At 44.7% G+C, this 288358-nt stretch overlaps 5 protein-coding genes and 1 long non-coding RNA gene across 14 annotated transcripts; 3 read left to right on the top strand and 3 right to left on the bottom strand.

The window, feature by feature from the left end:
- The first annotated feature begins 48018 nt into the window (after window positions 1-48018).
- Window positions 48019-170043, top strand: RAPGEF1 (Rap guanine nucleotide exchange factor 1). Its single transcript, XM_048822692.2, has 26 exons — window positions 48019-48248; window positions 96374-96513; window positions 102053-102231; window positions 105820-105976; window positions 112783-112871; window positions 113275-113427; window positions 116547-116670; window positions 118517-118700; window positions 119336-119842; window positions 129357-129559; window positions 132468-132626; window positions 146338-146619; window positions 148234-148326; window positions 150252-150340; window positions 151679-151787; window positions 153901-153976; window positions 157324-157408; window positions 159252-159344; window positions 160353-160538; window positions 161687-161771; window positions 161980-162074; window positions 162914-162992; window positions 163139-163240; window positions 163381-163478; window positions 165051-165179; window positions 165782-170043. The coding sequence occupies exons 1-26, from the start codon at window positions 48224-48226 to the stop codon at window positions 165930-165932; spliced, it is 3672 nt and encodes a 1223-aa protein (XP_048678649.1). The 5' UTR covers window positions 48019-48223; the 3' UTR covers window positions 165933-170043.
- Window positions 170044-175623: 5580 nt separating this feature from the next.
- On the bottom strand, window positions 175624-184372 carry PRRT1B (proline rich transmembrane protein 1B). The gene is made up of 4 exons (XM_048822699.2): window positions 184112-184372; window positions 178674-179104; window positions 177874-178014; window positions 175624-176870 (listed from the first exon to the last, which is right to left on the bottom strand). The coding sequence occupies exons 1-4, from the start codon at window positions 184125-184127 to the stop codon at window positions 176724-176726; spliced, it is 735 nt and encodes a 244-aa protein (XP_048678656.2). The 5' UTR covers window positions 184128-184372; the 3' UTR covers window positions 175624-176723.
- Window positions 184373-191236: 6864 nt separating this feature from the next.
- UCK1 (uridine-cytidine kinase 1) lies at window positions 191237-202128 on the top strand. Of its 2 annotated transcripts, none has more exons than XM_048822587.2 (7): window positions 191237-191382; window positions 194668-194827; window positions 196600-196696; window positions 196909-197051; window positions 197160-197254; window positions 198500-198548; window positions 198839-202128. In XM_048822587.2, the coding sequence occupies exons 1-7, from the start codon at window positions 191284-191286 to the stop codon at window positions 199024-199026; spliced, it is 831 nt and encodes a 276-aa protein (XP_048678544.1). In that variant the 5' UTR covers window positions 191237-191283; the 3' UTR covers window positions 199027-202128. The 2 variants fall into 2 exon arrangements, with proteins under 2 accessions (XP_048678544.1, XP_048678546.1); XM_048822589.2 differs by having other exon boundaries at window positions 198820-202128.
- On the bottom strand, window positions 199820-218268 carry POMT1 (protein O-mannosyltransferase 1). Of its 2 annotated transcripts, XM_048822584.2 has the most exons (20): window positions 217975-218268; window positions 217107-217253; window positions 216651-216757; window positions 215828-215878; window positions 214902-215048; window positions 214043-214154; window positions 212521-212586; window positions 211793-211886; window positions 210842-210997; window positions 209448-209578; window positions 206322-206417; window positions 205576-205668; window positions 204438-204534; window positions 204258-204350; window positions 203613-203733; window positions 203116-203213; window positions 202328-202441; window positions 201549-201675; window positions 200876-201053; window positions 199820-200534 (listed from the first exon to the last, which is right to left on the bottom strand). In XM_048822584.2, the coding sequence occupies exons 2-20, from the start codon at window positions 217226-217228 to the stop codon at window positions 200360-200362; spliced, it is 2178 nt and encodes a 725-aa protein (XP_048678541.1). In that variant the 5' UTR covers window positions 217229-217253; window positions 217975-218268; the 3' UTR covers window positions 199820-200359. The 2 variants fall into 2 exon arrangements, with proteins under 2 accessions (XP_048678541.1, XP_074976631.1); XM_075120530.1 differs by lacking the exons at window positions 211793-211886; window positions 212521-212586; window positions 214043-214154; ... (3 more) ...; window positions 217107-217253; window positions 217975-218268 and adding an exon at window positions 211370-211388.
- A 281-nt stretch (window positions 218269-218549) lies between these two features.
- Window positions 218550-251765, top strand: LOC142069436 (uncharacterized). Its single transcript, XR_012665258.1, has 3 exons — window positions 218550-218716; window positions 250439-250530; window positions 251511-251765. It is a non-coding gene; the product is annotated as an uncharacterized LOC142069436 (long non-coding RNA).
- PRRC2B (proline rich coiled-coil 2B) lies at window positions 219166-287670 on the bottom strand. Of its 7 annotated transcripts, XM_048822365.2 has the most exons (33): window positions 287488-287669; window positions 273343-273437; window positions 269606-269773; window positions 267537-267714; window positions 267046-267148; window positions 266008-266080; window positions 262994-263137; window positions 262064-262305; window positions 261443-261564; window positions 260789-260931; window positions 260030-260120; window positions 259286-259478; window positions 258556-258871; window positions 253638-253822; window positions 247273-247480; window positions 245908-246130; window positions 243091-245157; window positions 240751-240950; window positions 239596-239741; window positions 236720-236861; window positions 235940-236022; window positions 235080-235271; window positions 234737-234931; window positions 234221-234307; window positions 233106-233210; window positions 232399-232591; window positions 231655-231752; window positions 230800-230927; window positions 228931-229171; window positions 226821-226997; window positions 226009-226100; window positions 225267-225348; window positions 219166-223924 (listed from the first exon to the last, which is right to left on the bottom strand). In XM_048822365.2, the coding sequence occupies exons 3-33, from the start codon at window positions 269718-269720 to the stop codon at window positions 223784-223786; spliced, it is 6705 nt and encodes a 2234-aa protein (XP_048678322.2). In that variant the 5' UTR covers window positions 269721-269773; window positions 273343-273437; window positions 287488-287669; the 3' UTR covers window positions 219166-223783. The 7 variants fall into 7 exon arrangements, 6 of the variants coding, with proteins under 6 accessions (XP_048678322.2, XP_048678325.2, XP_048678321.2 ...); XM_048822368.2 differs by lacking the exons at window positions 226009-226100; window positions 273343-273437 and adding an exon at window positions 227393-227522 and having other exon boundaries at window positions 287488-287670; XM_048822364.2 differs by lacking the exon at window positions 273343-273437.
- Window positions 287671-288358: the final 688 nt, after the last annotated feature.

Below are 288358 nucleotides of genomic sequence, written 5' to 3'. Positions count from 1 at the left end.
GGTGCTGGGGCCGGTTTTGTTCAACATCTTCATTAATTATCTGGATGATGGGATGGATTGCACCCTCAGCAAGTTTGAGGATGACACTAAGCTGTGGGGAGAGGTAGATATGCTGGCGGGTAGGGATAGGGTCCAGAGTGACCTAGACAAATGGGAGGATTGGGCCAAAAGAAATCTGAAGAGGTTCAGCAAGGACAAGTGCAGAGTCCTGCTCTTAGAGCGGAAGAATCCCATGCACCGCTACAGGCTGGGCACCAACTGGCTAAGCGGCAGTTCTTCAGAAAATGACCTGGGGATTACAATGGACGAGACACTGGATGTGAGTCAACAATATGCCCTTGTTGCCAAGAAGGCTAACGGCATATTGGACTGCATTAGTAGGAGCATTGCCAGCAAATCAAGAGAAGTGATTATTCCCCTCTATTCGCCACCAGTGAAGCCACATCTGGAGTACTGCATCCGGTTTTGGGTCCCCCACTACAGAAGAAAGGATGTGGGCAAATTAGAGAAAGTCCAGTGGAGGGCAACGAAAATAATTGGGGGGCTGGGGCACATGACTTATGAGGAGAGGCTGAGGGAACTGGGCTTATTTAGTCTGCAGAAGAGAAGAGTGTGGGGGGGATCCTTCTACTACCTGAAGGGGGGTTCCAAATAGGATAGAGTTAGGCTGTTCTCAGTGGTGGCAGATGACAGAACAAGGAGTAATGGTCTCAAGTTGCAGTGGGGGAGGTCTAGGTTGGATATTAGGAAAAACTATTTCACTAGGAGGGTGGTGAAGCACTGAAATTAGTTACCTAGGGAGGTGGTGGAATCTCCATCCTTAGAGGTTTTTAAGGATGCTTTTTAAGGATGCTTGACAAAGCCCTGGCTGGGATGATTTAGTTGGGGTTGGTCCTGCTTTGAACAGGGGGTTGGACTAGATGACCACCTGAGGTCTCTTCCAACCCTAATCTTCTATGATTCTGTGGGGGTTCAGATATTTCCCTCATACAGCAGTTCTCCAGTGCTGTTTTCATATTATCTTTATATAAACCAGAAGACATGTATTTGGCCACCCTTTCAGGGAATTTCGTGGTCTCTACAATTTTATATGTTTACAAAGATTCTCCCTCTTGTCATGTGCATTCAGTGGTGCAAAGCACTGTCTCAAAGCCTTTGACATCAAATAGAATGTGTAGTGAGGGGATATGGCCTCCCTCTGAGAAGACGAGGGGGACCCCCACCACCCTCTGGTGGGCGGAGCCAGGCAAGCTATGCCAGCCACACCAAAAGTAGAGAGGTGGGACAGGAAGTTTAAAAGGCAGGCCCTGCAGCTCAGTTGGGCCAGAGCTGGTGAAGGAGACAGAGGCCTCTCAACCGCTGCTGGAGTGGGAGCCTGAAGAGGACCTCTTCAGCACCGAGGACTTGCCAGGATTACCAGAACTACCAGCTGACAAGGATGCCAAGGAGTTGCTGGGACTGCCGCTAGGGGAGACAGAGGACACCTGCAAAGTGAAGGTACCCAGCAAGGGGATCGTAGGAAGTAGCCAAGGGACACCAGACAATAGTCCGGTTGTGTGGCCAGAACACGTCAATGTGTTGTGGTGGGATCCCCGCTGACCTGGTGGAGGAACCCTCTGCCTCTGTTAAGTCCCTGGGCTGGGACCCGGTGGAGTAGGATGGGGCCGGGTCCCCCTATACCTTGCTGTAATCCCCACTTGGGGATCCAGTCTCCCCACCTGAGACCAAGCGGCCTGCGTTTGTCGTCTTTTTGCCCAAGTTTGGATGTCAGATTGTTTGGTGCTCTGCCTTGCCTGAGGGTCTGACCCCCCTAGACTAGTTGGTGTTCTGAGGTCAGAGCCCCAGACTACGTGCTGCTTAGCCATGCCTAGAGGGCCAGGGGCCTCCGAGACTGCTAATTCCCCAGTATACCTTGTCTTGATAGAGGCGTGGTGGCAAGGGGCATGGCCTCCCTCCGAGACAGACTGGGAGAGACAGCCACAACCTCTGACAGTATGCTAGGGTCCTGTGGAAACAGTCTCTCTCACTCTATGTTGCTTCCTCAGAGCACTTAAAAGAGGCATATCTGCCTTATTCAGAAGCCCAAAGTGGTCTCTCTTTGAATGGTAATTTGGATAAAACAGGCTTTCAGGAATGGACACAGTATAAACACCAGGGAAACCCAATCTTCCACCAAAATCTCTGTGATACTGAACAGTGTGTGCAAAACTGAAGAGTTCTCCTTGGACACTCCTACTTTGTATTGTTACAATGATGTTTAATTTACAGTGCTGTACACTGGAGCACAATAAACCAAAACCGAGTGTTAATAGAGATGCCCTCCTGCCCTGAGACAATCTTTTAACTAAAGCTCAGACTGGGAGTCTGAACTCTTGGGTTCTATTCCCAGCTGTGCCACCTTGGGCTAGTCACTTAACTTCTCTCTGTATCTCAATGTCTCCCACTGCTAATGGGAAATAATATTTACCGCCTGGGGACAGAATAGAGTCCTTATGCATAACATGTAAATATTGCATCTTCCATGTCTACCACTATTGCTGGTTAGGATTTTTTTTTCATGGAAAGTTTCAAATCTTCATTAAAAAAAAAATTTTGGTTTTTGGCTGAAAACTTTGTTTTAAATTTTTTGGTTTTCTGACAAAAAATTTCAAGTAGACGCTTTTTGTGAGAACTTTTGTTTAGTCAAAAACCCAATTTCAGTGGAAAAAAGTTTTGGTGGAGAATTTTCAACCAGGCCTACATATTATTGTATAGCCTGAATGTACTAAACTGTATCACACCCAGTGTCTGCAGCAACATGCACGGGAGCCATTGCGATAATACTTTCCCTGATGGCAGCAAGTCCAACCTTTTCCCCACAGATTTTTCAGATGTTGACTTTGGTCTTGTCTGTATGGCAAGTTTCCTCGCGGCAAGCCAGGTACAGAACTCCAGCTTGCTGTGTAGCAGTATCCTGGATGGGCCCTGCTCCAGCACAGAGAAATGCCTCCTGGCACACTACGCTGTCAAGTACTAGACACAGGACATTACTGTATGTGGCAAGCTGGTCTGCTATCGATTCACATCCTGGTGTGCAGCACAGCAACTTGCCAGGTAGAGAAGCCATTCAGCTCCTCAACTGTATTGTGATATTTGAAAAAGACCCTATGGAGGAAGGAAACTAAACCTGAGCAAGGGGCTGATTAGGCCCTTTATGCTGGTAAAGCCAAAATCTGAATAGCAGTATATTAAAAACACATGCATGTACCAGGTTTATCGAGTGAGGGGAGGGAGCAATTTCCTTCTTTTATTAAGTGAGTCAAAGCACCCTCAGTTTATTAGTCATTCAGGCACCTTTCTGTGGCACAAATCCTCAGCTAGAGGAATTTGCTAAGAAGCTGCTGTTTTGACAACAGTGAAGGCTAGACTGAACCTGCCCTAGAATACCTGGGCTGAAAATAAATTGCTACAAAATATCCTTTGACTGTTCGGGCTGGTGCAGCGTTACAGCTGCAGTTGCATCATTCCGGAGCAAGGCTGGAATCTGTTATCGATTTGCAGGGCTGGGATTGTTCTTTGGGCAGGGAGAAGATCTTAGAATGGGGTAGCATGGTACAAAGGGTTTTGTTTGGTTCACCGCTGTCATAAATATAAAGGGAAGGGTAAACCCCTTTGAAATCCCTCCTGGCCAGGGGAAAGCTCCTCTCACCTGTAAAGGGTTAAGAAGCTAAAGGTAACCTCGCTGGCACCTGACCAAAATGACCAATGAGGAGACAAGATACTTTCAAAAGCTGGGAGGAGGGAGAGAAACAAAGGGTCTGTGTCTGTCTATAGTCTGTCTTTGTCGGGGATAGACCAGGAATGGAGTCTTAGAACTTTTAGTAAGTAATCTAGCTAGGTATGTGTTAGATTATGAGTTCTTTAAATGGCTGAGAAAAGAATTGTGCTGAATAGAATAACTATTTCTATCTGTGTATCTTTTTTGTAACTTAAGGTTTTGCCTAGAGGGGTTCTCTATGTTTTTGAATCTAATTACCCTGTAAGATATCTACCATCCTGATTTTACAGGGGGGATTTCTTCAGTTCTATTTACTTCTATTTTTATTAAAAGTCTTCTTGTAAGAAACTGAATGCTTTTTCATTGTTCTCAGATCCAAGGGTTTGGGTCTGTGGTCACCTATGCAAATTGGTGAGGCTTTTTATCCAACATTTCCCAGGAAAGGGGGGGTGCAAGTGTTGGGAGGATTGTTCATTGTTCTTAAGATCCAAGGGTCTGGGTCTGTAGTCACCTAGGCAAATTGGTGAGGCTTTTTACCAAACCTTGTCCAGGAAGTGGGGTGCAAGGTTTTGGGAAGTATTTTGGGGGGAAGGACGCGTCCAAACAGCTCTTCCCCAGTAACCAGTATTAGTTTGGTGGTGGTAGCGGCCAGTCCAAGGACAACGGGTGGAATATTTTGTACCTTGGGGAAGTTTTGACCTAAGCTGGTAAAGATAAGCTTAGGAGGTTTTTCATGCAGGTCCCCACATCTGTACCCTAGAGTTCAGAGTGGGGGAGGAACCTTGACAACCGCCATGCTAGATTAGTTTCTAGCCAAAAGCAAAACAAGAAAGTGCTATTTTCAGAAAGTGATGGAGAGGCGATTCAGTAAAATGTCTTGTAAATGTTGTAGTCTTGATGGTGGTAATAATTAGTACTTTTTACATCTTGAAAGCCCTGTATATGCATTAGTGAAGCCTGATGACTACCCTGTGAGGTGAGGAAGTATTATCTCCATTTTACAGATGAGAAAACTGAGGCCCAAAGGGGAAATATAACTTTCCCAAGGTGTCGCATGATGCGAATGGCAGAGCTGGGACACAGAACCCAAGATCCTGCCTTCTTGTCTCTTGTTCTACCTACCAGACCCCACATCTCAGTTGTTAACATGAATTATGAAAGAACTTTTGACAACGAGACATCTTTAAGCACCCCTCATTCTTACTGGAAACAAATTTCTCTCCAGCTACTGCCCCAGTTAGTGATACCGATACATGCTTAGCAAAGTTGGACACCCGGCTCCATGTGCATTTAACATCTCCCAGACCCCCACCAAAGTCTGGCTGGTCTCTTGCTGCTTCTATCCCATTGCACCAGGAGGGTGTTCTGAACCCTCCAATCTCATTACTGGAGCTTTGTCTCATGTAACAGTCCTGAGCTGTTAAAGTGGTCTTGGAGAAGTGCCAACTCTGCCACTGCTTGATGATGGAATTTCATTAGTTTCCAATGGCAGAGCTGGTGCAACGTGTTTGAATGCATTGACACTGTTCTTTGCTTCCTTTGGGTCTTGGGAGTTGGGAAGTGTTTATAACACTACACAGCAGAAGCAGAGGCGAGACTGAGGGGAACTGGTGTGAATCAGCCCAGTGCGAAGACTTCTATTCCTATGCTGGCTGGTGAGGTGCTGACCAGGGCTGGGCCCAGAGCAGGGGGATCTGATGGAGTGTGATTTAGCAAAGGGCAGTGCAGAGAAACCTCTAGTTTCCCAGAAAAGACCTGAAGTGCCCTTGGTGCCCCACAATCAGAGAAGGCTCCTGTATGTTCCCTTAATTTAATGAAAGCTTTGAGTGTCCCCTGAGACTCAAAGAGATCAGAAAACTCAACATATCAGAAAACAAACCAGAATAAACCCAGGAGATTTATTTCCAGTCTGAAACTCTCACAATGCCCTGCCACCCCGTGCCCTGTATGTCTGTTACTGCTCTATGGCAAGTAGCATCATACCCTGAAAAACACAGGAAAATACCTGTGAGAAGGGTGATCTGTGCACTCTGCTTACCAATTAGAAGTGCTGCTTCAGACTTGGCCATCTCCCACCAATGCCTGCAGAGCTGAGCTTTCACTGTTTTCCTGGGCCAGAGCTGCAACCACCACTGACCCAGCCAACTTGAAGTTTTGCCTAAATGCTAAAGTATGCTGTCCTTTAATCCTGTCTTTCCAGAGTCCATTTCTCCCCACCCCTGACAAAATTGTCTTTTTACTGGAGCTGCAAAATAAGCCAGACTTTGCTTCACAGTGTCAGCTTTGCCTCTCACTTGTTCTAGTAATAATGTGATGTAGTCATTAGGGTGCTGGTTTGGGATGTAGGAAATGCAGGTTCAATTCCCTGCTCTTCCACAGACTTCCTGTGTGACCTTGGGCAGGTCACTTATTCTCCATGCCTCAGTTTCCCATTTGTAAAATTGGGATAATAATGTTTCTCTAGCTCACAGGGGAGTTGGTAGGATGAATACATAAAAGATTGTGAGGTGCAAGATACTAAGCTGATGGGAGCCATATAAGTGCCAAAGAGGAAGAGACAATAGTTATCCAGCATGTTACTTGCATTGTTGGCAATGCTGTATCTTTAATATTCAGATACTTACTTTTCTGCCTTATCTGAAATTGGTTGGTACTTCCAAGTGCCCAGCAGTCCCCTGTTATGTATGTCAGACTAATGTTATTTATCTTGAACTGACCAGCACAAAACAGAGAATGTATGGGGAACGCAAATAGGCAAGGAGGAGGGTAGGGCTTTTTGTTTAAAAGCTACGCAAGAGTAAATTAAACCAAACTACTTTAGTTTTTAATTGACAGAGGCCTAACACACTGCCTGGCAAGGCCTAACAATGAGCAGATGGAAATCCTATATGAGGCTACTGACTCACTATCTTAAAAAAAACTTTAGTCGATGTTCAAAAGGGCTGCAGATAGCACAAAACATTTCCAATCAGAGCTGTTACCATGTGTCATTAGTGGACACACGGTTTCTTGGTCTTTTTTTATTTATTGAATAGCTGCAGGAGGTCAGTTAGCCAGAAGGCACCAAGCATCAAGTAGTGGGCAGGGAACAAGGTTGCTCCTGCCAGCAATTCCAGTTTCCAGATTCAGTGCCTGCTGAGGTCTCCTTGGGCCCCTTCATTAGGCAATAGCCGATCCTGCTTGTTCTCTGTTCAGCCATAGCCTCACCTGTTCCATTCACTGGCTGGTCCCCTGTCTGTAATGTATCTATCACTGTTCTATCTAGCCATCCCCTGCTCCTCCAAAGTGGATAGTCTCTGTTCTTTACCCTAACCTCCAAAAGAAGCAGCTCCTTCATGATGGCCTCTTCAGAAAGGCTCTGATTATTTGCTCTTTGGCCCCCATTCTCCATTGCCCTGCATTTTGTGTCATTGCAAAGTGGGTGTGAAGTTCTGCTATTCTGATGTGGTTGCACCTTGCACCCATTTTGAAGGTACAAGGCATTGGAGAATCAGGCTTCTCTGTGCACCCACAGGAAGGCAATGAATGCAGAGTTAGGCCACAGGTGGGATTCCTGGATGCAAGTCCCCATGGGGCTGGTTGGCATCAAAGCTCCTTTAAGTCTCAGGGGCTGAATGATGTGAATATTATTGATCTGGGTTTTTCCAAGAAGCCTGCTCACTGTCCCCCTCTTCCTCCTCCTCTCCCATTTACTGATTTTCCGTCCCTCTCAGACGCACTGCACCTTTTAATCCATCCAGGTCACGGCAAGCTAGAGCTGGGCAAGCCACGGGGTCATTGCTAATGATATGCTAATGAGGACAGGGCAATCAATCCCCCCTTAATCAGGCAATCAATCCACACTGCAGGTGTTTCTGATCTTGGGCTGCGAGGGAGCAGCACTGGTTTTAATGTAGACTTTTTTGAACCCGATTTTCATCGCAGAGCTGGGCATGGACAGCTGCCTAGGAATTAAAATCATTACTTTAAACGGGGGAAAAGCATCTTTTTAATCAAAGCATCAATCTCAGGCCTGCTAATGAATTAAAGACCTTATTTGCAAGACTGGATTAAGGCATAACATGGCCTAGGTTGATCAAATATAGGGGGATGTGGTGCTGCACACTGGGTGGGTCTAGTTGTATATATTTGGGGGCCTTGTTTGGAGTGTTGGATGCGTGCAAGCACACCCCAGTACAGCTTCGGAGGCTGTTTATCTGTTTTTCATGGATCCAAAGGATCTGTGCTATGCCCCTGCTTTTAAACCGTCCTTGGCGGAACCCTGTCAGGGTGCCAGTTCCCCAAGGGGTCCCATTCTTCCTAAAAGGTAAGCTATGTCTCCCGAACACGTCTGAGACTGAGCCTCACTCCTATTTCACACTGTGAGCTCTGCCCAGTGAGACCAACTGTGACAGACTCCTGGTCAGAGACTTTGTTACTCTTCAGGGACCAATGCACCTCAGCAAGTATTTATAATGACACCAGGCAGCCTGTTGAAAACGGTGTAGGGTTTACTAGTCAACTGGAAGACAGCATCAGGAAGTCCCTAGGTTAGCATAGAGAAGCAAAGGTTGAGATATAATCCATCCTGGCCAAGCCAGCATTTCACCCGGCCAAGCTCCTGTGGAATCTGTTTTTGGCTCTCTCCCTCTTTTGTCAGTCCCAGGTGAGAGCTACTGAGCCAACTTTCCTTCCTGCAACCCTTCCTGCTGACCCCTTCTGAGCTCCCATGTTCCACCTGACAGAGATGTCTGTGGCTAGTGACAATTGTTCAGTCATTGAAGCTCCCATGGTCTTTTCAGATCCTTCATTGATATGGGTTACCTTCAGCGAGTCCTGTGAAGATCCATTCATACCACCCAAGATGTTTGCATGACACACACACCTCATGTCTCCTGCTCTGCCCTAGGAGCAGCTTTGTATCCTTTTGCACCCAGGAGGTAGCAATCCGTAGTCCATGAAATCACGGCCATACATATCATTCCTAAAAATATTACAGAAAATTCCTACTTCATCAGCCTGTTAAATTAGACATTGATCTTCATCCTTCCCTACAAGGCAATGCACAGGGCTTGCTCTGGCCCGTAAAGGGACTTTGATAAGGGCAAGGAAAGGTTAAAGGTTCCTTAAAATGTTTGCTCTCTGCCTGCACCGAAATGCTGACTCTTGGTTACTTTGCAATATGTCATCTGCTGTTCCATGTCATAGTTATTCCACTGACTGTAATGGAATGACTCTGTGACAGCGTGTCACAATAGCTCATGATAAATCATAAACTTAACTCAGAAATGGCGTTTCCACTGTCAGAATGACACTCGCCACATTGACACTTGTCTCCAACCAAACCTCCAACCAAGAAAAGAAGCAAACAAAAACCTAACTCTGAAACAAATCAGCCTTTAAAACAACAACAAACCAATGGAAGTATATGCATAAACCTGAAAAACCAAACTCTCCCCAAAGTGAGTTTTTACCTCAAAAAGGAGATTCTGTGAAGTCCACTGGGGATTTCATGATTGCGATCAATTTTATGTGGAAGGTGCTCAGATACTGGTGTGATGGGTGGCAGTATAAAACCCCAAGATAGATAGCTACTACATTATCTATTGTCATATCACTCTGGCCTGTGATCTCAAATCGCACGCAGTAAGCATGGTGGAGTCTCGTTAGTGTTTGAATGGGAGACCCCCATTAAAGATCCTGTGACCTTTTTTTTTTTTTTTTTTGGCAAGAATAGCACTCTTAACCTCAGTGATCTGTCAAACTCTAGATGGGTAATTAGTGCTGCCTCCCTGCTTTTCCCTCCGCCCACCCCCAACAAGGTATGGCATTCTTCATATCTTTCCTTACTTCTTGTGCAATGTTGCTGTGCACCATTGAACAGCTGCCAAGTTCCACCCCACAGATGAGCGAACCAATGGGTGCACAGCTTGTATAGCAATGTGCTGCATACAGTTTGCAAAGTGCTTTGGGATCCTTCAGGATGGACGGTGCTGTTTAAAATGTCAGCTGTTATTACTGTTGTTATATCGTGGTGCCCTGAAGCTCTCCACAGGGCAGGACTAGGCTAATAATCTTGGTCCTGCTGACAGCTGCTGTCACTTCAGCCTCTGTCCAGCAATGACTGATGTGAAGCTTCTGGAAGGAGCACACCACTTAGATGAATAACCGGGAGAAGCAGTAAAACTGCTAAGACTAAATTTACTGTGGACGAAACCTAGAGTACAACGCTGTGCAGGACGCGCTCCCTCCCCTGCCCTTCCCCCGCAGCCCTTGGAATGTTTCAAAGCACATGGATCAAAGGGTATCATTAGGAGGACATGCACAAAGCTCGTGAAGGAACATTTTGCCTGGATGACGTGCCACAGACAGCAAAGCACGGTTCAGAGACTCAGTCCTGTGTGCAGCAAGGCTGTGTTCTTGCAGCTGCCGTAGCTATCCGGAGAAGTAATGTTTGCATCCTCAGAAGTGGAAGGGTGAGCATCACCTTGTGTTTCAATGACATTTTCTTGTGTTCAAGCTTTAGCTGAGGGTAACAGCCAAGCACCTTTCAGCAGGGCCCTCAGCCAGAGCCTCCTTTCAGATGGACTGCTTCCTTACGGGTTTTTTTTGTTTCTTAGCTGTTGGGCAATGGCATTCAGCCCTACTAGCTCGTCTGCTACTTTCAGAACAGTGGGGAGACTTTCTTCTATGAATGGCTGTGCAATGGACAAGCAAAGAAGAGCAACAATTGTAATTTTCTCTTGCTAGTCAAGCAGCTTTTGAATGTTTTCGTTCCTCTCTGATTTAGTTCAGCCAATTGCTTTTAAGGGTGATTATTTTTTAGTCTATCGTACGCAGTACCAGTAGGAATAAATTTCCCCATATAAATACGTTGTTTTCCCTGCATGACATGCTCCACCTCACAATAAGTGTGCCCACCCACTCAACACAGTCGCTCTGCAAAGTGACACACACGCTCTTGATCACATAGGCACATGAACCTCCCAGACATTCTTCCCGTGGCCAGCAGGTGGAACTGCTGCGTCACACTAATATCATGGCTCTCAAGGACAGGAAGATTCAGAGCTTCTCTGTGTCCACTGCCCAGTGTTTTTTCATGGAATTTGCCATGAATAGTACAATCTGGGCCCCATTTTTCCATAAACACGGATTCTGAATCAGCTGAGGGGGAAGAGCAACATGACTTTGATCCCGTGAGATGTGTTCTGGTAGCCTTAGCCTGCTTCCTATGGGTCATTGAGCGGCAGTGTGGTCAAGTGGTGTAGGGTGCAGGATGGGGAATGAAGAGACCTGGGTTCTATTTTCCCAGGGGAAATCAGCTCCCGTCTAGATACCATTAACTTGTGTGACCTTGGACAAGTCACTTCCCCTCTCACCCTTTGTCTTTTCTGTCTATTTAAATTGCAAGCATTTCATGGGACTCTTATTATGTCTTCATATAGTACCTGACCCAGAGGGGTCCTGATCGCAGTTGTGGCCTTTGGGTTCTGTTGTAATAGAAATAATACTACTAATAAATAATAAAGACTGCATGGCACATGTCTGCAGACCTATTGCACCAGGTCTACTGGAAGGAAGCTCCTTCATTTTGTATTAATTTTAAGGTGTCTCCCAGACATAAAGAAGGATTTTGCTGCATGTCCCAGTGAAACACTTAAAATCTTCTTCATACTTGGTAATAAAAATTTTCCTTCAGTTGTCCCAGCTTGGTAGCCCCTGGTCTGCACCAAAACATGGCCCACACTGGCTCTTGGCAGATGGAAGGAGCTGGACATGCTTGAAGAGGACAGTGACACTGCTGGTGGGGAGGCAGGCTAGCCTTAAAGGGAAACACACAGGACCTCAGCAACTGCCTTCTTTGAAAGCCATACATCACAAGCATTAATAGACACTAGATCACACAGCTGCCATCCAGCAGGCCATAATTCTACACTGTAAAGGTCAGCATGTTGCTGGGGAGGGATATCCAGCCTGACTCCATAGGTGTCTGGGAGGCATTTCCCAGCGAGGATTTAACTGTTGTCTGGGAAGTGAGTCCCAGGGGAAATCAGCTCCTGTCTAGATACTATTAACTTGATATTTATTGAGGGGCAAAGTGGTCTAGAGAACCTAGCTCCACACTGAGGCTATGGAGGCCCTCAGTTCTAATCCCAGCAGTAACAATGGCTGATGGTGTGTCCTAGGACAAATCACTTAGGCCCTTTTGTTCCTTCTGGGGATTGGGAATCATAATACTTCAACTGACCAGGAGTGTTGAGAGTGTTAATGTTTGAATGGGTAAAGCACTACGGAATGGGAAACTTTCTGTTCTTAGACCCAAGGTAAAGGATTACAATTCTAAACAGTCACTCTGAAACAGGACAATGAAAAATTCTGTCATGCATATTTCCACTTCATCATCACAAGGTTCTATTCAATATCTTTTTAAATGATCTCTGTAATGGTATAGAGAGTCCACTTATAAAGTCTGTGGACAACACCAACTTGGGAGAGGTTGCAAGTGCTTTGAAGGACAGGATTAGAATTCAAAATGATTTTGGCAATCTGGAGAAATCTGAAAGAAATAGGATGAAATTCAGTCGGGACAAATGCAAAGTACTACACTTAGAAGGAATAATCAATTGCACAAATACAAAATGGAAAATGACTGTTTAGGAGGGAGTACTACAGAAAAGGATCTGAGGGTTATAGTGGATCGCCAACTAACTATGAGTTAACAATGTTGCAAAAAAAGCTAACACAATTCTGGGATGTATTAGCACGAGTGTTGTAAACTAGACACAAGAAATAATTCTTCCAATCTACTCAGCACGGATAAGGCCTCAGCTGGAGTACTGCGTCCCATTCTGGGCACCACACTTCAGGAAAGATGTGGACAAATTGGGGAAAGTTCAGAGAAGAGCAACATAAACATTTAAAGGGCTAGAAAACATGACCTATGAGGAAAGAATGAAACAATTGTGTTTGCTTAGTCTGAAGAAGAGATGACTGAGCAAGACATAACAATTTCCAGCTACATAAAAGGTTATTATAAAGAGGAGGGTGATAAATTGCTCTCCTTATCTGCTGCGGACAGGACGAGAAGTAATGGGTTTAAATTGCAGCAAGGGAGATTTAGGTTGGACATTAGGAAAAACTTCCCAACTGTAAGGGTAGTTAAACACTGGAACAAATTACCCAGGGAGGTTGTGGAATCTCCATCATTGGAGGTTTTTAAAAACAGGTGAGACAAACAGCTGTCAGGGATGATAGATAATACTGAGGGTGTGTCTACACTTAAAACACTACAGAGGGAAGGCCAAGACTTCTAGTTTGGACAGAAGGAGACAGATTGGGAGTAGAGAAGTAAATCTGTAAATTGTCAGCATAGAGATGGTTGTTATATTTGTGTTTGTGAATGAGATCACCCAGAGCTAAGATATAGAGGGAGAAGAGAAGGGGACCAAAGACAGAGGAACTGGCACAGAAAGTTGGGGTGGGGGAGTGGGATGAGGAGGATCCTCTGAAGGACAGGCAGAAGGAGCAATTAGAGAGGTCAGAGAAGAACCAGGAGAGGACAGTCACAGAAGCCAAAGGAGGACAAGAGTGCAAGATGAACAACATAGTGGAGGGTGTCAATAGCTGCTGACAGGTCAAGGAGGAGGAGGGAGGAGTGTTTCTGAGCTTCAACTAGGAATAGGTCATTAGACACTCCGAGGAAAGCTCTTGCAGTGGAGCACAAGGGGCAGAAGCCAGAGTGGAGAAGGTCGAGGATGAATTGGAGGAGAGGAACTCTGGATACTGATTGTTCAGTGAGCTTTGAGATGAATGGTGGTAGGGCAGGTAGCTGGAGATGCACATGGGGTCAAGGGTGGTGTTTTTTAAAATGGGTGACACTAAGCATGTTTGAACTGGAGGGAAGAAGCCAGAATTGAGTGAGAGTTTAAAGAGATGAGTTAAGGATGAGGATAACCGTGGGCACAAGGGAGATTGGAGAGGGGATAAGGAACCCAACACCTCCGCTGCAGTCTGATCCAGGGCAGGGAGTGGCGGTGGGAAAGAAAGGCTTCCGTAAGAGAGGGCAGCGGCAGAGGCCATGTCAGATGAAGGGCTCCTGGTCTCAGAGAGTCAGGAGCTGGAGGGGGCAAGATATCAAGAGGTTATTGATGGCAGAGATCTTTTTAGCGATGAAGGGGACATTCCAGAGACAGCAGCTGAAGGGGCGGTGGGAAAGGGGAAGGAGGACATTGGGTACGAGATTAGAAATGATGGCATGAGAGGGGCAGATAGGGTGACCAGACAGCAAGTGTGAAAAATCGGGACTTTGGGTAGGGGGTAATAGGAGCCTATATAAGAAAAAGACCCAAAAATTGGGACTGTTCTTATAAAATCGGGACATCTGGTCACCTTAGGGGCAGAGGCTGTGGGTGCGTGGTTGTGAGAGATGAGGGGAGGGCCAGGGTTGGGCAGATGTCACCAGAGGTGAGGAGGAGGGTGTGTATGTGGGATCTGGGGGGATTTCAGGATGGAGCGGGGAAGAGGCACAAGAGCTGGTGGGAAATGTGGAAGGGTGAGGATAACAAGGATGGGGAAATGGAGAGAAAGGGGGCAGGAGGAGGAGATGGATGTTATGGCTGGCTTTCTCTTAAGAGCTGAATCCTGCAAGGTGCTGAGCACCCTCTGCTCCTGCTGAGGATGGTGGAGACTGAAAATCATCAGCACCTCTCACCAGACTTGTAGGATTGATCCCTAAGTCAGCAATGACTGGGGTAAGTGTAGGTGTCCTAGATGCCTGCAATCGTAGGGTGCATAATGGAGCACAAGACCAACATGCTGAGCCAGTATCACAGCAGTTCTGACTCCCTGACACTCATTTACAAGCTGTAATTTACACCATTTCCCCCTTTTGGCCTGTTGAACTTTGCCACTCAGAAGCCCCATATCCTTCCATGCCCTGGAGTGCAATGTTGCGAAGCAAAGGTTAATGTTTTATTCAAAAGTCCCTCATTTTCTTCTCTCTGTTTCCCCAGTCCTCTCTGGTTAATGGTTTCATCCCAACTCACTGTGGTCAGCAAAAGGAGATGCACCTGATACTCCCCAGCTTTGGAATCCTCAGTCAGCTGTCAGAGCACTCCCATGTTGCCTAGCTATTTTGGAAGTTAATGTAGAAGATCATGACTATTGGGAGTGGAGGAGACCTCCAAGGTCCCGTCTAGTCTTTCCCAGCCGGTACAGAATAATGTCCTAACAGCAATTTTCTAGTGTTCTGCTGTTGGGGAGGAGAAAGTGGTTCAAATACTCATGTTTTTTGCTAGTGAACAGCAGTAAACTGGTGAATAAGAAATTTCTGTTAATCTATTGAGAAAGAGAGGAGCAAAACTGGAATGCGATGGGGCTGTGCATTTATTTTTGAGGTATGTAAATATGAGGAATGTAAATTTTTGAGGAATGCAAAGTAGGTGTGGCTATAGGAGTCCTGCATCCCTTGGGATCAGAAAGTTTGGGCATCAAGAGATTAAGCCAGGTAACAGGGGGACATGATGTGTATCCAAAGAGATACCTAAGAATACAGTAATAATACTTCACACATATATAGCATCTTTCACCCAGTGGTGTCAGAACACTTTGCTGCTAGTTTCGTGTGTGCTAGGGAACGCAGCGTAGTCCAATGGATAGGACCCAAGAATGGCAGTCAGGACTTCTAGATTCTGTTACTGATTTGCTGTTTGACCCTAGGCAATTCATTTAAGGCCCTGATTCAGCAAAGCACTTAAGCTTATGCACCAGGCTATCCCTATTCAAAACTCATAGTCCCTGATTCAGGGAAGCATCCCTATTCAGGGCATCACTTAACCATGTGCTTAATTTTTATTAAAGCCAATATGACTTAAGCTGGTGCTTGAAGTTAAGCATGTGTATGTACATTGCTGAATAGAGTTGGTTTGTTGAACTGAGGCCTTAGGGCCTAATTTTCATAGGTCCTGAGCACCCACAATTCCCACTGGACTCCTTAAGGGAGCTGCGGATGATCAGTGGCTGTGCAAATAATTCCCCTTTGTGCCTTGTTTCCCCGGCACCTGCAAGATAGAGATGATACCCGCCTTGGAGGTGCACAGATGAGCACTGTTCTATAAGTGCTAAGTATTGGGGTTAATTGAGATCATGAGCCAGTTTGTGATGCTACTTGTTGATTTCTGGCAGTTCTAAAAAAGAAAACCAACCCGATACATAACCTCGGCTGTGATCAAAACTCTCCTCGGATCAATGTGAACAAGTTAATCAGGGCTTATACCCAGAGCAGCATTATTACTCAATTGTGCCCTTTATTGTATAGCTGGTCCACAGGGAATGAGAAAGAGAATCAAAAGACCGAAACACTTTCTTAAAAAATGACCAGCATCTTTAAAGTGACAGTGCCTCAGAGTGGAAGTGAAAAAACTAATTGTTGGGAAAAGGCCCTTTATATAGTGAAAAGGGAGGGAGGCAAGGACGCCAGCCTTGTTCTGACAGGTTGACTACAGTGCCAACAGGATGGTCCACGGCTGCTGCAAGCGAGATGATAGAGGAGATGTTCTCTTGAATAATTCAGCTGATGGCGAGGAGATGGAAATGGTGCTCATTCCCTATTAGGAAGTCATCAGTATCATCAGTGTTCAGGCATCCGTTCCTGCCAGTGCACAACCTGCATCCTTGCAATTCAAGTTGCTCAGACTTGCTGACAGGCTTGCCCTGAGCATCAGCATTGTGTATGTTGTGGGAGGAGGGGTCATGTTTGGAGAGAGAATTATTTTTAGTTAGGGTTTTATACACACCCATGCAGGAGGGCAGGATTCTGGTCACACACGTCCTCTGACAACTCAATTATTTCCACACTTCTTTGTACTCCCTATCAGTACCAATGCTATTGATAATTAAAACAGCCAAATACAGGTAATGCAATGTGAGCAGTCTGCCCTCTTATCGTTAGCAGTTTTCATTGTAAAGTCCAGTAATTAGGCTGTGGATATGGGAGTTCCCAGCTACTCTGCCAGGGCAAAGTTGTGGTGTTGATGCAAAACAGTCCCCTCCCCTTTCCTCCTTCAATAGTCAACTACCCAGATTTCCTTTGATGTCCAGAAGCTTTTTTACTCTTACTGAGATTCTCTCAAAACACTTGGAAATATGGAGCACTGACAGGCTTGGCTGTGCTGTACAATGGAAGAAGTGTGGAATCGTGTTTAGAGTCAAGCAGGAATGGCAGAGAGGATTGCCAAGTTCTGTTGTGGATTCATGTTTAGAGTGCAGGAATGGCTAGGCTCCCATTAGCTGAATTTGGCTTAATGCATTTCCTTCTCCTAATTAAGGATGGACCACGCTTCTGTATATGTCCAGTTACCAATCTTCAGGAAGCTACAACACCAATTCAGAAAACCCCTCCTCCAGGGAGTGTTAGTGGAGTCACATCACATCATTAGACTCAATCAAACAGCACTGGCTGACATGAGCTGTCACTACTGAAAGTAACACTTTTCAGTGTGGCATCCATGGGAATGATATAGTAAAATCTTATAATGCACAGGCGCTTCCATGAGTGTAAAATAGGTGGGGCATCAAAAACACCAAACTCAAGCATAGTTCCTCCAACACCTTTGTATATGGAGACACACATGGTTCAGAGTGGGTTCAAACTACTTCCCAAACTCCAGGTCTTATCAGGACTGAGATGGTTTCTTCTCACTCCAACAGCTCAGTGGGGCTTTTCATTGTAAGGATCAGATGGGAAGCAGCTTATTGGGTTTTGTTTGACATCTTCAGAGATAGAGCATTTCATTCCTTTCTAGGGGCCATTTGGCTGCTGGTAAAGAACATCCCCCATTAGAGCCCATTATGATATAACTTACCTTGCTTTTTAAAATGCCTGCTAGAACTTAGTGCTTTGTTAGATGGTAGGGATTTTGCTTCCAGGCACATCTGATTCAGGGTGTTCCCTGTATTACAGGGGGATTGTTCAGACACAGCAGTGGTTCTCCAGCTATTTCATCCTGCAAGTCACTTTGGTGGTAGAGGGGGGAAACTGTCATGGAGCAGCTCCCTCCTAGCACATAGATCAAAAAACAAAGGGGTGCTAGAACTGATCCTCATAAAAGGATTCCTGTGTAATCCATGGCTCTCATTCTCCAAGTCCCTGAAGAGTATAGGGCATGCAAGATTGCGGCACTTCATTGCAAGGGGAGTCTGGGTAAGGATGCAACTAGGTTAAATACTAAGCATGGTCCTCTGCATTGAGGACCATGCATGCCCACACCTTAAACTGCACATGTGCAGAGTAGGGAAAGGGCGGAGCATGGGCAGAGAATAAGCGTGTCTGAGGAGATATGGGTGTAGCCTTAACTCTCATCATGTTAAGGAGGCTCTTAGTTGTGCCCTCCATTAGGCCTCACTCTAGCTTGTAGGCAGGAGTCATTTGGTGGCCATGCAGCAGCACTCTGCCTTCCCTGTGCATGCTCTCTGGCTCATTGCCTTTTACCTTGTATTGCTACGTGCAACATTTCGCACATGTGCTGGATCAGGTTCCAGATGAGTTTGATGCTCCTGATTTGTGCACCATAGCCCAAGGGGCTGGGTTCAAAATAAATTCTGTAGACCTGCAGAAACAAAATGGTCTTCTGATAGCGCTGAGGCACATGTTAAATAACAGCTCCAGTTGTTCAGGCCCTAGGAGGGCACTCCTACTGCAGTGAACAAGGCTTAGCCAAGGTGTGCTAGCTGGTGGGAGTGATGGAGATGACCATTCAGATCCTTCTCAGGCTGCCCTGACCTTTTCAGAGTTGGAGTTGCTTGTTTTGTAGCTGTTCCACAGAACAGAGAGCGACTGTGTGAACCTTGCAGCAGGTAATGAAACCCTGATGGTGCGGGGCCAGAGCAGAGAAATTTGCTTTGTGAGCTAATCCTTGATCCTGGAGGACTGCCTGTCATGAGCACACAGCCTCATCAGAAAGTCTGTGGGCAGGAATTAATCATGAGCCCTCAGGACAGATCTGTTGAGCAGCCGGGAAGGGGCGGGGGGAGGAGAGAGAAAAAAGATAGTGGAGAAATCTTCACCTCAGCAATCAACATGGAAAGGAGCCCAGTGAATACCAATGGGGTGAACTCCGACCATATTTCAGCTGATGCAGCCAAAACAAGGAGGCAAGGGGAAGAGAGACAAGAGAGTGACAAGAGCCTCGGAGCACTTGGACAAACCATTCTTAATAGCAGGCAGGCCAAATTGAGTAACAGAGAGGAAAAGACAGGATGACCTCTGTATACAAACACACCCCAGGTGGGACACAGTCATCTCGAGCGAGGCAGGAGTAATGACACATCTGGTACCAGCACCTTCGGGGAGGGGGCTGGGTGTGCCCGGCGCTTAGCAAAAAAAACCCCCAAACTGTTTGTCATCTCTCCATTTAATATTCCACATAATGGACTTGAGCACCATCCCTTCCTGCCTACCCCACCCCCTCTGAGCACCATACCCTCCTGCCTTCCACCCCCCCGACCCCTGCCTGCCTGCCCCGCCCCTCTCTGAGCACCATCCCCTCCTGCCCGCCCCCCAGCCTGAGCTCCATCCCCTCCTGCCTGCTCCCCCCACCCCATCTGAGCACCATCCCCTCTGGTCCGCCCCCCCCAACCCCAAACTGTGCCCCCCCCAACTGTCTGAGCACCATCTCTTCTGGCCTGCCCCCCCACCCCTGCCTGAGCACCGTCTCCTCCTGCCTGACTCCCACTGTCTGAGCACCATCCCCGCCGGCCTGCCTCCCTCCCCTGCCTGAGCACCATCCCCGCACCCTGCCCTGCAACCCTTCCTGAGTACCATTCCTGCACCCCTGCCCCTCCCACAGCCTGCCTGAGCATCATCCCCTCCTCCCTGGCTCTCCACCCCTGCCTGAGCACACACACCCCACAAGCATCATCTTGCCAAGTGGGAGCTGGGCCTGTGAAACTGTATGGCCCTAAACACAGGCAGGAATAATGAGGCCCTAAAACACCAGTTTGCGTATCAGTCTTCATGGTGGATCAGGGACTCTAATATGTCTGGGCTCCATGACTCAGTCCCCATGGGATTCAGAGCCATAAATGAGAACAGCTTTGGTCTAGTGGTATTATTTGTCTCATCCTGGCAGGACCTGCCTATCTCTTAAAAAGAGTCCAGAGGATCCCTCCTGTATTTCCGCTCCACATTTACCTATCCACTCACGCAGGTTCTTTGTCACAGCCATTCGACGCCCAGCGCTGCCTGGCATCCCCTTTGGAAAAATGCTGCTCCTCACTGGGCGGAGGGGTCACGGCTGAAAGATGCGGAGCATTCCCTTTCTGGCTGTGCCCAAGCAGGCTCTCTGTGCGGCGCTCCCTGCACCTGCCGGTCCAGGAGATGAGAGAGCAGCTAGCGTGTTAGGTATGTTTACACTTCGAGCTGCAAGTGTAATTCCCAGCTCAAGGAGCTGTACCCCTGCTAGCTCTGACGGAGCTGGCGCATGAAAACCAGAGTATAGCCGCCCTAGTACGATCTCATCTGAGATACCTGCTCGGGTGACTGGCCCCTCCGGCTGCTCGCACCACAACAGCCACATTTCTGTCTCTAGCTCTCAGCGAGCTAGCGTGCATGTGGTCCACTCAAGCTGGAAAGTGCACCCCACACTCACAGTGCAGACAACCCAGGCAGAGCAGGGTCAGGACTTCTGTGTTCTATTAGCAGCTGCCACTGGCTCTGCGTGTGATCTTGGGCAAGCCACTTTTCTGTGCCTCAGTTTCTCCGTCTGTAGAATAGGGATAATACTGACTTACCTCACATAGGTGCTAGAGAAGTGCGGAGTATTATTATTTGTTAGATGAGCCTGAGTTACCAAGCCCAAAACCAAAGCAAAATTTCCCCAGCCTCCAGGGATGTTCAGATCCGGACAGGTGATGTGGTCCCATCCATGTCTAGCCCCAGCTCCTCATGTTGCCCTGTGCCTTTTACACTGAGCTCCTTCCTGTTCTCTTGGAAACTCTCCAATCCAAACTATCCCGTATCCAGACCATATTCTCTCTTTTGCTGGTTACAAGTGGGAGGGTACGAAAGCTCAGCCCCAAGGTTTAGTGTTATCCCTGTCCTGACTCTTAACTCTATTTTACCCTTAATCAGCAAGAAAACTCTTTCCTTAACACGTATAAAGCCTAATTTTAATCTTATTCATTATTACCAAATAGTTAAACTGGGGAGGAATTATATGAGGTGACATTAAAAGATTTAAAAGTGGACTGGAGGTTTTTTTCCTAGAGACCAGAAAGTAATCTCCTGAGATTAAGCAGGTGATGGTGACTAAACTCGCAGGAAGGAAATGTAAGACTTAAAGAAGAGGTTTCTAATTAAGGAGCAGCATGGCAGAACGCTGAGGGGAATCCCATCCAGCGCTTGGCTAGAAAGGTGATGGCCAGAGCAGAGGGATGGGGACAGCTCCATAGCAGAGGGCGAAGTTTTTGTTAATTTCTCTGATTAAAAGAAGCTGCAGGGGAATCAATGGCTCGTTGGATCTTTGTAAAGCTTCCAAAAACAGTCTCAAGTCCCAGCCAAAGTTAATGCAGCTGCTGCCAGACTCACAGCACTATCTTGTCAAATTCTTACCCACATGAGCAGGCCTTACTCATGTGAATTCAATGGGGCTAATCTCTTGACTAAGGATTTGCAGGATAAGGCCTTTAGCTTTCAATGGACAGCATGGGTGAGGAGGTGGAGTGGAAGGGGAGTTTGTGCTGGTTTTGTGTAAGAGCCACTGTGCTCCTTGAATGAAGGGGTTACAGAAACCAGCTGCCCAGCCTTTCCCTCCTCCACCTGATTATGGGGCTGTGCTAGTTTTTGGCTCTCTCCTAAACTTCAGCTAGCCTCAGTGTAGAGCGTGGAGACGCTGGCTGGCTGGCTGATGGCATAAGAAGAATGGCTCTGGAAAGAACTGTGAGAAAAGGGTGTCTAGAAAAAGGCTGGCGAGGGAAAGCCAAAAGAGCCTTCGTTCTGGGATAGGAACAGCTTTTCATCCAGGGACGTGCCCCAGCTAACTGAGAGTTTCTTGAATCAAGGCACTAACACTTGCTACTGAAGCATACTTACTAAGTATGTAATAAAAATACACTGTCTATAGAAACACGTTACTGAGCATGTCTGCACTGCATGGCGGTCTCCACTGCACTAATTTCCCCATGTGTGCTCCAGCAGGCCCCAAGCCTACTGGGGCTGATTTTCAAAGGCACAACAGGTAGTTAAGTCTCTGACTCCCATTAGTGCTTGTGAAAGTCTCCTCATAGCCAGGTCTGGAGTGTGTTCTTTGGGAGCAGCCCCCCATTCCTTGTTAGGAATATGGAGGTGATCATGCCAGGAACTTATGAGGAGAAGGAATGGAAGCTTCCAGCCAAGGGGTAATTCTTTCGTGTATATCTCACTTTGCGTCTTAGGACTGGGGAGGGGAGCCTGAGAGCTGTGATTCATCAGGGGCATCTTGGACAAAGAAGTGACCTCCTCAAGTCAGTCTGGCTGTGTTCTCAGCAGGCCTAGTGCAGTCCTGTCACCCTTTGAGCGGGGCACTACGGCTCCCGCTCATGTGCTGTGCTGTGTCATGGTGGAAAGAGCAATATCAGTAGATTTTTGGTCATGTTGGTTTTCCCATGTAATGGCGGTGTGTGTCTGTGCATATATGTGTGTATCGATATGAGTGTCTGTACCTACTTCTTTATACTTAGCTGTTTATTTCTGATTTATGATGTGCCAGTCACAATCTTTGAACTACTAAAACAGAATCCCTTGCTAATCAGCTCACCTCCTCCAAAGAGACCTAAGTAAAGGGCTTTGCAGCATGCCCCGAAGCTTGCAATCTGGGTTGCTGGCCTAGTGGATCTGGGAAGCTGTAGATGTGATATATCTTGATATTTGTAAGGCTTTTGACACAGTCCCACGTGACATTCTCATAAGCAAACTAGAGAAATGTGGTCTAGATGAAACTACTACTAGGTGGGTGCAAAACTGGTTGAAGACTCTACTCCAAGACTAGATATCAATAGTTTTCTGTCAAACTGAGGGGATGTAGCTAGTGGGGTCCTGCAGGGGTCAGTTGTGGGTCCGATACTATTCATATTTTCAGTAATGACTGGGATAATGGAGTGGAGGGTGCGCTTATAAAATTTGCGGATGACACCAAGCTGGGAGGGGTTGCTAGCACTTTTGAGGACAGGATTAGAAATCAAAATGACTTTGACAAATTGGAGAATTGGTCTAAAATCAACAAGATGAAATTCAATAAAGACAAGTGCAAAATATTACACATAGGAAGAAAAAATCAAATGCACAGCTACAAAATGGGGAATAACTGGCTACGCAGTTGTACTGCTGAAAAGGATCTGAATATGTGAAAATGAGTCAACAACGCGATGCAGTTGCAAAAAAAAGCTAATATCATTCTGGGGTGCATTAACAGGAATGTTGTGTGTAAGACACAGGAGGTAATTGTTTCATTCTGCTGAGCACTGGTGAGGCCTTAGCTTGACTATTGTGTGCAGCATTGGGTGTCACACTTTAAGAAAGATATGGACAAGTTGGAGAGAGTCCAGAGAAGAGCAATAAAAATGACTAAAGGTTTAGAAAGCCTGACCTTTCCTCAAAGGTTAAAAAACTGGGAATGTTTTGTCTTGGGAAAACGCTGAGAGGGGACCTGATAAGTCTTCCAATAAGTTAAGGTTGGTATAAAGAGGATAGTGATCATTAGTTCTCCATGTCCACTGAAGGTAGAATAAGAAGTAATCGGCTTCATCTGCAACAAAAGAGATTTAGGTTAGACATTAGGAAGAACTTTTCTAATTCTAAGGATAGTTGAGCGCTGGACTAGGGTACCGAGGAATCCCCATCACTGAAAGTTTCAAGAACAAGTTAGATAAACCCCTGTCAGGGATGGTCTGGGTATACTTGGTCCTACCTCAGTACAGAAGGCTGGAGGTCCCTTCTAATCCTACATTTTTATGATTCAATGAAACTTGGCCTCTGTTAGAAGCCCCTCCATAGGAAATGTTCTGTCTCCAGCCCTCTCCGTTGTAAATCTGATCTCAACTGTCAAGGTAAAGCATGGAAAAAGAAGGGGTCTTGTTGTGTGTCTATATGTGAGAAGAGTTGTGCATTTCTATCCATCTCCGGTCTATAGTTGCATCTGCCTATCTATGTATCCATTTTATAGCTTTGTGATCAGTGCATTACCTAGGAATACTTAGATTCCCTGAAATCACAGGTTCAAATCATAACAGAGTTACTTGCCCCCCCCCCCCATCTCAGGTAACTACCTTGAGTGCCAGGTACTGTACTGGGTGTGGGTCTTTACAATGAACCCCCAAAACCCAAGCTCCTATCTGCTATGCATGGACATTAAAGTGCCTGGGGCACTCAGATCAGAAGAATCTAGAGATTTATGGCAGTGTCCTTGCCAAAATTTGCCTTCCCTTTACTATTGTACTGTGCTTTGGTTGGCTGTCATCTTCATCCCAGAGAGAGCTGCATTTCACTGGTGCTGTAAGTATACAGTTTATGAAGCAGTTGGAGATACATAGGTACTTTAGCATCTTTTATCTATCCACTCATCAATCCCTCCTTCCCCACAGATCTATCTGTCTAACATTGTTTTTTCTAGAACATCATTGCTGTAATCTCTAGGCACTTATTTTCTGTGGGGGCGTGCTTCAGTCTGTATGTGTGCCTCTGATTATGTATCTGTGCACACAACAGAAGCCGCTGTCTGTGTGCATTTTTGTACATGCATACCGATGTGTGTATCTATCTGTGAACATCTATATGCATGTGCATCTCATATCCCAAGGAGGTTGTTTTTCCCACTATCTCATTGTTTAAAAAGTTCAAAGCCACCTTGTCTGAACTCCACAGCCCATCCTGGGGCTGTGCAGATCTGTTAGGCAAATCAGAGCTGATCTGCTGTCGCTTGAGCATGTCACATTGGGATGTGCCTTTTTTATTATTATTATTATTTCCTCAGCCTGAATTAAAGTAACAGCGCTACAGACCAATGTCAAATCTGCCAAAGGAATCCCAACTCTCTGGTGACTTCATTAGCTTCAGTGCCTCCAGTCAGCTAAAGTCACGGTGCTTTACGATCTCACAATGGGCTTTCTTCTTTCACCCTCTCTCACGCAGAAGCTTCAGTAGCTGGGAATATGGAACACTTAACAGTTCCATTAATTTAGCATTCCAACTTGTTTTATCTTTTGCTTTTCTGGTGCTGTGCCCTTTCACCTCAGATTTCAGTTGCAAGTTCAACTGAAGCAAACAATCCCTTTCACTAATTGCAAGCCTTGCTCTAGAGAGCCCCCTCCCCAAGCTGTGGTACTTCTGCCTGTCTATAGCACCTTTTACCTGCAAATCTCAAAGCACTTTATAAACATGAAGGTCTGGTCTCCACTACAAAGTTTTGCAGGCATAGCTACACCAACTAGGAGTGTGAAGAAAATCACCTGCCCCAGCCAGCAAGTTATGCTGGCAAAAACCCTGGTGTAGATGCAACTATGCCAACAGAAGAGTGTTTCTGTGGGCATAACTAATGTCATTTAGGGAAGTGGTTTAGCTATGCCAACAGAATTCCGTTTGTTGGCTTATGCTGCATCTCCACTAGGGGGCTCTGATGGTCTAGGCAAGTTGGCATTTGTAGTGTAGACAAGCCTTTGGGGAGGTGGTTTAACTATGGTGGCAAAAGAATGCTATTTGTTGGTATGAGCTGTATCTCCACTATGCTGGCTTAACAGGTATACATATCCCAGAAAAGCATTTCTAGTGTAGACAAGCCCTAATTTAACTTCACAAATCAGTATTATATCCATTGATATATGGGAGGCTAAATTACAGAGGCCGTGTCTACACTAGCATTTTCCTCAAATGCTCCCACAAACACCAGTGTTTTCCACCATTGGGAACACTAGGGTAGACGGGCTTAGGTGTTTTCATCACCAAGTCAGCTATCCCTGTTCGGATCAGGCGACCCAGTGGTTGAAATAGACTCTCTGGTCTTTGCTAGCGCTCCCATAGGTGCAGCTGGACTGGTACTGGTGCAATGGTGCCGAGGTCAGACTGGCTCAGTTAAATGAGGTGCCCTGGAAGTCAGCAGCAGACCCAGGAATCCCTCCTCCCTGGCAGACTGACTCTAAATAGATATGACTGGGTCTTCTTCGAGTGCCGGTTCCTATGTGTATTCCACATGTGGGAGCCCCAGAGACCACTGATTTGTAGCAAGTAGTGTCCGTTGGTCCGCGCCTGCACAGTTGCCCTTCGTGTGCTGTGAACTGAGGGAATAAAGGGCAGCACAGATGATGCCTCTCCAGTTCCTTCTTACCGTCACATAGTCTGAGCTGGATTCCTCTGCGTCCATTACAGTCTTCCTCTGCTTTCAGAATCTGGAAATATATATTGTAAATCATTTTAGTGATCTTCGACTTAGTGTATTTATAGCTAGTAGAGTTTGCTCTAGTTCCTCCCCATCTTGGGGAGCGTCTCCCTGCGGAGAAGGACTACTCTGAGAGTTGCAGGGGCTCAGAACTGTATCTCTTGGCCCAGTTCATTCTCAGTTAATGATGAACACCAGCACTGTCTCTGCTGCCCTGGGGAGGCTCACATTACGGCCAAATGTAACATCTGCCACTCCTTCCTTTCCTGAACCTGGTAGGGACAAGAGCTCCTCCATCTGTGAAAACATCTCATGCAAAAGGTCATGAGACCCCAGTTGGATCCAGGTTGGGGAGACCCCTCCCCCCTGTGCAGTGGCCTCAGATTGCAAGCAGTGCCCCTCTGAACAGAGCTCCGGAGTAGAGGAGCAGTAGAGATTGAATTTCTTGTCTCTCTGAGAGGCAAACAGGTCCCACGGTGATGTTCCTCACTGAGTGAAAGTTTTGCTCAAAATGGAATTGTGTTTTGTATTGAGTGGGGAGGCAGGAGGGCCATCTGGAGAGGAGGACAGTGTAGCATGGGGAAGCTGCTTTAAGTCAGGATCTCCCTGGACAAATTCACCCTCTCTGTTTTGATGGCCATGGTATTAGACAAAGAAAAATACTGTCCACCAGCTACCCATGACTATTATCTCAGCCCCAGTGCTTTGAGCCATTCCATTTCTAGTTCGCAGCCTGCGATTTTTCCCTGCCCCATTAGCGATTTCCCTCATTCCCTCTTAGTTCTTTTTGACAATGTGGCTTATTAGGTAGGTTTCCAGACCAAGGGACCCTTCTTAGGCACCCAGGCAGGGTCTCTGATTCAGTGTTCCTGGGTCTCAGCTGAAGACAAACTCCACACTAGGTTCTAAGATCTCCCACCCCCTCTGAGACCATCTACCTCAGAGGTGGGCAAACTACGGCCCGGGGGCCACATCCGGCCCTCCAGCCTGTTTAATCTGGCCCTCCCGCTCCCGCTGGGGAGCGGGGTCTGGGGCTTGCCCTGCTCCTGTGCTCCAGCTGGGAAGCAGGATCGGAGACTGGTCCGCGCAAACGTGCCGAGGTTCCCGGAAGCAGCAGCATGTCCCCCCTCCAGCTCCTACATTTAGGGGTAGCCAGGGGGCTCCATGCGCTGCCCCCACCCCAAGTGCCACCCCCGCAGCTCCCATTGGCCGGGAACTGGGGCTAATGGGAACTGCAGGGGCAGTGCCTGCGGATGGATCCTGGAGCGGAGCCGCCTGGCCCCATCTCCACATAGGAGCCGGAGGGGGGACATGCCGCTGCTTCCAAGAGCTGCTTGAGGTAAGCATCTCCCGAAGCCTGCACCCCTCAGCCCTTTCCGTGCCCCATCCTTCTGCCCCAGCCCGGAGCCCCCTCCCACACCCTGAACTCATTTCTGGCCCAACCCCAGAGCCTGCACCCCCAGCCACAGCCCTCACCCCTTCCTCAACCCCAATTTTGTGAGCATTCATGGCCCACCATACAATTTCCATACCCAGATGTGGCCCTCGGGCCAAAATGTTTGCCCACACCTGATCTACGTCTTTGAGTCCCCTGAATTCATGCCAGAGTTCAGGGCTGTTATTGCCACTCGTCCTCTAGGTGGTGCCCTTCCACACCATCACCCAGTGAATCTTGTAGCACAGTGGTTTTCAACCTGTGGTCCGCGGACACCTGGGCATCCACAAACTATGTCTAAGATTTCCAAGGGGGTCCGCAGCTCCCTTCAAAATGTTTATGGGGTCCGCAAATGGGAAAAGGCTGAAAAACTTTGCTGTAGCAGGTGGGAATGCACGGGAGCTTGCTATTCCCTGCTATCAGAATGCACCTCATCTTCCCTAACATAGAGATCCAGCAGCAGCCTCCCCCTCCCAGTGGGCTGTACTGGTTCCACTGGGCCATCTCTGCCTCCCCTATGGATACGTGTATCAATTTATAAACCCTGCTTTGCAGCATTTGTAGTACTTTTCAGAGGTTTCAGATCTCACTCACTCTGAAACTTAGCTGCTTTTTCTGGTGAATTCCTCAGAACCTGTGAATGATCTGGGACTTCCTCCCTTCTCAGCCCTGCCACTCTGGCGCCCAGGGACTCCTCACGCCCAGCCTATCCACCTTATCACTGTATAACTTTCATCAGTGGTTCTCTTCCACCCCCAGGCTCCTGTGCGCCTCCTTGCCATATATCTCAGCACCTCATGTATATTCGTCTCCCCTCCACACTCTACTGGAATCAACCCCCATTCTTTCAGGCATGTGCCACTACATGTCCCCATGCTTCGCACACACCTCATTACCGAGACCAGGGGTTCTCAACTGTGGGTCAGGACCCCAAAGAGGGTCGACCCCATTTTAATGGGGTCACCAGAGCTGGCTTAAGACTTGCTGGGGCCAAAGCCGAAGCGCGAGTCCCACCGCCCGGGGCCGAAGCCAAAGCCCGAGAGCTTCAGCTCTGAGTGGCAGGGCTCAGGTTATAGGCCCCCTTCCTGGGGCAGAAGCTCTTGGGCTTCAGCTTTGGCCCCCTACGAAAGGTGGTGGGGCTCGGGCTTTGGTCCTGACCTCCCCACCCAGGGTGGCAGGGCTCGGATGGGCTCAGGGTTCAACCCCCCGTTCCTGGGGTCATGTAGTAATTTTTGTTGTTAGAAGGGGGTTGCGGTGCAATAAAGTTTGAGAACCCCTGACCTAGACAAACTGGGTGTGCTAATGGAGAGATTCAGGTTACCAGGGAAAAGCAGAGCTCAGTATTCCTCCAGCTAGGGATGCTACTACCTCTTTCAGCAAAGAAAAAGCTCTTGGATAAAGCCACCCCTTTGTACCCAACACCCCCCTCTTCACCACTATCACTGACTTCTCTTATTCTCTCTGCATGCTACATTAGTTCACTTCTCCCGCCTCCCTCCACAGACTCCCTTGCAGCATCTCATTTCACCTTGATCCCACACAGAGGTTGTATATATGCGGTCAAACACTAGAGTGCTAATAACACCCATTATCACCTTTGGTGATGCATGTCACACTCAAAGGCCAGATTCGATTTGGGCTGGAAGCCCTATTGCTAATATTCAGTTGCAAAGATCAGCAAGTAACAACAAGGATTGCAGTGGGGAGAAATGAGAAATATAAAAGGAAGATAAACATAAGTCACACAAAACAAATAACTGGCGGGAACGCCATTAAATCACATTTTAAAGGGAATATTCAAATATTAACGATGTAATTAAGTATTCATTAATTAAAGAGGAAGCCAGCTGCACTACGAGGAGCAAAACCCTAATCTTGTGTGAAGTCTTGTTCAGCTGTTGACTCCGTAGAGCTTGGTTTTGGCTTCATAAGAATTTGGACTGAAATTTTTAAAGCCACCTAGGGGGTTTAATAAATTTGTTAGTTTCTAAGGTGCCACAAGTACTCCTTTTCTTTTTAGGGGGTTTAGAGGCGCAGTTCCCACTGAACTTAATAGGAGCTATGCATCTAAATCCCATCAAATTTAAACCGTGTTGCTCGTTTGATTTTAAGAGATGTGCACAGTTAGCCATGTGTCATCCTCCAGTTGTCTCCCCACTTCACTGTTGCTTCACTGTTGCTTCATGCTGGCTTTTCAGGGTATGTAAATTTAAATGGGCAGCATGCATGTCTGAGGGGCGTCCAGCAGTGAGGGGGTGGGGGGTATCATTGTACTGTAATCACTTGTGGGATTTGCTGTGAAGAACCAAGTCGTGTCATCTTGGTTGTTCCATCTTGTCTGTCTCTTGGTCTGGCTTCACTGCTGCTGATCTTTTCTGGCTTTAATTTATGCCAACACAAGTCAGTTGCACATGGGATGGGTGAGCCGGCCAGCATCATTTGGCTAATGGACAGGGCCAAGTGGCTATTGGGAGCAGCATGATGGCATCTTTTATGGTCTGAAAAACATTTGGAAATCTTTGGCTTGTGGCATCTATTTGGGTATGAAGGAAAATTTCCGCTCCAGTCCTATTCGGAGAATTTCTCAACTAATAACCGAGGGAGAGTTCTGAACAAACAATAACACAGGAAATTTCTCCACCTGCCACTGAAATGCAGCCACTACTGAAGCTGAAGGAGGCAGCTTTTGAACAGTGCATAGACACACTGGGCAAAGGTGGAGGACAGGAAGTGCATGCCATACCCAATAGAAACTGTGTGGGGAGTTTATGGAATAGAGTGGAATTTGGCCAGGATACTGGCACTGAGAACTCATAGTCATACGAAAAGTGCTATGGGATTTTTAATGATTACAAGTGGACCTCCGCTTTTAGTCTGATCTGAAAAACTGCATCTCATGTGTTCATATGTATGTGCAGGGAGCATACTGGCCTGTGATGGAGGTGGGATCCTGGTGCTAGTTCCACTTCCAAGATCCGTCCTTCCAATGATGCCTGAAGAATGGGCTGTCTTCCCTGTGCCATGCTGCTTTGGATCGAACCTGCAGTGAAAAGCTGCTCCAGCATGGTGAGGATGCAGGCCTTAGTTGGCTCAAAACCCAGTTGGATACAGAGTGCCCAGACCAGATGGTCTTAGCCCACTGCAGCCCTCCTAGAGAAGCAATTGTAGAAAGAGCCTGCATAGGCCATGTAACAGTCCTGGAGACAGCCATGGGGGTCACATTGAGACATCCCAGCGCATTCAGATCGAGCGGGAGCTGTCTGATGTCTCTGACAAACTCGTCTGTCATGGAGCAAGGACCACTGTACGCGAGATGCAGCAAAAGAGGGGAAATTAAGAGAGAGCGCAAGAGAGCAATCAATACATTATTTAACAGGAGGAATGCAAATGACGAAAAATTAATGAGGCCTCTTCTCCCCACCCCTTCCCCTCCCCTCCTTTGCAGTAAGATTGCTGACAAATTCTCTGGAAAATATCAAAACAGCCTCAGGGTGGAACCTGCCAGAATGATGCACCATTATCTATTATTGATGGAAACCTTGACAAGTTCCCTTTAAAAGGAGAGCACAAGATGGAAATTGCATCTAATCTTTGTTTTAAAGCTGTAGTTGCTCCTTTTCTCTTCCCTGAGGGCAGATTAACTACTGAAGTTTGTGCTTGCTTTTCTTCCACCCACCCCCAGTGTTCTAACATGTGGAACACTTAGATTCAGCCCAAGATTGTAAAGGTATTCCGGCTATATTGGTTGGATGCTTTTAAAATTAAAATGTGGGTGTGTCAGGGAAGGGAGGGAACATAAATATGGAGGCAGAATATTTGTTTCTCCCCTTCCCCTCCCCAATAAAGGCTCTTTCAAGCCTCATTTAAAGATGAAATGGAGCTGAGCTGCAAAGGGTTGGAAGGCGCTTGGGATCGTGTCTGGGGAAAGCAGGAGGAGGGTCTTGGGCGAAAACAGAAGGAAACAGATGATTAAAGCAGCTGAAGCAGTAAACGCTGGAGGAGAGATTGCGGATGGGGCAGAAGAGAACAAATTCCTGTTACAAAAAGGTGACAAGGAAAAAAAAAAAATCCCACAAGCCCCTGAAGCATCACAAAATTGCTCCTGAACAGCACGGAGGCAAGAGACCATGGGAGCCAGCCCAGAACAACTATCAAACCTGCTGATGAGTGACATGCTGTGAGGATTAATATTTTATAAATGTCATTGGCCTCCTGACAGGCTCCTGTATAATCTCATTCTTTAGTCCCTCACGGCAAACCAGCAAAACCCTCTTAACAAACCTGAAGCAGGTGGAGTGGGTGGTCCCTGCTGTTCCAGTTACTTCTGTTATCTGGAGCCAGAGCTAACTGTTCCCTCCATCTCCTCCCCTACCGTAAAGACTTGGGAGGAGGGAAGAGCAGCTGCCAGCACCCCTACACCACCATCACCACCACTGCCTCACCTGTCAGATACTGTGCAGTTCACAGGTCCAGAGCATAATGTGTGTGTGATGGTTGATGTGTTTTGGATGTTGGGACAAAGATACTAGTGGGACAGGCTCTCCAGGCTGGACTATGCATGGAGTGGCCCCCTGTCCTGATTTCAAAGGACTTTTTCCTTTCTCCAGATCTGATACTCATGTACTTCTAATTGGGGAAGATGTGTGCCCCTAGGAAGGCAGCTGGGTCTAGTAGATAGGAGACCTGGGATCTCATCTGAGCTCTTCCACTAATGTTTGTGATCTTGGGCAGTCAGTTCATCTCTCTGTCTCAGTTTCCCCAGGTGTAAATCGGAGACAATTATATTTAATCACCTTTGTAAAGAGCTATGAGCTCTGTGGATGAAGGACACCATATAAGTGCTAAGTGTTGTTGTTGAATGAAGCTTTTTATAGGCCCTGAATCATATTCTATGGATGCAGCCCCATCCATCGAGGACACTGACAGAGTTCACTCCAGGCAGACACTGAAATCAAGTTCATGTTTCTCTTATTATTATTCCAGATGAACTTTAATGCAGCCAGCCTTCTCCCTCTTGGACAGTAGGACAGTCTTGGTTAGCTAACATACTCAGACAGGAATTACCGATTGACGTTTGTTCTACCTAGTTCCATGTCATATCTCCAACAGTGACCAGCATTAAAGACTTCAAAAAAGGTGTAAAATACCCATAATGGACAGTATGGAATAACATGCCAACAGATGAAGTTTCTTCCTAACCCCAAGCAGTTAGTGTTTGGGTTATGCCCTGAAGCAGGAAGGTTTGTATCATGTTTAATGTAGCCACAGAGGATATTTGTATTATTACTGTATAAGTCCATTCCTTTTACAGATCCTACTAAGTTCCTGGCCTCGGTGATATCTTATCCACAGGTTAAATACACATTGTGTAAAAAGAGCATTTCCTGTTACCAGTTTTAAATGTATTGCCTTCTGATTTCATTGAATATCTCTTCTTCTGGTATTATGAAAAAGGGTAAATCAACATGCTAGTTACTCTCTCTACATCACTCGTTATTTTAAATGCCTCTGTCATGTCCTTATTCTTCATCTCTGTCCCATCCCCTTTTAGTCAAACCCTAACTAGTCCTAATATTTTTAATCTATCATCATGGATTATTGATCTTTTTTGTTGCAATTCTGTAGACCTTCTCTATTTCTGCTGTGTCCTTGTGGAGATGTGGTGACCAGAAATGAATCAATTTCTAATGGCTGGGGTGTAGGTGGCTGGGCCAATAGCATCTTCTGGGCCAGGGTTGAAGGCAAAAGTAGAGACTAGTTACCAAGCTGAGTCAGGAGATGGGTACCAACATCAAGCTCGCCAGGGTCGAAACCCAGAGCCAGGAGCAAGACAGGGTGAAAAACGAGTTCTGTGACAGTAGCAAGCCAAAGTCTGCATTGTTGCTCAGACAGCTCCCTAGGACAACTTGTTGGTTTAGATGGTGTGGACCAATCAGGTGACCGCAGGGTTTTGGGTTCTGTCACTCTGGTCTCTTCGGGTGGCACTTCTTAAGGTGCATAACCCTCCAATAATTGTTGGGTGCTGGTTTGCTTGTCCCTTGAGTGGTGATGTGGAGGTGTCACTCATCCTAGACCCTCAAGTCTTTATACTGATGTTAAAGGTGAAGTATATAATGGCATGAAAATATTTTAAGGATTATTTTGTATGCCTTATTTTATCCACCCTAATATTGTGGGGAATGTTACATTGTGTGTCTACAGTGAATTTTATCTGCCATCATGTTGCCTAGTCTGTTATCTTTGTTAGGTCCCCCAGAATTGCTCTGTCTTCTCTAGTCTTCATTCATTGAAATAATTTTGTGCCATCCACAAATATTGTCACCTTGCTGTTTGCTCATCTTTCCCAGATCTTTGATAAACAGACTAAACAGCATTGGTCCTCAGAACACTTTGCTATGAACTTCCTTCCATGATGAGAACTGAGCATTTATTTGGCCTACTTTGTTCTTCTACCCAGTTTCTAATCCGTGACAGAGATTTTCCTGTCACCCATCACTCTTAAGGTATGTCTACACTGCAATCAGAAATGCACTTGCAGCTTCGGTAGGCATACCTGTGCTAGTTTTAAGCTAAAAATAGCAATGAAAATATGGTGACATATGCGTTAGCGTGGGCTGTACATGACGGCCCAGGACCCTGGGTATATATGCATAGTGCTAACCCATACCAGAGTCTATGATGCCACAGCTTCACTGGTATTTTTAGTTGCGCTAGCATAGGTATGTCTATCTGAGCTGCAGTCACACTTCCAGTTCCAGTGTACATACACCCTTACTTTCTTCAGCTGCTTCTTGTTAGGGGCTTTGTCAAAGTTGGGGGAGGGGCTTGAGTGGCGGGGGGTAGGTAATTCCAAATAAACTAAGCCAGATGCTGAGTTGGAGTAAATAAATTTATAATGGCCAATGAATTGATGCCAGTTTACACCAGCTGAGGATCAACTTATCTGATATTACAAAAAGCCTTTTAACAAGTCTCTCGCAAGTCCAAATAAACTGAACCTGATCCTGAGCTGGTATAAATGAGCACCGATCTATTGCCCATCATATTTCCTGGTTTTACTATCATCCACTATTTTGTTGACTTTCAAAGGTTTCCAATAGATTGGAGAGGTAAAGTTTCCTTGACAGAAGCAGAGCTTGTTAGTCCCCATCATATACTCCTCTGGGTGCTTTATTATTCTGCCTTTAGTTATTGTTAGCTAATTTTCCTGACACCAAAGTAAGACTGACTGGTCTGTAATTGCCAGAAACACCCCTGGTGCCTCTTTTCAAACTATGTTTGACACTAGCTACCCCCAGCCTTCTGGTAGAGTAGCTGGGTTAATGAGAGATTTCATCTGTCACAGTCACAAGGAAACCTGGGACTGGATTTGAAATGGTCATCGGAAACAAACTCTGTATTGCTCCTGCTGTCAGCCAGGCATTGCTGGGATGTTAAAATGGTTAACAGTATGTTTGGAATGAGACACTACTTGGAGTTTAACCCATCCAGGGACTGTGCATGCTGTGTCAAGTTGGAAACCCTTGGTTACAGTACCAGAGTTTAATTCACCTCCAGTGGTGCCGGAGTGGGAGAGCAGGGGATATTTACCCACCCTGTGGGGGAGGGCAAGTGCTGTTTGCATCACTGCCTTCCCACTAGAGGCGAACAGCTGGGGCACCATAGAAACTACATTGGGGTAGGCTGCCCTGTGGCTGCACAGAGTCAGCACATCTGGATACCCTGGATACACCCTCTCCCTAGACAGTGCTGCCTGACTATGAGGGATGTTGGCCAGCTGTGAATACCTGGGGAATGAGGATTGTGGGGGCTCACTAGTGCTGCTTTGTCTTTGGACTTGCTACTGTTGAGGCCTTGCGCTAGGGTCTGCTCGGGTGGAAGCAGAATGAATGATGGAAAGGAGAATTCAGCCCAATGGGGTTTGTGCTTCCCTCCAACGCCCTGGAGTTTCCTTGTTGGCTCAGGCAAGACGCAGATTTTTGACCTAAATTACAACCCTTCTGCCTGCTCTTTAAATTTCCCCCCGAACCCCTAGCTGCACATTGTGGCCCAGAAACAGACAAGAGCTGTCCAACAGCCTCTGAAGCCGTCCTCAAGTTACAGAGTGATAATAAGCCCCCTGAAAATGGAGCTTGTTTCTGAAAGGAAATGAAACAATGAAGCCAGGGACAGGGCACTCCAGAGACAATTTCTAAGGCAGGGGAGAGCCAAACAATCCCCAGGCTTCCAGCTGGACTCAGTGGGGATTCTTCAAATAGATGGAAATAAATTTGACAAGAAGATTAACTTTTTATGGGGTTGAAGGCCACCCCTAGGGCCTCTGCAGGGCAGAGAAAGTAGCCTCTGCAGTCTCCACGGTGCTGGAATTCCCTTGTCCATCCGGAGCATTGTTTTTGCCTTTCCATTGTCTGTTTGCTAAGGAAGGAAATCTGTGTTGACAAATGGACTTCATTGAGAGTTTATCTCCCTGCTGCTAACTTTGAGTAAAAATCTAACATAAATTCCCAGCCAGAAACAGGAGGTCAGGTTGAAAAAAGGAAAAACCACACAAAACAACCCATTACTGCTGGCTTGAAGACAAGAAGAAGTGCTCTGGGCTGAGAAATAATGGCTTGACGTTTGTATCATTATCAGGGCTACGTGCCCCACATTTACAATGTTGTCTGAAATGTATGCAAGCTGGAACTTGCACAATGGAATCAGAGTAGGAGCTGGCCAGTCCCTTCTTAAGGAACCTGCATGCAATTTGGAAGGCCCCCACCAGGACACATACATTTTAACTGCTCAATGTGCACTTCCTCAAATGATCAGAGTCACTAATTAACCCTCAGCCCCCTGCAAAGTAGGTCACTATTATTACCCCCATTTTACAAAGGGGAAACTGAGGCATCGAGTGGTTCATTTGACCAAGGGTAATTTTTTTTATTGAATGTGATTATCCTTCATGAACAAGCACTGCTCCTCTCTCCCTTCATTGTTCATTCTCTGTGTTGGTGCCACTCACTATTCAGAGAGTGTGCTGCATTTCATAAGCTTCAGACCTTTTCTCTCTTGCTGTCTTCAGGGTTCAGTGCATCTCACTCGTCTCCTGCAATAGCCCCTGTTATTCAGTTCTGGCTTCCCCAAGAAACTCTTCCAGTATAGCTCACTCCTGCCCTGCAACACCCCGTGCTATTCCAAACCAGAGCACCCCACAGCTCTGCTTGTGTATCTCAATGCTGTCCCCCTCATTCCAGGTCTGCGTCTCTGCTGTCAGTCATGCCAAACCATGTGGTAGTTCTGTACTGTGGACGGATGACATTTTTGGCTTTGGAACAAGCTCTCCCAGCCTGGGATTGGCAGAGAGAGAGCGAGAAGAAATCAGAGAGCAGTGCTGTCATGTCTGATAACGTTTCTCTCTGGCTGACCTCTCTTTCCATAACACAGTTTTTATTATTTGACTTTGGAATATTGATTTTGATTTCCCATTTTGTTTTGGATTCGCTCCTTTCCTTTCTGCAGAGAGAGCCAAGGTCACCTTCATCTCCTGTCTGCCTTGTAGTCTGTGTGGAGGAATCTCTTGACCATGGACAGTGACCTGGGAGAAAAGCTGGGCTCTCTCTGTGCACTTGATTACCAGGGAGACTGGTAATAGAGGTTAGTTTTATGTAGATATCAATAGATATAGCTTTGGTGTCAGAAAGTGCTTTGTAATGATCCAAGAAGTTCCTTCCAACTTCCAGACAGAGGCAGCAAGATGGTTTCTCATGGTCTTGGAGTTTGCATTCAACTCCACTTCTGGAGAGGAGAGAGAAGCCAGTGTGAGCCAAAAAGAAGGACAAAAACAAGAACAGAGAATGCAACGTATGCCATTCACTGTTTGTGAGGGCTGGGACCTGCCAGAACCCTCCTGAGGCTTTTGCCTCTTGGTGAGCATATACTTCTCCTGTTGGCTACATCACCTCCATTGGACTCACTACAGCAGCAGAATAGGCTTTCCTCATACAAAAGACATTTGGGGGCCATGCACAGTTTGGGCCCTCTTCAATATAAGGCTCCTGCATTTGAGCTTCTAGCTCCTCTAGATCTGTTAATGGCATGGCTGGGCTGGCAGAGTATCTGCAGAGAAGTGAGGAGGATGAAATGCCTTTTGCAGAAGTGCCACCAAGACATATGGTTTTATACTGGGAAGAGCCAAGCCTGAACATTTCTGTTTCCAGTTTAGTCTGAGCAGTCCAAATCTGCTATTTCTGTGCTGACTTGAATTAACAGAGAGCTCTTCATCCAGCCCCAGCTGTAGCTGTGTGTGTGTGGGGGGGGGTGTATACCCAGCCTCTGAGGTGCTGTGCTGTACATGTCACTGTATCAGCCTCTCATCCTTGGGAATAACCCAATAATAGACAAAAAAACTACTATAAACCAATTCCTGATCAGAACAAAGGATTTGCCATGCATGCATTGCTCTATCATCCTTGGTGTCCTGCCTCCAGCAGTGGCCAATGCCCCATGCTTCAGAAGAAGGAAAATTCCATCCTCTAGTGCTCCTGGCCAATTGTGCAGTACTTCATAAAGGGCAAATTCCTTCCTGATCCCCTGCAGAGGTCAACCAGTAACCTCAAGCATGAAATTTGGTGGCTCTTAGATTGTCTATTTGCCTAACTCAGAGGTTATTAGTGATCAATGGAGGCTGGTGATATCTGAAAGTGGGTAGACAAATTCAGTTTATTGTTACTATTTCCTCTTCCATTGCTTCTCTTTCTGTCCCACTGGGAGGTTTGCATCGACCACTGAAAAACAGGACAAGCACTTGCCACTTTGAAGCAGCCACCTTTGTCAATAGTCTTGTAAAATTATCCAGCCTGTTTTAAAAATCCAGCTACAGTGACTGCATTGACGGCCTCCGTGATGCAGAACCCCACAGGTTGACCATTCGTCGTGGTGTGTGAGACAATGCTTCCCTTTGTTCTAAATGTACTGCCCTTATGATTTCTTTGAGTGACCTTGAGAAAGAGGTGAGTCCCAGCCTCAAGGGATAGACTCCGCAATCATCTGCATCCCAGGAAAAGCGCACTTAGACTTTACAAGTCAAAAGGAACTGCCAACACTACATATTCCTTGGGATCTGAGAACCAAGATGGGCTCAGTCTTTTCACCTTTTCTAATGTCAGCAGTAGAGATCCCAGAGCCAGAACATAGCTGACAATGCATTAGTCAGAACAGACTCCAGTGAGCTCAGTTGTAGCTGAATTGGCCTTTCAAGGCTAGATGAATAGACATGTTTTGGTCAGTAAAATCAGCAGATATGACCTGAAGATGCAGTAAGGAGCTTTATTGAACAAACTGCCACTATATCTATAAGCCACAAGAGGGTGAGCTGTTGGCACGTGCCTGGGTTGCATTTTGAGGTATAAAGGACAGAGACTGACTGCTTTTGACCACAAAGGAAGTGCACCAGCAGCTGACTAAAGCGTCTCTGGCATGCTGAATTGCAGTTAGAATATGGCTCTTTCATGTCCTACTTCACGTTTTAAAAACTTGTTTACATAATGTATCCTTCAGCTGTGAAAAATAGTTCTCAATAAAAGGATAAGAATAGCAGGGAACCCTTTATAACACCCCTTTCCTATTTGAACTTAGCTGAGTGCCAAATGTTTCTAATCTTCTCTTGCTCTCTTTTTTCCTGGTACTGTCTTCCCTTCTCCCATCCCCCTGATCACCATCTGCTCTTTCTTCAGCAATTTGCAGCCCAAGAGCTACTTTCTATTAAGTTTTTTACCAAAATTAAGGTAGAATATTGAACAGTTTCACTTTTGCCCTGGGAAATGGGTTAAAAGTGTCTGAAAGCACTACAGATCTCTGTCTTAGGTGTTTATATGGATCCCCTTGCCATAGGATCTGAGGGCCTCTCAATTTTTCATATATTCATCCTCCCAACACCTTTTGGAGGTTGGGAAGTGCCATTATCCCCATTTCACATGTGAGGAACCTCAGGTGCAGAGACTTAGTGACTTTCCCAAGGTCACACAGAAAGTTTGTGGCAGAATAGGGAGTTGGACCCAGTCTCCTGAGACTCAGATGAGTGCCCTAGTCACTGGACCCCCCCGCCCCGTCCCCTCTTAACCCAAAAACTGCTACTCCTTATTCAGCGCTGTCATGCATACATGCCTGCCTCTTTTCATTCCTCTGTCCCCAGAGGCTGCCTTCATTATCTTTATCTTTCCTTTAGCTTCCCTATGTCCACCCATTTATCAGGTCTTAATTGTTGGGTCCAGCCAAGCTGCATTCAGTGGCGGACCTGAGGAAAAGGGGGAGAGATGACTGTTTGCCATAGGGCCAGTGCACTGTACTGCATAAGCCAGAGCAACCTCAGGGCTACTCTAATTGATTCACATTTGTAAAGGCCCCCAAAAGGGTTGTCGTGCTTCCCATGGGATTGTCAGAGCAGCGTGAGCTTCAGCCATGTCCCCTTCTCTCTATATCCTCCCCGACATACACCATGCACTGCATGCATGTGAGTTAACGGGTAATGCAGGGAATCTCCAGTTGCCCAATTAGGGCAGCCTTCAGGCTGTTTATGCTGCCAGAGTGATGCAGAGCAGCCTTCTCAGAGTCAGGACTGGGCCCTGCATGGCCTCAGCCAGACTCTTTCGCCAGAGGTATTCTTTCGAACATAATCTCCCTTTGAACAAGAAGGGGGTTGCATTCTCTGTGCTAATTGGAATCTTTCCAGTTTAAAGTACAACTCCCCTCTGAAAGGTAACTGTAAAAATGGGATTGGAGGGCTCCATGTTTACTTGGTTTTCTAATTTGTTTCATTTCTTCCAGCTCTCCAGATTCAACCTTGAAGCTGAGAGGCAAGCTGGGTTCTTCCCTGCTCTCACACATCAACACCAGTAATACAGATTAGGCAGAACAATTTTGCCCTCACCCCTGTGTGATTCCATTCTCTAGTACTGTTGTTGCATGGGTGTAACTGACCTATCCTGCATTTGCTGTATGCAGTGTAGTTGTAGCCGTGTTGGTCCCAGGATATTAGAGAGAAAAGGTGCATGAGGTAATATCTTTTATTGGACCATTTTGTATGAGGCTGGGAGTTCCTTTCCCAAACCTGAAGAAGAGCTTTGTGTGGCTCAAAAGATTCTCTCACCAACAGCAGTTGGTCCAATAAAAGTTATTACCTTACCCACCTTGTCTCTCTACTGTCCTGCGTTTGGAATTTAGTTAATAATTGTGTTGAATGTGCACAGGCTAGAATAGATTCCAGCTTCTGTTCCCAGAGCTCTGTTGGATCTGCAGGGCTTAGAGGGGGAAAACATCATCCAAGCTCATTTGCCCCTCAAAAGTCAGCAAAGATGACTACACACACATACACAGAGCAGATCTGCCATTTTTCAGCATAGAAATGTTAAATCAAAGTCAGTCATTAGACTGTGAAATGCAAGTGGATACTTTGCAATTCTTCTGCACACAGCAAAGGGGTTAACTGAATGTGGGCTCAGCTCTACTCGCATGCCCAAACAGCCCCACTGACCTCAATAACTTGGCATGGGTGTACCAGCAGAGTTTGGCCCTCTTTGTTTTTGTTCCAATGTGTCATGCTATGCTGCCCTCTAGAGGCATTAACTATATTGATGTCAAAAAGACCCAATATAAAGTCAGTCCTGTCAATTATTAACCCACATCCTGCTGTGCTTACTCAAGGGAAATTCCCCTTGGCTTCATGATAGATTTGATGGAGTAAGAACTACGCAGCTTGGTCCAGTGTAAGGAAAACAGCACAAAATTCTCCTTTGAGAAGATATATCAGTGTGTTCACTAGAGGCAGTGTGGCCCATAGAAAGGGGGATCAGACTCAGGGTCAGGAGAGCTGGGTTCTTAGCTCGGCTCTGCCACTGATCTGCTTTGTGACCTTCTGTGAATCACTTAATTGCTCTGTGCCTCTGTCTCCCCTCTCACCCTTTGTTTGTATTGTCTATTTAGATTGTCAGCTGTTCAGAGCAGGGACTATTTCTCACTATGTATTCGTACAACACCTAGCTCAGTGGGCCCCAGCTTGCAATTGGGGTCTCTAGGCAAATATCAATAATAATTACATAAAAAAAAAAGAACATTGTTAAGGTTACAAAGTCAAGCCTTTGGAAGTTAGGCCGTGCCAGAGTTAAGGCTGCCTGTGCATTCTTAATCCAACCCCCTTGTCCACATGCATTAAGATACGGTCTTTACTTACATGATCACATACTACTTTTTCCACAGGACTAGTGCACCAGTGGCTATAGACCCTTCTGCCCCTTCCCAACTCCATCTTCACTTTTGTCCCCTTCTGCTCCTGCCCATCCCCCCTTCCTGACTTGTCCCTGTTCCACCCTGTGCCTACCCTATACCCTGACTCCTGCATCAGCTGCTGACCCCCCTTGCTTCTATTGGCCCAACCTCCATGGCCCTTGCCCCTCTTCCAACCTTTTTAGACTCCCCTGTCTTTTTCCCCTCTCTGCTCCTGCCTCTGTCCCACCCCCTCTGCCCAGCTCTTGCTCCTAATGCCCCCTCCCCTCACGGCATCTTCCCCCTTTTGCAGACCCCCACACAGTTCCTCACCTCTCTATAATAGTCATTTGGCTTCCTCCTTCTACACACTGCCTGGCTGCCAGCATGGGGGACGGGGGAGACAGCAGGATCCTTGGCCCCATTCCTCAAAGATATTTAAGCCCCTAACTCAATTTGATTTCAGGGGCAGTTAGGGGTCTAAACAGGATCTGGACCCTTCTGTCTCAGTTTGCAAAGGGGTTTGAGGCTGGAAGCACAAGATTCCAGTGGATTCCGTCCCTCTGCCCCTGTACCAAGTTCAGCTACTCAGTGTTTTTGGCCTTAAGAAGGAAACTTACTAGGGTCAAAGAGGCAGAGGGGGTTCAGGGCAAAAAGGTGTTTGTGGGGCTTATTCACATGAAAATATATTTTTCTTGTTTTATGCTGTTGCTCATTAAAACTTTGTATTACCAGCTCGGTAAAACACAATACAGATAAACTCACTAAAGTGACATGTATTTCAGGGTGCTGAGACCATCTCAGATCCTCCAGTTGCTCAAGGCAAACTTTTCAGAGGATGCACTTTTGGAATGACATAAACATCTCTGTCTCTAGATAGATGGAGAGATCTTTCTGGGTAATTGATTGTTTCCAACTTTCAACAGAAATATTTGACCACTTTCCATTATCCTCACTCACGATTAGAGAAATGAATTAGTTGTCTGCCTAACAAAGAGCATCTGCAAAAACATGAGCATGTTACTTGTCCTGGGGAACCTCATATTTTCACATGGAAAATGGGCATTTATACACACACAAACCCATTTCTGTGCCCCTTTGCCATGCTTACTCTGATGTTATCAGAGCCTCCTGATCAGTGTGTATGTGTAATAACCTACACACAGAATAATTTAGTTCTAGTGATCATGGCACATAGTGACCATTACAACTCTGGATCCCACATATCTGGTAGAATCCACGCTCTCCTCACAAGGTATAGATTTTGCGTCTCTGGGTGTCTGATTTGGAAGGCAGTTGTATTATGGATCATTCTGATAAAACAATCAAACGGTGGAGGCTGCTCAGATTAATCATTAACTTATAAAGTATCAAAAAGTAACTGATAAACAGATGAACCCACTATAATTGTCTAACATTTTTAGCCAGATTCATAGCTAGTGTAAATTGGCATACCTTCAAAGAAGTCAAAGGAGCTATGCCAATTAACATTAGATGAGGATTTGGCCTCTTGTCTTAAGTCTTCTTTTCAGCTAATGAAAGTTTTCCGTTTCATACTGGTTGGGAAGCTTTGTATCTTGTAAACTGTATTGCTGGGCATGGTACAATGAGATATCATGCCAGCTAGTGGTAATTGGGCTCTTGGGTGCTTATGCCCACCATATAAGGTCTTTGTATGGATCTGTTTGTTTCCTAATCAAGTTGTGATTACAGCTACTGGTAATTTGTTCTTTGCAGATTCTGCCAGTCTCTTGTCTGTGCTGGCCTGCTCCTATAGGCACTCTGGTGAGAGTCCTTACTTCTGCAGTAATCTTGAAAGGCTGGGAACATTGCAGCTAACTAAGTCCGCCTCGGATTGTATTTGACTGTATAATTCCAGTTACTGTACTCTCTAGTGCTCCTGCTATGACCAGTTTGGGCAGCTGTCTTCAGGGAGTCCTCCTCCCCACATTGTCCTTTCCACATCTGGTTAGCAGGTGTTCTCAATTCTTTTCAGCAGCAGCGGCATTCTAGAATGCAAGACAGAACAGCAGACATGGATGAGTGTATGACAATTGTCAATTAATACTTTAAGCATTAGTACACTGTATGTGCACGAGAGGGCAGCAGTGCTCTTTCTAATTTCTCAGCACTTTCATATTTCTTATGCAATTTCCTGTGCTTAGTGGGTCAGATGTAAAGTTAAATGAATCGTTTCAGGAAATGACCTTGAGGAGGTACAGTTTATTGTCTATTAACTTTCTTTAGTGGTTGTCATTATAGACAGACAAGCATGTAGCAGATTCAATTGGCGCAGCTCTGAAGGTCTATGACAGCTGGCAAAGTGTTCCTGAAGGGTTTGCTTCCTGTGTGCTTCTCCCGATGAAGAAGCGGTCTCCAGAGAGACCAGCCCCAGGTTGTTTTATGAACTGATGCTGTTAGTCTCTTGCAAGTCTCTGCTACATAGATGAATTGAGTCAATAAGCTATTCTGGATAGTAGCACAGCATGACACCAGAGCTAGCTCCATGAGCCCTCTGGGACACGTTCCTTATTCTCCTTCCTCTTCCGGAGGGATCCTCACTGCCTCAAAAGGCAACATATTTAAAACCCTGGATTGACCAAACAGAGGGGGCTCTGGCATTGCCTCAACAAGTGCAAGTCTGAATGGGATCTGTCATCCCCATTTCCTCTTCCCCACCTTTTGCACAGCTTACTCCTGTGAGTCACATACTGTATGCACAACACAGACAGTAGCTTTCATTGAAGGCAGTGGGATCTGCACATGTCTATCCAGGGCAGAACAGGTCCTGTTAAATCAAAGAGAGTTACTGTTACTTAATGAAAAACACCCTATATAGTAACCGCTCTGCTTCTGTGTTACCCATTATCATCACTCTGTCTATCACCTTACCCTACTCTGAAAAGTGACCACATCAGAATAGCCTCTTCTTACTCAATAGGGCTGCTTCCTCTGTGTATTCACAGTCAGATCTGCTTACAGTACTGATTCAATATGTATTCACTGCTTCTTATTCCTATTAGCCCTGCAGAGTCAACACAGCTCAGCAGGGCTAATGACAAGGTTCCCGCAGCTTGCAGCTCCCTAGGGATCTTTATGTGGGGGAGAATCTTCACCACAGAGTGGGGGCTATAAAAATATAACACATTACAGGATTTGTTACCTTCCCACCCTGCACTCTGTAGGGCTGGTGGGGAGGACCCAGGACCTGAAAAGCATCCATTGTGATCCAGGGGAAAGCTGCTAAAGACACAGTTCTCCCCCACCCTTGCCAACCTCTGTGCATGGATCTAGGGGTCATGACTGGGCTCTCTGTTTTAGTGACCACCGTAATTGCAGTATAACTTCACTGAAATCAATAGATTTGCTCTCTATTTACACCAATGTAAGCAAGGAGAGAATCTGTCCCAATATAATTTCCGATTTTTAAACAAAGAACAAACAAAAAACCACTCGGGCTGAGTCTTTTCGTGGAGCAGACATAGAAGTCTCATTCTGAGCAGTAATGGGCATGAAACACCTATCATCTCCATTGATGTAGACCTTGTACAAACACAAAGCTCGGGTAGGGGCTGGCTTTGTTTGTGGAACTTACAGCAATTTAAAAAAATTATAATGGTCACATGGTCAATTTTTTAAAAAGCAGCAAAGTCAGGGCATGTGCCTCCTATATACTGTACCAAGGTGCATGAAATATGGAGCCTAAACAACTTGGCAATGTCCCTTTAAAAAGGGACCAAGGCCTAGAAAAATATTTAGGTACCAAATACCTGAGTTGATATGTGAGTAGGAAGTGCCATCTTTGGGCTAAAAACACAACAGATTTATTTACTGATAATACCTTCCATCATCATCAAGTTCGAGGTGCTTATGTAATGCTTGTCTCTACCCAAGTCTCATAAATGAGTTAATCTTCAAATAGGATCGTATTAATTTCAGTGCAAACTGGTCCCATCCTCTCTTGAACACTGTGACATTATCTATTACTGCCACTAGAGGACACCAGAGTTTCCCTCCTTCCATGTCAAGATTGTGTCCTTAGGGCTTATTGATGTCACTGATTTCTGAACAGAAATTAAAATGAGTGCCTGCATGACGATATTTGGTAAAGAAATGTCTAGATGCCTTAACACAGCTGAGTGTTATGGCAAGTTAGTTTTCTGTTGATATTGCAGATCCAGTTCTAGCAAAGGGGTCTTATTGCTCATGAGAAAAAAGAGGCCAATTCTGATCTAATTTGCATCCATGTAAATTCAAAGAAACTCCATTGACATCCAGGGAAGTTGTTCTGAATTGACACTGGTGTAGCTGAGCGTGCAACATGTGTTAAGGTTTAGGCCTGCGTGACCTGTTATTTGGATGCTCTGTGGTGTTTCCTGGCAGTGCAACTGCCCAATTAAAGCTTAAAATATGCAGGAAGTTGCATAAACTACAGACCTGCTTCCATTGTAGTTAACTGGAATTTTTCCATTGACTTCAATGACAGTAGAATTGAGCCTTAGGAGCCTAAGCCTGGAAGATGCAGTGTATCCTGAACTCTCACTGAATCTCTCAGGAACTCAAGGATTCAGCATTTTGCAGGAGGTCTTCAGTGCTTTGCAGGTTTGGAGCAGCTACACCTGCTTTATAGAACTCCTTATTGTGTCCTTGAGACAATGTGAAGTTTCATTCTGGGGGGAGTAAAAAATCTGGAGTAATTCTATCAAAGCCAGTGGAATTACTCTGCATTTACACTGCTGCTGAAACTGAGTGTGGAATTAGGCCCATAAGCAACAACATTAGACAGAATGAAGAATAAAACATTTAAAATGGAATGTGAAGAGCACCCCATTCCCCCATTTATTATGTATAAGGCACCATGTATGGGGCCATGGCTGTTTCTTTTAAAATAAATTACATCTCACTTCTCAGAATATCCTAGATGTCACTGCCCAGCCCCTTAGTGGGTGTAAATCAATCTAGCCCTCAGGGTTGGAGAGAAAAGCTGGAAAATATGAAGCATGTGCATCCTAAAGGCTCAGAAACCAGGAGGTAAATAAAAAGAACACAACATGTGTTTAAAATCTCATGAATTTTGAGTTTTGGCCTCAGGATTTTTGAATAATTGGCAATACAGGTCTGTTGGGGGATCTCTACTGGGGGTTAATCCCTCCCTAATCCATTGTCAGGGGATCTCTCCCTGGGGTTAGTGCCTGGCTGTCAAGGGGTCTCTCCCCGGGGTTAATGCCCCCCCTGGCCTGGTTCTCAAGGGGTCTCTCCCTGAGGTTAATGCCTACTGTGCCCAGATTTTGGGGGGGGCCTCTCCCCAGGTTAGTGCCCCCAGATGTCAGGGGGACTTTCCCTGGGTGTTAGGGGCGCTCTCCCTGGTGTCAAGGGCTCTCCTGGGTTAGTGCCCTCTGGGTATCGGAGGTCTCTCACCAGCTGTCAGGGGCTCTCCCCAAGTTAGTGCCCCCGGGTGGTCAGGGGTTCCCCCTAGGTTAGTGCCCCACAGGTGTTGGGGGTTCTCCCTGGGTTAGTGTCCGCAGGGTACTGGGGGGCTCTCCCCAGATAAGTGCTCCCCCCTGGTGTCAGGGGCTCTCCCCGGGTTAGTCCCGTCCCTCCTCCCCCCAGTGTCAGGGGCTCGCCCCACGTTTGTGCCCCCCCCCCGGTGTCAGAGGCTCACCCCGGGTTAGTCCCCCCCCCCCGCTGTCAGGGGCTTGCCCCAGGTTAGTGCCCCCCCGGTGTCAGAGGCTCTCCCCGGGTTAGTCCCCCCCCCGTTGTCAGGGGCTCGGCCCAGGTTAGTGCCCCCCCCCGGTGTCAGGGGCTCTCCCCGCGTTAGTGCCCCCCCCCCCAGTGTCAGAGGCTCTCCCCGGGTTAGTCCCGTCCCGTCCCCGGTGTCAGGGGCTCGCCCCAGATTAGTGCCCCCCCCCCCCCCGGTGTTAGAGGCTCTCCCCAGGTTAGTCCCCCCCCCCGGTGTCAGAGGCTCTCCCCGGGTTAGTGCCCCCCCCGGTGTCAGGGACTCGCCTCAGGTTAGTGCCCCCCCCGGTGTCAGAGGCTCTCCCCGGGTTAGTCCCGTCCCCCCCCCCCCCGGTGTCAGGGGCTCTCCCCGGGTTAGTGGCGCCTGGGTACGGGGGCCTCCCCCCGGCGCTGCCGTGCCCGGGGCGGGCGGCAGGGCGCGCTGTGCGAGCGGGCTGCCTGGCCGTCGCTTCCCTTCCCTTCCCTTCCCGGCCCGGCGGAGGGCGGGGGGTGGCTGCGCCGCCGCCGCGGAGCCTACAGGCCGCCGCAGTGTCTCTGCCTGATCCAGCCCGGCCGGCAGCAGCAGGCGGCGGCGGCGGGTCGGAGCAGGGCGCCCCGGCCGCTCGCTCCTGCTGGGCTGGGCCTGAGCCCTGGGGTCGGCGCGCGGAGCCCGGCCCCGGCCCCCGGCGCGGCCCCGACATGTCCGGCAAGATCGAGAAAGCAGGTGAGCGGGCGGGCGGGCAAGGCCGGGCGCTGCTCCCCCTGCCCCGAGGCCAGCCGGGCTGCTTCCACCGGGCCCGCACGCTGCTGCTCCCCGTCGCCGGCCGGGCTTGGGGGCTCGGAGCCCGCCTGAGGCGGCGCAGGGCCTTACGGGCAGGGATGGAGCCCGGGCCGGGTGTCCCAGTCTGGGGGAACCCCCCCGCCCCCGCCATGAGGGGAGACGGGCCCTGGGGGGCAGCGGGGGAGGTGGAGCCCGCGGGGGGCAGGAGAGGTGGGGCGGGGGTCGAGCCTTGGGGAGCCGCTGGCCGTGACTGAGGCGAAGGGACAGCGAGCCAGGGAGGGGAGGGGCCAGGCCTGGGGACCCCCCATCCGTGGCGCCGGGGGCTGCGGTGCGGTGCGGTCCGCTCGGGTTAGGGCTCGTGTTTCTGCGGGCTGTGTATTTGCCGCGCAGGCCGGCAGGGGGACGAGCTGGCGGTGGGAAGTCTCCTGCCAGGGGTCAGATCTCGGCGTGCTCAGCCCTGCCTGCCCCGCCGCCGAATGAGCTGTTGTCCCAACGCTGCGTCCCTCCCTCGGCGGTCTCCGGCGTTAAGGGCCCTGCTCTGCCTCTTGCTTCTGTTACCTTTGTGCTGTGGGTCACTCCCATCGTAGAGTAACCCCGCGTGGCTTGTGCCTTTGAAAGCACCCTCCTGGCAAGATATTTACCTTGGTCTCTAGATCTCTCTTCTGTACTGCTGGTATAGGGCTGTCCCAGAAAAGGTTACTGAACCTGATAAGAACAGATTTAAAAATTGTATTAAGATGATGTTTTTTTTTTTTAAAAAAGTGAAGGGTACAGAGTTTAAGCATAGGAGTTTTTGGTTATCATGGAATTACTCACTCACTTCCTCTCTGGTGAGAACGTCAGGACTATTTCATAAATATCTTCTAATCTATTTCTCTGTGTCTCTCTGTTGTTTTGCTCACCCTGGCACTTTTACAGTCATTTGAATTTAACAGTCTGTAAACCTGTGGCACTGTGAAGTTTGTGGCCTACACACAATTAATTGTAAGTTACTAAACTTTTCTGTTGTTGGTAATCAGATGAGAAAAAATGAGTCTGTAGGCATATTTCAGGGAGAACTCCTTCACTTTTTCCTATCCTCTTTGCAAAGCTCTGGAGTCAGGCTGGGGTGACTGCAGTACAATGAGCAGTTAGGAAGATGCTCTTCCTGTTCTAAACGTGGATACATAAATGAAAAATACTTACACATGAATCATATTGTCTCTGTACTCCTGGAAATCATGTCAGATTCTCAGTTATCACTTGAGATGGCTGAATGCCCCCTGCTTTTCCATGTAGTGTGGGTGGTATATTTAAAGATTCAATTAGTGTATTGCAAATTAAACAGTGAGTGTATTTAGTTTAATTATGCTGCATTTAATTAGCAAGAAAAATTAGAGTTGTGTTTTTCTTTTTAAGGAATAGCTAGACAGTTTCCTGTAGGGAAGGTACAGTAGGGGAGTGTATGTGTGAGGAGTATAGTATTCATGTTCAGTAGCCTTTGGCTAGGCAGTATCGTTTTAGCAAAGGAGCTAAAGTTGATGGCAGTGATTTTGGTTTTTGATCATTCAGATTCATTTTGTTCTGGCTTCTGAGCTGTCTTGCATCAGAATGCATTTTCCTGTGATATGGTTCTGGAGCGGCCCCAAGGAATAAGTGAGTGTAATTGCCTGCTAGCCATCTTTTAAATACAGTACATAGGGTGGGGGACATGTCTCAGCACTAAGTTACTGTCTAACTAGTGTGCATTGCATCATAGGACAAATGTGATTGCAGAAATATCATATATTAATCCATGCAAGATTTCCCTAGGATTTCTCCCATAGCATTACAGCAAAATGCTACACTCTGGAATCCTGCATATACTTTAAAAATGTTTATTAGTATATCATTGTTGTTCATCCCAGATAAACTAGGTAAGATTTGAAAATGTTAGCATGCATAGATACGGGGTCAGCTCCAAAGGAATTGGCACCTGCTTATGCCAGAGGCCAACCATATTGTGTAAAACGCAGATTTACAGGCAGGCTATGAGCCTGACTTTGCAATGTGCTGAGCATCCACTGACGAGCGCAGAGCATCTTTCAGGATCCTGGCCCTGTGCAAGTACTGTAGCTTGTACAATTGTGAGAATGCAGTGGGTGAAGACTTTGTGCAGAAACATTCAGGAGATTGTCTGTATCAGACACATATTGTTGTGGCAGTTTGCTCGGTAAGGGAAGCCATAACTCTGTGAAATTGTCCTTTAACTGTTTGTAGTTCCATTTCTCAAAGGAAACGCTCTTTGATAGAAACTCCACTTCTAAGTCAAACCAGGAGACTTAGGGGCCAGCCACTTCAGTAATATTTACCTCATGGTACCGAGGGTGGGGAGGGTATGCGTTATAATCAGCATAAGTTTAATCAGTACTGTCACCTAATAAACATAGTCTGTGACATTGGAGAGAAATTTTATCCCTACCCTATTGCAAAGTGTACAATAGCAGATTAAAGATACACTGAAATACAGAACCATATAGCAGGTGCCATGGGGGCTATAGCCTGCACTTTGTATACATCTTTCACTGTAGACATTCTTATGAGAATGCCAATATACGGTGGATCCATTTATGTTGCAAATTAAATATGAAGTTGCCAGGTAAGGAATGATACTGTGTATCTTCAAAGCTGGCTTAGGCTTTGAATGACTTTCTAACTATCCATACTGAGTGGGAGGGAGAGAACATATCTCCAGTCTGGCTGGAAAAAAAAAGAGCATATCTTACCTTTGGCAGTATGCGGGGGTCCTGCTTCTATCTGATATAAGAGGATGTTATCTATCCCAGAAACCATTAAGCTATAGGATTTAATAAAAATTAGTAAGAAACAATAATAGATAATAGCTGCCATCCAGTTGGCCAAGGAAGGGTGGACAAGGCTCTGTTTGGAGTCTGTCAGTACCACTAGTGAATGAAATAGGATCATGGGGTTCCATGTGGCAATGCGGCGCATGATGATACATTCAATTTACTGGCATTAGATTTCCCACATCCCTTAGGCTCAAATCAGGTAACTCTCCAATACTTAAAGCAATCCTCTATGTTCTCCATTTCAGATTGGAAATACATATTAAATTATCTTCTCTTCCTTTCTCCAGTTGTGTGTTTGCAGCTTTTAACCTTGACTTTCAGTGAATAGTTACAGTAATTCTCAGGGTTGCCTTAGTTTTTATTTGTATGAAGTCTGTTGCAAGTATTCCCGATGTAACACCACCATTCCAGACCCTGTGCCACTTCACCCCATTGATCTAGTCAGTGTTGCAGTCTTGATCTAAAATCCAGAATGGGGTTGCTGTGAAAGAGACGAAAAAGCTGCAGACTGTGCTTCATTTGTTCATTACCAGGGATGAATTCGTGAACTTACTTATCTGGTGGATCACAGACTCCAGGGAGCTGAATTATCCTGCATCCTTCAAATCTATGGGAAAAGAGAAAGCAATAAAACGCAATCAAACCTTGGCCTAGAAATCAAAAATTTCCCTGTGAACAGGGTCCATTTGATGGTCTCTCTATTAGAAAACATGGATTTCAATAGTTTGAATGAAGCTATATGCCAGGTTACTGTTGTCTTCCATGCATATTTAAATTCTTAACCTTAACATTGTTTAGGAAGCTCTTTAACATCCTCTATACATCTGTCTTTTCAGAAGCGGGTTGTTGGGGTATAGATACAAGTTGCTTTGTGGCCATTGTGTTGTCTGGTGGGCATGAAAACTTTAGCTCAGCTCAGTGGCCGACTGCAGGTATTTTTTTCACAGAAGACCAAGGCATCAAACATCATTGTCTTCAGCTCTTTCTTATATATTTAATTAGTTTAGTAAAGCTGTAAAATCTCCTGCTTTTTAAACTGTCAACATAAACTTCTACAGGAAATTCCAAGATAACTTTTCTTATGGGAAATAGTTAAATAAAAAGACATAACACAATGCAACTGGCAAGAATTTATACATCCTGATGGGAACTTTATTGTTCAGCCAGAGTCTTTCACATTGACTTATGACGTGTTGAATTGTGCATATTTGAATGGTGGAGTATTATGAAATTTCTCAGTATGTTAGTTTTTTGCCTGTTAGATAATTTGAAAAGTAAAGTCAAAACTATCAAGGACTCTTCTACCTTTAGTCATATCTTCATCATTCAATGAATCTGGAAATTATCCCATGTTGACTCCTTATTTTCATATCAATATAGTCTTCCACAGTCCCTTCCACGTTGTACTGAATTGTATTTAGGTGATTTATTGGGCAGATGTCTGTCTCTGTTTCCACCACTGTACCAAGTTCTCAGATATGAAGGAAGACTTTCAATTTAATTAGAAGTTCTGCATTTGACCGACATAATGTCCCTTTTCCAGATTAGTGGCTTTTGAACAAAGTAATAATCTTCTGATGAAATGTCTTGACCTGGAAACTGGAGATTAAACGCTCTCCACTGCCTGCATCCTTGTATGGACTCAGTTCATTGTCAGGAAGGCTGATCAGTTGGTATCTTTCAGTACTCACACTTTCAGCATCTCCTGCAATCTTCATTGAATTCCATTCCCATGTTGTCGTCATACAGACATTTTACTGAAAATTAAGTTTCTATTAAAAAGTCTTGCTTAGTTGTGTGTAGCGTCAGGCTGTAGAGATACAAGGCAAAGATTATGACTTGACACTTCCCAGAGAGCTTGGTACAAAGAGTGTTTCACATTTTTTAAAGATGTTGGGTGTAAGCTTGATGGGTGTTGAAAACAGCATGGCTTCAAAACTACACTGTTAAAAAATGTAGCCTGCGGGCTCACTGGAGCATGATTGAGATGCTCATAATGGTTATAAGAAAGGAGTGGGCAGGGGAAAAAGACAGCTGAAGTCCAGTGGAATGCGAGGCAGCTGGATTGTGACTTAATCAACTAAAAAATTGAAACTGGAAACAATTGCTAAATTTATTTTCTGGGTGTGGGCAATCATTTTGTGTTCTCTAACAAAGTGAGACTGAATTTCAGTGAATCCAAAAATATATCTTTTGGTGTAATCCCACAGGTGCCTGCGGTAGGTCTCACTGGCTCTTGTTCTCCTCCTCCTGGCAAGTAGAGAGAATATGGAAAGCTTACTTTTGATCAAGAACACGGCACAAATCTGTCTCATCTAGGCCCACAGCTTCATTTGCAAAAACATTCCCCATGTATAATAGACTTGTCATTTATCAGCACCAGCTTGAGTTTTTACAGTCTGTTGCATGAGTGAAAGAAGACATTTGCTCCGGTGCTAGGGATTCAAGTTGTGGCTATGCTATAGGTTTCCTTGGGGCTTCAGTTTTTCATTTAAAAGCTTTGAGTTGCAGTTGGTACTTCCATCAGTACACTAGTGACTACTATGTCTATTGCATTAGTAGGTGCACCTCATGCTATTTCCAATGGTATAGGATCATCTTTGTATATGGAAGTTAGGAAAGACCCTAAAAACTGAGAGGAAATGATAACTTGCCCTGTGTATTATCTCTTTAATGTGTAACATTTGCTTCTGAGCTGAGAATCTGTATACAGAAGTGGCAAAATGAATTTTTACAGTTGACTTATAACCTGCTAAAAAATGAGGGCTTACAGAGAATCTCACAGCATCTTAACTGCAGCTGTGCTAATGGTGGTATTGTAAAGCAGAGGTGAGTGTAAAACCTGATCCATTTCTGAATTTTGTTTTAAAGAAGCTCTTTATTCACAGCCAGAGAAATGTTTGTATTTTATTATCTCGCAGTAGGAATGGCATCCAGTGGCTAATCAGACTGAATCCAAAGCTCTCATTGCCTATTCATGTTCCAGCGGATTCATTGATGTTCCCCTCTACTGCTATTGAAAGGTGGCAGACGGAACTAATTAAAACATCCTTGTACAGCAATGAAGGTGAAATGATGGAACACATCACTCTTGTTCTGTGCCAGATAAAGCACCAGAAACCAGGCAGTTTCCATGTACACGAGAAGCTAATAAATTACATGTGATAGCCACAGGCAAGGTGACTTAATAGCCTTCATTTTTCCCCCGTTGACTATCTTACATAGTTAGGATAAATGCAGAGGCCTTAATTTGTTCCATTTTCCCTAGCCAATTACCTATAGGGTTTTTTTCAGAAGCTAATGCTCATGAGTTTCAGCAGTAGTAGAGCCAGTGCCAATTAGCAAAGAAGTTAAATCCCATTGACCTCTTATATGCACTGTTGCCTGGTACTGAAATGAATCTTTTCATTTAAATAGCCAGTGTATTTCCATGCTGGCTTTGCATTAGCTACAAAAAACCTTCACAGATATGCAAGCAAAGGGATTTGTCAGCTTCTCAAACATCGACAGCAAATGGTTTTCCTACTGAAAGTAGTTTCATTCGTAATTCAATGCTTTAATATTATCCTTTACCTTTTGAACATTGGCAGCTTTTGATTGTTTTATACCTGTCCTGTGAAATTCAGACTCTGTGGCCTTGTTTACACACACAAGTTGCAACGCTTTAAGTGTACTGATATAGTTGGACCGGTACAAACCCCCAAGTGTGGATGCAGTTATACCAATGTAAAGGTACTTCTATTGGTATAGCTTATTCCTAGGCAGGAAGGGGAATAAGCTATAGTGGGATAAAGCAGCTTTATACCGGTATAACTGCATCCATCATGATGATGATGATGTTGTTATTACTTGTATTACTGTAGCCCCAAGAGCCCAAGTCATGGACCAGAACCCCACTGTGCTGGTGCTGTATTGATATAACTCTTTCTGTACAAAATCGCACCCCTGACAGAAATAGTTATACTGGGAGTAAAAACTGTGCATAGACTAGTCCTAAGCTTTTCAAGACAGGGACTGTTGTCTTCTACCTTGTGTTTGCATGATGGCTAGCACAATAGGCTGCAGTTCTGTTTGGGACCTCTGGGCAATAATGTAATACCATGAAGGGGGTTCCCAAGTGCTTTAGGACACCCTTCTCCCTTTTGTCTGTGATTAGATTTTTCTGCAGACTCTTTCTTAGCTCCTAGTTTGGTTAAATCAGGCTAGCTGTTCTGGTGTCAGCAGTGAGTTTTCAGGCTCAAATCCGGTTGGTCTATTCAGCTCAGGTTGCTCTAGTTACATCAGTAAACAATACCATCGTTAAGCCATCGCAACAATGGCAGTGTGTGAGACATAGTGACAGTATTTGACTGTCATCCAAAAAGGGTGGCACTTGACACTCATCACCAGTCTCTGTGTACCTGGGACTCTAAGGTGGTAGCCAGCTATGTAGTGTTACAGAGCGTCTGGTCTTCCAGACCAGTTCCAGCAGAGCCTGCTTCTAGTAAAAAGTCCTATGCAGGCACGAGACGAATATCATTCATACAGCTTTCCATACTCGATATGATGGTCCTTCATTTTCTCTCCATTCTGTTTCAAACATTGACTGTAACTATTGATGCTTCACTACTTTTTGAACTTCATCTCAGACAATGAAAATAATAGACTAATCAGCTTCTAGTCACTCTCTGTTTCTAGTTTCTGTATATTAGCAGGATCCTTTAACATTTGGGTTGGAAATATTGTAGGAGAATGTTATTTCCTTTAAAAAAAAAAAAACAACAGTTTCAATTGCAGACAAAATAAATGTCAAAAACCCCATGGAAATGTTTCTGTTCATGCTAGTTTGTGTAATCTTGATTTTATAGAACCTAATTTTGGGGCATAAATTGGCCTGACAGTTCCATTAATTTGATTTTTTTTTTCAGTCTGGTGCTGTGCTAGTGGATTTGGTCAGAACTGCTGGGATGAATCGAGCATACATGAACTCCTGACAGAATGTATCTTTATTTACATCTAAATATAAGTTTTCTGTGTCATCTGTTATAGGTAAAATGGGATTTTCACAGGTGGGAGCATGCTGCCCCAGGAACATTCTCCAGTACTGCCATACAAACTGCCATTTTACTACACCCTGGCAACTTTACTCCTGAAATACCAGTGCTGCAGTCTGTACTCTTAAAAGATATTTCTGAACACTGTTTATAGTTTTGCCTATAGAAAAATGCGTTCACACAAGATTTCATTTACTTGAGACAGCAGTACTGTCCTCACCCAGCACATGAAGCCTCTCCATAGACGAGATGAATTCCAGTTCCTCTATATTGTATTGTAGTTCACTCATACAGCCCCTCATTGTTAACATTATCCCTTGATGTTAAATCCATTCATGGTTGTTGCCACTGCTACCACTGTTCTTTGCTGGACCTGGGGAGGTAGTGTTTCCAGGTAGAAGTGGATGGGGACAGGGAAGTGTAACAGATGTTCAGGAAAGGGAGCATTAATAGTCTGTATCTGAACATTCATTGACTCTAGTATCATGGGAGCTCTGACATATAATATGTGTGGGAGAATCAGTTTTACATTGTCACTTCGTGTTATGTCAAATCTAGCTCAGTGACTTCAAGTATTATGGTATCTGACCTATAAGCAGCTAAACTGTCAGAATTGTCTCTGTCTTGGGCAGCTTCCTACTTGCATATTTCTTTCACCTTTTTATTTCCCCTTAACTACCAAGAAGGATGGTCAGTTCAATGTGGCTGACCTGGGAAAGGGGAGGGCATGGTGCAGGGGTTTAGACTCATGGTATTCTAACAGTCCAACATTTTCCAGCATCTTGCTTCATTTTCCCAGGAATAGGATCTATGCTCATGCATGTTAGGGGTTTCCCAATGCTCTGAAACTGTCATACATTATGTGATCCAGGTCAGGGCTCTGGTAGCGCTGCAGGTGCAACTGATGAAACACTTGTGCATTGTTATGTTAAGGGAGAAATACAAAGGGCCTGTCTTCTCTACAAAGTACTCCCATTGAAGGAGACCATGTTACAATATGATTGTACCCCAACATGGGAAAGCGCGTTCCATTTTGTATTGTAGACAGGACCTTTTTGAAAGACTGCAGATGAGATACTCCTCATGTCTCCAGATAGAAATGGAACGCAAGTCCTGTAGTGAGTGGATTTAATACTCCTGGGGAATTCTGTGCCTAAAAATTCTGCATATTTTATTTGTCAAAATAACATAATATAATTACTCCTGTTTCAATTATTTTGGTAATTTATTTCAAAATACCTTTCAAACAGTATATAAGGGATTCAAATTTCTCCACAGTTGAGACATTTTTAACTTATTTCGTACATGTACAAATCTTAAGTTAAATCTTAAGTTTTTGTCATGTGAATGTGTTTCTGAAACATACATAACACATGTAGCTTGTAAAGTTAGTGACTGGATGCTGCAGTCTTGAATGTTTGAGAAAGTAACATGTATCATTATAGAATTTGACCAATGCACCTAATGTGCGGTTTTACAGCTGTTAACCTCTAGTTTTGTGGACAATATCATCTTATTTACTCATCAGCCTGATTCTTAATACTGCCTTTACATTGTGTGGCATATGTGATTTTATCCTCCAATCTTTTAGGACTTTTTTCTGATGAGTCTTCTAATCTACCAAACCACCCAGTCCCTGCTGTACAAGTGGTGTTAAAATAACCTGAGGAATGTACTCCATATTTAGAAAGTTTCCTGAACATAAGTGTCATGCAATAAAGGGCTTAGGGCAAGATCAATATTTTAGCTCTGGTTTTACAGTGCATTCCTACCAAGTCCAGATGATAGTGTTCTGTGAATCCTTTCAGTGTTCTTAAATGTGGACTTTGGCTAGTAGCACAATACTATTTGAAACACAAAAGTCTGCCGAAGTGATGACTGTGCCTTTTTATTGGCGTTACACCAACATTAGCCAGAGTTTGTCATTTGGGGGACTTTGTGGACTTAACAGAGCTACTGTGCAGATAAATGTAATGGATTATGGAGTATGTGGTGTGGCACGATGCAGGCAGCTTCCTCTACATCTTCATGTAGTTTGCACACTTTGGTTTTGATCCCTGGCAGTGTTGAGTTCTCACAGGTTCTGTTGATTTCATTGTGCCAGACTGTTTACACTGAAATTACATAAAGCTCCCGCTCCTTTTTTTGTGTGTGCATGTTTAATCAATCTTAAGTTTTCATCTTTCTGAAAAAATGCATTAATGATGCCCAGGGAAACGGAAGAACCCTTATAAAGTATTTTAAAGGAATTTAAGAAACATTTCAAGAAGCACGGTTTAAAACAGATGCTCTATCAGAATGGATTTTTTTTTAATTATTCAATTTCAAAATATTCAAGCTGACAGTGCCCCTTTAAAGAACCACTGACTCCTTGTGGAAAACTTTCATTGTTATGTGTTCAGAGAGAAGCCTGCTTATATGTAATATGTTTCAAATATTTTCCTCCTATGTTTTTGTTTGTGAAGGCTTGGACTAAACACAGGTGCACCAGTTTAACTAAAGGTGTGATTTTTATACTTGTTTAGTTAAAGTGGTGCAGCTTTGTGTGGACACTCTTAAATCAGGTTAAACCTGATTTAAATTGGTTTACCTTGCTTTGGTAAATTCATAGGTGTGAAATAAACCCAATCATAACCAGTTTTAAACAAATATGAGAATGTCCACATGGAGTTGCACTGCTTTAATTTAAATTGTTTTTTAAACTGGTGCAATTTCTGTATATAGACAAGCCTAGGAAGATTTGGGTGGATATAGGTTCTTTGTTACTTGGAAGCTCATCAGCTCCTCCTTATTCCCCAGGTAAAGTCATTCCTCTGTGGGTACACTTACATCCGTTTAAAATTGGTTCTGTTGATTTACCTTGTGCCTGTAAATTTACTGAGACAAGGTGAACTGATATAAACCAGGTTTAAATTGATTCAACAGCATCCATGGACAAAATTACACCAATTTAACTAAATGGGTGTAAAATCCCACCCTTAGGCTATGGCTACACTACAGAGCTTATAGCAGTTCAACTGTGCCACTGTACCACTGCTAGTGTGGATGTTTTAATCTAATGACAATGGGAGAAGCTCTCCCACTGGCATAGCGCTGTCCAAATTGGTGCTTAGATCGGTGTAATTTACATTGCTCAGGGAGCATAACTTATATTGACCTAAGCTGTAATGTGTACCTAGCCTAAGTTAGACTGGTACAACTTTGTGTGTAGACCAGGTCTGAAATATCCAGATATATATATGCAGGGTCTTCAGTCTAAAAATTCCCAGAGCCTGTCAGATTCCTAGAATTGTCAGAATTTTTTCCTGGGGGGATGGGTCATCAAATTCTCCTACAGCAGCAAAATTCCACACTTGAGGCTAGCAGCAACCCAACTGTCCAACAGACGGGCCTCTAGCAGAAACATTTTCTGAGTGTTTCACAGAAACACTGAGTGGATCACATTTGAGATTCTTTGGAAACTTTCCAGCAATTTTTGTTCAGGAAAACCATGGAATCCAAAATAAATAAAACAAACTAACAGAAACATAAATTAAGAAACAATAGCTTACTGAGATCATGTGCTTAATAATACTTACAAGGAGTGAGGTGGAAAATGTCAATAACAACAAAGAGCAATTGAGGGCTGATGTATGACAATTATTATGAGACTACCTTTGAGCTATTGGGCCAAATCTTGCTGTTCTTGCTCAGGCAAAACTCCCATTAAGATCAATGGGGACTTTGCCATCTAAGGCTTGTAGGATTTGGCCAATTATGTTTTCTTCTGACTTAAATTGGTTGAATAAGACCTCTGTTTCTCTGGCTATTATTATAGCTATACAGCTACAACACTTTTTTCCTGTGTTGAAACATTTTCAAATAGATTGGCAAGGCAGGTATGTCTGAAATGAGGATTCAGTATTGTTTCAATGAAACTGGCTTAAGTGGGGCTCAGATACCATACTGATTGGCCCGGTCGGTATAAGAACCCGAATAGAGTAAGTGGAGGTGGGAAAGCATTTGAGCTGTAACTTGAGGGTTTAGTCTTCGTTAGTCACCTATTTCTGTCCTTGGTATCCTGTGGGTTGTAGGTGTAGTTGTATGTTTTAATGATTCCTTGGGGCTATGATTTCTTACTAACGTAGTAATAATTAGTGTGAACAAGTTAATTTAGCAAACCACTTGTTACACACTTGTCTGGCTAAACTGGAAATGGTCAGGACATTCCTCTATTTCTGCCTCTCACAGTTTGGCTTGCATTATATTTCTTTTGGCACAAAGAAAAACACAGTGCTGCTTGAGTGTGGTGGCCACTGTAAGTGTTGTTACCTGACTTTCTAGGGGAGAAAAAAAAGTGGAGAAGACCAAAAAGAACCCCGAACAAAACTGTGTTGTATGCAAATTGCTACAGAGACAGCTAAAGAAAAACCTATGGGCAGCAAAGCGTTTGCTCAATATCAGTGTGGTTAGTATTTACACAAACTGTCATCTCCCTTGTGCTGTTCAGACTAAGGAGAAACAAAATATCCCCCTCCGTCAGCAAGGGATGACTCAACGCCAGACTGAAAGGTTACTATACCACTGGCAAATAGTGTGTGTGTGTCATCAGTCTCATCCATGTCCTCTAAGACAGTAATTCTCAACCAGAGGTCTGGGGCCCTCTTGAGCAGGTTTCAGAGGAGCCTCCAAGCAGGGCCAGCATTAGACTCTCTGGGGCCCAGGGCAGAAAGCCGAAGCCCCACCACATGGGGCTGAAGCCCAGGTCCCTGAGCCCCGCCACCTGGGGTTGAAGCTGAAGCCTGAGCAATGTAGTTCGTGCCCCAGGCAATTGTCCTGCTTGCTAACCCCTAATGCTGTCCCTGGATTTATATGCAGAAAACCAGTTATTGTGGCACAGGCAAGTATGGAGTTTCATGGTGGTGTCGGGGGAGGCTCAGAAAGGAAAAGAACCTCTGCTCTAAGAGATTGGGTTATGTGCTGCACTTAAAATATAGAGCTGAAGTATCTTGGGAAAAACCTGCCAGGCCAATGTGCTCTTAACAGTTCTTTAAAAAGGGAGTTTGTTTAAAATCTGCAGTGAAAAATACAAGAAAAAAAATCACTTAGGTGAATGTTTTTTCTTCTAATCTTGGACTCAGGTGAAAGCAATTATCCAAATTCTATATGTGTATATTGGTAGCTCTTTCACTTAGATTTTGTCCTGGTTTACATCTTTGTTCACCAGACCCTAACTCTTATGAGAATATTTCACAGTAATACTTAGTACCTCCTTGGAGACAGCAGATGTACAATAAGTGATATGTAGGTACACGTTTCTCTAAGTTTTTTCATTTGGTTGGAAGCTTGGGAAATGCCAGGATGTTAAGGATTAAAATTCATCATTCTGACCAAAGACTGGTCTGGTCTAACTTGCATCCTTGGCATAAGCCATCTAGATCTTAGTGGCTTTTTACTAGATATAGCCACACAGGAAAAATATATTTACCTGACAGTTCTCCAGCATTACCACCTCCTTGCCCATGTTCACAGTAGTGACCTGAATATATATTGTATACTTCCTTCTGTTCTGTTTGAAGGTTCAAGAGAATTGTGTCTGACAGCTGAGCAGATTAACGAATCTATAAACCTTGAGGTTCTCTGGGTACAGAGGTGCATAAGAGTAACAAAAGCTATGTTTGAAAGCTAGGTTGACCACTGGTATGGTTGTTTTAATACTGCTTGAGTTGTCTGTGTATTTATGCCTGTTATAAATGACATGATCCAAGATTACTAATGTTTGGTCACCCAGACAATCAGCGGTTCCACTACTGAGCTTCAAAACATTTCCTGCATCAAATGAAACCGTGTTTTAGGAGAAACTAGTCTCTGTGCCCAAATTTTGTTAAGATTGCTGCTGAAAAACAGTAATTCCTTGTAGAAAATTCTGGTGTATGTTACAGAGACTGGTGCCCATGGAGAATAACTGCAAAATGAGATTCACGCATGGGCTACCAGCATTCCAGTGTGTCCGGTATGTACAGCTAACAAACTTGACCCTTATTTACTTTTGTTTGCTTTTTTCCTTGAATACTTCTCAAATTAAGTATGTGATGTCTGAAGGCTTTTGACCGCCTAATCTACCAAGTTTCAGCCACCACGATAATCATAGAAAGAAAAGGAGTACTAGTGGCACCTTATAGACAAACCAATTTATTTGAGCATAAGCTTACTAAAGCTTATGCTCAAATAAATGGTTAGTCTCTGAGGTGCCACTAGTACTCCTTTTCTTTCTGTGAATACAGACTAACACGGCTGCTACTCTGAAACCTGTCACTATAATCATGTGACACTGTGATGGGAATGCTAGTGCTCCGTGGTATAAATGCCATGGATTTGTTTTCGATGTGAAACTGGAAGAGCTGTTTTGTGTTGGTATGGCATAGAAAGATCTTTGTTTGTTTGAACAGTCTTAAACTCCTGTTTCACTTCTTTCCCCCCAACCCTCATTAGTTCGTAATGACACCATCTCTTAAATTCCTGGGTATTGATGTAGCTGCGGTTGCAGTTTGTTAGCTGGTGCTGCTGTGAAGAAGAGCCTTTGACTGCAGCAAGGTTTTCATTACTCATTTGTCAATACTGTCAGAGTAAAACAAATTAAACCTGATAGAAAAGTTTCTGCTTTCTTATTAAATGTACACCGTGCAGTTTCTTATGCTCCCTCCCCCACAGTCTCACCATTTCGTGCCCTCTGGCAGAGTGTTTTTGACTGTGCTGTTGACCGGGACAAGGTGCTAGAGAAGACAAGGTGCCACTTTGCTGGTTAGGGAAAGAGAAGACAGACCTACCTGCCTTGTCTCTCTGTCTGTCAAGACTGTTGTAGGCCATGATGCTTAGACTCTCCTAAAAACCCAGAAGGAACTTAAAAGACCCGTGCTTCCCAAAGATTTTTAACCAGTTAGAGTTGTGAATTTCACTCCGTTTGGATCTTGCCAGCTGAAGAATCTCCGGAAAATCAACCCATGTGATGGGTGAAAAAAGTGGTTTTGGCCAGAGCTTCCAAGATTTTGCTTGGCAGAGGAAATACAGTTGAGGTTTTTAATATTTTTGTCATTTTTACATAGCCCTCCGCACAGAAAATAAGACAGATCAGTTTGGAATCATCACATTGCTGTGTTTACTGAAGCAAGTCACAGGCTTTCAGTAATTGTCTTGGCTCTTGAACCAAACGGGGGAGGCAGTTTGTCTGCCTGGATATTTTTTTAAAGTGATCATTACAAATGGAGTGCCTAAGGTGCCACAAGTACTCCTTTTCTTTTTGCGAATACGTCTCATTGTGAAATCCCTCCAGAGAGGGGTTGTCTACTCTGCAAGATGGGAATGCTAATGATTTACATGTTTGTACACAGCGTGGGTGAGTGAATGAAACTAACACCTTTCGTAGGAAATGAGTGGATTACAGACAACAAAATGCTTTCCTAGATGAGGCAGGGTTGTAGTGGAAGAATGAGATGCAGTAGGTAGGAGGGGAAAGACTTGCAATGGTTAGAAATTTGATTCACTTGATCACACATTGCACGCTTGTCTGTGACCGATACATTTGTAGAATTGTAGTCACGATTGTGACCCAGCATTTTCGTTTAAGAGAAATGCCAACCACCTTCTAGATGTGTATGTTGTGGGAAATATTGGCGTCCTAGTCCTTCTTTCTCTCATACTTTCTGGGCTTTATGCATCTTGCTGTGTATAATCATGGTGTGAAAAAGTATCTGCATAGTAGTTTGTGAGGCATCCCACCCGCCCGCTTTTAAATTAACGCCCTGTGGATATTAAGGAAATGCACACTGCACAAATCCTAATGTAGATGCACTGCATTGGCACAAAGCAGGATTTACATGGGTGCTGCTTAATTTGGCAGCATACCAAAGTAAGCGGCACTGGTGTAAACCATGCCTCATGTGAGTGCAGCGTTTCTGTGTTGAGTGTTTGATGTGTTCACTGTGTGGAAAAAGGCAAGGACACGTGGTATGTGTTTTAACCAGGTCACATCTCTTAGTCAAATTATATCCAAGGTTCTCCTCCAGAAAACAGCCAAGTGTAGTCACTCAAGTGGTCCTTTGCAAATTCTTGGGGGCTCCCACCACAGCAGGAGCCAATCATTACACTAGGAAAGTCTCTAGGCGCCTCCACTTGTCTGCTAGCATCCCTCTCCTTTTTGAGGACCTCGACCTCCCCAGCCGGCACCAACATCAAGTGTATTGGAGGGGCAGCCCCCCCGGAGTAGTACCACAGCCCTTGGTTTGCATTTATCCCTGGGGGGTTACAAACGATGCCCCGGTCTGAGGAGGAGATGCCCTTGGGATGCCACTTTGTTACCTTTTTGGATTTGGAGCCTAAATCAGCAAGTTCCTGTACTGGGCACCTGCCACAAGGTGGTGCCAGCATCAGCTTAGGTCAGGGTGGGCAAACTTTTTGGCCCGAGGGCCACATCGGGATTGCAAAACGGTATGGAGGGCCGGGTAGGGAAGGCTGTGCCTCCCCAAGTAGCCTGGCCCCCGCCCCCATCCACACCCTGACTGCCACCCTCAGAACCTCCCACGCATCCAACTCCCTGGTCCTTGTCCCGTGACTGCCCCCTCACGGGACCCCTCCCCCTATGTAAGTCCCCCTGCTCCTTGTCCCCTGACCACCCCGACCCCTATCCACACCCCTGCCCCCTGACAGGCCCCCCGGGACCCCTGACCTATCCACCCACCCCGCACACACACTTCTTGTCCTGGGACCCCCCGTCCCTAACTGCCCCCCCCAGGACCCCACCCCCTATCCAACCCGCCCACTCCCTGTCTCATGACTGCCCCCCTCCCTGAACCTCCAGTCCCCTGACTGCTCCCCGGGACCTCCTGACCCCCCCTTCCCTTACCTCCTTACCAGGCCATTCAGAGCATCAGGACAGGCTTGTTGGAAAGCCTGGGAGGTGGGTGGGCGCAAGCCGTGCTGCTCGTGCGGCAGCGTGGCTGCGGGGGAGGGGGGACAACAGGGGAGGGGCCCGGGGTAGCCTCCCCGGCTGGGAGCTCAGGGGACAGGCCAGATGTGGCCTGCGGGCCGTAGTTTGCCCACTTCTGGTTTAGGTGCTTCCACTTTACCCCACATGGGCTACTTAAAAGTTCAGCCAACCCAATACCAAGATCATCCAGGTACAACTCGGCTCCTATATCAGACAGGTGCCTCATGCCAGTGCAACTTGTCTACATTAGGTGTTTGTAGGTACACTGATGCCAATTCATTAACATAGCCAGGGCTCTCCTGAAAGAGCTTCAGTCAAATGAACCTTAGGGCCTAATCCTACAAGGTGCTGAGCACCGTCAGCTTTCGCTGGCTTCACTGAAAGTTGGGGGTGCTGAAAGTTTTGCAGGATTGAACTCTTAATTAGCTATAACTTTGGGGCACCTGTTTCGAGATTAAAACTGATTAGCAGATAATCCCACAATGGGTAATTTCATTCTTAAAAGATTAATTTTGTGTGGTTTTGAATTAAAGGGATAACAACAATTTAAAAATAGGCTTTCCTGAGAAATGTTTACTTACTGTTCTTACATGTAACACCTGAGATTACTAGAGTTGATGGAGAATAGAGGGAAATACAGTTTTTGCTTAATGTATTTGACAGCACTTTGTGTATAGTCATTCTCATCTTCCCCTTGTTTAGTGAGTCACTTTCCTCTCTTGTTTTGTGTGAGTCGTTCACACAGCACCATGGGAGAACGAACATTCCAAAAATAGGAAATTGTGAGTGTAAAACCAAAGCAATTGGCCGAGGAGCACAGGGTTAGATGCAGTGCCTGAAACTAACTTACTTTTTTCTTTTTAAATGACTAATATCAAGTTGACTGTGCCCCCTTTATCTAGTCTTCCATCTGTGCACAAATATCAACACACAAGTGTTTGCTTAGATTTGGCTGTGTGGTCAGCAAAGGGCAAGACTGAAATATAGAAAGGAATTGTTAAGGAATGCATGAGCAAGCGCATGTCCATGAAGGCCATCATTTTGTGTAACAGAGCAGCTTACAAAATAACCAGTGTGACTGTGTCCTTAGAAATGCTTTTGTATTGTATCTGTTGACTCACCCATCATAACACTTCTAATAATACTTCAATACTGTATTATAATGCTTATTCCTGAAAGGAGTCTGTTGTTGGAATGGGTAAATCAACAGATGAAAGTAAAACAATAATGTTGGTACTGATAGTCTGTCCTACTGTGGCTGCATTGTAAGCTGCACTGCTATACAAGAAGGCCTTTGTGTACAGGGACTTGCTAGGATGCACAAATTGCAAACATTTGTGTTTAGTGTAAAATCAGCATTGAGAGTTTCACAATTGTCCACAGCTGGTAGACCGTCTTTATTGCATGCTACTTGCAGTTGCAACCAAAGCTTTAAAATTGGTCTGCAGCAATTGTATTTTGTATTTTTTTTATAAAAAATGCCAAAATTTCTTTCTATTTATAAAACATCAGATAGATAGAAGAGGGAGCTTAGAGTGGAGGAATTTTTCTCATGTGAATTTGTTGGGGGCAGGGAAGGAAATTTTCGTTTAGAGTAAAATATTAGTTTTATATTTGGAACAATATCAATCCCAGACCGGCATCTGTAGGATGTTTTTTACCCTGGGAACTTGTATAAAATGTATTCCCTTTCAGCTATTTCTTTTTCAGCTGTATAGCGGGTGTAACCATTGTTTAAGGGAGTGCCGCTGGCATGTGGCCAGTTTATATCTTTAAACCTATCGCAAATTGTTTAAATAGAGTCTGGTTTCCAAATTCTCTTCTGCACTGAAATATGTAGATTATTTTTAAGGCAGGAAGCTACTCACTAATTCCAACAGTTGCCAAGCAGCTAGTTTGTTATGAGTAAACCATATGAAAAATTTCGGGAAAGCCTTAATATCAATAGGAAGTGATACCGCCTTAGCTGATCAGCAACAAAATATGATTAAACGGCTACATCTGTAACTGCTTTCACATTTTTACTTGCTTGGAAGTTTTTATTGAAAGATACAATGTTATACTACTGAAATATAAAATAATAGTTGTAATTCTATACAATGGGTACAGAATTCTGATATGCCTGTCTCTGCCTTTTAACGTAAACTAATGTAGCATTTTAGGTAGAACTTGGAAAAATATACTCAGCTGAGGCAAGTATAAAGACATTGATTTTTTCCCAAAAATTTAGCTTTCATTTTTAAATAAAAGTTTCTAGTCTTTATGGTTGCAAAGAAAACCTCCTAAGGGATTGTCTACCCTGATGTGTTTTACCTCAAGGTAGTTAACCTTTGTAAAGGCTAGTCTGGACACTCCCTGGACTCATTCTAGGGTACAAAACCTGTTTGGTTTACCTTAGGTAGAGCCAATGCAGCACTTTCGTCCTCAGTGTGTAGGCAGAAAGTTCCACTGCTTAGGATGCTGGTCACAGTATTCTTTTGTTCAGTTTCACTTCTGCAATTCACATCTCCCTGGGCAGTTGTGAAACTCATGAGAATGGGGTAAATGTCATGCTGATGCTTGGGAAGTTCTGAGCAGCAGTGGGGGTACTTGGGTCTCAGGACCCACTTCCCCATCTAGGTGACACAGTGGTGAAAGTGCTGCCAGTCGGTCTGCACTTTCACTTTGCCTAACAGCAAGAGAACAAGAATGCAAAATTTTCTCCAAAGAAACCAAGAATAGACAGTTTTGCTCCAAAAGATGAATGTGTCAGGAAGCTGGGTATGCAAAAATAGATGGTTACAACAAAAACAGTTTCACTTATACTTGGTGTAGTCAGGTGCCCGGTTTAATACTTTCCTAGCTGTGCTTTTGAGTTATTTCCACCCTGCAGTTCTCTACAGTTGTGGGTTGTTTTTACCCTTGTATTGCTCCCTATCTTCTTCTGAATCATGGAGTGATTTTCCAGTCTTTGTAAATCACACCTTAGCACTTGCCTTTTCTCTTTTAATTTAAGGCTTTCTCTGATGCTGTGTGTAAAGGATGTTGAATAAGAACTTGTATCATGTGGCTATGAGTGCAGGTATGTGCTGTATATATGTTTTGTAGTCCTAGTGAAATACTTATTTAAAGAAACAGATCCAGTTTCCTTTAATACAGTTCATTTCCCGAAGCAGGATGCAAATAAATAAATAAAACTCTACTGCTTAGCGCTTATATAGAGCATTACATTTTGAGAGCACTGTGTGACGATTTATTCTGCCCTATTCTGCATGGTGGAAAGTGCTAGCTCTTTAAAGTGAGAATTAAAACGGACTGTGGGTTTAAGTTCTGCCCTTGTTTTGTTCACTTTTGTTGTTTTTATGGCATAATTCAGGGGTGGCCAACATGTGGCTACAGAAGTTAATATGCAGCTCCTGGTATAGGCACTGACTCCGGGGCTGGAGCTACAGGAGCCAACTTTCCGATGTACTGGGGGGTGCTCACTGCTCAACCCCTGGCTCTGCCACAGGCCTTGTCCCCACTCGACCCCTTCCCACCCCCTCCCCTGAGCCTGCCATGCCCTCGTTCCTCTTCCCCCCCCCCCAGCCTCCTGCACCCCACGAAACAGCTGATCAGGAAGTGCGGGGAGGGAGGGGGAGGTGCTGATTGGCGGGGCTGCTGGTGGGTGGGAGGTACTGGGAGAGGGGGGAGCTGATGCGGGGCTGATGACGTATTACTGTGGCTCTTTGGCAATGTACATTGGTAAATTCTCACTCCTTCTCAAGCACAGGTTGGTAACCCCTGGCATAACTTGTTACTTTGGTAGAATGGTGTCTGCTTCTCACACAAACTGTTCCATGCATTTCAGTTCATAAAATGGAGATATGTATCCCACAAGGGAGTTGTGAGGCTCTTAATTCATGTTTGTAAAGCACTTGAGATCAACAGATGGGAACTGCAAAAGTGCCAATTAGACTAAGTGGTGGTAGTATCTGACTATCCAGTATAAACCTGCCCTTGACATAAGATACTAAGGGTGTTATTCTGGCCTGTCTCTCTTAGGGGCACAGCACTGGGCTTGCAGCTCACAAGGGAGGGGTGGGCTCAAATGGCTTTGACACCTTGGTGCCATTCTGATTCTGGGCTGCTCCATGGGCCCAAAATTTAGACTGATCAGAAGCCTGTCTAAGTTATGGCAGCCTCCCCTAACTACACTATAGGCTGCAGTGCTGCCCAAAATCTCTGCAGAAGTGCATACTGCAGCCCTACTTCTAGTGTATCCCCTTGGCCAGAGCTTGGGAGGAGGTCATTGGAAGGTAGTTGTACATCTGTCTTCTGCATTTCCTGCGCCAGGTCATCCTTTTATAGGCACATTGTGGGCTTTCAGAGCCCCTTCACATCACTCTCGCCTTTTTACCTGGCATAAAGGGACTGAAACAGTGGTGAGGATGTCAGTGTAAATGTTCACCAAAAATTAGGGTTCTGAGTCCTGTACAAGGCCTCATTTGGTCTGGTGACTTGAAGTGGCAGCAGGCTCCAGCAGGCAACATGCTTTGTTGGCATTTGTGTTTCATTCTTTTGGAGGAGACTCCAGTAAATTTCTCTAAAGGTCTTCCTCATTTCTTAGTCTGTGATTTGCAATTAAATGCTTTCTTTTGACAAGACCATTTGTAAATGAGCTGCCACACTGCCTTCTCCCTGGGGAACAGTTTCCTTCTCCCACCCAGTCCCTACTGTACAGTTTTACATTCACACCCATTATTACAATGCTGATATATGTATTTTTCAGTCTCCAGACCTTCAGCTTACTGAATAACCATCCATAAGCTCTTTCTAAGTAGATGATAGTTGAGCTTGTGTGGAAGGCTGCCTTGTTTGTAGTAGCTTGGGTTGTTATCTAGTGTGGTGGTTTTCAAACTGCGGTTTGTGACCCAGTACTGGGTCGCGGAATGTCAGGCACTGGGTTGCTGCGGCTCTGGTCAGCACTCCCAACCTGGCCATTAAAAGTCCCATCGGCGGTGCTGCCCGGCTAAGGCGGGCTAGTCCCTACCTGTTCTGACACCACGCTGTGCCCTGGAAGCAGCCAGCAGCAGGCCTGGCTTCCAGAGGCTCCATGTACTGCCCCTGTCCCGAGCGCTGGCTCTGCCCTCCCATTGGCCAGGAACCGGCCAATGGGAGATGCAGGGATGGTGCCTGTGGGCGAGAGCTGCACGGAGTCGCTTGCGTGCCTCCGCCTAGGAGCCAGACCTGCTGCTGGCCACTTCTGGGACACAGCATGGTCCGCGGTGCCAGGACAGGCAGGAAGCCTGCCTCTGGACCCTGGCTGCGCCGCTGACCAGGAGCTGCCCAAGGTAAGCCCAGGCCCCCAACCCTGCACCCCTGCCCCAGCCCTGAGCCCCCTCAAACCCAGAGCCCCCTCCTGCACCCCAAACCGCTCATCCCTGGTCCCACCCCAGAGCCTGCACCCCTAGCCCAGAGCCCTGACCCCATCCCAACCCTCTTCCCCACCCCACAGCCCTCACCCCATCCCAACCCAGAGCTCCAAACTCCTCATCCCTGGCCAGAGCCCTGAGCCCCCCCCAAACCTGGAGCCCCCTCCTGCACCCCAAACCGCTCATCCCTGGTCCCACCCCAGAGCCTGCACCCCTAGCCCAGAGCCCTGACCCCATCCCAACCCTCTTACCCACCCCACAGCCCTCACCCCCACACCACAACCCTCTGCCACAGCCCTGAGCACCTCCCAAACCCCTCATCCCTAGCTCCGTTGGGTCGCGGGCATCAACAATTTTCTTCAACTGGGTTGCCAGAAAAAAAGTTTGAAAATGAGATAGTAACCCATCAATTTCTCATTAGTACCAGTGGGCAATGGCCAGTTTTAATAATATATTCCATTGCTTACAATTTGTACTCTTTCTGTGTTGCTTCAAATTACAGTAATCAGTATTTCAAGCAGGGAACCTGCTATTTTATGTCTCTTAAATAGTGGAACTGTTTCTCTGTTTGCTTACAAGTTACACAGAAGAGTAATAAACTAAGTCAGAGAAGACTTGCTTCCCGTACTGGCCAGGCTGCAGCTCTGAGAGAGCACAGTGTCTGCTGTTATCAGCAGAGATGTTGTCGTGTCTCGCATTTTCATGGTCTTTCACCTGTTCTTAGCCCTGCTGTGTGGGGCTTTGTATGCAATGGCTTCCATGCCACAGAACTCATGCATTTGGCATATTGCTCAAGCTGGGAAGTGACACTGGCTCACATTGTTTTTGCAGCCTGAACTGCATAGTTTCAATGGGATAATGAGGGAGGTCAATGAGAGGCAGAAAAGGTCCAACTTAGCTGTGTTTTAAAAGCAGGTCGAGCAAGCACTTCAGCAGAGCAGGGCACCTTCTGAACTGCACTAGTAGACCTTGCTGTGCCTAGATGCTGGAACACGGATGATATGTTATCACTCCCCTCCCTCTGATTGTGAATTTCCTGGTTTTTGTGTGTCAGAGACTTCAAGTTCTTTTAATATTTTTTTTCTTCTTTTAATATTTCTTCTTCTTAGTGTGCTCTTTAGGAAATTAGAGTATTTTCAGGTGTCTGGGAGATGTATCTATATTTTGCTTCAGTCTTTTTCCTTCCTCCTCTCAACAGATCTATACGTATGTGCATGTCTAGGCTTCTTCATATTATGACTTTGGTAATTTCTTTCAGTTTCATAGAATCATAGAATATCAGGGTTGGAAGGGACCCCTGAAGGTCATCTAGTCCAACCCCCTGCTCGAAGCAGGACCAATTCCCAGTTAAATCATCCCAGCCAGGGCTTTGTCAAGCCTGACCTTAAAAACCTCTAAGGAAGGAGATTCTACCACCTCCCTAGGTAACGCATTCCAGTGTTTCACCACCCTCTTAGTGAAAAAGTTTTTCCTAATATCCAATCTAAACCTCCCCCACTGCAACTTGAGACCATTACTCCTCGTTCTGTCATCTGCTACCATTGAGAACAGTCTAGAGCCATCCTCTTTGGAACCCCCTTTCAGGTAGTTGAAAGCAGCTATCAAATCCCCCCTCATTCTTCTCTTCTGCAGGCTAAATGAACTTGAGAAATGCAGAGCAACAAATCCAGTGTGTTTCAGTTCTAGCTGGTTTCATTTTTGAATGAGCCGTGAAACTCTTAGAAATAATGATCCTTATGGATAATTAAATCATTCTTATGATAGTTTTAAACAAGTATGATTCTATATAATACTTGTCCTTGCCTCTAAGATTTATTTGTAAACCAGGTGGTGCATCTGCTTAGAGGCAATCCAGTGGAGACTTAAAAAGACATGTAATATAGAAATGTATTCCTTCTATTACAAATTTCTGCAGCTCGTCCAGGAGTGGATTTTATTTGCTAGCATTCTTACATTAAATTGTAAGCTCCTTGATGCAAAGACTGTGTCCTTCTATATGTTCAGTGCCTAGCACAATGGAGCATCAGTACTGATTGAGACCTTTGGGTGTTATCACAGTATAAATAACTACAGAGCGGCACATCTCATTGCTCATGTAGGCCAAGCTCTGTATGTTATCCATGAGCAGAGCTGAGATGGGGATGTTATGCTGGAATGTGTTAATGGTTGCTATCAGTCACAGTCCTGGTTAAAGCTGATGGGTGTGTTCTGTTTCCCCTTCCACACATACTGGGATCTCCTGTTCCACGCTTGCCCAGAGCTCTGTGTTCCCCTTTTCCCCAGGGTTTTGTGGACAGCTCATGGCCCCTCTCCTGTCTCTCCCTTACTATGGAGCAGGCTTTGGGGAGGAAGTGCACTAGGAGGGAGGGAGAGAAGGAATGAAGCCTCCTTCACTCTTCTTTCCCTCCGGGGCCCCTATGGCTGAGCATCTGGCCCACAGCTATTGGGGAGCTCTCAGCAGGGACAGCAAAGAGCAATTTTTTGGTGATCAATTTTTAAATTAATTTTCATACAGAAACAAACAATAAAAATACAAAAAGGCAGGTAACTTACAGCTTGTATATGTCACCAAATATCACCCATTGCACACAACAGCTAATAAAATTATGCAATTAAAAAAAAGATGCACACAGGTAAAAAAGGGGAGTGGGGTGGGAAGCGGTAGGAAAAAAGCAGAAGGGTCAGGTGGAAGGGACATCTGGCATTATTTGGGTTCTCAGTGTTGTTTATCCAAATGTATCAAGAAACAGGGTCTAAATTTCTTAGAATTCGTAATTCTTTGTATGCCAATAAGCTAACCTTTCTTTTGTCACTAACTCAGGCAGATCTGCTCTGCTCTGGGCATAAACCTGTTCCTTCATTTTTGTAAAGTCATGGGCTTAGTAATCATTGCAGCTCTCAAGGACCAAAGTCTTTGTGGTGGAGTTAAACCCTGGGGATATGTAACTTAGGATATAGTTTTCAGCTGAGGTTTGGTTGTTGGAGCCAAGCACCATTTTCACTCTTGTGTCCACCTCTTGCCACAGCTGCTTGACTATTGGGCAGTCCCTTAGCTTATGCATCAGAGTGCCTTTGGACATGGGCCTGGGGAGTTTATGGTGTGAGAGGAGAATATATCAGCTGTATCCAGGAACTAAATATGGGTCCAAATCCAAATTTTTGTAGGATATAAAACATTTACCTCCAGCCTTTCTATCAAAAGCCTTTTCTGCATCTAAGGCTAACACAGGTTGTGGGCCAGGGTCATCATATTTCACTGCCTTGATATCAATACGTTTGTCAAAGATTATCAAATCCATGGTGGCCTCTGACAAATCTGACTTGATTTCAGTTTGATAGATCCCCAAACCTTCCCAATCTCATTGCCAGAATTTTTGCCAGTGTTTTGCTATCACTGTTAATAGATGAAATTGGCCTATAATTGTAACATAGTGTGACATTTCTTCCTGGTTTAAAAATAACTGACATTAGGGCTTCCCTCAGCCTAGGGGGAAGGGTGCCCTCTAGGAGTGACTCGTTAAACATTTTAAGCATCTTGTCAGACAGGAGGTCAAGGAAGTTGTGACCTAGGAGCCTCTTTGTGCCAAAATTAGTCCAAAACGTGTGTGGTGGTGGTTGTGTCTAATTTGTCCATTAAGGAACTCTTTATTAATGTCTTTAGATTATGCATATAATTTACCATGTTAATCACGGCTGCTGGGATTCTACGTGCAAAGGTCTTTTGTCTTAGGTGATATGTGAGTAACTTGCCAGCTTTTTCACCCAGTTCCCAGAAGTCCTGCCTGAGTTGCAATAGGGTGAATTCAGCTGGCACCGAATACAGTTTAAGTTCATATCCATAAATTAACCAGGAATCTGGGGATGGGGCTGTGGCAAAGGACAAATTAAGCTCTTTTACGTTTTTCTTAAGGGGTATTCTATTTTCTCCACATTCCCTCTTCTTTGCAGATGCAAAACTTGTAATTCTGCTCTTCAAATAGGCCTTGAGTGTCTCCCACAATATCCTGCTACAAGGTGTTGAGGGTTCATTTATCTCCAGGAAGAGTCCAATTTCTTTTTCACTAAAAAATTTGAAATAGGGATCTAATAAAAATGAATAATTAAATCTCCATCTACATGGCTGTTTCTCACCCCGATCTGTTGCTATTTGAAGAGTTTATAGGGGCATCATAAGAGACAGCAGTTGTATTAATGGAGAGTCAGTCGCAGAATTAACCAAGTCCCTGGAGATCAAAAAGAAATCTGTACAGGAATAGGACCCATGTACCACAGAAAAGTATGAATTGTGCCTATCTGTTGGATATATAAACACCAGATATCACATAGTCCAGGATCTTTAATGTGCAACTCCAGAGCCTTTCTAAAGTTTTGATTGGCTTTTGGCTCTGAAGCCAGCATTTGTCCACAGAAGGATAAAGCCGCTCATTAAAATCCCCAGCAATCATAGTAAGGATATGGCATTCTTTATATAATTTAGTGAAAGAGCCATGAAAGATTTCAGAATTGTAAAGGTTAGGCCCGTGCATATTAGCAGTGATTAGATCAGATGCATTTATGACAACTTTAAGGATTAAAAATCTGCCCTGATTATCTGAAATTGACTGACTGTTACTACCACAGCTTTATGGACAAGATGGCTAACACAAGATGTCATTTGCTCTATTACATCTTATCTTACGCCCCATGCAGAAACCCATGAGATGGGAAGTCTAGAGCTGAAATGTCTCAGACACCTATTCTGCAGAATTTGGACCTTGACAAAAAGTAGTTGACTACCTGTCTTAAAGGCTGCTGCATCAAAAGGTAAAACTGTTTCCAAGCATTTTGTTAAAAGATAAGCTGACTGTTCTGAAAAGGATCCACATTGTTCTGACTAGTACTGTATGCTCTGGGCTGAGATGCTGAAGAACTGATATTCTGTCTACAGTATTAAATCCTCCACTTCTCTGTGCAATTCTGATGCATCAAACTGCAGGCTCACATTTATAGAAGGAAAAAAAAAAAAAGTGCCAGTAACCAGACCTGCATCATCCCCCTCAAGTGGCAGTACAGTCTGAATACCAACGTCCTTAATGACATTCACTTACAAAGGGAAGGCAACAAAGCAAAGTATTGTGGGAGGGTTATGCAAACCACTCTGAAATCTGGCTTTAAGTACTGCTAAACTGCTTGACTACTGGGCCAGCTATACATCTCTGTGTACACAGACACCAGCACAAGTGTAAAATGATACCATAATAGAGCAAGCGTGATAAAGACAGTTCCTAGGCTGATTATAACACCATTAATAACGTTTGCCTAAGCAAAGTGAGAAGCTGCAGGCAGTTTCCACAATTCTGTGCCCTCCACCCTCTGATGGTATCTGCAACCAATCCCACCATTTTATTGCCTGCCTATGAGCACTAGGAAATCCTATTCCTGTATCAGCACAATTTGAAGCATCAATACCTCCAGCAATGGGAAGCAGAGATGTTAATAGAACAGAACAGAACAGACTAGAGTGGAGAGGAAATACTAGCCTGCATCTTTGTTAGCTGTAGGATTGGCACATGCCTACCCTAGCCCATCATGGCAGGAATCATATATCAACAATATTAACTTTATGGCTAAGTTATATATCTTCATGCCACTGCACAGAGAATTAAGGGTTGAGATTTAACTAGCAGCAGTAAACCATTATTTGTGACAAGTTTCTATTTTATCATTTCTCCTCACCACTGAACTGGAATTGCCATGGGTATCTCTGGCTATGGTTGCGTTACAAGTGTGTGAGTAAATGAAAGAAGCCCCCAGATAATCACATGCAATTTTCCCCAGTTTCCTGCCCAAATCAAACGTTTTCTCAGAAAAATCTCTAGGAATAAGATATAGAATTATGTATCCTGGAACTTTGCAGAAACAAAGGAACATACCCTTATGGGGCCAGACTGATCTCAGCAGAAATATATGGAAATCTGGGTACATAAATGTTGATCATACAAGAGTCAAGAGCCAAACCTGTGAAGACTTCAGGGTGGCTACTAGAGAAGCAGCCACTAGAATTTCAGTTAAAGATTTAATAAATGGTTATGAGAAGCAACCACTTGCCACCTTTTAAAAATAAGCATTCTTGCTTTCAGATGCTCTATTCAAGAGCCAGCGTTTGGTAGTCTTCAGAGCATGGCAGAAGATGTATTTATTTAGTCAGACATTTGCGTGAATCAGTGCTGCTGCAGCCTGGGTGTCCTTTTGGTAGTGAGGGTGGCTGCAGAGTATGCCATCTGCCCACTGAGAAAGTGTGTTAAAACACTGTACCCAGATCCTATGGCAAAGGGCCCTTAACACAGCTATAAATAAATTAAGAAATCCTTCTGTGCTGTATTTTTCTTTAAACTTGATTTTGCTAAAGCAGTAAGAAATATAGTAACTGTCACTGCATTGTCTATGCTATTTGTGCCTAAAAAATGCAAAACACAATTGTGTTGCAGTTCTGTTGTCCAGACCTTGAAGGGTGGATCAATATTAATTTTAGCTAGTGGTACATTGGGTAGTGCTTTCTTTGGGAGCTATGGAGTTCTATTTAGAAAACAACAAATAGAATTTAATAGGAGGCCAAGGAGATAAGGTTTCAAGCATGTGGCAAGCAGGATACCACAGCACATGGAGGGTTAAAGTTCAGGGGAGGTCACCTTCTCCATCACATCCAGAGAGCAATTCCATTTATGTCAGATTAAAACTGGTGATTGTTCAAAGCTTAATGTAATTAACTTTTTGCTCTTCCGGCGTACAAATGCTCAAAAACCATGAGTATGGTTGTTTAGAAACATACCCTCAACTTCACTCTTACAAGGGTAAATTCCTACATCTCCCAGTTAAAAAATAGAGAGTGATTTTAATATTCTCTCCATTTGATAATTCAGGTTAACCCCTCACAAGTGGCCATTTCATATTGGTGAATGGTAAATTTCATCCTTGCTTGTGTGTAAGGTGAGAGTCTTCACAGTGACTCTAGTCAGTGAGTCATAAATTTTCCATTTCAATATTAAAGGAGGACTTGTGGCACCTTAGAGACTAACAAATTTATTTGAGCATATTTGAGCCTATCAAATAAATTTGTTAGTCTCTAAGGTTTCAAAGTAGCAGCTGTGTTAGTCTGTATCCACAAAAAGAAAAGGAGTACTTGTGGCACCTTAGAGACTAACAAATTTATTTGAGCATAAGCTTTCATGAGCTACAGTTCACTTCATCGGCATCTGGGAGCTGTAGCTCAAGAAAGCTTATGCTCACATAAATTGGTTAGTCTCTAAGGTGCCACAAGTCCTCCTTTTCTTTTTGCGGATACAGACTAACACGGCTGCTACTCTGAAACATTTCAATATTGTAACAAAAAATTATCTGTTCAGTGTAAGTATAGTTGAAAGTAATTAACTTCCAGCTGTAATTTTACTACATTCTGGGTAGTAAGGGGTAGAAGTGATTTTTGGAGTATTGTGCAATGGCATAAGTCAAAAAGGTCCTGAAATAAGCTTTGTTAGAAGTGGGTGGTAGCCCAGTGAAGTTTAAAAGCCACAGCTTTAGGGTAACTATCTAATCACATATCAACTGAGAAATACTGTATGTCCAAGACAGTAGACGTGGCAGAATCCCTGCAAGATGGGAGGGGGCAGAGTAGGTGCTTCTCAGAGCTTCGCCTCATCTGTGTTCCTATGTAAAGAGTCATTCACGGTGGAAAAAATGCACTTTTAGCAGAAACAGCAATCTGGTAAAGAGAAGGTTTGACTGGAACTGAACACTTCAGCCATTGACGGTGAAATCTCAGCAAATCAGCTACTCACCACAGGAAAACAGTTCCACTATGCTCAACATCACAAGGAAATTTCACATCTAAGCTCAGATGGTATTTTAAACATTTATTTATTTTGGGGGAACTCCCCCCCCCTTCCTTTCTGCCTTCTCTACAGATTTATTAAACTAATTTGTTTATTTCACCCTTTTTAACAAAGGGAACTGTGTTTTCCCCTCCTGTTCCACATACAGGCTAACTCCAGTTTAAAGCACAGCAGACACTTTCAGGATACATCCGATGAAGTGAGCTGTAGCTCACAAAAGCTTATGCTCTAATAAATTTGTTAGTCTCTAAGGTGCCACAAGTACTCCTTTTCTTTTTTCAGGATACAGTCTCAGCTGAGTCAAACCATTATCTACATTTCACTCTTTCATATTCTTGGGTTTTGAGAGGGTAGGAAGGTTAGAAGGTGCTGCAGCCAATTTCATTCTTTTCAACTACATTTTTGGCTACCCAGTGGTTAGGAAGACCTCATTCACACTTAATACACATTCACCCCTCACAAGCTTGAGAATTAACCATGTGGTTGTTGCAGAGTCTGCATCTGCCCTAGAAAGGCACCGGTTTAAAATACCCTACATCCAGTTGCACGAAATGCTTGCTGTGGGAAAACTCTGGTACAATATTAGGGAGCTGGAGCCCTGCAGGAACTGGAGAGAGAAAAGATACCTACAGACTAGATGACTTTTCAAATAAGGACTTGTCTACACCATGCAGCTTTTAACAACAAGGCTGTGTTGACAAAGCCTTGTTGCTAAAAGTCAGTGTGCGTAAACGCTCTTTGTTGGTACTTTGTCTGCACTTTTGTCGTCAAAATACTTCCAGCCCTGCGAGCAGCCAGCGTAAGTACCTGTGAAGGACAAAAGTCTTGTTGACAACTTTGCAGTGTAGACCTAAGAGAGCATTTCCTTAATCGCACAGCAGCCTCACTAGTGCTTGCTTGAAGCATCCACTAATGGTTCATCAGAGAAGATTTTGCATACACAGGACACAGTGTTAAATGATCAAATTGAGCCCACTCAAGTGTGGAGACTTTGGAGGACCCCTTCATGGGAAGCATTTTCATTAAGAACCCAATTACCCATGAAAGGCAATTAAAAAAAAAAAAAAAAAGACTTCCCTGGTCCCATGCCTCTTCGGAAGCATCCTTAGACTCACTTACCTCGTGTGGCTGGGGCAGGACAAAGTGAGGAGCTGATCTGACTTTTTGGCTATCATAGGCATCTACATTTTTTGCGAGAGATTGCTTGGAGCTATAATAGGCTTTAAGTTTATGACTCAGTCACCACTACCACTTTGAAAAGTCACAGAGCCCCTCACCTGTCAATGTAGGGGTTGTAATCAGAACTCACTTTTTTTCTTTTTTTAGTAATGAAAGTAGCTGTAAGATTTAATCATGGAGAAGATTTTCCACAGGTTCCCCTCCCTCTCACCCAGTCATATTCCCTAGAATTTCTTGATGCACAGTTCTTTTCCTCAAGAACGTAAAGGGTTTGGTTGTTTAACTTTTCTAAAGGATATACCTGGGTAAAATAATAAAGCACAACACCAAAGATGAACTATACTTGTCTCTCCTACTGGACAGATGCATCGTGTCCCATTAAAAAACATGCTTCTGTTTTGTTCTTACTTGTCCAGAATCCATGGCTGCTGGATCCATGAACCGTGACAACAGCACAAAAGAGGAGTTAATTTTTCTAATATATCTTTGGTCGCTTGTACGTATCAAGTGACAAGGTAATATCAATTGGAGAGTTAGCAGAAGAGCAATGGTCTCACCATTAAATGCTGGTCTAGACAAGGCCTAAATCAGTGGATCTCAACTAGAGGTATGTGTACCCCTGGGGGTACTCAGAGGTCTTCCAGGGGATACATCAGCTCATCTAGATATTTGCCTAGTTTTACAACAGGCTATGTAAAAAGCATGAGCGAAGTCAGTACAAACTAAAATTTCATACAGACAAAATGAGAAAGTAAGCAATTTTTCAGTAACAGTGTGCTGTGACAGTTTTGTATTATTACGTCTAATTTTGTAAGCAAGAAGTTTTTAAGTGAGGTGAAACTTTGGGGGTACGCAAGACAAGTCTGATTCCAGTAGTCTTGAAAGGTTGAGAACCAACCAAAGGCCCAAACCATCACCATTCTGGCTTGAAAATAGACGTTCAATTTGCATATGGGCATTATTAGAATGACTTTTCTTGTGTCCCTTTAATATTAAAAATATCATGTTGGTGCCATATAAATAACTAATATATGCTGTGACTCTCCACGTTCCCATCTCCTAGCGAATGAGACTTGAGGTTACCCACCAGGCTGAGTGGAATTGTATACATTTGATGCTTCAGGGTATCTGTGAGCTGAAGGATTCACCTTTGCCTATCTTGCATCTGAGCTGCTGAACGTCTGGGCAGGTTTTTAGCAATTATGCTATTCCCAAAGCATCTGAAATGATGCAGCTCTGCTTGCTGGTCTAGAGAAACACCAATGACATCATTCCATAACCTTGGAGACAGATAAACAGCTCCAGCAACATCAGGTTATATAATCTTTTGGCTCTGAACTTCCATCCAGACAGCCACCTGACTGAAACCAAAATCTAATAAAGATGTAAAGGCTACAAATACATATGAGAAGAAAGGGGGAAGAGAAATTTTAACTTGAGCTCTGTGGTGTGGCTCTTTCTTTGGTCCCGGCATTAGTCTGAATGAGATGTCTTAGTTGTGGCTCACAACCTTCCCCTTTTGGACAAGTGCGACTCTGATAGTGTACGTGCAAATCGGAACCGGTCCTGCTTCATTTTTAAATGTTTGAATTGTTGTCATGTCATTTTGAAAATATTCTCTTAAAGCTGCAGGAGTGATGAGTCGATTTTAAGCCCTGTTTGCGCACAGCAACGCAATGGGCTCCTCAGCCATTGTAATGTTTGAAACTGCCTTCTCAATACACAGTTTGTCATTATCTCTGCATTAATGCTGGATTTTCTAAATGTAAAATTGCTTAGTAAATAGGCAGCTCTAGAATTTTTTATCTATTGACCAGGGATGGCTTGAACAACAGCAAGGGTGCTGGTATTGTAGGGCACTTGACTCACTTTTGTGTTGTATTTCAGTGTTGCTGGCACAGGGGATGTTATGAACCACATTACCAATGTTGTGATCCTATTTGTTCTCACAGGCTTGTGGGGTTGTGCAGATTCAGTAAGTGTCTGGAAAGTGGCCAGGGAATGATCAGATACTGCAGAAAGGTTTGCTACTGATTCAATAGATGACATCTCTCCTTAAAAGTCAGTATCAAACCAATCTGCAGGAGGTGCTGTTTTTCTGATGAAGTGTAAAGCTAATGTCCTAACCACTTATCAATAAAAAGCCCATGTAACTTTTCTGAAAGAGAAGTCAGGGGGGCTAGTCCTGGTGTGCTAGATAAATGCAAACTTGAGTAGTTATGTTCTGCCTATCTGAATTCCCTTTGCATTTTCAGATGGATATAGCTTTGTTCTTCATTTCCTGATTTAACCTGTTGTGTAGTGTTGCTATACGCTGTTACAGCCATTATGTCCCACCCCATGTGTCTGCGTTTCAGGGGTGGGTAAAGTGGTCTCTGTTGAGATCCTTCAGGCTAAAAGATGACTTTTCCGTAAACATGAGACAGTCAATCTGACTCCTAACCTGCTACTTGTTTTGGATCATCTCCTTCTCCCAACCTGCTGAGTTGCTACTGAGTGAGGGAAATGGAAACCTGAATGGAAGAAGGGTTGTGCTGTAAAATTAATGTTGTTGATTATGTTGCAGTTTCTTTCACCGCAGTCAAGAGATGTGGCTGAGCTGATGGGTTGCTCTGTCTGCCTCTCCAGTCCCCTTGCATGCGCTGTGAGCTCTTTCCCCAAGAGGTGCATGCAGCTGGAGATGTCTCATTCATGGTTGCTTAGAAAAAAAAAATCAAAATCAAAATGTGTTCCCTGACCAATAAAAATGTTTCACTTCCTCTGGAGGCCCTAGAGGGCGGCATAAAAAATAACGAAGCCTGTGAGTCACTGAACACTGCCTTGCCAGCTGAGGAACGGAGCCTCCCTTTTCCATAGAAGTTTGTGTGCTGTCACTGCACATCATTAATGCTCACTGGTTTATGGCCACTCACTGTAATGTTGCCAAGAAAGAAAAAGGGCAATTGGTCCTTCTGCTTCAAAATGCTGGCTGCTTAGAAGGTGACGTGATGTTCAAGGGAAAGTTCCTTTAACACTCCATCAGTGTGGTTTGAATTCTAAAGCAGCTTCTCCTCCACCTTTTCCTCTGAGCCTTGGCAGCTCTCCTAACACCGAAGTTCCCTGGAGAGAGACTTATGGCAGCTTACAAACAGCTCCACCTAAGTTACAAAGGTTAGGGTGGGCAAACTTCCTGCTTTATGTAGGACCCTCCCTGCTTTTTTCAGATCTGCTGGGACCCCCTTTTCATTTAAGTGTATTCTTTGCCTCAGTCCTTCTGCGTGGCGGCAAACACCAGGGGAAGAAGGGACTAGCTTATAACTGCTATGAGACCAGGCTGCTGTGATGAGTCAATGAGAGAGTGGTGAAATGTTTTCAGGTTAAAAATGTACGTTGACACCCTGTCTGATGGTCTTTGAAAATGTAAGGCACCATACAAGCATTATGTGGTAATAATTATTACATTCCTGAACATCCCTGGGAGACTGAAAGGGATGGGGGACATGAACCATAACTGTAAAAACAGTGTCCCCCACAATATCAGAATGAAGTGATGAATGGCCCTATTGAAAGAATGGAGAACAGATGTTAGTCCAGTCCATGTTTATGTGCATCATCTTCAGCTGGTTTTTCCCCCCCTTCCTTGTAAGTCGTGCGCATCCTGCAGATCTTCAGTTCTTCCTCTCTATCATCAAGGCCGTGAAAATATATAGTCTTTTGGTCAAGGACCAAAGGGGCCTTGTTTCAGAGCCCATCCCATTACACTATGTACTTTACAAATATATATGGGCACAATTCCCTCTGGCAAAGAGTTTATAATCTAAAAAAATAAGTGACCCATTAAGGGTTGTGGGCAATGATAATCAAATATAGATAATGTTGATACACCCATAAATTTGCAATTTTTTCCTTCTTATAGATGGGTAAAGTTCCAAATCTCTTTACCTGCCCCTGAGTCTAGCCATCCTAAATTGGCTGATTTCTTGTAGTGGTGACAGCAGAGGTGGATCTAGAGAAGAGAGGGTCAAGTGGCTTTACCCTTCTAGGAAAGGGTAATCCAGAGAGGGCTCCCAACCACCATTGTCTCTTATATGACAGTGCATTACAGTGCCAACTGGACAGGCATTTTGAACTGTGTGCCTAATTATTTTTTTGCTTCAGAACTCTTATGGTATGTCTACTGCAAAAACAAATAAACAAACAAAAAAAATCTCCATGGAAGTGAGTCTCAGAGCCTGGTGAGTCTCAGAGGGTGGGTTTCAGAGCCTGGGCTCCAGACCAACTGGGAACATCTACATGGCTATTTTAGCCCCTCACTGCAAGCCCCATGAGCCCAAGTCAGTTGACCTAGGCTCTGAGACTCCATGTGGGGTGCTTTGCAGGATAAACATACGCATGAAGTTCCTATGAGTCAGCGTTTACTTGAAACCATGCTACTTGCCTTTGCCTTTTGCAAATGGTTGAGCTGTGCCCAGGGAGAAAAATGCCATTTTAATGGGCATCATTGCATAATTCATGACATAAGTCACCTCTGTGTGTGAAGGACCCCTGGCATAAATGGCAGAAACAGTTAGAAATGTGTGCAACAGCTTCGTTACGACATGGGGAGAGAGGCCCTCTGGTTTTATCTGGTGGCTTTTAAGTATGTCCTTCCAGAAAAGACCTGAGTGGAATAAGATTATAAGGACATCTTCATTCTTTATAAAATTCTGAGTTTTAAGGACTGCTTTGAATCTGAAATTGAAGGCTGAACTTTAACCTTTTTTAACGGCTCTGTCTATTCTAAAACTCAGGTGGGTTTTTTTTCTTTTTTTTAAACAAACTATATTATCTGTTTGCATGATATGATTCAGATGCTAAATAAGCTGAACATTTTAATTACAAGTCCCTGCTAGTCTTAGTTGTCTTGATGATTGATCTATTCCACAGTAACCAGCGCCTTAAAAAAAAAAACAAAAAAAACCCCCACACCTGTTTTTGAAATATCTGTAATCTGTTCTCTCTCAGAAATCAGACTCCTAACAGTGCCATACTCATACTGTGTGAGAGTGAAGGATAGAAGGGAGGCTGGAAGGTCTGTAGTGACTGATCTGTAGCGTGGTAGAACTTTCACTTTGACTTTAGGGTAAGTCTCACGCAGTTGTGTTAAGTTGGTGGAATTCACCAGTGCCTTAAATGTTTGGCTCTATTTCTATTAGGGCTGTCGATTAATCGCAGTTAACTCATGTGATTAACTCAAAAAATTTAATCTCAATTACTTGCACTGTTAAACAATAGAATACCAACTGAAATTTACTAAATATTTTGGATGTACTTCTACATTTTCAAATCTATCTATTTCAGTTACAACACAGAATACAAAGTCTATAGTGCTCACTTTATATTATTTTTTATTACAAATATTTGCACTGTAAAAATGATAAACAAAAGAAATAGTATTTTCCAATTCGCCTATTACAAGTACTATAGTGCAGTCTCTTTATTGTGAAAGTTGAACTTACAAATATAGAATTATGTACAAAAAAAACCTGCATTCAAAAACAAAACAATGTAAAAGTTAGAGCCTACAAGTCCACTCAGAGTCCTACTTATTGTTCAGCCAATCGCTAAGAGAAATAAGTTTGTTTACATTTACGGGAGATAATGCTGCCCACTTCTTAATTACAATGTCACCTGAAAGTGAGAACAGACATTTGCAGGGCACCGTTGTAGCTGGCATCGCAGCATAGTTATGTGCCAAATGCGCTAAAGATTCATATGCCTCTTCATGCTTGGCCATCGTTCCAGAGGACATGCTTCCATGCTGATGACACTTGTTAAAAAAAATAATGCTTTCATTAAGTTTGTGACTGAACTCCTTGGGGGAGAATTGTATGTCTCCTACTGTTTTACCTGCATACTGCCATATATTTTATGTTATAGCAGTCTTGTATGATACCCAGCACATGTTGTTCGTTTTAAGAACACTTTCCAAGCAAATTTGACAAAATGTAAAGAAGATACCAATGTGAAAATTCTAAAGATAGCTACAGCACTCGACCCAAGATTTAAGAATCTGAAGTGCCTTCCAAAATCTGAGAGGGACGAGGTGTGGAGCATGCTTTCAGAAGTCTTAAAAGAGCAACACTCTGATGCGGAAACTACAGAACCCGAACCACCAAAAAAGAAAATCAACCTTCTGCTGGTGGCATCTGACTCATGATGATGAAAATGAACAGTTTCAGAGTAACAGCCGTGTTAGTCTGTATTCACAAAAAGAAAAGGAGTACTTGTGGCACCTTAGAGACTAACCAATTTATTTGAGCATAAGCTTTCGTGAGCTACAGCTCACTTCAGCATCCGATGAAGTGAGCTGTAGCTCCCGAAAGCTTATGCTCAAATAAATTGGTTAGTCTCTAAGATGCCACAACTCCTCCTTTTCTTTTAGCTACAACAGTGCCATGCAAACACCTGTTCTCACTTTCAGGTGACATTGTAAACAAGAAGCGGGCAGCATTATCTTCTGCAAATGTAAAAAAACTTGTTTGTCTGAATGATTGGCTGAACAAGAAGTAGGACTGATTGAACTTGTAGGCTCTAAAGTTTTACATTGTTTTGTTTTTAAATGCAGGTTTTTTTTGTACATACTGTAATTCTACATTTGTAAGTTCAACTTTCATGATAAAGAGATTGCACTACAGTACTTGTATGAGGTGAATTGAAAAAATGTGTTTTTTACAGTGCAAGTATTTGTAATCAAAAATAAATTGAGCACTGTACATGTTGTATTCTGTGTTTTAATTAAAATCAATATATTTGAAAATGTCCAAAAATATTTAAATAAATGGTATTCTATTCTTGTTTAACAACGCAATTAATTTTTTTAATCACTTGACAGTCCTAATTTCTACCATTCATTTGAGCCCAACTGGAATGCCATCATCTTTCCATTCTAGTGATGTTACAGAACTAGGGCTTTGACTAGTAATCTCCCCTTAAGCAGAGTCTAGTTTTGACACAGCTACATTCAGCACATAGACTGATTTATCTCTGTCTTTCCCTGCACCTCTTAATCCTCTGTAGTTTAAAATCAGCAGTTCTTTCCTCATCAGATGTAACATTCTGTCAGCAGACTGGCAAGCATCGCAAGTTTGTTCAAGCTGACGGTGCTGCCTTTATTCCGCCCACACATCAAGAGCGTCACCTAGACAGACCAGCCTTCCTACCTAGGGACCCTGTGTTAAGGCATCAGATGAAAATTGAAAGGGTGGGGATTTGTGAGATGTTCCATTTGCACCTGACTCCAAAGACACTTAGAGCACTCTCATATCACATGAGCTTTCTAAGATTTTGTGTGTGGTCAGAACCCAGACACGTGCCACCGTGGGGGAGACGGGCTTTAAAGCTGCGGCAAGTCCATGACTCAACAGCTGGAGCACGTTCAAACACAACAGAGCAAGTTTTCTCTTTAATAGGAAGATGGAATTAGCAATGAAAGGATTGACGTTTTAAAACTGTCAATCAGAAGTCGAGACACATGAATCCACAGCAAAATAATTTTGAGGGTTTATTTTTTCTTTGGTTTAAGACCTGAGCAGCAGTGGACTATCCAGGGAGAGGATGGAAAGCCAGCAGTTCCTCTGATTTGATTGTATTTTTCCCTTCCAGTTGTAATAGTTCCATCAAGCTTTCTTACCCTGACTTTTTCCCATTAGCTTTGAAGCCATTTGAACGTGCCATGTCAAGAAGTACAGAATACCCACTCCTATGCACCAAAAGGGGAAGAGAGGTTCAAAAGTTCAGTGCTGATATTCTCATTAAGTGCTGCCTGCAGGTGCTTAATAGGGGTGAGTGTAATATCCTAGAGTCATTTTAAATGGATGAAGCATCGAGCAAATCCTGCGGCACTTCAGTAAAATAGTTCAAAGAAGTGGCCCCAGAGCTCACGTACTTATCTATTAAGTAGTTTAATGTTGTAGCTAGGCGAACAAAGTGCAGGAGGACAGTGTTTCATCCGCTCACTGCCATGATCATTTCCTGTTCTCCCATGTATGTTATCAAACCACGGAATAGCTGCTCTTCTCTTTCAGCTATTTGCTGGAGAGCCATAGGACATGTTAGACATTTTAGTACTGAAGTGAGTAAAAGCCAAAGGATTTTTTCAAAGCAGATCAGTTCCACGATAGCAGATCTAGTAAGTCCCACACAGCTGTGCTTCTTTTCTTTGATGTTTTTGCCTGCATTTGTAAAAGCCTTGTTAACTTGCATCCCTCTGAGCCAGTGCATTCCTACTTGTTGCTACTTACGCATAATTTCTCTTTTGACACTCCATACATATGCAACTCACTGAGAAAATGTAGATTGTACAAATAATACTTGACTGATATGTCTGTTTGGAAAGTGACCACACCTGAGACAGAAAACATTTATCGCCATTCAGTATGATTAACCTCAGTTGGATTTACGAGAGTTTGGCGAGAGGTATAATCAAAGTGTTTTAGCATAGAATTGGAAATCAAGAAGTTCTGCATTCTAATTGCAGCTCCAACACTGACTCCCCTCTGTGATTTGATCGGGCAAGTCACTTCACCATCTCATGCCCAAGTTTCCCATCTATGAAATGGGGATAAAGTAGGTATTTGAAGATAAATTAGATATGTTTGTAAAGTGCTTTGAATGTAAAAAGTGATATTGTAAGTGGTAAGTAAAATTTGTTGAATGTAAGAGAGTATTGGGGGTTGGTGTGTGAGCCATTCACTTAAACATAAATGTAGCAAAATCTTGTGACCAGGTGAGTTAGGAAAAATGCTCATTGTGGACAAAAAGACCAGGTAGGAAATAAAAGTTGCATTATTTACGATCTTCAAAGTAGGACATTTTAAGGGCCTGTAGATACTGAATATCGTCTGACTTAAGCTAACAAAACTGCTGATTTACCTCATTTAAATAAAAAGAACAGGAGTACTTGTGGCACCTTCGAGACTAACAAATTTATTTATCTACAGCCCACTTCATTGGATGCATAGAATGGAACATATAGTAAGATATATATATATATATATATATATACACACACACAGATAAGTTGGAAGTTACCATACAAACTGTGAGAGGCTAATTAGTTAAGATGAGCTGTTATCTGCAGGAAAAAAAACTTTTGTAGTGATAATCAAGATGGCCCATTTAGACAGTTGACAAGAAGGTGTGAGGATACTTAACTTAAGGAAATAGATTCAATGTGTATAATGACCCAGCCACTCCCAGTCTCTATTCTTGCTTTGTTGCAAGGATAGGTTCCTGGGTTAGTGTTTTTGTTGTGTGGTGTGTGGTTGCTGGAGAGTATTTGCTTCAGGTTGGGGGGCTGTCTGTAAGCAAGGACTGGTCTGTCTCCCAAGATCTGTGAGAGTGAGGGATCATTTTTCAGGATAGGTTGTAGATCTTTGATGATGCACTGGAGAGGTTTTAGTTGGGGGCTGAAGGTGACAGCTAATGGCGTTCTGTTATTTTCTTTGTTGGGCCTGTCCTGTAGTAGGTGACTTCTGGGTACTCTTCTGGCTCTGTCAATCTGTTTTTTCACTTCAGCAGGTGGGTATTGTAGGTTTAAGAATGCTTGATAGAGATCTTGTAGGTGTTTGTCTGAGGGACTGGAGCAAATGCGGTTGTATCTTAGAGCTTGGCTGTAGACAATGGATCGTGTGGTGTGTCCTGGATGGAAGCTGGAGGCATGTAGGTAAGTATAGCGCTCAGTAGGTTTCCGGTATAGGGTGGTGTTTATGTGACCATCGCTTATTAGCACAGTAGTGTCCAGAATATGGACCGCTTGTGTGGATTGGTCTAGGCTGAGGTTGATGGTGGGATGGAAATTGTTGAAATCGTGGTGGAATTCCTCAAGGGCTTCTTTTCCATGGGTCCAGATGATGAAGATGTCATCAGAGTAGCGCAAGTAGGCGTGTTAGGGGATGAGAGCTAAGGAAACGTTGTTCTAAGTTAGCCATAAAAATGTTAGCATACTGTGGGCCCATGCGGGTACCCATAGCAGTGCCACTAACTTGAAGTTATATATTGTCCCCAAATGTGAAATAGTTGCGGGTGAGGACTAAGTCACAAAGGTCAGCCACCAGGTTTGTCGTGACATTATCGGGGATACTGATCCTGGTAACTTGTAGTCCATCTTTGTGTGGAATGTTGGTGTAGAGGGCTTCTACATCCATAGTGGCCAGGAGGGTGTTTTCTGGAAGATCATCCTCTGGATTGTCATTTCCTCAGGAAGTCAGTGGTGTCTTGAAGATAGCTGGGAGTGCTGGTAGCATAGGGCCTGGGGAGAGAGGAGAGAGTCCACATAGTCCACATAAATAGGATCCTTGCCTCTCAATGGTGGATGAGCCAGAGATGCATTCTATTGCCACTACCATTTTTTTCACGAAACCTTATGCTCAAATAAATTTGTTAGTCTCTAAGGTGCTACAAGTACTCCTTTTCTTTTTGCGAATACAGACTAACACGGCTGCTACTCTGAAACCGCTAGATTAAGTATTCTAATTGCAGTGTTTGCCTGGCTATTTAAAGGACTTTGATCCATGCCTTCTCCTGAAACATGTGAATGTGTGTGTAAAACCCTGACATGCTGTGCAAATTAGATACCACTAGTGTCTTTGCGAAAGTAGAGAACAAAAGCATTCTTGACATTGCTGGGAATTGCTGCCCACAGCGACTTTGAGCACTCTGTGGGGCCTGGGAGTGTTTGAGTCGGGAGACCCCCGTGGATGTAAAACAATGACGTAAATTGTTGCTAAGTCAGGATGCCAGCTGCTCTGAGCGATATTTCAGGTCGATTGATGTATGTCTGGGTTTGCCTGCAACAGCCAGGGATCATTATGTATTCCTCGGTGGATTTAAAAAAACAGAAATTAAACAGCAGCTGGTGGCACAGGATACGCTTTGAAAAACACCTAATTGGAGAACAGTTTTGCCAATCAATCGTACACTTAAGAATTTTTCCTTCTCTTCAGAATATTCCCCTCTCCCCACATAGGACCACATCCAGTTGTCATGTGTCTTTATTTTAAAGAGGAGTTCCTCTTATTCCAGTGCCAACTTCTAATCTGAAGTTCTGACCTGTTGGTAACATCCTAATTGTTTCCATAGCAACCAGTTGTGGTACCATAAAATACTGCAGCAAAAGCAAATGGATTATTTTAAAAATATGCCGTTTTTATGCAACTAACTGTATTAATAAAATATTTTCCCACAGGCACCAAGTCTTAAATGTTTATAGGTGTCTTTAAGATACCATGAGCCTTAACTTAGAAGGTATAACACGAAAACATTCAGCCCATTCTGTTAATGACATGTATGGAACCCAGCCACATCTAGCCAGTTAGACATAACTAGGCTGAGTAATGAATAGATTGTTCTATGCCCTGTCTCATGTGTAGAAATGTACTGGTGAATGGAACCACCAGAAACACTGAACACCTGATTTCCAACTTTTCTGGCCTCTATAAAATCCTTAAAGGGCATAATTTTATGTTACATTGACCTTTGTCTACATTCGACCAGACTGATCTCTGACTTCATTGGTGTCACTCCCGGGGTAGACTTGCTGTCAAGGTTCCTCCCCCACTCTGAACTCTAGGGTACAGATGTGGGGACCTGCATGAAAAACCTCCTAAGCTTATCTTTACCAGCTTAGGTCAAAACTTCCCCAAGGTACAAAATATTACACCCGTTATCCTTGGAATGGCTGCTACCACCACCAAACTACTACTGGTTACTGGGGAAGAGCTGTTTGGACGCGTCTTTCCCCCCAAAATACTTCCCAAAACCTTGTACGCCACTTCCTGGACAAGGTTTGGTAAAAGCCTCACCAATTTGCCTAGGTGACTACAGACCCAGACCCTTGGATCTGAAGAACAATGAACAATCCTCCCAACACTTGCACCCCCCCTTTCCTGGGAAATGTTGGATAAAAAGCCTCACCAATTTGCATAGGTGACCACAGACCCAAACCCTTGGATCTGAGAACAATGAAAAAGCATTCAGTTTTTACAAGAAGACTTTTAATAAAAAATAGAAGTAAATAGAAATAAAGAAATCCCCCCCTGTAAAATCAGGATGGTAGATATCTTACAGGGTAATTAGATTCAAAAACATAGAGAACCCCTCTAGGCAAAACCTTAAGTTACAAAAAGATACACAGACAGAAATAGTTATTCTATTCAGCACAATGCTTTTCTCAGCCATTTAAAGAAATCATAATCTAACACATACCTAGCTAGATTACTTACTAAAAGTTCTAAGACTCCATTCCTGTTCTGTCTCTGGCAAGAGCAGCATACAGACAGACACAAACCCTTTGTTTGTCTCCCTCCTCCCAGCTTTTGAAAGTATCTTGTCTCCTCATTGGTCATTTTGGTCAGGTGCCAGCGAGGTTACCTTTAGCTTCTTAACCCTTTACAGGTGAGAGGAGCTTTCCCCTGGCCAGGAGGGATTTCAAAGGGGTTTACCCTTCCCTTTATATTTATGACACTTGCTTATTGCATTGAACCAGTCTTGGGTTATGAGGTTCTCATATGGTGTCTTTTATTGGTTGAGGGCTGGAGAAGTTGGGTTTTCCTTTTCATTTGCTGTTTTACTTGAGTGCTTGGTATGGATGAAGGAATAAAACAGGTGGTGCCTCCCATGTTATGAATATAAATAGCTGAATATTCTGCCTGTATTGTAAAGCTGTATATTATAGTTATAGCTTAAGTGGTCTTACTCCCCCACAAAAAGTTCCTGTGTTACTAGAAGGGAGAGAGATGTAATTTGACCTGTCAAATTCAGCTTCTCAAAGTTTACATTTAGTTTAAACACCCCTCTCCTATGGGAACAATGGATAGTTATTTTTAGTTTCTAAAAGATCTTAACTCTGACCTCCTAGTTTTCTGAAGTTATGAGTGACTGACTGTAAACCTTTCTTGGAAAGTTGAATCTGCTATCTAATCGATTGACTGGATTTCTTTTGCTCACACCACTTTATCTAGTAAGTTTTTTTCTTTCATTCCTTCCTTCCTTCCACTGTTGCATAAGAACGACCATACTTGGTCAGACCAAAGGTCCATCTAGCCCAGTATCCTGTCTTCCGACAGTGGCCAATGCCAGGTGCCCCAGAGGGAATGAACAGAACAGGTAATCATCAAGTGACCCATTCCCTGTCTCTCATTCCCAGCTTCTGGCCAACAGAGGCTAGGGATACCATCCCTGCCCATCCTGGCTAATAGCTATGCATGGACTTATCCTCCATGAATTTATCTAGTCCTTTTTTTGCTCTGTTATAGTCTTGGCCTTCACAACATCCTCTGGCAAAGAGTTCCACAAGTTGACTGTGTGTTGTGTGAAGAAATGCTTCCTTTTGTTTGTTTTAAACCTGCTGCCTGTTAATTTAATTTGGTGACCCATAGTTCTTGTGTTACAAGGAGGAGTAAATAACACTTCCTTATTTACTTTCTCCACACCAGTCATGACTTTATAGACCTCAATCGTATTCTCCCTTAGTCATCTCTTTTCCAAGCTAAAGAATTCAAATTTTATTAATCTCTCCTCATCCTGAAGCCATTCCATACCCCTAATCGTTTTTCTTGCCCTTTTCTGAACCTTTTCCAATTCTCATATATCTTTTTTGAGATGAGGCGACCACATCTGAATGCAGTATTCAAGATGTGGGCATACCATGGATTTATATAGAGGCAATATGATATTTTCTGTCTTATTATCTATCCCTTTCTTAATGATGCCCAACATTCTGTTCACTTTTTTGACTGCCGCTGCACATTGAGTGGATGTTTTCAGAGAACTTTCCACAACGACTCCAAGATCTTTCTTTAGTAAGAACTAATTTAGACCCCATCATTTTATATGTATAGTTGGGATTATGTTTTCCAACATGCATTACCTTGCATTTATTGATTGAGTTAATTGGTATATGAAAATGAGGATGGAAAGTTGAAAGATGTTTTTATGGACCATTCAAAGGCACACTGGACACTTTAAAATCCTAAAAACTTAGGCCCAAATTTTCAAATTTAATTAGTTAAGACTAGGCACCTAAATAAGTGACTTGATTGTCAGAGGTGCTGATCACCCACTGAAATTAATGGGAGCTGAGTGGACTCAGCAACTTTGATAATTAGTCCATTTTTATTTAAACTGCTTGATCTGGTTTTGGATGCCTGTAATAAGTACCTACATTTGAAAAATCAGAAGAGCCTTACGTTTTAAAAAATTCCTGCAGTGTTCTGATGCTAAATTTTACTTTTCACCAAATATGCTGCTTCATATTTTGCAACTTTATGAACTTGGACAAGGAGCATAGACTGGTCGGTTTCTCACTTTTCTCCCCTACTTTGTTGAGTCAGTTTCATTTTCTCCTGCACTAGCAAGCAGGCTGTAATGTTTAGATTGCACACACTATAGAGTGTGTGTCTGTCTGTTGTGGGGGGACCCAATTTCTACTGAGGTGTTTAAGATACATTTGATTGAAATATTTCTCTTGGTCTCAGGTTTTGTAAAAGCTTATTTCTACAAAGAGTGTATTTTTGGCCTGATAGTGACCCTAGAATGTTTTGTGGCGTGGCACATTTGTGTTCAGACTTAGTTCTGACAGGAGACAGCTACTAGAGATCCAGTTACTCTACTAGAATAGATGGTAACCAGTGACCACTGAGCATCAGCTAACAGGGTGCCTGTAAAATTGTGACACATTACTTCATTAGCTGGAGTTTTTGCTCTGGTGAAGGTGGGAACAGAAGAAACTAAAATCTGCTTTCCTGGTGGTAATTAGTAATGCTTAATTCTCTTTAAAGGGAGGCGGTAAACCCAGGTGCTTTCCCCGGAGTTGCGGTTAGTGCTTTCTGAATGTAGAAGCAGTGCTAATGCAGCTATGTGGTATTTAGCCTCTGAATGCTAGATTTGACTCAGCAGCCTACTCTGTTTGTAGTCTCCATGCTCGTGAGAAGGTGCAGCACTACGCACATGGGAGATGTCGCTGTCGCTGTTATTCATTACGACCAATGCAGTCAATTCCCAGATAAGCCAAAAGGGCAAGGGAAGGTTCAAGGGAAAGTGTTTACTTGTGCAGATAATGTACTTGAAGGCAAGTTCACTGTTTGCTGTCAGAGTTGTCTGGCTCACTGAAAGAGCAATTCATATCTTTCCTATTAAAATCTGTTTGCTCAAAATACAATCCAAGTTGCTCAGTGCCAGGAAGACAGCTTACAAATTCTGTTCTATTTAGCAGCACAGCTAAACCAGGGGTGGGCAAACTACGGCCCGCGGGCCGAATCCGGCCCCTCAGGGCTTTGGATCTGGTCCGCAGGATTGCCCCCCGTGATGCTGCAGGCCCCTCGCCGCTCTCAGAAGCGGCAGCACCACGTCCTTGGGGGCGGGAGGGGAGGGGCAGAGGGCTCCGTTTGTTGTCCTTGCCTCCAGGCACTGCCCCCCACAGCTCCCATTTGCCGGGAACAGGGAACTGCAGCCAATGAGAACTTCGGGGGAGGTACCTGAAGGTGTGACAAGGGCAGCACATGGAGCCCTGTGGCCCCCGCCCATCCCCCAGGGACGTGCCAGCCGCTTCCCAGAGCAGCGCGGCATGGGGCCAGAGCAAGCAGGCAGGGAGCCTGCCCTGGCCCCGGTGCACGCTGCTGCCACTCCAGAGCAGGTTTAGGTAAGTGGCGCCAGGCCGGAGTCCGAACCCCTCCAGCACCCCAACTCCCTTCCCTGAGCCCCCTACTGCACCCGGTGCACCCCAACCCCCTTCCCTGAGCCACCTGCCGCAGCCCGCACCCGTCCTGCACCCCAACCCCCTGCCCTGAGTCCCCTCCTGCACCTGTGCCCTGAGTCCCCTCCTGCACCCCAACCCCTTTCCCTGAGCCCCCTCATACAGCCCGCACCCCTCTTCTGCCCAAATCCCTTGCTCTGAGCCCGTTCCTGCACACTGCACCCCCTCCCACACCCCGCACTCCCTTCTGCATCCCAACCTCCTGCCCCGGCCCTAGATACAATTTGCCCACCCCTGAGCTAAACAGTTAAAAAAACTCGTCAGAAAATCTCTGTGACCGCATCATAGATCTTTGAGCCTTCCATTTTTCAGACACTCACAAACCTGAAAAAAAGTTTGATTTCCACAATGAAGAATGTGTCCTCCCATGAGGACACTACTTTACTCAGTCCTCTAATTAAACTGCTTTAGGGTGCACTTGTCTGGAAGCAATCTATCCCTTGTGTTCTAATGGTCCACCCTGACATGTAGGCCGCTGTTTGAACTGAAACCCTTTGGAGATACGAAGATCCAGGTTTTTGGGCAAACTAGTCATACAAAACCATTCAAAGGCCATGTGTCCTAGGGGATAGACAAATGGACTGAACTCAAGAGACCTTGGTTCTGTTCCCAGCATTGCCACGGGTCTGCCGGGTGACCTTGGGCAAGTCACTTCCTGTGCCTCAGTTTTCCCATCTGTAAAATGGGGGGTAATGATATTGCCATTCTTTGTAAAGCACTTTAAGATCTATTGATAAAAAAGCGCTGTATAAGAAGTAGGCATCATTATTACTCTGTTTCTGATGTAGTAGAGTAAAAGCAACCCCATTGTCTTTTCCGCTGCATTTTAGAATAGCTGTGTCTGGGGCGAAACAGAGAATGGTGGTGGTTATTACACTTGGAAATGTAGTTAGAATTCACATCACTCTATAAATTTATCTGTGCTACTTTGTATTTCACAGTCTGTTCTTCTAGAGAATTTTGTAGCACAACCTGCCTGTTCCCAAAAAATCTACTCCAGCCTAATAATGCATCTGCGTGTGCTTCTTTCCAGATTCTCAGCGCTCCCATCTCTCCTCTTTCACCATGAAGTTGATGGACAAGTTTCATTCACCAAAAATAAAGCGAACGCCATCAAAGAAAGGAAAACAGGCTGACCTGACAGTGAAAACGCCAGAGAAGCCAGTGAACAAAGTAAGCAGCTGAATGGTACTGTCTTGGTAACAGTCATGCCAGTTCCCTGCCTGTTGAATAGTCTGTACTGTAACTATACTGAAATCTGCTGCTCTGGCATTGTTGCTCTTAGTGCATGGGGCTGTGTTTCCTTCAAAGAATTTTAGTTTCCTGAGGTACTCTTCAGAGTTCCTTTCCAGAGGAACCATATAGATGGTCCTTTGTATGTAGTGTAGTTGACTAAAGACACACGTAACTTTCCTTTTGAGATCTTGATGAATGTTTCTTCCATGAGCATTGAAATGACTCGTTGTGGAATGCAGCTTATGGCCTGACATTCCCTCCCCACACATGCACACCCTATAGTTACACTTACAACTCCCAAATCACTGCCTGACTTCAGGGTGTGTTCCATTAAAATGCAAGCAGATCCTTGAAGCCTGTCCAAAGATGTCCTCAATCTCTGGTGACCTCAACAGAGTGAGTCAAACAGATGTATTCAAACAGCTGCTGACTTTCAGCCCACCCTTCCTCAAACCTAAGCTAGCTATTTCAAGCCTTATAAGAACCGAGGCTGCCTTTCTTTCAGGAGGTAATAGCCAGCTGGCTACCAAAGTATTGCCTCCACTTCTATTCTGAGCTGGTTGAGCAGAAGAAGAATTTAGCTCTAATATTGCTGAGATTTCCAGGTTTCAGGTGTAGAATTCAGTCCCAGGTTATTAAGAAAAACTAGGATTACTTGTGGTAACTTCCAAGCCCCACAGTTGCTGTTGAGAGACCAATTCAGTGTAGCATACCACCTTTACAAACTTGGTTGGTTTATTCCAAGTGAGGCACAGAGCAGGATTTATACAATGGGGTTGAGTGGTGTCTAAAAATGAGATAAGGTAATTGTATCCTAGTACTCTTTATCACCATGTAGAAGACTTGGGTTTTCATTCTCTGGGCTGGATTTTGCAGTGGAGGCAGGGTGTCTGCATCTTGGGAAGATGTGCTAGAGCATTCATGCCAGATTGCTCAGGAGAGAGGGTGACTGTCTTAAAAGGGAGTTACGTCCACTATTGAGGGGAGGAGTTGTAAAGCAGGGGAAATTATGAGGGTCTTCAGGGTTCTAACTCATCCTCAGAGTGAGAGAAGGAAAGAATGGGCCTGTAACAGCCCTCTTGTTGAGAAAAGGGTACAACCTCTTACTTGAGAGAGAGAGATGGAGGCAACTTGTTTACAATCCTCCTCGAGAGCTGCCTTGCTAAGATGAAAAATTATTAGTACTTATGTGGTGCCCTGCAGCCCAGAAAGTGCAAATTTTCACGCAGATCCCAGATTGTATAGATACCAAAGAAATCTTTGTGACACCACAGAAATATCCAAACCAGTCCTAATAGTTTTCTTTAAAAAAGCAACCATCTGCCAAGTTTCAGCTTTGAATGAATGTAATGGCCATGGCAAAATGAAGGTTTCTTATGGAGACTCATCTGGGCCCCTCACTGTGGTGATGCTACCAGGTTCTACTCATATTGGAGCTCTGACATTGAATTCTAAGATGTAACTTTTTACTTTACTTTAGGTGTCCATTACAGCAGAAACCATTTTATAAATGGGGGGAAATTTTTTTTCCAAAAATCTGTCATTTTTTTTCAGCTGAGCCTTTCCATTGGTGGACAGGACAGAGGGGGAATAGGAGATAAGACAGAACACTGATGAGCAGAATAAGTTGTACTGAAAGTAAATCTGATATCTAGAGAGCAGAATATGACTAATAAGAGAATATGGTCTATTCCACAATGTTTTTGTTTTTTTAACGGTCAAGGAATCCTCCTTAGAGATTATATTCTTTATTCCAAAGAGATTATAGGAAAGTTAATGTATAGTGACTAGTTCAAAGGGTTATTATGTAGAGCATTTTTGAGCTCTGTGTACAATCCAATGGGTTATTTACTGGGGAGAATTTGCGCTATTTTATTTGTATTGATTGATTCATTGACATGCATGGTAAAACAGTGTCATAGCCTTTCCTTTTAATTGATATCTGACCACAAACAGATTAAAATATATTGGAAATAGAAAAAAATATATATTTGCATATGAATGAAAGGCAAATTTCTTCTGCATTATTTCCACCAAAGAGCTTAGAGAACAATATTGGGGAATGACTGACCAGGAATCTGCTGAACATCTAAAAATATTTGTTACAAATCTAGGTGCTGGAATTATGGGGAAAATAAAACTCACTTGCAGTAATTGCTCAATAGGAAAGACAGCTGAGTTGCTGTTCATGCTGGGTAAATTGGCTATTGTTGGTCTGCATTTAAACTGTAAAACTTGTGAAATGTTGATCTCAGGCTCAGTCCTAATCCATTTTAATGACTGTCTCCAGCTAATTGATTAGTTTGATGGTAGCCAACTGATTAGCTTTGTGGGGGGAGGAAAGGGTGCCACTGGGTCATTATTACAGAGTCTAGATAGAATATAAGGAGAAGCTGACAAGACACATGATGTCAAAAGACAGACTGAGTAGATTTCATATCTATTCGTGGGCATATACTGTCTCTTTAAATCCTGGGGCTAAGTCTCCTACACACAGTAGGTAATCTAGCTAGAGTAGAAGCAACAGTACCAAAGGATTAAGTGTAAATTAAAGAATATAGCAAAAACCTATCCAAGTATTAAAAGGATGGTTTATTCCAGATCTAAGAGTCAAATGTATGCTGTCACTTTAGCCTGTTCAGCTCTATATAGGTTCTTACACTGCGCTCATCACCAAAGTATCTGAGTGCCTAACCCTTTCTAGGGCAGCTGTATCTCATACATAATGCATTTGTAATGATTATTTAAGGGAAACCTTCCAAAATCATGCAGAGATATATCTGCATGTGTCAGTCAAGTGCGGGAGTGAAGGGACTTATTGGTTTGGCTGAGTAGTAAATCCATCCAATTTAATGCCCCAAATGGAAATTGCTGGAGCAAGTGGAACTGCTGTTTTAGTAACTCCAGCCGTAGTAGATCTGTTCTCTTGCCAGTATAAATTCATTTATGGGGCAGGTCCACCACAAGTGGAATTTGAAATAAGAGCTTAGTTCAAGTCCCCTGCAGCAATAAGGATGGGGCTTATCCACCAAATATCCCTACAGCCAAGATGAGTGAAGCCTAAGTTATAGCTCATAATGCCTTAGAGCATTTAGACATTTTAGGAGCATTAATCAATATCCATCCCACCAGCTCTCCCTTTACACATCATTGCCCATTATTCCTTGTCTCTAGATTTATAATTAACCCCAGGGGAGACAGAGTTTCCACCATTTGTTTTGGGCTTATGCTGGTCTGTTCAGGCTTCTGAGTGTCATGTTGATGGATTTGGCTTCATATTCTTCACATGAAGTTGATCTCTTGTTCGAGCCTGCTGCATACCAATATGACACCTGGTGTTTGTTTCTGTAGTAAGTTTGTTTTACATGATGGGTTTATCAGCCCCATGCACAACCGTCGGTCCACGGTTCCTTATTCATTATTCCGCGCTGCCCAAATGTGGACACTTCCCCATCTGCCAACTGGGAGGGATGTGCTTGGTAGCTCTGGAAACTGGTGGACACCCTATGCAACTGGCGGTGCAAGAGGATGAAGAAGGAGGCAGAGTGGCTAAAGAGAGAGAGGACTGGACTGGGCTTAAGAGTACATAAATTCTATTCCAAGTTTTGCCATTGGCCTGCTGGTAGACATTGGGCAAGTCATTTTACCTCTGTGCCTCAGGTTCCCCATCTGTAAAATGGGGATAATGGTACTGACCTCCTTTGCAAAGCCCTTTAAGATCAACTGATTAAAAGTGCTATATAAGAGGTATTAAATAATAATAAACTTGCCTAGTGATGCTAATACATACGTGGAAATTTAAGCTTGCCTTCTGCAAGGTCAGGTCAGTTGGAACAGCAGCTGAAATAAAGCTAAGGGACCAAGTTCATGTTACTAGCCAGTGCTGCTTACGAATGTCTCATCCGAAGAAGTTTGGTCTGCTGGCCCCGTTTTTCAGGAAAGCTGCAGTTTAACAGCTGAAGGGACATGGGGAGGACACAATACCCATAGGTCATTAATTCTTGAAGCTGAATTTGCTGAAGGGATAATGGATGAAACCTGACGCTGTTAAGCTCTCTGCTCCTTTACTAGCAATGTTCAGTAGTTAATTTAGATCTCCCCCTCAGGAATTTACTGCCAGCATTAATAGACCCTTAGGCATGCTCTAGCAAACTTTAAAAAATATCCTTTACCAGAACTCCATTAAACTGGCATATGCCACTTCTGAATTTCCTTTTCCAAAATTGTTGAGTGCCAGAATGTTGGAGGCATTCTCTAAGCTTTTTCCAGTTGACCCCTTCATTCCTGCTCAATTCATTCATTGATGCCAAAATCTCACATTTGTGGTGTGACAGTTCATCCCCATGGGAAAATGAATGATTTCCTTCATTCCAGCAGCTTTGCTGAGTGAATAGGGCTTTTTATTTATGAATGGAAGGGTTGAGACTAGAGCCCTTACTCACATGAGTAGCCCTATTAAAGTTAGTAGGATTACTTGGGATAGGACTGGACACACATTTATCATTGTAAATATCCATGATGGAAGTGAAAATATAGGAGTTTGGTTTTTATCATATTTGTTTTGGGGGTTTGCCTAATTGTGGCGTTAATTTTCTCGCTTTTTTCGTTGGATGACCACTTGCACTAAAATGACTCAAAGTAACATTTTTCAAAAGCACCTAAGCCCCATTTTCAAAAGCAACTAAATCATTCTGGCCCCCAACTTCCAATGAAACCGAATGGGTTGTAGGCTCCTAAATCACTTAGGTTTGAAAAATTTATCCTGAATGTGTTTACAGCTCTGTTTCATTTTCATGATGTCACTGCATTGCATCTTTTTCTATTATTAAACCCCCACAAAAGGGAAGATCAGCAGGGTTCAAAGAGCAGAGTTGTTACCTAACCATTGGCCACTTGAAAATAATTTTTGATTTATGATTTAAAAATAGAGCACACACCGTGTTTCCGTTCCCTTACTTAATTAAGTAGATAGAGTTGTGATCAGATTGGAAAAATTCCTACTGTACTGAAACCAGCTGTTGCCATCCCCTTTCTTGAATCATTCTTCCCATCTGCTCTTAGCACGTGTGCATGTCTCACCTGGAAAGTACAGGCTCTCTTTGTCTCTGCTGACTCCAAAGCAGTGTGATAATTCATCAGTAAGGTGGGAGTTGTGCTTAAAAATGACTGAGCTAAATTTCAGTTTGTACCCAAAATCTTTCTCAGAACTTGCCCATTAAAATAAAAAGTCAAAGTCTTTGCTACGAATAAATGAGATACTGATTATTTTCCTAGGAGAGTTGGGATTAAACTTGGAAAAGTTTGTGGAGAAGGAAAGCCCATGTGTGCCTCTAACACAGAAGGTACATCTTGTGCATTGTTAGTTTTACTGTATACCAGGTGAATTAAAATAACTTTCTTTAAAAGAACGCGCGCACACACAAAAAGACATTCTGTAATCTCTTCTTCCCTTCTGTCCCCAACCTTTTTCCTTTAGAATTTAACTTGGCTTGAGGAGAAGGAAAAGGAGGTTGTAAGTGCATTGCGCTATTTTAAAACCATTGTGGACAAAATGGCAATTGACAAGAAAGTACTGGAGATGCTGCCAGGTTCAGCAAGTAAAGTGCTGGAGGCCGTCTTACCCCTGGTCCAAGTAGACCCACGGATTCAGCAAAGGTGAGTTTCCCTTGGGGGGATTGTGATGGGGGAACTCCAGGCAATTTGTATCGTTTTGAAAAATCATGACGCACAAGTGGTATGAAATGCTGCTCTTGCTAATTATTAGTAAAAAATAGTGGCTGATTTACAAGGCACTTTTCAAACATAAGTCTAAAGGCAAGTTCCCTGCTGCAAAGAGACTACAACATACAGTAGGTAAGACAAACCAGATATTGGATGGCAGATTAGGAAAGAGAGAGCAAAAAGAGTTGGTTTGTGAGAAGAAGGAATGATTGATTCCTAGAAGTGAGTTTGAAATGGGAGAGGACAGGGATGTGGGGCATGGTTTCAAACATTAGAGACTTTTAGTGGAAGAAAGTTCATTGCTTGGTAGCAGGCAGCTGACATTCACAGAGATTCTGCATCGGATGCTGTGTTCTCACTGCGGCTAGTGTCGTTAGCAAGCCAAAAGCAATGAGGGCAGGCAGCATTTGGCTGCAAGTGAGCACATCCACAGGGTATTTCCTTTATGCGTGAAATTCTTCCACCTCTGCATTAGAGCAGCCTTTGACAAGTATTGTAAATTGCCCGTTTGGACTTTGTTGAGTCAAAATTCAGAGCTGGTGTAAGCAGATGCAACTCCATTGACTTCAGAAGAATACGTGGTCTGAATTCATTCCAGGGTGTGCACTCCTCTTTAGTAGATTATCTCTGACTCAGTTCGGCATTAAGTCTTACACAGTTGTACAGTGAGTTTGAGGCCAGAAGAAACCTAGTGACTTGCCAAGGCCACCAGCTCAGCTTGGATTATAAGAACTGTGGACTCTTCAAGCCACAGGCCAGAGCTATATCTGCTAGATTACATAATTTTCCAGACTTCCGGAGCAGCTGCTTAAAAAACAAACTGCAACAAAACCCACCATTAAATAATGTTGTATAAACAAAACAGCACAAAAATATATTGGAAAGTGCAGATGTGTGAGTCCTGAAATCCTGAGAGATTTCATGCTGTTCTTGTGTATTTGCCCACTGAATATCTCCAGATGCCGTTACGTTTTTCATATAGAATGCCTCTTTGGTTTTATTTTCAAGAGCATTTTTGAACTATTGCTGGTACCACTTGTGAAGCCTCAGTTACAGATGAGTCTCAGAGGCTGGCAGGAAAAAGAGGTGATGTGATCTTCAGAGATGAAGAAGTAACAGTATCCCTTACAGCGCTACACTCTAAAGCCAGCCATAGTAAGGGTGTTACTACCTACTCTGCTGAGAGCCTTCAGAGTCTAGGGTTTAACTGGGTTTAGCGAGGGAACATCTTGGGAAGAATTAACTTAATTGGAGTTATAGCAAAACTGAATTTGGCACTTGGTTATTAACTTCCGCTAGTTTAGGGGAGGTATCACTCCTGGATGAGAGAACATGGGCTAAACCTGTCCTTATTTGCATAAATCAGGCACAGTAAGGCCTTGTGAAAGGAAAAGGACAGCTGGTAGGAGTGGAGCCAGCCTGTTGACAAACTGTATGTTCCATTCTATGCAGCCGATGAAGTGAGCTGTAGCCCACAAAAGCTTATGCTCAAATAAATGTGTTAGTCTCTAAGGTGCCACAAGTACTCCTTTTCTTTTTGCGGATAACAGGCTAACACGGCTGCTACTCTGAAACCTGTAGACAAAGGTGTTCCTACTGTACCTGGCCATTATGACGGGTCGGGAGAAAATGGTAAAGATCAGAGTGGCAGCTGAGGTAAAGGAATACCATTTTAGGTTTAGTTGGTAGAGCTACAGAGAGCAGTAGCTGTTGAAATTAGAATATTGGTCAGGTTTTTTGGGACCCAGAGTTCCTTTGGCTGCTATCAAGTTTCCCACAGCCATTAAATTTCTGACAAGCACCTGCTTTCACTTAATCAAATAAAAAGTCCCCTAACTTGTGTCAAGAGATCATGTAAAATGTCAGTGAGTATCTTTAGGATAGAAAATGTCATCTTTATGTAGTCAATCACTTTCTGATTCATGTCTCCATAGGGCATGTGTTGAATCAGCTTACCTTACTGGGGAGATTGAAATGCAGAATATGTCTTGGAACACAAATATCCTCTGAGCTGCCCTCTCAACCCCAGGCAGTTAGATGACGAGATCTGGGAGCCGGATGTCAGAATCTAGCCTTTCAGCAGGGAGCTTCTATGATCAGTATGGGCTATCATCATGTGGTCTTTTTCACTGAGTAATGACCTCCTCCTGTAGACAGTGTGTTAGGGCAGGAATCCTTTATGCATGTTCTAGCGAGTTTAGCCCCATTCAGTATGTGAAGATTTGGCAGTCTCATTAAGCCGCGTCCTTTCATGCTGTACCTACGTATCTTACTCCTTTCAAGTAGTGGCAGGGCACAAAGGGAGATTTTGATGTTCAATTCCCCTCAAGAAAAATGCGCGAGGATGGGTTGTTGAGCAAGAAAGCCATCCAATTGTTGAATTCCTTTTTGGCTTACAGGAAAGTATTTGCATCAAGGAAAAAAAAAAATTCTATCTAGTACAAAGTGGGCTTTTCAATTACTGCCTTCTTAGAAGGAAGTCGATTGAAGATTAATGGTAAAGAAATCAAAGCCTTGGAAAGAGTCAGGGGAGGGTAGGTCTACTTCTACTTCCCAGCTAACTTCTCTTGAAACGAGACAGAATACTGACAAGCACCATAGTTCTGAAAAATGTACTCTCCATTCTTTGCAGTCCTCCCTTTGAAGTTTTAGAATAGTTCATTACCCACCTAGGGCTTGATTCTACAAACCTCATTCACCCAAGGAATCTCATTGAAGTTTATGGGCTTGAGTCTCCTCTCAGTAACACCAATCATTACAACACTGGAGATACCCCAGCAGAATCAGGCAATTGGGAACACTTATGTGAGTCAGGATTGCAGGATCACATCCCTCTGTTGTCCTGATGTATCTTGAAAACATCTTTCCTGTTTGTGATGAAGCTTCAAATTAACATGTCTGTTAAAAATGAATATTAGGTCTTTATTGGAACATCATCAAGTGTCCGCACACCTTGTTTATTAGCAGAATGGACATTTTCAGAGATGGTAGAGCAAAGCCTTATAAGTAGTTCTGTTACAATTTTATTTAGTTCTTCCTTTTCCCAATAATCTTTTTTTTTCTTCACAAAAATGTCTTTAGTGCTATTCTACCTTTAAAAAAGCCAAAACTGAAATTCATTCACTCAGAGCATTTCAGAGCGGGACACAGCGTCGGAAGAAAACTTTTCATAAGGATGGCAAGTTTAGTTCAACACTTCCAAGGATTAAGAACTATGAGAAACTTATTCTCAAAACTATGAAAACATGCCTTAATACCATTGTTTCAATACCTACTTGAGAACTAGTAGTGTGACTGCAAAAGACGTGAAATCCATGCGTCATCTTGGTCCTAGGTAAACACAAATTCCAGAAGAGGGAGTTAACAGAAGAAAAATTCAAATAGGGCACAGTGGAATTTTTACCTTTTGCTAACGCACATTTGTTTCAAAATAAATTCTGGGATTGGCAGTAATTTCTCTATTAAGATAATTGTGCCATATTTTCATTTTATTATCTCTTGAACTCATTTTTTTCCCTCCAGTTCTGCCATCTCTTCCTGCTATAGCCGGGTGTACCAGAGTCTGGGAAATCTGATTCGTTGGTCTGATCAGGTGATGCTGGAGGGGGTGAACTCAGAAGACAAGGAGATGGTGACCACAGTGAAGGGTGTCATAAAAGCTGTTCTGGATGGAGTCAAGGTATGATATGCTAGATACTGCATGCTATAGAGAGTATAAGGTATTCATCTTTTCTAAAAGATTTATTTGGAGGATAAAGACAACAGTTTTTCAGAACATGTAAAACATAAAAATCCTGTTCTTGACATGAATAAATTCTTATCTCTGAAATCTACTACGGCGTAAATGAGATTGCCTTATCTGATGTATTCCTTAAGGATCAGCACAAATGGTTAGCGCAACAATGCGTGCTGATGGACTGCCAGAAGCAATGAACCTTTATTGTATTAAATTTTTAGTGAGCCTTCCCCATTCTGAATGCAGCTTACAGGTTGGATTTCACATATTTTCTGTCTAGACAAAGGGTAATGGAAATGTTTCCCATTAATGCTCAGAGAGAATCAAAGATGCCAACCTCCACCTTTAACATTAATGGCAAGGTATGAATCAGTAGTAATGATGCTGCAATTCCTTGTCGTTGGGGGCTGGTGATGGGAGCTAGGCTACAGTCAATTGTTTTGGAGGTTTGGTTTGCATAAGCAGTGGAAAGTTCTGTATCCTATGTATGGCCTTCTTGGGACACCCCTTCTCTCATTTCTGCCTGGAAAAGTGACTAGCATGCCTCCCAATAGACTTTTGTCATTCATGTTTCTCCTTACTGTGTCCCAGGCCTTTCCCCAGCTTGCTGATGTTGTGCAACCCAATCACTCTAGCAGTCTCTCTGCTGGGTCCTACCACCCTTGAATTAGCCGTTTGAACACCCTGGAGCTTTTCTTAATTGAATACTTTATGTTCAAGGTCTCTTGTCAAAGGCCCCTGGGCACTAGCAAAGAGGTTGTCATATGTGTTGGAACTTTATTTTGAAAGACAGGGACGTCTTAAGTGTAGAAAGAGGGAATTAAGCCTCTTATGCCAAACTGAATCAGACCGCTAAAGGTCTGTTTAAAGGATCAAGGACTGAGGTACAGTTGGGGTAGGTTCTTATTCCAGCTGATCCACTTAACTCATTCTTATTTCCTTAGAAAATCATATAGTAATAATTAATTCATATGTAGCTCTTATATAGCACTTTTCATCAGTAGATCTCATAGCACTTTACAAAAGAGATCAGTATCATCATCTCCATTTTACAGATGGAGAAACTGAGGCACAGAGTGGCAGTAACATGCCCATGTCACCCAGCAGGCCAGTGGTAGAGCCAGGAATAGAACACTGGTCTCTTGAGTCCCCATCTGATGCTCTGTCTATTGGGTCACACTGCCATCTTTTTATTGTACTCAAACTTGACTTAGTTTCTGTTGCTTGGAACTTTGTGTGAAAGTGAATCGCATCTCTTGGGCTTTGGTCATCGCCAGAAGTGTTGGTATGCTGCTCTGAGTATCCATCTTTCGTGTCATGCACTTTAGTTAGTAAAAGTAATCCTATTAGTTCTGAAGGCTTTTAAAGTTATTTATTTGAAACAAAATGTTCCCATCATCCAGAGAAGTCACATTTACAGCATTGTTCTGCATGGTATGCCCCTTAAACTTAGGCACCAAATATCACCTAAAATGGTGTTTAATTCTCAGAGTGGGATGGGAGGGGAAAAGGTTGGGTGTAGAACTGTAGGGACAGAATCTCAGCTGGTGTAAATTGTCAGAGCTCCCTGGACTTCAATGGCACTGTGGCCATTTTCACCTCCCGAGGATCTGCCCCATAGCATCCAAACAGCCCAACAAATAGGGGAGGCAGCGGAACACTGCTGTGACCTTGTTCAGCTCTATATAGTCCTGTGCAGACTTTTATGTTCACGTGTGTGTGTGTTTGTATGTGGCGAGACTCATCCTGTGCAGACCTGTGTCACTGCATAGGTATAGATAAGAGTTGCATGTGCAGACTCACCGCATTGAAATACCAATTCGGTTTTAATTTAAACCATTACCTTAAATATCTGGTGTCTGTACTCTTGGCTAGAAAGAAGACAGAATTTCAGTGTAAGTGCGTGTAAGAGACATGAAAGCATCTATTACTGTGTGGGAAGTGGGGAGTTATTTTAGAAGAGCCAAGTTGACCATGGTATCTGGAAGCAGGAAGTGAGAAATTGGACACTTCTGTACTGCATGGAGCAATTTCTGTAACATTAGTAAAATCTCCATTGAATCCCAGTTCTACATTTTAGTGCTTACTTCCCTCTTCATTCTCAGTGTTGTGCTTGGGGCTGCCTGCCTCTTTGTATTGTTATTTGCTGTGTTCATCTCAGATTTGGTTATTTATAGCAAGCAAAATTCCCTTTTATGATTACACTGTTTAAAAAAAAAAATCCATCTCATTTTGGAATTTCCAGTTAGCTGAAGTAGCAGGAAGTGCAGAGATAGCAGTACTTACACATGATTAAAACTGACAGGAGCCTTTTTACAGTTCTGATAAGGAGTAGCTTGTTGCACATCTGACCCAGTTGCTTAACCCTCTGTGTGATGGACTAAAGACCTGTGAGTGACTCTCAGGCCTCTCACTCCTGGGTTAAGGGATGCAGATGCAGGGGAGGGAGAAAGTAAGGGTATGGAAAACCTGGTGGTGTTTGGTAATGTTTTCAAAATTTGAAGCACCATTGACTGGTTTCAAAGGGACGGCTTTTAGTGCATGGCTGGAGTTTTGTGGTAAGGATGTGGGAGCTGGTGGGATCCTCAGGCTTAGAGCTGGGTGAATAACTGATTTTTCACTTTGGTCACAATTCAAAAAAATTGAGGAAACATTTCAGTTTGGGTTGAACTGAATCTGAAATTTTTCAGAATTTTTGGTGACTTGAAAAAGTTTGTCCAAAGTGGGGATTTGATCACAGGTCTCCTACATCTCAGGTGGGTGCCCTTATCGCTTGGCTAAAGGTTATGAGGCATAACAGTAGCAGCAGTGCCATCAGCATGTCATTGTCCTCCTTCTCTTCTGGCCATTTTGTGAAGGTCTGAAAGTATTTGTGTCAAATTTGTGACTAGTTTTGGGTCAACGAAAAGTGCGTTTTTCTTTGAATAATCCATCTGGAAAATTTCCCTCAGCGCTATTCAGGTATGCATTCCTTTGGGACTTGGAGGGACTGGGAAATAACAGAGCAAGGGAATTATGGGCTACTCCAAAGTGTTGTCACTCTTATGCCATGCCAGTGCGTGTGATGAGATGTATTTAATTTCCGCAGTAATGGTCTGAAATATTCTTAGCAGTTCTTTAAAGCCTCAATTTAGATTGTTTTCCCCTGATACGATCTCTAAATTCCCATATGCAAAAGAGGCTTGTCTCTTGTTATAAAGCAGTGAAAGGGGAAAATTGGCTAAGCACGTTAACTTTCAGCCTCCAGAGATTGTCAGCATTATGGCAACGATTGCCAGTGACACAAACCTCATCATCATTCAGCTCGAGTTGGTTACGTTTATTAAACACAGTGGAGGAAGAGGAAAGAGGAAATTCACCAGCAGACTTACCTTTGCTGTTCCAAGAGCCTCTCAGGCATATTTCAGCTTTTGGTTTAACTGCCATTTATTTCATTTAGTTTTCTTTTATGCATTATGTGGTCATTGATCTTGCTCATGAATGCCTGATAAAGGGCCTGATCCAAAGCACTTTGAAGTCTCTTGGAGTCTTTCCAGTGACTTCGTCAGCCATTGGATCTAGTCCAGAATGCACAAAGGCAGCAATCCAGTGAGTCACCGCTCAGTCTTGATTGTAACTTGGTACGTGAAATACCAGCTGCAACACAACTCCTTTGCAGCTCTATGCTAGTAGGAGTAATGGATGTGATGATGTCACTGCATGGATCCCAAAAATCCTAGAACTTCAGAACTGAAAATCCTTTTGGGATCCCAGTTTCCAAAATCCCATTGATGCTTTTCCTTGTGCTTCTGTACAAATGGTAAAGGGAACTGCAAAGCTAAAATTAAAATGGAGTTCATTCTGTATTTCTCTAATAATCCCCAGTACCCTGGTTGTAGGCAGGCACTCAGCACAGAAATAAGTTTTAACTAATATGTTTTTAATTCTTTTCCTCCTTTGTAAGATTCCCTCTTGTACTTTAGATTTGTAGTACTTGTCTGGGATGTCCCAGAATGACACTTTCTTGAGAGAATTGCTAGCAGGATTTCAGAGCCTGAGGGGAATTAGATTTTTAGAAGGTTAGTTAAAACTTATGCTGTGTGCCTCCTTAGCAGAGGAGACATTCATCAGAGAAATCTGAGATTAACTCAGTGTTCACAACTTCGCAGTTCCACTTTAACTGAGGATGTTTGGGTATTACAGTTTTCATGCAGTGTTTCCAGTGTACATCAGCGCAGTGTAATTTATAGATACAGTCATAAGCCCTGAAGCTCTGTTGCTACCCAGTTCAAATTAACACTTAGACAGACATAGCCAGCCCTGGGTGAGGGCAGGGGCCTGTTAGAGAAGGGGTTAAAAACTATGGCCAGAGTTAACTTAATCCTGGACTTCCTTTCCTCCTTGTCAGACATGAGCCTTGCACTTTCCACTGAAGTCTACTCACTGCAGGGGTTCTTCTTCCATCTGTCCTAGATAGGAGCAGCTTTGTAGCGCCAGCCATGTCAGACACGCATGCTCTATCTGCTCCTGCATCCTGTTTTGTTCAGCATATGTGGTCTCTCCAGGGCTGACATCTCTAAAGCTGGGTGTTTTGCTCTGCTCTTGATAGGTGTCCAGCCTTACACAAAGTATATTGATTTTGAGCACAAACCAGTTGTGTAAACATAACTCCCAGTACCAAAACAGTCTGCAATGGGCGCATCGTCTTGTTGACGCATGTTCATTGCATGTATAGTGCATTGCTCTTTATTCCTCTCGTTGAGCTCGTGTTATCCCTTGGAAATCTAGGTTTTGTAGAGTCACTTGAATTGACTCTTTTCCTCAGTAGGAGGATGGTGATGACATTGTAATCATGTTTATGAAGCACTGACAGTTGTTTGCTAACTCATCAGACTGGGATGTGCAGATGTTAGCTGAATTTCAGGTTGCTTTAAAAAAGTTAGTCCTTTGCAACTTCCTTTGAATAACGAACGTGCAGGGGAGCCACTGTGATCTGACAGCATTGGTAGTTATCCAGTCTGATTGGACCAAGGCGCATGTTTATAGCTTTGAGCAACAGATCTGTTTGTCTGCCTCTAACCGCCATAAAATGGGCTCTCCACGATAATGGCATTGTTGGAGCATGAGTTATTGTTTTGATTGCTAGCAGTCTTGTAGTTCAGGATTATCATGCCCTTATCTCTTTATCCACAGTCTTATCTGTTATAGCCAGATAGACAGTACAGAAGTTCTCTATATGATCATGAAACTTTCATAACTACAGTATGAAGGGAGGCAGGGCTTTTAACAAATTTAACTGTAAATTTAACTCGGAAAACTGAAGGGAATCTTATGGAAAACGAAATCATACTTTTTGATATTTACATTACATTTGATATCTATACATTATTTATAAAACTTAAAACAACTTAATTCTTTTATTGGCTGACCAAAGTGAGCTCCTACACTCAACATTATTCATATTATGTTATTTGACAGCTTATTTGCATTTCAGGTAAAATTGATAATGTGGCTTAGTGAACACCTGTATTTGGAGGCTGGATTAGTCACTAGTGTAAGCGAGGTTGCCTTAGTGTCTTATCTCAACAGAGTTATTGGCTCATCTCCTTTGAGGTGCTATTAGTCAGTCTCCGAAGTATGATTCAGAGAGCTTAGCTTATTTCTCACTAAATGGAGTTCTTTGAAGTTTCCTTCACTATATGTGAACAGATTGCTCCTTCTGGGGTTAAGCTTTTTTTTTTAGTAGATTCATAGATCCCAAGGCCAGAAGGAACCATTATGATCATCTAGTCTGAACTTCTGTATAACACAGGCCAGAGAACTTCCCCAAAATAATTGCTAGCACATGTTGTTTAGAAAAACATCCAATCTTGATTTTAAAATGCTCTATGATGGAGGATCGAGGGGATTGGCATAGTGCATGGCTGCTGGCTTCTTCAATGCCTCAGTGCCACTTGAGCTTCACTGTTCTAAAGGCTCTGACGCCCGTACACAGGTGGGCACAGGAAGGCCCAATTCGAGTGTGTCTACAGGAAATGTTGTCTGCAACCTCCAGTTACTAGTGAACCCGTTTGACATGTCTGTGTTTTTGGAGACGGTAGAGCGGCTCATTTTCCTCTGGCATGGGACAAAATGGGCATCTGGTCTTTTTGGCTCAACTTTCTTATTTTGCATGTGTTTTCATTTGCAACTGGAAATTTAAATCCATGCAGAAATCCATGGTAAGAAGATGTGTGCCACTGTCTTGCTCCTGCATGTCTTTGTCTCCAGTGTTGATGTGGTGAATGATGTTGCTAGTAAAGCCCATTTCAAGTGAAAAGATGAGACATAGTAAAAGTTGTAAGCAGGGAAGATGGCACATCCAAGCCAGGAATCCCACTAGCAACTCTGGTTGTGAAAGGTCGCAGTGATTAGGAGAAAGCTGTCTGTTTAGAAACTAGGTCCTAAGGGTCCTCGCTGAGTACTGTTGCTGACTGGTGAGATCCATCATGAATTCCTACATTTTGCAAATTAACAAGGTAAGTAAACACAAAAACAGGTTTATGCATTACCGAATGTATTCTTTTCTTTGGAGCACTGCCATTTCTTTTAGCTAGTTATAATATTTCATAGTATGCTAGCATTGGAATATGGAAAAGATTTGGTGCTACAAAACCTGACACCTTGCTACAGGTTGCTTCCCAAGAGGAGCAGAAAGATTACTATTACCGTGCTACATTTTAGCAAAGGTCCATGGTAGTTATCTTTTGCTGTTTTTTGCCTTTATATAGGAGCTGGTCAGACTCACAGTAGAGAAGCAGGAACATCCATCTCCCACAAGCCCAGTTAAACCCAGTTTACCAACATGTAAATCTGACAGGTGGGTCACCAACAAATGTTTGATTGGGGTGTTTATATATAAACAGACACGCACGTATCTTGATGTCTGCGTGTGGGTTTATTTCTTGCCCCTGGTAGCGAAATACTTTAGGGACAGGATCTGGCACACTTCCTTACTTAGGGAAGCACCATACTCCTCAGGGAGTCCTACTGATTACTTGAGGAGTAAGGTGCTACTCAATGTGAGGAAGGATGCTGAAATCTGGCAACAAGAAATCACTTAACTTCTGCAGTTGCATTTTACTTTGTGGATACATATGGGGTTTTGCTTGGAGATAGTATTTTTTCTATTTCACTGTTATACTTTAAAGTACATATTTGAAAGAAATATGTATAAATCACATGCAGATAGCATTCTACAAATTGTGCTTTATGCTTTGCAGCCCCTCAGAGCTTCCCCTGACAGACAGAGAGATGGAGATTCTCAACAAGACAACTAGTATGACTCAGTCTGCTGAGATACTGACTGACTCCATGGATGAAGAGGTTGCCCCTCCCAAACCCCCTCTACCTTGCATTCGCGTGGCAGAAAACAGGTAACCCCAACATGCAGTCTGCCTCTCTTGTATACTGGTCACCCCCGTCACTGGTAACTCTAGTATACAATCTTATTACATTACCCCCTCCCAATGTAACTTATACATGAGAGAAATCCTTCTGTTGGTTATAGATGTCCCCTTGTTGTAAATACAACCCTCGCCATTGTAAACCCTTTCTCTGCTATGTTGCATTTCCTGCCCTCCAGGGTGAATTCTCTGAATAACACTGAGTCCCTGGAAAAATGTGTCTCCTTGCAGGACAGGAAGAATTTTAAAAATCCAGGACTGTAGCAGTCCTTACTCAGCACAGGAAGTGAATAGTGACTCTGCTTCATTTCTTTGGGCTTGGGTTTTTTAAAGGTTTGTTTGGGTATAAATTGACATTTAAAGAAACTTTGCAAGACCAATGCTGTATTGTGTTTGAGACAGGCCTTACTGCCCCTCTAGGCTGGCTTTAGCAGGCTCCTGTGGAAGATTGGACTTCTCCAGCACAGTGCATGATGGGGCAAGATTTGGATCTAGGGAAGGACTAGATGTCAGGAGTCCTATCACAGGAAGCAAACCATAAATGAAGTAATTTATGTCCCTCTTCGCTTGTTTGTCTGGGCCATTCAACACATTTTTAAAGTTAATGGAGTTTTAAAATCCACATGCAAATCACCTTTAGGTCTGAAGGGTGTGTTTGTTGACAGGTCCTTGTGCTGGGAAGCCATAGTTCTATCTTTATTATCATTATTAGTATTTATAGTGCCCTCATCTCCATGGTATCTCGGTGTCCTTCATATGGCTTACATTTTCCAAATGGAAATCTGGCGGCTGCTGTGGATAAAGAAAGCTTAATAGGTCTTCATCTAAGAAGCTGTCAAGGTTCCTTCCCCACTCTGAACTCTAGAGTACAGATGTGGGGACCTGCATGAAAGACCCCCTAAGCTTATTCTTACTAGCTTAGGTTAAAAGATTCCCCAGGGTACAAACTTTGCCTTGTCCGTGAACAGTATGCTGCCACCACCAAGCATTTTAAACGAAGAACAGGGAAAGAGACCACTTGGAGACGTCTTCCCCAAAATATCCCCCCAAGCCATACACCCCCTTTCCTGGGTAATGCTTGATAATAATCCTCACCAATTGGTACAGGTGAACACAGACCCAAACCCTTGGATCTTAAGAACAATGAAAAATCAATCAGGTTCTTAAAAGAAGAATTTTAGTTAAAGAAAAGGTAAAAGAATCACCTCTGTAAAATCAGGTTGGTAAATACCTTACAGGGTAATCAGATTCAAAGCATAGAGAATCCCTCTAGGCAAAACCTTAAGTTACAAAAGGACACAAAAACAGGAATATGCATTCCCTCCAGCACATCTTATTTTACCAGCCATTAAACAAAAGAAAATCTAATGCATTTTCTAGCTAGATTACTTACTAACTTAACAGGAGTTGAAAGGGTTGCATTTCTGATCTGTTCCCGGCAAAAGCATCACACAGACAGACAGAACCCTTTGTGTCCATCCCCCTCCCTCCAGCTTTGAAAGTATCTTGTCCCCTCATTGGTCATTTTGGGTCAGGTGCCAGCGAGGTTATCTTAGGTTCTTAACCTTTACAGGTGAAAGAGTTTTGCCTCTGGCCAGGATGGATTTTATAGCACTGTATACAGAAAGGTGGTTACCCTTCCCTTTATATTTATGACAGAAGTGAATCCAGAATTGCCTATTGGAAGAACAGGAGTCTGAGAATCAGGATTCCTGGGATCTATTTCCATCTCTGCCACTGGCTTGTTTCCTGTTTTGAGCAAGTCCCTTTGCTTGTCTGTGCCTTTCTTTCCCCATGTGTAATTTTAGACTAACACTTCCTTTTGAAAGCACTTTGAGATCCTTCAATGAAAGTGTGCGCAATGTAAGTGCAAAGCATTCTTATTTAAAAGTACATGAATGCCTTGGAGGATGACTTTTTCCTGTGCTGTTTTAGTTATATCTGTAAGGGGCTTGATCAATTCCCATTGAAACCAAAGGGAGTCTTTCTGTTCATTTCAGTGGACATTTTAGCAGCCCATAACCTGCATGAAGGTGTTATAGAAGTATTCTGAAAATATCATGGGTGTGACCGTTACAGAAGTATTGGAGATGATTGGAACTCAGCACACGCTCGTCCGAGAGCTAATGAAAAGAAAGATGTGATTTGCAGATGTGTTTTAGGGGGTTCAGTAGGCAGTGCATGTTTATGGGCACTGGAAGGGAACGCAGATGGCAGGAGATCACGAGGCAGAAAGAGAAGATCTTGGGGAAAGATGTGTAATCCTGGTTGGACCAAAAGGACTGGGGGGACTATTCATCCACAGAGATTAGCAGAGGATCGTACAGTATGGGCTACCTTGGTTGCAAACTTCCAGTAATGGAGACACCACATAAGAAGAATCTGCATGCAGTTAGTTGTGCATTGTTCAGAAACTGGTGAAAGGGATTCAAACTGTGTGGGAAAAAATCATTTTTAACTGTGGTGTCCTTACTCTTTCTAAAAAGTAACCACAAGAAAGTTTCTGCGCTCTATTCTGAGAAGCAGGAAAAACTGCTAGGCTTCAACATGAGCATATGGTATGTGCATGTTACAGGCTTTACTCCTATAGCACCGATGCTAGTTGCTAGTATGAAAATGTATCTCATGTGGTTATTTAGAAACATGCAGGGTCTTTTGCTGTTGAGATCTGTGGTTGGCAGTGACCATCACATTTCTGTGTAGTTTCTGAATTTGAATGTTCTGTATGAAAGGTCCTGGCATATTCCAGGAAGAGAATGAGTGCGTGCTCACCAGAGAGCTTGAGCTCATCTGTGGTATTAGAAGCAACATGTGACCGTACAGAGAGATCTGTCCCATGTATTGTGATGAAACCACCTTAGTGTAATAAGAGGTAGGCATTTCCCAGCTATATCCTGCCAAAATATAGACCCTTCCAGTACAGACCATGAAAGAGTGTGGATGACCATCTCCTCTATTGAGAGATGGTGCATAAATTGGTCAAGAATCCCTAACGTGGTGAGGCAGATAGAATCCTGGCTCCTGGAGCCTCAAAGCAATGTTTTGATAATCAAGTATTTGAAGTAGCTGAACTTCTTTTTGTCTTGCAGCCCTCCTCCAGCATTGCCCCCTAAAAAACGGCAGTCGGCGCCTTCTCCTACCAGAGTGGCAGTAGTGGCACCTATGAGTCGAGCCACCAGTGGATCTAGTTTACCTATTGGAATCAACAGACAGGTAATGGCATAACCCTTTAAAAACATTGGAATCATGTTCTGCAATGAAATAAGCTGAAAGAAGCACTGCTGTCTTCATTCCTGCAGCACCCAGCCCATCTCCTCTCTTGCCAAATAACCCTTGTTTTAAAGAACTGTACTGGAATGGACACATTTTCCTTTGAGAGGAGATTCAGCTACCTAAAACTTCATCCAATAATGTGCATAGGTTTACTTTTTTTAAGGCTTCTGTTTCATTTAAACAGTAAATTGCTACAAACTCTGTTGCTCTGAGTGTGATGGACTTCAGTGATCCGAAAGAACAAGCGTGCTTATCTATAACAGAACATAGTATACAGCATGATTGGCTGAATTTACCAAGACCCAAGTTTCTGTGTGTGGCATGATTCATATAGTACATGGGGGAGCTCAACATTTCATATACAGGCACTTGCGTCTTAAAATAGCTGTTAACTTAAAGAGAGGTTTCAGTTTAGATGAACTATTACCAGCAGGAGAGTGAGTTTGTGTGTGTATGGGGGTGGGGGGGATGTGAGAAAACCTGGATCTATGCAGGAAATAGCCCGACTTGATTATGTAAAGAGTTGTCACTTTGGATGGGCTAGCACCAGCAGGAGAGTGAATTTGTGTGGGGGGGGTGGAGGGTGAGAAAACCTGGATTTGTGCTGGAAATGGCCCACCTGTTGATCACTTTAGATAAGCTATTACCAGCAGGACAGTGGGGTGGGAGGAGGTATTGTTTCATATTCTCTGTGTGTATATAAAGTCTGCTGCAGTTTCCACGGTATACATCTGATGAAGTGAGCTGTAGCTCACGAAAGCTCATGCTCAAATAAATTGGTTAGTCTCTAAGGTGCCACAAGTACTCCTTTTCTTTTAACTTAAAGAGACTGGCTTGAGCAGCTGTTTTCAGTACACTAATGGGCTTGTAATGGGTAACGGAGCTGAGTAGTAGAGGCATTAAGGAAATTATGGCATTACAGGGGTTGTTTGCCTTCCCTCAACCATTATTTGTCATTGGTACAGTGCTATAAATATACGTGCTGATTTATAGAACTAAGGACTTGTCCTCATTGCAGAGTTAACTTGATTTATAACTCGAGTCCTATCCACGCATCAGAACACTTAACTCAAGTGTGGTGGTGCTTTTAAGTCAAGTTGGCTGGTATATTGGGGGTACAGGCTGCAGCTTAGGTTAGCTCAACTTGTCAGCCGCCAGCACAAACGCTCTGTGCTGCTAATCCAATCAGGCTGTGCCGCTCGAGTGTTATTTCTCAGTGGGGCTGCTCTCACTTGAGCTAGACTAGCTCAAGAGGGCTAACTTGAGTTAACTGTGGTGAAGATATAACCATAGAGACACACAGCTGACAGTGTAAAAAAAGCTATAATTTAACACTAGCTCTCCCCCCTCTCCACTCCTCCCCCGCCCAATACACACACGTACATGCCTTAGCTAACCAGATACTCAGCAACCCACAGCTGTTTAATGGGGACTCTCCCAGTCCGGTTGCCATCAAAATGCTCCAGTACCAAGTAGTCAACAGTTTGTGTTTTAGTGAAGAGCTCAGCCTTCTCTTTGACAGCCTGTGACAGGCGTTCCTGTATCTCAGTACGTGCTGTCTGAAACACCAGCTGGACGTTTGAGTCAGTTGCTTCCTTTCTTTTCCACCTTTCCACAAATAAGTGTAGCTTGGGAGCCTGGGCAAGCCCATTCTTAGTTGGGTGTACTGTGTAACATGGGCAATCCCCACTCCCCTTTCTGCACACCGCCAGTGGGTGTCTTTTCTCTTAGAATTTCTCCTGTTCACAGGCAAGCTGATGAGAATTTTTCTTTGTTTCTGCCTCAGGATTTTGATGCTGACTGTTACGCACAGAGGAGGCTGTCAGGTGGCAGCCACTCCTATGGAGGGGAGTCCCCTCGCCTCTCGCCATGCAGTAGCATGGGCAAGCTTAGCAAGTCTGATGAGCAGCTCTCCTCGCTGGACCGGGACAGTGGGCAGTGCTCCCGCAATACAAGCTGTGAAACATTAGGTAAGGAGAAGATATCTTTAGAGCCATTGGGGAGTTCCAAGTCACTCTAGTGTTGTATCTTTTCCGAGCCATGATGCAGAATTATAATGGGGCCCTGCCAGTATAACTGCTGCTGGTGGATCTGTGGTAAATTATATTCTGTTGAGGTGAGGAAAGACATGAAGTGGGTTAGTTCAGAAATCTTTCAGCTATAGAAGTCTGAATTCAGACTCAACTTGTGTCACAAGCTAAAATGCTTGTTGGTTTCAACCCCTTTTCTGCCTCTCAGTCGAAAAGGGAAGCTCCTCTAGGTTAAAGCTATTTTATTTTCAAACTTCGAAGGAGATGTAACAATGAAGAGGAACAAATAAAATGCACTCACTAGAGAAACAATAGCTCTCTAATGATTCACGAGTTGAACTATTGTTACTAATCACTTATTACTAAACGTATGTTGGGCACTTTCCAGAAGATGTAGAAGAACAGTCTCTGGGGCAAAGAGCTCACGCTCTAAGTTGAAGAGATGTTATCACAAAGGTGACTGACAGTTGGGCTGGGTGGGATACAGAAGAACAAGGATCACGTAGACAGTAATGCAGTAATTCAGTTTAGGCATGAATAACGCATGGTGTTCTTATCCTCCTTATTATACACAGATCACTATGATCCGGACTATGAATTCCTGCAGCAGGACCTCTCTAATGCTGACCAGATACCTCAGCAGGTGCCAAGTATCCTCAGCCCATTGCCAGAGTCCTTGGGCGAGTGTGGCTCCCCATTTCATGGACATGTTTTCCAGCTCCCCCCGGGCAGCTCCCCCCAGCCACAATACTGCAGCCCGTTGACAGCAACACAGTCTACAGAGACTCCTCCAGCTTTGCCAGAGAAGAAGAGGAGGAGTGCAGCCTCTCAGACTTCGGATAACGCAGGCTGCAGGTTCTCCTATGAGAGGCATCCCTCACAATATGATAATATCTCGGAGGATGATCTGCAGAACCCAGGAGCTCTCTCGTCAGTACCCTTCACGTCATTTGCTGCTGTCTTGCCCTTCCAGCAGGGCAATTCTTCAGTGCCGGTTGAATTCATTACTGAGTTTGCTGCTCCTGACTCTACGGGTGACCCAGAGAACCCCCCGCCTCTGCCAGAGAAGAAAAACAAACACAGTAAGCAAGTGCCTGCATTGGTATTTCTCTTTCCTTCCCATCCTCAAATTCTTCACCTCCCCACTGTCCTACAGATGATAATGTCCCTATTCCCTTAGTGCCAAGTGTCACAATGGTCAGCCTAAAACGTATGTGTGGCTAGCACCAATCCTTTGCCAGTAAGAGCCAGATTTTTAAAGGTACTTCAGAAGCCCATTTGCATCTTTAAGCACATGTGGGATTTTGAAAAGTGCCTACGCACCGAACTCCCATTGAAATCTAGAACTATGGCTGTGTCTGCCCTTAAAATACGACGGCGGCACACTTGTGCCACTGCAGTGTTTTAAGTGTGACACTCACTTCAGTGACGGGAGGGGTTCTTTCATCGCTGTAGTTAATCCACCTCCCCAGAAGATCAACAGATGAATTCCCCTGTCAGTCGACCACTGTCCACACCAGGGTTTAGGTCGGCTTAATGACATCTCTTAGGGATGTGGATTTTTCACCCTGCTGAGAGAGACAGCTGTGCTGATGTAACTTTTCAGTGTAGACTAGCCCTAGGAGTGAAAGGCTCTAACTCTGTCCTAGGCTATGTGTACACTACAGCGCCTAGTCTGGCGTAGCCCCCGAGTGTAGACCTTGCCTATACCAACAGAAGGAGTTGTTCTGCCACGGTGGGAACACCGCCTCCCGAACAACGTTAGCTGTGTCGACAGCAGTGCTCTTCTGTCAGCTTAGGTGTGTCTCTGCTCAGGGTTTTGTTGGGAGGTGGGTTTTTCACACCCCTGACCGCAGAGCTATACCAGTGTAAGTTTTAGTTGTAGACTCACCACAAAGGAGCCAGAGAGCAGCAGTTAAGATTGACAGCTTAGAGCATTGTCACTGCCTTTAAGGGTGGTTTCCTTCTCTCTCCATACCAGTCTCAAGCCAGAGTGGCCCTGTCCTTTGGATCATCCTATTTTATTCCCACCGGATCACCTCAAAGTTGTTATGGCTGCTTTCTCACCACAGAGGAGGGCTGGACTGTCTCCAAGAGCCCAGAGAGAGGGTTCTTTCCTGATCCTTCTCCCCTCTTAAGGCTAAGTGCTGTCAGCCCAGCATCCAGATGGAGATCACTGGCATGGCAGCACAGGACTAGCCTGTCATGATGGTGTCCAGTGCTGCCATTTTGCCTGGGCTACCGTCTTCATTTTAAGCATAAGAAGATGGATTATTAAAATGAGCACTGTCTGAACGCCAGGTCTTCCCATCATAAACCAAACTCCCAGCTCCTCAAGCAGTGGCTCTGAGGACTGGAGGTCATGACCTTACTCTCATTACCTTAATTTTCACTCAACAGTGGATCCCTTGCTTAAAACATGGGGGTCCCATTGAAAGGGAGCAGCTATACTGATTCATCAGGGAATGAACTGAGCACTGGAATGTGTGATAAGATCCAGCGAGCGATCAGCCAGTGGCTAGCTTTACAGTTCTTCATTAAATAGATTGTGTGCACTGTCTCATCATTCAGCATTTGGATCAACTGTATTTTATAATGTGACTCACAGCCCAGCCCAAGAGGAGATTTGAAAAATGCCAAGGTGGCCTTCTGACCTGGGTTTGTCGTTTTCAGTCTTCTCATGGGAAGAGGCTGGGTTTGAAACTTGCCTGGCTTGCTTAGCTGGTCACTGTTATATCAGACCTCAGCTAATTCCTTTCTTATATGACCATGTTAAAAACGCAAAAGTTCATCATCAAAAAGCAGCATCTCCATTGGTAAGGACAGTGCCCAAGTTGTCCAGGCCACACTTGCAACCCGTACTGTTTGCACTCTGAGAGCAGAGCTTGACCTGGGCTCAGTCCTGAGAGGCCAGTCTATTGCAGTAGTTTGGTACACTATCCACACATGTAATATGTGGTATAGACAATAACATATATCTGTCTCTTGTGAGCAAGGTAAGGCAAAATGTTTAAAGGTACCTAGAGTGACTAGCAGGGAGCTACAGTGCTACTTGTAGACATCACAAAGGAAGTACAGGCTAGTTACTCAGAGTCAAAGTCAATAATTGAAGCTATCCCAAACGATTTAGTAGTAACAGCCATATGGCTTGTGTGCCGTACTAAACTGAATTGGTGCAAACCCTCATTGCTGGTCACAGGATCAGGCACACAGTTCATCTCCACATAGTGACTCTTCTTTTTAGTAAGGGCTTCAGCCAAGCCCAGATTCATTCCCTGCAATCTGGTGCATGGGGGTGAAGACTCAGCTCTCTATGGGAACCTGCGTGCCTTTACTTGGGAGGTCCGTGCCTTTACTTGGGAGGTGTGTGACTGGAGATGTTTGGGCTAAAGGCAATTTGGTGACCCCATTCATAGAGAAAAGAGTGGGTTGGGCTATTTGCCTGTCTCTCGAAGCCCCTCTTCATTCTTTTCTGTTATCCTATGAGGCTCTTTGAGAAGTCAAGGAGAGTTACTTAAAAACAATTTAAACAGTTATCTTTTCTTTACTGTCTGTGTGCACTGTTAACCCCAGTAACAAGGCCTGCAAGTATGTCATCTTTGATGTTTAGCTGGGCTTTTAGAATTAGCTGCCTTCTGTAATCTGAAGATATCAGAAGGCTCTGGAGCATTGATTAGATTGTATTGTTAAGGAGGGAGATCTTGTTATCCAGCATGTAGTCTGTCCCCTTGGTTTGTTAAACATCCTTGGTGCAAAGCTGGCTGAAGTATTGGGGTGTAACCTGACTTCAGCATTGCAGCAGACACCTTTATTGCATTCATATGACACTGAGAGATTGCTATATATAGTCCATACCTTGCATGTAAGCATGCTGCAGTTCTGCGGTTGTTAGTTTTACCTTATTGTTCATAAAAAATTTCTGTAAAAAGTTACTAGAAATAAGATTTATGGTAGCACCACCACTCCCTTCTTGGCCTACATATGCTATATCTTACAATGAACTGATGCAGGCAGATATCCTGGTATAATTACATACACTGAGAGGCATTGCTCACATATCTACACAATATGTGCATGACACACTCCTGGGGTACTGACATGCATGCATTCGTTAAAAAGATCTAGAGCTGTCACAGCTGCGACTTCATTGTGGTCTCACTGTTCTGGGTCATCTTCTGGCAATTGATTTATTGGCAGGAAATCTTACAGTAAAGACAAAGGTGGACTTTTAATTAATATTGTACAGCAAGTCCTGTCTAAGTTAACCATACCTATTACTGTGAGCTGTGCCCAGAGAGACTTCAGACAGCAGCCTTCTGACAAACACCGACAGGGTAAGAGATCTGCCTTTCAGTCTGGCCTGAATTATTATTTATTTAGTGCTGTAAGATTACATGTTACTGTGCTAGTGGTGAACTGTTCTAGACTATTATTAAGAGCTAGCAATGTTCTCATGCTGTACAAGGCACAAATATAGAACCGCTTCAGTCACAAAGAGCTCCTGGTCTAAAACACAGGATCCTGCCCCCAAACAGCTTAGAATCTGGAGTTGTCATTTGTTCATTTTTCTCTCTATCTTCACCCCTTTTTCTCCCCCCGTCAGTGGGAAGTAAGTGTAGAATGGTGCCATCTGAGCAGATGGTTTCTAACTGCTGTAGCTATGCTGAGGACAGTTGCTGGTCTTATCCAGGATGATATAAACTATTTGAAAAGCAGATGTCATCCCCAGAGGTAGAGGCAAAGCTTCTTTGAGCTTGTCTTCACTAGTGGATCAGTATGAGGTGTAGCTTGAGTGTTCCCATTAACTCAACCCCTGTCCACACACACAAACTATCACTCGTGCCCAGTAGTGGCAGTAACCTGAGTTGGCTGACATGACTGCAAATACAGGGCAGAGCCTTGAGCAAATTTATCTCATTAGCTGCTAACGTGACCTACCCACAGTGTTAGGTGAAGGTTGGTGTCATGACACAACATCGGGCTGCTAGTCCTCCAGTGCCTTCACACAATCCATCAGGCACGTGCATCCTGGCTTTTTCTTGCCTTTTCCTGTTCCTTGATTAGAAGTCAACTGCCACTGCGTATAGGCCAGGTCAGCTTTCTGTCCCCCCAGCCTGATGCTGCTTCCAGTACCAGCAACTGCAATCCTCCATCTCCAGTACACAGCTCTGTGTTTTTGAGAATGGAGCCCAAGAAGAGATCATGTCAGCCTGCTGGCAGCAGGCCAGAGGCCAACACTGAAGTACTGATGGCTCTCTGGTGCGAAGCTGGCAGGGTCTGTGAATTTGTCTCGGAGGCAGTTGCTGTGTAGAGTGCAACAACCTACTAGGTTGCCCAAAGAGATTTCATTCCTTTGACAGTGAGTGCATTCTACATTGTGTAGATGGGGGATTTGTACTCGGAGCAGAAAGTAAGAGGACCACTGCACAATCTCGGACCCAGTAAGGTGATACCAGCCACAGCCTGGCTTTTCACGTGTTTTCTCTCTAGATTTTGAGTTAACATAAGCTGGGCATTTTGGAACATTCTGGAGGGAGATGCTTCAAATTATGTGTCTCACTCCTGCCTCTTCTCCAGGTGTGCTCCCTCAGACTTTGTCTTTACATCTCCGCTGTTCATCGAGGAGGCTGCAGCCCCCGTTCCACCCTTCGGTATACAGAATAAACTGCAGGATGTGCTGCCTGCTCTGAGCCAGTGATGTAATTTCCCCATCTGCTTTTTGAATGTCTGCCTCATTAAAAACTGCAGCACAGAGGGGAGGGCAGGGGATGGGTGGGATCCTATGCAAAGAGCAATCACAGGAATGTTTCCATTTTCTCAACCTTCTGCTACAGATCAGAGGCCTTTAAAGAGCCAGTGTGCCCCTTTCATTTGTGTTCTGTCGTCCTGCCCCTCCCCACAACATTGAATTCAGGGATTGTATTTCACTATTTCATATGGTTTTTCCTTAACCTAAAATTGTAGATGAAGTCAGAATAGAAGCAGAGATGCTTTTACCTTCCCTGCACTGGTTCGAACAAGGGGGGGCAGTAGCTTTCATGGCAATGGGAAGTATTAGTGCCATAAACAGCTGAGATAAAAGAGCTCTTCATTATTCCCTTACAGATTAAGTTAAGGCTGCCAACTCCATTCAGAGGCTCTGTCTTGAGTTAAGGCATGGACTGTAATTTAATTTTTCACAAGAAGCTAATGTGTCACCTTTTTCACGGACACTTCTCATTACTGCTGTAATGCAGCCTTTAAACCCAGTAGAGCCTTTGGTATTGGCTGGTGCTTCAGCTCTGTATGCTAAATGTAGCACGTTAAATGGTTTTGTAGCTGAATCCTCATTAAGGCTTAGTGTGAACATGCCAATGTTGGCTATGTAACGTTGATATCACCAAGTCCGGGCTCTGACTCTTTGGCTTCTCTCCCGTCCCAGAATATGCCCTTCTGTCTCAGCCTCTTGGCCTCCATTCCTCCACCCAGGAGAGGCACAGTGTGGGATAGGTGTTCTATAGAGATGCATCATAAACTGGAATTTTTGTATGTCCCATGGCTTTATGGTGTACTTAATGTACGTTTTGCTGCACGTACACATTGAAGGGAATAGCTGGGTCTTCTGAGACTTTCTGGTGTTTGGAAACATTTGTTCTTGTACCAGTGTTGTGTGAACATTGTACCTTAAGTCGCCTTTACATGGCAGTGATGTAAAATAAGAGGACCTTGGTGGATCAGTGCCTTAATCCCTGCACTTTTCACCTTTAGAGAGTTATGTTCCGATACAAATGACATCGCCAGTGGAATAAATTTTGTGGTCTCAGCCCTAACCCTAATGGTCATTTGTCCACACCAGTAAATATACAAACACATTCACACAGAGACACACACAGTTCGGTACACTGATCGCTCCTGGCTTTGGGAAGGACAAAGTCTGAAACCGCAGAGGGTTGTGAGGCGCTTTGGTAGAGCTGTGTTAGGAGCCCAGGAAAAGTACTGAAGATAGAAATTGAGGAGCACAGGCAGAGCTGTGTGGGATCTGAAGGGGTGCTGCAGGACAGCAGTGTAATGAACATTGACAGAACTGTGTGAGGTCCTAAGACTGGAATAGTATCAGGTGTTACTGCTCCAGATTGAGGTGCATCAAGAGAGTTGTGCGACACAGCGTTTTTCTGCACTTTAGTTGCCAGAACTCCTTTTTATATAGTTAGAGATGTACTTTTTGGACAGCTTTTAGTCTCCTCTTCTAGGTAAAGTTTAAAAATATCAGAGGAAGTCTCAAAAAAGATGTAGGCGACAAGTGCTGAGCGGTCCTTCCTGCTGACACTTGTATGAGGCTGCATCCGCTTTGAAATTGGACTGCCTGTAGATTGCTGTTGGGTGGAGCAGCACAGAGTGCTGCACTTTGGGGTTGCAGACCTCAAGTGGTGGGATCTGGCCTCCGCGTTTTGCATGATGGGTTCATGTTGCATTCTGATGACTGCATGTCAAGCTTTTATTGTTGACATTGGTTTGTTGCAGCTGGTAGACTGAAACACCAGCAAAGGCTGAATGACTGGCACTTAATGACCAGACTTAAAAACTTACATGAGGGAAAAATAGTATGTCACTAATAAGAAGTAGAACGCTTTGTGAATGACAAATGGTTCTGAAAAAGATGCTGATCAACCTCTTTAAAGTGCTTGAATGGTAGTGTGCTCTCTACTCTGCCCTCCGCATCTCTTCTCAGATTTTGCAAAGTTATTTTCCATCCTTAATCACCCTTGTTTTTTGTAGCAGTTGGAAAAGTACCAAAGTGGGTGTCTTGCCTGTACAGTAAAATACAACTAAGGCCCTAGTTCTGCCATCAGAACTGCACAGATAGACCTTGTGCCTGTACTGAGTCCCACTGACTTCAGTGGGGGCACTACGCAGGTTCGAAGGTCTACTCATGAGGATCCTGTTGTGGGATTGGGGCCTTATTGTTTCTAGCATCTTCCATACAAGCTGCAATCCAAAAATGCTTTACAGCGTTTGGATTCTGTTGCAGAATTAGAGACACATTAAGATGTTTAGGAAAGCCCGGGGGGGGGGGGGGGGGTTTACAGCAGAAATTTGAGATGACTCAGTGAAGTGGAAAGACCCTGTGTCAGGTTTCAGAGTAACAGCCGTGTTAGTCTGTATTCTCAAAAAGAAAAGGAGGACTTGTGGCACCTTAAAGACTAACCAATTTATTTGAGCATAAGCTTTCGTGAGCGACAGCTCACTTCATCGGATGCATACTGCGGAAAGTATAGAAGATCTTTTATACACACAAAGCATGAAAAAATGGGTGTTTACCACTACAAAAGGTTTTCTCTCCCCCCACTCCACTCTCCTGCTGGTAATAGCTTATCTAAAGTGATCACTCTCCTTACAATGTGTATGATAATCAAGTTGGGCCATTTCCAGCACAAATCCAGGTCGTGTTTCCCCCCCACACACACACACAAACCCACTCTCCTGTTGGTAATAGCTTATCTAAAGTGATCACTCTCCTTACAATGTGTATGATAATCAAGGTGGGCCATTTCCAGCACAAATCCCGGGTTTAACAAGAACGTGGGGGAGGGGGGGGCGGTGGGCAGTGGGTCTAGGAAAAAACAAGGGGAAATAGGTTACCTTGCATAATGACTTAGCCACTCCCAGTCTCTATTCAAGCCTAAATTTCAGATGGCTGGAGTTCTAAATGAGAAGGCTTTCCCGCTAGTGCTGGCAGTAGCCTGGGAGAAGACATGCTGGATGAGTTTGAAGAGACAAGTCCATGAGGAAGGCCATCATGTCTATTCAAAAAGAAGCAATTTTGAATTTCATCCGGCAAAGCGAGGAGAGTCAGTTGGGAGGTTTGAGGATGGGTGCTGTGGACATCCTGCTTTGTGTGGTGGAAAGCAAGGGAGCCACGTGCTGTGTGTGAGTGACTGTGGACAGCTATGATTTGTAGAGGCAATGGCACTATCGAAGGTGGCAGGATGAAAGGGACAGTGATCAGGGACGCTGAAAGATTAAAAAGATTTGTTTTAAACAAAATGTCACCCCTGCTTCTAAAAGTACCTCAGATTATTCATAGAATCATAGAATATCAGGGTTGGAAGGGACCTCAGGAGGTCATCTAGTCCAACCCCCTGCTCAAAGCAGGACCAATCCCCAGTTTTTGCCCCAGTTCCCTAAATGGCCCCCTCAAGGATTGAACTCACAACCCTGGGTTTAGCAGGCCAATGCTCAAACCACTGAGCTATCCCTCCCACCTGAAGGAGTTTTTTAAAATCCAATTTACTTTTCACTGTTTACGCAGGGTTTTTTTGTTTGTTTGTTTGTTTTTTGTTGTTTTTTTTTTTGCTATCTGCACTTCATTCAGCTGGGAAGGCAAAAACTGCCTTGTTAGCTGGTTTGATTTCTACTCTGTTTCACTGTCTGTTTGTTTCTCATTCAGCAGCAGAGTGCTGCAATGCTGGAATTGTTTAAGCCCGAATAAAATATTTTTACTGAATTTAAAAAACAATTCATGAAAATATTTCTTCTTCGATGCTGCAAGTGGACGTTGTCCTTTGAAGACGTACTTCACTTCGAAGACAATTCCAGGGAAGAAAGTGATAGTGGATAATCATCTCACTTGAAATCATGCCTCATAATAAATATCCAAAATGCTTTCCTTGGTATCTGACAGTGCCATTGAAAAGGCCCAAAATAAAAAATGAGTGTGAGTAAAACACCAGCCTCACACCAGCCAGCTTTGCTTGGCAAGTTCATGTAGTAGCCGGACCCTGTTATCTAAATCCTCTTTTCCAGTTGTCAGGCTGTCTGGTTCCCCTTTCCTCTGTATAATTCTGGATATCAAGGTAGTTTGTTTTGTGGTGATAGCACCTGATAACAGTATAGACAAAGACCTAAGCCTCCGTATTCTAGAAATATTTATAGCCATTGGCCCGAGATTTGGAGCAAGTTGGCACAGTTTCGTGTTAGACTAGTGCAACTTTTTGGAGCATGGTTGCTTAGAAGCAAACTCAAAACTGGGCCTTGTCCAGCTTTACGGGAGACTGCTGATCAGACAATTGGAGTGCTAATCCTAATGAAGTGTGAACTGATGCCCCCCCCCTTGAGGGATGATGATGTTTACAGCTGCTTTCAGACAATGGGAACAGATCACTGTATCAGGCCTGGTTTGTGCTTAAAAATCCACATTCCTGACCGCCAAAGCTATACTGACATAACTCCTGGTGTAGATGCAGCTAGGTCGACAGAAGAATGCTTCTGTCAACCTACCCATGGTTGCTTGAGGAGGTGAAGTTACTGCAGTGATGGAAAAACCCCTTCCATTGCTGTAATCTGCATCTACATTACAGGCTTACAGCCTCCGAGCTAAGGCACTGTAGGGGTGTTGCTGTAGACCCCGTAGTGTGGATGTGGCTTAGTATGGGGAAACCTGACAAACTGGCTCTGTTCACCCTCCTGAAGCAAAGTACAATAACAGGTGCAGTCTGTCCATTTGTACTTTGGTTTTGCTTTTTAATGGGGGAGGATCCTGCCCACTTGTTCACTCTGTTACTGTAAAGGCTGTGGACTGGTCAACAGCAATGAGTGTGGTCCTGATTTGTATTACAGTGCTGGCATATTTGCAGTTTATGGAAGACTACTCAGAGCCGCAGCCATCCATGTTCTACCAGACACCTCAGAACGAACACATCTACCAGCAGAAAAACAAGCACCTCATGGAAGTCTATGGGTTCAATGACTCGTTCAGCAGCACCGACTCGTCGCAAGAGTTGGCACCACCCCCTGCCCTTCCTCCAAAACAGCGACAGCTGGTGAGTGACACCCTCCATATTCTGCCGAACAAAGACGTGTTTGACTTCTAGGAACAGCTTTGGGGAAGTGACCTCCTTTTCACTCTCTGCTGCTTGTGTCCTGGAAGACTGCGGGTCTGGATGGATGTCTTTATGTTTACATTACCTGGGTTACACGCCCTGAAACCTAAAGTTAATGTGTTTCTCGGACATCTTACATGACCTAGTTTAACCACCATTCTCCATTCCAACCCTCAAATTCAGAGCACTCCTCATGAGCTTTGAAAAACCAAAATTGAGAATCAAAGGCCTTGCCTACGCTGTGGTTGAAACTGTGTGTTGGCTACTCTCCTCTTTAATCACATTTGCTACTAACACAGTGGCCAGTCCAGACAATAACTTTTCCTGACATCTGTGATAGCTAAACCGTGCTACAGACCACACATTCTTAGATAAAACTTCTCAGCCAGTGGTCAGAAAACTGGTTAGGAGCAACCATTTACACTTAGTTGCTCCTTGTATACTTTGTTATAACAAAGACTGTGCCAAAGAGCCCTAATGTGACTGATACCTCTAACAAACGTGTGTACTCCCCATAGTCTCCTGCTGTCCCATATTCACGAGGAGCTGGGGAGCCATTCCAGTGCCAGCTCTGCCATTTTGGCTTACTTTAAAACAGGACTTGTCCTTTTTCTGATCGAATCTGACTTGAGGTTTTTGCTGCTTCAGAACAGGAATGCCACTTACCCATCTAGAAAGAAAAACCCACCACATTCATCTTGCCCTTTCAGTCCTCAGCACACAGCCAGTACACTTTGAGCATGTTTGTGTGGGTGCCGTGGGGGCTTGAATGCCAGTTTTGAACACTGTGGATGAAATCCTGGCCTCATTTAAGTCACTGGGACTTTTGCCATTGACCTCAGTGGAGCCAGGATTTTACCCTGGGTTTTTTGGGGTGGGTTTCTCAAAATGTTTTTCATAGTGCCCTCTTTTTACTTCAGCCTCCTCACTTCAGGGATTTTTTTTTTTAAATAAAACGAACAAACTAGTATGGGGGAAAAAACAGCTCCTGAGTCCTAGTAGCTAATTCCTGTTGCTGCAGCGTTAGTAGCAGACCTGGAGGAATTGTAAAGAATGGGCCTCAGTGCTATTGCTTAACTGGACAAGTTTACTTCAGGCCTTCAGGAGGTGATGCTTGCCTCCCATGTTGCGTGAAAGAATCATTCATGTTGGTCCCTATTGGCGTATTTCCTCACCTCTTATCTGTGCTGACTTTTGACTATCCCAGTGCATTTTTCTCCATCAAAGGGAAGGCTGAGAGTTCCACTCTCCAGGTTCGAAGCATCTAGATTCCCTGGAACCATAAGCTTAAAACCTAGCAGGGTGAATTTGTCCTTCCAAGGAGACAAAATGAGTGCAATACAGTTTTACTGTGTTTGGGGCTCCTTCACTGAGACCTTAAAACCCAAAGTCCTGTCTGTTTTGCGAGGACACTAAGTTGAGGGATGCCCCTTTATATGTGGTCAGAATTTCTCCTCGGTTGTCATGTCCCATTTACTCATCATCCCACCAGCTCCCTATTTCAGTGATGGATTATAAAGGTACACTGCGATTCTTTGGTATGAGAGGTGCTATGCAAAATATGGATCTCTAGCCAGGGCATATGAGCTATTTAACATTCTAGTAGTTAGAGTAGGGGAATTCTGCCCCCTTTTCCTAATTTAATTCAGTAGAAACAAAGCTTTTCCTTTAGGTTCTACCACATCTGTACTGCCCTTTAATAATAATCTGGCTGGCCAAGAGATCATGGTTCTGCCTTCTGGGCATCTTTTTACTCCTTGCAAGGTGACACTATCAAGGTGTTGCTTGAGGTTTGCCTGAAGCAGAGATTTCCTTAAGCACAGCCTCACATATATTCATTTGGGAAGTGATAATGCTGAACTCTCCAAGCAGATGATGGCTCATTCAACAAGGAATGTAAAACCCATCGCAGTGGATGTGCTCTGGCTGCCCAGAGAGATTCAGCCAAAGCGAATTGTGTGGATGCAGGGTACTTCCTAGCCACAGGCAAGTTTTGCTGGATGAACTCCTCTGTATAAAATTGAAAAAAATCCTTTCTTTGTGAGCTTCAAATCTGATCACTGAAGCATTTGTACTTAAAATCAGAGAGTCTGAGCTGGGGAATGCAGAAGGGCCAGAAATAGCCATCGTGCTTATCGTCCTCCAGACACGTCAAACGTACAGGAGATTCGGAAATCTTTAATGACTGACTCTCCCTTATACAAGTACACTAGAATAGTCAGCGTGGTATGTTTTGATACTTCAAGTTACAGTATTTCCCTCTTGTGAAACTGGGATATAATTTTGTTTTTGAATGAAAATCTTAAAACACTGAAAGTTATGCCTGACCCAGGATCCCCCACAGTGCCCGAGAAGACTCATCTCTCAGGCTGGAGAGACCCAAGTTTCCAGGCTGCTGGCTGACAAAGTAAACAATCCACAGAAACAGCCTGCCTAACATCTGGAAGCAAGGGCCAGTTCCACTGCTTGGCAGTGGCTGCTAGTGAGTGCCCACTTCTTTGAGCTCCTCTGGCCTGTGCTGTGCAGGGAAAGTCAGTAGAGAAGAGCTCACCTGTGCACCTAAGCAGCAGCCAAGCATGAGTGAGCTGGGAGAGGGAATTGTTTTTAAGGAACGTGTTAAATGAGAGGATTTGAATTGTTTTTGCAGTGTCTCTTGGAGCTCAGAAGCATGTATCAGTGTGACTGGCTCAAAATGAGGGTTTGGTCCTATGAACTGCCCAAGTAGCTATTTGTGTAGTAAGCAACTTTAAATGCATTGTTTTAAAAACAGCATTTCTCACCCTTTATTCATAGCTTGTTCTGTGCTTGCTTTCTTTGTTTCCTCTCTTGCTTTCTCTCTCCTGTTCAGCAGGCCTCCTATGCTGCCTCTTCCTTCTCTTCTGTCTCCTACTGTGTCCAGCAAACTAAAGTGCCCTTCACCCCCGAGGACACCAGTGCCACTCAGGGCCTCAGTATGTCCGTCTCTAACTCCTTTCTCAACCGGCACAGCTCCTTTCCTGTGCATTCGGTGAGTCACTAACTGCACTTCTTTACCATGTGTGTGTTTGTGCTGGTAAAATGCTCCTGCACACATTCTGTGCTTACTGACCCAGGGCCAGGTAAATTGGGAGACTCTCATTTGGGCTTTTGAATGCATTCGGTAATAGTCAGAAAAATCCCAGTTGAATCTAATTAAATGGCCTTGGGAGGAGGTTTGCCTTTGAGTGTCTTGTGTGTATTTATAGCTAGGGTGGGGGAAGAGGGAAGAAGACCAGGCTTCTGTAATAATGGCACACTTCTTCAGCTGTGAATCCCCCATAGCAATGCACTGTGGCACTGGGAAGTACTCTGACCTCTCCAGATAAATGTAGTGATGATGACTAGTTAATTAAATACTGCTTCATGCATCTGGCCTTTGGAGAGATAATGAGAGGCTGTCTCTTTCTTGAGTTTGATCCATTCAAGTGCATGGAACAGCATCTGCAGCTCCTGGCTCCTTGCTCTTTTCCAGGATGTGGCCTCTAGCCAGTCTCCCTTCCCATTTCTCCTTGTCTAATTCCCATCAAATATCTGTACTCACGGACGGGATCGATATTTGTTTGCTTCAGTAAATATACCCGGTGCCCTGAAGAGTGAAGGGGGTGTGACTATACTTCACAGCACCTCATAAGCAATTTGGGTGGAGGACCTCGAAGCAAGCAGGGAATGATTTAAATCAAAGTAAGGACCATCTGTAGAGCACTGTTTAAACTTGTGATAAAGTGCTTAAATTAGATAGCAGCAATAATAAAGAAACATTCATTTTCATGAAGTTAATGTTTCCCCTCAGTCTGACTGTGAGGTTCCAGCAAATGGTTCATCAGTATGAGGTTCCATGTATGCAAAATTATGTGATCGTGATCTATTGTCTGCACAACTATGAGAATAACTAACACCTGAAAATAGGCTATTCTTAAAGGTGATCTAGCTGTTTTATAAGTTACAGACTACTCTTGGAGGTTCAAAATGCTTAGACAATATGTGGGCTAACTTAAAATTGTTAAAACAATTATTTTACAACAAAATATTTGAAAACTATATTTCTTACCTACTAGGACCTGACTTTAGTGTTCTGCACTTCTGCGAAAGTTGTTGATGACACTATGCCCTATGCTTATGGCTGTCAAAACACTTCACAAACAGTGTATTAAAACTCCCAATATCTACACTCGTGAGATAGGGAAGTATCAGAATCTTCTAATAATAGAGGAAGAAACTTAGTGAGAGTGTGGTGAAGTAACTTGCCTCTATATAAATCCATGGTACCCCCACATCTTGAATACTGTGTGCAAATGTGATCACCCCATCTGAAAAAAGATATATTGGAATTGGAAACGGTTTAGAAAAGGGCAACAAAAATTATTAGGGATATGGAACGGCTTCCATATGAGGAGAGATTAATAGGACTGGGATTTTCAGCTTGGAAAAGAGACGGCTAAGGGGAGATATGATTGAGATCTGTAAAATCATGACTGGTGTAGAGGAAGTAGATAAGGAAGTGTTTACTACTTCTCATAACACAAGAACTAGGGGTAACCAAATGAAATTATTAGGCAGCAGTTTTAGGTTTAAAACAAATAAAAGGAAGTATTTCTTCACACAACGTACCATCAAACTGTGGAACTCCTTGCCGGGGATGTTGTGAAAGTCAAGACCATAACAGGGTTCAAAAAAGAACTAGATAAATTCATAGAGGATAGGTCCATCAATGGCTATTTGCCAGGATGGGCAGGGATGGTGTCCCTAACCTCTGTTTGCCAGAAGCTAGGAATGAGTGACATGGGATGGATCACTCAGTGATTACCTGTCCTGTTCATTCCCTCTGGGGCACCTGGCACTGGCCACTGTCAGAAGACAAGATACTGGGCTAGATGGACCTTTGGTCTGAACTAGTAGGGCCATTCTTGTGTTCTTAAGTCACACAGTGAGCAAGTGGCAGAGCCAGGAACAGAACCTACAAGTTCTGACTTGTAGTCCTGTGTTTTAACCCTGCACTGCTTTCTGTTTGAATTGACTCTTGTAGGCAAAACACAGCACTGTAAGACCTGATCTTGACAGGTAAAAATCCTTACAGTTTACTTTTAAAATGGACTTCTTTTTAGCAATTTTAAGTCTATACATATGATTGGTTAACGATTTTAAAATATAAACAGTTTGTTTTATTTTTAAAACCATCTTAGTTGACCTTAAATGGACACTGTTAACTTGATGTTAATTTTAAGGGTTTTTCTGCTCCCCTGTTGGTGATTTTAAGGGTTTTTTCAGTAAGGAAGAAACTAACTAGCTAGAGCAGGGGAAACAGTGAAACTGACTATACACAAAGTGCTGTCAAAGGCAGAATATCACCTTTTTTTCTCACTAGTGCCTGTGAATTGTAGTAATCTTAGTTGTTGCTCGTGGCTGTAGAGGGTACAAAGTTTTCAGGGAGAAATGAGATCTTAATTTTGAGTGCCTCTTAGTCTCTGAGCTACAAAATCAATGTCTTTACATACTTCACAGCAGTCCCGCGTGAATATCGCAAGGGTGGTTTACACCAATGCACAGATTTTCACATTCATGGTTTTTCATGCCCCTAATAAGAGAAGACGTGAAACAGTTGTAGAGAATTGGATCATTACCAGGATAACACCCTTCGTTGGGGACACAGAAGTGCTAGGAACCTTCTGTTAATCTGTTTATGGACATTGACTAAGAGGACTTCTACAGTCCTTCCTTTCCATGGATTTTCCTGTGAGGAATGTGAACTGTGGTAGTAATATTTTCAAGTGAATTGCCCTGTTCTGCTCACTCTGCCATCCTGTTGCCCTCCTTCTTCCTCTGTTTAGCCACAGCAAGTCCACTTAAAAGATCTCCTGAGGTCCCTTCCAACCCTGATATTCTATGATTCTATGAACACTTGGAAAAACAATAAACCTGTTAAAGAATTAAGCCTTGGCTGCCCACCAGTCTCAGCAGGGATTTAATGCTTGGGACAGCAAACCTTTCACACACAGGACAACTAAAGAATCAGCTTCCTATGTACCAAATAGTCAGTGCTGATTATCAAGTCCTTTAAAATGATCCATCCCCTACATTAATCTTTATCTGTTCTATACATGAAGCAAAGCCTTCTTAAATCAATACCAGGATGTCAAACCTAATAAAGAAATTAAATGGCTGCCCGTTAGCAGTATGTGAGCAATTAATCACAATCTCCCTGCCCAGGCCATCCTTGAAGAGTTGCCTTGGTTAGCAGTTTTTCTCTTCATGTGTCTGTGCCTGGGAAAGGAAGGGAGGATGCAAATCCAAAGGGAATACACATCCCTGTACAAATCTGTAAGGTTTAGCTGCAAGGCCGCACGAAAGCTGCAGATCTCATCATCCGCTATCCCGGGAGTCAGATACACCTTGAGTTCATGGGCCTTGGAGCTCCACATGAAGGAATTGCTTTTCTGTGCTGCCTAACTGGTTTTGAATAGCTTGGTCTCTTGCTAAATAAAGGCTTGGCATCACTGTACCAACTCCTCTAAGCATAGCAATCCTGTCCATTAGTCCTTTTCCCAGTCTAAAAATACCTCTTTCAGCCATTTTCTTTATGAAAATCCCCTTTTTTAGTTAATAGCGGACTTTTCCCCTTAACGCAGGTTCCCGGTTTGAAATCCTCATTGTCTCCTCTGTAACCAGTCACATGTGCACTCACCACTTCTCTTCCACGAGCCATTCTTCATTCTGACCCTGTTACTCTGCTGTACAAACACCTTGAGTGGTTCCTCTTTTCCATTCTGGATGGCTGAATTTCTTGCTATGCTTCTGTCTGGGCCTAATCCTCCCCACTTAATCTCATAAGGGGAGCATTTTTTACTGTGAGCTTTTCTGCGAGTGTGCTTTTCAGAGAGTTTGGATAATAGGTTTGGGGCTTTTTATTCTGTCTTGGAGAGACAAACCAATGCCCATCTGTGCAAGTGGAAGCCTGCTCTTATGACTTGCAGCCCTGGTAGCATTATGCGGATGTGGGTTCTGTTTGTATCGTCCTTATGAACGATCTGGCATAAAAGGCTGTTTGCCTTCAACATGATTGTGCAAATGCACTGAAGGAGACTGGAAATTGTACGGTGAAAATGACATTCCAGAATGGGAGGCTAGACAAGAACCGTAAGAGCCCAAGAACTGACCTAACACCCAGATTGAATCTTTGCTTTAGGAAAGTAAGGGCAGTGGTGGTGTAAGCCTAGAGATAGGGTATGCCTGAGGGCCATTGCTGCCCCTGTCTCTCTTTCACTCGGTTCCTTTGGGTGAGCAGCCTGATTCACCGTGAGTTCAGCAGAACAGATGTCAGACAAGTGAAGGTTTGACTTCACTCAGTGTTCCTGTGTGGTGCTTCCATCTCTTCACCGACGGTGCTGTCTCACTGCTAACCCTGTCTAAATTCATCCTCTGTTACTAAAGAAAAGTGGATCCTGTAGAGTCTCTTTCAGGGATGGGACCTCGCTTCATCCTGAAACCTACAGAGACAATGTCTTGACAGAGCAGAATCCTTATTCATGGCCATTATAAAGGCATCAGCACCTATCCACTTCCTCCTGTGACTGAGGCGCCTTAACCTGGAAGCAAGGAGTGCACTTGGACTCCCTAGCTCTAATCACCCTCCTCTTTGTTCACGGCTATTTCTCATCTGATAAACAGAAAAGGAGGAGAAAGCAATGGACACCCAAACAGGTGTCTGAGCCACACCATCTAGCCTGCTCCTGGACCTGGTTCCATGTCAGCATTTGATTGCAGATGGAGCAGATGTTGAAATGCATTAGGGGAAAATGGACAAAGCTTCTGAAACCTTTTCTCAGCTGTACAGGGAGGGGTCACGTCTGAGCCACAGGCTTCCACTGATGTCTGTGTCTGAGCTTCTATCCTGACCCTAGTCAGGATCAGCCCTAGCTGCTGATGGAGAGAGTGGTACTCTACCTGTCAGGCAGACCATGGAACCTTTTTCTTCTTTCCTCTGTGACAGCTGTCTTTCCCCCCTGCCCTCCTTTTCCGGTTCTCCTCCCACTTTCACCAGGGCTGCATGATTTGGGGTCCCACCATGGTAAGGAAAGTTGGCTTGCAAACACAGACCCTTCAGGTAAGCACTTTAGGCAGGGTCGGGATGCCCTGCTGTTTCAGGGTCAGGCTGGTTGGTTGTGATTGTGAGGAATGCTATGCTGTAGTCTCCCTTTTCCCTTCCTCCATAAAAGCCTTTGGGGTTTCATTAGCCCTTCCCCTTTGTAAGTTTCACGGCAACTTGCTTTCTGGATCTCTTCTCCTGCTTCACCTCAGCTACATGATATGCCTGTTCATTGTACCAATGCTCGCTTGCCTGCAGCCTCCCAAAACAGTACCATTTAGCAGGGCAGATGTCTCCCAGAGCTGGGGCTTTGTTCACAAGAAAGGGAAGCCACCTCTTCTGTGTCTGGGGATTTTTTTCTGTCCCAACACCTTTGTGCCTGCCCCCAACACTTTTGCAGGGGGCATCCTAGACCTCTGACAAGTACCTCTCCAGTAGACCCCTGGGTGTTTGGTGGAGAGGGATAACTTCCTTGAGGAGCATGCTGTGACTGACTGACTGATGGTGGCATTTTTTGCATTGCTTTTTCACCAGAGGCTAAGGCCCAGCCTTTACTCTGGTCTATTTGACAGTCCCCAGAGCAGGGCCAAGACCATAAGTCAGTGAGAATGCTGACCTTTCTCTTGCAGGAAGTGGTGGTCCGCGTATTTGTAGGAAGGGCTGCTTTTTCTTTGGTGGTTTTATAGTGTTTGAAGGAACCCGCTGGACCTCTCCTAGTTTCTATTAGAGTTTGGATTTTGGTTTTCTTTGGAGGCGTGCAGATCAGCCTGTGAGCCCTTTGGAAACCAGTATTCTGGCTGTCTGGGAACGATGGGGAGGCTACAGCTTGAAGGGGCTTTTTCTTTTACAGCCAGACTAATGAAGGTTTTGTGGTGACTGGGGTGAGAGTTAGTTCCCTTTTACCTGAGCAGCACCGAAGCTGTATGTTTGAACTGGCCAGGGGTTCCCCATTTCGAAGCATTGCTAGGGGAGGGAAGAATTCCCTTCAGTTCCAGCTCTCACGTTAGTTGGGGCCTCAGAGAATTTGAGGGTTTTTCTCCCTTTCTGTTATACTTTTTAATGTGTTCCATAGGGAAACAGTTTTCCAGAGGCCTGATTTTTTCCATTGTTGGGTTAAAATCTGCCTTTGTCGACCACTATCATTGTTTTTGCCCCTCTTTGCAGGAATTTGTGGCAGGGGTAATGGCTCTTATTGGATAGAGGCAGATCCAGAGTGGATCAAGTCTTTTTTCCACCAATTCTGGTTCAGGTCTGACCTTCCACCCACAGAGGTGCTGTTTGTAATATGGGTTGATATCATAAGGATCTGCTGCACAGTCTTACCCACACTTTGGAGAGTCACGGTCACAAGTCGCATTGGTGGGACTAGTCTCAACTGGATTGTTTGGTTAATGTCTTGTTAAGGAATCCCATCTCTTGTTTTTGGGCTGTTTTCTGTTGCGAGATGGTAGAAAAGGAGGTGTACAATAGGAAATTGGTAATTGCTGTAGTTTTCCTTCCTCCTGCAGTTCACCCTCCTTCACTCTTGTAGAGGTGGGTATTGTCCTTTGTTTCAGCATCTCTTTGGTTGATTCTGGAAGTGGGTGGGCTGGTGTCTTGAATGGCAGACTTCAAGCCTCATTGCTTCCTGGCCGCTGGAGAATGATGCATAGGAGCACTAATGGTGAGCATATCAGAAATCAACGGAGACACAAGGTACGCCACTGTGTGTCAGCGTGTTTTCCATTGAACAGTGCAGGAAGGTTTCAAACAAATCCAATTACCACTGGGTAATTTTTCCTTACTCAAGTGTCTGTTTGCAATTGCAGCAGGTTCAGCAGACTTGTACTTGTATGTACATCTAATGGAAAACTGTCTTCATCCTTGACTATGGAGAAATTACATGTCTCTCTCAAATTGTTTTTAAAAGTGAGAAAAGTTCAAATACCTTTCTAGAAACTGAACTGGCTTCTCAACTCTTGCAGACAGTGCAAATAGTTTCCCTATGGAAACGCTGCAGTTCAGTACTCAGCTGTCACTACTTCTAGAAGTTCTTTGGTGAATTGAGCAAGATCACAGAAAATTCTCAACAGCTGATTTTTTTTTTTTCTTTAGTGTTCTTGTATGCTCAGCTATGAGTGTTTAGAGTCAGGCGTATCCAGTGTACATTTCTCCCCTGCTCCTCCCATTGCTTCTGCTCATAGCGCTCAGTTCTGATCTACAACACTCCCCGCTACTCGAGTCCTGAGCGGAGACTGCCAGTTGTGCAGAGTGATATGGTGATTCAGTGATGCAAAAAATTATCTGTTGGGGACTAGAATTAGATCATGTTCAATTCACTTGTGATTTAAACGGGATTTGACTCATTACTTTGAAAAAAGATCTGCATGCATGCAATCACCTGTCAATCTCTCAGCATTGTTTTGCTTTTCCTGTTTTGTTTCCCTTCTGCTTTTATATGTATTTCCACAGCAGGATTGCATGATGGTATTAATAGTGCTGTGATATACTGGCATCACTGAGTCTTGCCTGTGAAAACCACGTCCGCCAGTGGCTTAGTTTTGTGCATAAAATTGGAATCATACCTCTTGCTCAGCAGATATAGTTAAGTGCAGCCCTCTTTTGCTATATAAACTCCATTCCACTCTAGAAGTCGTATTTCTGCCTCTCCTGTGCAGAGGCCTCAAGCTCTGCCTTGTAAAAAGCTATGTGCTGTGTCTGGTGGTGGTATTTACATTGCAACCATTAATGCTGTGTCTGTGCATCAGATTGTGTTCTCATAGCTTCAGAAGAAAGTGAAATTAGCGCTGCTGATGGCGTTTGCAAAGAGAAACCAGCACCATAGCACTGCTGATGAGGCTTACAAAGAGAAGCCAGGATTGTAGCACTGTCAGTGGGGCCTATAAATGTTTTTATTTATCCCATATTTTCCTTGTGGAGATATTAGAAACCCAGCTCTAGATAAGCAGAGCTTTGCTTTTGTGTGTTCTCTCTCAATTTAGCATGGAGGCCACCCACACAGGGGAATAAAAAACTTGGGCCATTCATCTGCTACACTACTCAGCATTTAAAAAGAGTGAGGTGAGTTGTGTGGCCAGAGCAGAGGCTGTGCGGAGACATGTTCAAGCAGAAGGGGCCACTGCCTTGCTCGTGGCAGAGTTTGGAGCCATTCACTGTTGGAACATTTCCGTCCTCATTACCAAGAGTAACTGGAGCTCCGGTATTGCCGCGGGAGATAAGAAGTTCTTTCCAGTATTTCGCTGTGCGTTTGCAATCTAGGGCACAGCAGCCTTGTATAAGGCCCATTGCTCTTTAAACATGGGGGGCTGCCGTGGAAGCTGGGTGTCCAGTTCTAGCTAATAGTTGGTGCAGTCTGGAACTAGCCGTAGCAGAGAGGATCAGAAGATCTGTAACAGCTTCATATTTTAAAAATACCGGGCTCTGGCTGACCTGGTGGGTGTAGAGTGGAGTCGGGATAAACTTGCAAGGGAACTCAGCTGGGTTGCTAACAAGGCTGTTGCTGGGAAGGCGAACAGTGTGTGTGACTACTGATGCTGTAAATGCTCTGTCAGCCGATTAATTGAGTCCAGCTCTGGATTTATGATGTAGATGACTACATCTCAGCGTCAATTAACAGGGACCTGTAAACACCCTGTCCTGGCTGCTGTGTGTAGTCACACCTCCCCAGTAGGAGTAGAGCAACATCACACCTGCAATACATGCATAGTGGGTTCATCTGCTGCCAGCTAATCCAAGGTAATGTTTATAGCCGCCCTGTCCACTGGGACACCCTGAGACTCTGAGGAGATTAATGGTGTAAAGATGTGGTTTTAACAGTGGTGTCCCCCAGTCCCTTCTGCAGCCCTGACAAAAATCGACGCAAACAGTTGGAAATATTCAGTGATGCAATTCCTGAAGTCCTGCCACAAAAAACAAGACACTGAGTCGAAATGATTTTAGTGTCAGGTAAGCTTTCAGCTGTGGGCAAGCTTGCTCCCTATTGTCCTTGTGAGATAAGACCACTCCTGTCTCAAACCCAGTGCTCATTGTAGTGCTTCCAGAATGGCAGATGATACATGAATGCACTGACAGGTGGGGGAGAAGGGATTCCTTATACCTGTGTTATGCACAGCACGTCATAGTCTTCTCTGGCCTAATTTAATTGAGGACCACAGAAATATTTAAACTGCCTCCCCAAAATTTCTGAATATACATGTGAAGGTATGTAGGACTTCACTTGTGTTGGCTTTCTATAGCAACCCATCCATGCCTAGTGAGGAGAGAGACGCAAATAAACCTGGGCCGGAACTTCATTTTAGGGAATAACGGTAGAGTTGCACATTGGTGCTAACTCTTCTAGTGCTGGTAGTTGGCAGCATCTCTTGGGAGTCTGTGCTGGAGCAGTACTAGTCTCAGGCAGCCTGGCATTAGCATGGTATGAGTTTGGGGAGAGTTAAATGCTCTTCCCAAAGGCTCAGGGTGCACACTGCATGCTTTCTGGCTTCCCTGAAGATTATTTGGAAGTATTCAGCTTAAAAGCAAGCAAAGCTGTGGAGTTTGAGTCTGTCTCAATGCAGCCAGAGCCAAAGTCTTTCTGACCCTGCAGAAGCCTCTCAGAAATGGGAAGAACAACCAGCCCTAACCAGTTTCCAAGATGAACTCTCAGCTGTGATTTTTGTTGTTGTTGTTGCAATTCTGTTGAGTGAACGGACTCTCCTCTCCCCCCACTCCCAGTCAGTATGGTTTTAAAAGAGCAGCCGTGTTTCTAGGAGAAATCTCTAGTGCTCAGACCCTGTTGAAGTCATTGTAGCAGCCCATGCTGCAGCTGTGTGCTAGGCTGGAGATTAGCAGAAATGGGAACCATATGGATCAGTAATTCAAACACTGGGTGTTTTCCCCCTTTAAAAGTACGCTTCATGCTTGGCTCTTGTCCCAGCATGACTGCATAGTTTGAATTCCAGAGCTGCTCACAGGCAGGCTGAAATGTAGCAAAAAGGAGGGGCCTTGCTGGATTGTTTTGTAAAAGACCCAGTATCCCAAAATTGTTAGGCAGGGTTAATTAATGGCAGCCTACAGAGGGTCCCCTGCACTGCTTCCTTCATAGCAACAAGCTGAGTTCTTGTTTGTATCCTGTAAAGATCATGTAATAATAGATTTTGTGTGTTTCTTGGATACCATGTTTTACAGTAACATCTACAAACCCCATTTTGAGATTACGTTTTACGGGGCTATGGAGGACAGAGAAGAGAGACCTATTAAGTACAGAACTTTGTCTGTATTAATTAACCCATATCCATCCCAATTTTTGAATCTAATGTATATTTGGGCACTAAAGTGCTTTTGAATTGAAACTAATATCTGTCTTAAACCAGTTGAGACAGACACTGTGCAAGCTTCCTTCACAAGCCCTCGTAGTATGCCTCATTCTCAACCCTCGACATCTACCAGTTCCGCCTGCCTCGGTGCAGCACACTGATCCCTCTAGAGCAGTGGTTCTCAACGACCAGTCTGTGGGCCAGCCCTGGTCCCTGAGCGCTCCCTGACGCTGTTTAGGAAGGCAGCAAGCCGATCCCTCGTATCAAAAAGGTTGAGAAACACTGTGGTAGACTTAGCCCAGGCCTAAGGGAAACCTGCCAGTTTTGTCAAGTACAGTAAAAGCTGTTTTATCCGACACTTCACCAACCAGAAAGCTCTATAAACTGGCATTTCTGATCTTCATTGAAATTCCGGTTTATAGTCCGGTTGGCGCGGGGCCGGTACTGTACTATGAATGTTTTGCTCTGTCCAAAATGGATTAGATTTGTGCTACCAATTTCCTTACACTTACGACCTAAATCAACTCTGAAGCTCATCTCCAAAGATGAAATGATAGTTCATAAACCCCCTCTGCTATAGAAATAAATGAGTCTGATTTTGAGTTCAGCATTGTCTAGTAATTAGAGCAGGGCAATTGAAGGTCAGGAGGCCTGGCTTCTACTCCCAACCCTACTGCTAACTTTCTCTGTGGGCTTGGTCAAGCCATTTAGGTCCTCTTTGTGCTCAGTTTCCCAGTCTGTTTAATGAGAGATAATAGCTGCCTTTTGCAAAGCAGTTTGAGATCCTCAGATGAAATGTACTATGTAAGTGCAAAGTTATATATATTGTATTGTGTATAAGTCTCCTGTCCCCTGCAGCAGCAGGAAGTCCATCCTGAGGAAGGCTCCCTAGGAGGATAAAGATGGGTTAGTTGGGACACAGGTCATGATTGGGATGAAGATTTGCTTTAATTGGAGCAGAGAAATTCCATTGTTATGACCACAGTGTTAAAAGTGCAGCTGAGCTGCCTTTCATTGTGGGTATTTGGTAGCTAGTCCACGTTCCCCATTCACATTGCTCCCCTTCCTAATTGAAGACTAGCCTGGAGCATGTGGCATTATCAGAATGCTAACACCAGTGAGATCATGAAATATCAGGAGGACAGGGCAGGCAGAATCAATCTGCTGAGCCAGAATGATGTCATGAGCCTGGAGGCTTCCTAGGGATTTAGCGTTTTGTGCCAGACAAGTGAAAATGAATAAAAGTGGAGCCTTTATGCAGACAGATGAAAGTAAATATGGAGATTAGACCTGTCAGCGTTGCTAAGGACACACCAAAAGTTGACATTTGTAAAGAAATGGGTAGGAAGGGAGAAGAGCAGGCCCTGGAGCTGGACTCCTCTTAGCTACATGCATGTGGGAAGGATTTGCTTTTGTATTTTTTTTTTTTTTTTGGTCTAGTCTTTTTAACTCTGTTTCCAAAGCACTCCCCCTCTATTCCTGTCTGTGGTGTCTTGCGATTCAGTCTAGGCTCTGGAAACACAGAGACTAGCTCAGGCTCCACACACAAGACAAGAAGGAGAAACTACTCAAGGAGTAAGGTAAAATCTAGCTACTGACCTTTTCATTTTGTTTCATTATCACTTTGTAGTGGTAAAGCTTTAATACTCAGGCCCTGGTCTGAGGCATGTCTTGATTTCTCCTTGGTTTAGAATTTACTGCCATTGTACATTTAAATGTTTCCAAGATGAAAAATAAAGCTAAGGACTGAAACATACACATCCAAATGCTATCACCCTGCTTCAGGTGATGGACTTTGTTTTTATGATCTGTTCACGCATCATCTATTAAGCACTGAGGTGGGCTGTTGAAATTCTGATCGTGAAAAAAGCTTGGTTTAAATTTTTGAGAGATCACTCCCCCTGGCCTCTTTCTCGTAGTGTAGCAGCATTTCTATCCAGCCTGGTTTCAGGAACCAGTATTTGCACTTCTAGAAAATCGTAGCAAAGCACTCTGCTTATGCAAAAAGAAAAGGAGTACTTTGGCACCTTAGAGACTAACCAATTCATTTGAGCATAAGCTTTCGTGAGCTACAGCTCACTTCATCGGAGTGAGCTGTAGCTGACGAAAGCTTATGCTCAAATAAATTGGTTAGTCTCTAAGGTGCCACAAGTCCTCCTTTTCTTTTTGCGAATGCAGACTAAGACGGCTGCTACTCTGAAATCTGCTTATGCAGTGCATTCAAGTCCATTGTCAGCAACATGTACAACAGCTTCCCCCAAGCTTTTTGGATGACTTGATTCTTCCTTCAGGCTTCCTGGCTACATTCCTGTGCATATTTTAAAATACACCCGTAACCATCAGATTTAGCCTCATTTGCCTCATTATTTAAATTCCTGCTTTTGAGTCATCCTGACTGCACTCCTCACCAGTAACAAAGGTAGTGATATGTGAGGGTTTTCTTGTAACTCTCTTGGCATGGTGTACTCCCTGCACCTTACTCCCATTCAGTACTGTCTGGGTAAGAGTCTGAAAGCAAGGACGTGTGGCACAATAGAGTTTCATGTAGACTGTGTATTTCCTTTCATCTCGTCCCCAGTAGACTCTCTGAGAGCCACTGAATGAGAGGTTGGTTTTAATGTAGAGTTCATTGCTCCTCAGGGCAATTAGTACTTTTCAAGTGGAAAGGAATAATGGCATCTGTGATTGTAACTTAACCTATCTTTCAGCATAACTTTGAAGACAATATTTAGACATTCTCCTCTGTGTTCTGCATGGTTCTAGATCTACGGAGCAGAATTTTCACAATAGCTGTTAAATTATATGGTTGCAGCAAACAGCCTCTTAAGTATATGTCCCATGTAAACCCATTGGAAAAGTAATATACACACAGAATACTTCTCTCTGTCTATGTATTTATACCTCTCTCCTCATCATGGTATCTGTATGCCTGTGTCTCTCTTCACCAGCTCACATGATTGGCAGGGTGCAGCTTTTGTCATTATTTGTACAAAAATAGCCAGAATCTCCCTTCCACCAATGACTGAAGACCTCCATTTGTCCCCTTTCCCTGTCTTCAGTAAGATGAGCAGCCTGCTAATCTAAAAGGAACATGCCTCACCTAGAGAAAACCTGGCAGATGTCCCAGTTAGTGATTCCAGCTCTCCTATGTGGATGATAAAATAATGCTGTCTCCGTTTAGTTTTGCCTCTCAACAAAGAGATGCCTTTGTTAGAAATACCTTGTGCTGTCACTGCTAAACTACTATTAATCTAATTACTTTTTCTTTTGTCTGTCTCTTTTTCCCATCCTCCTTGTTTTTATGTTGTTCATTTTGCATCCTGTAGTACAAATCTGTGTTTAGGTCCTACTCACAGGATTTTGTGCCTCACAACCAAGCTTCCATTCCTCCTTTTCTTTCTTCTACCTCCTCTTCCTCTTCCACCCCGCCTTTTCCACATGTCCATCAATCTCAGAGCTCTGACCTAGCCGTGCCAACCACAGCCAGCCAGTCACCAAGCACTGTGGATGTGCCAAACTCCTCTTCTCAGGAGAGCAGCTTTAACGGGAATGCTCCTGTCTGCCTTCCTTCTGAAACCTCTTTCACTGATTCTCTCCAGACATCTTCGGTGAGAATATCCAAAGAGATAATGCACCTTAACGCAAGGATGTGTTTTTAAAGAACTGTCACTTGTTTTAATACACATTTTACCTTAACCCAGGTGTGAGCTAAAGTTATTTCTTTGTGTGTGGGCAGAGAGATCGTTTGATATAAAAGTGAAGGTCACAAGTAATGAGAGAAACAGGCAGGTTGGAAACTCTCCCTAAATGTTAAACTGGTGGTGAAAGAGAGAGGTAAAGAAATAGCTGTAGCTGCCTCGGAGCATCGTGGTGTGAGTTTGAAGAAAGGAGAGGCAGAGCTTTTTAACATAAATCTGTTTAACACAGTAGTTCTTGACCCCTGGTTCATACGCACTCTGGTTGTGAGAACTTCAGGCTTTTGTGACTGCTACTCTAGGCTCCCCACCCCTGCCTTAATGATGAGCCTCTGGACTGGGCCTCAGTGCGTTATAACTGCTTACTGTCCTCTCTAATCTGCAACAGATTTGGGGGCTTCTCCAAACCCCCTTCTGACTGCAAGCAGCTTGAGCTTCATAGCTGGTTAGAGTGCACACAGTTGAATGGGCAGCATCAGGCACTGGTTGGCTCAGCCAGAGGTGTTAGCCTGATGATCTGTTTGGAGAACGGTATCTGTTTTGGCAACGCTAGTTTAAGGTTCCAGATCTGTTAATAAAACAGATGTGGAGGCCTGTGCGTGGCAGCTACATTTTTAAACTAAGCAGTTCCTCTTTCACTTGCCTGTAAAGACTAGAATTCAAGAGCCTCTGTTTCCCACAGAAAAGCTGAGATCAGGCACTTTACTGGTTTGCTTATGCTCAAATAAATTTGTTAGTCTCTAAGGTGCCACAAGTCCTCCTGTTCTTTTTACTGGTTTTGTGGTTCTGACTGTAGGGGGAGAACCTTCCTAAATTCAGGGCTTGTCAAGTAAGCAAAGGAGAAACTGATTTTTGGATTCTTCACTCCTAACTAACTACACTGTTGCATCTTCCTTGTTGTGGGACCTTCCTACAACACAGTCCCCACCCGACCTCCCAGTGTGGTTTTTGTCTTGCATTCAAAGGTATGGTCTGAGCTGTGTTTTCAATGACATTTCCAAGCTATGCTAAAATCCTATGCTATATAGCATGCTTTGGGAATGCAGTCTGGTCTTATCTACACTGCAAGATCAAGCCATGATTACTGTGGCAGGCCACAGAGTGTGTACTAGGTCCCATTGTGGTGTTTTTGTTTTAAACTATAAATGTTCAGCATCTGTAATTTTTTGAAGTCTGCATTTGCATTTGGCTACACTGTGATCTCCAACAGTTGGCTTCCATGGTAGCTCTCTCAAACCAATCCGCACTGCTCTCCTGCTGCTGATTGCCATACCTCTTGGCCTTCTGGATAGACCTTGTGAATTGGGAAATAGCGATTATCTCAGTGAAAGTACAGAGCCAGAAGAAAGTGGTGGCAGCCTTCCATCGGTGCCAGAGGAAAGGTTCCCAGCCTTAGTGCCAGTGGGTGGGGAGAGATCCTTTCTTGCCAGGGCCTGGGCCAGGCACGTTCACTTGCACACATTGTTAGGGTTAAGTGCTGGGCGCGGGGGCACCGTGACACATTTCCTTTCATCCTGTCTCCCATAGAGTGAAAACGCCAGCGAGGAGGCTGGTGAGGGTGAATACGTCAATCTGTATTCCTCTGGCCAAAGCAACGGGGAACTCCCTCACTCTGAAGGAGTAAGTAAACGGGAAGGGGCTGCTTGGTGCATGCTGAGTTCATGCAAAGCATAACATGCTTTTTATAAGTCTCTCCTGCATATTGTGGTGCTTCTGTGTTTTGCTGAATGTAATGCTTTAATGGTGGGCCGTTCTGCTTGTCTGTTTTGGTTTCCTCTCTAGAGGGGAATCTCAGTGTGGATGGAGAGCAGATGGTGCTTGCTTGGCTTCAGAGATTTTGGGTGAATGTTTTTAAGAACATAGTGGTTGCTTTTCCTTTAATGCTGCTTCAGCGTGCTCTGCCGTTTGTTTAGGGCTGTGTGCACGAGGGTTGGGTTTGCTGGTGGTTTTTTTTCTGGAAAGGTACAAGCCTTGACTTGTGCTGCATCTTTGGCAGTGCCAGTTCTTTACTAATATTCTTAACTGCTTTGACTTTTTTAAAATCAAGTCTTGTGTTTATAAAATGCCATCTTTTTCCATCACCCATGGGACATAAAGTAAGTGATTGATATAGTCTATTCCCCCTTTCCTCCTCCTCTGCACAGGGCTCATCTTAGCTGTTTCCTACAAGAGACAGGGTAGATCACATCACGGGGGTATCATCTTTACAGGCGGGGGAGCTACAGGTGTGGGGGGTGCTGCAGAACCCTCAGGTTTTGCATGGGGCTCCGCTCGTGGCCCTGTGCCCGGGGTCCCGGCTGCCAGCCCCAGGCCTGCCAGCCTCAGCCCCCTTACCCTTGTCCAGGTCCCCCCATTCCCAGAGTCAGCTCTGGGGGGCGGGGACGGGGGGACGCAGCGCCCCCACTATAAAAAGTGTTCTAGTGCCGCTGACCATCTTCCCGTTATTGTCGAAAATAGCGAAGGCAAAGATCTGCGAAGTTCTGCCTTGTCCACTCCTCTGCTTCGGTGGGATTGTTCACTGGAGGACGCGATCTAGCGCTTATTCCTGTCTCGTTTTAAATATCCCAAGTAATGAGGCTCCTACCATTGCCCTTCTATCTACACCTCTGACAATCAGGCAATTCCCGCTCCTCGTTCATATCATCCAGCTCGTTCCTAACAGTGAAATAAGACTTTATAACATTTCTCGCTATATGTAACTAAGCACAACTTTGCAGATGCATAAAAATCCCAGGCTTGACAGTAAAATTTCTAGGGTGATTCTGATAGAAAGGTGTTTTGAATCCTCTCAGGTTGATATGTTGAACCTCCAAGGATCACTCAGCATAGTGCTAAATAGCTCTCAACTACAGCACTGTAAAGTTAATAATCCCATTTACCTTTCATAGCTATTGTCCTCCTTAATAAATGGCTAATTTAAGGTGTATCTTTATTTGCTTTGAACTGTATACCTGCTATTATATGCCTTATGTTCAGATTGCTCTTTTTTTTTTTTTTTTTTTAACATTAGCATCATTTCCACAGCAGTTGAGCATCATTGCGTAACCTCCTCTGATGGGAGAGATGAGGGAGGGAAGGGAGTTTACATCCACACATTATGACAAGTGGGACTTTTGGGGGCTATAACTAGGAAGGAATTAGAAGAGGAAGAGGAGTTGCAGTGAAAAGTTTAGAGCTGTCTTGCAGAGTGCATTTAATTCAGTAGAAGGGAAGTACATTTCAAATGCAAGGTCTTTTGAAAAAGTGTGGGGGGAAGTTCAAGATCCAGGTCAACAGCTGACTTGTGATTTGTAACTATCAGCATAATTTCACAACCTTAAAAGTAAACCAAAATAATTACATTAAAGTCTCCAGAGATGCTCCCAAATTTTCTGTCTAATTAACATCTGTTTTTTCCTGGCATTTGGCATTAACTTGCATCAATCTTTAATCCCTCCATAGGAATTTACAGTAAAGGGCCATTTAGAGGCAGCCAGGTTGTGAGTGTGGGATGACCAATGGTTGCAGGATCCCATGTAATGATCAAAAGCTTCTTTCTTTTATAGGAATCTCCCGCCATCAAAGACGGCCACCCCAAAGACTCCAGTTCGCATAGCAGCACCACTGGGAAAGAAAGCAGAGATGGTGGTGAGAGGTGGGCCTGACCTGAACTTGCAGTTCCCCCTGCCTCACAAAACAGCAATGCCTGAGCAGGGCTATTTTAGTCCTACCCACTGCCAAACAAGCCACGTGTGTCATGTTCTGCCTTCAGAAAACTTTATATTGTCAAGATTTTTAGCCCATTAAATTAGACAGTCTCATGAGAAACAGATCCCACCTAACAAGGAAAATCCAGGCTGCGCAGGGTGATTTAACAAACCCACAGTGCTTGATGCAGCCACTACGTAGGAGCAGCTGTGCTGGATCAGACACTCAGCCCAATCCTGTATCCTGTCTCTGACAGTGCCCAGTCCCAGCTCCTTCTGAGAAAAGGTGCAAGAAACCCTGTATTAGGCAGTTACAGAATTACCTACCCAAAGGAATTTTCTTCCTGACCTTGTTAGAGATTAGCTCATACCCGAAAGCAAGAGGGTTTATATCCCTTCCAGGCTCTGCGTTATTTTGAAATCCTCGTTCTAAATAAACAAAGAGGCAATGCATGTTGGTACAACACACACACAGTAATTTTTGTCTCTGTCCCAATGAAGTTGACAGTTGCTTTAAGGGTTTTAATCATTGCAATGAAGGAAGCGACACAACAATTCTCATACTAAGCTTAGTGTCTGATGAAAATATAGACTGCTCTGTGGTGGTCAGACACTGGGGTAGGGGTGGCTTTGGAGGATTTTCACATAGTATTATAGGAAGCCAGGCAGGGGGAATCTGTACAAGATACAACAAGAGCACCTCCCCTTGGAGCTAGGGAGTGCTAGGGAGGCAGCTGTATAACACAGGAAGAGAAACCGTTAGAACCTCTGTCATGTCTTCCAACTGAGAGAGAGCTTGTTGTCTCAGCCCTCTGCCAGCAAAACAGATTATGAACTAATTTAAAGAGATACTCCAGCCATGACAGTCTATTTTCCCACATCCATAGGTTTGCAGAATCACTTGGCTTCATGGTTCTCGTGCTGTAATAACATGAAGGATGATGTGGCAGACAGTGCATGGAGACGCTGAAGTGTGCAGTCATGCATGCTGTAGTTTAATTCTATTTAATAGCCAGAAATCCGGCTGGACAAGTGCTCTGTTCCTGAAAGTTTCATTTATCAGCCCCGGTCTTTCTCCTTTCCCAGGGATGCAAAAAGCCATAGTATTAGTATCCGACACTCAGATTTGTTTGCAGGGGGTTTCCCTGACTTTGGGAGTATCGGACTTCCTGTATTCTCTGGGCCATTTAATGAAGGCCTGGACACTGTGCTCTCAATGTGGCCTGGCTCTCTGCTTCGCCATCTATATGATTAATGATCCTGATGGTCTTTTGCTTCTCTTCCAGGCGGCAGAAGTCACCGGATGCTTTGGAATCATCGCTAGAGGAGGAGGTAGATGAGCTGACCCTGATTGACCACAATGAAATTATGGCTCGGCTAACATTGAAGCAGGAGGTAGGTGCCTGTAAGAGTCACTTTCATGCTCCTTGGTTTGTGCTTTAATGAAATCTGGTTGACCATGAGTGCAGAGAAAGAGAATCAAACAGTCAGCCTCTGTGCAAGCTAATAGGAAAAACTGGTTTGCAGAAGCAACGAGTTGCAGCTTTTTGTGTGTAAACTGTGCTGAAAGCAGATGAGACACCAGCATGGAAAGGAAGCATCGGCATCAGACCATGAGTTCATTAACAAAGCACGGGCCGTCTCATTGAACACCAGCACGTTCTTGTGTCTTCCACCTCTTCAGCCTGTACCGGCATCCGAAATGCAACAGCTGAGATTCCAAGGGCTTGTCTATGCTGGGCCCCAGTGCATGCTATAGAGTTATGAATTGCAGAGAGCACCAAAATGTTGCATTCAAACTGCCCCATGTGGATGCTGCTGGCATGAATGAAAAGGTACCTAGTTCGCATTAACATAGTCCTGTTTGAAAGAGGACTAATTTTACATGAACTAGGTACCATGTTAATGCGAACTAGGTACCTTTTCATCTACGCCAGCAGCATCCACCTGGGGCAGTTCGAGTGCAACATTTTGGTGCGCTCTACGTTTCATAACTCGATAACCTGCACTGCAGCTCAGTGTACACATAGCCTGTGATAAATACAGTAATTAAACATGGGTGTGTAGTCAGGGTGATTAGTTGCTGTATTTGTAAGTGTGAATGAAGGTTTAGCATATGGATTAGTCTCCAGCAGGAAGTTGCACTAAGTGCATTTAGTTTCCAAATTGTTAAATGGCTTCAGAGATGCAAACTACTCCGCAAAATAGCTGTTCCTGCACTTGAGAAACAACTTGGTTTCTGGCCTGAGTGCATTGACAGACATCTACACTTGCTTGCTGATATTCCGAACTAAGCTATTTCTGATGCAGGGCTCAAGGGAATATACAAGGCCTTTGAAGCTTTCAGACTGTCAGGGGGCCGTTCTGGAAAACAGAAACAATATATCATTTACTGGCACTTACGGGAGTGTTGTTTGGACAGCCAAGATTTGCAGGAGAGCTGGAAGCTATTATTCATTCTTTAAGTGGTATTTCATAAGCCTTGCCAGAAGTTTACCTGAAAAATCACATCTTAGGCACAGTTGCTCCATGTCTGTAAATCAGGAGTATTTCCAGTGCTGTGTATACTGGAGTGGCAAAGAAATAGTCCAAGGGAGCCAGGTAGTATTCCAGTCTCTTCCCTGCAGGAATATTCCATGTAAAGCCCTTAAGAATTATGTAGTTTTATATAAGTTTAGTAGTGTGCTACTTCTACACGTACAACAGGGGGAGAGGATGTTTGGTATGGTGGTGAGGCAGGGGACTGGAAGCCTGAGGACACCTGAGTTCTATTCCCGGCACATGGACTTGGTTAAAGATAGCAGCAGACAGGTGACATCTAGCAAAATAGTTCCAGATTATAGAATTTGCATGCTCTATTTGAAGTTTTTTCAAACTAAACGAGCTTTGACGTTCTAGAGACTGAAGCACCTTCTTTAAAGTTCGGAGATGTGTTTTTCCCCTCTTTTTCTCTTTCCTTTATAATCCCATTCCCCACCACGCACACCTGGAAAATTAAACACACCAGATTATTAATACAGCATCTGTTTGCACAGTTAAATATTCAAAAGTGAGGAAATGCCCAAGTTAAGGTTGAATGTGCAGCTTTCACTCTACACCCTTTGCATCATAATGCATACAGACTGCCTCTGATGTATGATCACGAGCTATTGCTGCTCCTTAATAGCCATTGGAGTGATCACCGGTGAGCAGCACAAAATATTTCTCTTCCGTCTGCTCACAGGCAAAGCATTTAGTTTTGCTGCACTTCCCAGCCTGGCCCAAGGAGTGAGTAACCCAGACTGCAGGTCAAAACTGAGTCCCCCTGTATGGCAGGCAGAACGCTCCCACTAGATCACAGGATTGGCCTGGTACTCGACACCTTGTCCCAGCTCACGCTTTGCTGTGGGAGTTGCAAGGAATGTGACGGGCTGCACAGGTTAGCGCTGCATTTTAGGCACTAAGGAATTAGGCCATGCTGAAGGGGGCTCAGTCTCCTGTGTGTAACATGTTTCTCTTCTCATTGCAGGGCGATGATGGGCCAGATGTTCGTGGTGGATCCGGGGATATCTTGCTAGTCCATGCGACTGAGACTGACAGGAAAGGTACAGTGAATGAAAGGGAGCAAGCTGGCAGTCTGCAGCTTGGTGTGGCTTTTTTCTGGTTGTGCTCTGAACCTCTGTAGTGTTGCCTGTCAATTGTATTACCATATGCAGACGTGGACAAAGGGGACGACTGCATTAATGTTGCAGAGGGGATTGTGTTTATCTCTGGTGAAACAGAGCAAAGCTGGATAAACTCTTGTACCATTCAATTCAACAGCAATGTTTTTTTTAACTCTTCCGTGTCCAGAGTCTAGCTCTGCAGAGCGAGGCATCCCAGTGCAAGCTAGTGCCACCATTGCCATGGTATCACTCTACTTGCAAATGAATGTCGTTGAGTTAGGGAAGAATAATTGTGAATGGCACATTGTGCCATTGATTCAATTTTCATAGTGACGCTTGTACTCTGTAACCTATTGACTTTAGTTTAATGTTGGGGTGGGGATGACGTGAGTGAACTTAGCATTGAAGTGTGAGTAATATCACGGGATTGAGCCAAACGCACTGGGTGAGCTGTCCCAGCACTGTTCTACCAGTGCAATTCAAATTCAGCTGGAGCATCCTTCCTGGTCCAGCCCTGATCCTCTTACACATGGGCAACCAATCATGCCAACTTGAGTGGTGATTTGTCATCATGTATAAAAGTGGGACGTGGGTGGAGAGATTCTTTCATTTATTTGGATTTTACAGCACAGAATCTCATAATGTTAAACACTTTGCTTATTTTTAAGCACCGAATGCTCAAATTTTAACCATTCTATTCGCTACACTAATTCTAACGATATATTTAATTGAACTATCCAGTTAACCCCCCAAATCCAGCTCCCCCAAACATCAACCGTCCCTCCCCAACCCTGTGAATAAAGATGGGCTTTGCAGCATTTCCAAAGAGTGAAAGTGAGACATTTGCACTGACCTAAACTGAGGAAGTTCTCCTGGATTGCCAGCCAGATACGCTCACCCACTGAGCCACTCAGCCCTCATATTTGATCATTTTAAAGAGGAATATCTTTCATTTTTAGATTTCAGAGTAGCAGCCGTGTTAGTCAGTATTCGCAAAAAGAAAAGGAGTACTTGTGGCACCTTAGAGACTAACCAATTTATTTGAGCATAAGCTTTCATGAGCTACAGCTCACTTCATCGGATGCATTGGATTGTTTATCAGCTCTAATTTAGCACTGCTCTTCCTTGGTGCAGCAGACTCTTCCACCGTGTTTCTGTTTTTGGAGAGCTAATTGCTAGAGGGATACATGTTGGACAACTTGTGTGGAAATGATGAAATCTGAAGAGGCTGTGAGGAGTCTGGTACACTTCTCATGAATGCAGATCACCTTGTGTTTTAGATATGCAGTAGCCTCTTCTGTTAGCAGTTATCCGTGTATCGATATGGAGAAGTGGGAGGGGGAGAGAGGTGTGTAGTGTATTTCTTATAATAGTTGGCAAACTCACCCTTTGATGCTGTGCCAAATTGTTGGTGCAAGTTAAAACAAAAGAACTTATGCTATACTAACCCAGTGTTTAGGAGACTGAGAGGGTTAATGAATTAAGTTTAGGATAAGAAGAATTCAGGGCTTGTAAATCTATCAGCTGAACTGCAGAGAGAGGTATGGTTAAGAGGCTTTCCTTTAAAGATGAATTTCCTGGGTGCCAGAGCACACCAGCTATATTACCTCACAATGCCTTTTGGATGGGTGGGAACCCAGAATAAATATAACTCCACTCCCTATTGCTGCTTCTTGTCCGTTTAGGTTTGAGTAGCAGAGTTAAGTGAAATAAGGGATAAAAGAAGACTTGTGGTCTTTAGGAATAAAACCTGGGCCCAGCTAAGTGCCCATGGCTGTGCATGCCTGCTGCAGATGCAGGATTACAGCTGAACAAGGCACAGAGCTCACCTCTGACATGACCACCCATCCGCCCTGCTTTAGAGATTATATCTGATCATCTTTAACTGAAAGACAGCAGCTCTCCACTGATTTAGGAGCAGCAGTAAGGAGCTTTCTGTGTCAGGTTACTGCCAAGTGAAACACTGCAGACAGATAGGAGTGATTGTCATGCGTCCATTCCCCCCAACCGTTGTAACAAAGCAATGAATTGACATTACTGCTCAGGAACTCTGGGGGTGACATGCCTGGCTGGAGGGAAACTTGGCATGTGCAGGTGCTGTGGAAGTTTTCCCATGCATCTCTGCTGATACACCTCGACCCTGGCCTAAAACCCCTAGTGAACCTTCACCTGTAATTACCAGTCCTTCTCCCCCAGATCTGCCAATGTATTTCAGTCCTAACATGCAACCTCCTTTTCCTGTCACAGCTTCTCTGGAACAGAAATGATCAGTCAGGCCAGAATGCGATGGTTTGGGCTGAGACTGCCAAACTCATTTCGCCTGTTCATAGAAGGACTAGCCTCCACTGTTACCACTTTCTCCCCGATGAAGTGACGCCATCATTCCACACTTAACTTTATAGATGCACCTTTCACTCTCATGTTCAAATTCCATCTCCTGCTCCCATGGCTGTAGACAAAGCCATTGGCATCCTGTTGTGAAGATGCCTTGGCATAGCAGCATACTATATGCTCTCTAGCACCCCTTACTGGCCAATATTTGCAGTGGTATTAACTCTTCCCCTTTTTGGAAATAGTCTTAGGGCTTGTCTACACTAGCCGCCAGATTGACGGGCAGCGATCAATCCAGCGGGGGTCAATTTATCGTGTCTCTAGTATAGACACGATAAATCGACCGCTGAGCGCTCTCCCCTCGAGTCCGGTACTCCACCAGAACGAGGAGCACAAGCGGAGTCGACGGGAGAGCGTCAGCTGTCGACTTACCGCAGTGAAGACACGGTAAGTAGATCTAAGTATGTCAACTTCAGCTACGCTATTCACGTAGCTGAAGTTGCGTATCTTAGATTGACCACGTGCGGTAGTGTAGACAAGCCCTTACTTTTTGCAGTCTCTGCAAAATCAGCAGTAATGCTGTGAAAGTGGTCCTAAGGACCCATCACCAGGAGCTTTATTGTACTTTTGCTTGACCTACTATTAAAGACCCTCTTCTCTGAGAGAGATGATTTTTGCTGATCCTCTAGGTGGTTGCTCCGAGCAAATCTCTGTATGTTACAGCCATGGGATAGAGAACTTTGCAATTGCTCTTGTGCATTAGGTCCACCTGCTGGCAAAAAATAATACTGTGGTGTTTCTGCAAAGCTGGATATTAATTTGTTCTTTCAGAAGTTTACCTTCCCTATTATCTATTTTTTTCCTTTTGTAAAGACACAGTAAAGGTTGGATTCAGTATAGAGCATGCTTCCTTCTGAAGACACAGTTGACTGAGGTTTTATTGCCTTCCTCTTTAGATCTGGTGCTGTATTGTGAAGCCTTTTTGACGACGTACAGAACATTCATTACCCCTGAAGAGCTCATCAAGAAGCTGCAGTACAGATATCCTTCCAAAAGTATGACACGCTTGGCCCCCGCTAAGGCTCGGAGCACTGGGCAGGGTGGGGAATGGCCTAATCCAAAGCATGTTGGCAAAGCAATTCGCAATATATTCAAGCACACGTGGGTGGCACACGCCCTATTAGCTCCTGAGCAGGAATTTATAGTTGACAGCACAGTCTCTTCACTTCAGTGCAAATCAAATAGCAAACTCCATGGGACAAATCAAGGCAAACGTGGTTTATTGGTCTTGAGCACAAGACTGAGAGCAGGAATGCCAGGGTTCTAATCCCAGCTCTGAATCACTGCTTGGCTTTGAGCAAGTTCATCACTGATCTGTGCCACAGCTTCCCCGTCTGTACAATGGGGATACATTTACCCACCTCTTAGGGTATGTCTGGACAGTGGTGGGAGATGCGATTCCCAGCATGGGTAAACATACACAAGCTAGTGTGCTAAATGTAGCAGTGTGGCTGCAGTCACATAGGCAGGGGCTTGGGTTAGCCACCTGAGTGCAATCCCGCCTGACCCCCTGGGTATTTACTCGGAGGGCTATCCCAAGTCAGTGCCGAGTCACTTCTGCAGCCATACTGCTGTATTTAGCATGCTAGCTTGAGCAGAGCTAGCATGTTTATGTTGATCTGAGCTGGGAATCACCCATCGCAGCTGCTGCTCAGCTGTACCCAGAGAAGTGGTGTGCAGATTGATGATTGTGCAGTTACTAGTGAGAGTTAAACTCTGTCAATATTTAGACCTCCTTTCTGCCACCAAGAATGCAGCACATCAGAGAATGTCTTCTTCACACTATGATTCTGAGCTGTGCTGTTGGTACCAGTATCGTGGCTATGGCCCTTTACCTGGTGACAGAAGCATCTGTAATGAGGTTGTTCCTTGAATATTACATCTAGAATTCCCTTCCCTTGGTTCCTGTCCCATAACTCCCTCTGTTGCTACTGGCACTGAGGTGCTGCACTTTAAAGACGCACAATGTAAATGCCTCATGGGTTTTAATCCTGCGGCTGCATGTCAGGCAGGGCCTGGTGTCATGCTGTCCAGAGTCGCAGCTCATCATTGCCATCTTCAGCAGAGATGATGGTCCCGCTGTTCCTGCTGTGGCTAATGGACACTGGACACAGAACCTCTCGTGTTGAGGTCAGCAGTGAAATACTCACTTTTAGGAGGTGCTGGAAATTCAGAGCCACAATCTGGAGTTCTACCCTCCAGACTTTTTTTTCTGCTCTTGTTTAAATTCATTTTAATTGGTTATTGTCTGCTCCTCTCACCTCTCCCTTCCCATCCCAATTGTCTGGTTGAAGAAGTCTTCTCAATCCATGTTGTCCCTCCGGACATTCCCCCCCAGTAACCACTGCAGCCATCATCCTGCCGGCTTTGAACTGGGCAGGACTCTTTAGGTCAATCAACTCTCCTCAACAACCAGTGTTGTCTGCAAGTAACCAGAAGCACCCTGACATCTGCCTGCTGACAGAATGAGAGACTGCGTGGGGCCTTGAGCTCTGTACTGTTACAAGGGAGACCAAATACCAGAGTGAGACCTAGGGGGGTGACAGTAACTTGTTGGACTGGCAGTTGACTCAGTTGTCACCTTAGAGATCATGGTTTCAGGGTACACCACCTCCGCCCTCTGTTAATGCACCCACCGAGTGGTGAGAAGCCCTTCCTGCTACGTGCAGCCTACACTGCTCGGTATTTCGTGTCCCTCCTAGAAATTGAGTGCTGGTCTCAGGTATGGCAAAAAGCAGTGGTGCTGTTGGAAACCCTGTTGGGGCACTCCTCAGACAAGCTAACATCTGTCTGGATTGAGTTCGTTCTTTAACTTGAGGCCAACGTATGAGAAGTTCTGTCACTTCCCGGACACATTTAAGAAGCGAGTCAGCAAGAACACATTCTTCGTGTTGGTGAGAGTGGTGGATGAGCTGTGGTGAGCTTCCCTCCTGCTTTGTCTGGGGGCCTGGGCGGGAGGTAATAAAAATGGAGCTGTACCACTGTGTAAACCACATCTGTGGGGGGACTTGAAACTTCCTTCCCCAGATCAGTGAGACTGCTGCAGGGCTGGGCACTTGGGGTCTTGGCTGGGAAATGCACGTTTTCAGGGTGCCTTCTCTGGGTCTTCCTTATGACTTCAAAAATAAACAATCAGAAGGGGAATCTTTGAAAGAAAGGGAAAGTTGGCCAGAGGGTGAACTGGAATGGCCTGGATTCAGTTATGCTTGTGGGAAAAGTAATTGGATTGTGTGCTGAGCTAACTCTCCTAGATCTGAGTCTGAGGCAGAACACTAAATACATTGATTTCTAGGGACATCCCTAATGACAAGTCACTGCAGTTATCTCGGCTGCCTTGTGCTTCCATGCAAGAGTCCCTGGTTTGAGAGTGACTCAGGACTTTGGTCCCTTAGGGAGATGGGGGAGGCGGGAAAGATTACTGAGGTGACCCGCAGTGTATACTCAAGGGAGGAGTGCAGCATAAGATGCTATTGAGCAGTCCCCAGTAGCCAGCTGTAAGTGCTTCAGTCTCCGCAGAGAGGCTGGTTGTCATAGCAGCAGCTGCGACAGAGTGAGTGTGTAGATGAGAAGGCTAGCCCACTGTGCCAAGAGCTGCTGAGATAGCTGCCCAGAACTGCCAGATTGGGGAATCTGATGGTGCTGTGTTGAGAGGCCAGGCCATTCTAATTGAGGGTTCATGTCCTTTTCTGGACATGGGGGTGACGATAACCTTACTCAGGTGCCTGGAAGTCAGAGCAGCAAAATACGTTTTTTCACTGCTCAGTTCCATGGGGGAAGCTCACCCTAATTTTGATTTCTGATTTTTGTCCTAATCTCTAGTGATAAAAGAGGGGAAGTCCTTAATACAGGTGCTAGGTAAATGGGGAATGTCATCTTTAATGTCTCATCTCTGACATGTGCTCTGAGTTTTCCATCCATGTCTCAGCTTAGTGGAATTGACGGAAGAGATTCTAAAGCTGTTGATGGACCTGGTGTTCCGGCTAGTCTGCAATGGAGAGCTCAGCCTCGCTAGAGTGCTACGCAAAAATATTCTGGACAAAGTGGATCAGAAAAAAATGCTGCGATACGCCAACTCAATCAAACCTCTAGCGGCCCGGGGGGTGGCAGCCAGGTGAGGCAGCCTGCACCTAATCAAACTTTGGTCCTGTTTGTGGGACGTGCATCTGCCTGTTACTGCAAGCTGAGCAGGGCAGTGTCAGAGAGTTTGCTTTGTCCTCTGGTTTTGCAGGGGATTGCTTTTCCTGACCCTTCTTTGTTTATCTGTCCCTACCCAACACACGTGGGCTCTTCTCTGTCCAGTCTTGCTTTCTAAGGCACATGTTTCATACAGCTCCATGAGTATCCCCTGTATGCACGTGAGGCATATACGCAGTGGCTGTGTCCCATGGGCAAAGCAGTTACCCCTGCAGAGTTCGTCATCTCCCGGAGCCCTGTGAACGTTTCTGCATAGCGCTGACATACACTGAGACTTCAGCTAATGACATCCATCCCTTTGTTCTGCAAGGGAAGAGACAAGGGGAAGTCACTGGCAAACTCATGGAATGAAGCGTGAGAAACAGATTTTAAAAAGCCTTGTAGCAAAGGCTATGAGGCAGAACATAAAATTTGGCTGTCTCAGGCATAGGACACTCCAAGCCCCATCCTGAGCCTGAACGGCACTCTGGTAAGCTTCTCAGGGCAGGGATCTGTCATTTTGACTTTGATCCCCTATCGTCTTGTATAAATGATCTCCCAGCACAAAAAGCTGGAAAGCAGCGCTCGTCACTTCTAGATCAGGAGAGGAGAAATTGCATGTTGTTTAGACTTCACTATAGAATTAGAGAGTCGGTGTACAGAGCTCCCCCAATTGATATTTTTATCAAGATCATCACATACACAAGATAAAGAAAAATCAAGAGGAAAAAGGTCAAGCGGTTGACATGGGAGCCTGCTGTCGAAATGGTGCTAATGCCACAAGTGATTTGGGTGTAGAGTGTTTTCTTTTCCTCTGCCGGCAAAGTTTTATTTTAAAAAATTCTGGTGCTGATTCTCCTCTCTGTTACACCCATTTGATGGTGACTTCAGGGGCCTCAGTGGAGTTATGGTGCAGCACAGCTGATGTAAAGAGGTGAAGAATTGGACCTCTGGCCCTCTCTTCCATTGACTTTCACGAGATAAAATGAGATCATCACTCGTTCCTCTTCCCAGAGTCTGTTATAAAGGAAGGAAAGTCAGTCATGGTTTCATTATCCTTTTCCTTTCCCTCCTTGTCTCTCACAGGCCAGGGACCTTGCATGATTTCCATAGTCATGAAATAGCTGAGCAGCTGACTCTCTTAGATGCCGAGCTCTTCTACAAGATAGAGGTACAGACACAAGATCAGGGGCTTGGGCGGCGGGGGGGAGAGGTTTTAACAAATGCTCTGATGCTGTTCTCTAACAGCTCTTAGGCATACACCTGTTGTCGCTGTAGAATAAAGCCAGGTTTGTGTCAGGGGAGGGCTGTAAATCATGGGGAGTCCAAAGACAGATGTTTTATTTTAACTGATGATTTGTTCTTCTCTTTCCTGCCAGATCCCAGAAGTTTTGCTTTGGGCAAAAGAGCAAAATGAAGAGAAGAGTCCCAACCTGACACAGTTCACTGAGCACTTTAATAACATGTCCTACTGGTAAGGAGATGAGAGCAACAACCGCTGTACAGAACTTAACCTCTAATGTCCCTAGAGCCAAGGAAAACTCTCCTTGAGCTGTGCTACCAGGCTGGGGCTGCTTGTTTTGATGGTTTTGTCCTGTGGGCTATTGCTGGGCAGTTTCACTTCCTCCTGGGACTAGACCCCTGACCTTCTGCAAAGAATCCTGAGTGACAGAAAAATGAAACCTTGCTGACTTCTGGAGACAGCTGCATCTCCAGGCTTTATCGCAAATAACACCAAGACCCTTCAGACAAACACCTTGATACATCTGTGCACATGTGCATCTTCCCTGCCTCAAACCAAAGTCAGTGCAGAAATGAGGGGGCCATTTCAAATAAACAATCTGATAAAGGGTGAAAACTGCAGCTGAAAACCAGCCTCTTGAGTAAATTGATTCCTTAGCTGTTCACATGTCCTGTGTAACAAACCAAAAGAGAATGGTGCCCCCTTTAAGTGCAATTAAATCCATTAGGATGTTAAGCAGATCCACTTTGCATCCAGGAATGATGGAATTCTTCCACACCTGTCCATTTCAACAGCAACAGGAGAGATGCCAGTCTAATAACATTCACTATGGGAAATAACCTCTCTCTCTGCATGAGAGCTTCCTTCTAGTTTGGCGTTTTTGTGAATTAAAGTATTTGCTTATGCTCTATAGAGAAGAAACGGGACAGGAACGTGTGGAACTTTTCAGCCTCATTGATCAGTCCCTGATAGATAGTAACCACTCAAGTGAAGCGATAGATATTGCCAGATCAGAATCCAGCTCGAGGGTTAAGTCGCTCTTCCTGGTTTTTTTTTGTCCATCCTCACAGGGTCCGTTCGATAATTATGCTACAAGAGAAACCGCAAGACAGAGAGAGGCTGCTCCTTAAATTTATAAAGATTATGAAGGTAACAGCTCATTGCTTACGATTCTCACGCACGCTGTTCAGTGAGCTTTTGTGTTGGAATGTGGGACATTTCACTAGGGGCAGCACTGTTGGTTTCCAGAGTGTCTTCAGCATCTCTGGAGTCACTGGTCTTCTCCCTCTTTACAGCACTTACGAAAGCTGAATAATTTTAACTCCTATCTGGCCATTCTTTCTGCACTGGATTCAGCACCCATCCGAAGGCTGGAGTGGCAGAAACAGACATCGGAGGTGAGGAAAGCAGCAGATTAAGCCCTAGCTCTGGTCTGTTATGGTCTTTGGGGATGTGATTTCTTTAAGTCCATGCACCCTATTACAGAGATGGCTTGTTTGCACCATGAATTCCATGTGTGTGTGTTATGTCCCACTAGGGCCTGGCAGAGTACTGCACACTCATCGACAGCTCCTCGTCCTTCCGGGCCTACCGAGCGGCTCTGGCAGAAGTGGAGCCTCCCTGCATACCTTACCTGTGAGTAGCTGTCCTCTTGGGGGTCACTGGTTTGTCACCTCTCGCTTGGGGTGTCTCTTCACGCAGATCCCTGGCAGCCTACGCTCAGCTATGAGTGTGGGACAACCCAACATGAAGAGTGCAGGATACAGCCCTTATTGCAAGCCTTCCATGCTCTAAAACTTGAGGAAAATGCTTCCCATTCCTGGGTATCCAATAACTGCTTTCAAGCCACACTGCTGGGAGCCGGAGTGATTATGTACCAGTTCCCTGTGGTGATTCCTGCTTTGCAGCCCCACAGCTTTCTCAAACATGCGTCACTGTGTACCTGGGCCCTTCAGGCTCTGGATTTCTGCTGGGACTGAGAGGCTGCAGTGCCGGGACTGGAACAGGTCATCACTTGGTTGGAAACGGCAAGGATGCCTGGTCTGAGGACTGGTTTCCCGCTGGCCCTGTGGCTGCGCACTCCCAGTGTCACGTGGCTTTGGGTTTCCTTAGCCACTGTTATCTGAAGATCCCAAAGTACTTTACAAACATTAATTAACAAAATCTCTCAACTCCCTGTGCTTTCAGCAAATGGGGAAAGTGAGGCGTGAAGGCAAATCAGTGAAGGCAAATGGAAATCAAGGAGTTGGAACTCTCAGAACAGACCACTAGACTAGACTTCCCTTCAAGGTTGTGTGCAGAAAAAGAGGAGTTTCTCCATGAGATGTTAGAAGTTAGTGCATTTCCCATCTCATGAGACTGAGCTGATTCAGAGCTGCCCATGTGCCAGACCTGTCACTGCACACTGGAAGTGTTGGTAAATTAGAAATCCTCTTTGCAAACATGCATCCCCTTTGTCTTTTTTCAAAGGCAGGATTAAAGTTCTCACCTTTCACTGCAGGGATCCTGTAGTCTGGATGCCAGATTACTCATGGGTTTCCATAGGCTTTACCAGCATAAGCCCAGCCTGCCCTAGGTCCCCAGTGGTGGAAAGCTTGTTGGAGAAGAGAGTGCAGTGGCACAAAGTAGCGGATCTGTTCAGGACCATTGGAGAATGAGACAGCCCCAAAAGGAACAGAGCACAGGAAGGGAGGCGCGGCCAGGGTGGATGGAAAACGTGATTCAGTGCCTTCCCCTGGGTGGCTCTAGCCCGCAGGGCACCCAGCGAATTGGAAAGCTCTCATCCTTTGCAGAAAACCTGAGGGAGTCTCAAACCGCTACTCTCTGTCCCCTCTTCCAGGGGTGATGCCAGCCCACACTTCTTGTGCCAACTTCATATAGTCTTCTCCCAGTTTTCAGATGCATTCAAGTAAATAATTTTTCTCTAGTGCAGAAACTGGTTCCCAGTATCACTGGTTTAAGCATTAATGCTTCATCTGTAGGATCCTACCTCTGCACCCATGATGCCAGGAGCTTTGAGCCCATGCACTTTTGAAAGGACTGACTTCCTCTGATTTCAAAGGCAGGAGCTAACCATGGCAGCAGCACTGAGCAGCTGGGTTGATTTTTTTACTTGCCTTTCAGCTGGCTCTGAAGTGCTTGTGACTAACCTGGAGCTCTGTGCTTGTCTTCCCTCCTCCCTGCATGCTCCACCCTTCTCTCTTCCAGAGGCCTGATTCTGCAGGACTTGACCTTTGTTCACCTGGGAAACCCAGATTACATTGATGGCAAAGTGAACTTTTCCAAACGCTGGCAACAGTTTAACATCCTGGACAGCATGAGGTGCTTCCAACAAATGTAAGTACAGCCATCTGCCTGGCCTACAGCGATGAGCAGGGACTCGGAGCTGCCTTTGAGGTGTTGTTCTAAACCACTTTGGAACGAGGCATGAGGGATGCAAAGGATGCAGTGCTGCTGCAGCAAAGAGGAAGCCTGGCTAGGAGAATGTAGGCGTTATAGTCAGGGGTTTATAGGACAGACTTTGAGAATCTTCAAGATGACAGAAGAACTGTTAGGTTGCTTTTAGTGTCTCATTCTTTTGAATTCACTTATGATCCCTACAGTGTGTTTGCCTAGTACATTATCCAGCCTTTGTTTTAAACGTCCCATGCAGAGAACCTTCCATCTCTTCTCTTGTCTGCTGTGATTTATTCTTTATTGGATGGATGGTAATTGCCAGGATTATTGTTCTTTCCCTTTGTAAAAGATCAGTACCACATTTGCCTCTCCTCCACCAATATACTGGTATCTTCAAGCAGATGGTCCTGTTGTATAAATTTCAAGAATTGGAACGTAGAATGTATTTCAGACCAGATAGTTTGGGATTGCCCTAATTAAGGGGTGGTTCTCGGGGTAAACTAGCTGCAATGTTAATTGTAGTGTTCTCTCTGGTTTTATAGACATTACGACGTCAAGAGAAATGACGATATAGTCACATTCTTCAATGACTTCAGCGACCATTTGGCTGAGGAGGCCTTGTGGGAACTGTCTCTCAAAATCAAACCTCGAAACATAACGAGGCGAAAAACAGACAGGGAAGAGAAAACCTAGGAGGAGGAGGGTGTGAGCGAGGAGAATCGCTCTGCAGATGCACCGAGGGCAGCTATGAGACTGGAGTAAATATTTGTACCTGTTACTGGATGACGCACTCTTCCTGTCCAGTTGGTGGCAGTTGCTTGCTTCCTGGGTCTGTGAATATTGGATTCTCTCAGCAGAAGAACTGTGAATGTGTGTGTGTCATAAGACAGCAACAGCCAAGGAAAGAGATCAGCAAATGCTCATTCCACTCTCCTTCCTCCACCTCCCGTGTCTCCATGCCATGAACCAGCTTTACACTTAGGAAGAGAGTGCAGTGGAAGGAAGATCCCTGTAGGCGTGTTACTGGTTTGCCAATTGATGTTTTACATGTGTTCCGAAATACTCTTGCTTTTGTCTTCAAGCCCCAGGGGGCAGCAGCAATAGCTTAGCATCCATGAGCTGCATGTCTGTGGCTCTCAGGGCGCCAATGCAGCAGACACGAATCGTGGAAGCCTCTGTTACCTTCTTGGCCTCCCATTCACTGTGGTCATGAATCGCTTTTTCCCCAAGGAAGACGGGGTTGCAGGCGCTCTCTCTGCCAGAGAAGCTCTATTTTGGAAGCGTTTGTGTGTGTTTACAGGGTTATTAAATCTAATTGCCCCAGATCTCTCTGACCTTAATGGGAGGAAGGCAACCACCACAGATATGGAAGAGGCACTGAAAACATGGGCAAGGAATGCTGTATCCAGTCATTATCATGTCCCCCATCACCTCCAAATCTCATTATTTAAAAAGATGGTCACTCTCCCAACTCTGGGAAGGACTAGCCAAGGTACTGTGGCTCAAGTGTCGTGTGAGCCTGTATCCCTTAGTGATGGTACTAGCTACTGCACAGTAAATACTGTAGTATATAAGACTGTCCATTTGTAAATACTAGTATTTAGATTCCATGGAGGGCGGGGACTGATGCATGTCAAAATGCCAATGGCTTTAAAGGAAAACAAGTGCAAAACGATGTGTATAAATCCACAACTAGTGAAAATGTCTTTCCGAGTGCTGGAATAAAGGAGGCTTGGGGCAGCTGTGTCTGGAGCAGAGTACAGAGGTGACATCTGGAGCCAGGAGGAATATTTCCAGAATTTTAAATGCTAAGGTGCAAAGGAAAGGGCATGTGTTCAGTGCTAAGACTGGTCATCCTCTCTCCCTCACCCACCTCACTTGGGGTTGTTGCCAGAACTGTTTATTGAACTCCCTCTGCATAACCTTTGGTGCTGCATTTTGTGATCTTAGCATTGGAAAAGACAGAAGGCAGCTTTGGAGCTGGCAAAGCTCTGTCCCCAGTATAGTCAAGTCAAGATTCAGTGGGACACAGGCAGCCCTGCACATCACGGGGAGTTAGCACGTCATGTACCATGTTAACCCTGATCTGGTCCGTGTGCCTTATTCAGTTTCTCTACCCCTTCTCCCCATGGTTGTGCCCTCAGATGAGCAGTCCTTTCCACCAGCGCAGCTAGGACTGGCCAATTCACACAAAACCTTTCTGTCCTTCATCAACTGTTTACAGTGCTGGTCATGTTTTCAGGAATATGTTGTAGATTTTAATCAGCCTTGCAAGGCCTATTTTGGAACTACTTTGCGTAGTTTGCCTGACAGTGAATCACTGTGTTTTATAGCGAACTCTAGCAAAACCCTTGCAGCTTCTCGGGATGTAAGTCTTAGGGAGTGTATATAGGAGCTTCTCCCAGCAGCACCCTTAACTTCCTTATCAAGAGCCATTCAGTGTTTGCTAAGCGTACCTTGTTCTGAGTGAATCAGAGTTACAAAACCCTTCCTTCTTCACACTTATTGCAGAGTCTTTCCTTGTCCCTTTTGTTAAATGGCAGCTTTGACTGACAATCTGTGTGACACCAGCTGGAGTCACAACCCATATTGTTTGGTTTATAGTATTATTTAAAGCTATACATCTTTTTTAAAGAACACTCTAAGCAGAAGATAATGGGCTTGTCTCCACACAAACCTGCACCTGTTTAACTGAAGGTATGTTTTTAAACCAGTTTGGGTAGACACTTCTATTTCAGTTTGAGTGGCTCATGTCAATTTAGCTTAAGTAAATTCTTTCCTGGCGTAAGCTAACCTGAAATAAGAGTCTCTACGCAGACTATTGCTCCAGTTTAACTAAATCCATTTTTAAAGTGGTGTGACTTTCTCGGGTAGACAAGCCCACAGTCTCCTAGGCGCAGGATTAATTTTCTGTGCATATGCAGCATTCTTGCTTGCTCCTGACATACCTCTACTTGTCTTTGCCATGTTACAGGCCAAACCATTCCGAACACGAATGGCTAGCTAGGGAGAATGCATGAAACGATTATTCCGTCAATGCAGCTGTATTTCATATAAAGGGAATATAGGGGGGACCCAGACGCCAACAGACTGTTCCTGGCTGGATCCATGCAGCCGCTAGAAAGGGTAGTCTGAACAGTCCGAGAGGAGAAGCCTCTCAATACTGAAGACCCTGAATCTGAAAAAGAGAGAAATTTAACAAGTTTATAAAGCTAGATTTGTTGTTTATGTAGCTAATCTGTGTGTGTTATCGAGCTGGCTACTTTGCATGGTAAAGTCTTTGCGATCTGTGAAACAGCAAATACAATCCACCTCTTGTGCAAGATCCTCTGCTGTTTGGTTCTGAACATGTCACTTTATTATTTAAGGTGTGTGTTGTAGCATAGGTGATTTATAGCAGTATTTTGTGTGGTTGTGTTGCTAAAATTGTCCTTTCATTTCAGCGTGTTCCAGTGTGGTTGTGTGTGTGTATGTGTGTGTGTTGTGCCCCTTGTGGGTTAAAGTCTGAGACTGGCACTGTCCACCTGTTGGGGGGGCGGGGGAGAGACCTCAGCAGGCAGACGCACCTCAGTGGAAATGCACCTTGTCCTAAAAGCTGCCCCACAGATGCTCACGTCTTTTCTGGCCTTTCCGTGTAACTGTTTCAAGTCCCTGCCTTGCAACTAAACTGCAGACAAGACCCCTCTGAAAGGAGCACAGACGGAGATAAGACTGCCCATCCACACACAGCCAGCTCCTAGTGAAAAGCAAGCCACTGGTGTGTTTGCTGCTTGCTACATGGCTGCTGTGAGATCATTGCTTGACTGCTGGCTGTGCAAATAACCACCTGGGAGAGGGCAGTTGATTGACAGCTGCTGCTGTGACCCGAATCCCATCAACACAGTACCTCCGGCAAAGACAACTCTGGAGAAGAAAAACCTGGGACTTGATAATCGCCCTGTTCTGTTGGTTCCCTCTGAAGCATCTGGCACTGGCCACTGTCGGAAAACAGGATACTGAGCTAGATGGGCCGTTGGTCTGACCCAGTAGGGCCATTCTTATGGTTCTTTGAGGACATCCCTGTGTGATACTCAGAGTGCTGGCTTTCCTGTCAATTTTAGGTTTGTGCGTGTTGTTTTGATGAGTAGTGGGGCTGCCTTGGCAGAACTGGGGTGACTCACTTTATGGACAGGCAGTGGAGCAGCAGAATGAGCAGTGCTTTTGGGGAGGGGCACCAAAACGTTCTCATCACATGTACAAACGAGCTTCAGTAACGTCTTGGTTCCCTGTCAGTGTCAGGCCTAGCAGTTCTGTGGGTGTGAAGAGTTCACTCCTCTACTCTAATACTTCCCTGTGATCAGAAGCCGGGTGCTTCAGCTGTCTGCAGAACTGCAAATGTAATGGTCAGTCACGCCTCTTGCAGGTAGAGTCCTTAGACCATTTCCCCTCTGGGAGGAGTGGGGGATGTTAAAGCATTGACTGAATAGTCAGACAGAGGCCAAATAAGAGATGACGCCAGTTTGTACATTACCGCTGTGATGACAGCAGATCTATCTGGAGTTGTGGAAGGGAGCCCTGTGTTACCTGAACTCTGCCAAGCCACCTGCCAGCCATGCTGACCCCAAGTCTCTCCTGCCATCCCAGAATGTTACATTGTATTATCTATTTACCACTAAGCCAATCCTGATAGTGACAACTTCCTGCAAACATTTCAAACCTGTAACTTTTATATTAAAGCAAAATAAATACCGATAAAGAATCCAGCCTAACGATCATGTTTACAGTGCATGCAGCAGTCTGCGGATTAAAGTGACAATCGAATCCACTTCTCCTGCTGGTGTGGCCTCGTATTTTCTGTGTTTTTCCTCTGTCTGGGTCTCATTCTTCAGTTGGCCTTCCGTTTTCTCCTGGTAAAACACACACACATCTCAGAGCCAGAACATTTTTCTTCCCCCTCCCTCCCCAGCTCAAGCTTATTCATTGGCACAGAATTAGGGGTGCTTTCCAAGGAGCCCTCCATGAGGTGCCACTTACCCCCTGAACATCCATATTCACATAGCCAATAGGAGGAGGGGATCCACGATAGAACACGTGTGAAGAAGGATGTGTGTATGTTGCAGCGTATCTATGAAAGTGGTGCTGTGACACTCCGCACAAGCCTATAAATAATTGCTCCTAAGGCATGGATTGCTGATAATGTGGTGCTCCTGGTCTATTTCAGTCCTGGATAAATTTCAAAATTCCACTGGAAATAATCTGCATCTGCCAGATTGGAGTGTAGGATGCTCAGACACTGACCGAGTCGCATACCAAAAGCAACGCTAAAGACAGATGGTCTTACAGGGCGTGACACATGGTATGCCACATCAGAGCTGGCTGGAAAAAAACACTCCCTCTGGCAGTCAAGAGTTGCTGCTTTGGGAGAGGAGAGAGAGAGAGACCCTGCACACACAAACTGTGTCTCTGTCTGCACCATAGTCAGTATAGTGTGTGTGTTCATTTTACCCTTACTATAAGGCAAAGAAAGGATGGCCTAATGTTTTGAAGTACAGGCCTGGGAGTCAGCTCTCCTGGGTTCTATTTCCAGTTGTGTCGCTATTTCATTCTGTCCTTCTGCAAGTCATTTCACCTGGCTGTGTCTCACTGCCCACAACTAAAATGACTACTCTAGAGGGAGGGTGTTAGGCTTGCTTCATGAATCATTTGGAGATCCTCGGATGGAAAGCGCTATAGGAGCGTCAAGCATTGTCTGTCCTAATCAGAATCGCAGCCCATTTCTATGCATGCCTCATTTTTCTGTTCAGAAGTGATCTGTTCTTCAGACAACGTAATAATTTTTGCTTCTCAGAGTTCGCTTAGCCCCTTGTATTTCATGCCCAAATGGCTGTGTAACATGAGCTCAGCACTTTTAGGCGGTTGCCATGTTCCACTGCAGAAGTGGCCACATTTCAGTGATGGGCAAAGGAGATCTCTGTCTTATCCCGTAACTTCCTCACAGAAATATTGATACTCCCACCTTCTTGTCAACTGTTGGGAATGAGCCACATCCACCCTAATTGAATTGGCCTCGTTTTAGCACTGACCCTCCACTTGGTAAGGCAACTCCCATCTTTTCATGTGCTGTATACCTGCCTACTTTTTGTCACTCCATGCATCTCATGAAGTGGGTTATAGCCCATGAAAGCTTATGCCCAAATAAATGTTAGTCTCTAAGGTGCCACAAGTACTCCTCGTTGTTTTTGCTGATACAGACGAACATGGCTACCCCTATTGAGAGCTCATTGACATTTTAAGGGCTTAATCCTGCAAGGGGCCAAGTGTTCTCAACCCTCACTGACACTTCATGGGAGCTGTGGGTAACACCTGGCAGCCTTGAGAGGTGATGTGAAATCTTGTGATGAACCATGCTGTAGAAGTGCATAGCAGTAGTGCTTCCCTAGGGCTGAAATATGCTCTTATTTCTCTTTCAGGTGTTTCCCTCTTTGCTTTCAGTTGTTAGCAGTTAGGTTCACTCTGACATAAAGCTGCTGCCTGGACCAGGATCCCATTGTGCTAGGGGCTGTCCAAACAAAACAAAGCCAGTCCCCCCACCTCCCAAAGAGCTTAACATGTAAGTATAAGACAAGAGACAACAGGTAGATCTAGACAGATGCAGCGTACAAGGAAACAATGAGATGATATTGGTTGGCCTAACAACTAGTGGTGTCAGCACAGCGGCAGACTCCATGGGTGGTGGTGACTGGGTGATTACCCAGTGCAGGCATGTCCTCGTTGCCAGTTTCTCGGAGTCCTCCTACATCTGAATGTCTAAAGTGGGATTGAAAGGGGATACAGGAGATGTTAACAAACGACAAGGGCAGGACGTGCAAGGACCTGGTCTCTGTTTCTAGGCCTAGGGCCACATGATGACTGTGTCACCTTTTGAACTTTTTTTCAGTCTCTGCTAAGGATCTCCAGGTGCTCTCCAAACAACTCAGCCTTACAGCGCCTCTTCCACAGGTGGGAAAACTGGACCGCTGAGAGTTGTAGCAACTTGCTCAGTGTCGCCACAAGTACGGCACAGAGCTGGAAAGAGACCCCAGGAGTCCTGCCTGCCAATGCAGGGGTTGAGCGGGATGATGAGGGCAGTGTGGGAGCTTTAAAGGCTATTCAGCCATTAGAATTGTGGGTGTTTGTTTTTATTTTATTGTAATAATCTAGAGGCTCCCAGAGTTTGGGCGAGACCCTTCTAATATAGTTTAAAATAAGTGCTGCCAAAAGCAGATGGGGGCAGCCTCAGCCCTCTGTCAGATAATGGAGTCGTTTGTGTTTCCCACCTGTGTTAAACTCAACGAAATAACCTCCTTCCAAGCGCATCTCTGAAAACTGCTTTAAGAGAGGAGAGAAACATGCAAACCTGAGGGGGCTGCTGTTTCCACGGTGATTAATAGCCTTTGTCTCTCACCTTCCTACATACAGGTGGTTTAAATAAGCAGCCTAGCCAGGGAGGAAAAGTGCTTTATCCCGGCTGGCAAAAAGAAGCCATTGGGGATGGTTCAGGGGGTAGCTCTGCTGTGTACAGGCCGGGCCCTGGTGGTTTGCAGATTCTGAATGATGAAGAGGTAAAGTTCCTGTTCTGTTTCTGTGTAAAGCCTGGACCGCAGGACTATGGGGTGGTGACTTGGGAGGCTGCCTAATACGCAGCTGTACAGGGCCGGGGATGCAAAGCTTCATAGCAATGGCCTGGAGAGTTTTGCCTTCTGGGTGATACAGGTCAGCGGATTTAGAATTATCTTGATTTACAGGGAGATATTTGTTGCGAGTGATGCGAACAATCCTGCTTTACCTGCATTAAGCTCTTTGGAGAAATTGCCGAAAAGATGCTTGTGACGTGCCACTGAACACGGTCTTCCCCTTTTTTCCTGCAAGTACTTCGGAACACGCTAGCTCCGAAAAACAAAGCTGGAGCTGTGTCCTTGTCTTTGAAAATCCTGCCCTCTGCTGGCCAGAAAACTGCATTTCAATTGCAAACCACTTGGTTTTGCAAGTGGACCCACCCTGGCCAGCTTGGATAGGTCACTGCTACAGTAACCTGCAATGTCATTTATTTGTCTAGTTTCAAGGCTTCTCTGTATTATAAGGAAGGTGTCTTCCTACGGTCACTGTGACTTCCAGGTATAGTGACCCCATTGCACTCTCACTGAAATTCAAGTGTGCTTCTTACTGACGTGCTCCCTGTTCCAACAAGCTAGCTGTGGGGGGATGCAGTGTTGGGCACGCCTACCTTGTGTGGAGGCCTGTACCCTAACTTGTCCAAAGTAATAAAAGTCCAACTCAGCCGGTTACATAACATTGCTTGCAAAAGTTAGACTGGATTAGTCCAAACACAGAGGTCTGTTGAGACCACCCAAGGACTGTGTTAAGACATGACTGGTAAACCAAGGACAATGGAATTGGAAATTAATTAACCACAAATTGATGTTGGGAATTCGGCTTAGCTGGCGAACAAAATAATGAAGGGGATGGGCGATGCCGCCCATCGCTCCCTTTTTGGGGCCCTTAAAGAGATTCAGAGGGGCATGTCAAAACATCAGGTGTAGATTGAAAAGAATGAGCCCCGTCCCTGGCATCCACCATGATGCTGTTGGGCCTTCATTGTCCTGATCCCGAGATATCCTGATCAGACCAGGCCAGAGAGGGGGACCCAGATGACATCCCCACTCCACTGGCTTCGGCTAAATCCTGAACAGCACCTGGCATGAGGCTTGGGTTCCTGCTGTCACCCCTCCCTCATGTCCTTTTCCTTCCCCACTTTATTCCTTCTCTTTCCTGTCTCTCTTTGCCTCTATCTAGCAGATGTGTGGCTTAGCTGGCCAAGACAGCTCTGCCTTTTGCAAAACTGCCATGAGCCCGCCATCGGAAACAGCAGCTAAAAGAAATGCCTCAACTTGAACAAATTGGCCCGATTTTGAGTGAGGCTAAGAGCAGCAGCCTGCTCACAAGTGGAAGTCCGCATCAGAGACAGAAGCTGCATGTTCTATCTCTGCTGTTCTTTTCTGTCCCCTTTTATGCATTTGTTGTGTTTTGTATTAAAGCAAGGAGTTGACTGGACTTTAACAACCACCGCTCCAGCCCATCTCAACTATTTTTCTTTTTCCCAAAAAAGACCGTTACAGTCTTTAATACCCTCTAATGGACCATCAGACGGGGGTGTCCTTATGAAAACTCTCCCCAGCTAAAGGAAAGGGTTTAAGGCATACTGACAGCCTTACTTAATACTTCACGTTTCAAATGCTTTAAATGTTTTTTTTTCTTCTTCTGTCTCTTTAATGAAAGGTTACAAATGTGTTTAGTTGTGGTTGTTGCCATGGGGTTAAGCAGGCCAAGGTCTCTGTACTCAAACCCCCAAACCATGTTTAACTGTTTAATGTCATACAGAGTCAGGTTCATGTAAACACCCTTGACTCTCTGGACCCACTTATTCCATCAGAATTCACACCCCTGTCACACTGTACAAGTGCAAATGGAGCAGCAGAAATCCTGAGACTACAACATTTGGGATGGGGCTGTGTGCAGGGGGCCTGTCATCCTGCAGGAAAGGAGGAGGGTTCTGTGGAAGCTTGCAAAAAGGGCTAAGGCCTATGAAGTCCAAAGAGTGGCTGATGCTGTTTCTTTTCATCATGCTCTGTCGTGGTCACCAAACCAGACAGCCCAACATGCATCTCTCTGGTTCATTCCAGTCTCTCAACATCTGTGATGACACAGTGGCAAACAACTGGGAGGCCCATGTGGGACAGACCTCCCCGCCAGTCCATCTGCCTCTGCACGCGCACGATGTGTGCAGACGCTTCAGTAAACAGCCCGGCGAACCCTAGGGGAGGGAGAGACCTCGGCTCCTGCAGTAGGGAGCTGAGCATGTGGTGATTGCTGGAACCTTTTGAATAACAAACAGGCTTTTCCCCTTAAGGCTGGCAGGACAGCAGGCTGCGTAGGTGAGTCTGAGTTTAGGCCATGGCTTACTGCCAGCTGTTTATCCTGAGCCTGCACTTGGGCCTACCCATGCCCTTGGAGCCATCCGTCCTCCTGCAAGTCACATGCAAGGATTTTATTTAAACAATGTTTCATGTGAACACGACACGGGGATTGACAGCTCTGGGGACTGGCAGCATATCCCCAGCATTGGGAGGGCCCCATCCATGTTTTTCCACCTCAGCCTAAAGGGTCCCCTTCTCGGGATGAAGAGCATAGGAAATGCTAGGCTGTATCAGACAAGATCTTGTCTCTGACAGTGGCCAGAACCAGTTGCTCCAGGAGAAGGCACAGGAAATGCCATAATAAATAAGCCTGCCCATAAGAGAGTGGTTGATTTTAAAATGGGTCAATGGGGATCTATGATGTGTGTATAGTTACATATGGAAACATGAGATTTCGACAAACCTGTTTTTTTATTGAAATCTAGAAGCAGCAATGGGGGATATATGGGTCTCTTTTCTTTTCTTTCTTTTTTTTATTAAAGTGTTTTCATATTGACCTTTCTTGGGCCACAATCCCCAGAACGGGTTAAACTGTTCCTGTGAAATCCTGAAATAACACAGCCTTTGTTTTCCTTGCTGGCCGTTTCAAACATAGATTCTGGATGTTAAAAGCTTGCGATATTCAGGCCATCAGGAAGGTGTGTTTCTTCTTATTCAAGTCCTATGAATTGGAGTGATACCTCCAGATTTTGTGTGCCTAAAACACAATCACAAAATGTGTTGCCATCGGATAACATATAACAAGAGAGACGTTACCTCTTCTCCTGCAGGTGTCTGGGTTGTTTTCTCCAATGGTTGACATGATTCTGCCTTTTCTAGATAGATCATTGTTCAGCACAAGCCACAAAGGAATTCTAGCTAAACTGGGATATCCTAGCAGAGGGGAGAGAGGGTTCTTGTGCTGGCAGCTTCTTTGCCTTCAGCTTGCCAACATTGCACGTTTTCTTCCCACCAAGATGCTGTTCTGGGACTGGAGGCCACAAGCTGTGAATGAGGTGTTGGATGTTGATAAATCATGGAAATGCCCTGGGACACATAGTGTTTTGTGAAGCTGATGTTCAGCTTTTGGATTGCCCCAAGTTATTGAAGCAACGCAGCGGTCAGTCCGGTGGAGCTTGCTCACTTGTCTTGCAGTCCCCTGGGACTGGATGAGGCAGGTGGGTTGCTTCCATGCTAGCTTTGGGACAGCATCTACGTCGTTGCCGTGGTGCTGCTGGTTTGGCTGGGCCTGGCACAATACCCCACAGTCACTGCACTTGAGGAACGGAATGAAATACAATCCCAGGGGCTGGGCAAGCATACACTTGTGCTGCATGGTATCTGCTGGCAGAAAGCATGGCAGCTTAGAGACCCTCTGATTTCCATGCCATCTTGCAGTATCATGGCACTTCTCTTAGCTCATGACTATGTGCTTGCCACGCTCCCCCAGGTGCCGCTGATGATGGTGGTGAGCTCTTCACATGATGCGGCTTGTCGTCTCTGGGGTGCTCTATCATACGTAAAGGACCACCACTACATAGATGACCCAGCTGATGCACACAAACACTCCAAAGAGGAGGCTGAAGAGAACCAGTGATCGGGCTTTTTTGGATGCTAGCTTGGCTTGGATCAGGTCTCCTCTGTTCAGGGCTGCTCGTGTCTAGGGTTGGGGGAGAGAATGTGGACAATGAGAAGAGAGATGCAAGTTTCTTGCACTTCAAAGACAGTTCTGAGGCCTCCCAAACAGAGGACCATGTTTCCCTGTAAAAAGCTTTAAGCATATCTGATAAAAACCGAAGGCACTAACTATGACTAATGAAGAAGAAAACGGATGAAATTTCAGACCATCAAAGGCTCTGACTATGGATCCATGCAGAAAACCAGCAGGCACGGTCAGCACCCTTCCCAAAAGCCCTTTTGTTGATAAGAAAGAGCATTGGTTATCTATCCAAAGTGCAGCAAGATGCACCAGGCTGTCTTTCAACCACCAGCTTATTCACCCTGTCAGACACACAGGAGTGACCCATGTACAGATATGTATGAACTAAGCAGCCATGGGATGACCAGGGCATTATTTTATTTCCAGAGCTCTGGGCTAAGTATGTGTAGGGCTTTACTTCACAGAGCGCAGTCCGCATTGGGAATTCTCTGCCCCATGAGGTACTTGCAGAATCCATGTTACTAGGATTCAAGGAGCAAATAGGCAATTAGTTGGGACTCCCAGTATAAATGGGAATTGGAAGTTTAACCATGGAGCGGGGTGGTCACATGCACCATGCTGAACTGATCACCAGATTTGGAGAGGAAAGGAATTCTTCCTGCCTTCCCACATCCCAAGCACCTGTTGACGGGCCTTGTTGACCGGTACGGCCATCCGTTAGGGCGTTAAGCAGAGCTTTCTTAGGATCATGTGAGCATATCCTTACAGCTGACAATCAATGTCCCTTGGATAAAGTGGGGCATGGGGAAAGAATCCCAGTGAAATGAACATGTAACTGGTGCCTAGCAACTGGAGTGCTTCTTGTCAGTGCTGCCAATTGTTCTGTGTAACCAACCACATCCCTAACTAGGTGAATAAACTATATTAAGCACAGGGACCCCTCATCCCTCCTCCAACCAAGGTCAGAGAGCGCAGGCCACAGGGAGGAAAGGGCACATCCTACCTCATGGGAGTAGACAAGGGCGATCACCCCCGTCAATAAGCAGCAGAAAATCGTCACCAGCACCGACTCCACCATATAATCTTTGGGCGGACGCCTCCTCTCTGCTGCTCCTGGAAGCCGACTGGCAGGAAGCCCGTTGTACTGCAACACAGAGCAAAGGATTCTGGTAATTCTTGAACACAGGTGATGTGGAGAGAGTGATCCAAGGACAAAGGGTCACTGCCTTGGGTATCCCTTTGCTGTGGAATTGCTGGAGTTGCAGATTGGAGAGGACCCATGTAGGTCAATCCACTCCCTCTGAGGGATTGCTCCTTATGCTATTTATTTCATTGTCCACTCCAGATTTCCAGGTCTCAAGCCTTGGGGCTTCCACCATTTCCTTTGGGAGACAATTCTGCATCATCCTTTTCTAGGACTTCTGGGAACTCTCTGTGCAATGTACAGACCTGCCTGTTTACATACCATCTTCTGGCTTCCCCTTCTGACCCTGCTGCTGGAGGCTGAGCTGGGACTAACCTACAAGTGGCTCAGTCCATGCAGTCACTTTGCACTGCATGTACTCAAGGCTGGCCCAGCTGTCTGCTTTGGGCAGTATGTGGATTCTCTGCCTTCTCCTTCCCCCCAAAGGCCATGCGTTGGTGGAAGATTGGCCCCAGGCAGGAAGCTCATGCATGGGATATGACAGCCTAGGTAACTAATCTGTAGCATGCTGGTAACCAGTGAGAGAGAATGGGGGGACTGCAGGATAGGGATGAACATTACACTCAATAGCAATGAGAAGTGCTACTGTGGTTACATACAATAGTGTATGGGAAGGAGCCAGGAGGTAAATTCTGCTGCAAAGGTCCTGGCTGGTACATGATGGGCACTTGTCCTGAGACGGCCTGGAAAGGTGGGTACATCAAGTGAGCAGACTTTGGGTCTGGAGGAGAATAGGGTGGGGGATCCCCAACAAAGCTTGTGTTGGTGACTCCTGAAGTGCACTTGGGTTCTTGCCCATCACCTGCAGGGAGGCTGGGCTCGACCGCTGTACTTGTGAGTCCACAAGAAGAGGTGCTGCCAGCACAGCCCTGCTGCCCCAGGCCTGTAATCCCTCCTCCGCTGTGGTCTGGAGTGGCACCCCAGGCTGGCCCCATCGCTCCCTCCACGCTGGCATTGCCTCCCTCCAGGGGCTGGCAGCTCCTCAGTCCCTCAGTCGAGGTGCAGGAGAGGTCGCCTTCCATCTCTGGCCCTTTGAAGAAATTGCAGCAAAGGTTAAAGTGAGTGACAGGCACTTGCTGGTATTGTTGGTCTAAGGAAGTGAAGATTCCTCATTCCAAAGTGCTCAGACATGCCTCTGCAAACTAATGCGACTTCCACGAAGAACGGCTCTACATGGAGCTGGGCAGCCAAAACAGCTCATCCTCACATTCATGCTGTGGGCCTCCTAGGTCCCTTCCACAGACAGGCCCAGCCAAATAAGAGCCACCCTTGAACTGACCCAGACTGTCAGCTTGCAGTGAGACATTAGCTTTGTTTTTCTCCTGTGCCACAAGCAGCTGTGCTGAGATATTGTGGGGGCACTGGGAGACCAGAAGCAACAGGCTTCAGAAATCTCGTGACAGGTTGTTCTCTGGAGGTTTCCAGCTCAACCCTATTGGCCCAGGAGAGGGGCTTATTCAAATCTCAGAACCTCTAGAGGCCTGGCTGGGCACAATGACTTCTGCTTTTACTCAGTACTCATGAATCAGCCCAATGCATTAGAATTGCCGTCAACATGGTGTTTGTGTACCTGTCTCAGGCCAAGTGAATAGCAAAGACAGAGGTGGCTGTTACAACGCTGTAAATACTGATTGACAAGAACAGAAGAATCTCAGTGTAATTGCACCTCATTCGCTCCTTGAACTGCTTTTATAAATGGAATGCACTGCACAGTTAAATAATTCCCATAATGCCCGTATGCTGTGGGTAGATAAGTGTTCTTTATCTTCATTTTATAGGTGGGGAAGCTGCTACAGCAAGGCGAGGTAGCTTGTGCAAGGCCACATGGTGAGTCAGTCACATATCCGGTAAGATCACTACAATTTGGGGCCTGCTGATTAGTATCTGTAAATCTCCTTTCCCCCATTCTAGGAGAAGGGTGTCTGCAATAATAATGCTCTGCCCCATAAGCAAACACCTGAAAAAGGAAGTGACCTGACAGAGCAAAAACCTTCTCAGTGGCTGCTCTGGAGTGCAATGGCACTTTGGTCCAAGGTGCAATGCGTTGGGCTATTGAAATGTCGCTGTGGGCCCAGCTGCAGCTGGTGGTTTCTGAGAGCATTGCTGGGCATGTGACACTTTAAAATGAGGCAGTGTTGTTGAAGGGAATCTGGGACTCTTGGGTTCCATTCCCTGCTCTGCGACTGACTTTACTGTGCGTCAATGGGTTTCTACTCTTCATGGCCTTTGGTGTCTCAAGACAAGAATTAAGTTTGAGTATCGCTGTGGGCGGGCTGAGTCTCAGCTGAGCGGGGTTGTATTCCACTGATCTTCCAAGGGGGTGGGAGGGGATCTAGAGGAGGAAGAAAACCTTCTGGCCAATATGTCACTGTTGCTGTTAAGGGGAGGTCTATGCTAATGGCGTGTCTGGCATTGTGTTCTCAAAGAGAGAAGACATGAACTCATCCTGTGTGACACTGGGCAAGCTGCACCCTCTCCATGCCTTGGTTTCTCCATTCTTAAAATGGAGGGAATGATCTCTTACTTGGGTGGGAGGTCTAGGGAGGGTTGGTGACACACTTTGAGATCTCCAGAAGAAGGGTGCTATATGTGTACAAAATGCCATCACTGTCTGAATAATCCCCTGCAGGAAATTCTCCATCAGCTGGAAGCCCCTAGAGTCCCATCTTGGATGCCTGGGATTCCAGACAACTAAGGAGAATTAAACCAAACCAAGGCAGGCACATACCCTAAGGCTGCTGCCTGCCTCCTCCCTCCCTAGTGGCTGCCAGCACAGCACAGAAGCCTCATAACAGGTTGTATTGCGGGGCATCAATCTCAGCTATGGCAGAAGAGCCTGGCTTCCACACTTAGCAGGACACACAGCCATTGGAGCATGTCTAATTGGGGCTCTCTCACCTGAAGCTGGGACCTGCCAAGGAGAGTGAGAGGCCCAGCACCTGTCCAAACTGGGCCACCTCCCTGGTGTGAAATCCTAGTCAGTCCTTGGCTCAGGTTCCAGGACTTAGAGTTGGTTGCTGGTTTGTGCTGAGAGTGAGAGTCTGTTCTGGCTGCACTTCAGCAGGAGGGACCTGGGCAGAACCACCCACCCTAAGAGCTTTGGGTCAAGACAGAAGTGACCCTTCCTGCCCCAGGGACCTGCGAGTGCAATGAAATGTCTTGAAAATGGCCCTGACCCTGTAAGAAATTCTGCGTTGAATATTAAAGCCCTAGGGGGCCTAGAACCGCCCTCCCTAGCACCCAGAAAATTTTTAGGCCTTGCCCAATTTCTGTGGCCTGGTCAAGCAGGATAAACCCTCATCCCAGCTGACTGGATCTCCCCACGCACCTTCAGCTCTCCGTCGGGGGATTTCCTGCTCAGTATCTACCATAACATAAACCACAGCCTTCCTGCGGTTCAGCCACTATAAACACCACATGCTGGGCTGATATAGAGAAATAAATAAAAGAGCTGGGGTAGGTTAGCATCTGGCCTGACGGGGGAGGCGTGTCAGAGCAGAGCAGGCCCTGTGGAGTAGCTGTTCCTAGGCCAGAGAGTAGGTGCTCACCAGATTTCGTGTCAGTACCAGAGGCCAACAAACATCCATGGCTCCTTCTGAAGGGAGAAGTATCCCAAGGCTGGGTGTGTTCTGCAGAGTGACAGGTCAGCTGCCTGAGCAGGGCAGAGTAGGGAGCACCCCTGGATGGCCGCTAGGCCCATCCAGCTGTAGCTTCTATCTTTAGTTCTTTTGCTAAGAGAGAACCTACTCCTGGGCTTTGACTCTCCCCTCTGGAGGAGAAGAGCAACTGTAAAGAAATCCAAGTAACATCCAGCCCTTCATTAGTGGTTTATATTGCTAGGTTTGTGAGTGACTATTCCCTCTCCTCCAGACCTCTGAGAGATAAGGCAGCAATGACTCTCCTTCCTACATGGAGATACCGAAGCAAGGAGGCTACATGACTTGCCCAAGGTCAGTGCTTGAGTCAGTGTCAAAGTTAGGACTAGCCCTCAGGAGTCAGACTATTAATTGAAAACAATGTCCAAATGAGAGAGAGAGAGAGACGCCTGCCTGCCAGCCACCCACCCCACACTAGAGCGCTTCTCTGGAACTAGAACAGTGGGGGAAATGGATATTTTGGTAGTTCTGAAAAAATCAGAGAAAAAATCATTTTGGGTCAACCCAAAAGTGAAATTTTCCAGTTCAGCAAATCAAAAAGTAAATAAATAAATTTAGCTCAGTTGGGGTCGAGCTAAATGTTTTGTTTCAATTTTGAGCTCCCCACCCCACTCCTTTTAAATTAAAGAAATAAAGGTAATTTTAAAAAGGTGTTTCCAATCAAAAAGTCAAAATGTTTTGTTTCAAAAATGACAAAAAATGTTTTGACTTTTGCAGATTTTTTTATCAGCTAAAATAAGTTGCCAACATCAACATGAATTTGTGAAGTGTGTCAATTGACTCGAATCTCTCCCCACCCCCCAGAGGAAAAAAGTTATATTTGCTCAGACTGTATGTCCTCTGGTCTTTGAGTGAGCTCCTTGGGACCCTCCTTAATGAGACGCAGCAGTAGGGTGCCCCCAACACCCAGCTGTGCCAGGGAAGGAATCGGTCGCTTATGCTGACTTCTCCATTCAGGCCCTCTGGGGGAAGCATGATGCTCTGGCAGCAAGACCACATGCATCCCCCATAGCAAGTGGGTCCAAGCTGCAGAACAGCTGTAGATAGGGCAATCCTCAGATGGTACTGCAGGGAGACACAGCATCCTTATCCTGCGCACTCCTTACAGCAGTCTGGCTACTGCAGGGGCTGCACCTGTGTACCATGGCTGCAGTGTGATCATGGCATTGGGATGTCACTGGGCCTGCTCCTCGGCACCTGGCCTTAAATTTGATGTTCAGTACCACACAGAATGGATTCACGTGTTTTCTCTCCAAATCCAATGAAATTCAGGGGTTCCCCAGGAGAGCAGCTGGAACCCAGCTGTCTCGACTGAGTTTTGCTCAAAAGTTGTGACGTTTGTTCAAACCCAAAACTCTGGGGGGAACTCCGTATAGCTCCAAACCAGCTAGACCTCTGCCTGATTCCCACTTGGCTTAGCAGCGTGCCTCATGGATACACCTGTTCACATGTGTCCCCATGTTCATGACCCACCAGGTGGTTGAAGAGCCACCTACAAACAGCCTATGCTTGAAGCTGCAGCTCCTTGAGGCTCCATATAGACCTGGAGGAGAAAGAACCTGTCTGAGTTGCTCTCCTATCTGGCCCCAATTCTTGGGGCAGAATTTCCTCTTGGAAACTAGGCATTGGGTTTTGGCTGCAATTCCTGAGGGAGGGGATTGCCTGCATGCTGTTTGTGACCACCTTTGTCCAAGGGCTGTTGTAGATAGTGTAAATACCCAGATTCCATGCCACTGGTTTCTCCTGTTAGGAACCTGACTGGCAAGGCCCTGAAATCTGCTGCAGCTCGACAGTGTGAGAAGTCACTCCCCCTCTTTGGTGACTGGGAGCTCCCAGCCACATGGAAACTCTCCCAAACATGCACAGACCAACTTCCTCCTTCCCCACAAAACACTATGCATCGCTTTGTGAATCAGAAAAGAGCTCTGGCAGCTGGTACTAGTCTCTAATGTGCTACTCTCCAGAGGGGCGTTCTCTTTACATGAACTAATAATGTAAGAGGTAACATGCTCTGAGCCTCGTCTGGGAACCTGGAATTCCTGAGTTTTATTCCTGGCTCTGATGCTGACTTGCTATATGACCTTGAGTCAGTTGCCAAACTCCTCCTGTGCCTCAGTTTCCCCATCCGTGGCAGGGAGATTATGGTATTTTCTTAGCTCACAGAGGAGATTGTATAACTCTTGGTAGACCCTAGTTTGCTACGAACTGCACAGACTACAGGGTCTCCCACCTCCAGACACAACCAAATGCAGTTGAACTGGCCCTTATAGAGCTGAGCACTTGCCTTCGAGCCACCCAAGTGTATGAAGAGCAATGTCCAGGCATTGTGCAATGTCCAAGCATTGTTTACTCCGCCCAAAAGAAATGAAAGTTCACGTTACCTGAATCAGTGGTCATTCTTCTCGCTTCTTAGTCAGTTTCACTCCAGACCATGCTGGTGAGCGACCCAAAGCAGAGCAAAGATTCCCTTTCAGTGGAATCAGCTGTTCTTAGGAAACTCTATTGAGCTATCTATGCTCCTGATCTAGAGAGAGAGTCCTCTTCCTGCATTTCCCTAGGGAGTGACTGTCCCGTGAACTAAGCCCTGTGCCTCCTTCCCTGCTCGGATTCAGTTTCCTGGGGCTGAGTTGAGCTTTATTAATAATTGACAAGCTTGTTTGCAGATGACTGTGTACACAAGGGCAGCGCAGCTCCCGTGCCATGGTGTTCCCAGCCAGGCCAGGCTGTACCAGTATCTCCCTGCTCCTGGGGGCGGGGTGGAGGGGGGGATGAAGGCCAGATGCAGTGAGACCAGCCTTCCCTATCTACCCTGGCAGAATGAGCATAAGCCTGTCAGAGCCTGCTCCAGATAAGGGGATACAATGGAGGGGGAGGGACACCCCCCAAACAGGCCACAAAGCCCTTTGAACTGTAAATACCTGTTGGAGCCAAATCATACTAAATAACTGTGACTGGGAGCCAGGGCTGGTGTTTCCTTGGCATTTAGACCTGGAATGGGGTGGTGTTGCTGCCTTGAGGAGGGGAAGGGGGGGTTTCTGCCTGAGAGCACTTCAAAGGAAGGACTGTCTTTTAAAAAACCCAATCTCCCCAATATGGACAAAAGAATCACCTTAAATCAGCCCCTTGCATTAGTGTGAAATGTGTCTGGGAAAGGGGGCTTTTTACACAATGCAGCCTGGTGTGTTCCCTGTTCAGTGAGGGAGCAAGCCACTCTCTTCATCTTTACTAAGCAGTGAATTGGTGGTGAGAACGTTGAGTAGTGTTGCTGTGAGCTGTTAAATTGCCACTATGTTCCACCCCAGAGATGGCTGCGTTTCCATGGTGTGTGAAGTGAGCCCTTTTATATACAGTTTATAAAATGCTCTTAGAACTGTCTGGGGGAAAGCTGCTGGAGCAGCAGAGGCCATTGTCATTAATTTTGTGTTTCCCATTAGCCTTTTAATGAAAAACGATAAATTGGAGAAATAGGTGGTGATTAAAAAAATCAGCCACAAGAGACTATTGACAAATGAATAGATTCAGTGAGACAAGGGTTCAAATAGAGCAGAGGTAAAAAGACAGACCTAATATCTTGTGTTGCAGCCTCTCCCTGCTGTCGGGGGAGGGGACTATTGTCTGTCATGGACTCGATCCTACAAAACCCTTGTGCACATCAGTGACTTTGCTGACATAGTCAATCCCAGTGACTCCAATGGGACTCCTCACCAAATAAAAGTTACTCATGTGTGTTTGCAGGACTGTAATCTCTTTGGGAAAGGAGCCCGTACTTTACATTTGTAAAGTGCTCGCCTGGCATGGAGCCCTGTATAACATCACGATACAGATCCCCACAACTAATAAACATTTGGGGAGCGCACTGGGGGAGAATCTTTTAGTTTCTGAGTGGCAGATGCTGCTGCCACTCAGTCAATGAACAAACGTGAGATGAACTTGTCTTCTCTCTTCACTAAGCACCCTAGAGTAATTGGGGATCACGTGGCTTCTAGGAGCCACCATCTTTCATTTCCAGGCAGCCCTCACTGAACTGCAGCCACCTCTGGGGTGAAACACAGCTGCTGTTTTGTGTTTTGTTTTTTTTTAACAGAGCACAGCAATGCTACATGTATGGCAGTTGTGGCTGAGCTGACATGGGTGGACACTGATTTTGGGAGCTGTGTAGAGTTGGAAGAGCTCTTCTTCCAACCCCAGACAAGCAGAGATGCTTGGCATTTTTCAAATGAAGTGCATTTTGTCATAAATGGCTTTTTTGTTGCAAAAATAATATTTTTTGTGAAAAGTTGCCAATGTCAATTTTTTTTTCACAAAAAATATCATGCCTTCCCCTTCATTCACTAAAACATTTTACCAAAACCTGGGGTTCTCTAAAGTTTCGGCGACGTCTTCAGTAAGAGTGTTGTAGAGAGCAAAACTTGGGAAATTGTAAAGGCGAAGGGAGACCCAAACTGGATCTGTTTCAAGCCCTTTGAAGTTAAAACAACTTTGTAACGTCTCGTGAAAATAGGCTTAATTTCTTGTCCGGCTCTAAGCAGCAGCGGTCATTATATTGCCTCCCTCGGGGGGCCAAGAGGCTCGGGTCCTGGTCTCCACACAGCTTTTGTGCTGGTCTAACTGTGATTTGTTATGGATACAGTTATACTGGTAGGGGCTCTAGTGTGGAAGGCAGTACAGCCTGGGCGAGTAGCCGAGCTCTCAGGAGTCTGTTGACACAAGGGGCACTAGGAATACTGTTGTATTACACCAGCAAAGCTCTCAGAGCTGTGCCAGCAAAGCTGCACTTCGCACTAGTCTAGTGACACGAGTGACTATGTCTACACTCCAGATTTCTGTCACCTCAGCTATGTCGGTCACCTCTTCATGCCCCTGACCAACCTAGCTGTGCCCACAGAAGTCTGTCCTTTCCCTCCCCCAGGCTGCTTTGTTGGGCAGTTATTTCTGCTGCTATACCTGGGCCGCAGCACAATTGCAGTGCTGGCTTCAGTCTGCACCCCTCTCTCCTGGGAATCATTGACTCCAAATATGGAGTTAATTAACACTTGTGGCTGTTTCTTGATGTCTGTGGCTGCAGAGGGTGCTGCTGTCTGATTCAAAGGGAGAGTGGCCTTTTTTCCTGAGGTTTCATCAGACTGCAAAGAATTAATGAGGACCCAGGAAATGCAGCTCCCTTTTGTGATGACCAGGCAATCAAAGACCTCCAGTTAGCCGTTAAATTGTCTGTGTTAATTTAAGAGCAATTAAAACAATTTCCCATATAAGCAAAATCTTCAGCAGAATTTACCTTATGTCTGGTTTGAAAATCTCTCATTTTCTATTAATTCTAATAATTTCCCATATCACCCCGTAGCTGCATTGTTAACTTTTTTCTCTGGGTGTAAATAGTTTAATGATTACACATTTTTAAGTTTGACTGATTTATTTCTCTTTGTAGCGAATAAAGTATGTGGCCCCCCCCTTCAGTTTTTGTGAGAAGGGTTTTAGAGAGTAATATAGACCTTGATTCCAACTTTCCTACCAGGGTTTATGGTTGACCATTAACACTAGTCCCACCGAGGGGCAGAACTGTGTTATTACACTGCAGTTTCTTTTAAATGTCTCACGGTTCCTAATCCACTTCTTGCTTTGTCCACCCCAATTTGTTCATATAATTGGTAGTTTTTGCTACACTGTCCTGTGGTTGCACTTCTCATATATAAATTTATATATAAATCCCATACTTGAACCTGGCCTTTCTGGGTCTCTCTGAAGCATTTGTTCTATTACGTAGTTAATAAAATCTTTGGTTTTTGTATCTGTTTTTAGAGGCAGGTTCCTGTGAAATTGCCTGGATGATGTTCTGAGGGGAATGGGCCACTGACCCAGCTACCTTCCAAGATATTCCCATCCAGTTTTTTTTGCTTTGAGACAAATCTGTACCACTTCAGGGACATGGAAAGAAATATTTGCCTAGCCTAAAAAAGTCCTTTGGAATTTTCAGGACTTTGATTTTACATGGCAAATAAACTATTCTTTCTCCTTGTAGTGAACGCCAACTCCCCGCCTTTCTCTCACACACGTGATCTTGTCTAAAAATTCCTCCCAAGACTGCTCTGTTCGTGTTTGCCATCTATTTTCTAGTTCTCTGATAGATGTTTATCTTCTGATACTGGTTTCCATACAATCTGTTGTCTGTTTCTACTACATAGATAACACCCGTGCATTGTAGATAGCCTGGTAATATTGTAGATTGATGGTCAGATTCCAGAGGGGACTATTAGGACCATCTAGTAAGACCTCCTGCATAACACAGGCCAGAGAATTTCACAAGTTGATGCTTGCATCAAGACTGTAACTTCTGGCTGAGCTGCAGCATCGCGATGTAAAGACTTCAAGTAACAAAGAATCCACCACAACCCGTGGTTGTTCCAGTGCTTAATGACCCTCACTGTTAAAAACATGTACCTTATTTCTAGTCTGAGTTTTTCTTGCTTCTAGCCATTGAATCTTGCTATGCCTTTGTCTGCTAAATTACTGAGGTCTCTACTATCAGAAATTATTATAAAGCTTACTCAAGAATTTAACACTCCTCATATAGCTACGTGAGTTGAGGGAGGGGAGAGACCCAAGGTCTAGATTAATCCCCTCCCAAACTGTTAATATTTAAGGTTTATCTGCTCAGGGAATTAGGAACGGAACACAGAACTCACAGTTCTTGATCACTGGTTTAAATCTGCCCAGTGTCAGTAATGACCAAAAGTAGTGACCCTCTGACAGATGTCTGGCCAGTGAGTTTTGAGGGGTCTCGGCCTTGTTTCTGGTAGGCAGGTATAAAAAAATAGCAATACCATTGGCATGTTGACCCCTTTGTTGGGAGCCTCAGCAGAGAGGACGGTGACTGAAAGCACTATGGAGAGTGATTGTCCCTCTAAATTCCACCCATGCTGCACTGCTCTAGGGGAAAAAGGCTTTTACTCTCCAGTAGTGTCAAGCTGGCATCTTTCAGCAGCTCTGTTCTCATGTAGGGCCTGATCCAAAGCCCACTGAAATCAACGGGAGCCTTTCAATTGAAAGACTTCAGTGTGCTTTGGGTAAGGCCTTGGAGAAAAACAATGAAAAAGGGAGAAAATTGAACAGCAAGCTCCCAAAACATGTCCCTTTCCCAGCCTTTGGAAGCTAAAAGCCAGAGCAGCTGCTGCTAAGAACCATTACAAGCAGCAGTGCGCAGCAACTTTAAGTTTCAAATCACTAGGGGGAGTGTAAAACATGAGGGGAGAGGCTGGAAACCTTTACAAAGGTTAAGGAATTAGAAAGCCTGTTTCCCCTCCTGCAGGCTTCCCTGAACCTGCCCCTGAGGTGTCTCTTCTAGAGCCCCACTCACTCAGGGAACTGTCTGTTAAAAAAACAAAAGAAAATGTGAATTCACATTACTTCTCCCTAGTTTCACGTTTTAGAGACAAAGGAGAGCTGGAAAATTTGTTTGGCCTTTGCTAAGTGCTTCTGAAAGGTGCAGCCAGACAGATTGGAAAAGGAATCTGCCAGTTTCTTTCAGGAGTGAAATTGTCCACATAAAGGAGAGGCCGTGAAGACTTTTTTAGGCTGAAAGTAAAACTGAACTGCTGCCAGGGAAATTGCTGTGGACTCCTGACTTTTGTAACCTCCTTCCCCCAAAAGCAGGAAGAAAATAAGGGCCTCTTGTCTACATACGGAGAATTGCTGAAAATGTTTACAGGTGTAACTACAGCCCTCTTTATTATTAATGTAATTCACAACAGTGTAACTGCATTGACGCTCTCCCTTTGTCTGTATCCATCTACTGTCTCTTGTCTTAGATTGTAGATCTTGTCTTAGATCTCTGGGGCAGGGACCATGCTTCTGTTCTGTATTTGTACAGTATCTAGCACAATGGGGTCCTGGTCCATGACGGGAGTTTCTAGACACTATAGTAATACCAGTTGAATACAGACGTGCTGCATTTGTATAAAGTGGGGCTTACACCAGTTATTTACTGGAAAATCAAGTGGAGTTAAACCCTGCTTTGCATCAGTGCGGCCTGTATGTCTTCATTGGGACTTTGTATCCATGTATTACCTGCATTATCCAGCTGATACTGTCTTTTATTGCTGCCAAATTTTCTAATGTTGACCAGCCCATGGAAGGGAAAGTCAGCCAAAGAAAGAGAGTTAGGAAAAATTTCTGTATGAGCATTTCTTTGTTAAAGTCAAAGTATCATGCATTTTTTGGATGACAGATCCAAGGTGGCTGCTTTTTTTACACCATCTTGCATTTGTTCTGCAATCTGTCATCCAAAGTGCAGAGCATTACATGTGCTGAATAGCATTTTGGATGAAATCAACATATAAAAGCAGCTTGTTGTGATAAAAGAAAATAGTGCTGCTCTGACTTAATGCTTTTTGCTTTTACAGAGCGTTGACTTTAGTTGTACTTTGCCCGTTGGTGAAATGTAGGCTATGCAAGTAGGACATGTTATATAACAGTAGTACATTGCACTTGGATTTCCTTGTGCTTTTGCTGAAAGTGCAGTAGGGTGTTGTCATAATTCTTTAGGAGGAAGGCAAAAGGTAGTGTTAAAGGTACAGTCGTGGGAGTGAGTGGCATGACAGTACGTGCACCCCTTCAAGGCTACCCAGAGGGAGCTCTTAGCTGCTTCCACCTTTCCATATACTAGACATGATGGAATTCCTTTCTCTGGTAAATCCAGTGCGGATCCTTTGGTCTCTAAATGCTGGTGTACTGATTAGAGCTGGCCGGGGAAATGGAAATCCCTCTCTGTGAAAAATTTCACCTTTTTGAAAATGTTTTCTCTTGAATGGGGGTGAAAAGTCAAAAACGCAACAGTTGTTTGCAGGAAGAGATATCTAGAAAAAATCCTTTTCTGGAGGATTGAAATGGAGTTTTCCAGCTTTCTAGCTGCCCCCGCCTGCTCTCAGTGAGAAACTACAATTGACAAGAGCCTTCCAGCCTACATCCCTAGGCTTTGCCTGTCTGGCCACTGGAGCTGAGGGAGTAAGGTGACCAGATGTCCCAATATTAGGGGCTTTGTCTTACAGAGGAGCCTAGTACCCAGCCACCCCACCCAACGTCCTGATTGTTCACACTTGCTATCTAGTCAGCCTAGGGTGGGAGGGGAGGCTGAGCACTGGGGCAGCGGGGGAGTTGTTGTCGTGATTTTCTGGGCGGAAAATTAGGGGTGGGTTTTTTTGGCAAAATTGCAGGTTTCTCATGGAAAATGATTTTATGAAAGGGTCGGTTTCCATCTGAAAAACCATTGCCATGGCCTGCTCCCAGCCCGTTGCAGTGGTGATCCATCCGCCCCTGCTTTGTAACCCTCCCCGTGTTAAGAGGTCACCCCCACACCCTCAGTCCCTCTCCTTTCACAGCCCTGTCCAGCTGGTCTCTTATCACGGGCTGCAGAGCCGACTGCGCAGGCTCTGAATGCTGCGGACGCAAGGACTACAGCTTCCAGCCTGCCTCACGGCCGCTCGGCGACTCTGCTAGGGGGCCGCGCGGCGCAGTGGCTGCTGGGAGTTGTAGTCTCGAGGGCAGTGGCGACTGGCGAGCCATGGCTTCGGCGGGCAGCAGCCTCGGCGGGGGGGAGGCCGAGCGACCGCACCCCAGGCCCTTCCTGATCGGGGTGAGCGGAGGCACCGCCAGCGGCAAGGTAGGGGCCGCCCCCGGGACGGGGCTGGGCCGGGGCCGGGGCGGGGGAGCCCAGGAACGGCCCCGATCAGGGCGCAGCCTGTTTCCTGCCCGCCCCGGCCGGGAGCCCATGGGTGCGATGAGTGTGGCCGGTCTCAGCTCAACCATGGTGCCTGCGGGCTCTGTGCGGGGGCCACGGGTCCATACAACACTGCAGGGGGTGCCCAGTCTCCGCCCCACAGAGCCCCTTGGCACCCTCCCCAGGGATAGCCAGGTACGCCCCTAGGGGTGCTGTCCTCCCCACCCACGGGGGCATACTGTCTCGGTGCTGGGGACACCTGTGCAGGTGAAGGCCCCTGAGTGGGTGGGGAAGGTCTAGCGCCAGGGTCTTTTTGGTGGAGCCCCACATCAGTTTTGCAGCACGGTGGGTCCCTGTCTACGAGGAGGATACCCCTGACGTGATGATTTTCTGGGGGAGGGTTTGGGTGCCATTTGTGGGATTCCCAGACTCCCAAGTGAAAGGAGTTTGTTGTTTTCGTCTCTGGTTGCATATAGATCAGCCTTTAGAGGCGGAAGCAGGCCTCCTGGGGGGTCTATCCCCAGCACTGTCACCAACTTGTGTGGCTTTGGGCAAGTCACTTCACGCATCTCTGTTCCCCAATCTGCCAGGTTGGGATATTTGTAAAGTACATTTGTTCCAAAGTATCATCAGCATTATTATTAGAGACCAGAACGTCACACCTACTTCCCTTCACCATCTGAGTGATCCTGGCTAGCACAAACGGCTCAAGCTCATGGCAAAATGAGACATGAGAAAAGGGCAGGTGCTTTAAAAGACACAGGCTTCCATACTTCAGCAGCAGTTTTCTTCTCTCTTGCCACAGTTGCGTGAGGCAACATTTCTGACATCAGTGATTTACCATGATAAAAGTGAGCACATACCAAAGCTGAAGGTAAACAGGGATATAAATGAAGTGCAGTTCTCATAGCAAGCTCAGCAAACTCCCAAGTGGGTTGGAACCAGAAGCCTTAGCGAATGAGCCTCCCACACACCCACCAATCTCTCTCTCTGATTTGCTTGTCCATGCATAATCTTTATTTTGCAGTTACCTTGTCCTGGGAGAAGAGATGTTTGTTGGGGAAGGATGATTTGTGTAAAAGGTAGAGGATTGCCTAACAGGAGATGCAGAAGGAACCTGCACTTTGCTCTCAGCACAAATATTGACCCAGCCCAACTCCACAGGTGACCCCCCCACTTTGATTGAGGGATGGAGCTGAGGAAAAGCCACTGTTTTGTCTGGCCTCTGTGAGTACATCTGTACTGCAGCTGGGAGCAACCTCCCAGCCCAGCTGGGCAGACGCAGGGTGGCTCAGGCTAGCTGCCTGAGTCCAAGCCCCTGGTCTGAGCTGCTCTTGTTAGCGCACTAATTTAAGCAGACTGTTTGCAGAGTCTGTTTCCCCAGGCTCGAAGGCTTGCTCCAAGCTGCAGTTCAGCAATACTCTGTGTGGTGTGCTCACTCTCTGAGAAACGGTCTTTTAGTTAGGGCAAGATCCAGTTATAAATGTTATGTCTGAGAACCCTTTTCCCAGCTCTTTTCAATGTACACAACCTATTCCAAGCTCTTTTCTTTGTTGGGCTGTCAGCACATGCTTTCTCCAGAGAAACTAAGTTGCCAAGGAGGGAATGTCAACTTTAATGGACTGACAGAATGATCTAGTGGTTGGAGAAAGGGCCTTGGAAGCTAGAAACAACCACCACAGGGATAGTTCTCTGAAAACACTGGCTCAGTGTGCAGCGGCAGTCAAACAGAATGTTAGGAACCTTGAGGACAGGGCTAGATAATAAGATAGAAAATACCGTATTGCCGCTGTATAAATCCATGGTACACCCACACCTTGCATACTGTGTGCAGTTCTGGCTGCCCCATCTCAAAAAAGATATATTAGAATTGGAAAAAGTACAGAGAAGGGCAGCAAAAATGATAAAGGGTATGGCACTGCTTCCATACCAGGAGAGAGTACAAGGCTCGGCCTGTTCAGAAAAGAGGACTGAAACTGTTGGAAAAGAGACAGTTAAGAGGGGATATGATCGAGGTCTAATCATCAGCAGTGGAAAGAAAGTGAATAAGGAAGTGTTATTTACCACTTCACATAACAAAGGAACCAGGAGTTATCCAATTAAACTAATATGTAGCAGGTTCAAAACAAATATAAGGAAGTGCTTCTTCACACAGTGCCCAGCCAAAAGTATAACTGGGTTAAAAAAAGCATTAGTTAAGTTCAGGGCAGGTAGATTCATCAACCGCTATTAGCCCAAATGGTAAGGGACACAACCTCATGCTCTGGGTGCCCCTAAACCTCTGACTGCGAGAAGCTGGGATTGGACAAGAGGGGATGGATCTATGGCTAATTGCTCTGTCCACACTTCTGAAGCACTTGGCGCTGGCCTCTGTCAGAAGACAGGCTACTGGGCTAGATGGTCCATTGGTCTGTGGCCATTCCTATGTTCTTAAGATGCACCTTGGTTCTAGTCCATGTTCTGTTGCTGGTTTACGTGGCTGGTTACTTAATCTCTCTGGTCCTCAGGTTTGCTATTTGTAAAATGGGAATATCTCACAAATCTCTTTCTCCCCCTGCCTCCCCTGCCCTCAGGTAGGCAGACATGATGAATAAATGTTTGTAAAGCATTTCTGGAGAGATGGCGCTCTAGCATTACAAAGTAGCATTGTGTATCGGATACCTAGGAAACCTCGAATACTACAGGGATAGGAGCCTCAGAGAAGCTCAGACTTAGAGGCTATAGCAAAACCTAAATTGAGTCTTCCCAGCACAGTGAGTGGCAGGTCTGGAATTAGATTTGTGAACACAACCTTCCTTGAGACGGCTGCCATGGCTCTGTTCACCTAAAACTGTATCTCGGGAGCTCAGTTCCACTCCATAATCTCTGTGCCCCCTTGAATGCATTCTTCTGCCCCATGTCCCTGACTGCTTCTTGCAGCAGGCTGTAGCTACATCTCTCCTCTTTAAAGCTCACTACAGCCTGGTGGATGGGTTTTGAATTTGTCAGGAGAGGCGATATAATGAAGTGTTTAAAGCACAGGACTGGGTGCTGGCTCTGACTTGTGTTTGGGGGGAGGGGGAGAGAGGTAGGCGCCCCTTAATCTCTGCCTTGTTTTGTCCACTATAAAATAAGGCTGGTTCTTACCCACCACCTCCCAGGACTGCTGTGAAGTTGAATGTTGGTGAAGTCCTGATGGAAGGTGCTGCAGAGGGTGGTTGTTTGTGACTGACGCTTGTTGTTCCTCAGTCCACAGTATGTGAGAAGATCATGGAGCTCCTGGGACAAAATGAGGTGGATCATCACCAACGAAAGCTCATCATTCTGAGCCAGGATAGGTTCTACAAGGTCCTCACTGCAGAGCAGAAAGCCAAGGCATTGAAGGGACAGTACAACTTTGATCACCCAGGTAAAGCTTTCCCCACCCCCACTTCATGTTTGCCTTTGAGGAAGGAGGAAGTGTATATAGGGAAGGACATTGATGGGAGACTGGAAGGGCAAAATAGCTACTGCTCTTAGCTTCAGCAAATACCTCAAAGCTCCTCACTGTGAGCAATGGGGGTGGGGGTGCGAGGTGCTTTCCATGCAAATAAAAAGACCGGTCCCTGCTGCTGGGAGCTTACAGTCTCATTAACCAGTCTCTGTCTGTTCTGCCACAGCTCTGCTCTGTGTGGTGTTTAGAAGAGGGTCTTTCCAGTGTGGTAGCACCAGGAATCAGAGCTTCCCGCAACCTATTGCGAGACATTTGCTGTGCCGGGAGGGAGCCAATTCTAAAGGAATACAGAGAAAGTATTTCCTCTGGGCACATTAGTTAGAAGAGCCAGCAGAAACTGATGCTTCCTTTAAGCATAATGAGATGGCCCCTCCCACCTATTCCAGTGGGAAATCTCAGCGTTCCTAAGGGGTGGCCTTCCTGAGGCTCCGATGAGAGGGTCCGGAGCATAGAGCACAGCACTAGGACTCAGAGCTAGGAGCAGGCCCTGGATCTTTTACCACTGCCTTTCTGGGTGACTTTGGGCAAGTTACTGCTCTCTGCTTATTACTGTAGCACCTCTCAGCCCATCATGGACCAGGACCCATTGTGCTAGGTGCTGTACAAATGTGAAATAGATGGTCCCTGTCCCAAAGAGTTTAAATGCTTCAGTCATCTGAAAAGGGGCATAAGCCTGACTTAGTGCACGGTTTAATTATTGTTTGTAAAGAGCTTTGAACATGCAGCATGCAAAGTATTGAACACCCCCAACTCTGGGTATTTGGGTTCCTGTACATCAACCCCACGTGAAAGGGAGGGAGAACGGCAGTGGCAGTTAATAGGGAAGAAAGAACAAAATTAATTTCCAACCGAGTTCTTAGAAAAACTGTACAGTGTCCTCATGTTGTGAGTGGTGCCTGTGTTGTTGCTGGAGTGAGATGCCATCATACTGTTGCTTTGCAGTGGGAGTTAACATAATGCTGTCGGTCTGTGGAACATTAATGCTCACATGATGCTTGATCACCTCCTGGTTTCCAGCTGCTAAAATGCATTAAAAGAAGCTAAGAACACATCAGATACTTTCCTAATATATTTATTTTCTATGTAAGCAACAGCTGTCCTTGCCCCAGGGGTGTTACATGATTGCAAATGGGAGACATTCCCTGCACTCCATCCTGGTCAAAAGTGGAAGAACACCTGCTGTAGGTTAAGCAGCACTGCTCACTCTTTTCAAAGGCAGGACAAATCTATAAGACTTTCCAAACCGTAATTCTGTTTTGGTTTATGTTCATTTAACATTTTTTTGAATTAGCTAGAAATAAAATGCAAAAAATGTACGATTTGTCCTTTCGCCTGCTGAGCTGTAGTTGCCATGTCCATCTGTAAACTACCAGGCAGTCCAGACGGTAGCTTTTATGGCTGTTTGGATTAGTCTTCATTTCTGTGTCTAAGATACTTGGTCCCTGGATGCAGGGATTACAATATCTTTGGGATTATGCAGCAGTTTCCCTTTAACATTACTTAGGGAGTGGATTGCTGTAGATAGAAAAGAATAAGCCAGGAATATCCTCCCTCCCCTACTTCCTGGGTCTGGTAATGTCAGACAGAGGAATGGTGGTAGACTTAAATCCTTCAGTACCAGAAAAGACTGGCAATAGTTTGGTCATAACAACACCTGGGCTGCGTCTCTTTATGCCTTTGTCTTGCAGGTGCTTTTGATAATGATTTGATGCACACAACCCTGAAAAATATTGTGGAGGGAAAAACTGTAGAGGTGCCAACTTATGATTTTGTAACCCATTCCAGGTAAGTCTCAGTTCCTAACATCTTCCACACAGTGCTTGGCAGAGTCAGTGGGGGCTGCCTTGTCTCCCTGGCCCACCCTAGCTGAATGCATGTGGTCTTGTTGCAGAGGGCTGGCGGGAGCAAGAAGAGGTGGGACTGGGTTAGCCGTGTTTAATGGAATGGAACTGCACGTTAGCATTCAGTTTGAAACTTTGTCCATATACCCTCGGCAGGTTGGCAGAGACAACAGTGGTCTATCCTGCAGACGTGGTTCTCTTTGAGGGGATCCTGGTATTCTATAACCAAGACATTCGGGACATGTTCCATCTCCGACTCTTCGTTGACACAGACTCTGATGTCCGGCTGTCCCGCAGAGGTAATACCCTGGGCTTCTGCTCCATTATCAGCCCCCTGCTTGCCTTGTGGCAGTCGTCACTATGAATACGCTAAAACTCACTGCCCCTTGTTTTTCCCTCTGCCCCAGTTCTTCGAGATATGAAGCGTGGGAGGGACCTAGAGCAGATCCTGACTCAGTACACAACCTTCGTCAAACCTGCCTTTGAGGAGTTCTGCTTGCCGGTACCAAGCTTTTCACTTGTTTGATCAGACACATTTTAAGGACCTGGAGAGGCAGTGACAGCTATTTATACTGTAGCTGGAGAAGTGGGGCTAAGGCCCGCTGATTGATATAAACCATATAAAATCATAGCTGCTTGAAGCAAAAAGCAATGTTTATTTAAGATCCTAGTGATCAGATTAAATCTTTGCATTGTATTTAAAATAAAATTCCCAGTAGTTTAACCCATGACAGTTAGTTCTAGATATTAAACAAACTATTGAGCCTTCCAGCCTGTCTCCCTTTCATTGCAGACAACACAACAATTTGGTGTAGCTAAGTTTGGCTCAGATGTGAGGTCCTACCCAGCATGCCATGCATTGTAGTGTTGGAACCTTCCCAAAGTGTGGCCACTGTTGTGCTATTTACACATCTTTGTAACACAGGGGTTATGCTGAGTGACTCAATGGTTTAAAAACAGGTCTGTTGCACTCAGGATGTCCTCTTTGGCTGTATGCCATCTCTCCTCCCTGCTTCTCACCTGAGCTGCCCTCTCAAAGACATGTCATGGTTGTTTTCCAGGATGCTTTACAAGCAGTGGCTACTTACAGTGCTGTATGAATGGTTTTTTTGATTACTGCCATGGGTATTCTGGCTGACATGCCCAGCCTTTCATGTATGTAATAGAAATTGGTTTCTGTTGACTTTGACCACTGCAGTATGACCTATGGGCAGTGCTTCCCTTCCCTCCTGCATGTAACTGTACAGGAGAGAAGGAGGCTGCCAGTTTAGGTGACCATATAAATAAATGTGTTAATGCTTAAGAATGAAAAACAACTATTTTTACTTTGATCTAGTAGGAGGTCTGGTCTTTAACATAAGTGCAATCAGCATCCCTACTAGGAAGTGCCTTTTTATAAAAAGTAGAGGTTATAGACGGATCAGAGACAGGCAGCTTGTAGTGTTCTGATTAGAACGAATTCTAACTGGATTGACCTGCTTTTGTTGTAGACAGTCAGGCTATGCTGAAAAAGGCTCAATGAAGGTAACGTCAGCCTCAGGTCACTGGAGTAGTATGAGAGGAGTGCTTTTAGTATAGAGGCAACTAGTCCCAACTGCAGTCACCCCTGTAACATTCAGTTGATCAAACAGACTTATAGATACTACTACAATGGAGGAGTGCAGCTGTGGGCTCCTTTTTCAGATCTGGGGATAGTGGTAATCATCATTGTGAAACACCAAGCCCTACTGTTGTTTCTTATTTGCAGACAAAGAAGTATGCTGATGTGATTATTCCTCGTGGAGTCGACAATATGGGTAAGGGACATTTAATTGAATTCTGCACATGAAGTCAGATTCCCCAAATTCTCCTACTGCACACTGTTGTAAAGTGTAGATAGACTCTGATATGGATTATCCCTGACTTTTTCTGAACCAGGACTATAGGTTTTAGAGACTGGCATTATGTTGTTAGGATTTGACCGTACTACAGTGGCTCCAAATGCAAGCGGCAGCATTGCAATGACGAGTAGCTGGTTCACACACTGAATCAGACTGGGCTGTTTGTTCCACTATTTATTTTGAGCAGGTGTCTGTTCTTTTTGCAGTTGCTATAAACCTCATTGTGCAGCACATCCAGGACATTTTGAATGGAGACATCTGCAAGTGGCAGCGAGGGGCGATGAATGGGCATGGTCGGACATACAAGCGATCGTTCCCTGAGCAAGCAGAGGGCAGCACCATGCTGATAGCTAGCAAACGATCTCATCTGGAGTCCAGCAGCCGTCCCCACTAACCAGGTTGGGGTCTGAAATTGCCACCTCTGTTCCAGACCAATCTTTTTAACAAACTGGTTTGTGACATGCCCGTAGCAGCTTAGGGGCAGATTCAAGAGGTAGGTATGTGTCTTCTCACAGAGGAGAGGAAGGAGCTGGACTATTGACCCTGCCCCTGGTGTTAGATGGCATTGTGTGCTGTAAACCCAGTGGGGTATAGGATACTTTATCTCTGCTCATGGTGCTTTTTCCTTGGAGCAAAGAGCCTTGTTTTTAAACAAGCAGGTCAGATTCCCAGCTTTCCCTTCTGTCCATGGCAAGGCCAGACCTGTGGAGAAGAAACTGACCTCTCATTGGCACAACTGCCAAGAAGTCTATTTTACTCAGGGCTGAGGAAAATTAGGCTTCTCTTGGGCAACTTACAAAGCAGCAGTGGGGCTCCATCATCTCGTTGAGGTGTTTTGTTACTAGCCAAGCTACACTCCATGTAGCATAGGCTGACCTTGGAGGACACTTCAGTACTGACTGGGTGCAGACATGGTTTGTAGTTCTCATTCCTTCCCCAAAGCAGTGTTAAAGCTCAGGCATTCAGCCCATGAGTAGTTCCAGCAAAGCTTAGCGTGGCATCCTAACATCAAACACCAATTGGTACCTACTATCTGTCATGTATACTCTGTAAATGCAGGCTTAAGATTAGCAGGAAGAATTGGTTATTATTGAAGATGAACTTTTTTCATCTCTTATAAAAGCAAAGCCTGACTCGAGTGGTTGTGCTGCTCTAATTAATAAACCAATGAAGAAACAACAGCCACATGAATGTAACCATTTTATATTAAGTATTTTCATACACCCCTTCTCCCCCCCAGCCCAGACATACTCACTAGGGGTGTCTAAACAGCACAGGGAGCAGGAATGAGCAAACAAATCCCTGTGTAATCTCCTCTCAGCCATATAGCTGTGAGCTCTGTGTGGAGGTTGTTAGTTAAAGCTTCAGTGAAGTGTCACTAGGGTCTCCCTTGAATGCATCGTGTCAGGTATGAGTCTCTTTCCTCCAAAGGTGGCAGCCTTGAGCAGCAGGCTGGTAGTTAGAACATGAGGAAGTGCTATAGTAAAAAGATCAGTCTAGGCACCTGTTCTACACAATGCAGCTAATCTATAATACTGTAGATTTGCAATGAGACTAATTCATGCTATAGAGGAGAACAAAAACTGAGTCTTACCATTACATCATCTGCCTAATGGGGATTGAATTCTTGCCGACATAAATTACAAGGCTTTTTACCTTAAACCCCTATCAAGAAATGAGAGCAGAGTTACTTGTAAGCATGATCAGTTCTATCTTGACTGGCTCCACTAGTGTGTGCGGATCAAGATGTCCCAGCTTTCCTTCCAGCGCAGGGCCCTCAGCTCAGCTGCTGAGAGGGTAGGCTCCCCATAGGTCAGTGGGCTGAATGTGCGATAGACCAGGTAAACGGAAGAGAACCAGGCTACCATCAAGGCACTGAACGCGTTCTTAGGGAGTTGGGATCTGAGAGAGAAGGAAATGAAGTTAAAGCAAAGCTATCCACATATTCTAATAGCAAGAGACTAGTGTAGCAATTTGGAACTTTGCACTCTGTTACCTGTGAGAAATGGAGACCCCAGGAAACAGGGCTCCAATTTAACATGTAGCTTGCCTGGCTCTGTACAAGCATTAACTGAGTAATTCTCCCCATGCCCCTCTGGGAGGCAGGGCAGCATTATTACAGATTGGACATAATGCAACGTGCCCAAAGTCAGTGCTGGAGCTGGGACTAAGAACCCCATCATTTCACTACCTTCCCCCCCAATAATTAGAGCTGCAGGTCACCCTAAGGGTGTCCTGGGTACCTGCAGAGATGATCAGTCAGATGCTGCAGTACAACAGGAATCAGGAGAATTTGGAAAGTGAGAGCAGGCAGGTAGTGGTACAGGAAAAGTGTCTTCTCCATCATGAAAAAGGGAAGGTAATTCACAGCCCAGCCTCCCACGCAGAGTCCTCCAGCTGATACCCAGAGCCTCCATGCATCTACAAGACAGAAAGGGTAACACTAATCAGGACTCCTACCAAACACCCTGGAAACTAGCAATTGCAAGGACAGGGGGGGAAATGGCTAAATAACATTTCCCTAGCCACTCTGGCCAAAGGTTACGCTGTGTAAAACTGTCCATAGAATGTGTAGTGGTCATGCAGAGCAGATAGGACCTGTCTGTATAAGGGCACCTCTAAAATACCCATGGCAGGTGAGGTCTGATGGGATTCCAAATCTGATCCTTTGAGCATTAAAGCATCCAGGAAATGCAGAGTAATCTCCCAAAGAGACTATGGTGCCCTGCAATAAAAATTTCTATCAGGAGAGCGCACAGCTCATCGAGCTAACCAGGGGAAGTCTCTAGTTCTTTGTCCATAGACAGTCTGTCCCATCAAGAGTATCTGAACCCCAACTAGAATTCTCACAGTGGCTATGCAGCAAGGTGTCAAACTACTCTGTACAGGGATACTTCTGTGGTTAAGGGATCAGACCTTCAGGGATGTCACAAATCTTCCTCCGTCGTCGAAGCAAATACCACAGGAACAGACACACATATACAAGAGTTGCAACATTAGCTGAAGCCCAGGTGAGAACATTCCCAATGAGGTGGATCTGAGCCTGTAGATAAGAGGTGGAAAACTGCAGTGATTTTTTACTACAGAGAGAAGCCAAAAATCAATTATTACATAGCTGTATACACCCGAATCCAAAAACTCAGAATTTACCTGACGAGAGCTGTGGCAATCCCCTGTCCATCTGGCTAGTGACTGGGGCTGCTGTATTATTTCATAATTCATTTTTATATATGGCATTTGAAAGAAGCTGTCTGTGATGGACTGATACTCTACACTGGATCAAGTGAATATTAAATTGCAATTTTCCTTTAAAGGGTTAGCAGAAGAGAGTTATTTACTTAAAGCTGTCAAAAACTGTATCAAGTGCCTAAAGAACTCTCCAGTTTACTTTTCTACTGTTGAGCAGCAGGTTATACCAACTGTCCTATCTGGCATTGTAAGGAACATTGTGGGAGGGGGAAAGGAAAGCTTCTATTAAAGTGAAGTGTTTGTTTTACTAGAGAAGAAAATTATTTGATTTGAAACTCACAACAGGTTCCTACCCACCACTACCCGTAAGAGACATCCTTGAGGAGACACCAGGAGAATAGAGCCTGATCTCTTTCAAACATTCTCACCCCTTTAATATCTTCCATTTCAGACTTCACATAATCCAAATAAGCAAACCAGACTTAATACATGACACACATACTTACACCGGAGATAGGGTGGAACCAGTAAGCGATGTTTGTATCCATAGTGATCCAGTCTAGGGGGGAGGAGCTATACTTATGTTCTGTGTCTTCATTTTTCAATGTTAGTATCTTCCACTAGAACAAAGCAATCAGAGGACTTTGGAACTACAATGAAGACACCTGGCATGGATAAGCAGTCCCATACCTACAATAGCCAGAGGCGGTTCTCATTACTGTATTTGATTATAATTTTAAATGAATACTAGTTCCTTACTGAATTTTTGAAGGTTAGTAAGGGACATCAAGCATAATGCAAACACCCATGTTAAGGCTGAGCCTTGGAGTGCCCAATTACCTTTACTTACATTAATTATTACGAACAGTTGAGTTACACAGCTGGAGGTACTTTAAGCACATGCCATAGATCAGCATGCTGGATAAACTAAAAAGAACACTTTGCAACATATGTTTTCAGAACTTCACAATCGGTCTGGTCAGCTACTGACCCTAAAATCTCTTCCTATCTTTCACGGCAACATGTCCTACCTCCAGAAACAGCCCATAAAAAACACTGCAGTGGCCCCTACATCTGTTTCAATAGGTAGTTTTGTTCACATGTGTCTTTTTTCATGGGGAAGGTGAGACAACAACTCTCCCCTTAATGACTAAGCAATGGCTGTTATCAGTCCGAGGCACCCTTCACAGAAATGGTGCCTAGAATCCACTGCCTAGCATGCAGTTAGGGGAGAACTTTGAGGGAAGAATCACATCACATCACATCCCATCCCCTGTTCCCTTGGCCCAGTCACCTGCAGTTCTGTGAATCTGGCCATGAAACTGAGGTTTTTGCTGATGTCAGCCTGCGTGGGTGAGTGCAGCTCCACTTCCCTCTCCTTCTGCTCTTGGCCTGGAAATGCATCACATGGCTCAGAAACATCCAACATTCCATAACCCTGCCCTCTCCTTTGCTCAGAGGGGCCCTTCTGCAACGAAACTGGTGTGATTCCAATGTGCAAGGAAGGAGGGACACAGTCTGCTCAAAGGGTATGTGCTCCTAGTGTTCAGAGGAACACTCCCAGTCACTTAGGGACAAATCCCTCATCTCCATGTCCAGCCCAAGTAACTCAACCATCCAGGCTGCAGGAGTGATGGGAGAGCTGTCCTATAGCTATTACTCCAACCCACAGGCTGAGGTAGGTTCTGTGGCCCTCGCACCACCTATAAATGCCTTTCTGTACTATATATAGCCCCTTTCCCCTGAAGGGGAAGCCCACATTATAATCTATAGAACTCTACTGAGTCTTACTTTTCCCATATCTGTGCTCCTCCACATTCCACAGCATGCTCTGGTGATACCCTTTGGACAACTTCTCCCCAATGATCTCCAGCTGCCGGTAGCCCCACTCAGGTAGAGATGCACCACTGAGCTGAAAAATAAAAACGAAGGCTTAAAAAAAGGCACAATCCTGCCAGGTTGTTCCTGAATTTCAGACCTATTGCGAGAGCTAAACAGACCCCACCTTAATAGGATGCCAGTGGAGCGAGTGCTCAGAAGTGACAGTGATGAATGTGGTAAAAGAGCTCAGTGGATACTGTCTCAGACACCCGTCTTAAATGTTACCTGTGAAGAGGGATTCTTAAGTATGCCTGTCCACCACCAGCCGTTAATGATGCAGCCTCCACTTCTGACCCACAGGCTGATCCTCAAATGAGCTAAGCACTTGCAACATCCAGTGGAATTATGCAGTGCTCAGTCTGTAACAGATCAAGCCATTACAGCGCTTCATTGCCATCAGAAACACAGTTCTTTCACCAGACTGATGTCAGGCCAAGCTGATAAAAATACAGGGCTTTTTCACTTTACGGAGGATTAGTTTTGGATACAGAGATTGCATGGACCCTTGGGATGATTACAAGGGAAGAGAAGACTGATGTACATAAACCCACTTACCTTCAGCACTGCTGAGGTATTCACATGGACAAACCTTACTTCAGATAAAATGGTCTTCCACACATCTGTGTCCGATTCCCGATTTACAATTTCCTGCAAGGGAGGGATGTCTTTTGATCTTTACTTTGTCTTCCCAATAGGAGAAAAACCTCCCTGCCCCTCACCCCAGTTTCCACTCACCACTCTCCAGAGGCTCTGTGCTGGCATGGAGATGTTGTAATCAACGTAACAGGAGATTTCCTGGGAGTGTGGGCTCAGAGGTGCAGCAACATCATGTCTGCAAGATCCATAAAATAAGTGTCCTGGGCTAAATTCTCTGTTCATTTCATAGGGTTATTTAATAGCTCCTCAGGGAAGTGGAGAAATTCAGCAAGCAACAAGCCAAACAACCTATTGCCACAAATCAAGCAGCACATTTGGGGAGTCAAAGAAAGGGAGAGGGCTCCTTGTTATAAAGGGCCATAAAATAGCATTGGAGGAAGCTGATTTTGCCAGCTACCATCCTTGGCAAAGCACAGGCATCTCAACTGGGGCAAACAGAAGCGTGGCTGGCATAGTAACGGTCTTCAGTGGGGTTTCTAAGAACGAACCAACTGGCATTCCTATGACCCCCTTGGGCCTGGAATGAGCACAGAGAGAACCAACACTCAGGGTTCAGATGCTCTGACTGAAGTCCATGTGGACTCTTGCCTACTACTTAAGAGACAATTTTTATAATAATGCAGCCGTACAAAACAGCCAGGTACACAGGGTGAAATTTTCAAGTGCCTACATGACTTGGGAGCACCAAGTCAGCTGAAAGACACATGCCATGAAATTCAATGGGACTTGCTGCAAAGTCAATTAGGCGCTTCTGAAAATCCCACCGAAAGTCTACTCACCCACCCTTACCATAATGGTGTGGGTGGTGCTGATGCAAAATTTAAAAAGACCTGCCTGCTGGGGGGGGGGGGGGGGGGGGGAGAAGGGGGCGAATTACCCAGAGGAGTGAGCATGTAGAAATGTGCAACATTGTCACAATGTATATTGGACTAGCTGGGACCCAGGAGGTCTCTGACACTTCTAAATATACCATATATGGTCTGTCATTTGCCTTTTGCAGTTGGTCTGGCAGTAGAAGAACAATTTGTGATCCTAACCAAAAACCATTCATTCAGTGACGGACCAGTTGTATCCAGGCCTATGGCTGAGTATACTGCAAGAGCTTAAGAGTGTCTTAGGGAGAACACCAGCACTCCCTAGTGTCCCTCCATCCCTACACAGACATTTAGAGAAGCAACAAAGCAGAATGAGCCAACAGGCTGGGAGAAGCACATACGTGTTGAGGTAACGAGTTGTGATGCCGTGGACCAGTTGCACAATATGCCCATGTCGGACGGGACGTGGTGGGTTACTCACCACCAGCTGCTGCCTGCCAGAGTGACAAACCAAAAGAAATGTTTCAATTCCCCATCACAGCTAGTGCCAACTTGTGACCATTAGCTTGAAAGTCCAGAGACCAGGACAGAAGGAAGGGGGAGAAACATTTGGACAGTCAGATGAGAAATCTGAGCTTCTTTTGGGTTACAGCTGGATGCAGAGAAAGTTACTGGACATTAAGCAGAGGGAGGAACAGGCTGACTCAGGGAATCAGTAATGGGAGACAGCTTTTAGCCTCTTGGTGGCTGGTCTGAATCCAGCCTTTGTATAATACTTTCCATCCCAGAATCTCAAAGCATTTGCAAATATTCATTAAATCCTTCCAGCACCCACGAGATCCAATAGCACTATCATCCCCATTCGACAGATGGGGAACGGAGATGGAGTAGTGAAGGGACTTGCCCCAGGACACGCAGTGAGTCAGTGGCAGTGTGGGGAACACAACTTGAGATTGTGAGTCCTGACTCCCAGACCCGTGCTCAATCCAACTAGACCACAGTTACCTCTCTCAGCCTGTGGAACCCAGTACTCCTAGCTGGTGTCCAGTCCCTGTACTAATCAAGCTTAGTCCTGCTTAGCTTTTGGGATCAATTTTCATCACAGAGCTCACGTTATGGTATTTAAGCATGTTTCTTGTATACTCACATCCCAGGATCCTTAACAATCCACCAGTTATTGACATCCTTGAAGGGGTAACAAGTCACCTGCTGCTGGTGGGAGCTGCCTCGGCCATTCTCGTACCTATATGGGTAGGTAACAGGACAGAACTCTGAGGGAATGGTACATCTCTGTTCACACAGTCACAGGGAACAGAGAGGGGCCTCAGATTAAACTAGCAAGTTTCACTCAGTGACCTGGATCGGCACTACACCACTGGCTCTGTTCTTTCAAAGGCAGCTGAAGAGACAATATAGAGAGCAAAGCACAGGAGTCCCAGCACATCAGATGTAATGTAATACATATGCTGAGGCCAAGGCTTCCGAGGAGCAGAGTGCACCCAGCACTCACCGTGTTTTCTTGTTTTCCATTCCAAGGGGTGCCTGACAAGCCAATGCTTGGACCCTCTCTTCCAAGCAGTGAACTGTGCTGTCATTTCCATGGAGTGGGTTGGGCTATCAATGGCTTTGGCCAGTGCTTCGGTAAATGAATTAGGTGGAAAGATTAAAGCATGGGACTTGAATAGGGAAAAGACCTAGTAGCTTCTCTTTTCCAGCCCTCCAGGCTAATGGAGGATGCATCACTGCTGTACATTCCCCAGTGGTTTACCCTATGTAGTCTGAAACGCCAAAAACAACGGCGCTTCCACTGTTTCCCTTGGGACCACTATCCAACAATACAGGAAATCAATGGAGGTAATTTTTCTTCATTTTCTTTACATATACCCCATAATGCACCTTAAACCATTCCTCTCCCTCCTTGGTGTTTCCGTCCTTCTAATTCTTGTAGATGATTCTCTCATCCCCACAGTCACTGTTTAGGGCAATTCTACACTACAAACTTGCATTGGCACAGTTGCCTCACTTGTGATGAAGACACTCTAAGCCAACTGGAGAGCTCTCCTGTTGGCTTAGTAACTTCAGCTCCGTGAGGGGCAGGAGCTAGGTCAATGGAAGACATAACACTGTCTGCCCTGGATGTTAGGTCGGTAACTACATCACTCAAGGGTGTGCATTTCTCACACCCCTGAGTAACTAAGTGTGCAGTGTAGACCTGGCCTTAGTCAAGCTAGACTCATTTTGCTCTGATCTTAGAATCCTCTCAAGTTTGTCAGCATCAATTTGGTATTGTGATGCCCAGTATCATATGTAGTATTCTAGCTACCATGCCAAGGAGCTGTCTGAAAAGGACTGTCATCTCCTTACTCTGGGAAAAATTAATGTTTTCTATATAGGTAGCCAAAACATCGCATTGGTCTATTGGCTGCAGCATCTGATGGGAAACTCATTAATTCAGTTTTCTCTCCACTACCAAGATTTCTTTTGTAAATTACAGCTTTCCAGATACCACTTTCCCCTCTCAATGAGCTGAATATCTGCATTTCAGATTATTTCCCTACCATATATATTAGCTTCCATATGGCCAAATCAACGTGATTTTGTCTCCCCATCCAGCTTTTAAACTCTCTCTGTTTCTTTTCTCTCTACTCATTCGGCATTTGCAACGTCCCAATTGATACCCAGAAAAGTACTCTTCTCAATTGCCAAGGAATATGGTAGTAACAGTGATCTCAGTTGCATCCCACTGGATGCCTTTCGCATCTCAATACAGTGCTGGTTTTCTTGATTCTTTAACCAATTTCCAGGCCATGTAACAGTGCTCACATCCCAAGCAATTAACATTTCCAAGGACGATTAGAATCATAGATTCATAGGGTTAGAAGGGACCACAAGGGTCATCTAGTCGAGTGGTTCTCAACCAGGGGTTATGCAGAGGTCTTCCAGAGGTACATCAGCTCATCTAGATATTTGCCTAGTTTTACAACAGGCTACACTAGTTGTAAAAACACTAGTGACGCCAGTACAAACTAAAATGTCATACGGACAATCACTTGTTTATACTGCTCTATATACTATACACTGACATGTAAGTACAATATTTAAATCCAATTGATTTATTTTATAATTATATGGTAAAAATGAGAAAGTCAGCAATTTTTCAGTAATAGTGTGCTGTGACTTTTTAATTTTTATGTCTGATTTTGAAAGCAAGTAGTTTTTAAGTGAGGTGAAACTTGTGGGTACGCAAGACAGATCAGACTCCTGAAAGGGGTACAGTAGTCTGGAAAGGTTGAGAGCCGCTGATCTAATCAAACCTACTGCCAAGATGCAGGACTTGTGGTGTCTAAACCATCCATGACAGATGGCTCTAGCCTCCTTTTGAAAACCTCCAGTGAAGGAGCTTCCCCAACCTCCCTAGGCAGTCTGTTCCATTGTCCTACTGTTCTTACAGGAAGGAATTTTTTTCTGAGATTTAATCTAAAACTTAATTTAATCACATCAGATAACACTGAATACACTACTGAAATCTAGAGCCCTCACATCACTACCACATTCCCTTCATCCATTCCTTTTGGAATTAGATTGTGAAAAGCAAGCCCTTTTCTTGGTCTGATCTGTTCTTTTTAAGCCCATGCTGTTTGGTGTTCTGTTACCCTGTAGGTACTTACAAATTCTCTCTTTCATAATCTGGTCTATTATTGTACTAGGGACTGAAGTGAGACTGAATCTAAAGTAATTACGAGGATTTTCCCTTCTCCCCCTACATTTTATTTCCCCTGAAAGTCTGTGGAACCTTCCCTCTTCTCAATGAGGTTGAAATTAATTGCCAATGGTTTAGTAAGTTGATTACAAAATTCTTTTAAGGATGAATCACACATTATCCTATTGTGCCTAGTATATATTTATGTTTTTCAAGCATTTCTTTACCTTGGATTCTATCAACACTTTTATAAACCAAGTCTGCTTGCTGAGGTTTAGAAATGGAGCACACCAGACTTGAACGTCAGTATTATAACTACGAACTACTCAATGGAAGTTTACACACACACACACCCCCGATGCTTTAACAGGAATATTAATGGGCTTTGTGGAGTAATAACAAGGTTTTGTATGACATGCAGTAGATAACATACCCTGAAAGCTTGATGTAAAGAGAGACTATGATGCTGCATAGACACAGACTGTGAGATCTGAATTGACAGCTCAAGAACAGGAGCACAGTTAGACCCCCACCCTTACACTCTAGTGTTACAGAACAAAACAGATTCCTCACCTGATGGGATAAGTGTTCTTGTGAGAATGGAGCCAGCATGGCATGGGTTTGCCTAAAACATTCCGCAGGGTAATCTGGGAGCCATAGGCCACCTCAAGGGGCTGGCCTTGTGTGATCCGAGCTAGCCCGCCCTAAAAGCGTAAGAAGATAATAAACCAGAGGAAAAAAACTCAGAAGCTGTTTAACTCTGAAGAGCGTCACTCACAGCTTTAATGTGTAATATAACATGTTAGTATAAGGCTTGCTGTCCTCATTACAGCTATAAAATTCAGATCCTGCAACACTATGCTCAAAGGTAATCTGGTTACAGAATGAAGCCTGCAGGATTTCAGGGTCTCAGGGAACATCCCCAAAGCAATCCTGCACCAACAATAATCTAAGGAACTATTCTATATGGGCTCTGTTCTATTCTATGTAGGTCCTTACACTGCGCTCAGCACCGCAGTCTGAGGATTAAGCAATGTGACTAACATCTGCCTCTACTGAACCTGTAGATAGAGCCCCGTAAAATAAATTTTTATAATTTTGGGGGGTTTGGGATGGAATTTCTTATTTCATTTTATCAATTCCCCCATCCACAGTTGGGCTGGTCCTGCCCCCCAGAGGTATTGGAAGAGGGTTGAGTCATGCCCCCAGGGGAGTGGGAGGCACAGGGGGAGGGTTGGGCCCTGCCTGAGGAGATAGGGAGGCCTGGGGGAGACAGGTGTTACAGAGCAAGCCTGCCCCACACTCACGCAGCAGCTCCTGTCTCTTGGAGGTGGCCCTGGCTCCCCGCTCTGGGCACTGCAAACTGACGCATGGGCTCGCAGTACCACTCATGTTTGACCCATCCACCCTGCCATCATGATGATAGGGGCCAAATCTGAGTAAGTGGCGGGACAGGAGCTGCCACTAGAGGGTGAATTTTTCATTTTTATTTCATGTTGGTTTGCATTTGCAAATAAAACAGGGCTCTATCTATAGGTGACCCACTGTGTTAGGGGCATGTTACTGATCTAGGCCTGACTAGATGGTTTCCCTCCAATTCTGAGTTTGGGTATTTTTAAAACCCCCTTGTGATTTCATTATATCATTTATTTGTGAGACTAATTCCATTGACTTCAGTAGCGTTGCTCTTATGTAAAAGAATGGGCATATTTTGTGTGGGACAGCAAAAATTGCTCTTGGTACAAAGGAAAGTCCCAGGATAGAGATGGGGACAGAGCTTTCACTTACTATTAGGACTCAGCACTTCCTCACTATTTCATCTTAAAGCCATTTTATAGCACAATAGCAGCAAGATGAGGACAAAGGAGCAAGTATTTCATGGTGCTAATTTAGTCCATTTCCACAACAGAGGGTATGTGCACGACCCATTTCCAACATCTCATTTCCATCACTCCCACTTTCCTTACCTCCAAACTGGCCTGGAAAGCACTGGTCATAATCTGGTCATGAGGTCCTGAGCGGTATAGCAAAGTCAAGTGAACGTAGAAGAAAGACAGGTACATTGCTACTGGGATGACTACTAGAGCTAGTCCCCTCGCTAGCAAATGGCACAACACAGAAACCTGGCAGAATACAAAGAACTCACTGTTACATCCTTTCAGGTAAGTCCCAGCTTTGTGTAGCTCTCCCCCACTGATAGGTAATAAGGTTAATACAGCTCAGGATCTCAAAGCACTTTACAAGTGTTATTTAATCAAGCTTCACAACATTTATTTGAAATATGGAAGGGCTGTTCATATTTTACAGATGGGGAAACTGAGGCACAGATGAAGCGACTTGCCCACAGTCATGCAGCAGAGCTGGAAAAAAGTAAGCAGATCTGCTTATTCCCCTGCTCCCTCACCCCTGTCCCAGCTATTGAGGATAACCAGGTACTTGGTTATTTTTGAAAAAGAAAAGGAAAAAAAAATTCCTCAACTTCCCTGTGGACTTACCACTGCAGACACTTTAATCACTTCTCCTGCAAGGTCAGATTGGGGTGCACAGGATACACTGAAATTGGATACGTTTTGACCTGCAGACCCTGTCAAACCATATTAAAGATGGGTAGCAGCAGGCGCAGGAGGGCAAGCCACTTCCCGTTCAGAAATACAGTTCGGCACCAGAAAAGCTACACACGTACACTTTATCTCAAACTTGACCCTGCTTTTTTCCTATAACATAGCTGGGCCATGGCTCTGCAAGCAGAGGGCTTCCAGACCATAACAGCAGGCTTAATTGTAACACACACCTAGGATTTCTTCAAGTGTTGAATTATTAGCTGATGGTTTAGAAGGCTTTTATCTTTCACCTCCTTCTCTGGATGCATGCTGTGAATGTAATTACATGCTACTTATCGAGTACATTAGGCTACCTACATTTGACAAGGTCTGGTCTCCTATCAAGTGCCAGGAGTGGACTCCAGCGATGGCCAAGAGCAGCATGTAGGTGAAAAGCCCCATGTATTTTACCCTGAGAAGACAGCACACAAAGATCAAACTGGGTTAAACATACCCAGACTATAGACAGGATTTAATGCAAGGTGTAAGTATTCAAATTCTCTCTTGAGCAAGGAGTTCCCAAGCCCAGGGACACTGGTGCTCCAGTTCTGTACGCTGGCTGAATCAGATGCTTTGTGACTTGGTCTCTGAAGTGGCTACTTGCTAATGACGAAGGCGGAAAGGCTGTTGATAACAAGGCAGCATATCACAAGGTAGAATATGGAGGGTCCCTGAACTCAGACAAACACAAAGTTGGGAGCAGGAGTTGAAATCCAGGTCTCATTTTTTAGCAGGCCCTTCTCTGATGGACGCTTGTACCAATGTATGTATTTCATTCTTTCCAGTACAACCACCACCAGTGTGTCTGTCATTGCTTTATGCGGATTGATGTCATTGGCTCATTGATTATTTCAAGGGTATTCAAAGAAGAATAAAACCTGGAGAAGCTTGCTACAGACAGCAGTGCCACAACTAGCTGCAGCATCAAGAGACAGTCTTGAAAAGCTGAGCTCTTGAGAACACAGCAAAGCAAAGGCTGAGATGGTGAACACTAAAGCACTCTGGGAGTTTAGTAAAACAACATGATAGGAGAAGTCAGTTCTTACCCAACTGCACAGGAACAAGCAACTCCAGTCAGCAAAAGCCAAAACCACCAGCCTGCAGTGAAGGGGCTTAGATAAAAGGACAAAAGGAGAGAAAACACAGTAAGATACAGGCACACAACTAGAATTCTGTTATGCTAATAGTAGTTTATATTAGGCCTCCCAGGACAGCGATTGTTATCCTTGGTCTAGGTGTGGATGTTAAACACTTCTCCTGACTCTGAAAAGTCATTCTGAGCAGCTAGAGTCTGCAAAGCTTCCAATACCACAAAAAAGCAATGGGCTAGGCCACAGGCTGGGGTAAGTTTAAAGGTTATTATTTTAAATGGGGCTCTGCAAGAATCAGAGAACACACAAAGCCGCACGAGAAGAGACAAAGATTTCTAAATTGACTCTGCGCCCATGAGCAATAACAAATGACTAATAGGGATATTTGTCACCCTCTTTATTTCTATGCACAGGGAAATTTTCCAGACCAGGAATTGGCAATGAGGGAGAAACAGCCAAGGGATTTTTTTAAATTACAAGGAAGCCAAGACAACCCCACTATCATTTAAACAACACTTTAGAACATAAGAACAGCCCTACTGGATCAGACCAAAGGTCCATCTAGTCCAGTATCCTGTCTTCCGACAGTGGCCAATGCCAGGTGCTCCAGAGGGAATGAACAGAACAGGTAATCATCAAGTGATCCTTATCCCTGTCGCTCATTCCCAGCTTCTGGCAAACAGAGGCTAGGGACACCATCCCTGCCCATCCTGCCTAATAGCCATTGATGGACCTATCCTCCATGAATTTATCTAGTTCTTTTCTGAACCCTGTTATGGTCTTGGCCTTCACAACATCATCTGGCAAGCAGTTCCACAGGTTGACTGTGCACTGTGTGAAGAAATATTTCATTTTGTTTGTTTTAAACTTGCTGCCTCTTAATTTCGTTTGGTGACCCCTAGCTCGTGTTATGAGGAATAAATAACACTTCCTTATGTACTTTCTCTACAGCAGTCATGACTTTACAGACCTCAATCATATCGCCCCTTTAGTCGTCTCTTTTCCAAGCTGAAAAGTCCCAGTCTTATTAATCTCTCCTCACACAGAAGCCGTTCCATACCCCTAATAATTTGTTGCCCTTTTCTGAACCTTTTCCACTGCCAATATAGATTTAAACCTTAAAATTGCTTGGAAGATAAAATCCTTCCAACATCACTATGAGTGGTCAAGTATCATTATCCCCATTTTACTGAGGTGCAGAGAAATGAAGTGACTTGCCCAAGGCACAGCTACGATTAGTTAAGGATTCTTGCCTCCCCAGCCTGAATTTGGACCACTAGCTCACAACGCAAATAAGGCTTGCAGTACACCACACACAAGATTATTATAATTGGTGCCAGATTGCCATATAGATAAATACATTAAAGGCTATTAAAAAAAACCCAAGAGGCACAAATGTTTTATACTTAAATGATGAATGGCTTATTACAACTAACTGGAAGGTTATCGAGGGCCCAGGAATGAAAACCAGCTGTACCTGCACTTCTGTAAATTGTAGAACTTCAGGTAGGACAAAATTGCAAGCAGGATAAAAAAGATTAGTACTGATTCCAAGAGCATCAGCCTGGATTGAGTGATCAGCGAGTTCTCTGTTAGAAACAGAAGGAGAAGATATATACACACCAAATTAGGCATAAATTATTGGTAGGAAAACTGTCAAGCAATACTCATGGCAGCAATAATACCATCAACAATAAGGACTTCTAAAGACATGATCAACTGAGAATCAAAGAAACATTTCCAAAGAAAGCAAAACAAAGGTCTTTTCACAGTATTATAAGCCTGAGATGAGAAAGAGCCATACTCTGTGTTTGAGAAACCTTTCAAGCATGGGAAATGGCAGATGGGTGAGGGGAAGAAGAAAAGATTTGCTGAAATCTAAAGCTGAGGTATGGCCCTTCTGTCCTGCACACTCATTCCCAGTATATTACAGAAATCTGAGGAAGAGCTTGCAGAGGCTCCTCAAAGGCAAAGAAATAAAGCTGCCTGCATGGCTGTGAGATTCCCTGTGTCGAACCTTCCTCTTTCTTCAATAATAGAGAGACCTAGTAGTGTCCATTTAGAAGCAGGGCTGGAACCGCAGGCTGTGCTGCAGGTCAGGATTGAAGTGCATGGGAAGAGCTGTGAGTGGGGCTCAGGACTGAATAGTAGGATATGCTGATCAGGATTGATGCATTGTCAGAGCTGTGTGGGAGAAGCTACTGCAGCACCCACTTCCCTAACTCTCAGCACTGCTTTACTAACTGCCACTAAAAAGTCACCGTAGAAGAATTTTTAGGGGAAAGCAGATCATTCCCCCTCTGGATGGAGAGTAAGGCTGAAGGCACAGTCCTTACCAAAGAGGATCAGGAGGGCAGCTACAAACGCGGCACAATGGGAGAAGTGCAGCTCTACCAAAATCTGGTACGCTAAAGGCACACACAGGGCACCAGTTAGCGCTGGCAGCAATCGCAAGGACCACACTGGCACGTTCATACTGTACTCTAGAACAGAAAACAGTGTGAGGACAAGAGCATTAGAAGCCTTTGCTTATTGTATCGGTGTTTGCAGGGAGAATAGAATTTGGTTTCATACAGCTCTTCTCAGACTCAAGGTATCTCCCCATGTTGTCTTTAAACAGAGCAAAGATATTACAGCTAAGACTACAGCTCCATCCTGCAATTTCTTTTACTCTCAGTTAGGGAACATTAGAACCTAATTATCTGAAGTAACGTAGGCTAATAATAATAAGCCTTCACATTTATACAGTGCTTTCATCTGTAGACTTCAAAGGGCTTCAGAAATTGGGCAAGTATCATTGTTCCCCTTTTTAAAGACAGGTAAAGTGAAGCATGACGTTCAGAAAAAATGAGTCTCCACAACTCGAAAAGAAATCACTGGGAGCTGTGGATACTCAGCACCTCTGAAAACCAGGCAAATGGGACTTGCACAAGGTGTCACAGCAAGTCAGTCTGAGAGCTGGGAGGTGACTTGATTCCCAGTCCCATTAGCCTATCCTCTGAACTATGCTGCCTTCTATAATTACTCCCTACTCTCCTCTGTGCTATGGGATCTTTAGCATCTTCTGAAACATTCGCTGCAGTCATACAGAAGACTTTGATGTAACATCTCTTCTGAAGAAACATCACCAAGATCAAGTAAACAAACTAAACAAAAACAAAAAACCCTCTGCTTCTATTAGTGACTAAAACATCATCGATAAGCTCTGAAATGCACCTCTATTCTGTTGGAAGAATGAGCCACTGTTAAAAACAGCTCTTACCAGCCCCAATTCTGTTCCACAAGAAGTTTCCATCAAAGCCTCCTAAGTAACCTGAAAAAGAACAGCAGCAGATATGGCTGGAGTGAGTGGCACATGGAAATGGGTGATAAAATGTTGAAGATTAATTAAAAACCAAATCTCTATGGAGAGTAATCAGAGTTAGCCTCCCACTGCATCCCCACAAGTGCCTCCTCAGTATTTTTATACTCGGACCACTTTCTGAAGACAGTGTCTTATGGACTCTCTCTCCCAGACACACATCTCCCTTGCAACAGTGTTTTATTACATGAAAAAGTTACCTTAGGATAGCATGCAGGAGACAATAGGAAAATAAACCACACACTGACATGAAAGGGGCAACTGCTTAGTTAATCCCCCCCCCCATTTTATATTGTCCCTTTCCTCTCCCTGGACTTCACACTTTTGGGGCCTGAATCTTCTCGTTGCCTACTATTCCCAGTGCTCTAAGCTCTCCAGGTCATTGTACAGTTTGGTTCGGTCCTCCTGTTTGTCTGGGAGTAAGATAAAAGTGTGGGTGAAACGTCCATCATAATAGGGAAATGGGTAGGGGTCATGGCAAATGGTACACATGCAGAGTTACACCACTTTCCCCCCTCCTGCACCTCAAGCCACTAGCCCAAAATCCATGTGGTCATTCTAAAGCAAATGAAATCAGCAAGGTCTCTGTGGAAGAAATTCTGCCCTATCCCTTCTCCACAAGGATAGAATTTGAGAACTGAAACCATATCTGCAACCTGTTCCTCTTTCCCCAAAGCAACGAGCAATAAATGCTTCCTAAATTAAAGTTCAATGGAGTCCCTACCTCCAAAAGCTAGCAGCATGTGGCCAAATGGCGGGCCACTATCATCCACAAAAAAGATCCGCTTCATGTACAGAGACACAAACTGGCCATAGTAAACTTCATCAAAACTGAAACACCACAGAGAAAGAAATGTGTCAAGTCTAACTGGAAACATCTCACAACGCACCCCCCCCATACCTTAGTGATGGGGACATTAACTGACTCCTCCTTTAGCAATCTCAGCAGGAGGACTGAATGGAGCATAGAGATTTAGCATCCCTTTCACTCCTCTAGGTCAGGGTTGAGGCATGCTGGTGAGGATGCTTGCATTGCTATTGCATGTGCTGAATCCATACCAGGGATGCAAGTATCCTAAGTCAGCAACCCAGAACCTATCATCACCATTACATACTCACTTGCAAACTTTAAAAAAAAAATCACAGGTATTTTAAGTAGGAAGTGAAGCACTGTGCTTACACCACAGCCCGTGGGTAGGAGAGCGCCCAGAGCCGGTTTACTAATCCCATCACAGTCAGAGCCACCAGATTCACATTGATCTCTGCAGTGACCACAACAGGCTGCTTCAGGAATTCCAACATCCTGCAGAATGGTTTGTTCAAGCCTCTGAAAGCAAAGTGGGAGAAGAAAACAGCTGCAGTTACCATTCAGATCAGAAATGAGTCACTTATCTAAGGCACTGCCAGCAATTTGGGACAGCAGCATCTCCAGTATTCTCTTTTCCAATCTGCAAGTGAAGTATTTTCTATATGCAACCTGTGCAACAATAATCCTAAAATGCTGCTCTACTCTAATAAGTGTCTACCTAAAAATGGCAGATACCGTTTCAGTCTGCTTCCACGCATACAGTCATTATTACCTGTCCTTACTAGTTTCATATATTTTCCCTATTTCTAACTCATTAGCCCTGCAGAGCCAACACAACTCAGCTCAAGGAGAGACTTCTGGATACTTACCCTGTTTCATGCATCACCAGCAGCATGACTGTAAAAGTAAATTTCATACTCAGACGCTTTATTGCTGATTAAGCGTGATCCAGCCTCTCCGACCTGGGGCGGAGTCGACCGTCCGGGCACTTAGTGTGGACGCTTGCAGACGGAGGAAATTTGCTCCGGACACAGAGGCACAACAAACATGAACCGTGTGGTGCCATTTTTGGAGAGTCAATCAGACACGTTGATGAGGGGACTTTATTGCAGTCCCGAGAGGAAACAAACCGAGTGCTTGTGCAGAACACCCATGAAACGAGGCAACAGCCCTGGAGGCCCGGCGAAGGGCTGGGGGCAGTGCCCGGAGAGAGCGAGACAAGGGCGGGGTTGGTGCTCACCTCAATACACTGAGAGATCCGTGTGCGTCCCTTCCGCCTGGGGCGAGAGACTAGGCCCGAAACAACCGCCAGCCCCACAGGCCGCGCCGCCAGGCCGGTATTTCCCCAGCCTGCGTCCGGCAGAGCCGAGGCCCATGCTCACGCCTGGCGGGCCGGCCCCGGGTCGCTCCCAGGCTGGCGGGGACACCCCACAAGCGGGAATCTGGGTGGCGGGGCCACCACCCCCTCACCGCTCCCCCCCCCCCTCGGCCGCGCGCGCCGCGCTGAGGAGAGCCCCAGCCCGCTAAGCCCTCGGCTCGGGCAGGAGCGCGCGCCCGCGGCACCCGCCCCGGCGCCGCGCCCCACCTCCCAGGCTCGGGTCCGCCCCCCGACGGCAGACCAATCACAGCCCCCGGCTCCCCGAAAAGCAGGCGCAGCCTCCCCGCCCCAGTGCGCAGCTGCGGCCAAGGGAGAGGGCGGGGCCACCGTCAGTGGTCACGGGATCCGGAAGCTGCCGTGCGTAATCTCCCGGCGTAACGTCAGAGGCACAGCGGAAATGCCCAGTTGCCATAGCAGCAACCTGGAGGCGTGGGAGGGCAGGAGTCGCAAATGCAAATTTCAGCAGCTAAGCCCCGGCCGGGTGGCTCCATCGTCCACGTAGTAAAGCCGCACCGGGGGCAGGAGGAGTGGATTCGGTTTCACAAGGGGAGAAACGGAGGCACAGAGGCGAAGCTGCTTCCTGGCGTCAGATGGCTAGTTCGTGGTAGGAAATTTTATCCGCATTTCCCTACACGGTCATGGCTCTTACTGCTGGAGGGAGGCAGGCACCTGTAGGCCCCCGTGGTGTTTACATTACAGCTTCCATGGAGGGAGCCGTACTCTGCAGAAAAACAGCACAGGCCGAAGTAGTTCTGCAACAGGGGCTTACAATCTTCTGGTTAGTCTATACGTGAAGGACTGTAGTCCTTAGCCTGTACAATACCTAGCACAAGGGGGCGTTAGGTATCACAATGATAGAAATAAGCTATTAGAAACAGTAGGAATTGTGTGTACTGTAAGCCATTAGGAAAGGCAAAAACATCTGTTTAGTTAGGGTAGAGAATGCAAAGTGTAGCATTAAGTGTTCAGAGAGCATGGTAATAGGCACACTATAAAAACCGAGCTAATAAATCTCTTCCTAAAAATATAAACCAAACAAAATCACACAGGGAATTTGAGAAAAGCATAATCTGCTTTATTTTTTTTTTAACTTTTTTATTTAAATAAGGAGAATTCTTTCATATGGAAAGAGCTAATACAATCACATATTTGAAAGGAGAAACAAAAGGTATGGAAAAGAAGGAAAAAGGGCAATAAAGAGTGTGCCACCACTGGCCTGGTGATTTCGTGATTTGAGTTCTGGTCCAAGTTAAAGTTTCCAAAAAATATAAACAGGTTGCACATTACACATTTATCCATCGTCTGCCCTTTCAAATATCTGGTCTACATGAAAAGACAAAGAGGAAAGGCCAAAAAAATTTTACTACACAGGTCATGAGGTTATAAGCTTTAAGGAGTACAATATCCCCTTTAGAAACAATGAATGCAATTGATACAGAATCAGAGAAAGGATTCCAAATAAGGACAATGCCTTGACATGCTAAAGAATGAGTGCCTCCACGGCTGCTGCTGTGATTCCCAGAACTACCGGTTAGCTATTGCCTGCAGACATCTTGAGGTGCTAGGGACAAATCGTTAAATCCAAGAGATTCTCTATGTCACTTGGGATGTCTTGGTGGCCTTTGGATTTAAAAAAAAAAAAAAAAAATCCAAAAATACATAGTTGGACTGGCTCTGCCTCTTCACACAGCCAGTAGTTCCATTGCTTTAGTAACTGTTCATCTCTTAGTTTTGGGCCACAACTACATTACAAGGATTCTGCTTGTTATTGTAAATATAATTCTTACTCATAAGAGAAATCTTTCATACAAGGAAACTGGGGGTGGTCTGCCAAAAATAGCTGACATTCCAAAAAATTAACCTGTGCTTAACCAGTCGGGAGCAAAACAGAAGAAGGATAACAATGCAACAGAACAGTTCTTAGCATGGAGTGGTGCTCGTTTAAAAGTGAATATAGTAGCCTGCCAAAAAGTGAGACATAGCAGAAATGCTAAGCTCTGTTTTTATATATCTATATAAATATACATGAACCACAGGGCAGCTTGTAGCTTTGCAGCATTCTCGCATGGAAATCTGTTAAATGGTGTGCCTCTCTGCATGTACACAAACACATATGAGATTCAATGGGCTGAGAACACATTCAGTTACTGAATGCTGTACAGTTGTCAAATGGGAAAGCCAACAGTGAATTATGAAAGATCAACACCACCACCTGCTTCACTGGTGACTGTGCTGATTTAACCTTTCATTTAAAATGTACAGGGCATCTTTTTCAAAACTCACGTTAATTTTTGTAATTGAGAGCTAAAAGCAGACTGAACACAGAGGAAAGCAGGTAGCACTGAATGCAGCTGACAGGCCAGTACTCACTGTGCACAATAGGATAATATTTACCCAAATACATGCTTCAGGCTTTCCGCTAAACAGTCTGGTTAAACTGCAGAACACAGTCAGCCTCTGAATACTTCTGCTTAACCCACTGTTGTGAGAGTATGGATTCCACCTCTCCCTCCCACTGCATACTGTATCTGTTTGGCAGCCAGTCTGCAGATAAAGCAAATTTCAGCAGCAAAGAAGTCATTATGGGGCCCCACATTTCAGCAGTGGAGATGGCAAGTAGAAGTAACGACCTATAAATCCATCAACATTCCATGCATCTCCAACCTCTCCCTCCCAAAGATGAATTGGCATAGGGCCCAGAGACCTTTACATTTCTGTACCTTGAGGACTGGAGACAGTTCCATTTATTTGACTCCAAGAGCATCACAGACTGCACTAACCCTGTACTAGCTCTAACAAACAACATAGCAGAGAAGTTAAAACTTCGGGCTCTAAAACTGCTTTCCATCAGACAAAAATCCATAAAGTGAAAGAGTCTTGTAAACCGCAGCTGACAGTTACGCAAAGATGATGAATGGAATGAAGGTCTCATGCATTTCTTGGCCTTTCCTGCACAGAATAATTCAGACATAATATATAAATAGAGCAGTGAAACATTTACTTTTTCACCTAGACCTACAACATCAAATACATATAAATAAATTTTAGTGTTTTATTCTGTTTGGGGATGAAGGGGGTAAAGGAGAAAGAGGGATGACCTTTTTCAACAGGAAGTACTATAATTCTGATGGCATTTACACCAGAGGGACTGAAACATCTCATATCTAGCAATAACCTGATTTCTCCAACACATAGGACCATTCAAGAGGTCTTATAGGATGAAGGAAAAAGGTCTGAGTCTTTGAAAAGACTAAATAGTGTGTCTAGGGGTGGAAGGAAAGAGAAGAGAGGTTTGGATAAGTCTTTAGCCATTAGACTCCAGTCTGATATTACCTTGGGCCAGCTGGGCAAAGAATGTGGGGGGCAGGGAGGACAGGAGGGCCCCACAATGTAATAAAGACATTTTAGCCAATTCAGTTGCTCACAATATTTCAAGGTGAAGGTGGGGAGGGAGACAGGGATAGAAGGGGGCTGGATGACTCACTGGTGGAGGAGCCTTTGGAAAATGTCGGGAGCAGGAATGAAGACTAGCAGATGAGAAAACAAGTTTAGGAGATTTCTGAAGGCTCTGTGTGTCATTAATTCTCAAGGTCTGTACTTTGTAGAGTGCTAGAGATATGGTGACACACTGCTGTAATGTTAAAAATCCACAAAATTAAAAAGAAAGTTCTGTTTTTTTTTGTTTTTGTTTTTTTTTAAGTACCAACCTGTCCCAATCCCTTCAGGGTTCTTTACCATGCTCTGAGGGGACATTACTAAGTCTAAGTTAGTTCAGGTGTCTAAACTCTTTCTAATGTTATTGTAAAACCTGATTTATACCTAGCTTAAAACTTCAAATGCATCTCTAGAAAATCCTGGAGAACCTTCTCTTCTGAAAAAACACTTTCAGACGACTTCCCAATTACATTCTTTGTTCAAAATGTCTTCTTTGGAAGCACCAGCAATATACCTGCTGCCATCTAGCATAGGTAGATGGTACAGTCAGTAAGCTATCATCTACCAGAGAAGTGACATTCTCCTTCCCTAATTTCAGAGTAACAGAGTCCACTCTTTGTTTTTTAAAAGCTAAATAGTACAAACAAGTTAGCTGGAGGTGGTTCAGTTTACTTAAGACCAATATCAGCTTTAACCCAAGCACCTTCAGGAACTGGCAAGTCAGTCCTGTAAGATAGATAGATAGATACACAACACCCAATCAAAACAAAAAAAAACCAACACACAACCTCCAAAACTCTTCCCGTTGGGACCTTTTTTTGACATGCCCCCAAATTCTTTTGAGGAAGTGCATACCCACTGGATACAACTGCACCAAAAGGAGAGAACCACTTCTTGTTAGTCTGGGGAAGGAGAGAACACAGGGATGAATCAAAACTGCCTCTATGTAACCATATGCATCTGATGCAAAAAAAAGAACTGAATTTTTGTACAATGACTGGGGTTCCCACTGGTTTGTGTCCATGGGAGTTGTGCAAAAAGCTGTGAAGATGAGAAAGAAGCAGAGAGCAAGACCTGGAGAAGTAGGGGGAGAGAAGCTCAGAGACCAGCCCTTGGGGAAACAGAGCAGCCCCATGAGGCAAGGAGGCAAGAATTAGAGCGGCCAAGGGTGGAGCATAGAGAGAGCATCACAACTACAAAAAGTAGTCCAAATGGACCTGTTGGCTCTAACCAACTCTTCTGACCCATGCAAGGTGTGGAGATTCATTAACAGATTTTACGTTTTGTAAATCCATGATTTACCTTTTGCTGTACATTTGGCAGTCTCCAAAACAAAACCCAACCCACAAAAACAACTAGATCCAAATGAGCTTGCAACAGAAATTCAGTGCCTTTCCTTAAAACAAAAATGCCACATTTTGTTGTGCACAGGGCACCCCAAAGCTACAGTTAAGTGGTGCAAGTTTCAAGATTAATGCATTGATCTACTATATACCTGTGTTACACATTTACTTCTAAAGCAAGCACTGCTTCTAGCTTAAAACCAAAATACTGAAAAATTACTGAATGCCTTAACTGTCCTGCATTTCTCTTAATCAAATAATCTGGATGGCTAAACCTCCTGTGGGGAGAGCACCCAAGCAATTCAATTTAAGAGAGTCACAACTGTCAATGTAGCACAGAACTGTAGATAAAATTAAGCAGTTCTGTCTCAGAACATGATATTGTTTGAGGAGTTATTTTCTGGGAGGAATGAGGGGGCAGAGAGAAGGGGGAAATGAGAGAACATATAAAAGTTTTGCAATAAACAAAGATATAGCTTTTTTTTTTTTTTTTTTTTTTGTAAAAACCTCAGCTGCCTTTAAAATGAAAAACCTCCAACTAACCCTCTCCCCCTGTTGCCATTCTGCTGACACAGAAGTAGGGAAGGAGAAGGATGGGCTTTGCCAAATGAGCTATCCTTGCTCCCTGTGGGTGGGGTATGAAAATAAAAATGGCTTGAGCCACTCAACAGTCACGTGGGGGCAGGCGGTTGGTTTGTTTTTTGAGCAAGCAGGTCAATGTCATATCCACTGTTTCAAACTGCTTTGTTGGGAGAGGGGCTCGGATTATGTCGCTTTAGTCAGTGTTGGTTTGGTGGTGGATCTGGCCAGATTTTCAGAACTTCCAGTGGGGTACAGGCTGAACTGCAATGCCTCTTTCAGCCAGTAGAGACAGCAGGTGATCACGGGCTCTCCTAGGCCTTGCTTTCCTCCACTTTTACTGCTTGAGGTTTGATCGCTCCCGTGCGCACCGGCTTCATCTGGTTTGCAGAGGATGGTTCTTGCAATTTCACAGCTCCCAGGTTGGTTTTATTTTCATCCACTCGCTGCTTTGCCTTTTGACATAGAGAAACAAAGAATTAGCTAGCATGGGGACCTAGGAACGAACAAAAACAAAGGTGTGTAGCATAACTGACTGTGCAGCTCTGATATAAAGGCTTCTTACTGGTAAGTATTTGGCACACTAGTCAGTTCCCATCCAAAGGATACCCAAAGCAATAAAAGCAGGCAGCAATTTTAACACCAGCTTCCCTAAAGTGAGGTCTAGTAACCTGCAGAAGGTTTCTTAGGCTACTGCTTTGCCACAGATTGCTCAATTACTCTCCCCTCTCATTTCTGATTACCCCTTCATGGATACATAGGGATACTTGTGTGGCCCAGCAATATTGCTAAAACCTGTCAAGCATGTGAATTTGTTGGCTGTGTGTTGAAGCTGGTATCTCCCCCTACAAGACTAAGATAGTCACCCAAATGTGCTCCAAAATTCTAGTATTCCCTGTTTTTGACGCACTTTGCTCTTCTAAAGCACTTCACATGTAAGTATCCCAAAATGCTTTGCAATCATGAGCTATTTTAGCTTCAACATCATTTCCCCTCCCCAATTTTTACGGACAGGGAAAACAAAAAGACACTGACTTCCCCAAGGTCACACGGCAAGTCTGTGGCAGGCCTGGGAACAGTATCCGCATCTCCCCATTATGTGCCATCCTCAACTTTTAGTGAGAAACCTCCTGGCTACACCAAGGTAACTTCTCACCTGCTTTCCCTAGGGAGTTTTCAGTAATTTGGTCTCGTGTGGGTAGATAAAGACCAAGAAATAGACGGGGTAATATATTTTATTTCTGATATGCCCTTATCTCCCACTAGAGTGCTCAATAATAATATAATAAATGTATAATAAATAAAACCAAGTCAGAAGGACAGTAACAATTAAGGATCCAACATTACCGTAACAGTATACACTTATGAGAAAACTGACGCATAGATAAGAAGTGGGGACAGGCTGGAGTGGGGCAGATTACTTAGAACTGCAAGGTCACCTAGCAAATGGGGTTCTGGTCAATGACTCAGGGTTCCTAGTTGCTGTGGTTAGTCAAATAAAAATACCAAACAGCATAAACGCAGGGAAAGCCCTTGAACAGAATCATGTTAAGGAAAAATCAGTCAGTGTTGCTAATGGGAACACCATAGATATCTAAATAAAGAGCACACGCATGCAAACACACACACACACAGAGGGATGTCAAGGGGAAGCAAATTCCACATCCTAGCACTGCCATCAGCACAGACATGGTTGCCTGCCAGCTCAAAACACAATGATAGGATCTCTATGAATCGGGCAGCATGCAAGAGCAGATACTCTCAGGACAAGACTCAAAAGATATTAACATACTCTACCTGTTGTACATAGTGTCCCTGCACGGAACCCATGTTGACTGCTGGTCCAGATGGCTTCCCACTGGGGCTGGCAGAGCTAGGCCTAGAAATCAAAGGGATGAGAGCATACATGGAGCATTACCAATGGAACAGGAACACGGTCAGTGTGAAAGCAAGGTCCCTTCAGAGTACGCAAAGAAGCAGGGCCAGTTGTGCATTAGAACATCCTTATATGGCCAGTTGAGCTCTTAAAAATGCCAACCCAAGTGAAAGCACATTCACTAGATGGGGAAGAAAATGCAACTAAGAGTCAAGGAGGCTCAGAATCTGAGGTTTTAGAGTTTCTGGACATTAGTCCCTCAGCTCCTTGGGCTTGTGAGGACAAAACTAGAATCCTGACATTTATTCCACATCCCAGCATTTCCACTTCGGCAAGGAGCACCAATTTAATTCCATTAGAATCTCAAGGCTCTGATGCAATCCCAGTAACTTTCTGCATTTCGCCGAAGTGCCACAGAGCTAATTAGGGTGGTTTGTGGGGATTTTTCCCCCCAAACAACAAAGCTGTCCCAATGACACTTTTACATCAGTATCTGGACTAACGTAGATTCTACATTTGAAGAACATCAGTAGATCCTGCAGAAGAAAGCATGATACAAACACCATTTCTCTGCAAGTGCTAAGTACTATACCCTGTCCCATTCAACACTTTTCAACCAAGACGTCATTCGGGAGCTATGGGGCTACGCTCTGGATCCTTTACCTGTAAGTATGTGGTGATGGTACAGATCCTCCGGAGGACATGTTCTGTTTACCATCTGTGAAGTGAAACCCTTTCATTTCCATTTGGGAGGACTGAGAAGGGAAATGAGTTAGAAAATATCTTCTGTATATCCAAAGATCTCAAAGCACTTCACAAACACTTCAATCAATCTTTAGCCTTGCCCCCACCCCCTATGAAGCAGATATCATTATTCCCATTTTACAGATGGGGAAATTGAGGCACTCGGACAAGATGATTTGCCCCAATTTGAGGCACAATCAGGAAGAGAACACAAAGGCCTGACTTCTAGCCACCCATGCTCTCTCCACTAGAAAACACTCCTTATATAAGGCTACATCTAACCAGCCACAACATTGACACGTCCACTCAGATGGAGACATTTTACAACTGTGTTGCACTTTATGAACTGTGTTCCAGGTGTGTGTGCGGTTAACCACCCATCTGATCTCTAAGAAAACTTGGAGTTTACATTTAATTTAAATGTAAATTCCACTGGATCCAGATAGGATTCTGATTCCTGGAAGTGGAATCATGAACAGCAGAAGAACTGGAGAGACTGCTGGCTTGGGCTTTGGAGACAGGAGGAATAGCGCCCCTTTGCTTCCACTCCAATCACTGGTTTGGAAGATAAGGACCCAGTAAGCAAGCATTACTCCCCATTAATGACAAACTGTATCCCCACAAGAGGTTCCCCCTGCCCTTTTTTTTTTTTTTAAACTATGGAGGGACCAAACCCAAATGCAAGACTCCTTAAAGAATGCCAAGGTGTTCATGCAATACATAGCCCTTACCTCCCTGCTGGTAGTGAGGACAGAAGGCTGAGATCCAGGTGGAAGAATCCTGCGGGGAGCTCCTACAGACAGATTCTGCCCCTGAGGAAGCTGGATGGACTGTGGTAAAATCAGTGGCTGCTGGCCAGAACCATACCGGGGCAGAGGAAGCTGGGACCCAGGCATAGGCATTGTTAGCTGCATGATAATTTACATGTGATTACTTAATGGAAATAACAATGGTCCGTCTCAACATGTTCCCTACTAATACCTTAAAAGCACAGCATTTTATGCTTAAAAGCATACCTAAAAGAAACATCTTAAACCTGACACACTGCTATAGAACAAATGCAGATGTGAACATTAAAGAGGGACTTTCATCCTGAAAATCATTTTAAGATAGAGTTGCCAGACCCTGTAACCACACCATCTGTTCTTTTAATAAAGTGCTGTTCTAGCAAGACTGTGCTCAGACACAGGGCTTTCCTGATCGCCTGGAGCCTTCATCGGTTCTTCTTCAGTCTTCCTCGTGGTCACTGCATGGCAAGCCCTCTGAGTGGTGATGGCAGCCACAATGGCGTCAGACAGCTCACCTTTTGTTTTCAGCTCGATGTCCACATCTAAAAATCTGCTATACTCCTCTGCTGGTGTGATTTCAGGGACTGGAACATCAGGAAGGTTCACACTGGCCTCAGCTTTACGTTCCATGACAGGCTTCAATCCCTTCTTGAAACAATTGATGATGGTGGTGGTTAAAAGTGATTAAAAAAATTAACTCAGGACTCAATGGCTATTAAAAAAGACCAAATTTTCAAAAGGGCTCGTAAAACATGGAGGGAGGACAAGAGGCAAGAAGAGGCTACCATTTACAAACTCAGGCACAGTTCACATACATTGCCATGATCCTTAGCAAGCCGTGCTGCCCTTCTTTTTTTTTTTTTTTTTTAAAATGAAGTGGATGCCCATACTTATCACGCTGTCCAAGAAACCTATTCACTTTGCATGTGGCTTTTCCTTCTGTTCCTTGCCACTTTTGCTAGTTATCAGAGATCTTTAAAACAAGACTTCTCTCCCTCGCAGCCTCTCATTCCCTCTTACTCGATCAGGTAGTTCGCATAATTGCTGGATTTGGGACTTCCCATGACACCACATTGTAATGACAGAGGATTACAGCTTCATTACATGATCCAGGAAGGAAAGACCAGGTAACAAGGGATAAAGCACTTCTTCAAATACTTAGTTGGCCAGTAACCTCTTCATTTTCCCCAGCTAAGTTACTTTCTGTAATTAACAATCCTTGTTCTTGAGTCTGCCTCAGCATGAAAGTCCCTCTTTAAGATAAAAAGATTAGGAATATTCTGGTTTTTATTGTATTTCTTAAACATTTACTGTATTGCGCAATATAAGCAAAGTTTACAGCCAACTACAATACTTCTCCACTGAAGCAACTCAATAGTTGTGCTCAGTATCCACATAAACACAGCTGCCCTGACAGTAGGATTTATTGTGCCTTTCTGAACTATATTTAATAAAGAAAAAAGCAAGAGGATGACATGAAAACACAGTGAAACTTCTATTAAGATACCACCCAACAGACTAGCCGAAATTGTTAATTAGGCCAAAACGCTCAATTAGTTGAAATAAAAAGAGATGGGTCTTTAATTAAAGGTCAAACAAAATTACCCTGAAAACACTGATGATTTTAAAATGGTTACTACTAAAGATACGGGGAGGTGTTGGCCTACTGAAGCTGGGGCTCTTAGGGCAGCTATCACTGCAGTGTCATGGCCTCAGATCCCAAAAGCACAGTAAGAGCTTTAAGAAAACGCAAAGCAGCGATCACATCAGTAGTGGACACACAAATCACAGGCCTTTGCCATCAGCAGAAAGAGGATACTTAATTTCACTAAGTTAACCATTGTGAGTTTTAAACAGAGGTACACGTAACAAGTAAAGCACCTCAAAGTCTGTTGTGCTGTACTTCTAACATCACTATTGTCTCGTTATGAAGGGCTTACTGATGAAAGTATATGGTGCACCACAAACAGCAACTAAGACCCAGTCTCAGAAACTGCATTTCTGTGAACACATGCAAAAAAAACAGGGGGGTCATGCTAGTTTTGTTCCTAACCTGTGTAAGTTGGGAGTCCATCATCTGTGAGGCTCCCATACTGGCTGCTTGGTTTATCTGGCCTTCATAAACCAGTGTCTGGCTTCCACTCATTGGCTGATAAGGGGACCCAGATTGTGTTTTTACCATCTCCAAGGGCTGCATGCCTGGGAAGGCAGAATATGGGGGCTTCAGAGCAGCACCTCCCGTCAGGACCATGGTACTGGGCTGGGACAGACTGGGGTGCATGTACACCGGAGACCTAAAGAAGAGAAACAGGTTAATGCACAATGATAAAGCCTATTAGAGACTGCATACAACTGCATTTGGCTGCTGGGTTGCAAACGGCATTCTAAAAGGTAATCTCTACTACAAAGATCAACTAGGGAATAAAAACCTGTAGTTCCACGTGTTTTTCAGCTCCAGAATTTAATTTTGTACAGCTCCTTTCATACAAATCCTAAAGCTTTTAGGGCTAAGTCCCCATCTCACTGAAGTCAATAGGAGTTTTGTCACTGACTTCAATGGAATCAATATTTCTCTCTTTACGAAGTTCAGTCATATAGTGGCAGTGAAGTGACTGTAGTGGTAAGTAGCTCAAACCACCCCGGATGGTAAAAACTGTTTCACTGAATGTATCCTAGGGTACTGGAGTGATCTCCATCAGCAGGGGAGAACCAAAGTTTCTTGGCCAAAAGTTCACCTTTCAGCAGATCAGTTTCTTTTATCTAAAGGTCAGGCCAAGGGCACCAAATGAAGACCAGTATGCAGCCACCATCCCTGCATCCCTCTGCCAAATGCACCTTCTTGTAATATGCCTGCTTTCCCAAACCTGGGACTTTTCTTAGCATAGGCTGGCAATCAAATGCATTGTGCAAGTGTTCTGTGGGATCGGACAAACATCCATGGGAACTGCAGGAATCCTGCATTATCTCAGTCACCCACACTGGGAAGTCCCTTCAAAATTATGAGCCAGCACCATGGTGCTTGTCTCTCACCAGGAGCAGTGTGAAATCAACTAGAATTGACCAATTCTAGTTAATTTATCCACAGATGGTGTCTTGGAAAGGCCACTGTGCTGCAGTGCGGCAGAAAGGTAAAGAGAGAGCTACTTGTAACATGACTAGTAGACAGAAAAACCCTGAAAATGTTGAAGTCTTCATCCCCACATTTGCATGAGTATTTTTGGGGGGGAGAGGTGTGCGATTTCCCACCCAAACAGTGTAAATCAAAGCACTGTGTTAGGGCCCAGAACTGTAGAAATGCTTGTGGTAAGGGAGGATCCAGGTGGCCAGGGACACATCTACACTGCATTTTAAAACCCATGGCAGTGAGCCTCAGAGCCTGGGTCTACAGACTCAGGCTCACACTCCAGTGCTAAAAACAGCTGAGCAGATATTCGGACTCGGGCCAGGGTTCGGGGTCTGAAACCCAATCCCCTGTTCAGGCTTCAGAGTCTGAGCCCAAATGTCTCCACAGCTGTTTATAACACTGTAGTGTGAGCTCCATGAGCTCAAGTCTGTAGTCTCGGGCTCTGAGACTGACTGCCAGGGGTTGTAAAACACCGAGTGGACATACCTCACAAGTTCACAATAGTTTGGCAAGAGTGAAAGTGATTCACACAGGATTTGGCTGGCTTTAACATTACCATATGAATATATGAATCATTCTCCTATTTACACAAGAACCCTTCTCTCTACATCTGATGGAGGAGAAGAGACAGTACTGTGCAAACGCTTATGGGTGTGGGCGGGAAGGGGATGGAAAGTTGCAAAGGTAGGACATTAGCAAGAGGGGAAAAGGAGGGTGAAAGAACATCCCTGCAGATGTGCTTTGCAGATCAAAACATGAGAGCTCTGGCGATAGGGAAACAAACCCAGGAACTGTTACCTGAAGGGTTGTATGGAGCTGTAGATCTCTTGGGACTGGGAGACAGGCAGGCCTCCTCTCAGCCCAAGCTGAGCTTGGGCCTGTAAAGATGTGTGAAGGGAAATCGGAATCTGCTGAGCAGCAGCAGCCTGCAGGGGAAATGAAGGTGATTGAAAGGCACGAAGGCGGTCAGAAACTCTCCTGTGGGGTTAAAAGACCATCTGTTTCTTCATCTAGTCGCTCCACCAAAAAGTTATCCAAGCTGCAACTCCACCCAAATGCCCCCAGTGTCATTTCTCTGGCCAGTACATGACTGAATAGAAAGTGAATGATGGCTCAGAGAGAGAGAATAGGAATTTAATGCTCAAAAAAGGATCAGACTGACTCCCTTAGGGGACTGAAGCTCTCTGTATATAGAACAGGCCCATCACGTCAGTGATTTTCCTATCTCTCATGGGGCTCTGAAGGGATTCTTCAGAGCTCCCAGTTAGTACTGACCAGTTGGTGGTTTTGGGGACAGACACTCGTCCATAGGGAACTGGTCTGAGGTTCAAACTGGTTTTCATGTTCTGCTAAGAATAGTGCTGGGAAATTTACACTCTGTCACTCAAAGGCAAGTTTTACAGAGCTCACCCCTCTTAAACCCAGTCAAAAGATACTGGTGCAAAAACTGGTATTTCCCCTCTCCGATCAGCCTGCTCCCCTGTTAGTCGCCTGTAGTACCCACTGGGGAGTAGCTTTCATAGACTTTGAACGGAGCCACAATCTAGGTCCCCTTGGCTGGAAGTAAGTTGACTCACTACAAGAGGAAAGAATAAATGGGAAACTCTGAGAAACTCCCCATCCAGAAAATAATTAACTGCCTTGATCCTTTACCTGTTGGTAGCTCTGCTGCTGAGGTATCGTCTGAGGGACCAGGCGTGGCTGACTCGCAAACACATGGCCATCCAGATACAGGGGTGGGATGTGGTTACCTAGAATTTGAAATAAAAGGAAGGAAGAATGTGACAAGCTAACCTTATTCACTTCAGCAAAAGCAGATCCCAGGGGTACAGTCAATGGGCACAATACAATGGATAGAAATCTATAGACCTACCAAGGCCATTCATCAGTATCTTAGCAAGCAATTGGCTCAACAGTGCTACACAGATTTATTATGCCAGCATTGCAAAATAGGAAAATTACCAGACTATACACAAAATCTACTTGCCTGTCCTTCACCTTAGTGACAAGGTTTTACTCATCAGCCACTTATCCTGAGTATTACTTTTCCAAGGTAGGTATTATGGGCTGTTAAATGATCACCCATCCTTCTCCAGTGTATTTTAATGCCACCTGCAGAAAGGTTGGCAGTTCAGGAATAGGTGAGCTGAGCTACAAACTATTAAGTGCCAAGGTGGTCAGCTTGGATTGCCCTGTTGCCATCAGATCTTTGGAGCTAGAACAAGAATATAAGAATGGCCAGACTGGGTCAGACCAAAGGTCCGTCTAAGCTCAGTATTTGGTTTCCCAACAGTGGCCAATGCCAGGTGCCCCAGAGGGAACGAACGGAACAGGTAATCATCAAGTGATCCATTCCCCGTCACTCATTCCCAGCTTCTGGCAAACAGAGGCAGGTACCTGGAATAGATGCAGAAGGTGCTACGGATGCCACAGGCATAGGAGGCATAGAAACACCGCCAAAAGAGCTGTAGCTGACACCACTGGAAGCGCCGACACTGGAAGGAGGCTGGATGCCTGAGCCAGCACCTCCTGGAGAGTTCTGTTCTGGTAAACTAGGGGAATTCTCCCAAGCCTTCCGTGCAGACTCCATCTATAGAAGTGAGCAGAGAAAGCAATTACTACAGGCAATTTCAACAGAAGCAAATGATAATGGGATAGGGAGCCACTCACCTGTAGAGGCTGGTAGTCACTAAAAACTATTACCACCTAATGGCTGTTGAATAAGTGCCCACTTCACAAAAAACCCACTGCAGTTGGCACTAGTTGGCCCCTTTGCTGGGAGGCACAGCAGACTGCCCAGGATCAAAGAGGCCAGGAATACTGAATTGTTCTCTTGCACTGGGCAGGGTTGAGGTGGAGAAGTTTGCTCTACCCATTCGATGGCTGGAGAAGATGTCAGTATCAAGGGCCTCAAAATGGCATCCTCTCCCCTCTGCTGAATTCACATATGTACACACACTGTTTTTAAAGGGGCCAATTACAGACTTTGCAACTGACCAGTGAAACATCTGGACTGTTGTGAAGGTTCACTCTCTCTTTACTACTGTGGCCAAAGACGGTTGTACTTTCAAAGTGAACACAAGCACAGCTAATGCCTTGATTACCTTAAGAGTGAGGTCTGCAGTGGGGAAAGACATTGGGTTCAGGCCGATGCACCGCTGGAGATGGTGATCTCTTCGCAGAATGGGAATGGACTGCGTTAACCCTGCCTGAAAGGAGATTTATAAAATGCTGAACACTAAGAATGTCTGTAACAACACAGGAATTTAGGAAGGCAACAAGTCAAATGGAACCTCAGCAAGAAGATCTAAGTAACCGCAGCACAAACTGTTTTGTGGTTTCTCAGCTTGTTAAATGGACTATGGAGTTGCCTCAACATTGTAAAAATGTATAGCTGGCTTAACCATAAACACAACAGATATGCTGGGACAAATGCAACCTGGGTGTAAGCAGGCGTAACTCCCCTGATCTCCATGGAGCTGCACTTGTACTTACACCAGAGCTGAATTTGGTACACAGTAGCACCAGCTGTAAAGAGTGTTTTTCCTTCCACACTGGGTGAACCTATGTAAATAGCAGAGTAAGTCTGCTTATATAAAACACTTGTAAGGAAAAAAATGGCAAACCTCCAAGAAATACAAGGGGCTACAAAATAAAGATTTTTCAGAGGAAGTTTTTTGTTTAAATCACTGAACACAACTGAACCGCAAGCAGATACTGGGCTCTCAATCCATTTTCTTTTAACAGTCTGTTCTCCAGTCATCTACCCATTTTATTATGAGCTCTAAAAGCGCATGGAACCTCGCTGGCTAATAGTGAACCACAGAGAGCAGAAGCCAGTGGCAAAGACAACACCCTGAGCACTCTGGCAGCCAGTGGCTAGAACTCCACTTTCCAGGTCCAGCAACAGGACTCTCTAAGCAACTTTGCTGGTCTTCCCCTCCCCCGCAGGTGCCCCAAAGAGGGGAATTTGGTGACCTCTGACATATGCAAGCCTTTTTACTTTACACAGGCTGATGAATGGTGTTTGAGTCACTGTTTAAAGGCTTGGGTGTGTCTGAGCTAACCAGGCACTGATTTTATCAAAAATTTTTGAGAGACAGGGCCTGTATGTTCACTGCTGTTTTTAAACCATGTAAGTGGGTACTACAGCGTTCAACATCAAACCAGTTGCAAATAAATATGTTTTTTTCCATTTCAATAATGAAGATTTACTTACATTACCGGCCAAGGCATCCTGCAGTTTGGTGACAGGGTTAGCCGCAGTACTGGAGACAGAGCCAGGTGGCAAACTAAAGTCAGAGTCCTGAAAAAAGGCAACAAGCACCATTCAAATCCAGGCCCAAGGGCCCCCTGTAAGTTGCTCCTGATTAGTGAACATTTACCTGGATCATGATGATAGAAACTAAAGATTTTCTTTCAGCAAAATTTACTGACGGACAAGAACGAAATAGCTCTCCATACTCAGCGACAGGCATCCCTGATGGCATACACAGGACAACAGGCCTTAATTTCTCCCTTACTGTCCCCACCCCATTCAGGATAATAAATATCTACCAAGACATCTTGAGAACCTGGTTTGTGTCAGTAATGAAATCTATAAGGCAAATCTACAGTGCACGTGCTAGAAGCTTGCCCTAGATAATCCTTCTGGCTAAACCACCTTTTGCATCTCTACAAGCTCACAAGAGGGATTTCAAACCACCAAGAAGATAAAATTAAATTCAATCCTCACTTTAGGATTTACTCCAAATTCAATGGGTGGCACAGGAAGAACTGAGTCCACGTGAATTTCCACCCCATTAACAGGGGGGATATTCCCTTCCAGCCGTTCCGTTCCCTCCGAACCCTTTCTGTTTTTCAGGGAGCGTTCATTGCCGATTGGTCCGGGCTTGTGTTCCTTGTTCTGTCCTGAGCCTTGATCTGAATCCTTGATGGGAAAGCAGAGAGGCTGAGACACAAAGACTGAATAACCCGATCTCTACCTTAAAAATGCTATGAAAAAACAAAAACCCAATTTCACAAGGTCTCTGGTACCAGTCGCTACGTGCTCTGGCTTGGCTGCAAATCCAGATTACCTTTTTATCAGATTGCTTCTGAACTTGCTCCTTCTGGCAGTCAGCTTTTGGGTCCACCAGGCCAGCCCCATTCATCTCCTCTGGTTTGAGGGTGCCATACGGAGAACTGCGCTGAGAGGAGGTAGCGGAAGATTCCCGAGACTCCGCACTCAAGTCAATGCCACTATCCCCCTGGCTGCCTTTAAAACCCTGCTATGCAAAGCACGAAATGTGTTAAAGCCCCAGATTCAAACCCAACTCCACAGGGAGAAATACAACAGCGAGAACGTGTTCCCATTTTCCAACCACAGCTATCAAGGAGTAAGTCCTAACCTGCAGTGCCCCTTGCTATTCCAGCTCTAGGCTACCCTGAAGCAGAAACCATCCAGGTCACCAATCCCACTGCAGCTTTAGAACAATGAAAAATGCCCCACGTGGCTACTATGCTGAGACTGCCAAACTCATTTCACTTATGACCCAAACCAGATTTGAACTCCGGTCTCTACAGGTGAAAGGTCACTGCAGCATTCAGAGACATCCACACTACATTACAGCGACACACTTCTCACAGGTGTGAGGCACACAAACACAATTCCACATACTGGGCCATGCTCTGCTCCCAGTTAGGAGTGCAATTCTGAGTTTTACAATGCAGTTACTCTGGATTTACACCTACGTGTAACAGAGCACAATTTGTCCCACCATTTTAGAACAGCACCATGCTTAATCAGAATTGTGGACAGTCAATTTAAAACTGCACAAGGAGAGCTAACAGACCTGCTAAACGCGATAGCAGCAATGAGAAGCGTGAGCCACCTAACATGAATATTTTATATATACACATCACACAACACTTGAACAGTAGATTAGCTGCCCCTTACCTCAGTGGAACTGGATTCAGTGCCATTAAAGGCATTTACAGGCTTGCTCCAGGAATCGCTGCCAGGTGACTGAACAGAGAGGGCTGGAAGAGCAGAGACAAGATTCAGATGCTTGAAATGGAGCATAGAGCACATCATTTATATAGTACTGTGAATTCACATTCTACTTATAAAAACAGGGCAAGACACATTCATTGCCCCAAAATGTTTACACTCCAGGACAGACAGGCTGAGCCAGGGCACTCCAATGCAAGTAAGACAAAGTATGAAGTGAGAGAGGAGGTGGAAAGATTTTCAGGGAGAAGTGAAAGTTAGAAGGATGAAAGGGGGAGGCTTTTCAGAGAAGCACAGTGGGAGAAGGGTACAGAGAAAACAGTCTGGATGAAGGCTCAGGGCCACAGGGAGCAAGAGGATGAGAACGTGGAAGAAATTAGAACCAGGATGTAGATCAGCTAGAATTGTGCAGGGCCTAGAAGATAAGGTCAAGGAGATAGAATTTGATATGGTACAAGAAGAAACCAGGGAAGGGATTTGAACAGAAGGGTGACATGGTCAGAGCAGTGGGAGGATGATGATCTTAACAGCAATGTCTTGTACGCATGAGCCCAGAAGATCTGCTACGTCCCTTTCCCCTCTGGATTCAGGGTGGAATGTAGATGAAGCCCTTCTCCTTCAGGCACGTATGCACACACTCACCCTTCCCCCTCAACATGAAAGGATTCCCAGATCCATAATGATGAAGTGTCCCAGTGCTGGCAAATAATGGAGACCCTCTCTTACCTGGACTATTGCTCTCCCAGATCTCTGTGCCCAGGCTGCTTCCAGATACAGTTACATCGCCTTGCTCCAGGCACATACTGTTCTGCTTCTTTGCAAATCGAGGCGGGATACGAGACTGAAGGACACGTCCTTTGGTTGGTCCCTGAGAGAGAGGTTCAGGCTATAAGACCTGCTACTGATTCAGGTTAACCTGCTGCTGACAGGCTTCTTTTCCAGGCTTTTATTTAGCTCTTGAAGCAGATGTGCCCCCCCGGAGTTATCCAAGCTTGGGGCTGCCTTTACCAAAACAATCCCAGCAAGGGACACCATAAGAGGAGATTGCCACAGTGTTTTGTTTCCTGTCTCCAGCTGCTGCTGGGAGGCCCGCTGTGGTGGCACAGCAGGAATGCTGAAGAAGAGCTCTTCAGTATTTATTAAGAACGGCTGGCTTCAGCAGCAGGGAGAAGGACAGGCAAAAAAAAAATTAAACCTCCAACTCAGATTTTTCCTTAATCCTTCCCCAGTCCTGTTGACACAGCAGGATCAATTCACTAGTTCACAGTAAAAAAGAGACTGATAATTCACTGAATCAGACACCAGAGAGGAAACCAGCTGTTAGTTTACCTAGCACATCTCCTTGACACTGCAGGATTGTTCCCTATTGCACATTCACTCAGACTCTTTCTAGCCTAATTTTAAATGCACCAAGGAACTAGGCTTCTATCACATCTCTTGATAACACACCACACAATAGATCTGACTGTCTCAAAGTATTTCCCAATAACATTTTATTGCTGAATTTAATCCTTCCACTCCTAGTTAGATCCCCATTTATGCTAAAATAAATTCTCCCTCTCCGCAGAATTTACAGTCTTCAAATACTTCTAGATTCATGTCTCCATTGCACCTTTAGTCGTCACTTAGCCAAGCTATACAAAGTTTGCTCCTAAATCTTTCCTCAATTCCTCTAGTCACCTAAAAAAACAACAAATTTGTTAGAGTTCTCTTCAGTTTGTCTTTCTGGTCAATACTGTGCCCAGAACTGCACACAATATTCCAGGTACAGCTGCACCCCAGGGAAGCTATTCCCTCTCCATCCTATGACATGGTACCTGGGCATACAGAGCCCATAACTGCACTTGTCTTTTCTGCAGAACTCCAGGAATGGGCTGTTCACTTTTAGCATTATTGCTTCCCATAATTCTTCCTTCTACTGAATAGTTGTGGTTTGGATTATTCCCCTCTCCCATCAAATGTATTAGCCTGCAGTTTTCCAAGCTGAATTTCATTTTGGTGCTTAATGCCCATGTTTCTACTCCTTTTAAGGGATTGGAGAATAGTATTCAAAGGTGGTAAAATATTGAAATACAAGCAAGTCACAGGACACAATGTTGGCCCGAGTTGGTAGTCCGTATAGACCAGGATAAACTGTGTTCTGCATAGCATCACCCTGCAGTTTAATCACAATTAGCTAACACAATACTGAACCCAATTTATCCTGGTCCATATGGACCAATGAGTTGTGGTTAGAATCATGTCATTATTCTTCACAATCATGGTCAAACACAATAACGTTTTGTAACATAGACAAACTCCAGGCCCCTTTGTATTTCGGTCCTCACTAGTGTTTGCAATTCCTCCTCATTTAGAGTCACCAAGGAGTTTCATACGGTGCTTGTTTCCAGTTCTTGATGTACAAACTCTCTACAATGGGAGACTGGAGAGATGGTGATGGGAGCAATCAGAGCCTTTCTTCAGCGTATCAGTTTAGATATGTCTCTTCATACTCCACTCCTCAAGAACAGAGTAGTAGAAGGGTCAGAAGGATCCATTGGAACATCATTTACACTGACAGAAGACCCTGACTAACAATTCAGCCATAGCAATCCAGTCTCAGAACACTGCTTAAGGGTTAATGAGCAGTTAGAAAAGGGACATTTAAGTCCCTAAAAATGGTCTGGCTACAAATTATTATTTTAATCCTGGAACCACCCTTCTGTATGTGTATTTCTGCTGCCTCCTAGCCAGATAAAATCTTACTGTTCAGGAGATAAGTACAAAACCTTAATCTGGGAAAGTGAGCTTTTGTTAGTCAACGCCTGCTGAGAAGCTCTGATCTGGACTTAAGAACTCTACCTTTAAAGAAAGATTGTTCAACTGTCAGCCTAAGAGGAAAACTGGCCTACTCCCACAATTCCCGTATAAGCATTTCCAAATGGAAGAAGAAATGCTCAATTTACCCACCCAGACCTAAGAACATAAGTAAGAACAGCCATACTGAGTCAGACCAATGGTCCATCTAGCCCAGTATCCTGTCTTCCAACAGTGGCCAATGCCAAATGCTTTGGAGGGAATGAATGGAACAGGCAATCTCTGAATGATCCATCCCTTGTGGTCCACTCCTAGTTTCTAGCAATCAGAGGCTGGGGTTGCATACCTGACCATCTTAGCTAATTGCCCATTGATACACCTATCTCCTCCATGAACTTAACTAATGCTATAGTTTTGGCCTTCACAACATTTCCTGGCAATGAGTTCCACAGGTTGACTGTGTGTTGTGTGAAGTTTTACAAAATCCCTTCTTTGGGTCTGCTCACTCATTTGCATGCCAAGCTGCGTATTAGTAACAAAAGAAACAGCCAGCAAAAGCTTTGGGAGCCAAAGTAAACATAGCAACAGCCAGAAAGCTACAGGATGTTGCTTACAGGCTAACTTCCCCTGTCCAGCTACAAATCACATTTTCTATGCCTAATACTGTGAGGGTTAGTCTAACCACACATGCTGCTACTTTCTCAAAAACGTTCTGAGTGTGTATTTGTGCGCCTCTCCTTCTCAGACCACTGCAGGCTTTACGGGGGATCAGGCTGTGTTCCATATTCCCAACTCCCACTCCTCACCTGGGCAGCTTGTTCTTTCTTCCTACGTTCCTCTTCCAGCAAGCGGCGTTGCTTCTTAGTGAGGACCTCAATGAAGCCTTCTCCTACGAGAGAGCCCACTTCATTCTCTTCTGCTGTGCTTGAAACCCGATTGTCAATGATGGCATCTGAACAAGATTTACGGTTTAAAAAGGTTGTTTAAAAATGTATTCCAAAAGGGATCCAAGCTAAGGAGTGAAATAGCTTAGCCAACATCAACTTAAATTTACTTTAGAAACTAGACAACAGCAGCCTGTTGATATCTACCGGCAGGGTTACTCTGAAGTGCCTTGCATCACTTCTCTCCAATGGAATCTGAGCACACTATCCCTGGCCTCGAGAATAACAGCCTGGGACCGGCAGCCAAAATCTGGGCTTTCCATATGACACCAACGGCATTAACTCTAGAGAATAACCCAGAAACTCCCCCTAATGCTGAATTACATAGCACTGGGTAACATTTTCAAAAGAACCCAAGAGTTAGGAGCCTAAGTCCCATTTTCAAAAGTGACTTAAGTGCTTTTGAAAATTTAACCCACAGTCTTTAAAGTGCTGTACAAGGATTAACTGATTAACCTTTACAACCCACCCCTGAAGGATTATTAACCCTGAGGTTAAGTGACTTGCCTAAGGCCACAGAGAGCCAGTATCAGAACCAGGGTTGGAACTCAGTTGACTTTCAGTCCTGAGCTCAGATCACACTCCTCTGCTTTAGATGGCTATGGTTTCTCAACTTCTCTCCAACCAACCAGACTATTTTTTACTCTTGACTTGAGATAGACTGTAACGCTGTGTAGAGAGAGACATTTCTATAAGCACTCCCCTAACTCTTCCCACAGAAGAAATGTTAAAGGGACACCAACATCAAGTTTGGCTCAAAACTGGGTCTTAATGAAAACATTAAAAGCTTTTGCAAATACTTAAGACGAGTAGAAATGTTTCCATAATATTTTTTGGTCAATTCCACCGGAAATTTGTTGTTATAAATAAATGGAGAGAAAAGAATAAACCTGACATTTAAAATGACTTCAGTTTGAATCATGCTTGGTGTTACCAGTAACAGAAAGGAAGACATTGGAATGTGATGTTTAACTGGATAGCATCCCTTTAAGGAGACAAACTAAATTAGACACTTACTTCCATAATTCAACTCGAACTGTGACATGGTCTCTCCCTTTTCACTTGGTCTCTGGGCTGTGGATTTAGGCTCTTTTTCCTGCTTTTTACCTGGCCCCTCAGCACTCTCTGAGCTGGTGCACGATGATCTCTCTAGGCTGTAAACAGAGTGGCTGCTCCCACTTTTGGCGTTACCCAGGCCCCCACCTTCTTCTGGAGATCTGAGAGAAAAGGAGAGAAGGGGATTAGGTTCAAAAGGACAAGGCAGGTAGGGGGGGAAAACACAAATGGGTTAGCTTCTCCTAACTACGTTTTTAACCAAGCTGGGCAACCTGCACTTTTCCCTTCCCCAAGCCCCCCCACTCTCAATTGATGTAGATGCTGCTTTAGAGCAAAAGCCTGATTATGAGAACACTGTTGTGGGAAATGGGATGGAAACAAAACAACAGCATTTGCAATGGTGAACTTGCACACGGTTTGTACTCTTAGCTTGTCTCACAGGAAGATTTACAGGCCTATCTCTCTCTCTGTGTGTGCTCGTGCTACCAATGTCTACTACCCTTGTACAAAAGCTTTAAAGTTTCCTTGAATTCTCTTTACAATAAATGCATATTTTCCAGCAGGGTCAGCTAGGTGGCTGAGAGGGAAAGGGAGGCAAGAAAGAGAGAAACACGGAGCCAAAAAATGCCTCTTCCAAATTATTTCTCTGGGCAATTCTTCACACCTCTGACCATCAGGCTACACATCATTCCCTACAGCTCAACTGACAAGGGGCACTGGGAAGCTGAAGAGAAGAAGTGCAGAGGATTAGCAGCACGATAGGGAGAAAAAAAAATCTGGTTTAAAAAGCAGCAATATTTAGCAGCACATCTGTCTCCCCCTCCCACTTTCCCTCACTTCTCTTTTCACCTGAGTACAGTTCCCACCACACATGCAGTCCCTTTTACTAGTATCTCAGCATAACCATTATTCTGTAATTATGGAGCAACTTGCTAATAATTAGCCGGGGGGAAAAAACAATCAAGTAGTGTCATCAAAGCATGAATTATCTACTTCAGGGTTCTCAAACTGTGGGTCGGGACGCAAAGTGGGTTGCGACCCCATTTTAATAGAGTCACCAGGGCTAGACTTGGTGGGGCCCAGGGCCAAAGCTGAAGTCGAAAGGCTAAAGCCCTGGGAGGCAGGGCTCAGGTTTCGGCTTTGGCCCTTCTGCCTGGGGTGGTGGGGCTCGAGCTTTGGCTTTGCACAGGCCCCACGGCCTGGGGTGGCAGGGCTCGGGTGGGCTCAGGCTTCAGTCCCCCCTGTCCTAGGGTCATGCAGTAATTTTAGTTGTCAGAAGGGAGTCACGGTGCAATGAAGTTTGAGAACCGCTGGTCTACTTCAAAGCTTTAATTCCAATACAATGCATCTGTTCAATCTTCAGGAGGCCTGTATTTCCAAAAGCTATTGCTAAGAAAAAGAGATCACATAGGAATTGCCAGTCTGGAGGTCTACCTGGTCCAGTATCCTGTCTCCAACAATGGCCACCACCAGATGTTTCAGAGGAAGCTGCAAGGAACCTCCTAATCCCCAGTAGACTTTGGTTTAAACCCAAGTAAGTATTCACGGGAGTATTCTGACCAGCGGGTCCATACCATGCAGCACTCGTTTCTCTGAAAGGAGTGCTGCCTTCCATTCATCGCCAAGCAGCAACAATGGTTTTGAAAAAGTCTATTCAAGCATAGCTAGACCCAGGAACTCCCCACACTGCGCACAAGCCACAGCTACTGCAATGCATCAAGAAAAGCTTTGAAGTAGAGAAATCTACTTAAATAAATGACATTTCACCTCTGCATTCCCATCAGGTTATTCCAGAGGAAACAAGCCTTCCCAACTTTCCACCACTGCCAGGTCATACCCCAGCTGGGATTCACTGGAGGAGGGTTGGAGAATTTGGAGTCTGTGACCAAGATGTCTCTGTTAACCCTCTAGCACTTGAATTGATGGGATGGCACAAGCGTGATCTGCCGTTGCATTATAGGATTTAAAGAGGTTAAAGAAGGGTGGCAGCTCAGGCAGCACAGCCATTACCAACCACTCTTCTGAAACAAAGACAAGCTGGAACTCCCCCCACAAGTAGTGTTCTAGCAAAGGCATCAGAGGTGCAGCAGGCTCAAAATGTATATACATGTTTGTGAAGCCAATGACCACCACACAGATGGATAACTGGTGCTAAAAGTCATCTGTGTGTGATGAAAGGAAGCACAGCCAACATCTCTGCATGAGTCAACCCCTTCTTGCCTGCAAGTCCAGTTTGCCACAGGGATATTTGCATGACACGCATGCACAGAGCACCTGTTGTACGTCAGACTTTGAGTTTACCTTTTGCTTTTCATTAGCATCCCATTCTGCTGGCTCTCAAACCGGGAAGCAGCTCCTCCACTGGCCCTTACCAATTGCTCCCCAAACCCTGCTGGTTCAGCCTTACGGCTCTGTCTGTCCATAAGGGGCCTCTGGCTTGAGAAACTCCTTTTTGCCAATTCTCTCTTCTCTCCCAAGCTGCCACTGGCAAGGCTGCCATCCAGCTGCGCTTCACTCTCCAAAACACCGTCACGCCTCTCCCGCCTCTCACTGAAGTCACTGCTTTCGGACGCTGTCTCCCACTCCTCATTGGCATGATCTGACGAGTTCTGATAGGACAGCTCAGGAGACCTCTGGCCAGAGACACCGTTCTTCTCCACCGTGGTCAGCTTGGGTCTCCCAGGCCACTGGCTGGGCAACAGGCTGGTTCCACCTTCCTCGGGGTTCCACTGGCCGACAGATTCTCTCTCTTGTCTCAGGCGCCTGAACCGGGGTGGCTTGTCTTGTCGAGGGGGACGCCGCCTCCTGAATGGCCTGTTTTCTATGTTCTCTTGATCTGCAGTGTAATCCTCCTGGAACAAGGGCCTTCGGTTGTCAATGTGATTCTCCTCAAAACCCCGGCCAGTGAAGGAGTCCACGTGCTTGTAAGAATCTTGGATATAGTCCCTGTCAGACTGTCGCCTGATCCCAAAAGTGTCTGATGAAGGGCAGTGGCTGTACTCCTGCCATGTGGTTCCCCCGCTTCTGCCCTGCCACTGAGAAGGCTCCTTTGCCATGAAGCCTCTTCGCCCGTACCCAGAGTTGCTCAGTCGTGGGGGCAGCGACCTCCCAAAGGCTCTCGGGGCCCTCACCTTGGCATCCAGGCTGCTGTGATCATCAGAGTAGATTTTATTGGACCGCCAAGAATCTTTGAAGTCTCCCTTCTTCAGGTCACTCTCCTCCCTCTCTAGGAGAGAGCTTTCATTGCTGTTTTCAGAACCCCTCTGCCGGCGTCGCTTGGGGAGCTCCTCGTACTCAGAACCTTCACTATGTGTCTCGCTAGCAATCCTACGCCTGGGCTTGCCCCTCGGGAAGTCTTCCGGCTGATTGAACTCCCGCAGGCCCCGCCCTCTGCTGCTTCTTTGGTTGTTATAGACACCCCTGCCACCAACGGCAGTGCCACGGCCTCTGAAAGTGAACTCTCTAAAGCCTCTGCCTCTCCCTCGGCCTTGGCCTCTCCCACCAAAGGCTTGCTCCTCATCGATAAAGATCCAGTTGTTTCTTTTTGTGGGAGGGAGGTCATTAGACTCTCTGGAAAGCTTATTCTCCCATGCCCTTTCAGTCTTCTCCTCCTCTTCCTCCTCCTCCTCCTCTTCCTCCTGAGATTTCTCAGCATCTTGGGAGAAGCTAGCTTGGGAAGAACCCTTTTCGTCCAGCAGGTAATGAGTGGACTTTAGCAAGGTTGATGAATCTTCTGTATCATTCTCCACCTTATAGACAGGTGCTTTCTCTTTTGCTGGATGGGAGATCTCTTCTCCTTCTAGTTTAATCTTCTCCTGCTCTTTCTCCTTCTCCTCAACCTTGAGGGCTTTCAGGACTGGTTTTTTAATTGGGCCTGATCTCCGGGTCCTCCCCATTTGCTCCTGGTGCTGATTGTTGGTGTTTCTGTTCTCAGGAGCCCAATCCGTCCCTTCAGCAGGTTGCTTGCTGGCAGCACCTTCTTTCTTCCATGGGTCAGCACTAAATGACTGCTCGTCCCTGGGCACTTCTTCATCCGCCTCTGCTGCAGCCTCCAAGGATTTCTGATCATGGTTGATGTCCCAACCATTATACTCAGGTTTTTTATCGGCTTGTATAAAGTCAGACTCCAGGGGAGAACACCGTAAGCTTGCATGGCGGGTGCCAGAAATGCATGCATCCTGCACGGCCTCCTGGTGCTGAAACAAAAGATCCTGGCCTATTCTTTGAGAAGATATACTGCTGTCAAAGTCAGCTTGGGCCTTCTTGTCAAAAGTGTTTAAGTACTCCTCCCCTCTCTCCTCAAAGAGATCTCGCTGGGCATTTATGCCCTCTGACCTTCCAGATGAGGCAGAGTAAGAGCTGTCACTCCTGAAAAGGAACCAGAACAAAGTCAGTCAGTCAGTCAATGAGATTGAAGCACAGCTCCAGGTCCCCAGGCTGAACACAGTAAAAATAAAGAAATAAATGCAGTTTAGTTTTCTACTTTAAATCATGACAGATCAAGCCTGTAAAATTCACTGCTGGATTTATGGATCTGCCATGGCCCCTGTCTGCAATACCCGGTCAGACAGAGCTGATGAACAAAACTAAGTGGTTTCTGCACAGAAAATAAAAACAAGGGAGGTATAGTCAGGAACTGAATGTGGATTCAGCCTCCAATCTTTGTAGTGATTTCAAAATTAGCAGCTTGATTCAGAGTCGTCAGAGTGGTAAGGACCAATGATTAAAAAATGAAATAAAATAAAAGTGAGACACCCATGAGTTAGCCAGAATTTTTGACAGCTGTCTACATAAGCAAAAACTGTCTCTCCCCACTGAGGCAGCTCCTGCAAAGCCTCAGGGCAGAAAGGTAAGGTGCAATGAGAATCAGTTAATGTCTCTTTAGTTTTTAAAGTTATAAAGCTTTGATTACACATACTGGATGTAATCTTCTTATATGCAAGAACTCAATGGTGTTTTAGTCTATCACTACACAGTACCAGCACTCAAGGGAACACAGGTAACCAAAAATACCTTCTCCTGCTCTTAAGTCTTATGGATAACCCCAAACCCACTCTTCAAGGGAAGAGGAGCTTCCAGCACAGTGTGCATGGCAGAATGGCATGGTTTTGCCCTCACCTGGTATGCAGTCCCTCCACGCTCATGTTCTCAGTCTGTTTTTGATGTGGTAATGGGTACCCTTTGTTCTGCAGAGATGCGTAGCTTTCCTGGCCCCACACTGAGGCAGGGTCCATTGAGGCAGCTTTCCTTTCCTGCTGCAGCGATGGCTGGCAGTTCTGCTCTTCAGACCTACAGCCACTCCCATTGATGGAGTCCTGCTGAATCATGGGCTTCATGATTCCTGAACAGAAGAAAGAATTCAAACCGTAACACTAGAGGCGCACAGCCAAGCAGAAGTTTACAGCCTTAGGGCAGGTCATCTCGCCCTCCCTCCTGGATGGTAGATGAATGCACCCATGAAAACCTCCTTTTAAAAAGGAAAACTGAGATCAAGAGATATATAAAGAGGAAAGCAACTGCCTCAGAATGAAAGGGAAGCAAGGATCCCTAGGGCCGCTATTTAGAGCGGCTTTCATAGCCAAGCCTAAGCATAGCAATACAGAACTTCACTGGCTTGGGAGCAAGGAGCGGAAAGAGGGGGTAAGAAATACAAAATAACCACAAACATAAGGCACTGGTTTACTCATCCTACTGTTTACATGCCCATCTCTGGCAGATTAAATACAGAATTAACAAGTGCTAGGAGCATATAACCTGAGGCAGGACTTTTTGGCTTGTCCTACCTTTCTTTAGGAGATCTAATAAGGTTTTGTGAGTAAAACCATCTCCAGCCCACCGTTTCCCATCCTTCTCTACCACACCAGACCCTTCCCCTCCATTCCTGCGGGGGGTCTCTCCCTGCTATGAAATGAGAGCCCCCAGGCAGCACATGACTACATGTGGAGGTATTCTTAGGCATTCCCTATCCCACCCCAAACTCCAAGTACAAATCCTAGTGCTGCCCATTCATCAGTCCCCTACCTCCCTTTTGACTCTTCCCAAACCATGGAGAGGGTCGACAACAGAAAGCAAGGATGAGAAGTCTAGGCCAAGGTAAGGTTGGGTAATGCAGAAGACAGGATTTCAGGACGGCAAAGCAAATTGGGATAGCTCCACCCTCTCCAGGGGTCCTAAATTGCATCTCAGTAGCCAAAAACCCACCCTCTTGTCTGGCACAGCACTCCTTTGTGGCCTGAAACCTTAGGAAAGTGATCAGTCCTCAAGGCATTATACACCTGGGAACTAGTCAGAACCCAAAAGAACGTAGCTTGCTCTTTGCAATTAATTTTTCCAGGTTACTGAACGTAAAGGTCCTATCAACTCTCAGTCTCATGAATCCAAGTTCTAGGAAAAAGGCCACAGATATGGTCCGGAAACTGAGTCAGGATAGCACCAGAGAGTAAGAAAGCACAGAAAAAAAAACAAAAAACCCAACAACTTTACCTGAAGGATGAAGGGCCGAAGGGTAAAAATCCACAGGTGTGCGGCCCTGAGCCATACGAGGGTCCATGTAAGACGGCATCATCATCCAGCGAGGATCAAAGCCAAGCATCTGAGGGTGTGGCGGGTAGAACGTACGCTGAGGATGGGAATGGGACGGTGGAGGATAGACCTGCTGTTGCTGCCAGTGCTGCATCTTATACAGCTGCTCCTGGGTAGGCAGAAAAATGAGACAGGTTAGCACAGACCTCAAACATTTGAATATAGCAGGCCATGAATCATGAGTGCATTTTCTTTGGCCTAGGCCAGCTTGCACACAAGCTTGCACTGTAAACTCAAAAGAACCAAAGAACGTAGCATCTTTTCACCTTGGGTAGGAGCAACAACAGATGTGGGCAGTTCACTACCAGGTTTGATAGGGAGCAGCCTGTGCTTCTTTAGATGCACATGTCAGCTCACACTGAATTGCTCTCTTCTTCTCTCAAGTATTCCTGATGCTGCTAGGTCAGAGCATTACATTTCACAGCAACACATTGGACACACAGGAGATTTTTAACAGCATTTTTCTCTCAAACATAATTTATTAATCTGGTTCAAATACTGTAGATACTGCTTCTCACTGGAGGAAATTTGATCACTTGATATTTAGTGCATATAGATAATACTATTAATACTAAAACTTATTAACCAGATAGATTACATTAAAAGGGAAATAAGTTCAGTTAGGAAATACTAAAAGATTTTAATGTTCTCTTATGTATTATTCTGAGAGATGAAGCAACCATGAGGTCATCCTATTCTATTACCCTGACAGGGCAGGATACAATCCCCTGATAAAGGAACATAACATATATTTATCCGATTTAACATATGATCTTAGCCAAAAGTCCAGGTAGAAACTACACACAGAAGGAATTTTATATTCTGAGAAAAACCTTCAAAATGTAAAAAAAACAATTAAAACAAGTTATATTTATTCGTCAAACTTGACTCAATTTAAAAACAAAACCAAAAATTATATTTACAAAGTTTACCAGATGCTGCAAATGTTTATTAAAAGGTCAGCTTCCTTCTCTCACTGAACCCCTCATTGAAATCATCATGGAGTGTTTGTCACAGTATAAGAGTTTCCACTACAGCTTAGTATCCCAGAGCAAGATTACAACTTCTCTGCAGGATCCAGCATTAGGAGAAGAGAGGCTGGGAGGGACAACAACAAAAGCAATATGTATTTAAAGAGACAAATCTCTTTAATAATAAGCATCAGGAACATGGACACCAGCTAAGTAAGTTGTTTTTCTACAATGTGCTCTCAATTCCAAGTATGCTTAAGTGTGAAAGGCCTTTAAAAGATACCAAACACTACAATCTTGGGAATCTTTGCTTCTTGCTACTCAAATCATCAACAAGGAGAACATCAAAGGGAGCCTAACATTTCACTTAAACAGACTCCCTGATAACAAAGGCACTGAAGACTTCAGTTCATTTGTTCTAAACTAAATGACTAATACCAGGCAACCCGAGTCAGGATAATGGACAAAGTGACCCATCCCACAGCTGCAATAAAATCAGGCCACATCAAAGAGTTACATTTGAAAAGAGAGAACTTATTTCCCCTAGAAGCTAAGCCACTCCACCAACCTTACATGTAGGCCATTTCAGCAGCCACATTTAGCCATTCTGTGGGATTCACACCATACTTCGCTAGCCACAACTAACACCATATGTGCTATGCATACGACTGAATTATCCACTATAAAGACAAAAGTACTTTGGAAATATTGTCTAAATGACAGAGATGGAACCTTCCAGGCTAGCCAGTGCATTCTATTTCCTCCATGGAGACAACCAGATGAGAAAGAAACAAGTCACAAAGCCCTAAAGTTCTGACCCTGACACAACACCACGGCAACAGGGAATGCCTTGCTCACCATTCAAATCTGTCACACTGCAGGAGAGAGATAAGGTGGGTGAGGTAATATCTTTTATCGGACCAACCTCTGTTAGCGAAAGAGAGAAGATCTGGAGTTACACAGAGCTCGTCTTCAGATCTGGGAAAGGTACTTAGTGCCACTGCAATGGAGTCAGCTTCTCGTTCCAGCTCACAGAATGAGCTGCGTATTGGGAGACTCTGCAGAAGGAATGAATCCTCTTCTTCCAGCCCATGAAGCAAAGCAAGGCTGCAGTAGCCACTGTGACTTCCATATAGCTAGGGAATGGAATGGTCTGGGAACCTACGTAGTCATGGCCCTGCTTTTAACATGACTGCACCTAAATACCCTTTGAACTCTGGTCTCATTCTTCATATTGTTTTTATAATTCAAAAAGGAGGCCAGCCAAATAGTTTAGGCCCAGGAGTTAGGCCCTGATTAAGGTTGCACTGAACCAAATACAAACAGAAAAGACAGGATATTTTAAACAACAAAATAAAATAGGTGTTGGCATTTTAACAGCCATATATAAATAAATTTGAGCAGTTATTGTGGTGATTTTCCATATGAATATTACCCCCAAGGGCTTGATCTTGAAAATATTTCCATCCATCTTTGGTCTTGTCTTCACTAATGCGTTCACTTCAAGTGCTGCTCCTAATCTGACTCCCATCCGCAAACAAGAATCTCTAGCTAGAGTTAAGTGATGCTCTCTACACTCGAGCTAGCTAGCCTGTCAGGAGATACAGGTGGAAGCTTGAGTGCTCGAGCTAGGAACACAGGGGGGATACAGCTACTCTTTGCTGCATATCTGATCACTCTGTGTTGCTGTTCTGAGGTGTGGTTACTCTCACTTAAGTTAGGCTGCCCAAGTGTAGATAACCTGAGCCAAATCTGCAGTGAAAACAAGCCCGTAGGGCTTTATATTGCTGTCCATCACCATTGTACTGTATCCATGTGTTGTCTCTTGTCTTATACTTAGTCTGTAAGCCCCCTGGGGCAGGGACCGTCTTTGTGTTCTGTGGTTCGTACAGAGCCTAGTATAATGGGGTCCAGTAATACAAATAATAAATAGGAGTAGTATTTGAGCACCTTCCATGTAAAATCAATAGCAACAGCGAAGTGCCCAGTGAACTTAAAGGAACCACCGGCACTTCTCCCTTTTCACAAAATAAAAACCTCTTCTTAGGGTATGAATTTTAAGATTGTATTAATTTCTTTTTTATTGCTGTTGGTAGGGGTTAGGGGCTGAAAAGCATGTCAGTGCTGTGAACCATTCCTACCAGGAATAATGCTGACATCTGACTTCTATGGGGACCACCTACTGGAGGTAAGCAAAGTACTACACCCAGCATGAAGTGTTTGCAGGAGAAGCTGGTTGAGGTTTAAAAGCTGCTTTCTTCCCGCCTTAGTGCGGAAGTAACCAAACAGGAAAGATGACTATTCTTAGCTTTACATTTATCTATTGCACTGGAATCTTGAAAAAAAAATTAACAAAATAAAGTTTATGGCAGCAGGTTGTATCCTCATTTTTGACTGCAACATCCCTAATGGAATAGCAAGCAGTACAAAGAGATGAGAACCACAAGTGAAACTAACCTATTTATACTAGCCACACAAAAGTTGAAAAATAAAGCAAGACTTTTAAAAAAAATATTTTTCCAGTGGTAATAATTCAAGATGTTATTGGTATGACAGGGAGGACATTTAGAAATATTGGATTTTGAGCTTGACAGCCTCCATTTTATATAAAGTAATTGTAGCAACCGTTAGTGCTGAATCTTTTGAGTCTCCAAAATACCTATCTACCACAATAATAATTATGGGGTAACATGGCACTGAAGAGTAATTATTAAAACCCCAAGCTAAACAACAGGGCTATATTAATTTAGTTATATAATTAGGCTTGGCAGAATTCAATTTTTATTTTTTAATAATTTTGATGGAAAAACATCAATGTTGATATTAAGCATTTTTTCAATTTTTATCAAATTAAATTTGCATAGTCACAAGAAATTATGAGGGCATCAGACAATTACTGAATGACAGCAGATGAGATTCAAAAAGTAAAAAGCTTTATAACCGTTAAAACACAAAATTGTCAACATAATGTTAAAATATCCTTAAGCTGGTTCTCAGTCATTTTTCTTACCTTTCCTATCTGTACATTTCACATATTGTATATTTTCTTGCCAGTTTGTGTGTGTGTTGTGTGTTTGTGTACGGTGAAATCAATTTTTACCGAGATTTACCAATAAAAAATATAATCCTTCCAAGCCCAGATATAATTTACCCTTTTTGCAACCATAGATGCTCCCCGTGAGACCGATGCACAAATGGCTACGCTGAGAAGGATTACAACAAACACCTAATCATACCAAGCCTGGATGCATTCTTGTAGTGCTGCTCACACAGAAGTGGCTAGCAACAGCTATAAAGGAGAGGTGGGGAAATCATAGTTATAGACCAATCCAGACTGGGCAGGGCACTGATGAACATTCTGTAATGAAATAAAAACTTAAAACCAACTACACGCTTAAAATTCAAACAAATAAGGTTCACTGAAGGAACCAATACAGGACAAAAGGGATGGGGGCGGAGTAATAGAAGGCAGGTAGCAGGCAAGCTGAAAACACCATCTTTACACAGAACAGGGAGGAGGTGGACTGAGACACATTCCACTTCCACACCCCTGAAACCTATTTGAGGCAGGGCATAATCACCTGCCAACCAAAGATGCAACAGTGGGCTCTTCTAGTAGGCAGCCAGCTGACCACACCCTCCAGAGCAGGGTACAGAGCGAGGGACTCTCAGTAGATGTACTGCATATTAGAGTCCAAGTCTACTAAGAAAATAAACCTATTGCACAAGGGTCTGCCCCCCCTGCAGCCTCCTTTATTTCCCCTTCCATGCATGCCTGGGCCTGTTAGCACCCACCCATTCCCTAGGGAGCGGAGATATCGCTGACATACATCTTGGTTAGTGGGAGTTAGGGGAGATGTTCACAAAAGGCCTGATCCAGCAAAGTGCTAAGCACACTTTGATCCCACTGGAGGCAATGGAAGCCAAGGGTGAAAAGCACCATGCTGGATCAGGCCCACAGTGGCAGCACTGCATGGATACGAGAAGACCCCACTGCTGCTCCTTTAATTTCGGCCATGGGAAGAGGAACCCACCCCTGTGTATTTGATTCAGATGATCCTGGCAACAATCTTACAACCCAGAGCTCCGTTTTAAAAACTACATAACCCTAAACTGATACTGCCAGGCGGCAACAAGACAAATTTAGCATACAAGCCATCACTGTATAGTACTATTCTTTAAAGTGAATGGCAGAGACAAAGGGGCAAATCCTGCTCTCCCACCCACAGAAGCCTGTAGATGTAGGATTGGAAAACATGTCTTACAGTGAAAGGCTCAAGGAGCTCATTTTATTTAGGTTTCAGAGTGGTAGCTGTGTTAGTCTGTATCAGCAAAAACAAGGAGGAGTCCTTGTGGCACCTCAGAGACTAACACATTTATTTGGGCATAAGCTTTCGTGGGCTAGAACCCACTTCATCAGATGCATGGAGTGGAAAATACAGGAGCAGGTATAAATACATGAAAAGATGGGAGTTGCCTTACCAAGTGTGTGGTCAATCTAACGAGACAATTCAATTAACAGCAGAATACCGAGGGAGGAAAAATAACTTTTGTGGTGGTAATGAGAGTGGCCCATTTCAAACAGTTGACAAGAAGGTGTGAGTAACAGAAAGGGGAAATTAGTTTGGGGGAAATTAGGTTTAAGTTTTGTAATGACCTGTTTAGTTTAACAAAGAGAAGGTTACGGGGTGACTTGATCACAGACTGTAGTACCTACACGAGGAACAAAAATTTCATAATAATGGGCTTTTCAATCTAGCAGATAAAGGTCTAAAATATCCAATGGCTGGAAGTTGAAGCTAGGCTCATTCGACTAGAAATAAGGCTTTATCTATTTATTTTTAAACAGTGAGGGTAATTAACCACTGGAACAATTTTCCAAGGGTTGTGATGGATTCTCCATCATTGGAAATTTTACATTAAGACTAATCAGGAAAAGTCCCATGGATTGCAGGATGTCATACTAGAACTAGATAATCACAATGGTCTCTTCCAGCCTTATAATCTCAGAAGCTACAAACAAGGGCATGAAAGATGTGTGCAGTCTACACAGAAAGTCTATGTCTCCAAGTACAGTTCCGTAGGGGATTCTTGTGTCCAAGCATGCTGCAGAGCAGAGCTGGGAGGAAGATTCCTGTTTCCCACCCCTTGGACCTCCCTAGCACAAAGCCTGATTACTTGGTGCTGAGCATAAGATTTGGCCCCAAATAAACAACAATATTTGAAGGGGGGGGAAGAGAGAGAGTGTGTGTGTGTTTGGGGAGGGGGGGAAGGAGGAGCTCTCAGACCTCTTACCTGTTGCTGCTGCTGCCTCTGGAATCTTGGAGGAAGTGATTTCTGGTATTTGCTGAACTCTTGTGCTGGGGATGTGACTTCTCTAATCTCCTCCTCACTGCTGCTTTGGGCAGCTACAGTTGTGACTGTGGTTTCCTCTTCTAGATAACCAACAGAGACATCCTGTGCATGAAATTCAGAAGTAGCTGGGGGGGATGAAAACAAGATTCGATTCAGTTCTGCTGCCCACAAGAATAGCCCACATTATAAAGCAGCTAGCTTAGGCTACCTGTGAGAACACTGCACATACATTGTGATTGTATTACACAGGTGAACTCGCCATTCCACTCTCATTATTAAGCTCTACCATACGTACAGTATTTCAGCTGCTATCTTCCTTAGACTGCCCTAAAGATCATTCCATTTTCTTTGCTCTGCCCACACATCCATCCTACCGAGACCTTCCAATGCTACATTATCCTTCTGACCAAGGAGAAATGAACAATAATCCATTTTGAGCCCAATGCCACGCCTTATATTGGCCACAAGGGTCATTTTAATGACAAGGCACTTGCCCTCTGCCCTTATGATTCAAATACACTTTTTAGAATTTTTTAACCCTTGGTGGAGCAAGAGGCAGAGCTCTCGAGTACAGATCTCCTGCAGGACGCACAGGACACTGCCACTAATCATCCAGTTGGCCTTTCCACATTAACTAAATGAGGAGTCAATGCTGACACTGGGAGTCAAGATCCCCTATTCCGTGCATTAATTTTTATGCAGGAGATTATAACCCCTTCATCATTATTTAAGTTACACTAGCAACCAGAGGCCCCCGTCACAACAGAGCCCCACTGCACGCACACACAGCAAGTGCCCACACTGCCCCTAAAAGCGTATGTGCTAAGGCCCCAATCCTACACACACACTGAACTCAATGACCCTACTCTCAAGTTACTGATGCACATAAGTGATTTCAGGACTGGGTCCTAAATTAACACAAGGAAAAAGCGGTTACTCACCTTCTCGTAACTGTTGTTCTTCGAGATGTGTTGTTTATGTCCATTCCAACCAGGTGTGCACGCGCTGCATGCATGACAGCTGGAAGATTTTTCCCCTAACAGTATCCGTAGGGTCGGCCTGGGCGTCCCCGGGAGTCGCAACCCTCATGAAGCTCAACATAGTGCCCAGCCGAGCCAACCCCCCTTCAGTTCCTTCTTGCTGGCTACTCTGACAGCAGGGCAGGCATTGGAATGGACATGAACAACACATCTTGAAGAACAACAGTTACGAGAAGGTGAGTAACGTTTTTTTCTTCTTCGAGTGCTTACTCATGTCAATTTCAATCAGGTGACTCCCAAGCCTAAGTTATGGAGGTGGGGTCGGAGTTGTTCACGGATTGGAGCACTGCTCTACTAAAGGCCATGGCATCTCTGGCCTGTTGGGTAATCACATAATGCGCAATGAAAGTGTGTATGGAGGACCATTTCACTGCTCTGCATATTTCCTGGGTGGGAATCTGTGCCAGAAACGCTGCTGAAGAAGCCTGTGCCCTGGTGGAGTGCACAATGAGCAGAAGGACAGGCACCTCTGCCAGTTTGTAACACTCTCGGATGCAGGACGTGATCCACGAGGAAATCTGCTGAGAAGAGACAAAAAGACCTTTCATTCTGTCTGCCACAGCCACAAAAAGTAGGATGGACTTTCAGAACGGCTCTGCAGACATCCAACGTGTGAAGCCCCTGCTCCCTGCCGCCTGAGTGCAGCTTCAGATAGAACACCAGGAGGAAGATGTCCTGGTTCATGTGGAAATGGGAGACAAACTTCAGGAGGAAAGCCGGGTGGGACCTGAGCTGAATCTTGTTCTTATAGAACACTGTAAGGAGGCTCTGATGTTAGGGCCCTGAGCTTAGACACCCTCCTGGCTGAAGTTATCGCTACCAGAAACAGCACCTTGTAGAGAGGGAGAGCAGGGAGCACGTCGCAGTTCAAAGGGCAGTCTCATGAGTCTGGAAAGGACCAGGCTGAGATCCCAGGCCAGGACCAGCTGTCAAACTAGCCGATATAGCCTGTTGAGACCTTTGAGGAAACGGCTGACCATAGGGTTGGCGAAGACCAACCGGCCCTCTGCACCTGGATGGAAGGCAGAGATGGTGGCCAACTGAACCCTTATTGATGACATGGACAGTCCCTGCTTCTTGAGATGGAGAAGGTAGCCCGATTTGAGTGGAACAGAGGCGAGGACGAATGATGCTGTGCTGACCAGATTGAGAATCTCTTCCACTTGACAAGATAAGTAGTCCTGGTGGAGGGTTTCCTACTGCCAAGGAGGACTTGTCTAACAGGGTCCGAGCAGGAAAGCTCCACCAGGTTTAGCCACGGAGCTTCCACGCTGTGAGGTGCAACAACTTGAGGTTCGGATGCTGGAGACAGCCATGATCCTAAGTTATCAAGTCCAGGAAGAGCGGCAAAGTGACTGGGGCTTCCACAGACATGTCCAGGAGCAATGTGTATCAATCTTGCTGGGGCCAGGGTGGAGCTATCAATATTACCACCACTCGATCCCTCCGTATCTTGAGGAGCACCTTGTGAACGAAAAGGGTAGGCTGGAACGCGTATAGGAGAGCCCTGGAGCGGCCCTTGATTAGCCAGTTGTCGAGGTACAGGAACACCTGTACCCGGCACCTGCACAGAAACGCTGCCACGACTGCCATGCATTTGGTAAATACTCGAGGCACCGCTGACAGGCCAAACGGGAGGACTGTGAACTGGAAGTGGTTGTTGTCCACAACAAACCTAAGGTATTTTCTGTGGGACTGTGTGATTGCTATATGAAAGTACACATCCTTCAAGTCGAGGGCGACATACCAGTCCCCCGGATCCAAGGAAGGGATGATGGAGGCCAAGGAGACCATGCAGAACTTGAGTTTCTTCATGAACTTGTTGAAATCTCACAGATCTAGGATGGGCCTGTGCCTGCCTTTGGCTTTCGGTATTAGGAAATACCGGGAATAGAAGCCCTTGCCCATCTGCGCCTGAGGAACCTCTTTCACTGCCCACAGCGAGAGGAGCGATTGCACCTCCTGTATGAGAAGTTGCTCGTGAGAAGGGTTCTGGAGACGGACAGGGAAGGAGGGTGGAAGGGCAGAGATCGTCGACATCAGTGAGGCTGCCGGATGGGTCCCCTGCAGCAGTGCGGAGGGCGTGTGGGGAGGCCCAAAGGACACCAAGGACACCGAAGCCAGTCTGGAATCTTGGCTCAGGGGATAGGCCCAGGGTGTCCAGAAAGGCCACTGAGGAGTCTGACACTGTCCCGGCCCCTGTGCTGGGTAGGGCCGTCGGTCATGGTGGGAGCAGGATCTTCTACTCCTACTGGAGCGTGATGACTCCACTTCCGACTCCGAGGTCTCCAACTGTGAAGACCAAGGATGAGCGGAGCCACTCAGCACTGGCGAGCAATGCCAACTGGGGGACCGGAGTGGCTTCCCCTCACCGCCGCTTGCCCACAGAGTGGACTGGGCCAGGAACCGGTGCCAGCGACCTCTCCCGCCTTGGAGGGGAAGGTGGCACTGTCAGTACCACTGTCTGATGCCACCTCAAACACTTCTGATATAGATAGAAGGTGTAGGTCCTCGTGGTGGCGGACTGGCAAGTGGTGTGGGTCCGGACTCAACTGGACCCTCCTGGGGCAGGAGTTGATGGAGGCCCCACCAATTGGACGCCTGATGTGGGCTTGCTGGCCACCTGGTCTTTAGTCCTGGTCGGGGAACGCCCTCTATCAGACCTTCTTTCTTTTATGGAGCACCAGGGAATGAGACCGGTGCCTGACCGATGCCTGGGACCTGCGCATGGAACCGTGGTGACGCCGAGGGTCCTTAGAGGAGAAGAACCACCCCCAAAGGAAACTTATGAGAGAAAACTATCTATACTAACTAAACTAAACTACACACACACACACACACACACGATACTGCGAAGCACGCACTTGCCGAGGCAAGAGCAATGGGGCGTTCCAGCTAGCCATCACAGGCAATAAGGAACTGAAGAGGGGTCAGGTCGGGTGGGCAATATACTGAGCACCATGAGGGCACAACTCCAGGGGTCATCCAGGCTGACCCTACTGATACTGCTAGGGGAATGCACACCTGATTGGAATGGACATGAACAAGCACTCAAAGAAGAATTATTTTTATTGTGGGAATAAAACGAAAAGAAACGAGACTAACAAAAAATAAGACTCTGCTAGCTGAGCGAGTTCAGACTGCTGCATTACTGCTTTAGCGCAGGTACATACACAGCATCCCCTTGTCGAGAGCCAAGCAGCACAGTCCCACTGCTTTTCATGTGTATTTAAGGACCTACTTAAGTGTCACTGGTTGCATCAAATCTCATCTTAAATTAATGTGTTTCAAATTAAGCTCTGAAAAAGCATACCATCCAAATTCAAACAGTTTTTCTAAACATTTCCTGCAGTATTTGCACCCTAAATATTGCAGTGTTGTATTAAAGCATGAAAACCTGAAAGCAAAATTGACTATATAAACAAAAATGGAATTTGAAACTTTGTTCTCATCTAAATTGAAAGACAAGTAAATAGAGGGCATAATAAGTAAATCAGACTGTAAAAATTCTGTCTAACCAAGTAAGGTGTTGTTTGTAACTTTGATAAAGAAATTGGGGTAGTAGGGTTTTTTGTCTTTTTAATACAGTTTTTAATCAACTGTGTCCCTTTAAAGGAGGCCCTAGGCTATTGGCCCAAAATAAATGTTCTTTAGAAAACTAGAAAAAATTGATCCCATGTGAGGTGACTCAAAGCAGTCTACAACCACTTTCTTTGCCCGCCCAGTACACGTAGTTACATCCTTGCCTGGCTGAAAGGGGTCAATTATGATAATATAAAAGCAACTTTTATGAAGCAAGATAAGTAACATTTCCCTACCTCTACGGAACGTATGACCATTCTCCTGAGCCACCTTCTTTTCCACACTTGGGGGTTTCAGATCTTCATTCTCCACATGTTTCTGGGTCTCTCCTGTTTTCTGAGCCAGTTTGCATTTCTGATCCAGCTGCTTGAGTTTGGCAGCACAGGCAGCCAGGCGTTCCTCTCTGGCTCGTCGTTCTTCCTCCTCACGTCGCCTCCTGGCTCGCTCAACAGCTTCCGAGATCTCAGAGTGGACAAACTTCTGTCTAAGGGGAACTTTTTCTTCTTTATCCTCCAAGGACTGCTGTCTGAGAATACATCCCAGTGGGGGCTTCTGCCAAAGGAAGGAATACCCCACTGAGAATCATCTGAAAACACTAGCCTCATGCAGCTTGACCTTTTTAATCCCACACAAGGTACAACCCCGCCACTCCACCTACAGTGAGCTTCTTAGCTGAGAGTATGTCCATGATCCCATTTGGTTCAGTCTTAAATTTGGTTCAGTCCAAATGATTAGGAGCAGAGTTGGTAGGCTCAAAAAAATATCCTCTCCCAGTCTTTCAGGCAGTTCTGATGTTATGATTAGCTGCTCAATAACTACTCATGCTTTACTCAGATTTCATTTTGTCACAATGGGTACTTCGAGCTAGACTGCTGTTGGTATAATTCAACATTGCTTCTGAAGCAGAGTAATTTGTTACATCAAGCATCCTATCAGCACAAGCCAATCTGTGCAAGGTCAACATACCTGATATTCTGATGCAGGGGTCCAGCCATTCAGCTTCCTTGAAGGTTGCTGGGGGCCTTGCACCTTGAGGACTGACCGAGACAAACCAACTGGGTCACCCCAGTTCTTTCCTTCCTCCAGGGTGTGTTTAATATCTGCACTGTCTGCAGAGCTCAGGGACAGCTGTCGCTGCCTTCTGGGGTCCCAGCTGTTCCTGTTGTATAAATGCCATTGATATTACCATTTCCAAATAAGCTCAAAACACATTTTCAACTCATTCGTCAAGCCATAAGAAGGCTTGTTATAGAAGCTACAATACAATGGAAAGCGGGACTAGAGAATCTAACAACAAAAATACTTGACACATATATTAGGCTTTTCATCCATAGATCTCAGAACACTTTGTAAAGATGTGTAAGTATTATCGTCACCATTTTACAAGTGGAAGAAATGAGGTACACAAAGATGAAGTAACTTGCCCAAGGTCACAAGGCTGGTCAATGGCATAACAAGGAACAGAACACAGGTCTCCTGGGACCCAGTCACATGCCCTATCTATGCCACAAAGCTGTTTCAATGTAGATTTTGAAAAGTGGAATCCATGAGGTTATACCATAAAGTTGGGGGGAGAGGGGGCGGGTTTTAAGCCTTTGCTCTTGATGATTAGAACAAATTTTAAGTAGCTCATGATAATTTTTACACATTGAAACAGAAACCAGAGGTATGAATGCCGCATCAATGGAATCTCAGACAGACACCTCTTACCATTTCTGTCTTCCATCTTTAAGAGCTTCTTCCTCTTCCTCATCTTCGCTAAACTTCAGTTTCTCGGAGTAATCCACTTCATCGTGTATGCCTATGGTGGCAGGAGTGAAGAAAGGATACATCAAAGGAAAGAAAGAGGCCCTATAACAAACTGAAAAGCATCTTGAGCTGCACCGCTCTTTAGGCATAAACCAGACACAATTTAGAAAAACTGAGTGTCCAAGCACAGCACCATTATCAGGACTACTGAAAACAAGCAGCGTAGGTATTGACCACACATCTCCATAGCAGGGCAGACTTCAGAAGACTGGTAGCATGCATTACAGACAGGGAGGAAGCAAACTGAGATGACGCATCCTGTGCATGAGATCATACATAGCTAGACTTCAGCTGCATGCACTGAGATGATGGGACTCTCAGGATTTGGGGCAAACTTTGACTCAGTCTCTTCCCAGGAGGGAAGATCAGCTCCAGCCTCTCCCTTTCTGTTACATGGCGTTATCAAGCTTGTGAATCCTCAGATCCAGTTCCTTGGGTACAGCATGATGGGAGGACCTGAAGGATCTATTGAACCATCATTTACACCACTAGTAGCTGCCAGATTGCATAGAACACTCTCCTCTTTTGTGTGGAGGGCGGGGGAGCACGGGAATGAGCTACCAGAATAGTGTCTTTGGGGATGAAGGGGTTAGCAGTTCATTCTCTTCACTCCGTGGGTGGTTACCGCTTGCTTGACGCAAGAGGATAATGGCACTTTACCTGCCCAACCATCATCTGCATCAGTGTCAAGTTCATCCAGCTCCTTCAAGTTTTCTGCATTGATAATGGTGGGCCGGGGAGCCCGCTCTCCTTGCTGCCGAACCGGACGAGCTGGGCGAGATACCCCAGGTCTATTCTCTTTTCTATATGGTGAGACAAAAAGAGATTGCTGTTAAAAGAGAAGGGTGGAAAGCGCAGGGAATCTATGTGCCTTCAGTTTATAACAATGCACCAGGTTAAGCTACATTGTGTGTTGCACGCTTACACAGCGAGCCTACAAACAACTATTATTGCCCTTTAAATCCTCCCTCCCCTGCCCTCATTGTTTATTATGGAGCCTCCAATAGCCCCTCCCTGAAGCCTATAGGTCACAGACACCATCCTTATGACCTAGAATTGGACAGGATTCCTTTTGAGGTTCTTCTGCTCCTTGAACAATGTGCAGGACTCCCTCACCCTCTAGAAGCTCAGCTTCCTGCCTTTGTAACACTCCCAGACCCTGCTGCAGAGGAAGCAAAACACTGAGGCTTTATGTGAAGCCAGGCATACAGCTTTATCCACCAGGGTGGCTCATTCATAAGATTCTTGCAAAAGATAAGGAACTTATCCTATATTAATTTTCCTCTGCAAGTTAGTCAGTTTTGGAGGCCTTACCCATCTTGGTCATTCATCTGGTATTGTCTGAAAGGGACACGGGGCTCAAGCCGAAGCTGAGGAAGGGGGTAAGACCCACGGTCCAGTGATCCAGGGACCTCAGATGACTGCTGTGGACACATCTGAAACAGAACAATGATAAACATTGTGGTTTTAAAGTGCCAAGAAAAAAATATTCAAACTATATTACAAGGGCCTTTTAGTGCTGGGGTTGGGAAGGGAGGGAGAACATTTCAGATTTATCTGATTGGCAGGCTTGGTGTCATCTTGGACACCATTCTTTATGGTGCCAGTTGAGAGGTAATGAGGCTTTTCAGCGGGCACAGACATTTCTTTCTGAATGGAGGGGATCAGTGTTGCATTACTGTTAGCTACTAAGGACAAATGGCAGAGAAATCTACAAGATGGGAATGGAAAGACAAATAAGGGAAGAGATCTCAGCTGTCCCAGAGCAATACCTGGGAGGGGAGGGTCTGGAAATTTAGTGCCTCTGCTAGCAGAGTCAAACATAACATTTTCCCCCCTCACACACTATTAATTCCTTTAGGTGGGAACGGTGACACCCTACAATCAGGGAGAAAGAGACGTGCATACAGAGCTTGTGGGAGCGGAGAGACTCACAAAAGCAGGTAGCATGTCATGGTACGTAGGCGGATGATACGCATTTCCCATGAACTGCAAAGCCCCTTTACGTATAGGCTGAGCCGGGCGGAGAGAGGGCTCCTTAGAGTCGCTGGCACTCGCTGAGGAGGGGGCTCCATCTCCTGCGTTAGAGGTCTTGCTGCCCGGCTCAGGAGGGGAGGCGGTCAGAGACGTGGCAGAGGTAATGTTCCTCCCACCGCCCTCCCTCCAACTTGTGACATCTGAAAATGAAATAATACATGTGTGAGAGTGTGTGGGGGCACATGTAGACGGTCATCAAGCAAAGTGTTTCCAGACTCAGAATAACCTGGTGGCTTCGTAATTAAAGTCAGAGGAGAGAAAGAACAAATCAATGAAAAATGTACAGACATTTCATAGAAGAGACTGGTAGCATCCACTGTTACTAAGGAATTGCTGCAGCAGTGGCTGTGCAAACTTACACATGCACCTAGCTGTCGGTGCGCCCAAATAATGACCTACAACATCTCTGCTATCCCAATAGTGGGTATTTCCTATCAAAAGTACTGCTACAGTTACGTGATAGTTTGTGCTAGGGACAAATGTTCATTAGGGAACAGAACTGATACAACCAAACATATTTCATTTGTGTCCCACTGCCCAACATAACTGTCTTCCCTCACACAAAGAGCAATTTTAAAGTCATTATTAGGCAGATGACAGTAAATATTCAGCTGCCTGTCCTGCAGAACTCAGGTACCCAATTTCAGCCCCAAGATTCTGTCGTTATTTGCTGAGCCAAGCAGACCATAGAGGCTTGTAGGACTGACAGACAACATGGAAGAGGAGGCATTTGAAACTACTGCAGACTGGCCTGATGGCCATTTCTCCAAAGTGATCTAAAGGGTTGTGGCTGGCTGGCAGGAAAGCAATATGCTGACATTAACTTACTCTGGGGGCGGAGGCTTGGTCCTGGCCCATACGACAGATCTAAGGCGCCCTTTTCTTTGCCAACCTTGTCCTGCTCGCCAGCTGCTTTCAGCGTCGGAAATTCCTCGGGAGAGAAGGATAACAGTCGGCTTGAGGCCCTTGAACCTGTCGAGGAAATAAGAGCACAACTCAGATAGAACAAGGCTTTTCTGCCCTGCAATAGCCCTGCCTCATTTGTGATCACCTAGGAACCAACCATAGCACAAAAACGTTTCTCAAGAAAATCTCGGTTTCTAGCACAAACACAAATTATTGCCTGTCTCAGCATTTGCTAACTAGTTAATGACATGCCTGGCTGTGGCTAACATGACAACACACGTCCATACTGAAGTACCTAGCCACTAATAAGGCACGGGTTTCATTTAAATTGCTGTGTTCAACAAAACTAATTAAAGTTGTGCAGCTCCCTGATTATTTTTGTACAGTATGTTCATTCACACTGAACTGGAAATGAAAATGCAGCAAGCTCACTTCAGAAATGCTATGAAGCACTCAACATTTATATTCAGAATCCTCCAACTTTTATTATTTGTCCACTGCAGAATTATGTTGTTATGCTCCCTGCAATGTTCTCTGTGAGAAGTTATAAATAAGTATCAAGTGTTACAATGTGGTATATACACTGCCCTCCTTCATAGCATTAAGATACAGATCACTGACCAAATCTGCCTGGCTTCAGTTGCTCTTCCTGGAGAGTTACCCTGCTGAGTTTCTAGCTATCATAAAATGCAACTCTAAGATGGTTTTTTGTTTGTTATAAAGATGTAATGGTGAGTAGAAAGCAGTGCACCACAATTCATCCTAAACCCATTCGCAAAATTACACTGCGTAGAAAAAACTGCCAGCATTACAACCATACACAATATTAAAAAACACTTAATCAGAAAGTCATTTTGCAACTAACGCACAGAAATCCTGAGCCTGTTGAGTAGTGTGTGCTTTGTTTTGATAACTGTTTCCTTGCACTAAAGGGGCACAGTCCAAATAAAAAGTCCATTTCAAAATTGTGTTACACACCCCACCTGTGTTTATTAAACACACCGGAAGATCTCTGCCATTTCTGCACCAAAGAGTGAAGCAGAATTGGCCTGTTTACTCAGTTTCACTTTCTGGAACTCATATATTAATTCAGTGCTGTTGTGTTCATGTTTCCAATAAAGGAAAGGATATGTCAATTAAAAACAAAACAAAAACAAAAAAAACCCAAAACCAATAAAAAAAGCCAAAACAAAATCCACCCTACCATTTTCTTTACAATTGTTTTGAAAATCAGTTTAAAGAAAATATTTCTATCGCTTTTTGTAAAAGCACAAAAAACATTTACAGACTACCAAAATTTAGCGCATAACCTATTTTAACAGTGTCCCTTTAAATTCTGGAGAGACTGTTTTAAAAAAATGTTACTTTGTAACATGTTCATAAATTTTGTTTCACAGCATAGGATCTTGCATGATCAAATTCGTAGTTCTTCATCCCATAGTTGAGAATCGTTTCCCAGTTTAAAAAGTTATACATAAAAAAGTACTATAAGTAGCATTTCCAAACAAACATCTGGCAAAAACTATCAGTCTTATAATGTACAACATGGGCTACAACTGAAACATTTATAGTACCAGAGTTCCTAGCTGTACTGCATTATTGCACTGATCTGTCTGAATAGTGAGACTTCTAATAGCATGAACAGCTAAGGTTGACTAGCATCTTTCAGGACAGATTTACATTATGACTCGGCAAGGGGGATGGGGAAGCAAGCTTTTCCCAAACAGATAATGCTGCACAACAGAAGGATTATTTGTGTGCCAGTACCAACGGCATGGAGCCTAATTCCCCAGCATGCACTGCACTGGGATAATTGCAATGCAGTGTAAACATCCTTCCCTGAAGATTCCTTTGGACAGGAAATACATACAGTTTCTGCATTCACACCCCAATTCATAACACACATACCATATTACAGTACAGCAGATTTACAAAATTCTCCCCTTCCCCCAATGCTTCAACAAAAATGACATCTTTAAGGAAGACACAATAACTAAAATAAATGAGCAAATGGGCAAAGATCTCAATCCTTGTTAATACTGGAAACTGTTGCTTTAACTAGACTGTAAATGCAATTGCTCAAAGCAGTTGCAGAACAGGTGCAGAGGACAAGATGACCTAATAAGTCTTTGCAGCCTGATTTCTATGATTCAATTATCCTCTAAATAAGCTCTTCTTAGCCCTGCATGTAGCTCTTTCCGCAGGTTTAAGTAATGTATCTTAACAATGGCCTGATCTACACTGAGTTCTCAAAGCACATTAGCACTTTCTTAGAGGGCAATGTTTGACCACAGTTCTCTAGGAGATACTAATTTGGCCCACAGATTTAAAACCTACCCTACATGGGGTCCATATGGCAACAATCTCAAAGAAAGTGGCAATTAAAAAAAAAAAGATACAAAGGTTAAATACGTATTTGTGCTGGTAGTCACTTTAGGCAAGTGTAAGTTTCTGCTTTGATGACTGAGGTTTGAGACAGCTTTCATAAGCTTGTTACATCCATTTTTGCATTCTAAATCTATTTAATTCTTTAGACACTCCCTGCAACTTTATTTGAAGAGCTAGTGGCTCCTGGTCTGTTAAAAGCTCAGTGCCACGGGCCTACTGCTATTCTTTCTGAGCCTTAAATATCAATATTCATGGCAACTACAACCTACATCCTGTATAAAAACAGCAATACTCCCAATCAAACTGAGATGCCAATTTAAGGAGTTAATTTTTCTGCTAAAAATGTTACCTTGGTTTCAGGATCCTCAGTCAAGCAGAAGCCATTAGGAGCATAGACAATAATGACCTCACTGTAGTTATACTAGTGCAAGTTTACCTATGTCTAGACAAGCCCTTAGACTGGGAGTGCATCATGGAAGAGACCTCATCCTGTGTATTAATAAAGCAGTGTACACGTACTTTGCTCCATTATTCATAATCATACTCACCACCTTCTTGTCCTGCTGGCTTTCCATTCAGCTGTGCCCATGACTTTGGTCCACCTGGCACTGAATTTGTACTCTGAAAAAAGAAAAAGATCAGGAGACCCTCGTGAAAGTTCCTCAGCTTCTGGGTGAAAGTAAAACAAGACAATGCTATCGTGGTCAGATCTCTGTATCAGCCAGATGTTACTAGATCCTGCTAGTGCCCCAACTGAGACCACCACCTCTTCCTCTCTGCAACTCCCCCACTCCAATCTATCCAAAATGCTGCAGTTAAAATCCTCTTCCTCGCTCCGACCCTGACATCTCCTGCTTTGGATACTTTCACTGGCTTCCCTGTCTATTTCTTCTGCCTGTTCCCCGTCTGTTCCTCGGCCAAAGTCTCCCTTCTCTGCCACTTTTCCCACACATTCTTCCACTCATCTTTCAGCTGCCTTCTACGCCAAATCTTATGCTTGGAAGACTTTCACTCTCTCATATACAGCCAACCCCCTCCCTTCTCCTGCCCTGACTTTCCAAAAATCTCACAGGTTTGGAATTTTTAGCTACAGTAGAAGCTTAAATTCTGCAGCTATAGATGGGTTAGGTCAGAACGTTCACTGACAGGGGAAACGTCTCACTTGTCAGGGGATTTTTCAGGCCCTGAGACTCACTGTTTGTCACGCGCAACCAAATCACTTCTTATCAAGTGAAACCTTTCGCTAGAAGTAGCAACTGGATCTGTTCTCACCTAACTACCTTTAAATGAGAACCAAAATAAAGGGCCTTAACAAATGCAAATCAAGCTCCTTATATTTCAGCCATTTTCCCTACGTTTCAGCTAAACACTTCCTACAGATTTGTAAGGTATATAGGAATATGCCTAGACTGATAATTTAACAGCAGCAGAACATTCCAGAGGCACAGTAACTTGGAGTCAAGACAGACTATTGTTAACAAAATTGATTATTTGGGAGCTGCTCTCTGAACTATGATCGGTCAATCTTTAGGCCGCATGGGCCTGGGAAAAATTGAGGAGTCGTCGTCAGCGCCACTTGCACCTACCTCTTGACTGATTGACTGTGTCGGCTTCTGTAAATTGGAGACAGATTTCTGCAAACCCTGCTGCGGCAGCGACTCCTGCGGCTGTGCAGCCGTCACACTGGAACTGGGAAAGGACAACAGAACAACGGAGATTAGGTGGGGTAAAGGAGACAATCAGCTCTCGCAATACAGTGGCCCCTCATATGAAGCGTGTGCACTGGCTCAGTACTGATTCAGAGTGCTTCCTGCTGAAAGGAATGAAAAGAGCCCTCAGAATCTGTGGAATATCCACGGACCATGTTTGCAGACCGCAGATCGGATTCAGATACAAATATTGTATACACGCAGGGCTCCATGGATCTAGTAGCCCAACAGTATTCTTAAATCTACATCGTAACCAATCCCACCTGGGGAGAGGTCACTAGTAAAGCCCAAAGAGAATGCTCAGCATGACCGAGTATAATTTCTGTTTCTTCTTTAAGAGGGTTTAGCATAAGAATTGCTCCACTTGCCTCTTTTGGTCTGGCTGATCCTGCTTGTTTGCCCATCCTGTACCGTCCTTGGGTACTATAATGATGTTGGGGTCGTTTCCTTTGTTCTCAGACTTCAAGCTTGGCAAGTTTGCAGGAGGTGGCATGCGCCGGGCAGCAGCAACTTTCCCAAGACTCTGTAAGCCATGTCTAGGAATAACTGGTGAGAGGGACAGCAAGTCATTACGGGCTAGATTCTGCCACCCTCATTTACTTCAATTAGTGCCTTACCCCTCAAATAGTCCTATTGGGATGAATAGAAGTAAGGTACTACTTAATGAGAGTAAAATCAGATCCTAACCTGCAGAATCACATTGCAACAGCAATGCTAATATGCACTTCTATAATATTAGTATTTCATATTTATTCAGATTCTCTCCTCCAAAAGAACCATTGCAATGCTGTCACCTCTGTGGTGGACTGACAATCAGCTGGCATGTAACCTAAACACAACAGTGGGAAGACAGGAGATATTGGCCAAGGACAGAGGCAAAAACCTTCCTCTTATGGAAAGTGTCCTGGGATTGTTAGTAACCATGCAGAACAGACAAGGCCGTGGGTTTTTATTTAAAGCTCTAGCCCAAAACCTCACCTAGAAAACCACATAAAACATCAAGTTTATCTTCTCCAGCAGGAAGAAGGGCTCAGTTAACTTTGCTGGGACTGAACCTGTCTTTCTGTTGGATCTCACAGTGCTTTTCAAACAGTGCATTATGTCTCATCACCTATAATCAGGTAGGTAAATAGAATTATCTCCATTTCACACCTAGGTAAAGGCACAGAGACAGTGAGTGGCTTGTCCAAGGCCACACACCTGTAGCACTAGAAATAGAATCCAGCAGTCCTGGATCCAAGTCCCCTCTGCTCTAACCGCTAGACCTAGTTTACCAGATTGAAATAATCTTCCTTCTATCTACTCTTCCATCCCACACTGAGTTCAGAATAAACCCAGCCTATTAGTTTCAGTTTTCTGACCTCAATATCCCCACTTCTGGTATGTTTTCACTGCAGAGTTCACCTGGGCTCCTAATCCAGCTCCAATCCACACAAAAAAACCTCTAGCCAGAGTTTAGTTTGGTTTACATCCTGGGCTAGCTGTCCTAGGGCGTACGCTAAAACCTGAGTGAGGCTTTTAACCAAACTGGTAACCTGTTCACTTTGCAGTGAGGACACAGGCTAACCTGCTTGAGTGCTGATAGTCTCCCAATGCCTTCCCACAATTCCCCCATGTGCCCAAAGAACCAACAAGTTCTCCCACAACTAACTGGGAAAGAACCATAAAAATACAGGACTGGATGAGACCTCAAGAGGTCATCTAGTCCAGTCCCCTGTGCTCAGGCAGGATTAAGTATACCCAGACCACCCTTGACAGGTGTTTGTCGAACCTGTTCTTAAAAACCTCCAATGACAGGGATTCCACAACTTCCCTTGGTAAATTATTCTTGTACTTAACCATCCTTAGAGTTAGAAAGTTTTTCCTAATATCTAATCTAAATCTCCCTTGCTGCATATTAAGCCAGTTATTTCTTGTCCTACCTTCAGGGACATGAAGAGCAATTTATCACCATCCTCTTTATAACAGCACTTAACAAATGTGAAGATTATCATTAAGTCCCCCTTCAGTCTTCTTTACTTAAGACTAAACATGCCCAGATATATTTAATCTTTCCTCATAGGTCAGGTTTTCTATACCTTTTATCATTTTTGTTGCTCTCTTCTGGACTCTCCCTCTTTGTTCACATCTTTTTTAAGGTGTGGTATACAAAACTGGACAAAATACTCCAGCTGAGGCCTGACCTGCGCTGAGTAGAGCGGGACAATTGCCTCCTGTATCTTACATGCAACCACCAGAGTGCAGCAGCTTACTGTAGCAAAGAACCACGGGTAGCGACATACACAGGTGAGTGTAGCACCAGGGAGGACATATTAACTCAAGTTTGGCTTTGTAGTGTGGCAGCTCACACGCAGGTGCCAGTCAACTGCGTGAACACTGCAGTGAAGACACACCCTACGAGAGACACATTGACTAGCTTGTCTCTGGCATTTCTTACCTGTAGTTCTGATAGCTTCTATTGACTTTCCTTTATACTTATCAAACAGGCTGAGAGTCGAGTACTTGCTTTTCCCATCCTTTCCCTTGGTTATTTGCCCCAAACGATCGGACATTGCGATGAAATGTCATCTAGTAAGGAAATTTCTGTGCGCCGCTTCTGATCTGCCTTTTAATGAGAGAGAGTCGGGGAAAAAGCATCAGAACAATTATTTATCCTTTGATAAGTGAAAGTACAAAATATCCAACATGATAGTCGCTAGGACTCAGTGGGAAACAAGATAAACTATGACACTTTAATCTCTCACTTTATAGTTACGCCGGGGGAATTCTGCACAATGCAGAATTCTGAAGAAATTCACGTTGTACATGCAGAATTCCCTTTTCCCCACAGAAATGGGCTGCTGGGGGGAGGGAGAGGGAGCTAGAGGGTTCCTGGCAGCTGCAGTTCCAAGCTTGCCCTGAGGGAAGGAGAAGGGTGGTGCACAGGAAACTCTGTGCAAGCCTGGGACTGAGCATCAGGCTGTTTCTCCTTCTGGATCCCTGGGCTCAGGTGTCAGGGGGGCCCTGAGGTTGGGCTCTGGGGAGGAGGGGGTTCAGGTGTTTTGGCTGGGAGGGACCCCAAGGGGGGGAGGGATTGTGGGTGTCTGCCCCCCCCATGCTGGGCTCTGGGGGGGGGGGCGGGGCGGGGCAGAAAGGTGGCAGAGAAACAGGAACTGGGTTGTCACAGGCATTTCTTTAACTCTCTACCCCTGGGGGAAATTGTGTGTGTCTGTGTATTGTTACAGACATACTTGCGGACAGGTATTTTGAAATAAATTACCACAAAAACTGAAACTGGCGTGATTATGTAGTGTTATTTTGACAACTAAAATTTGCAGAATTTTAAAATATTGTGTGCAGCATTTTAATTTTTTTTGGCGCAGAATTCCCCCAGGAGTATACAGTGTAAACTTTTGGGCTTCAAGAGAATTTATTACAAAAGGTTTAAGGATATCAGTTGAACACCACTGAAAGGACATGAGGAATAAGCAACATAACTGAAAGTTCAAATCTTTATGGAAGATTTAGAAAACTCTATAAGCAACTCTAAGTACATTCAAGTTCATGAAATTTTTTTGAAGTAAAAAGGTGATTTTTGCATCAAAATAAACACATCAGTAATTATTAAGATAAAGATATACAACTCCAGGAACACGCTTTTCCTACAATGCACATGTGCCCAGTGACCACCCCTTGACAATGTACCTTCTTAAACAGTCACATTCTGAAATAGATTAATTACTTTTGGTAGAAGAACATAGGAAGAGACAATCAAGAGTGAAGCCTTCCCTTAAAAATGAAGTCTACTACTTCAGAAGTGTCCTAAGTATCAGAACTACTAAAGAAAACCAACGAAAAAGTTAGACAAGGTGGGTGAGGTAGTATCTTTTATTAGACCAACTTCTATTGGTGAGAGAGAGAAGCTTTCAACAGAAGTTGGTCCAATAAAAGATATTTCTCTGTGCATTTGAAATATCGATTTAGCTTAGTGAGAATCATAAAATGTAAGAGAGCAAAAAGGTTCATTAGATCAAGTCTATCGTTTGCCAGGGAAGGATGTTGTACCCAGAAAACCAGTCTAATGGATGTTAGTGATGTTGTCAGACTAATTTTAGGCCACAAATTGAGGTTTTGCAAAAAGAAACAGATTTTGAAAAGTTAAGCTAGACCCTTAGATTTAATAAAATTTAAGATCAGTGAAGTAATCTTTAAAACGAACAATAAAACTAAGCCAAATATCTAGTGAAAACAGGCTTGGTTTCTTTTCTTTTGGATTTAAAATGTTCCTCTACAGTGTTTGGAACTTTTAATGTTGCAGCTTTGTTCTACTGCACGAGAGACAAAAAGTGAAAATCATCAGAGACTGCTGATTTGACAGAAATATATTAGGTTACATTGTCCAGGCTGAGTTCAGAGTTCAAATTAAACAAATAGCATCAATTATGGAAAGTACATATATAATTTTAATATTTTGTTCTAATAATCTAAAGTGACTACAGAGAAAATGCAATTATAATGTGCTTTCAGAGCTGACAGAATAATTGATAAACTGTCAATTTATATGCATTTTAAAGAGTCAAAACCCATTTCTCTTGAGCCATTTTTATACCAGCCCCTGATGTCTGAGTACCCTCCTTCCTAGGCAGCAGGTGGAGATGGGGGAATTTGAAGAGGTGCTAATCCATGGTAATTTTAAATTGATTCTTCCAAAGCAATAATTGCCACTAAAACTAATTAACTACAATTTGGAACCAAAACACAAAATATAACAAATCTGGCAAACAACAACTCAGGTGGAAGGGTTAGTATGGAAAAGCTGATCATAAACACAGTTACTGGATAAAAATGTTAACTTTCTCATTATTGTAGCCATGTTGGTCCCAGGATATTAGAGAGACAAGGCGGATGAAGTAATCACTAGTTCTGAAAAAGACTAGCCTCTGACCACAGGCAACAACTTCCACTAGTAATCCCTTATCAAACATTATTTCTAGGTAAGAGGATAAATTCACCACATATTATATACAAAATAAGCATAGGCCACACACATTGAACACAACCAGTTTGATACTGTGCTGCCATTTGCCTCTAGGCTGGCAAAGCATATCTAATAGCAGCAGCCAGGAAGCAAATTTGTGACCAATAAAACTGGCATTACAGGCTGAATGACAGCGCTGCCAGGTTTAAATCCTAGGCTGGAGCTTTGGACTCAGCACGCTTAGTCTCAAGAAGGTGGGAAGAATTTGGTACCACTCAGCAACAACTTCCACTGGCTGATCGATGAATAATGACATGCTCTGAAAGGAGTCCCATGCAGTCCTCACAGACAGACTGATGGGGCTGCACGGTGGGGCCTTGCACAGACAATGAGGCTTAAAGACAATCTTGGGACACGTTCTCCTTTGGCATAGCAGGCACATCTCTGGCACCTTCTCTGGTTCAGTATTTTCTCAGACGTTCATCTTTTGCCAAAGAAAACAATGGTCCCTCCCTTATTTCCACAGTATTTTATTAGTAGGACAGGCATGAAAGAGGAAAGGAGAATTGTGTCCTGATTAGTGTGGAGGGCAATATGGTGCTGGACTGAGGATAATATTTTCTGTTTGCTCTGGCAGAGCTGTAGGGAGCCCTGTGACTGGAGTAGAATAAGAGGCAATGCTGTAAATCAGGACTGTGGTGTACTAGCAATGCTTTGTGGGACCCCGGGACTATTTTAGCAGGCGTGTTGGAGATCAGGATTGAGGTGTATGAAAGCAAAACCCTCTGAGGTGGAAGTCTGCTAAACACCTGTCCACTCTGCAGTTTAGGTATCAATCCTTCACTTTAATGAGAGCAATAATGTTTTTCAAACCCATTTAGAATTTTAAAATGGTAATGGTGGTGGGGGGGGGGGAAATATTCACTGGTTTGGGAGTTGGCTGCTTAACAGAAAAACCCTGCGTTCCTGAAAGTCAGCATGCAAACAGATAACAGGGTAGATCTGCCAAAGAGAAACCCTAGCAACGAGTTATGTAACTGAGTCTTAGCTGCCTCTTGATCACATCTCGTATCATTAAAAAGGATGAAGGAGAAACAAACAACCACTTCAAAGCAGAGAACTTAGGAGCATGCTAGGAAAAGACTGTTGTCAAGCCTTATGGAGCAACCACAGTCAGAATCTCGACAAGTGACATTTACAGAGTACTTTGTACTTACTGTAATGACTTTCAGCTGAGATCTCAAACCAACCTTTGCAAAGTGCTAAGTATCATTAACCCTGGTTTCAGAGTAGCAGCCGTGTTAGTCTGTATCTGCAAAAAGAACAGGAGGAATTGTGGCACCTTAGAGACTAACAAATTTATCTGAGCATAAGCTTTTGTGAGCTACAGCTCACTTCATCGGATGCAACCAGAACAGAAAATAGGGGCCCAGAGCGGTGAAGGGACTTAACCAAGGTAACACAGCGAGCCAATGGCAGAACTGGGAACAGAATCCCATTCTCCTAACATCCAGACCTTTGCTGTAACCACTGACCACACTGCCTCCCCTCTTACTGTAAGTGACCCTGCTACAGGACAGCTGCTGATCTGAACAAAACTGACAGGCATTCCATCTAAGACGGAAGACAAACACCGACCCTCAGACCTTAAGGTCTGTGCAAAGGCCATAGAAACTGAGTATTTTTGCCCACTTACCCTGCTAAATTCTTCTTCTGGTTCTGCTCACCCAGCTGGGTCCTCTGCTGTACATTGGAAAGAGTGCACCTGCCTGGAACTCCAAAAGCTACCTTGAGACAACTGTATTTTCCAATCAGACAGACAGACTTGGGATCCAGACGGGCATCTTAAAAGATTTCCCAGCCTGGTGGACTGAAGCTCTCCCATATAAAATCCAAACACATGAAGAAATGAATTACCCTCCGGTATGGTTATTAAAACCCATGCTGCAGCCAGCTGGCACCTGCTGACTGCAACACCTGAAAGCTGGCTGCCTGACTATAGCCCTTTACTTTGGCCTCTGCTTGGGGCCATTAACGTAGGATACAGTAGTTACAATGAACTCAAGATCTCAAAACACCCACATTTCCCTACTCTAATATCTAATCTTGAGGGAAAAAAAGCCATTTTATTGGATGGTCTTGCTCAGAAAGACGATAGAAGCCAATTAAATAATTATATCTGTGTTATATACCCCTTTCCTTTATCCCCCTGTGTTTTGTCTATTTAAATCACAAGATCTTTGGGGCAGAGGCTGTCTATTAGTGTATTTGTACAATGACTAGCACAGTGGGCCCCTACTTTTGCTTGGCCCCTATGCACTTCTGTAATACAAATAATAAATGATAATAATAGACTACAAAATCCCAGTGTCACAACAGAAACAGAACACTCTGTTAGATGTCTGTCTAAATCAGGGCTCCCCAGGCTTCAAACAGTTACACCAAACTCAGATCACTAGATGAAAACCTGTGCTGTACCAGCCAGCAATCTGGCCAGCAACCAGCCTTAAACACGGCGTTCAGCATCCAGGCATCAGTGCTGCCTACTTCCCATTCCACTGAGCATGTTCTACCCAACTAAGGTAATGATGCTGCTTTAAATCACAGAACATGCAAGACACTGAAGTTGAGGTGTGGGCCACCAGTAGTTCTGATCGCGACTGACTTTCCTTTATACTTATCAAAACAGGCCGAGAGTAGAGTACTTGCTTCTCCCATCCTTTCCCTTGGTTATTTGCCCCAAATGATCGGACATCACGATGAAATGTCATCTAGTAAGGAAATTTCCCCAGGTGGGGGGGAACTTGTCATGAAAGTGCCAGCACTAAAAGCTTGATCTATTGGTGCTGAGAAACCTCTGGGCTGAAAACAAAGCCAATGAGCAACATTCTTGCCATACAGAAGTGTCTGGTGGGCTTTTTGTGAGCACCTGTATGAGGAAGACTGAGCTGCTGAGGTTTAATTCACTGCATCTCAATAGAGATGGAATACCTGGAAGTTAGCATGCCTCATTTGAGCAAACAGATTTATGGAAGGTATTGCACACTTTCAATTACTTTCAGACACACCACCAAGTTCTAAACCAGCGTTTCTCAAATGCGGCCACCAGAGGCTTTTCTTGCGGCCACAGCCTCCTGGGTAGTGATTGAGGACGGGAGGGAGGAGGGCAGTGGCTTCTCTCCCGGGGCTGCCAGCAGGGGTTGGTTCCTGACCTCCACTGGAGCCACAAATGCCAGAGGAGCAGGCAGCTGGTGAGAGTTCCCCACCTTCCGGCTTCAGCCCTGGAGTGGTGGGCATCAGGCTCCGGCCGCAGGGCATCAGGCTTCGAGCTCCAGTCCTGGGGTCTTTCCCCTCCCACCCCCCCAGGCTCCTACTGCCTCCCTACCCTCCTCTCCATCCACAGCTTAATTTGTCCCCTGGCTTGCCCCGCGGGGCTGCATAAGTCTCCTGTGAAAAGCAATATTTGTATGTTCGTTAATATCACTTTTCACTGCCTCCCAGCTAACTAGTAAGTCTGCTGTGAAAAGTGATACATACAAATAACAGTTTTCACAGCAGCAGCCTTACTAGCTAGCAAGTCTTTAAAAAAAGGGGGGGGGGGAGGGGCAGCCAAAAAAGTAAAAGAAACCAACAAAAAGACAAGACTGTGCAAAGCACCTTATTTTGTTTCTATTCTGTTTAGGTCAAGTAAAGAATAGAGACAACTGTATATTATTTTTATTATTACTGTCTGCAAAAAAACCTACTTAAATAAATTACAATGATTTGGACTTGGATAGCTGCATATTTATTTGCTTTTCCTGAAGTTAATTAAATATTTTAGGAAAAATTGTCAGAGCAGCCACCAGCAAGAGTTGGTGGTCGCACTCTGAGGCCACCAAAAAATTTCTTGTAAGAACCCCTGTTCTAAACTATGTATAATCACACAAGAAAAGAACCTGGACATCAGGACACTTCAACAAAGACCTCTACTTGGTTTACAACACTGGTCATAAAACCTAGCATAAGGAATAGGATAGAGAATAATACTGAGAACATTACAATGCCATTTTACATCTCAACTGTATGACCTGACTTGGAATACTGCCTGCAATATTGGTCACCATAGCTCAAAAAGGATATTGCAGAAATGGAGGCGGCTTAAATGTGACCAATCAAAATGATTTAGAGGCATGGAGGGAATTCTGTATGATGAGTGATTGAAAAGACTGGGACTGTTCAATTCAGAGAGGAGATGTCACAGAAGTATACAAAATAACCGATAGTACAGAAAAGGTAAATCGGGTGCTCCTAATTACCCTCTCTCATAACATAAGTGCCTGGGGACAGCCAATGAAACTCAAAAGCAACTAACTGAAAACTGATAAAAAGGAAATACCTTTATACACAATGCATACCTAACTTTGCAATTCACGGTCACAAAATAATAAAGATAATAGATTAGTGGGATTAAAAAAGGATAGACATTGATATTGTTAATGAGGACATGCATAACAACATCCGTTTTGTTTTGTGTGGATTTTTTTTATTTGTTTGTATAAAGCAGCATGTAAATCCTCATGTTTCATGACAACTGAGTGCATCAGGAACAAAACTCCCTTATGAGCAAATAGAAAAGGAGTACTTGTGGCACCTTAGAGACTAACCAATTTATTTGAGCATGAGCTTTCGTGAGCTACAGCTCACTTCATCAGATGTATACCGTGGAAACTGCAGCAGACTTTATATACACAGAGAATATGAAACAATACCTCCTCCCACCCCACTGTCCTGCTGGTAATAGCTTATCTAAAGTGATCAACAGGTGGGCCATTTCCAGCACAAATCCAGGTTTTCTCACCCTCCACCCCCCCACACAAATTCACTCTCCTGCTGGTGCTAGCCCATCCAAAGTGACAACTCTTTACATAATTAAGTCGGGCTATTTCCTGCATAGATCCAGGTTTTCTCACCTCCCCCCCCACCCCCATACACACACAAACTCACTCTCCTGCTGGTAATAGCTCATCTAAACTGACCACTCTCCAAGTTTAAATCCAAGTTAAACCAGAACATCTGGGGGGGGGGGGTAGGAAAAAACAAGAGGAAACAGGCTACCTTGCATAATGACTTAGCCACTCCCAGTCTCTATTTAAGCCTAAATTAATAGTATCCAATTTGCAAATGAATTCCAATTCAGCAGTTTCTCGCTGGAGTCTGGATTTGAAGTTTTTTTGTTGTAAGATAGCGACCTTCATGTCTGTGATTGCGTGACCAGAGAGATTGAAGTGTTCTCCGACTGGTTTATGAATGTTATAATTCTTGACATCTGATTTGTTTTTGATTCTTTTTGCGAATACAGACTAACACGGCTGTTCCTCTGAAACCTGTCATTATGAGCAAATGACTCCATCGTTGTTCACCATGGGATTTCTTGCACTTTCCTCTGAAACATCCATTACTGGCCAATGTCTCAAACTTGTGACTGAGAAGAGAAGTCTGTGTGCATGGATTCACAGCCCACCTTCCACCTGAGCAATAAAGGGTTACTTGCGCAGACTGAAGAGTCTGGCAGTGGAGCATGCCAATATCTATACAAAAAGCACAGCAGGTCCACTAGTAACCTCTGAGGATCCTGCTTCTCCACAAGGACTAGACAGACAGTATTACACATGGGAAGGCCCTGGCCTCCAGTAATTGAGGGCTAAGATGAAGAGGAAAAGCTAGGTAAATCCAGCCTGTGAGTTGGTCTGTAGCTCATGCAGAGAAAGAGGTGCATACAAGATCCTGAGATAGAGATTTCAAGGTCCATCCTTCCTTCCCTGAGAGCAATCAATCAGTCAGGAACTCAGGTTATGGCACACTACTGAGCAGATGCCAGCATAGCTCTGTAGTGTAGATGCAGCATATGCCAAAAGAAGGAGTTCTCCAAGTATAAGAACACCACCTCCCCAAACAATGTTAGCTACACCAACAGAAGCCCTCTTCTGCACTGGTGGCTTTGTCTGCATAGCTAGGTTTCTAAGGGGTGTGTTTTTCCCCCATGCACACACCCTTACCAACAAAGCTAAGCCGGTACAAAAGTGTAGACCTGGACCAGTCTTCAGTTTTGCAGGGAAAAAGAACTAGTGTCCTGCACTAAGAATTTCATGCTTTAAGGAATGACCTAGTTATCCGAGTGTCAGGAAAGGGGGACTCTTACCCTCTAATTTCAGTTAGGCAGATACATTACAGGGGTTTCACGTTACTCTGAAGCATCAGGAATTGGCTACTGCTGGAGGTGGGATGTCTGATAAAATGGACCAATTTAGCAGCATCTGCAAATGTCAGTAACATGCTGTTTATGTCCTCATCTAGACGTGAAGGTGTTAAATAAAACTGGACCCAACACCAACCTCTGACAAATCTTATTCACATAAGAAACATTACTAGGCTAGAAGCTGTGACTTCCTGAAACCATCTGATTAGTGCAAGCTAGCAAGGCCCAAATGGAAACAAATGCAACAAGCACACATTTCACATTCAGAACTCAAACCACAAAGGACAGAGTAGCTCAGTCAAGTGAGAACCACCTGTGACTTCCACAAGTCAGACTTATCTCCCTCTTCCTTTTGTACCTGGGGAAGTGACCTATGGTTTTGCAAGCTGTCTTTAAAGCGCAAAGAAGAGGAGCGTTATTTAAGTGCAAATGTTTACACTTACAATTGTATGTATGCTCTGAGCTCTCTCAAAGCTAACACCTGGAGGACTCAGCACAGGTACTACTGTATTTTCTAAAAGTCATTTGCCTTCCACCTTGCCCTGCTGAAACTCCTGAGACAGCTGAACACGCAGGGACGAGCTCATGGAGATGCAACAGCCTCACTCCCTCAGCACCAAAAGGACAGGACGTCTCATGATTAAACAAATTAAAACCAAGCTGAGCACCTCCTGTATTTATAAGCTTCTCCCACACAACCTATTAGGATGGAGTCACCGTACTTTAACCCCAGATTTCACATGGACTATAGAATATTTTTAATTAGGTATCTAGGTATTTGAACATTTCAATAACAAACAATATTTAGCTCTTATTGGAATCTCAAGTGATGTACAGAGGAGGGTTAGTATCATTATCCCTTGGGAAACTCAGGCACAGAGGGAAGTGTTGTGTGATCTTGGGCAAGTCACTTCAGTTGCAGAAGGAAGAGAGTTCAGGTCTCCTGATTCTCACTACAGTGCCCCTTCCAAAGGGCCTTAAACACTTATAGTTTTATAAATAATATCACGCTAACTGTTCACTGCTGAGGCCTCAGAAGCATGGGGACTATTGGGTAGGAAAGAAAAGGAGAAAAATCCATGAAGGAGCAATGGTTGTAAAGAAAAATGGAAGAGGAGAGAAATACTGAGATGGTAGTTCTGTTGTGTATCTGACAACAATGTCCTTCAGAAGAGAATCACACTGTATGAAAATCTAAAATAGAGAATGGACCAAAGCCTGCTCCTCTTCCCCATGCAAGTAGTTCACTGAAGGCAGCAGGAGCACTCCCATAACTAAAAGTGAGCATGAACTGATCTCAAGTTATGACAGGTGCACAATTGCTCAGGTTGTTACACCTATCATCAACTCAGAGTCACAGAGTGATTTCCACGACTGACAAGTCAACTTTAAAAATGCAATAATTTAAGCTAATAAATTCTCCCAGTCCGCCACATGGAGCCCACATATTTCCTTCTACTTTAAAATCATTACAGAGAGAGTCTATCCAGCTAAGTAACCCAGGTGCTTTATGATAAAACTGGTCTACTTAAGTAACTGAATACAAAACAACATCTCCAACATCAAAACACAAATAAAGCCCATGCACAAGCTAAAGCCCTATGGAGGCCTTGAATGTAGCGTCCATAATAGTCATTGTACATGCAGTGTCACCTTGGAGATCTTGATACATGCTGAAGACCAGAGGTATGAGGTACCAGTCGGTAAGTACGGCAATATATTGAGGTGGGTGGGAAAAGAGGAAGCATTCACTTAACCTAGGGAAGAGCATGTTTTGAAGACAGACAAGCCACACTCCAATAATTGCACTTATGGCATAGAGAGAGAAATAAAACCGATAGAATGAGATTTCAGAATTGTCACTCTGAAACCTAGAATGTCGTAAGTCAATGTGAAGTGATGGAAATAGCTACAAGCATAGCGGACAGCTCTTTTTGTTCAGAATAGTTTCAGTCTAATTTTTGAAGTTCTCAGCTCCCCCCACCCAACTTTATGAATTACTACACCCATGGGACAGCGCAAATTTTAGCTAGTAGTAAACTAATAAAACACAACTCTTGATGCGTCTTTCAGTAGGTGACAAGCCTGGAAAATTATCACGTATGACACTAGCACAATAGGGGTTGGGACAAACGGGAAAGGGATCATTAGAGGCCCCACAAAATCAATTTGGTTCCTCTGCACACAACTGAGGTAGGATTTTGGGAGTCCATGTCAAGGATATGACCCACCACTCCTATAGACCAAAGAGCTCAGCTTCACAGGATTTGGATATTAGGTAGCCTATACCCTCCACCCTCTCAGGCTGTCTCCTGACTACACTGAATTGACTTACATTCTGGTTATCTTCACAACCATAATGACTAAAGACAAAAAAAGAAAGTTTCAAATCCGCAGAGATTAAAGGCCAAGTCCCCAACAAAAAATACATACAAGGGAAAGTTTCTTACTTGTCATTGCTGAGTGGATTTGTTAAGCCCCTGTTGATTTGAATATAAAATCATCTCCACAGGAAATGGTGGGAGTCCCATTGCCTACCACCTTTAGAACTAGATAGGACAAAGTACTAGTACGTGTACCGTAGGAAACAATACTGCACTGGCAAGGAGATGAATAAATCATTCTCTATATCAACTTTTTCTTGTTTCCCACATTCATCAAATCTGTTGAAGTGGATAACAGGGGATGGATCACTCAACGATTGCCTGTTATGCTCATTCCCTCCGAAGCACCTGGCATTGGCCACTTTTGGAAGACAGGACACTTGGCTAGATGGACCATTGATCTGACCCAGGATAGCCATTTTTATGTTCATGTCCTTCAAGATTTTAGAACTAGAAGATCTCATCCTTTCATGCCTAGTTTGTATTCATAGTTGGAAGAGAAAACAAACTTTCTTTCTTTTTCAACTCCAGTTTCTCAACTTTGAATGAATTAGCCATTGAGCTGAACTAGTTATATAAACTAAAATGAAGCAATTATTCTCTCTGCACCTCCAAAAGAGGCTACTGCTGTCAAAGACTGGTTTAGCACTTCAACAAACTCTGGGCGCAGGTACTTAACCAGTGACTTCTTCCACCAGTTCAGTGGTTTGACTTTCTTTAAAATTTGGTAGCAAACATGTACTGCTTAATAATTTTGTTTAATTTAGATGATGTTAGTAGATTATAATAAAGTAAAGCCTTAATAAAAGTTGTCCATTTCAAATTTAATTTTAAATTTCAACTTTTTTTAAACTTGAAAAATATATTAAAAATAAACTTGAATTTCATTTAAATTTAAAAAAATCCAATTTAAATTAAAAATCAATGATTGATTTTTATCAACCATGAATTAGAGAAAGTGCTTAATAGGGAAAAGGCAACAGACCACAAGGAAATAAGTGATCATATTATAGTGTGAGTAGCACTTTTAACGTGCTTGGAATAATGAAAAGCCCTGCTTAGGTCTTCTGAAAAGCAGCTGTGTTCTGTATGCAGGACATTTGGACTGAGCACTGCGGGACAGAAAGTGAGAAACATCTCACCCATATATTCATACTTCTCATGTGTGGATTTACAAAACACTTTACAAAGGCGTGTAAGCATCCTATCAACTTTACAGATACGAAAACTGAGAGGATCTAAGTCAGTGGTTCTCAAAGCCGGTCCACCGCTTGTTCAGGGAAAGTTCCTGTTGGGCCGGGCCGGTTTCTTTACTTGCCGCGTCCGCAGGTTTGGCTGCACTCATCAATACACTGCCCTCAGTATTTGGTATAATCATGTGGCATGATAAAATGCTATATTTCGCTTGAATACAGAACAATAACACAGTTAGCACAGTATCATGGGCGCACTCAACAATGACCAGCAAGAAACTGCCCCTGGTTAGTTGGGGGCCTGATATTCAGTTTTTCCAAAAATTAAGCTTCTTGCCCCTTATGGCTATGAAGAAAACCCTCCAGAATACGACTTGATGGGGCATTGCTTTTCTGTAAATTCAGAAAAGCATAATGAACCAGAGACATGTGAACTGCCTAGGCCCAAATGCTGGCACAGCAGGAGATAAATCCTTCCTCCCTGCCCCCCAGCCCACTCCAGGACTGCTACTCCAGCCTCAAGACTGGAGTAGCCTATTGCACATTTGCACCTGCCCTTATTCCACACATAGGTAGAGATACCTGACAAATCTACATAGCAGCAGCCCTGGCACTAAATCCCCACTGTAGAAAGGCATGCAGGAAGCTCATGAACAGTATGTGACACATACATATCCAAAGCAAGCTTCCTAAACCCTGTCCCGAACTACTCCTTGCGGTAGATCTATCCCAGCTCCACTGAAAAGAGTCCTGTGCAGCTACACAGGAGGATTCCCCCATATGGGTTAACTCTGCAGTCTGTTAGCTTTACTGCTATAGATCTGAAACTCCTGGGAGGCTTCAAACATCCCCTTCCAGCCAACCACAAGCCCTGTTACTCATGTCAAGCATCAGCATACAATAGAGTAAGTCTTCCTGATAGTGACAATGGATGATTTGTCAAGAGCTACCAGCTCATCTCCCTATCAGAAAGATTTCCCAGAGTCCCCCACCTTAATTTCATCCCATAGCTCCAAATTATTCCCTTATGTACCACCCAAAAGAACGCCTTTTTCTCTTTGATTTTTACATCCTTCTGATAACTTTGTAATCACCTTTTCCCACACTCAGTCAAGGTGCGGCCCTTTTAATCTTTCCTCCTAAATCAATGCCTGCAGCCTTCTAAGACAGGTTTCAGAGGAACAGCCGTGTTAGTCTGTATTCGCAAAAAGAAAAGGAGTACTTGTGGCACCTTAGAGACTAACCAATTTATTTGAGCATGAGCTTTCGTGAGCTACAGTGCTCCCTTTAATTGGTCAACACTTCCCTGGTAATACAGGTGCTCAAAATTGGACACTATATTCGAGATGCAGTTGCACCAGAGTCACAGGGGATGATGATCACCTCCACATGCCTCTGCATTTGCAGCTCCAAAATTGCACTAGTTTCCTTGCTGTCTTGTACCTATAGATCTTTTAGCACAGCAACTCAAGAGATTCCAGCCCCCTCCAGTTCCACAGTCAAATACAAAAGCACTGTTGTTAGTGGAAAAGGCTCAGGCTACTATAGATGTGGTCTTACAGCTTCCTGACAAATTCAAGTTTTACACATACAAACCTTCTAACAATTTTAATGCAAAACATACAGCTCCCTTATCTTTGCACCAGCATGACAAAAACCGATTTCCTAATCTAAACCTACATGTACACACACACAGAGCTCTTGAATGCTACATAAGAAGTTTCTGACAATCTCTCATAATGAAACCAAGTCATGTTTCAGTGAGTTATAACATTATATTATAGCTCTCTGCTTTATCCACATTTCTTCTTCTCTGAAAAAAGTTTTTATCCAAACAAACTTGTGTTGCAGTCACAAATCTGCAGACATCTTCCACTGGAAGAAACTTTTGGTAGTGGATTATGTTGGTTTTAGTAATGAAAAGTCAGTTTATTTCAATAGCTATCCAAAAAGTTGTTCTTAGGAAGAAGAGATTTACAGTTCACCAGCTTTTACCTGTTCAGAATGTTTCTATGTGGCCATGACACAATTATCTGAAAGACCTACATTTATGTTTTTTCTGTTCCCAATGACAAGCTAGTCAAGCTAGGGAGCTGTGAGATTACTAACCTATTAGAGGAATGAGTCAGTGCTACATGAAAAGCAAAACCCACTTAGAAGGTATGATTATCTGAAGAACAAAAAAATAAAATTGGGACAAAATTTCCTTTGCCCAATGACAGAACAAATGGAAAGTCCACTGGCGATGGAATGGAGAAGGGGGTCACCCACTCCTGCAATTCTAAAAATTCGTCCCTCCCCTATTTCAAATTAACATTTACTATCCTAGAAGTTCCTCCCGACACCCACCCCTTCAATTTGGGCAGTCACAAAATGAAGTCTTGCTACAGTGAGATCTCTTTGTACTGAGAAAAAATAATAAATAATAAGGTTGTCATGATTTAAGTACTACTGCAACTTGAGTCCTAACCCTACTGGTCCTACAGTACATTAAATTACCTGGATAAGTACAATGGAAATCTTGGGCAACTGATCAATGTGAACCCTAAATAGCTGATTATTTCTGCAAGGAACAATAGAATACACATTGTATTTCAAAGGTTAGATGCACAAGAGGTCCGACTGCGACACCCAAAACTATGGCCCTGATCTGGCAAGCTGTACTTCATGTGGGACAACTTGCAGGAGCAGGACCCAATATGCTGTTGGTGGCTATGCAAAAATACCAGCACTCTACAGAGATCTTAGAGATTTTTATATTACATGAGCACTCAAATACTCCAACCAGAGAGATCAGGCCCCATGGTAGTGGGCACAGTGCAAACATGGACTCTAACACTATCCCAGTCTGATAAATAAAATATAAAATATTTTATATAAAATAGAATATAAAATATAAAATAAAATATTCAGTGAATTATGAAAAAACTTTAATGTAGCCATTTCTACTCAAAATAGATTCTGTGAAACGTTAAATAAATAAAACCACAAGTCACAGACTAAATTCCCGACTGGAGTTATAAAAGGAACTCTCCATCCAGCTGCATCTCAGGACTATGCTTTAAACGAAAACAAAATTGTGTAATCATATTTTTATATATTTCAAAAAACTGTTTTATTTCCATTTAAAATTTGTCCTGAAATGTGTCCATCCACTGGACTAGGGTAGAGAACCAAACAGTGAAAGTAACTAAAAAGGGACACAGAGCAGCTTATCTTCAATGTCCAAGCCAAATTAAGTCCAAAAAGAAAAATTCAGAAGCAATGGTGAAAGATACATTTAGTTTTAATTCCTCAAATTTCGCCAAACCTCTATGGGATTTTTTTAATGTAATTTTTAACCTGACAACACCTTCATAGGCCTTAAAGAGAAAGCACATTTCCGACAGGTCATCATGAAAATAGAGATTGACAATGAAGTTCTGTTATTAATCCCTCACACGTCAAAAATATAAAAACAAATGGAAAAAAATCTCTAAGATCTCAGTCCTGTGAGGAGCAACATGACCGTTCCACCCACCCAGAACATCACTGTCTTCAATGGGGCTCTGTATAGGCCCAAGGTTTCATCCACTTGTAGCTCCTTACAGAATCAGGGCCCATTCATTTATAGAAGCAAAAGTGCAGTTAAAAGTTTTTAAGTACTCTGGGACTTGGCCTGACAGCACAGTGAGAGCAGCACCACCCACCACTTTCAACCTCTCTGCCCCAGGTCATTTTGACTCCAAGTTTATATTTGGCAAATCCACCTGTCAGATGCCAACACTCCAATGCAAGCTCTTTGGGGACAGGGACTGTCATTTTCTATATTTGTACAGTGCCTAGCACAATGGGGACTGATCTAGTTGAGGCATCTAGGCACTACTGCAATGAAAGTTTTAAACTAACTTATAAATCCTTAATCAGGACTCAGTTCTGCAAGATGAGAGGCATCCTCTGTTAGTACTGAAGAGGGAGTATCGAAGCTTTCAGGATCAATGGCCATCCTCCCCCCATGTCTCTTGAAAGAGACACAGGGCCTTAAATATTTACATAGCCTGTTTATATAATACCAAACACTAGTACTATTAAAATTAAAATGCTTCATTATATGAAAGTATTAATCCATCAAATACAATCACTGCCTCCAAAATTTCTGCTCCTCTATCACCTTTGCTACATAAAGAGTTAAGAAGAAAAATGTTCATAACAAAACCCAAATCTCAGGATCAAAGAATGTTTGCAATCACTCAAACCAAAGCCCACACAGTTCTGCTAACCAAAACATCCACAAACTCTAATGAGATGCATGGAAAAAACATTACATGTCGAGCCAAGACCTGTTTCAGGATTTTCATCTCCTCCAGCCCAGAGCCCCAAGAGCCCAGAGGTTGCAAATTCTTTGCTAATAAAAATATATATATATTTTTAAAAACCATATGCATCTTCCAAGATCCAGCATCAAAACACAAGAAACATCCCCACTGCATTTCACAGCCTCAGAAGCTGCACAGTAAACACTCCCCCACAAGCTGCATTTCAGCTCTTAGTCTGGTCTTTGCACAGCTACAATAAATACAACAACAAAACAATCGGGGCTGCGAAACTGAGATCCCAAATGTTGTGTTGAAACATACATTGCAACAAGAATCTTTTCACTGTAAAATCAAGATAGTTATTTCTATTTTCAACCGCCTTTGCAGAAAAGAAAAACAAAAATCGACTAGTTAATAACAAACACACACTGTTCAATTAAACTATTCCATACACCATTGTCTGTGCCGTAGCGGAGCAATGCGGGGTGGGCAGGATGCTCTGTAGCATGTCTAGTTTTATAATCCCAAATGGGGGAGGGTTCAGCAGTTTGTAATAGCAGCAGCAAAACACACACACAGACCAGGCCTCCCATGACCGGAGCGCAGAACCAAAACAATGGGGCTAAACACGGGTTTAAAACACACACACACACCCATATTTATTAGGGATCTGAAATTGGAAACCGACCCCCCCACCTCTAAGCCCCTCTCCCCCTTAGCCAGGCGTGGGGGTGGCCGAACAGGCCCCGCATCTGCTATTAACGGAGGGAGGCTCCATCACCGACTGGTTTTTGCAGACTCCAAACCACCGACGTACAGGCTAGCTCCAGACTTAAACAGCCCCCTCGGCTGGGGCGGACCAGAGGCCCTGCCCGCCCCACACGGCGTCAACCCCAGCCCCCCGGGGGGGGTAAGCCCCCAATTCTCTGTTCCGGGGCACACGGGGATCGGGCTGGGCCAACAGCGGGCACTGCCGGCCTCGGCCAAGCGGCATCCGGGGGGGCTGGGCTCGGCGCCGCGGCAGGGCGTGCACCCCGCTCCAGGCTGGGGGGAGAAGGCACAGTGGGTTCGAGAGCCATGGGGGGCTGAAACGGAGACAAAGCGGGGGGGGGGGGGGACGGGTGGTTCCTTCAGGGCTCCAGGCAGCCTCCGGCTCAGGCTCCATTTTAGGGCTGCCTGGTCCCATCCCCCCGCCGCCCCAACCCCTCCCGAATAAACCCCCTCCGCCCTGCCAGCCGGCCCCAATACCCACCTGTGGTGGTTGTCGGGAGCCGGGTCTGCCTGGGGAGCCGAGTCCGGAGGGGAGATGGGGGCTCGGGGAGCCGGATGGCTGCGGATTGAAAAGGCAGAGGCGGCGCTGGCTGGATTGCGGCTTCTCGCTCGCTGGCTGCCTCTCTGTGTCTACCCGCCCCTCCTCCTCCAGTCCTGCCCGCCCGGCCTGTCAATCCCCGGCCTGGAGTGAGCAACTCATCCCGCAGCCAGAGCCCTGCAAACCGGACAGCGACACCTGCAGGGACCCCGGGGGAAAGCCAGGCGCCCCGCTGCACAGAGGGGTTAATGACAGAGGCGTGGAGGGAGAAAGCAAAAAGAGAGGAGGGAAAGAAAGGAGGAGAGGAGAGGAGGGAAGGAGGAGAAAGAATGAAAGCGAATTAGAGTCAAAGATAAGAAAAAAGGGGAAAGAATGATTGAGAAACAGGAGAGAGAGGGAGGGGCCCACACAACTGTCTAACCCCAGGCTCTGCTCTGGGGAGCTCTCTATAGTCTGATTCCAAAACCTCAGGGATCTTGGGGGAGGACAGCACAGTCTGTGCCATGGTTACAGGAGGAAAGCCTGTGAGCTTGGTCCGGCCAAGCCAGGCTCCAGCAGCAACAGCTCTAGGATCCCTGAGCCTTGCTGCTGTCAGGATTACTTTACAGCCAGGCAGAAATTATTCTCCTGCTTTAAATAATAGTAATAATAAAAAACCCTGATTAGATGTGCATGCAAACAAGAGAGAGAAACCTGGGCTGAACAGGAGGAGGCCTGGTCAAGGAACAGTCAAGAGGGAAATATCAGACTTCCCCCTTTCTCATTTGAGGCAGGTATGGGATGAAAGCTGAGGAGGAAGCAATTAGGGAAAGAG

Source organism: Caretta caretta, chromosome 16 (genome assembly GCF_965140235.1).
Source record: "Caretta caretta isolate rCarCar2 chromosome 16, rCarCar1.hap1, whole genome shotgun sequence".
Lineage (NCBI taxonomy): Eukaryota > Metazoa > Chordata > Testudines > Cheloniidae > Caretta > Caretta caretta.
Note: the sequence above shows the minus strand (reverse complement) of the source record. Positions and strands in the feature narration are given on the sequence as shown.

Coding starts and splice junctions, on each gene's coding strand:
- RAPGEF1 (XM_048822692.2), top strand. CDS start 48,224: ATGTCCGGCAAGATCGAGAAAGCAG. Junction 113,428..116,546: donor ATTCGCGTGGCAGAAAACAG/GTAACCCCAACA, acceptor TTTGTCTTGCAG/CCCTCCTCCAGCATTGCCCC. Junction 129,560..132,467: donor CTCCAAAACAGCGACAGCTG/GTGAGTGACACC, acceptor TCTCCTGTTCAG/CAGGCCTCCTATGCTGCCTC.
- PRRT1B (XM_048822699.2), bottom strand. Junction 178,015..178,673: donor GCTCCTTCCCATACACTATT/GTATGTAACCAC, acceptor TCTGTGTTGCAG/TACAACGGGCTTCCTGCCAG. Junction 176,871..177,873: donor CCCTTGTCTACTCCCATGAG/GTAGGATGTGCC, acceptor CCCCAACCCTAG/ACACGAGCAGCCCTGAACAG.
- UCK1 (XM_048822587.2), top strand. CDS start 191,284: ATGGCTTCGGCGGGCAGCAGCCTCGGCGGGGGGGAGGCCGAGCGACCG. Junction 196,697..196,908: donor GATTTTGTAACCCATTCCAG/GTAAGTCTCAGT, acceptor TACCCTCGGCAG/GTTGGCAGAGACAACAGTGG. Junction 197,255..198,499: donor TTGAGGAGTTCTGCTTGCCG/GTACCAAGCTTT, acceptor TCTTATTTGCAG/ACAAAGAAGTATGCTGATGT.
- POMT1 (XM_048822584.2), bottom strand. CDS start 217,228: ATGTTGGAATTCCTGAAGCAGCCTGTTGTGGTCACTGCAGAGATCAAT. Junction 205,669..206,321: donor ATTGTTAAGGATCCTGGGAT/GTGAGTATACAA, acceptor TCACTCTGGCAG/GCAGCAGCTGGTGGTGAGTA. Junction 202,442..203,115: donor CCAGATTCACAGAACTGCAG/GTGACTGGGCCA, acceptor GCTTTGTTCTAG/TGGAAGATACTAACATTGAA.
- PRRC2B (XM_048822365.2), bottom strand. CDS start 269,720: ATGTCCGATCGTTTGGGGCAAATAACCAAGGGAAAGGATGGGAAAAGC. Junction 245,158..245,907: donor GTGGAGGGACTGCATACCAG/GTGAGGGCAAAA, acceptor GTTCCTTTTCAG/GAGTGACAGCTCTTACTCTG. Junction 232,592..233,105: donor CTGCAGACCTCACTCTTAAG/GTAATCAAGGCA, acceptor TCACTTCTATAG/ATGGAGTCTGCACGGAAGGC.